Here is a 268121-nt window from a genome sequence, read left to right as displayed (position 1 = left end):
TGTCTGGATTAGATTTCTTGTGTCTGACAAGCCCAAAGATGCCTCCTAGGTGCCTTTTCACTCAAGTGCGATTGCATGGATTGGTCCCTCCCTATCTGGCAGCATGTGAAATGAAAAGACGGCAGCACAGCCACACAAAAGCTCTGACAGTTTGCTGTCACTCAGCAGTGAGACACTCAAAGCATCTGTCATTCTGTTAGTCAGCATAGCAGTCTATTCCTCTGGTAGTGGCCTGTTAAAATATGACTTCATTTACTGACATATTCTACTATACAGGTAGGTGGGGGGAGAGGAGCCAAGCCTTGGTGTAATCTGCAGGCTAAGAAGATTTCAGCCTACATGTTGACAGACTGCTGTCAGCCAGTAATGACCACTAGTCTGGATAAAAAATAAATAAATAAATAAATAAAGAGTGGAAGTAATAGAGCAGCCACTATTAATCCTTTGGAGGATTGTTCCTCACGAAATGCTGGTGCACATGACCAAAGTCTGTTTCTGTGCTCTGCTATGGTGAGGTTGCTTTTGCAGGTAAAAGACTTTCAGTTTCAGTATTTCAGAATTTCAGTCTGAGCACAGCCTCATTCAAAAATAATCATTTTATCATTGTTGACAGTATGATAAACAATGACACACACATACACAGACATTCATACACGCATTAAGGCGAAAGAAAAGCTGAACAGATTTGTCTTCTTTGTTCACAGTTGTTGTGAATCTCATTACTGAAGATAATGTTGTTGCTGTCTAATGTTTCTCCAACTTTGGTGATTTTCGTTCGTTTTAAATAAACTGAAGAATTAATTGTTACTTGAGCTGAGTATACCTAGTTAAACCCATTTAACATCTCATCATCCCCAAGTTAAAAATAGGGTGAAGGTGACGATTTTCAGGTGGCGCCTGCTGATATGTGATTGATAATGATGATTTAAAATGAGGATTTAAAAAAAGAAAATAACCTCCCCTGGTGTGTTTTTCATTTGTGCATGTGTGTGTATGTGTTAAAGACATCGAATTCATGATGTTAAAATTTCCTCAATCATTGTTGACTTAAAGTCATTGTGGAATAATAAGTAGTTGTCACAGTTGGTGTCCATTTGCTGTCTGGCTGGACAGCCTCTCAAGTCTGGTTGCCTTCACTCCATCCTTTATATTAGTGTGCTGAATGTGTGGGTGATTGATTGGAGGGTAAGAACAGACAGATACTGGCCTGTAGCAGAGGAAAATTTTCCTTTCAGTTTGCCACAGTGGTTCTAACATGTTCTCATCTACTCAAACGGGAGCCATTTTGGTCAGCAATCTGTAGTTTTCAAAATCAGTTGAATCGGTGGGAGTAGGTGAAGACAGACAGAACACATGGCCTCCTTGTAACCTTGTCCACTCGCTCTGTACCGTTCTCCTTGTTTGTTTTGAGTCCTCTAACAGGCCGACTGCCCATCGAGAAGCAGCAGAGCGTATGCGCTGGGACGCTTCAGCTGCATGCTCGTGTGCCGTTTGAACTTTGCCACTGGAGATACAGTTTCCTGGTTGAATTTCTCCGAGCAGAAGCAGAGAGAGAGGGAGAAACAGAGAGAAACAGAGAGATAACCACACCACTAAAGCCTTACATAACTTGGTGGAAAAGATAGATGTTAAAGCAGTGCTTTGAAAAGCAAAGACCTCCTGTCTGTCAAAATTCCCTGTGCAAAATGGCTTTTAGTCACAGTGTGAATGCATCTGGGCACTTGGGAAATTTCTACAGCAACCTGGACAGTAGAAATGTGTAGTTTTGAGAGGATTAGATGTGTTCACACCACTTCTCTGTGTCTGTGTTCAAAGTGAGGAAGTTTTCTCAGAACACATTGTTCTTTTTAGTGGTATTAAATATGGAAGTGAGCAGATGCTGTCTTCCCCGAAGTGTCCGGTGTCGCACTGGTGATAATCCTCAGGGCTTCTGCTGTGTGTGTGTGTGTGTGTGTGTGTGTGTGTGTGTGTGTGTGCAGCAGTGTCTTTCCCGTCCTCTCATGTATATTTTTGTGTTGTTTGCTTTTGGATTCCCCTCCGCTGTGCTTTTCATCCTTGAACAACACGTCAGTCAGGTGCTCTCTGAGGACTAGAGCAAGAGAGGAAGAGAGAGAGAGACGTGGGGACACCAAGAAAGAGTAAAGAGAGACAGAGAAAAGGGGGAGGAAGACGGGGGAAAAAGGAGTTTTGAAAGACTTCTAACTTCCAAGCTGACTGACATAGCTGTGCTTGCCAGAGGGGAGAGCACCTCTAAGCATACTGGATGAGTAACGATGTGGAGGGACTACAAAAGCAAAGTAATACATAATAAGCAGCGCTCACTCTGCTCTGCTCCGCCAGCTAACATACATGAGATTGGTGTAGAGGGGAAAAAAATGGAAGTGCTTGAAGTGTCAGCAACAGCCTTGTGTAAAAGGGGGGCTTCTCCTTTAACGCTCTCCACACACCATAATAAGATTTAGAAGGTACGGATGTAACTGTTAGACTGGGACGTTGGCCTCGTCACATAGATTTCCATAGAAATGAGGAATAAAAACAATGCGGTGACTAAATCACAACGTGACAAAATACTTTACATACACTGTCCAACAGTAATTCACTTGTTATCTGCTGCTGAGGTGATAAACCTGCTTCTAGTTTATGCTGCAGAATAAATCAGCATACTCCTCTGCTGGTTTTGTTTGAAACGTAGCAAAAAGCTATCATCACTGAACTGGCTGAATCGTTTTCTTCTTTAGTGCCACTCATCTTTTGACTGCAATCCCGGTCCCTTTTTCATTCATTAGGCCTAAAAGGCATTTTCGCTGGCATTGGTGATAAAAGAAAATCTAGAAATATGACTGTGTGATGTTTTATGTGTGCAGAGAATTGCTTGCTGTTTGAACACAATGCCCCGTGGTTTGTTTTGCTGCACCACCCAGAACTCAAACATTAGGGTGTTTGCGCCCGTATTGACAGACAGCCAGACTTTGCAGCGTTATGCCAAAACCAACTGCCTGTATCCTCGCAAAGATGAACCGTAATAATCCAGCTTGGTTTGTCCTCTCTAACAGGGTTGTATGTGTGCACAGCCAAGCAAGAGATTCATTCATTTTGTCATATTTGATCTTGGAGAAAAGTACCACACTGCAATAGCTCAGCTCAACTTTGTTTAGCAGGTTAGAAGTCTGTGCCTTAAATCTGTGAACACGAGTGGAAAGAGTAATGGCTCTTTTTTCTTTTTAGCTCCCTCCTTCTTAGGATGCAGGACAGCTTCTTTGTAGTCACTTCATTATGTAGAAATGATAATTATGCCCCAGTGGAAGCTGGCTTCACCAAAATGTATTAAGAGGCCTCAGTCACTTCCACTGATAATCACATCGTGACTGTCGTTTTGAAATTTTAATTTTCAGAACCATTTGAATGAGACACAGTCACTGGGTTTTAAAAAAAAGACAAACTAAAATTCTCAACTTTTATTTCCCATTCAAATAACCTTGTTATTGTTATTTACCCCGAACACAACTGCTCTAACACAGAAGTCAGGCAGAAAGGGATCATTACAGTTGATGTTCGGATGTTTTTCTGTCATTTGACATCACAGTGACTGAGCCCGGCTCACGTCTCAGTTTGGTCATAACATAGCACTCGAACTCGAGGGTGCATCCACAAAAAGAAACAAGTGCATGCTGAGATAATGACCATTAGATGATAATTGGGCACTTGGTACTGCAGTAGCCTTTCAAGTGTGCTGCAAGGAGGATCTGCAGACGTGCTCTGGGCAAAATTATCAATCCGACGTCTAAGAAGTAGCAAAGCCAGAGTCAGTTTAAACCCAAACTGCATGCACACAAAGTGTTGCTTATGCTACACTTAAAATCAAACTACAGTTGAACTGAATGTTTAAGTTTCCAAAAACAGAAGCAAGAAGTTTTTCCATCTTACTCATTTCCTGTTCTAGTCATGATGTGGGCCTGCAGAAGTGGAAAAAAATGACCCAAAACCTGAATTGTTTTTGAGTAAGGATGAGTTTATGTTTGCTTTCATGGCTTCCCAACAATGCTAGGAGCAGGAGGAAGGGATTTGGCCAATGAAATCCAGGTCAGACATAGTCAGATTACCCCCCTGATCTGGCTGGAAAACTCCAACATACTAATGGAAAGACACTCAACTGAGGATAAATAAATAAATAAATAAATAAATAAATGAAGACAAGAAATTTATTCTTTTAAAAAAGTAAATTGTATTATATTTGCTGTGTCAGGATACAATACAGACAGAGACAGAAAAACAATTGTATGTACATGAGTGAAAATAAAAACAGTTCACAATTCATAGTAAAAACAAAAGGATGCTTAATTCAAAAGGCCTATGGAGTAAAACAAGTGGGGCAGTGAGGTTCCTGGTGATTTCTACTTTGTGTGTAATGGATTTTAAATCGAGGGAGATTTAAACTAACCCTGAGATGTGAAGGGATTGGAAAAAAATGGCATCCAAAGACAATTAAAGTCAACTGTTTTGGGGGACTTAGGAAGAAGGATTTACTTCAAAGTCTCCCAAAATGATGCAGTCAGATTCAAATGGTTCTAACAAATGAGAATACACTGAGACTATCAAAGGCAAATTAACAAAAAAGAAAAAAAAAAGGAACCACAAAAGCCAACACCTTCGTCTTCACTGTCACCATTAGCAGGGTTATAATTATCAAGTGCATACTGTTTTCTGAAATGTTCCTCTGGAAAAAGACTGCATTAAGAGAAATATCAGTCTCCCTTTCTTTGGCAGAGCTGCTGTGGATGAAGTTAAAAGTTTCAGCAATCCTATCTGGAAAAGCACAGTGCTTATTACACGGCTCAATTTCCAATTCTCTCACAGGTACACACACAAACACACACGCACACGCTCACACGCAGAATACAAAATCAGGCCGCAGCACAAAACAATCTCCCAGACAGGCTCAGAGATACAAAAACACATAGACAAAAAGGAAAGACAGTTATTATGTGAGGTTCAAGAGGGATAGTAGTAACTATTCATATGCTCCTTTATAAACAAGAAACACAACATCTTTAAATCCATTAAAGGACTTGCATCATGCAAACAGAGATGGTTATCTCCATCACATAACACGAGGCTGCTGTGTTGGTAAATGGAGTAGCTGCTCGTCAGAGGCAGGCTATAGGCCATTATACCACCCCAGAGCTGGGGGCTATAATTGCAGAGGGAGAGTACAATCAGGTTCTGTGTTTGTCTCTGCTCTAATCTCTAAACCCTGCCTGGTCCTTTTCATAGACTCGAAGCTGCAGTTTGTGTCCAGCCTTTCATCTGGCTGCACATGGGGAGTCTTTTTAGTTCAGATCTGTCAGAATTTAAACCAGAGGTTAGTGCTTTTTTTGGATAAACCCGAGGCAACACCGATAAATCTGAAACACAGCCAACCCTGGGCTCAAACATCTTTTATGACGAGTGGTTCCACTGCACTCGTGCTTTATTCCCCTCAGAATGCCAGAGCAACCCTTTGCACCTGGTGCCACATTGCTCCGCTCCCCTGCTGTGTTTATGGCATTTGTAGGCAAAGGAAAAAAAGAAAGTTGGTCTGAGCAAATGAGCATATACACAGACAAAGTCAGCGAGACAGTTTAGTCTGCGCAGAGACAATCAACAGCACACAGCACAATCAAATTCCTTCACGTTTATGGTCCCCCTATGACCCAAATACTTCACTTTTGTCGTGGTGGCTATAAACCAGACTGTTAAATCCAAACTAGGTTTATAGGTGACTCCTAAACAAAAGCCTGGCCTCTCTACAAAGTGGACTTCAGTGCATGATGGTGAGAGTTGTAAGATGCAGGTTAAGCAGGATTACTCAACTGCCGGGCTTCACATGGTTTCATTATTCAGGAAAGTACAGTACAGCGCTTATTCAGAATCGAGTGCAATACCACTTTAAGAAAAACGGACAAATGAAAAAAAAAAAACTTCTTTATATCCTTGGGTATTTGAAAGAGACCGAAATTCATCTCCTCTCCTGGTGCTCCCCAAACCATTTTCGTCCATTAAAGGCACCTCACAGAAATATAACTGAAAGCCTGTGCCTGGATTCATGTCTTTTTGATTAAGTAAGTGAGCAAGCATGGTGCCCTTGGAAAGATAGAAATGTGTTTTTTTTCCCAAGGCACAGTTGTCAAGACTCCTACCTCTGAATATACTGATAAGAGCATGGAGTTTTACATTCATTAAAAAAAAAAAACAAAAAAACAACAACAACAACAAAAAAAATCTGGTGGGTTTTGTTTACTGTGGAATAATAAAAACTTATGCTTAAAAAGAAACAGACTTTGGACTAACTAGCCAGAAGAATTTTCAGTGTGACAGTAACGACTGACAGACACACACAAACAGAAAGCAACAAAGGAAGAATAAAAATGTTCATGATTGCCACCTTAAAAAAATAAAACCAGCAAGATTGTAGGGAATCGGTGACCAAAAGTAAAAGGCGCCAGACGACGAGGCCAGCAGAGGTCAGAGGTTTCCCTCGTCAAGCATCTTGTTGACCCCGTTACAGATCCTCTGCAGGTGTGCGCGATAAACCTCAGAGGGCCCGTAGAGAGCAGCCAGGAAGTCACAGTCGGCGAAGTGATTGAAGACGTGGTTGACTCGCGAGTGGCTCTTGGCTGTCAGGTGGCGTTTGATGGCCTGGTGCAGCAGTTCACGACAATCATTCAAGATGGCGCTCATGACGCGTCGGTCAAAGGTGAACTCGATCTGGTGGAAACTGACCGCCGTCATGGCCAGAGTGTGGACTTTCTTCCTATGAGACGAGAAGGAACAAGAGAGGCTGTCAGTTTCTAATTCTGACTGGAGCAGCAGAGGGAGGCAAAAATAGAAACTGCTGATTTGTGATTTTCTTTAGAAAAGTTTCATATCCCTCCCCTATATCAGTTATAGTATTGTCCTTCACAGCCTTGCTAATATAATCGCAATTCTCCATACTGTGCATTTAAGTCAGCTTCACATCCCTCTGGGCTGAGTTTTAGTGTTTTAGTGGAAAACATATAAACTGATGTAAAAGTCAATCTCCTTAATTCGCTTCCATCAACGCACAAATATGTACTTTAACTGCAGTTGCAATATAAGAATACTCAAACATATAGTAGGATGTCACATGCTTATTTGGTCAATTTCTGAGAATTAGATGAGAAGACTGATACTTCCCTTCATGTCCGAGCGTAAAGCACAGAGCAAGAACCAGGAGGCAATTATCCTAGCTTATCAAAAAGACTGAGCGAAGCAGGAGGAAACAGCTACTCGGCTGTGTCTAAACTTCCAACATACGCCTACCAACACCTCTGAATGTCACAATGTGCATAACAAATATGCTGCATGTTCCTGTTATTGTGACTTTGGAGTATTTATGCATGATTAGCTTCACTCCTAACCCTCTAGTCACATAATTTAAATTGAAATGTAAATTGGCTACGTGTCACGTATGAGTGATGTATTGGTGTTATGATTAGATTGGATTTACATGCAACTACCAGCGATGGAGACAGTGTAGTCATTTTGCCAATAATTTGCAAGTACTTCAGCAGTTCTTCTCACCAAATGGAAGATATATTGCAGCTGTGGCTCGGAATTAACCTCCAGGCTGACTTAAACATCACAAAGAGGGTGATAGGCAATTTCTAAACTCTGGACAGAGCCGTGCTAGTTGTTGCCTCCAGCCTTCATGTAAGGCCTCCAGGCTTTTACTCTGTATTTAGCACACAGACATGAAAGTGGTAACAAGCTTCAAAAATTTCCCCAAATGATTCCTTTAATGAGTCTTGCTGCCTACCTGAAGTTCTCCACCAGGATCAGCTCCTCGGTGTTGAACTGATTGTTTCTGTAGAGCACCCCGAGCTTCACCACCATCTTCACCAAGTTCTTGATGATCTTCTGGGACTCTTTGCGGTTGCGAGTGTACTCCTTGGTGACACGGTACAGCTCGTCAAGCACTTCGCTGCTGGTGTCGTCGATGAAGAGGCTGGCCATGCTCTTGGTGGCCATCTTGCTCATCAGCTTCTTCTGCGCTTGCAGGGCTAAGTTCTTCGTGCTGAAGGAGTCCATGGTCAAGTCTGGGTTGGGGTGAGACAGAAAAAGAGAGGATAAGTGTGGTTACATAACTAAAAACACTTTTTATTTCCTAGCTTTTGAACACGTGATATGAAACTAGAAATGAATGGAAAGTGGCTCAGATTTTTTTTATCTCAAAAGCCAAACGGGCCAAACACAACACAATGACAGCTTGAAATGTGTGAGGTTATTGCAAATAACATCTACACTATGTTTAAACTGCAGGGCCAAGAACTGTCCCCTTTATCAGATAATGAGCCGTGGCAGCTGTCAAATTAGTCCCAGCAACCCTCTGGCTCAGAGCCTACAAGGTAGTTTAGAGAAGAATGTGTCATTACGCTTGCAAGAGAAAAAGTCAGTTACAGCATGACCACGCAGAGCGGACGATGTAATCTGGGTGTCTCATCGGCTGAATGCATTCGGGGGAACAAGGTGTGTGTGTGTGTGTGTGTGTGTGTGTGTGAGCAGGAGACAGGCAGTACTAACTCATTCAACGCACGCATGTTGCTCGTTTTATTTATGATGCTGTTACTAAGTGTGTGTTTGTGTGCCAAACCAGAATGAATCAGTGAAAAGCTGCACCCATGATGGAGTTGCATAAATATCCCATCACATGAGGCAGGCCCACACATGCCACATCATTTCAGCAGCCACGTCTCGATGTGTTCTGTGGGTCACTTGTTCGGGTTTGTACATTCCTTCTTACACAAAAACACGACAAATCTATTTTTCTTTTTTTTTTTTTTACTCGCCCTCTAACCTTCACAGACTTCCAAACTTGAGATATGACAGTAAATAAGACAACAAAACATCTATGGAAAAGGGTGAAGAGGAGGGTGAAACAGTGCTTAAAATTTGGGTATGACATGGTCGCTATGTTCAAATCTATTCTTACACAATTATACAAAAAGAACTAAAAATTAATTAATTTTATCTGAAATAAGAATCATGAAACAACTTTCTAAACTTAATTTTGGGGATACTGAAAATAGGTCTGGAGCTACTAACTTATTTTTATTAATATCATTCATGAAAAATATCAGAAAATTGTACCAATTTTCCAAAGCCCAAAGTGACATCCTCAGATTGCTTGCTTTGTTTGACAGAGTTTGAAAACCCAAACATAGTTATTTTGCAATCATACAATAAAGAAAGCAAATAAATAAAGCAGCAAATCCTGGAGCTGACACCAGACAGTGTTTGGCTTAATAACTGACTTGGCTGATTAGTTGAGTGACAGAAAATCTTAAGTAATTTTCATAATCAGTGTAAGTGTTTCAGGGAAACTTAAGGCAATGATTTATTCCCCAAATTCTCTGCAGAATTTTACAGATGAAAACTACACAAAGTAACAGTCTCCTTCACCGCTCCTCAGAGTTTTGGTATCAGTACGGAGACCAGTATCAAAAATATTTAAACAATCCTTATCCCTATTGTATCGCATCTTAGGAATCGAGGAAAAACAAAATCAAACGCTTCTTCATCTCAGGCCAAAAGCTAAATATGATACAGGCTCAAAAGTCAGATCTTATTTCCTTCACATATCTCCATGTTACTAACATGCCTGTCAGCCAGGATGTGAAAACAAACTAATTATATTTGAGCAAAGAGTCCTTTTCACATCACAATACGGGCTTAATTTTACACAGTATTCCTCCACATGAACGTTACCCAAAAGCTTTACCAAAATTGTGAATGAATGGCCTGAATTGCCTTTACACATGCTGAAGAATTAAAAAAAAAAACAACAACAAAAAACAAAAACAAAACAAAACAAGAAAACAACTAAAGCAGAAAAGATTGTATTAGCGTAGCAGACAAAATGAACGGAGACACATCCCTGCTGGGTGACTTGTGATTTTTACTGTTGTTTGTACTAGAAGGCAGTGCGTCTGCTGCTAGTGTGTGACTTTCATTCCTCTCTCTTGCTTTCTCCCTCCCTCTGCAATGCCTCTCCAAGAATATCAATAAGACTCCTTAGAGAGAGTGTCAGCAGGATGCTTCCCAGGGAGGAGACACAAGAGGAGAGCGAGAGCAAAGACAAGAGGCACAGAGATGGAGAGCGAAAGGGTGGGGATGTATTATATATCAATCCTGAATGAGAGGTCATTTATAAACTATCTCATGCTGAAATGTGGTTTTACTCCCTCTCTCTCTCTTTGCAGGTGCTGGATCTTTAATCGGGCCGCTTCATGTGCTGATCAAGGATCACTCGTAGATCCCCCATCGACCATTTCACTGCAATTGTAACTCTAAACTTGCCAGGCTGCACTCGTTACAGAAATCCTTTCCTGACGCAATGTGTGTGAAATGGATAAAAAGCAGAAACACACTAATGATCAGACAAAAAAAAAAAAAAAAACAGCAGAAATTTATTTCTTTTTGAGTGGCGACTGAAAACAATCACTTAGTCCTGCTGTCACCCTCTAATCATCTCAAGAGGACAATCGCTTATCGCAGCACTTAAGAGTAAGTCTTCATTTACCACCCTCTCTTCCTTCTGTGGCCTTGCTGATATAAGAGTTTAGAGAAGTGCAAATGGATAATGGGCACATTAAGAAAAGCAACCTTTTTCCTCAGATTGGAGGGCGATTTCATAGTGCTCATTAAATTCCACTCTCGTCGGGGACCAGAGCCATCATAGCTGTCAGCCCTAGCCTGCCGGTGCCGGAAGGAAGGAAAAGAATCAGAAAGGGAAGAGTGTTTGTCTTGCAAACACTTTAACTTGTCTGTCTGAGTTTTCAATCAAAGTTGCGGAACGACATAACAGACCCCTGGCTAAGGGATGGAGAGAGATCCTCACTTCACCACCTCCATTTCCCCACGGCAAGAAAACTAAAGAGTTCATGAAAAGAAGGTCCTCCTGGGACAGGTCCTTGTAGCGATAAAAAGGTTTTCGATCAAGTAATCTTTTTTTGGTGACTTTGCAGCATGAAAGTGGTTAGTGCCAAATCTAAATGGCCTGTGAAGTCTGGTGCCCAGGGACACCCGGGCCAACCCTGACAAAGCGTCTCTGTAGTATCCACAGAGGAACATTTTTTTTTTTAACAGATTTAAAGCAGAACAAGACATGACAGCAGCAAAAACTGCTGAATGATGTTTGAAAATATACAAGCCACAGCCATCGGTGCACACAGAAATCACACAAACATCAGCACACACGTTAGCATATACACATTACTGATAGGGCTGGTGTGCCAAGCAGCTGAAAATGAAAAACAAAGACAGATTGCGGCAGCCAGCAGCTCCTCAGCATAATTATGGCAGTTAGACAAGCTACAAAATCATCAACTCGCTGAGAACGAGCCAGCGTGCATTCACTCAAAAAGGCATGAGGGCAAAAGCTGAGTAAACATGACTCATGGAAATGAAACCGGACCGTACTCAGTGCTGGATGGATGTCTTGTGACAGTGAGGGAGCCTGAGTAATGTAAGGGACTCTCACACCCGTCTGAAGGTGTAGACAGCCCTGTCAACCCCGCCTGACTGACGGACCGAGGTAGAAAGAAGCTGTGATGACAAAGAAATAACCTAACTGTCCCTTCTAGTCCTTGGAGGATTATTGAAGTTGGGTCAGATGAAGCTCTATCGGCTTTTTATTACCCGAGTTTAATTTGCTTTGTCTCTTTGAGTTTCAGGGCAGGTAAAGCTGTCTAGACTGGGGACCCTTTTCCCAATGCATTAGTGGAAAGGGGAATACGTGGGATGATGCCGCTGAATAGTTGTCGTTTTCATTTAGCGTTTTCACAGTGTAGTGGCTGCCGAGACTTTTGAGATGAATGCAGCGAGTAAGAGCAGAAAAAAAAATGACTTGGACATCTTATTACTACAACTGCAGAAGAACTGTGTAGTTTATTCATGATAATTAATGACAATGACAACTGTTGCTGGTCAATTATTACTATTTTTAATATTAGAGCTGCAACCAATAATTATTGTCAGTATCAGTTAGACTGTTGACTAGCGGTGCAGCTCTGGGGAGGAGAGTGTCAGTATGTCGGGTTACCTATTTGGTTTTGACTGAAATGTTCCCCACAGGATGAACGACAACGTTAGTGATCCTCCGATTTATCACCTAAAACTATCCACAGGTCAAAATTCCCATCATCCTTAGCTACACTTTGCGCTCAGCATGCTAAGACACTAAACTAAGATCAAGAACAATACCCCCATCAAACATCATCATGCTGGAGTTGTCACTGTAAGCATGTTAGCATGTTGGCATTAGCATGTAGCTCAAAGCACTACTGGGCCTCAGTACAGCCTCACAGTGCTACATGGCTACATGTAGCCATGTAGCTACATGTACTACATGTCTTGTAGTCTTTGTTTATTGTGAAATACTGGATCCTTTAATCCTCAATCCTTTAAATGAAGCAATCCATGAAGGTAAAAAAAACAACAAAAAAAAAACACTTTGCTTGCTTGAACTATTCACAACTCATGACAGTTGAGTTGAGAACCACCCTTAAAATGTCAGAACATAATACTATTTTCATCACAGTTTCAAAGAGCCCATGTACATGTAAATAAGTGTATATGTATGACTATATTGCTCTATTTTATTTATTTTTATCCTGGGCCTTCATCCTCACCCATCCTTTCTTATTTTGTCCAAACAACAATCCCTAACCCAAAGATAAACAGAGGAAGAAAAAACAAAACATTTCATAAAACCAAACAGGATCTAGCTACTGTATGCTACTTAGGAAATCCACACATGCTACTTGACATGAATGTTTCTTTGCTTTTTGGCTGCCCGTATTTAGAGTAAATCCAACATGATGTAAGCATGGCATTAGTTTTCCAAAAGGGGGCATTGAGCAGGATCCAGGATGCAGCCTCTGCATCAACTGTACTCCTTTGTCAGTCAAACTAAAGCTGAGGTGTGACAGGTGAGAAAGAGCCAGAAATTGGATACACCTGCAGTTTCTGCCCACTCTAACCAATGCCATCATGCCTCATGAGGAGGAAGAGGCCACAGCACCCAAAATATCACCACTCTAATACCTGCTGCCAATCTAGACAGCTTGGTGGATACTGATAACAGCCAGCATAAAGAGAAAACCAATAAAGAGTATGTTTCTACAGTGCTTGGCCACCACAAGTTGCTAAAAAGGCTTTGGCAGAGATTGTAAAACTTTCCATGACACTTCATCTTACGAGAGATTGGTTGATGGCAGCAGAAAATGTCACGACTTTCATATTCTTCAGGGATCAGTAGTCCCATGGATTGGGGCGCTGTGACCCTGACAGACACGACTCGATCGGCAGGGGAAGGTTTAAAAAAAAAGAAAAAAAAAAGGGCTTCACTGCTATAAGATGGAGCCGATTACTGAGAATGGCTCTGCATTTGTAGAGATTTACTGCTCTCTAACTTTCTGAACAGACAAATCATACCCAAATCATGCACCAAACAACACCAACAGTCCAACAATCTGCCCTCCACGTAATGTCTGTCTATAATTATCTCTGATACATGACAGGAATCTTTTATCCTGCAGTGTACTTAACTTATTAGGTCAATAATCAGAAGATTAATTAAGATTTTCAAGGTGCATGGACTACATTCATTCTACGAGATTCTTTTTTGGTTTTAATCCTTCACAAAAGCCTTGGTCACCCAGAGGTTCAAGACCAGTGGTGGAATGTAAGTAAGTACATTTACTCCACTACTATACTTGTACTTAAGTACAATTTAGAGGTACTTTCACATTACTTTGAGCATTTCCATTTTATGCTACTTCATACTTCCACTACAGTACTTTCTGGATGACAGTATTGTACGTTTTACTTCACTACATTTAATTTTACAGCTTTAGCAACTTGCAAGGATGCAGTCAAATTACTAATACAAAATATAAGTGTCATAAATCATGATGTATTTTTATGCTTCAGCCATGCAGCAATACATAACATAATAAAAATAAGCCACAGCTTTACCAGCTGTAGTGATGTTGACACACTAATGCATTACTACGTAACAACAAAGTATATTTTCATGTTATTATTTTTATACTTTTACTGGAGTAAAAGACTGAATGCGGGATTTTAACTTAACATTAGCTTGTGAACATTAGCATTTCCTCTCTTCCTGCTGCTGTCGATTCTTCAAAAATGCAAAATAACACAAATAATTTAAAAGCTTAAAACTGGTCAAAAAGGTGCAAGTAGAATCCATGTAGGTCTACAACTTTTTTTAAATTACTGATTAATCCATTTGATTTAGTATAAAAAAATATCCATCACAATCTCTCAAAGCCTAAAATGACATAAACTAAAGAATCATAAACTAGAAAAACTTTGGTTTAAAGAGCAAAGTTCGGGTACAGTATTAATAGTGTTGGTATAATAAGTTGTCTTATAATCCAGCACTTATTGGGAGGGACAAAATAATATTAAAAACACAAGAAGCAATAACATACAGAGTTGAATTGGCACATATTTGACAAGGTGCCAGCAAAAAACTAATCATGATAAGCTTTATAAAGGTAGTATTTACTACAGGGTTGTTGAACTGGATTGGATGATGTTATACTGTGTACACATTCTGAATGTATTGTATTTGCTTTGCTGCGTTTTGGTAGCACTCCCAGGAGTAAAAGGTAAATAAAAAACAGCCTGCATGTGTGAATAGGGGAAGTTTACAGGGCTACAACCCTACCTTTTCCAAGGCCAGTTTGAACAAAAGCCTCACAACACCACACAGCTGCCAGAAAAAGAAAAATCACAAAAAAAAATAAACAGGTAGAGAGACGGTTTGAAAAAAGCTTCTTGATTATGACCAAAAGCATTATGGATGTCATTACAACAAATTCTTATTGGGAAATCTTGAAGCATAAAACTTCTTCCTCCACAGATTCTCCCCAGCTGTATGATATAATCTGTCTGCACTCTGAGAAACAATAGACAATCCTGGTTGTTATATAAGGTGCATCCGTGCTTTGTGTTCAGAGAGGACAAGAAACTACTCAAATGAGCTGTACGACTGGAACCACTCCACTGTCAGGGAATCAACAGCAGGATTTCAGGACAAATGAACGCTGAAATTTCATCTTTCATCAAGTTCTGTAGTGTTTGTCTCGTTCTCCTCTCGAGATGTTGCATTACAGAGGAGATGCTGAGCGCTAATAAGAGATCTGGTCCTGGAAATGACGTGCATGTTAACAATCACATATGGCAGGTGTATATGTCTACATAATGGCCTCTTTGTAGACACCACTCATCTGGTTCAGTGGCTTTGACACAAGAGCCATAATTGCATCCGTTAAGTCATACACATGTGAACATGCATGCTTTGACTGAAGTAGATCCTTGTATGGTGGATATGTGCTGTTGCTTTCTCATCTTCCCACACAGTCACCATCTGTGAAGAGTTGTGCAGATCTGCTGAGAAAGGAGGCAATCAGTGCCTTTCGCTCAGACACCATGCCCCATCCTACCCTTTTTTAACGGTTTTCTCAGATCTGCCAGAGCCCACGGAACAATTAATAATTAACGCATTGGCATATAATGGATTGGGGATTAATAATTCAGCCTGCCGATTTGGACTAAAATAGACCCGAGGCTAAGAGTCTGCTACAGTGCAACAGGTTGGGGCAGGGATTAGGGGTGGGCTACCAACACATACAGGGGAGATACGGTGGCTGTGAAATGATAGTGTTCATTTAGGAACATCAGTCAGTGTTACGCATGTATAATAAGGCTGGGAATACAGTATGTGCTGCGCTGCCCGAGGCCGGGCCAACACAACTCTCACTGACAACATTTGTTCTGGCATTAAAATTCATAAGTGGGTAGTTGTTTTATGGTTACAGTTGAGCAGATACGGAATATTAGTTCTGTGGAAAAAAAAAAACAACAAAAAACAAAGCGAATGTTAAAGAATAAAAAGATTGGTCCACTCTCACATGACTTCGCTTTTACATCCAAGTTTTAATTACATACTGCTTACAATGTAATTAACATCTTAACAGTGCTGCAAATAATGCAGGACATAATCAAGGTGCTAACTGGTGCTTGAGCTATGACTGATGTCTGGGCCTATGACATTTTAATTAAGGCCACCATAAACGCGGGACACATTATGACTAATTTTATTCACTTCAAGCCCAGAGAGCATAATTTGTTAACTCAGAATGTCAGTGAAGTGGCAAATACCAGTGTGCTTGGCTGCAAGAACAGCAGGATTGGAGATCAGTAAAAACAGAGAGGGTGCTGCATCAGAGGATATGAGGACCTGATTGTGACTGACAGGTGAACAGTAAAATAATATTACAACATTTCAGGGTATTTCTGTGATATTAATATTTTAGGTGATATGACAAAATATTGAAACACGTTTTTTTGTTGAGAACTCGCATTAGTAGCTGAGCTGTCCTCACAGGGTCTTTGGTCCTTTGTGCTCGAAGGAGGTCAAATACATTCTGTTGTTAGAGTCCTCTTGCTAATCTTACATATTCTTACACATTACCGTTGAACATCTGATCTTTTGAAGCCAATCCACTTCCACACTACGGAAGTAACTCCCCCTTTTTAATCTCTTAATTACGCAAATTGCAGATGGTGAAATCCCTAAATTCCTTGCAACTGTATGTTGAGAAATGTTGTTCTTAAACTGTTGGACTATTTGCCCACCCCATGTCTCACAAAGTGGTGAGCCCCACCTTTGCATGTGGACGACTGTGCCTTTCGAAGATGCACTTTTCATACCCAATCATATTAAATCACCTGTGATCAACAGCATTCCACACCTTTCCCAGTCTTCTGTTGCGCCAGTCCCACCTTTTTGCTGGCACCAAATTACAAATGAGCATATATTTACAAGAATCAAGTTGATAAGGTCAAACACTAGATATTTTGTCTTTGTACTGCATTCATTTTATTACATGTCAAAAAGGATTAGAAAATGATCACATTCTGTTTAAATGCCTTCTGCACAGCGTTCCAACATTTTTGGAATCGGGATGGAGATGACTCAAGCGGGATCTCAAATGAGTCCAGTCTAATGGCAGATATCATCCCTCACTCTCTCCATTTCAAACAACGCCATGATATTTGCAGGTCATGCGGCTCTGCTCTTTCAGACAAGGCCACACGCTCTGAGTGTTTCAGGTTTCCAGGGAAACCGGAGGCCACCTGCTTGCTCGGCTGAACTCTGCAGCCTAGTAAAAGCGGGTCAAACACCTCTCTTGTCTTGTCAGTGAGTTATCATGTATTCTCCGCAGCAGGACTCAAAAGTGTCTCCAGCATTACTGCTGCAATTTCAAGCTCTGCCCTTAATAACGCTGCATGTCTGGCAACGTGACTGTATTGTCCTATTCTAAAAGACGCTCAGAGGAGGGGATCTGCACAGATACAATTACGCTGAAATGAACAGAGATGAGGCTCACCAGCATCTGCTTAATCCTGCTGGGCAATTATTGTATATTATCATATTTCGTCTTTTCAGAATCCCATTGTACTGCAGCAATAATAAAGTTATTGTGAAGCACAAAGCCATGATTAATGATGAAAAGCAAACATTCATTAAAACCAGTCATGAATGAAATCTGAAATCAATGCATTTTGAATGTATTTCTACTGAACTTTACTGTATTTTAATTTCACTATTTTCACGCTGCCCAAAGGAGTGGACACCAATTTGATAACTAATAACTGTTTTCATTATTGATTACCACATTAATTAAGCAATTAATCTTCTATATAAAAATGCCTATGATGACTGCCTGAAGCTCAATGTGGCAACTACAGATTGTTTTGTCCATCCAGCAGTCCAAACCCAAAGTTCAATTTCTGATGAAGACACTTCTTTTAAAGAGGTCACATGCCTAAAAGGCAGAGAACTGCTAGCTTAGACAATAAAATGTTAAGAAAGAGGGCAAAAAATGTAACAGTGATATTAAAGAGAAAAGCAGCAAATCCTCCCAAATGAGAGGCTGAATCTAGAAAATATTTGGCATTTTTGCTTTACAAATGACTTCAAAAGGTCCAGTGCGTAGGATTTAGGGGCTGAAATTGAATATAATATTCATAATGTTTTCATTAGCTTATGTTGATACAATAAGCCTACAGTTAAAATGCATTTGGCCCTGCCTCAGCTCAACGGCTGTCAACTACTGCTACCAACAACAAAGACGCAGAGGAAGTCTAGGTAACTAAAACAAAGTAGGTCCAAAAACTGCAAATCATTTCACCGCTGATGCAGCTAATGCAAGGAGAGGGGCAACTCCAAGTCCTGATCTGTGGCCATAATTCATTTGACATGTCTGTTGAGGCTGTGCATGATAATGTGTGCCACTACCTGCCAGAGTCTTGGCTGCACAGTGAAGCTATTCATCCACACTCGGGCCTTGTTCTAGGAAGAAGCTTTAAGATGTAAACACAGCAATGTGTTACAAAACATATCAGTGTTTGCAAAACATACGTCTTAGGCCTTTTCTGTCTTAGTTTGCATACACAGTGGATTATACAGAAACTACAATGAGGCTTATTAGATATTTAAACCAGCTGGGATAAAAAGCTTTTTCTTTATCCTTTTCTTTCCCCCCTCATTCGTCATATTTCCTCACTTTTTGTAACATGGTAAATAAAAACTAAGCAGACTCACAACTGATGTATAAAACATAAGGTTCTTGTAAAATATTGTCTCACTTGGCCACATGATGTACATGTTCTCTGCAAATTGCTTTATCTTTCATCAGGTTTGTGCAGAACACAGACAATACATACAATCCTTTAGCAAACATGGTCCGAAGCCCTACACGAGAGTTAGTGAATTGTAGTGTTTCTACGCAACCCCAAGTTACTACGTAACACACAAAACTGCCAGATAAGGTAATAAAATGCAAAAGCCTAACAAATTTAATCACATTAAGAACTTCTCAGTTTCAATACTAAAAGAATTATTATAGTTTAGGCTACACTAGCCTTGTATACCATAAAAAGTTGAACCATTATTTTTTGTTGCCAATTGCGGCTAGCTTATCAAGATGCTGTATTTGAATCACGTCCTGATAAGCTTCAAATGACTGACCGTTACTTCCGCTAACTTTGTATTAAAACCACAGCCTGTCAAAGAAGGACAAGAAACCCGTGAGACCAAACTCAAGTAGGGACGTTGAACAACGGACCACTGTCATCAAGAAAAAACTGATAACAGCAAACATTTTAACGGCCTAATAACTCGGGAGTCATTTGACCACAGGCCTCTGCCAGACAGACACGACCGTTTGTTGATGAGATGTTTCATCACAAACTGTCCGACCGTTAAGATCACCTTGTGCCAGCGACATGAACTCACCTTTCCTTCACCTCAGTGGGACACAGGAACGGTCAGCCAACAAGATGACAAGTTAACCTGAACAAAACCTCTCAAGTCTTCATCCTGGCAGCACAGGAGGGGGAAAGTCGCTTCACAGCATGTTTCTTGTTTGTTCGCTTGTTATGTTGGATATCCGCTGGATAAGAAAACGTCCTCCCCTCGCAGCTCCCTTTTTTGTTCTGTAGCCGTGGAACAAGCACAGATGTGTGAATTATTGAAAGAGTGTTTTCTTCTCTCGGCTGCAGTGAATTCGGTTACAAGAGTTAGGTTGAAACCCGATTCCTCTTCCTCGTAAAAAAAAAAAAAAAAGTTTCAAACTTGAGGGGGGACATGGAAATCAACAGATTGATGTTGGCTTGGGCCAATGAAGGAGCTAAAAGGGGAGTAGACCAGCCCAATCAGGCCAAAAGAAAGGACCATTTACAGCCAGCACATTCCCTACCCCCATTAGGGTTTCCAGTAATTATCCTTGTCCAGTTCCCCGTCCCAAGGCTGAAAATTTCCCAGAGGAAATGGTGTTAAAGGAACAATGAACAGGAACTGTGTTAAGTAGTTTTTCTGTCTTGGGCTAAATGATATACTGGTAAATTATTTAAGTTACACATGCATTAAATGCTCTAGTTGCATCACAATTTTTAGCATCATTGCAACATTTTATAAACTATTGGCTGTGGCTGATTAACGTTTAATTAGATATGCAGGGGGGGCGGATGTTTTTAGGATACAGGAAGTTTTTCCTCAGCTGTGTAATGAGGCGACAGGAACTCCTGAGGTCAAAATAGCTTCCTTGCAATGTTTAACGGTGAGGCAATTTTATGATAATAAACACAATGACTTTTAGCCCCATATTGTCAAAACCCCCAGGAAAGGAAAGGTTGGTCGGTGTTTTAAATACTTGTGTTACTACCTCTTTTCTATCAATATTTATTGTGTTGTAAGTCAGCGTATTGTGTTGCTGCAAGTCATAACAAAACACATGACACCTGCAGTGGTGAAATTGATCTGGCGCGCCCACTAGTGGTATAATGTGATTAGTGAGGAAAATGCACTGTGGTGCACATGTCATTGGTTTTCAAATGCATAAACAGTGTGAAAATCATTCTGAATTATAATAACAAGATTGTTGTTTTCATAACAGTAATGTAAATAGTTCAAATTGTTTTAGAATTAATTTCATTCCACAAAGGTAATTTTTCTTGAACTCTGATGTTTTCAGTGGGTGGTAGTAATATATATTTAGGGGTGCAGCAAACAATTATTTTCATTTTAGATAAATCTGATGTTTATTTTCTTGACTGATCGATATTATGAAAGATGAGGTCTTACATTGCTTTTGTATGAACAGTCTCAAAAATAGTGAGTTTATAATAACATAAGATAAAGAAAAGTTATATTTTTTGAAAAGTGATCAATATCATGTGTTGCTGATTATTATTTTTTTGTTGTTGTTGTTGCTGATCGACTAACTGATTAATTGACTTAATTAATTACCTAAATGACTTTACCTTAATTACCTAAATTGTTTTATCTCCAATTATAGGCAACATCAACTCTGTGAATAAGTTAAATAGGCACTCATGCCTTTGTAACTGATTATATTATTACAGGAGGGATTTTGTAGAGATTAAACTATTATTGATATAATCCAACTAGGCCTGTAAGCCCTTAATTCACCTCTCGTTTTGAGGAGTATTGCACTGGTGTAGCTAAATTTATCGTTGAAATTAAAATAATAAATGGATAAATAGTGAACTTGTAACTAGATGCGGAAGTTATTTTAATCTATGCAGAGAAATACTTTTACTGAACACATTCGGTCTATCAATATAACTAGCTTGCCTCAAACTGCATACCTGTAGCGGCCGCCTGTGTTTTTGTCATTGAACTCAACCTCCCAGAATCCTCAGCGAGAAGTAGGAAGGTGACGCATTTTTGCTACGTGTCAGGAAGGTCTGAAGTCAACATGGCGGCTCAGCAGGGTGATGTTGATGAACTGTTCGATGTTAAAAATGCCTATTATATTGGCAGTTATCAGCAATGTATTAACGAGGCTCAGAAGGTGAAGGTACGTATCTCATTGTGTAGTTTAATATTTTAAAAATAGAACGTTGCTGTTTTTCTTTTGTCTTTCTGCCGACGACGTTCTCTAGCAACGATGCTAAACATTTTAGCAAACAGCTCGTAATAAAAATGTTTAACTTCTGCTTGTGTTTCTTCTTTAAAGCCGTCCTCACCAGAGAAGGACACTGAAAGGGACATGTTTTTGTACAGAGCATACATTGCCCAGGTAAAACACTTTTTCTCCGGTAAACTCTGAGCTCGGTCCTTTGTCATTAGCTAATAGTACATTCATCGCTGTCACTGTTAGTTGGTAGATTTGCTTAACCTGACCTGTTGTGTTTTATGCTATTGCAGAGGAAGTATGCCGTTGTTCTGGATGACATCAAGAGCAACTCTTCACCCGAGCTTCAGGCTGTCAGGATGTTTGCTGAGTATCTGTCTAATGAAGGCAAAAGGTAGGACGTATACGTCAACATGGAAGGGACATGAGGCTGATAGATGAAATCCTCTGATACATTGCTGCAATAGTTTTTTCTTCTTTTTTGCAATTCTTGACACACTGCATGCATTGATGGAATAATACGACTTGGTGTTGATGTGGGAGTCTGGATGCTTGTGCAAGAAGAGACTGATTAGATTAGATTCAGCTTTATTGTCATTACACATACAGGTACAGGACAATGAAATGCCGTTTAGCATCCAACCAAAAGTGCAAAAAGCAGCAAGTGCAGATATAATAAATAAATTAACAGTGTGTACATGGTATATTATGTCAGTAATTTACAAGTGATTTGCAGATTGGATACTCTGAACATATTACACAGATGGATATGTGCAATAAATGTATTAGACTGTAGGCAGGAACTATGGACATAATTTACAAGAGAAAATGTACATATGATAAGTTATGCTATACAAAAATACAGGTGAAATGAATGGACATGGAATAGTGTATAAATATAGACTGTAGCTACCTATGGTTACTAAACTAGTGTAGTATTGTGTAATTGTGTGTGTGTGCAGGACAGGACATTACTCTCAATTTCATGCTTAAGATGCTGGTTGAGGTGATTAAAAATACTGTCAACTTTAATGGGTAACTACTTCAGTCTGCAAAAGTGATTGGTTGATCTCCATATCACAGATTTTTTGCTTTTTTCTAATACTCAGTATATCAGGTCTAAATGCAGAAATTTGGAATGTGGAAATTTCAGCCCAACTAACTGTCTGTTCTTCTACTTCAGTACGTGATTGGGAAAGTCCATGTTGTCTTAACAATTTCTTCACTATTGTTTTATTTTTAACCACAGGGATGCTATTGTTGCTGATCTAGACAAGAAGATGGTGAAGAGTGTGGATGCTGCCAACACCACCTTCCTTCTCATGGCTGCCTCCATCTACTATCATGAGATGAACACTGATGCTGCTCTCAGGACTCTGCATCAAGGAGAAAGCCTGGAGTGGTAAGAACAGATCAAGATTTCCTTCATGATCCAGACAGATTTTGTGTAAATATATCAGCAAAGGAAACAAAATGTGTTATTCTTTGCAAACAGCACTGGAACTATAATAAAGGTGATAGAATTAGTTTCTTTCTTAGTTAAAGTAAATGTAAAAATTACTAAATTGATCAACTTAGACTTATATCAACTAGATGGGTATGTCCCGAGATGCGTAATTATATCGGCCTGATAATGTAGAGATAACAGCATGAATTTATATGCTGGTGAATGGAGTCGGTAATATGAAACCAAATTGCTTTCACTGACTTAACAAGAGCAGCATCTATGCAGTCCAGCACAGTAGGTGATGGTATGCACTTTTGAAGATGGTTTGCAATCTTCTAATGAAGAAGAAGATCAGCAGCAGCAACAACAAGCGCAACATGCTGTTGTGCTCATGACACCTGTGTAGAATCGACAATATACATTTCAGAATCAATACACATCTTCATTTTAAAAAATACCTTAATAGGTGCTTCCGATGCACAGGTTAAGCATGGATTTTTCTCAGAAAGGAAACATGCTTCTTGACTCACCTTGCTGTCAGGTTCACCTTATTAAGGACAAGACTAACATTTTGGCTTGTGTGTGCATTTGCATTCTGAGGTTATTGTACTCTAAAAGCTTCTGTTTGAAAATTTGTCTTATGTCACAGAAATATTATGGAAAAATCTACAGCAACATAAAGTAGAGAGTCATTTAGCAACTGTGGCTTCCACAGCTTGTTTTAAAAAATTGAAGTTTTTGGGTTCCAGAACTCTGTGATAACATTGCTTTGATTTTGAAGACAAAAACCTGAACCTGACCAAGCCGACCTAAACTTTTGTTTATTTTTCAGCATGGCGATGACTATTCAGGTGTTGCTGAGTCTGGATCGCGTTGACCTGGCGAGGTATTGCAAAACACATTAAACAAGGAATTGATTTTGTATGAAAGAATTTGTAGGTCTGCTTCACTATTTGAAGGGACTTGGAAAACACCCACTTGCTTTTCATATGTGGTTTAGTAATGTCATTTTTCAGTCTGGATCTGAATGGTAAATGACTTTGCATACACAAAAGTACATACTGTCTTTGTGTTCATCTAATAATGATGTCATTATATTCTCTCATTGGCAGGAAGGAGCTGAAGAAGATGCAAGAGCAAGATGAGGATTCAACTCTAACCCAGCTGGCCACAGCCTGGGTTAATATTGCTGTGGTGAGGAGACCAGCATTCAGTTACATATGTGTAGTGTCACTGTGATTCACTACACCCCAAACATGAAAAGCTCAATCATTAATGAAACCCTCTGTGCAAAATGGAGTGTGTCTGCAGTGTATAAATTACATTCCCATTCATCACATTATCAGAACCTAAGTTATTGACTGAAGCTGAAATCAAGTTTGAAATGATTACTGGGCAGAGTAGCACTGGTTTGTAACCATTCCTGCTGCAGTATGTGCCTAATCTAAACACAGTATTTACATGCTGATTTAAATTCTCATATTAAACATTATAGTTTTTCCAACTCATGCAAAGCAGTGGGTACCTCTGACACCATTCAAATTGAAAACAATCAAACAGCTGGGGTTGTGCCCTCATTATTTGTTTTTCAGCATGAGCTCTGCTAAACACATTTAATTGTATTCCGCTTGTTGTACCAGGGTGGAGAGAAGCTGCAGGATGCCTACTACATTTTTCAGGAGATGTCAGACAAGTACTCATCTACACTGCTGCTCCTCAACGGGCAGGCAGCCTGTTACATGGCTCAGAACAAGTGGGAGGAGGCTGAGGGAGTGCTGCAGGAGGCACTCGACAAGGTTAGGTGACAGTACTTTGTACATAGCTCTCTTGGTTTTTTTAATTCTCATCACACCTCAACTGATATGCTAATCACAGCTCATATAAACTTTTGGTGTAGATATGCACATTCAGTTTATTCAGTTAAAGTTCTCAGTGGCTTGTTTCTGAGGCTGGTATTAGATTTACTCCCTTCATAATTAAGTCCTTAATGAATCCCTGCTAAACAAGAGAGTAGTGCCGGAGATGCTATGTTAATATGAGCCTAGGATTAAACCTCATTTTAAAAAGCATTTATTTTAGGGAAAGCAAAGACTGATTCGTTATGTGATGACAAAGCACAATTTGAACAAGATAATCTGAATTCCCTTCAGTTTGATGTCCTAACTTAAAAATATACTCATGGTGAAATGTTTAAAATGTGTGGTTAAATCAGGTTTGTGTAATAAAGACACAGTCTTTAGATAGGGTTTATCAACACAGCCTTCAGGACCAGCAGTATGTTCAACCAGTAAGTAATGGTTAATCAGTCTTTCTGCTATTATGTTAATGTTCTTCAGAAAGCTAGTTTCATTCAAGGTGTGTGTTTTGTGCTGACAACCAGAGACATTTAGTGAAACAAAAACACTTTTAGTGAAAGAAAGCCACCAACACATCACAAAACATTTTAAAGTATTGAAACTGTCGAATAGCACTAAGCCCTAGTATTACAAGTCTTAGAAATAAGGTGAGATGTTTGCTTTTCTTTTGCCTCAGCAACATAATGTGAACATGTCACCTGCTCCCAGTGTGACAGCAGATGGCACCACATACTCTTTTGTGCTCTAAATTTTATTGTACGTCATCCATAACAAGATTAGTTTGACCAGTGTACGTGGTCAAAAAATATTCACATTGCAGGAGTGGTTTGTCTTTTTAAACTGGCTGTCTGTTTTAATTTATCATACTAAATAAAAAAAAATAATTATTAAATATGCACTATTTCTATCCATTCAAAATGCATTATGAATGGATGTGATCTGTGTTTGATATCTCAGGTCTGTTTTGGTGTAGGACAGTAAACAGATTCTCATAAGTGATTTTGTAATTTTAAGCTTAAAACTAAATCAGCTGTTAAGGTTAACAGAAGTTAACCTTTTCTTAAGTGTCCAGATTTTGGCCCAACACAAAGTGTATCTACTGATATTGTCTTTTACCAGACAGCCAAAACATTGCAGGAGTATAATGTGATTTTACATGAATGGTAATGCTCATTCTGCCATGAAAACAATTGTTTCCGTGGTGATTTTTGGAATAAATAAAAGGAAAAAATAAACAGAATTTGTAGTTCATCTCACATACGCAGAACTATACTCATTTGGAGCACAATTAATTGAAATATCGGCATCAGCTTACGGCCTCCTGTTCGTGTGAGGGCCTTAAAGTCACATCATTCAGTTATTCATCTCATTAGTGGCATAAAACATTTGATGTGTTGTTTGCTTAGTGAGAGTGACTCTCTCACTCTCTGTCTGTCTGTCTGTCTTTCCCTTTTCCTCCCTTCAGGACAGCAGTCACCCTGAGACGTTAATCAACCTCATAGTGCTGACGCAGCACCTGGGCAAAGCTCCCGAGGTGAGACTTTGAACCCAAAGCTGTTAAGGAAGGCAACCCTTTAACAGCCATCAGTTTAACTGTTTCCTATAGACAAACCTCAGCTAACGAGGACTTGAAAAATCTTTTTCCAATGACATTCTGCGTTTAGAGTGCATGATGCTCCTCCCTCCATAATTGTATTCATGTTTGCTTTGATTAAGTCAGGCACAAGCATTAACCCAAGCAACTTCTTGACTTTGTCTTCTATCATGCAAAGTGTCTCCTAAGCATTTCTGTTGGTTTAGTGCTGTGGGTGATGTACACATACGCCCTGAAACTCAGAGTTCAAAAGATAAAGGACTCAATTATCTGTTTTAGGTTTGATGGGCTTGATAGCAATGCAGTAGAAAGGTGAATATTGACTCAAAGCCATCATTACAAAGCTTCTAGCTGCCATAACCACTGATTAGCACATCTTACTCAAGGTTAACTTGAATTACCTAGATAATATTAAGCCTGATCCTCAGGTGTGGTAGTAAAGAGTTTTGTTTTTTTTTTAAATTAACTTTCCTTTTATGGCTTCTTGATTATGATAGATGTTCAGCCGTTGTAGTAATTGGCTGCTTCTGAGCATTGTGATTGTGATAGCATTTGTTTTCTGACTGCTGTCTTTCTCTCGTCATTACAGAGGTCAGTAATATTTGTACCTACTGGCCTGGAAGCAACATTTTTTCCTCAGTAACATTAAATATTCATGACTAATTCTTGACTGAATTATATTTGACTGACAGTGGCCTGGTAACATACACACAAACAACCTCATCAACTTTTTCCAACTTAACCTCAGCTTTTTTAAAGTATTGAGAAGCCCAGACAACCACACAAATGCAGAAGTCTTTTATATGGAAAAGCATAAGCAAAACTGTTCTAATTCTAGGTTGTTAACAAACCTTCAAAAGCTTGATTGTGTTTTATAGGTTTAAAGTCCCTTAAAGACATATTGTTAGGAGCTACTTTGGCTGTTATTAACTATTGTCACTTGCTAATTTTTATGTAATATGTTTACATCTGTTCTCAGGTAACCAGTCGGTACCTCTCTCAGCTGAAAGATGCACACAGAGCCCATCCATTCCTCAAGGACTATTTAGCCAAGGTAACTTGTTTTATACCTCCATTTTTTATTTTATACTTTTAATTTTCAGGCATCATTCTGTCCTTTTGGCCAGGGTTAAAAAGATCCACTCACAGTTGTTGACATCATAGCCTTGACTGACTCTGACTCTGTTATGATTCACTTACCTGGCTTAGTTGTTTTTGATAGTTGGGAAGTGGGTGTCCTTGGCATAAAGTCAACAAGAGCATTAAACTCTGAATCTTTAACCTTTACCACACTTTCTTTTTTTTGTTGTTATTACACAGATGTGCAGATGTGAATAAACACGATAAAACTGGTTTATATGTTGCAAAACAAATCATGCAATGCACAGCTCTTCCCATGGTCAGAAGATTTTCCAGGTGTTTAACTATTTCCACTTTGTTTTCCTGCAGGAGAATGAATTTGACAGACTAGTGATGCAGTACGCTCCCACCGCAACAGCATAACACTGCAACATTTGCAGACACATCTCAGCAGTGGACTCCATTATAACACCATGAAATGTCAACAGTCTCTTTCTCTCTTTAATACTTTAAAACCTATATTTGTTTGAATATTTTTACTTTTTTTTTTATTTAAACCAGACCAGTAGTCCTCATTTCCCATGGATGCAGATTAAACATGTCTGGGTTCATGTCCATGCTTTATAAATTTGCATTTCTCCTATGGAAATCAACACATCCGGTTTAAGAAAGCATTCCTTTGAAATTATAATAAATGTTTAATACCTGTGCTGTGTTTGAAGTGTGGTTTTGTATGTGTGTGTGTGTGTGTGGGCTTTGAATCCAAACAAATTTGAATTTGAGCCAAAGAAACCCCAGTTATCACAATTTTTAAGTCTTTCTTGGTTCAGTATGTCATATCTGTACGATGTAAATGTCTTGCGTGTAATCTTGACTTAAGCATTTGTCTGAACTGTCTCTTTAAGCCATCCTTTTTAACCCCCAGTGGTTCAAGCAGAGGGTTCAAAAAGAAGATAGCGGCCCTAATTACGTCACGCCCCCTCGGCCCTTTTTTCCTGCTCGTATAAACGTACGCTGTCCTCTTTTTAACGTACCAGTTGATTCCCATTGAAAGCAAAGCGCGACTTGTCAAAGCGCAGCTTTGAACACGTTGACCAGCGCAGAGCAGCAGCAGCAGTACTGGCGCAGGGGAAGACGGAGAGCCGACAGCCTCATCTTAGGATAGGATTCATATTATTTCTCTTCGCTGGAATAACTGGGCTTCTTGTGATATTTGCCGGTTCGTTGGGAATCGGCCGCACTACGGTACGGAGCCGTTATATAAGGCGAATAACGGACAGTGATGGTGCTGTACGTACGTTACAGCTTAGCGGCACAATAATCGCATGTGCTGGCTCGACTTGGCGCTAGGAAGGCGGCAGAAACGTTAGAACGGCCTTTGAATTCGTTTATGTATGTGTGCTACATCTCGTTTTAGGTTAATTCATTCAAGTAGCTTGGTTGCATGGAAACTGCTGCCAATGTTGGCCCATTCACTATTGTGCTCGTATGATTTAACTTAGCTAGGCGGCTAACCAGGACGCGCTGCTGCCGCTGAGGAGCCCGTGTGCGTAGCGGAATGATGATCCGGAGAAACCTCTTCCAGACAGGCGATAAGGGCTCAGATTAATTGTGAAAACCCTATGAAATAATTGGTTTGTGTGTTTTGCAAATACAGCCACACAGTCGATGTATCTGAATAGACCAGGTGGGGCCTGTAGTCGTTTATAAAACTATACCGAACGCGAAGAATGGACCCGTGTCTTAATTTGGACAACAAAGAATTAGGCTACTGAGGAGTAAGCTGGTTAGATAAGATTGTTTTAGCGTTTTTACGTGAGCTAGCAAGCTGTACGACGGATTAGACACACAGTCTGAACTGTTCTCCTCCCTACATTCCCTCTGTCCGTCAACTGGAGTATTTTTCTTGGGATTCGACGTTTTTTGTTCTCAGCGCCGCACCACCATGAGCAGTCACGCCGGGGACACCGGAGCGGTGGAAGTGGAGCCCATGCCGGGATACTTGGACCTCATCACCAAAGCCTCCACCGTAATGCTGGGCGCATGGAGAGACTGTAGTACTTGCGGTCTGGAGCTCTCCAAACGGACTCTCCTGGATAACGCATACATCACCGTGACCGAAGTCGCCCTGTTTTTCTTCTGCGCCTTTTTGTGGACGCAGATCAGACGGGGATTGACAGCAAGTCTGTTTAATGTGAGTGACACACACGATCACAGCACATACTGATCCCCCAGCTCCCCGGTGTTATTTTATTTACGCCCTTAATTAACGGGTTTAGTAGCTCATTCCTCTAACTGGAGCCGAAGCACTGCAGAAGTGTGGCCTCTGAGCCCCCATCCCTGAGGAGCTGTGCCTGAAGCCTGAATGTGACCACACTGAATGTGAGGCAGTGGGTTTGAACAGGCGAGAGAGACTATAAAAAGTGTTATCAAATATTAGATCCACTTTTAGGTTTAAGATACAGACTGTAGAAATCATACCCATAGAAATCCTAAAAGTCTCTTAAAAAGATTTGGTGAGCAGTTTTTGGGTAGGTTTTCTTTTTGGCACACAGTTCAGTTCTCACGGGCAGGTATTTCATTGCTCTACATTCTAAATGAAGTGTGTGTTTTGGGGTTATAAATGGTATACAATGAGCCCATCCAATAAGGTCATTAAGAATAAAACCAGAGAACCGCATCTTATTCCTTCTGATAATCTGGTAGCAGATTCCACATGTTTTGTGTCAAAGCCAATTTTTTACATATTAAAAGTCTGAAACAAACGATAAATGACAAAATCTACTTTCTACCTGTGATTTTCTTTGTAACACGTGCTTGCTGAATACAGTCCAAACATTATTTTTCCATTTTGTCCATTTGTAACAGTCAGCATAATCCTGAAGCTTTCAGATTTCAGTTAGTGCTTTTAGGTACTTCTTGGCACATGGCAGCCAGGTCGTTAACTGTAATTATGTCAGACTGCAAGTGATGCAGACTACCATCCTCCTACCACCCTCTCCTCTCTTTCTCTTTCATTATTTCTCAAAGACACTTAAACCAAAACTAGATCTATGCAAGATAAAATCTAGAGAATGTTAAATCTAATACATTTTAAACCACAACATTAATATGCAGTTAATAGTGAAATAAAAAAAAAGGAAAATCTATTCATTTGTCAGTGAATACAATAACCAGTAAATTCAGTAAATCGAACATGACAATTCAAAGTGTTTTTTCATATTGATGCAAAAATCATAAAATTGCCATCAGTCAGTCGTGTTTCTGTTTCATTTTATATATGATCATATTACCTAATGCACATACATCATATTAATGGCCTTATTTTTGGAAATGAGAATAACAAATATGTTTTGCTACCATGGAGCAGAAAATCATGGCATTCTTGAATTAGCTGAGGGTATGCACTCTTAAAACTGCCTGTCTCTTGAAGCAGCGTCATAACATTGTTTCTTACCACAATCTGTCACTCAGAGGCCAGACGTTCAGGCTGTGCTCTGACAGACTGGCCCTATGCCCAGGTCTCCTGTATTCCCTTGACCCATCCAAGTCCTGAGTACCTCCACCCTGTTGGTCTTTCCAGGGAGGGGCCCTGCTCCACAGATAGCTTGGATGGGGCCCACGGCTCATTAGTCTGTCATGGTTGTGAGCTGGGGGTAGACGCTCGAATGATGATGCTACAGCAGCATACTGTAGTTCGGGGCCCCATGTGTGAAGCCAGATGTGGCCCGAGAATGTAAAGAATGAGGCCTGTTTTCCCCTTTACATTATGTATGTGTGTCTCAGTGTGTGACTCACTGACTCCTATAGAACAGTATGGGAAGGACCTGGATACAAAGGGCTGTGAACGATGAAGTGAGATTTTTTAATGCCAGGTGAATTGAGAATGTGTGTCATTGTGCCTTAGGTTATTTAGTGCGTGTGTAAAGTCACCTTTACAGTGCTTACATAGAGGATGAAGAGGATGGGTTCAGTGTCGGGTCAGCCATGTTGATGCAATGCAAATATTGCTATTATACATCACAAAAGCTCAGCTGGGTTGTCAGAAGAGCACAACTACTTAATTCGAGGTTTTATTTGACCACAGCAAATTACACACACTTGAACAAAGTAGGATATATTCTCACTTATTAAGCTGGACCATAAGCAAACCACAATGCATTTAATATCTTGTCAGTAATGACTGAATGTGTGGTTTGCAGTGTCCAAGTACACAGTTGCTACGGGCTTTCATATAGAGTTAAGTGGCTAAGTTGTCATGAGTGCAGTAAATGACAGCATGGACAATCGTGAGTACATATACTTAATTAGGTGCAGGGCTCATGAGATCTCATGGACATCAGCCTAGACATCCATGGAGAAGCACTGTGTAATCACATCCTGTTGTGATCTTGTGAGGACTATGATGATGTGATCTTAGATGAGAGGAATGAATGCTGATTTCTCTGACATACTATAAAAATACCATTTAGCGATCTAAAGTAATTGGACTTTTTGTGTTCTTCATTCCTTATGAATTTGTTCACCGGACCCATTTCTTGTAGAGATGCAAAGAATGGGCAAGTTTATTGAAAATGAATCTGCAAGCACTCTGATAGGTAATCGTTTAATTAAATTGGCAAGAAAAGATGCCAAATATTCCATGACTCCAGATTCTCAGATGTGGTCATTTGCTGTTTTCAGTGGTTTTACATCTTAGTAAACTGAACCATGTTGGCCTAACAACATAGACAATGCAGAGTGTGCTGGTGAATTTCGTCAAACATCTGTCACAAGAGCTGATGTAAATAATTAGTTTCCTCTTTTGTCACTGACAGTACTCCCAGTCATATTTGAAGAATGAATGTTGACCCACTTAAAGTCTGTACTTACTCTAGTCTGGTTTTTCCACTGAGCAGTCTGCTTCCAAATATGAAATCAGTCTCAATGATTATCTTAATTTTTTTTTTTTTTTTTTTATCACTGTGTTGTATGCTTAGGTTACTGTGTGATGTCAGTAGCACCACGATAACCTCAGCCAAACCTTGCTACAATGTGTTACCTACATAAGTGTGAGACTAACACCTTCTGGTAGAACCCACTCACTGTCAAAAGGAGCCTTTCTTAAAGAGATTTTTAGTCTTACACATTGGGAAGATTTATATAGACAGAACACTGCAAGATATAATACTGAGGATGGATGCATAATACTGCTACTTTTATGGTGAATGAACTCTATGATTGAGGCTATTCAGAAGCGAGGAAATAAGGTCAAGATTACAAAATTAGAGACTGGATGCAGTCTTCAGCTGCTTGTCTTGTCAGCCTCTGTGTGCTTAAGCTAATCATACGAGCGAAACCAGGTTCCAGGTACCATCACTTGACGTGTCAGTGAGCATGCCATAAGATGAGGCGAGTGTGTTGGAGTGGTGATTGTTCCTGTGCGTAATACTGCGTGATGGAGTGACTGGTTTTCATCATTTTTCTCATTTGGCTTGATGCCTGATTGTGTGAGTTCGAGCAACAGGTATTCAGGTTAAATTAAACACAACTTGTTGTTAAGCCACTTGAGCTTCACTGTTACATAAAGACACATCATTAACACCTGACTCATCCACTAGCAGTGCAGACATTTGCATTTTAAAATCTAAACAAAAGTGTCCTTTAGTTTAACTGCTGAAAAATAGGTTGTGAAACTCTGAACTGTGCAGAATTTTCTTCAGAAGAAAACAGTTGTCACGTGACACATAGGCAAGGGTAAATGTAGCTGCACTCCTTCCTTTCTAACTTCACTTTGCACACACACATTTGTCGAAGCATGTGTGGGTTTATGCCTCTGTTTGCTTGTGTGATTTAAATGGCTGCCTGTGTTTTTTAGTTCTACATTGGCTTTATATGCATGTGTGTGTATTTGTATTTATGTTTGTCTGAGGTTTCAGCTACATAGCTTTGTGTTTGCATAAATTTTGTCAGTCAAAAGGATGCATTTGTAACTTCCTATCGGGGTGGGGGGGGGGGCAATAAACAGAGAAAGAAGAGAGGGCTGGAGGAAGAAAGGAACAGAGAGGAGAAGTCGGCTGAGGGGTTGTGAGCTGGGGCCAAGCTTGCTGACTCAGCATGCAGCAGCCAATCATTAACACAAGTGCACACAGTCCCTCACTCATGCATATGTTGGTGAAAGCATATGCACTGTCTCACACGCTTACATGCAGCTTTTATTTTTACATCCACCAACATCAGTGCATGTGTTATGAAAGAGGTAACATACCTGCTGCTCTGTATGGACAAACAGCAGGCAGTGGTCAAACTCTCCTTGCGGTAGCACTTTATAACCTCAAATGCCTCTCATATCCCCTCATGCATGCACACACACACTCTCAGAATGAAGCAGTCATTCACATGGGAGAGCAGCAGTATGCTTGCCAACTCCAGCCTCATTGCAGAGCTTATCTCCCTGCATAGAGCTGAGTTGCACCTCATCCACTGCTGTTGTTCTAAATGTGAAAGTAGCCTGAGGTTTGACAAGGTGCTCAACCACAGATCCCAGATCACATTCCCCTAAGCCCCTGCTCACTGTTGTGCATTATAGCCGCAGGGAGAAACCTGATATTGCATATGTGGTTAATGGCAAGTGTTATCCATTCAGCCAAAAGTGCCCACTCAGGTGAAACTTGCTTGTAATTATGACACTGATTGCAAGCAATTGTTATCAGGTCTAGCTATGATTAGTCCTCTCCTCTCTTCTCCTCTTCTCTCCTCTCCTCTCCTCTCCTCTCCTCTCGTGACTCAGCCATCTAATTTATCATCACATAGCGTTTAAGGGAACGGGACTTTCACCATCACCTGACACGTGATCTATTGCTTTGTGTGCCTAAGTGCGTCAATATATCATACATACAGAGCACTCATGGGTTCACAAAACTGTCAGCCTCACTGTTTCCTGCACTGAGGTAGTGCTTCAATTAATCATGTTTTGCCACGGTGATAGATGCGTTTAATAAGTTTAAGTTTTAAATATGATTCATGTTTGCTTAAGTTGTACATCCAGTTTTTGTGTTTGTTCAGATTATTGCATAGCTAATTTCGGTGACGTAATATGTTCCAAAGCTTGTGTGTCTGCAAAACAGGCGAATGTTTGCTTTCTGCACTGATGTTTGGCTTTGTGCACTTGTAGGAGTGCTACCTGCAGGGTTGTTCCAGTCTGTAATGCACTCAGCTTTTCCTACTGATGTACTTGATGGCTTGCCTCTTTGATTACGTTTAGCAGCTGATTTCCGTATACCTGCCTTTTTGCAGCAATTGAAAATGTTATTTTGACATTTCGTCAAATTTAATGAGGTTCCATGTTGCAAAATTGGCAAATGCTATTATTTGTTAAGGCAAGGGGCAGTATCAACAGACTGGTGCGAAATTTGGGAAATTACAGAAGCTTCACCATGTTTCTCATTACCCTGGTAATTAGCGATCAATCCAGACACGTCTGTAGAGCTGAAGTAATTAGCCGCTTAACTGATTATTTGATCAACCGAAAAACAATCAGTGTTTATTTTGAGAATCAGGACATTGACGATTTTCTGTCTTTTTCTTGTTCGATATCGTCTTAAATTCAGTGTCTAGTTTTGTACTGTTGCTTGAGCAAGACAAAAAGTCGGAACTGCCATTTTTTCAGTACCATTTGACATCTCATAGACTAAACAACCAAACAGTCAGAAAAATATTCAGCCGATTGTTCCATAATGAAAACAGTTTGAATCTGCAAAGTGACTAGCAACTAAAGATATCTAATATGTAATCTAATGTAATGGAAAAAGTATAATATTAACCCTCTAAATTATAGTGGTATGGAAGTGCAAATTAGCAGAAAATGCTAACAACAAGTACCTCAGAATTTTAAAAGTGTGGGATGTAAATTGTGCTTAGCTACAATATATGCTATTACTGGTTATTTTTACTACAAATGTGTATATATTATAAATATCAGCAGGCTCCTTCATTATTAATAATGGGTGAACAGAAGACAATGCAGCCTTGGGGTGTGTTCAAGCATTCTTATATTGTCCATATTTAATGAATCACTTCATAGAAGACTCTTTCATACACCATTATCTACTGTGATATCAATCTCCTAAACACAGATCAGACAGCAGGTCTATCAAGCACTCCACTGAAGAAAGAAGTAAGAGAAGTGTTTGTGCTCTCTTTAACATGGTGAATCATAGCTAAAGCAGCCATATGTACCACCAGCTACAAAGCTGGATCATGAATCAGCTCTATTTGCTGACTGTGACAGTCAGACTCTCTTCTGGTCAGCTGGAATGTACTGTGAGGCCTTGACCGCTACAGAGCTGCTGTTTCCAGCCTCTCAATCTTTTTCCTCTTCCTCTGTCTCTCTCTCTCTCTCTCTCTCTCTCTCTCTCTCTCTCTCTCTGTCTCACTCTCTTTGTCTTTCTTTCGTGCAGAGAGACACAGTAAATAGTCTGTCATTAGACAAAAACTTGCTGTCATTGTCGGCTTCACACTTGGCAGCTGTCTCTCTTCTAACAAAGCCACTCTATAACAGTGTGTGAGAGTGCAGTAGTCAGAGGAAACCACGCTTTCCGTTCTGCATCATACTTTTTACATTTTTAGACTGTGTGTGTGTGTGTTTGCCTTGGCATGTTTGCTTGTGTGGTTCATTGAAGTCCACGGGGCCTTGATAATTAATCGGATGCTTCTCTTTACGTTGGTTAAGGGTAGGATCTCAGAAGCATTCATAGGATGCGATTGGATCGGTTTCTCTGCCCCCGCCTCTCTCTGTCTGTCTGTGGAAGAGACTGGTGCATCCGCATGGACTCACAATCAGAAATGGTGCACTTTTCTTGAATTTCCCTCGAGATCAATAAAGTATCTATCTATCTATCTATCTTTCTTTTCCTTTGCTAAATAAGATCCCAGTATTTGCCCATGACTTTCTTCTTTGTCTCCCTAAAATTCACCTCATCACACCTTATAATTTCTGCCCTCGTCCCTCTTCCTTCCTCTCTTGTCTCCACCCACCCATAATCTCAAACCCAAAGGTTGAGGGTGGTACTTTGAGCGGAAGTCACTCACATGTGGCAACAATTATAAAGGTTGTCCTAACAGAATGACTGTATGTGTGACTCAGAAAAACTACACAGACAATACTGTCAGACATGACATTATGAGATGATTAATGTCTTAAGCATCCACTCTGTAACAGCATCACAATTCAAATTTTTCACAGTTTGTGTTTGGCTTGTAGTCTTGTTGCATAAGGTTGAACACCCCCTTACCACCTCACAGTATACAGTAGTCTTAAAAATCAGTGAAAGGCAAGTGAAATTGAGTCTTTAAGGCCATTAATTGAAATCATCTTATATATTTCACTATAACTGATTTTTTTTGACTATCTACCATTTGAGGATGCCCCTTTCATACCCAATCATGATTCTATCTCCTGTTAACAATTAACCTGTGGAGTGTTTCCCAGTCTTTTGTTGCTCCTGTCCCAACTAGCCTGAAATGTGTTGTTGGCATCAAATTCAGAACAGGCATATATTTACAAAAAATCTATTAAACTTATGCAGTGAAATATTCAAAATTAGTTATTTTTGTACTGTTTTCAGTTGAGGGTATATCAGACAGGATTAGCAAATTATCACTTTCTGTTTCATCTATGTGTATCTATTTTACACTGCATTTCAACTTTTTTGGAATCAGGGTTGTAGATTATTTAAGTCAAAGTGAAAGCTGGAATAGACATGTCTTAAATCCCTATGCGTAAGCATAGCACAGACCCCAGCATGTTCGCCTGCTGTAGCCAATAAGCTAACCTTAATCTTGACATCTGATCATTATTTAACTCCATTAGACTGTTAGTGTAATGAGGCCTATGTGCAATGTCAGAGCTACAACCATCAGCCTGATCTGAGCAGCTCTTACTTGTAGAAAATACTGGCTAGACAGCACATACACACACGCACGTTATCACTTGTTTTAAGCAACGTTAATACTATTTGCCATCAACAGGGATCCCTTAGTTTGATTCCATATTCTTAAATCTTAATATCAGAAAGAAAATTTTATTATCTCTATTTATTTTTTAACTAAATTTTTGTTTGATATATTTACTGTATTTTCCATAATATGTAATTAATTTATATGAGCAGCAGTATTTTTGAATAAATGAGATAAACCCTATAAATCCGCTTGCCAGATTTGTATTTATTATGCAGCTCCATATGGTGTCAAGGCAGATATGTCATGTGCCGGTCACATTGCAGAAATATGTGACTTTTCCGTGACATGGTTTAAAAACAAGTCTGAACTGAGTGAAATCCATGAAAGCATGAAAACAGTTGCAGCCATGTATTACTGTACGTGGAGTACAGTGCACGCTCATCATTTTGCACATTTTGAAGTTCATAAAAAAACAATTGTATCACTTAAACATATGTTTTATAATCATTAATGCACCATAAAAGTCAGTCTTTAAATAAGAAATAATGGTGTGTTATCAAATTGATTTTCCCATTTCTAGCAGCCAGCATTGCTGTCTGGTGAGGAATATGTGCGCATGTGTGTGCCTTTTAAGCTAGCTTTAGATTATCTGTGGGTGGATAATTATGGTGAGCTCATGAACCTCCGTCTGTTGATGCACACATATATTGGCTAGTTGAAGGCACACGCACACACACACACACACACACACACACACACACACACTATTTATACTCATACACACAGTCAGTCCTCATTCTCTCTGTGTTGCCAAATGACATGGCTAGTGCATTATGAATGACAGCCATATGTCCTCTAGCTGTCATGTTGGACAGAGACCAGCCTGAGTGTTTTGCACCTTTACGTCTCTTATTTTTCCACTGTTGCTTTAACCAAATATGAAGATAAGAAATAGTGTTGTGTTCTCATAAACGTTTGGTTCCCTCTGCAGTGTGGGGACATACTGTATATAAAGAAAGAGGCACAGACGGAGGCAGCACTATAATAATTATCCAGTGTATTCCTTAGTATGGTAGTCATCAGACACAAATAAAAACCATATGACCACACATCGCAAGTTTTATGTTTTCTTATTAGCAACAACATGAAAAGAAGCGGATACACAGTTGAATCAAATGAACAGCTTACAAATGTACCATCTTTCTACAAAATATAAACTGGGTTTTGAATTGAATGTTTGTGATACGTGGAATTAACCACTGCCAAACAATTTTGCACAATAGAATTTCTAATCAGCTCAAGACATTCATGTTGATTTTTGTCAGCAGTGCTGTTGCCGATCATGTGTTGAGTATGATTAGGAACAAAAATGTTTGTTAAATGTTAATGAGTTGGATGAATAGCACTCTATTGTTACGTAGCTTTAGCCTTTCTGATGGTCGCTATAGCCACAGATAATAAAGATAAAGGAATGAAGAAATAATGAAGCTAAAGCTAACCTAAGCTAAGCTTCTCCCTTGGACACGAACAAAGTTGCTAATCTGTGATGTTATGAAGAAAAGATAATGATTTTTCAAAACTGTGCATTAGAAGTAATCTATTTCTGTGAAGGCCATACTTATTCATACTTATTGACTGTGATGCTCCAGGAATTAATTTGACAGCTAAGTATGGGGTTAGTGCCTCCACTGGGACCAAATAATAGGTTAAACCTGCCCCTGACAGATGCACCTGCTCTGTCTTTCACACATACAGTCTGTGAGACATGTGTGCCAGGAAATCATATGCATACTCACACACATTGACACACACACAAGACGGAAAGGTTGTGAGCCCATCCCTTATTTGAATATATTTGATATATTTATAAATAGAGGAACAGGAACGATCACTGGCTTAATTTTGACTCAGCATAGATCTTCTCTTCCTTTGCTGTGACAGTCAGAAGGATTCATTTGATAAATAGTTGCCCGACTTGTCAACATAAAGCTAATTTAAAGTTGTTAGATTAGTAGCTAGATTTTACATTAGTCATTTGTGAAAAAGAAATCCAGAAGGACTCCTGAAAATTTGCTTGAAAGTGAGAGAAGTCAAATATTTCAGATAGTTTGTTTTTTTACACGCCACCACACAGCTCCTGTATATTGTCAGTCATGTTTTGTGGTTATTTACTCACTCATGTATGCAAGGTGGGTGCTTGTCCAGTCACATATTTGTGTGCAAATTTGTTTACTCGATAGTGGCGCCTAATGATGTGTTTTTAATCAAATCAAGTTCAAATGGTCGACAGCCTCTTGGATCTACATCAGTATTCCAGCAGTGCTGGACAAGCCATCTGGAGTAATGCAAGCGTTTCCTGGTGGGCCAGCAGTTCAGCTACATCCATATGGAAAGACAAAAAAATAAACATCACATGCTGTTGGATCCTGAATTGCCCTGACAAACTAACAGCTGAACACATGTTGCCTTCAGGTGCCTGTTGAGAAAAAATAATCATTATGAAAAGGGTAGATATGGGATAGTGGGGATTTCATTTTCATGTTTCATCCTACATATAAAATATCATGCTCCACTAGTGCTACATAAGAATAAAGCACTTATTTGCAGTGGTGACAAAAACACATCAGGTGTAAACAGTATCAAGTCTGAGGCTTTAAGCTACCATAAAGGTGTAAAGACAGATGGTCTATTCAGTATTTTTTATCTATCTGGAATCGATTGACTAATGCAATGGTTCCCAAAAATTTTCACACCGAGGACCCCTAAAGTGACACAAATTAGACCATGGACCCCCATTTGTTGAGAATTTTGCTTTTAGATCTTCAAATGTTTTCCTACAGAAAGGATATGAAATTGTCAGACCCCACTTTGAAAACCACCAAACTGGTGGACAGTCTCTCCTTGCTCCACCTCTGCTGTGTACTGACAATCACATGTGCTCTGCAGTGAAACACAGAGAGATACTTACTCTGGTACGTCCCTCTTGTAAATGCCCTGATGGTCCTCTCCTTTTTAGGCCTGCATAAGCCGGTGTTTGAAGATTTTAAGTGCACCAGGCTGGTGCAGTGTCATTAGTCATGTAGGTTTTGATTGTTTCAATAGGCTGTGTTTCAATAGACAATGTCAATAATAATAAGTCTCCATCCATGGATCATCTACAGTTGTGAAAACAGAGTGAAAAAATCCATGTTGTGTCCATTATATATTATATAACTATATAAAACAGCTTGTTGTGGAAAAATGTCATCAGAAACGATAATGGTAATTAATGTAAATATAGCCAAGCAGAGACTAGAACAGCAAATTGAATCAAATAAGTGACCTTATGATAATGTGGTGTGATACCTTAAATGCAGTCCTCACTTCAGCGCTTCTTGGTGTGTCATTCCTCCCACATAACTGTTACTTTTATCATTTATCAGCCTCATTGTGTTCTTGTGGAGCTGTTAGATAAGGCCTGTTGCTGTGTCAAGCTGTTGATATGGCAGAGACGTTCATGTTGCTGCTTTACATCAAAAGTTTCTCCTTTACATTACCTCTGATTCACATTTAGCAATTTAATAGGTGTTTATCCCATTCTTGGCTGCTCCTCACACTTTGAGAAACACTCAACCAATCAGAGCTAATTAGTTGTTATTAAGAATGTGGATATCTACATCCATGAAAACAGGTGACAGAAAAATGGCTACATTTCATTACATAATTGATCAAAGTGAAAACATAGACAACTGGCAAAATTAATGCTGTTCATGAAAATCTAGTATTTTTAAAATTTAGTATTATTTGATTTTATTATTTATTATATTTATTATATATATTATTATATTTATTATATTGCAGAGGTTAAGGGAACATGCTCATTGCATTTTGAACCTAAAACCTCTAACACATCACATAAGACAAGAAACAGCTTATACCATCGGCCACATTGTTACCAACAATAAAAAAAAAATCAGCAAAAAAGGAGTGGAACAGTCTGGATCCTTCTGCTTCCATCTGAGGCAAGGACTTTATCCCTCATGACAGCTGTCTGCCCATCACCTTGTTAAGAACAAGGGAGGAGAAAGGCTGGTGTGCAGTGGGTGAGATAATTTTCTCTTTATAGAGGCTGATATTCTGGTTGGGGTAAGGTACCATAGATGTGTCATGAAGAGGATATTTGATGTTACAAGGAAAATGGAATTTCAATCTGCTTAAGGGTACCAGAAAAGTCTAGAAGACACCTCAAATAGTGTTGTATAAGTAACATAAATAGACTGTGCACTTGCGTTTGTACATCCTATTTACAAATGCAATCCTATTTGGCCCAGTCTGGATAAAGATGTAAAGAGAACACAGGGACTCTGTGACAGAATTGGGTCTATAAGTAACACTGAGATGGCCAGATTGACGTCAGATTAACCAGAGAGATCGAAGTCAGGCAGAGCTAAAGGAATGAAACAAGGTGAATGAGAGCACGAGCGTTATTGAATAGATCCACTCATGAGCCAGCATCCTAACTCACTGGCCCAGTTTACCTCCTTATGCAACTGGCCAGTGGAGTCCATTCACCCTTGCTGCTCTCTCATCACTTGCTTCCAGGAAGGGCAGAGGCAGGGGGGCTGAGAACTTTTAGAGGGTGGAGGGTGAAAGGGAGAGCGATGGGGTGCAGCTGCAGATGAGCTGGGAAAGAAGAGATGAAGGGATGCATGAAGAAGGACTGGAGTGGTAGAGAGATAGAAGGAGTTTTTAACCACACTGTAGGGCTTTACCAGCATCCCTGTATGGTTGCTAAGGGAACCACTTGTTTGTGATGAAGTCTCTCTCATAATGACTCCATGTACACTCTACCTCTGTAATTTCCTTTTCAGCTTTCTGTTTTAAGACTGCTTCTCTCTCTCTCTTTAGCGGAAAATGAAGTGAAATGAAATCCAGTGATGCCCTGAGCAAGAAAACGAGTTCAGCCAGGCTCCGTCTGTCAGAGAGACAGAGAGAGAAAGAGGAAAAGGGGGGGGGGCTGTTGAATGGTCGTAGGTCCCAACTGTGTGTAATTCAAGGCCTTGTCATTTATCCGACAGAGGACGAGTGGATTATCTCAGTGTCCTTGACCCACTATACCCCCACTCTGTAGGCTGGCATAGAAAACTAAAGGGTAGATAGATAGAGTGGGTGGATTGGACCCAGCGTGATGGTGGGCTGGCTGGCACAGGGAGACAAGAATGGAGCCATTGGCAGGCTGTTATATAATCTCTCAGAATCTGCATTTGAAACAAAGGATGGGACCAGAGTGAAGAGAGACTACCGTCGTCCAGAATTAGTCAGGAAGCGAAAACATAAAATTTTCTCCAACGCCGGTAACCGAACCTTAAGCACAATCATCTGTGATCATCAGATCCTCGAGGTCATGCCACTGCCAAACTGTGTAACTTGCTTTTTATCTAAGGTAATTTTAATCCAGACCCAGCACTGCATTAAAAAAATGTATGGGGCTGCTTTGGTGCATGTGTGCTGTAACAAGTAACAGTTAAAAGAGGAAATGTGGTCTAGGAAGTCCAGTGTGACTAATATATGTTTGAGTTTGATTCCCTCAGATGGTTTACTTAGGAAGAAATTGACAATTGTCATCAATGTTGTTACATTGTCTGATGAAGTTCTAAATTATAATGTACTGTGCCAAGAGTGTGTGCTTGTGTCTTTTGAGTGGCCATGACTAATGGTCATGACTAATGGCCACTGAAAAGAACAATGGATAAAAGCAGTGACAACGAACTTGTGCTGTACTCTGAGTTTAGCATTTCAGTTTTAATTTAATCAGTGTTTGGTATTCCTTTTTATCTCCCTGTTTAAGTAAGGTTTTCATCTCTTCTAGTATTTTAAAAGCTCAAAGAAAGTGGTGTCATTCCTCTAATTTGGAAAGTATAGCAGAACTTGAAGCCAGTATGGTAAATATCATACAAACAGTGACGTTGCCATGGAGCCGTTCAGACGCTCTTTCATAAGCTAACTGTGTCACTGCTCGTGTGAGTTTGGTGTGGTGTAGATGACACAGAGGAAATGGCATGAAAGAAACGTGTTATAGTAGGCTGGAGCAAACAGGATGGAGTGAAACAGTGGGTTGAAGAATATAGAGACATGCAGAACAGATAGGATGTGGAAGAATTAATAAGAGATGTAACAGTAGTAATGGTGATTCATAGGTTAGCTCAAGTAACCTAAGAGTTACAGAGGCATAGCTGGTGTTTGCAGTAAACTGTATCAGCCGTTAGTGTGTTCCAGTCATTGTGAGTGTGCATAGGCTTATGTTTTTGTGTAACAGAGGGGGTGATGTGGCGAAAGACTGAGGGGGTATGCTGTGTACTGACAGCTGACTTCTATAAATAAATGTCGCAGGCAGGGGAGAGATGCAGGGGTGGAGAGAAAGAATGAGGGAGCTGAGAAGAGCGACAAATAAAGGGGAAGGAGTCAGAGAGAGCCGAGGATGGGAGGTCTGATAGTGAGAGACTGATACAAATGTACTGGGAGATTTAAAAGAACTGTGGTGAGTGTCCTGCAATCCAGTCATGATTTACTGAACACGTAGCGCATGTCGCCACAACCAGTCAGCGGCCCCGAGTAGGATCATGTGCCCTTGGATGCTGCCATTTTTTGTTCTAAACATGTCTCAACTGAGGAACATGAAGTCTGTTGCTGTTACATTTTTATCTCACATCGCTGTTGCCCCGTCAGCTTCCTTCCTCGTCCTGTTTTGACTCTCTTGCGCATGAACTTCATCAAAATCAGAAAACAGAGTAGAAGAAGACAGAAACAAAGACAACTACAGAGAGGCAGAAAGAGGGGAAAGAAAACAAGGCAGGAAAAGTATCAGAGAGAAATTGTTTTGGGAATCCCTTTGACTTTCAAAGCCCACATGGTTTACATTTAGCCTTAGCAACACTCACTGCATTAATTTGTCATGCAATCAGTCTGTGAGCCTTGTCGGATCATGTGCTGGAGTCTAGCTGCTTGGTACTGTATCACTGACAGTGGCAACTTTCACTTTCCCGCCTCCTGTTACACTATTTCATTGCCTTTCACAGTGGTTTGTGTGTGTGTGTGTGTGCGTGTTGCATTTTGTTTATGAAGCGACTAGCTGGGTTTGGTTTCCTGTCTTGGCACAGCAGTGAAATGCTGAGCACCTACCTGTTTCACTGCTTAACTGATGTGCATGTATTACCTGTGTGAGCAGTGTCTGCTCATCATCGTGCCTCTGTGTGTCATTCCTGTTACATGTCTGCCTGTGTTGGAAATTAATTGAATATCACATCCTCAGTATTTCCTTGATTTCTTTGAACTGACTGATTGTGTTTTAGTGTTTCTGATCACAACAGAGATAGAGGCTTGGGAAAGAGTGACAAAGGGAGCAGGGGGCTGGAGGAGACAATAATTAAGGGAGGGGACCGAGAAAGATAACATGGTCCCTCCAGCCAGAAGCTGAAGTCATGTTATCAGGCTGCATCAGGACATAAGAAGACTTCCTCTGTTTCTGCTTGCATAGCAACCCATACGCAGAATTGTGAAAGTGTGGGGAGACGGTCACATGATTGTAGCGTACTGTAGCTTAGTAAGGGTGGTGTGTTTACACGTGTGTGTCAGGAAGAAACATACAGAGAAGAAAGCTAGCCAGTAAACTAGCATATAAGCAACATCCTGAGTCATGTTACATTTTTTTATCGACATCTCAATAAAAATCACCATATAAATGAATAAACAATCATCTGATGCTCTTAAATGCCTCTAAAGTGTAGAGGATGTCTCTTGACTTTAGACTTTGACTTCCACTTCTCTAATGTCAAAACCCATAATTGGTTTGAGGTTTATGTACCAGTTTGACAGTCTCCATCTTTTTTTTTTTTTTTTGATGATCTACATTTTAAATGTTTTAAATACTTTCAGCTGTCATATTTAGTCTACATTCTGAGATACAAACACAGTAGGTAAAGATATAAGTTTTCTGCAGTGTTTATTAGTTCAGAAATATGCATCTAGAGTTGTTGCAACACTTACACTCTAAAGCAAATATGTGTGGTCCCCAAAAAGTCGTCCATAGCAATTCTTTCAAAATGCCCTTGCTCATTCTTTCTGTCCTAAGATGCGGCTTTATGTGGAAAACAAGAAAGTTACAACTTTAATAGTTATTTCCAATAAATCAAAAATAATTAAATGACTTCATCTCAGCTCAGCTGCCACAACAACACATTAATGTTATTGGTTGCTTCACCACATCTTGAATTAAGAGCCTTCTTTAAAAGAACACCATCGAAATTTATCAGTTGTTTTGTTCAACGGCCTCCCAGCAGTTCACTCACCTGCATGTCTGGGGAAGCAAGCTAAATTCATTCCGAGTGTGATTCCTCACACTTCCTCTCCTCTCTCTAACCGTGTTCTCTCTCTCTCTGCTATGTCCTTGCAGCCTCTAGCACATTGGTGGAAGCTGCTGCCCAAAGATGCAGCCAAGATGCCGGAGAGCGCGTGGAAGCTGGTCTTCTACAGCATGTCGTGGTCATACAGCACCTACCTGCTCTTCTTTACCTCCTACTCCTTTTTCCATGACCCACCCTCTGTCTTCTACAGTAAGATACACAGCAGTGTGAACACATAATGTTATATGAAAAGTTTATTTGTACAGTGGTTGTTGCACTAGTCCTCTTTGGGATCTGTTAATTGAATAACTTGACTCTGCGCTGCATCACATAAAAAAAATGATGTAAAAAAAGGAAAAAAATGAAATAAATCATCTGTTCTGAGTTGAAATAGAATTTACTACTTTTAACTCCTTTCAAGAGTTTGAAGACTGTCCAAATTAGCTAAATGATAACCTAAAAAGTTTAATAGTATTCTCACTGGGTCAGTTTCTCACCTAATCTCTCAAGGTAGATTGTGATCTGAAGTCACTTTAATGAAATGAAACAGCAAACACCATTCTGTGGGGATAAAATGCTACTTTGAGTGTTCAAACAGAGATATTTATGATAATATGCTGCTTAAAAAGATAATTTAAAAGAAATTATCTGCATTATTGTACCAAATGGAGAGTAGAGTCATGACAGAGAGTTTGTGTGGTGACTGTCACTGTATCACTAATGGAGGATAGATGTGTATATGGATTCAGTTCATAATCCAGAGATGTCTCTTATAGTCTGTCATCCTCTTCTATCAGACGTGGAAGTGTCAGGGCTCCAGTCCAACTCCTTCACTCTGAGTGGAGCTAGCGAAGGCTGTTTGACAGTGCCAGGTTCATCTTTAATAGCTGCATCACAGCTGATAGCTGTCAGCCTGAGATGTGTACAGGGGCCGTGTAATGTGCCTGGACTATTCAGGGGGGAGATGGGAAGGGAGATTGGGAGAGGTGAAGCTAAAAAGAAGAGGTGAGAATTTGTAAAATTGGGAGAAATCAAAGTAACATGTCTGCATGAAGAGAAAAAGAGAGAGAGAAAAATAGCTTCAGTCTCTGGGAGAGGAAAAAGAAAGTCTCCAGTTCCCATGCCTCCCCTTGGCAGCTCTTCTGTTGGGATCCATTTAGCAGTCCTCTTCTCAATGTTTAATGACAGAAGGACCAATCAATAAACATTACACAAGACCCAAACGTAACCCCATCCCACTAGAGACAAACCTTGCTCAAACATTGGAGGAGAAAGCAACAAGAAAACAGATAACAGTTATTTTTGGAGAGTAGAAGGACTGTGTACATGGATGACTTACTTTACACTGGTTTTTACTGAGTTATGACTGTTTAAATTTATCATGTTGCTGTAGCGCCATCTATAGACAGAATGTTATCAAATTTATCTGTGTTGTTCATGTGAAAGAGGCTGCAGTAAAATCGTATTTCAGGCTCTTTTATATGTGGATCGATGAAGTTTTGTAGGAAAATATATGAAACGAATATTTTGATGCATCCTGCTAACAAACAGACAGTCAAAGGAACACATCTTGATGAGCTGGTTTTAAATAAAAAGCTGACAGCTTTAATGCTCTCAGTGTGTGAGTGTGTGTGTGTGTGTGTGTGTGTGTGAGGCCCTGAACTCTCCTCACACCCCTTACCTGTCTGTTTCTCCAGACTGGAAGAGTGGTATGTCAGTGCCTACAGACATCGCCATAGCCTACCTGATCCAGGGCAGCTTCTATGGCCACTCCATCTATGCTACAATCTACATGGATGCGTGGAGGAAGGATTCAGCTGTCATGGTGGTGCACCACATCATCACACTGGCGCTCATTAGCTTCTCCTACGCCTTCAGGTATTTTTGCCTGGTTTAAAGGTGCAATAAGAACATGAACAAATGTATGTATTAATATTAATCACTTTGCATTTCCAATGTCTGTGGACCTTCTGTGGCTCCCGAGTGCTAGGCCTCTCTTCCACTTCCCCACAGTGCCAACACTAACATTAGATAGTGTTAGCTTAGACATTAAGCCTGCTAACATCATCAAATGACTGGCACTTCACCACACACACAAGTCCAAAGTCGAAGCCAACAATACTATAAGGCATGTGAAACATGTTGTGATATTGTGGTTTTACCAGACTTATGTTACTAAATAACTAACTAGCGTGTGGCTAATTAAATTGTCACTGGTCACTGATTTATTTTCCAGCATTCAGTGTTCATTTCAGTGTTCAGTCTTGTGTATGTCACCCAGGACACTCACATGTACAGACTGAGCACAATCAACACGATGCTGACTACAGTTCACTTGACAGCCACCGGTGTCAGTAATAACAAGAATTTTCCGAAACTTCACCATAGTGCCTTTGTGCCTTGATTTGATTCTTGTTTTTTAACCGTGCACAAACGCTTGTATAGGCAGGCACCTGCTTGTAGGACTTAACAAGCTGAAATACACGCACACACATAATATACTTGACGCTCTCTGCCCCCCAGATATCACAACGTAGGGATTCTGGTGTTGTTCCTCCATGACATCAACGACATCCAGCTGGAGTTCACCAAGCTCAATGTATACCTGAAGTCCAGAGGAGGAGGCTATTATCTGCTCAACGACGTGCTGTCCAACATGGGCTCTGTCAGCTTCAGCATCACTTGGTGAGGCTGAACAGACACACACACACACACACACACTTGGACTTACTTTGTCTCTCTTATTGTCTCATTTGTTCTCTCTCAGAGTTTAATATTTTGTCGTCTTGATAGCCTTTCTCTGTCTGGTTTTTCACTCTTCACTTATGAAGATACTGAAGATGTCTAGACATCAATGATATTTATATTTCTTTTGTCTATGTGTTTCTGTGTCCATCTCTCTCAGGTTCTGGTTCCGTCTCTACTGGTTCCCTCTCAAAGTACTGTATGCTACATGTGTGTCCAGCCTTCAGTCTGTCCCTAGCATCCCCTTCTACTTTTTCTTCAATGCTCTTCTCCTGGCGCTGCTGCTCATGAACATCTACTGGTTCCTGGTGAGGAAGGTTTTTATAGTCAAACTTACGGTTAGCGTTTGTCTTAATGAAACCTGCCACGACAATTGCACAACCTGATCTCTTTCCTGTTTTTCTCATCTGCTTTGTGTAGTTCATTGTGATTTTCGTGGTGAAGGTGCTGAAAATGAAGGAGGTGAACGATGTCAGGGAGTACGAGGACGAAGACGGTAGCATGGTGGCAGCGGGCCTCAGAGACTCTCTGGCAGAAAACAACGATGATGGTGCTGGACATCACATCTCTGCCCAGGGGTGAGCTGCATCAGTAGACCTTGTCATTTGTTTAATTTGACAAAAAGAACTCAACATTACGTGGAAAAATGCTGCCATCCAACTGCTGGCAGATTTAAACAGAAAATGATGTGTTTATTGTCACCAGCAGATTTGGCAAGAAACTAAACCAGCAGTTGAATGTGCTATTTGTAGAATTTACACATGAAGAAATAACTACTTATAAGAAGAGAGTGGGCCTAAAGATTGTCCAGTAACACAGTTCAACTTGCCACTGTAGGCTCTGTTTATAGACCTTTCAAAATAAGGTAAAAGTTGTAGTCAGTACTCTACCTGGTGGACAAACAAGTCAGTGTTCTTTGCTAATTTGTCCCAGCAGTAATTATTATGCCTATAAGAGGAGATTGAGTAGAGTAATACAGAGATTTACAATTTTTTTTATTTTAATCTGTCGAGCTTTTGCTTATGTTTACATAATAGGGGTCTTCTCAAATGTTAATGAATACTCAGCCTTTTGCAATAGTGAGCTTTAAACAAGAACTTGCCAACCTGACTGAAACCAAAGTGTTTGTGCTTTTATCTGAAGTTATGGATTCATCTGTTATCTGAGGAGCTGCCTTTTGCCTCCTAGCTAACTGTCATGTACTTATATCATCTGCTGCTGATTAGACCCCGAAACTGCCAAAGTCCCTGTCACTTTTCTGCGACTTTAGAATATTCACAGAATGAAACTGATGCTGTCGAAGCTTAGATTTGATAAGACAAGCCTTCTGAGAATTTATTTCTCTTGGCACTTTGTCCTCTCCTGAAGGCAGGAGTAGATGCAGAAATGGCAGATCTCCCACTGAGTTTGTGTAACTAGCAGCCCTCACAAGCAGATAGGATCAAAGAGCCTCAGACCATATGGAGGTGTGTTTATGTGGCACTCCTTATCTGCCTGGCCTTGAACCCTGATGATATCCTCTCTGCCCGCTAATGCCTCACATCTGCTGATCACCTCACCTTATCCTCAGCCTCTCAGTTCCGTCCTGCCTTAGACTACTTTGTTCTCGGTTCCCTGATTCTCTGTTGTCTCGCTTTGCAGGAAGCACGTGCAGAACGGGATCACCAAGGACAAGCATCTATAACAGGCTCTCCGTCGCCACCACCTGGCACAAGACTCCAAGTACAAGGAAGACACGATGCCCTCCATAGATGGCTCAGGCTCAAAAGGTGGCTGAAAGGAGTGTCACAAATAGAAAAAGAAAGGAAAATAGTAAGTTAGGCTGAAAGTTTTTACTTTTTTTGTTTGTTTTAGAACATTTCATTTCATCATTGTCATTTTGTTTTCAGTTTTATTTTTATTAGAGCACTGTGAATGTTATTTCAGGTGACTTTTTGTCTTATGGTTGCTAACTTTACATTTGATAGGTTGAGTAGAAACAAACCAGTCTGCGTGAGAATTGGACTGTTATTATCACGTGCCACCATCATGGTGGCACCCAGACAAGGGATGGCTTAGACCTGTAGCGGTTCTGTAGAAAGATTTAGACCTACAGCAACCTTTAGCAAACGGATAAACAATAAGGGTGACCTGTGTTTGTCATCAGTGATATATGTTTCCTTACGAAATCCTTTCCCCCTTTATCCATCCTCTGTCCATCCTCTCTGACTCCAGACATGAAGTGAAAAGGTTGAGAAAAAAAAAAAACATGATTCAAAAGGGAAACACTGTGTTGTTGTTAAGAATCGCTCTTGTGAGAGCCTGCCTGGCATTGTCTGGTGCTGTTTCACCGCACGTATCCACTTTCATTTCATTGCGCAAGCCATTGGTGGTGGCTGCACAGCTCTGACCCCCTGCGTCCTGTAGTTTGAAGCGAAAACCCACGTCGGTGTGTGTATGTGCATGTGTTAGGAGTTTCAGGATGAGGGGAGTATGGATGTAGCTGACACTTTTAAACCTGAAATCCTTCGTTCCACAACATCTCACCTCTCAGTTGGATTTCTTTTATTTTTTTTTATCTCTCATACTAACGATCAACAGGTAATGGGAATATTCACTTGACATTCTTGTACAGAAAAGTTTTTTTGTTTGTTTTTTTTTTTTTGTCTTTGTGTTGCAAAGCATCTGTTGCTGCACTGACATGAAGGCATACAAGCTGATTGCTAGTTTAATGACAGCAAATAGCTAGAATTGATTGGGTTTCAGCATCATCCTCATGATTTAATTTGTTGAAACATTATGAATTTGAATAAGATTTATAACCAGTTCGTAGGTGGTGGCGGCTGTTGGGTTCACAGATAATTGGAACAATAGCCCAGAACTTGTGTAAAGATAAAAATCAGTACGATAAAAACATTATGTATGCACACATTATGGTATTCAGGAATGCATGACATTGAATGATTTTGGAAATATGCTATGAAGTTGTCTTACAAATGGTGAAGAGAAAATCCTCTCACTATGTAATCATAATATCTTTATTAATGTCCTAAAATCTTTTGCGAAGCAGCCATGACCACTGAACACACATAATGTTGACACTCATTAAGATGTTGAAAGGCATGAGATCGAAATCTTATTATGTCCCCGAAATCCCACATGATGTCATCTGTAATTCGACCATATTAAATTAAACAGCTGAAAGGGACCTATTTCACCCCAGTGGTTTTCGCTGGAACACACTGGTTTGCTTTGTGTGTGTGCTAGTGGAAACGGCTGCTGCAGAGCTCTATTAAATAAGGGATTTTTCTATTCTTGCCGTCTCGATCAAATTCAAGCTCTTGTTTCGATGAACAGCATGCTTGTGCTGCTGGAGAAGGCACAGCACAGATGTCGTCAGTCTGTCTGTAGGAGAAATGTCTGTCTCCTTTAGTTTATCAGTTTGTCTTCCACAATCAGCTTGTCAACACTTGAGGAAGTTCAAACTGATTTTTAATTTTACATAAAGCTATCACTATTATTGCTATAGATCAGATTATTAATGGTGATTTGTTTTTTGGAATTGCTGCTGTTTTTTTTTCTTGATTTATTGTTGTTGTTTTTTTTCCTCTGAGAGCACTGTTGGTATTCCAGTTGTATTGTTTTGTTTGTTTTTTTTTCTGCTGTGTATGAGTCAGTGATAGTCTGCTCAGTCCAGATGTTTCAAGGGACCAGGGAGAGTCTGTAATCTTCCTCTACATCTGGATTTTGTCTCAGATCTCTTCCTTTTAGTCTGAATGCTGGCTCACAACCATTTTATTATTGTCATTACACACCTGTACTGTAAGTAACATTGTTCATGGGACATGTTGCTGTATGGAATTTATCAGACATTCAGAATCCTGTGGATGACCGGTTTTGCTCGCATTCTGATATAGCGGGAAGTGACCTCCGGGGTCCTTGTTCAACTGTGAGACTAGCTCTTTCATAGTCTGCTGATATTTTTTGTTATATGACGACAGATGGCAGAGGAGTGTAGTTTGTAGTAAACCATCAAAGACTCTTCCCTCAAGTCTGGTATGGTACTGTGTGCAAAAGGTGCACCTTCACCTCTCTCCCACTGGGTCATACTACAAACAGTCCTGAGATGTGATGTGTGAACGTGTAACTGCTACTAGGGGTGGGCGATGGGATGTAAATCAATGAGTTGATACCATTCAGCCAACGGTAATACTGGATTCTCTATTTTTGCCTCTAAAGTTTTGGGTTCTACCAGCTGTGCACTAGATAACGCTTTGTTCACTTTTCAGAAAATCAGTTAAAACATCATGTATATCAGTATCATATGAAGGATTTTATCCATGTTGCCCACCCCTAACTACTACCTAGGAGGGACAAAGCTATCTGAAATTGAAGGGAAAAAAACGTTTGTCTGTCTGTTTGTTTTCCTTGTATGAATTTGGCTGACTCTTATTTAAACTTTGCATACATCATACAGTTTAGGTCACATTTGTTTGAAGTGGTTGGGAACAGGTTGCATGTGAAGCTCACTTCAGTCAGGCAACTCATCTGGACCAGAAATTTGTGAACATGCAGATTTGATGTTTCGATGTCTGCCCATTTGCATTCACCAGTAAACAGCCTCAATAGGCTTGCCGCATCTTGTTTGCATACGTGTAAGAGCAGTGCAGAGGAGATCAGGGAGTGACGGTGAAAAGGTAAAGCAGTATTTGCAAACTAATCAGTAACGCAACAACATTATTGGGGCCACCTCGTTGTGAAGTCTCCAACAGATTTGTGTCATGGCAAGTAGAGTATGAAGTATTTGGTGTCCCGTCACTTTTCATTTGCATATACTAAAACCAGCAGAGAAATTTAGGGAGTGACAATGAAATTGTCAGTGTTTGCAAACTAACTGGTAAAGCAGCAGCATTGATATGGCTTCCTTGTGGAATAGGCTGCAGTGGATTTATGTTGCATGCGAACATGACCTTGTTACTAACATTGTGATCTACATAGAAATTTAGGGAGTAATGACAGGAGAAGCAGTGTTCATGAACTGAGCAGGACAGTTTTAAAGGCTTCAGTGAGTACAGTATGGGACATATTTGGCATTTAGGTTTTGACCTTGGCACTCGTCATTCGCATACATTAAGGTGAGCAGCTACAAAGATCGGGGAGACATTGATGGGACCACTGGATTGCAGATGTTTTTCCCCAAAACGGCTCACACACGGGCTTAGCTCCATCATGACACGAAGTATCTTCACGAGTGGTTTGACTGTGCCAAAAATGTCCACCCAAATCGTGAGTGGGTGTTTGTGGGAGGTGGTGATGAGCAAAGACGAGAACTAGTAGAAGAACTGCGGGCAGAAAAGCCCTGCAGGTATTTCTTATTAATTGCACTGTAATTTATTAGTATTATTTTTATTGTTCATGAGTAGATCAAAATTAGAAAAAGGGAAGGGAGAATTTGGGAATTTTTATGATATCCTGAGAAGAATCAGTAACAAAATATGACCGTGTATTTTACTGATATATTTTTTTTTGGACCCTTGATACATGCTGAAAGTGATACAAATTGCCCCATTTTTTATTTTTTTCAGATTGAATCTGACCACTTGATAGACACGTACTTGCTCTTTTGTAATGCAATTTTAATACCATTCAGCCAATGTTATCATTTCATTTTTTCCCATAAAATAAAACATGTCAGTAAACAACAGACGTGCTTCTTGTGATTTTTTTTTTTCCCCAATTTATTTTTAATCACAACTGATATCATTTTCATTGCAAAGATCAAGTGTTGTGGATGAGGTGAAAACAGAGTTCAGACCAGAGGAGAGTTCATTTCAGTGCACAAATGAAAACGAACTGTTTCAATAAATTAACAATTCATATGAACCCACACAGTATTTCCCTCGTGATGGTAAAATTTAAAAAAAAAAAAAAAAAAAGACAGAAAAAAAGAATCGGTGCGGATGGTGGAGTCACAGGTCATGCAGTAACACATAGAAAATACAAAACAGCAAATGGACACCAGTCACCCACAAGGCAAGATCAGGGAAGAGAAGGGGTCAAGGAAACACTGCAGCATTAATTTTACACTCACCATTATCTCATGAAAGTAATATATTTTGCCCCATCATCCTATGTGTTATTGCCCGTTTTAAGACATCCAGCGTAGAAATACTGCAGTGTTGGCTTGACTGAAATCTTAACAAGGCTTTAAAAATGTCCAAGTCGAATCACAGTATTGCTACAGTTGGCAAAAGGTCAAATTCAGCACGTTTTCTACTGATAAAAAGGAGTAAAAGGGTAAGTTTTATCTTGTCGTGATGTGTTGTACTCTGACATACTTCATACACATGTCCACTGATTAGACAAGACCAAAAAAAGAAACATGTTTTTCTGCAAGTGACCTTTTATAACGTGAGCTGTCAGCTTGAGTGTTCGCAACATGATTTTTTTTTTTTTGTGGTAAATTCAGGATTTAAAAAAAAAAAAAAAAAAAAAGGAAAGACTTGAGTGATAAATATAAGACAAACCAGGTCACTCAGCAACAGAAAACAAACCTACACACTACAAAACAAAATGACACACAAGAAGGAAAAATTCGGTGTGAAATTTACTTTAAATTTCTATATCTATATATAAACAGGAAGTAAGAGGGAGATTAATGCATACAATAATTATTTGGCAAGGATTTTTTTTTTCCCCATTTCACTGAATGTTTCTTCAATAAAAGTCACTACCAGGGCAATGGAATCAGGATCATCTAAACACTACTTCACATTTTACTTCAACAACTTTTCTTATCCGTAAATTGTATTTTTTTTCACCGAGCATTTAACAGGGCAAGTTTAGACTGTAAGTCTGCCTCGTCACAATAATCACGTGCCCACATGTATGCTGAAAGTTACTGGTCCCTGTGACGGTTCCCGGTCTCCGTACTGGTTCTGAAGAGCTCCCTTTACAGCACAACTACACTGCAAGGAATGTAGGGTTGAAATGACGATGAAAAGTCAATTAATCAATCAACCAGCATTTTTCAAAATTTCATACTCTAATTAATTGATTAATAGAATAACTAATCGCCAGATCAGTCGATAATGACAATAATGTTTAGTTGCAGCCCTAAGGAGGTGGAAGACAAACTCCACAGTTCTTTCTACACAAAAATTAATTCTTCAGTTCATCTGAAGCCGAAATGAGGCTTCAGTGGGGTCAGTATGGAGAGAAAAGGACAACTACAGTGACCAATATTTCTTTCAGCGTTTTATGGAAATACGATCATTATGAAAAAAAATGCGTACCTATCCTTTAGCAACAAGCTCAGTGAACACATCTCTCGTCTAAAGAAATTCTGGGCTAAACTCTGTGTGGTCAGTTTCTCCCTGCAGCTGCCTGAGACAACACATGACGTGGGTTTGGCAAGGCGATCACTCGTACAGTATACTGAGAGGAGGAATGAAGAGCGATCAGTGGTACAGCAACATCACTAACTCTCTGACCAATGCTTGATATCCCTCACAAGAGAATAATGAAATATGTCCAATGCAAGGGATCATCGTAAATGAAACACAAGATGTCCGTAGTAACGAAGACAGGGAGAGTGAAAAATGATTCCTGATTAGTCTGGTCCATGAGACCAAATGGATTAAGTTGGCAGCAGGACAGGGTCTGACATCATAGTTTGTGGATCAGGATGAAGGAAATGGAAGTGATTCTGCTGGTTTGAAAACCATCATGGGAACAGCAGCTCGGCAAAGCTTCCGCATCCTTACTGGCTTAAGTTTTTTGATCTGAAGAAAACTGTGGGATGTGGCGTCCAAAAGAAAAAAAAAGAAAAGAAAAAAAATGACGCGTTGCGCGCCTTAGTGGGCCTTCGTCTTGGGTTGGGTGATTCTACGGACAACACTGTACAGCACTCCAAAGTTCTGTGAAAGGACAACAGGACAAGAGGCAGGGTTCATTTCATCTTTTCAGACAAGGTTGACGTACGAAACATCTGCATGCTCACAGTCCTTCTTCAGACATGGAATACTGACAGTGTCAGCCTCAATGAAGTCACTGATTTTGCTTTCAAACACAGCTCTTTCAGAGGAAAAAGAAAAAGGGGCATTGAGATGAAAAATGTCAACATGAGGAAAAAAAAAATATTTCGGATCTCTTACAGGCTGCGTCACTGACTGATTTTAGAACTCGTTAATTTGCGACCACTGTGAGGGCTGAGGACACTTGCCTCCTCTTCTCTCTTCTCGTATAAATGATGTCCTCATTAAAATTTATGATAATGCAATAATAATACCTGAAAGGGCCAAAGCACTTAATAATGACTGAACAGAAGGTCTGCTTTAATCACTACGTCCCCACACAGTGTTCATCAGCTAGTCGCTAAGCATGTCGTTTGCTGCTGACCAGTTTGTATACAGTGGGGGTTTGGGAGCTCTTAAACATGTTACACTGCCAACACGTTTACGTACTGTGGTGTGTGTCTGAAAGGCACTGCAGGTTACTGCATGAACAAAGTGACTTACCTGGATGGCCAAATACATCATCCCCAAGTAGGCTGCAATGCAGACGGCCAGCAACAAGTCAAATATCGCAGGCTTCACTCTGAGAAGTGGAGAGAATCACCAGAGTGAGACACAGAGTTAAGGAGAGAGGAGTGATTATTAAAAGATACACCCACCCACCCACTGCTAGGAGTCATCGTAACGAGATAATCAATGTTATTCGCTTCACCTGTCAGTAGAAACAATGCTATGGCTGATCGGTGTCACCTGACATTAGAACTGTGTTTATCTTTTACTTGTATGAACCAAATTCTGAATTAAAGTGGACTGAGGACTCATTGAAAGCAGACAAGACGTCCTCAGCTCTATAGCGTATCAGAGGAAGCGGAGAAGCTCTTCAAACGTACCTGTAAGCATTCATAGTCTGCTTTAACTGGTCGTAGAATACAAACTCGGGATCCCTGAAGATGACAGAGTTAGAAGCTGTTACTTTGACATCAAGACAAAAAAAACTGGGCAGAACGAACAAAATATCGAGTTTAATTCACACTGACAGACAAAAACACAGGCTGTTGTCAAACTCAAGTCTGAAATTTCTTTTTTTTTTTGTTTTCCTGTAGATGTCCAACCAGTGTCTCCTGCTGCATAATCTGTTCTTTGAACGCCTGTGATGCAGTCGGTGTTAGGGAAGAACTAAAGGGTAGTTCAGCTTGTTTTTAATCTCCACCTCTGGGGACATATTGCACTAAAAAGAACATCCTGAGTCCAAGTGGACATTTGTGCCACATTCTGTCACTGACGGAGTCCCAGTAAAACTGTACATTAATCTTTACCATCTGTCTCGCCTCTTTTCTTTACCTTTTGTCAGCTTTCACGTAGTGTCTCTTGACGTCCTTCAGGTAGTGTCCGAGGTGATACTCCAGAGTGGACACCACGTTGCTATCTTTGTCCACCAGCTGAGCGGCCCGAGGCTGTGCTGTGAGCCAGTCCACCACCGCTGATAACTGCTCTTCTTGAACTTGCTGAAGCGAAGAGACAAGAACTTAATTACAACACAGGTGTGCAGTACAGTAAGCCCACACCAACCTCAGAAGCCACCAGACAGTGTGATGGACAGGACAGAACACAGTACAGGATATATATATATATATATATTTATGCAAATCTCCACAAGTATGCAACACCTGTGACAGTTTAATCTCTCTTATACTTTACAGAGACTTAATTCTGCAACTTAATGCTCAACAGCAAATGCTTTAACCTGTCTTACTGAGGTGGTTTTAAAGGGGTATCTGACTCAAGACTAAGAGCAGTTGAGTTTAGTGACTCACCATTTGTTCAGTGAAGATCTGCAGGTCTCCGGGGGCACCCTGGGTATTACAGCAACAACAAAAAATGTCATATCACAGGCAGAAAAGCAGATGTGTTATCTAGTGTTGGTCTCCATCAGTGCGTTTACCTTCTCGGTGAGGTTGTAAATGACCCTGGCAAGTGCCTCTGCTACCACCTTGGTGTTTCTACTGAGTTTCTTCACATCTACATGAGGCCTGCAAGACACAAGCATACAGTACAGACAGTTAGAGAAGGTGAAAAAAAAAAAAAAACCTGAAAAAAGCAGAAACCCTGAACGACAAGGAAGAAATGATTACAGAGCCTCCATTTCCACACAGGTGGGCTGAAATACAGGAGGAGAGAAGCCTGAGCAAATATCAAATTAACTGACAGGTCAAGTGTGAAATTGCAACAGAGAGCAGATGAATGGTTTACCAACAGACAAAAGGAATGGGGAGACACATGGCTACAGGAACAGAGTAAGATTAAGGAGGGTGAAAAAGAAGACAAAGGTGCTACTGCCTCAGTCAGAAAGGATAAAATCCAAGACCTGCTTGTTCCACATCTGACAAAGGTGCCTAAACACAGTCCTGAATAATGCTAACTATGCACAGGTCATCTGTGGAAGTTGTACCCAGGGACTTGACAGGACAGAGCACAGTGGGTCAGGAGAAATGGAAGGGAAAGGGTCTGTAACAACACTGGCGGCATGAATGAAAATGACCGGCAGCTACAATGGAAAGCATTTGGTGATTCAGAGACTTGCAGTAATGAACCCACCCAGCAGGGGGCTCTCCCGCTCCGTGGCGAGAGGAGGGGGACACTGACCGCACGTCCATGATGCTGGAGCGCTGCGCCAGACGGTGGGAAGGCAGATGGGACAACGTGAAGGCCGGCAGCCGGCGGATCCCGAATCGCTCGTGCTCCCAGGCCAGCATGTCATCAGCCAGGTTGATCTTCTTGTGGACCATCGAGAACTTGACCTCTGGGTACTGACTAGCAACCACCTGAGAGGAAATGACAGGGACAGAAACGAAATCCTACTTTGTAATTTGCATTTGTAAAACCAGATTTGACATTAGAGCTGCCACAATTAGCCGATGAATCGATCAAAAATCTGATTAAAATTGAAAATCAATTAATCATTTCAGTCATTTTTAAAGCAATAATGTGCACTTGCTGGACTCAATTAAAGGTCATGAGATGATTAAAAGAGACCAGTGCATCTGCTGCCATATAAGAGTGTGTTTGGAAGTGTTTTGTGAAGAGGGATTCAGTAACTTAGGGGTGTCTCAAAACCCTGGGCTTCTTACCAACTCCAGCTCCTTGAGCAGAGAATACTGAGGGGTTCCCTCTTTGGGAGGTTTGGACACATGGAGGTGCAGAGAGTCTCCGTTCCCTAGAGTGTCCAGACACAACACAAAGGCCACGTTGTCCTGCAGCAAACTGGAGTCTGTGGAGTAAGGAAATGAAAGGTACAACAAGGAGAGATTCATAACTAAGTTAAGAAATATTCTAGGAGGGTAGGACAAAAAAAGAAACATCACATGTTTAAACACAGTGACAAAAACTAATAATAAACAAACATACAGCACACACTATAACCATATGCATTTACTTTCTTCTGATCTATATTCTGATGCATCAATTGTATTTTTTGACTTTCCAGACGGGTTTGGAAAAAAAATGATCTTGACATTAACCTAATTTTGCATTTGAAAGTTAGCAAAAAAACATAATGAACCAAATTCAGTTGCATGGGTACTTATGTTCCCCTCTGTAAGCATTTCTATCAGAGTATTGAACGTTACCCGTATGGTCCAGATTGTCCTCCAACCAACGTTTGGTGCCCTGGTAGTTAAACTTCCCACCACCAGATACAAAGAACAGCAGGTTGTACCTAAACACACAATATGAATGAGTTACAAAAAAACAAAAAAAAAAAATCACCTGAGGAAAGCTAATGAAGGAGGATGTGTGATACTGGGATGTATATGTACAGACGAGAAGACTACAGCTGATAATGGACATCAAGCAAACGGTGACCTTAAACCTGCACAGAGGAGTTTGAAAGTTTACAGTAAAGTCCATTACTCCCATATGTATCACTCTCTGTGAGAGGCCAATCCTTCCATTCAGGTACTATCAAAAACATTTAGACATAACAATAAGCTTTAATGATATACCGCATTATTGACCGCTCTAAGTGTTTAACGCAGTCAGATGTGATTCTTCCTGCCATTGAGTGCACAGATAACGTTTGATGTAGTTCTCATAAAGCTTTAGGAGAGGAGTCCAACCATAATACACTTTATCTTCTGTTCAGATGGACCACTCAGACCAGTCAATCAATAGTACTTCCACATTTCATCATATATGTGTGTATATCTCTCTCTCTCACACACACACACACACAGAACAAAGCATAGAGTGAGTGTGCAACATCGACATCAATGTGCAAAATCATATGATGCGGTGGTTTTTATGTGGATGTTGGCACCATTACTGACCCAGCATGTGTCCTCTTGTAGGTGTAAAGTTTGGAGAAAAGACGAGCCAGCTCTAGTAACATGGACACTCCACTACCGTTTGAGTCTGCGCCAAACGACAGCCACTGCATACAACAACATACACACAGTCAGGTTATTTTCCTGGCCTGCTCTCTGTTTACTGATGCTGTGTTGGATTATTGTGTTATTTTCATGAACGAGATTACTGAACTTGGAGACATCCTGTCTGAACAGTAATATTTGGAGACTAAAAAAACCAAGGTGTCAGGTTTAACCAAATCCCACATAATAACTGCTGAAAAACATATTTTTCCATGTGCTAAATTTCCTATACATTTTGAAAAGGTTGTGGTTAGAAGAAAAGAAGCAGTGAACATACTGGAGCAACACCAAAAGAGTCGTAGTGAGCAACCACGACTATAGTGGGCAGGTCCTCGCCTCCAACTCCAGCCAGACGACCCTGGTGAACAAATTCAGAGCCATTAGACAAGTTAAATAAAAAAAGGAGGCAAAGCCATAATATCTCAAGTATTAGATTCAGTCAAATCCATGGCACTGTGCGAATTAAACTTGAGGCTTGATGCATGACAGCGCAGAGCTGCAGTGGGTTACAGTCACAGTCCAACTCCCAACCACAGACCTCCAACAAAAACCTCACTCAGACTCCTAATCCCCTGCAGTGTGACTAAACCACTTCTGGTTTTCTCTCAAAGCTCAGATTAGAAAGTCCTGAAGTAAAACTTCACACCTGCTTTGTTTGTGCAGCTTTTCTCATACTGTTTGATCCAATATTATCTTGAAGCAGCAATCAGAGCCATCCAACTCCTTATCGACCAGAAAACAAAGGGACATAAATACTAAAGCAGTCAATTCTTGTGAAGTCTGACTGAAAACAGCTGAAAAATGACATTTCTGTGCTTGCATACTTAACATCGATAATCTCCTTAAGGGCAGAGGATGCTAAAGTTGCCGCAATTTCAATTCAAATTTGACCTCAGGATCAAAGAAAAACTGCTTAGCCCTGAGCAATTTTAAGTCTTGTCAGGCCACCAGGCTAGATAGTGTGTGTAAATCCATCAAAAATCCAGGCTTTCGGTTCACACTAACATTTTTGTTCCAGGATTTATGCCCACCCATGTGTAGAGTTGGCTGGCGAAACACTTCCCTATCCTAATAACACAAGATGGTCATAGTTTCAGGTACTGCGATCTCGCAATTGGATGCTCAACACTTTGAAGACGGGACTCATTTACAAAACCCTTTTCTTTAACAAAGCTGACTCAAATTGTTACATAAATAACTTTTTGCCAATTGTTTGTATATTATCTGGGTTAAAAGCCACAGAACAAGTCTAAAAGGTCTTGTTACCATAGCTCCAGTAAACATGGTTTACCTTGGGTAACAGGTAGAGGCCTAGCCCCAGTGTGTGCCTTACCGCAATACCATTACATTTGAGCCACAGGCTTCTAACGGTCTTCTCAAACACAGACTTTGGGAACAGTTTAAAATTTTTACAGTGCAACACACATATTTTTTTTTCAGCCTGACATTCTTAAAGTCAGTAAATTAAATGCCTTCTGTAAAGCCTTGTCTTGTTTAATGGTACAGTCTACACAGGTAAGGCTTGAGACACAACAACCGCTGCAATTTTATGAATTTCTTACAGCAAAAGCCATCCACATGCAGTTTCTAAAACATTCATTTATTGGTGATGGCCCACCGCAGCCTTAAAAAAAATATATAAAAAAACAAAAAACTAAAAACACACTAAATAATGAACGCACTGTATAAGAGCACCGAGTTTACAATACAGACACCTGGGAAAGGCTTTCAAATTTTAAGGTTACTATTGCATTACATTACACTTCATTTAGCAGATGCTTTTATCCAAAGCGACTTACAGAATAACAAGTTTCAGTACAACAGAATTAGACTAAAGCAATAAGAGCTAAAATATAATTAAAAGTGCTTAAGTAAAAGAGAGAATGTGTTTCAACCAGCTGATTCGTTCACAGTTGTCTTGAGATTATGCTCAGTGTCTCACCTCTAAACTGGTAATGGCCCAGTCACTGATAGCTTTACTCTGAGCTCCACTGGTGACCATCTGAAAACCGTTGGCTGTGGCTGTATGCAGCAGCACTACAGAAAAACAACCAAAAATATAAAGTTAGAATTGGGCGTCTTGTTTATTTTCATAGCATGCCAAATGTCCATCCCACATATGCAATTTCCACTCCCTATATAACCTTTTTACATATAGATATGTTGCATTGACATTTCTGTGTATAATACAGAGGGGATGACTCTCTACCTTCAGCTGCAGATAAAGAACCCTGAGAGGAGGAGGAGGTCAGGGTTTGGGTGTAGATGGACAGGAGCTCATCGTCCTCCATGGCAAAGTAGATGGGGACGATTGTCTCGGTAGCCAACATCTCTGGCTCCAGCTCCATGAACTGCTGCACGGGATGAGCAGAGGGGGACAGCAAGTTTAGCAAGCTAACGCACACAGTTTCAATTGTTGGTGTGAGATGTTAAGGGATTAAAATCGAAAGGGGGAATCTGATTTGATTCCTCAAAGTCTTTTAAACTGTGATTTAAATGTACAGGGCTTTTCGGGAATCCTGACAAAGAAAAGCTGTCTCTACAATAATTCACCAAAAACTGTCCTGGAACCACACCTGTCTATGTTCTTATCATTACTGAAGTGTCCTTAAGCAAGACTGCGTGACTGTGGTGGACCACATTCCTCAGTAACCTTAAATAAAGTTTGATGGAAAAAAGTTGTGCGACTTATGACTCGTGCCATGCATAAAGGCTGACCACAAAAATGTAGATGGCTGCAACTTTTTCTTTTCTGTTTGCCGTATATCTGAAGGTCACATTTACTAAAATGCTGCATCAGAAACGGCACAATTAGTTGATTAATCAAATAGTCTGAACAATTAGCCGATGGCTCTGAGCTGAAGACCTGAACAATTAGTCGATTAACTGAACGGTCGAAGAAAAGAAAATTAAATGCCAAATATTTTGATAATCGCTTAATCGTTTCAGTCATTTTTCAAGCAAAAACGTCAAACAATTTGCTGGTTCCACCTTCTTAAAAGTAAGAACTTGCCAGTTTTTTGTTTATTTCAGGAAATCACAAATATAATCTGCAGATTAATTGATGATGAAAACAACTGTTACCTGTACAATGTCCTGGGGTACAGCAGACATGTTCCTGGGCAGGATGATGACCACAGCCCCGGCTGACTGGCGCAGGGCTTTCTGGTATTGTTCATAGGAGAAGTCTGCCAGCCGCATGATAACACAGCGACGACTTAGTACCTCTGCCTCCACAGTGCGGGCCTCTGTGTTCAGGATGGCATTCCTGGTACCTGAAGGTACAAAGATACACAAATCATCAACTATGACACGGTGACTCTTGTCTTTATGTCGACAGGACAATTATTTATCGTAGTATGAGAGCACTAGAGCTGTTGAAAAGAGTAGAATCAAACTCTACTGTCTCGACAAAGTGACCCTGAGACTAAAGTACACCAAATCACACTTGGCACACACCACAACAAAAGGGCTGGGTTTCAGTCATCCCTTTGTACTTCATGAATTCTCCCAACACTTGCCACAAAAACATTGATGACTAGCTATCATACTTCTGAAAAAGAAGCCAGTGGTGTATTCACGACTGAATTTCTTCTTGCGGTTTCTTCATTTATCGCCTTGTCAAAAATGTTCAATCCTCAGTTACTCACACGGCACAGGATTTTTAAAAAGTTCACATATCAATCTGTTAATTCATCATTTTATCTCAGCAAAACTGGGGTGAACAAATACTGGGAGTCTGTGTTTTTGTCCCGTTTAAGTTAAATTCCTTTTGACAATGTTGCTAATCCAATGATGTATTACTACTCCCGGTACACATTTAAGAATGAGGTTTAGGCTTAATTTTACAGAGGGGGATCTTGATTTGCTTGTAGGAAGTGAGCTAGCTTGATACTGTCTACTAGCAAAGCTAAGCTGCATTAGCAGCTAACTCCATAGTGCTATACTACAAGCAGTCATTCAAATGTTACTTCAGGTAGTTTAACATTAGCTAGACACGACAAGGCTAACTTAGGATAGCCGTTAAAAGGGGATCTGATTTCTGCCCAAGTTAACATTACAAATACTTTACATTACATTTATTTCGATGTGACATATTTAAGAAACAGCTGACTTACCGTATGGCTGTCCCTGCAGGTCGTACTGCTGCATGCGGTACACCGTGAACTCATGTGCCGCCTCGGCCGGGAGCGGTGACACTAGGATCAGTACCGCGGGGATAAACACAATAAAGGTAAGGGGAAATGAAGATTTAAACATATTATCGAACACTTCACTAGCCTCCTCGAACATTGTGGCGATTATATTCAACGCACAGCTATGGGTACAACAGTATTTTCAGCTGTCACTGCTCTCAGCACCTGACAGTCCAGGACCCAGTTTAGCTAACCAACCGATACTTATAAGAATTGTGATCAGGCAACTAGCTAGCTAGCTAGACCAGCAACTCTGGACTCTCCTCTAGCCCCAATGCAAAGTTATTGCAATTTAATGAAAATATAATACTACTTTCAGTGTTTGTTGAAAGATGAATGTTTATTTGAAATATTAATTTGATTACACACATTTCAAGTTGAATCAACGGTCCTTCAGGGACCTTCAAGGACAGCTATAATTGAACGGCCGATTATTATTTAATGACTGTAGGCGGCGCTGTACTCCATGGAAACTAATCGTGATAGCTGTCCCATAATACAGTTGGCTGGATTAGACTTGGCTGATATTTAACGTGACGGTTCAGACTTAAGTTAAAACTGTTATATATTGAATATATAAAGATGTAATTATAATTTACGCCTGATTTTGATCAAAACTATACGTTGCATTTAGTAACAGGTTGTTAAACTTCCCCACACAAAACAAGGACATAACCCATTGTGCTCAATGGTACATCAGCTATAAGCACAGGAGGGTGACATTACTCAGTTAGTCTTTAAAAAAAAAACAACAACAACAGATATGACACTTGTAGTCTATTTTGACTTATTTATTTATTTTTTACAAGGACTTTGTGCAAAGAAGTTCCTTCAAACAAGAGAAAAGATGCTTCCTAGTAGATTGAGTCCTCTACATTACTGAGATGCCCATTCCTATCTCTGCATTAATTGTTTTGCATTTGTCAATTATGTGTAAGTATTTACATGTAAAAATCCTTTTCTTTCTCTTCAAGTTGAAGTCAAATATTATGTAGCCAGAATAAACTCATCCAATCAAATAAAATTATTTCAGACGTTGTAAAAAGTGAAGAGATTTGAAAGCAGAAAATTTGTCCTGACTGTGGTGCCAGGAGAGTCACGGGATCACTAAAATCTCTTTCCACCAGCCCCTCTGACCAAAGTTTTATATTTAAAAAAACAATAAAAATTAAAAGCCTGAGTCCAGTTGGGAAGAGCTGGAAATCATATTTTCTCTCTCTCTCCTCTTCCCTCTCTGTCTCTCGCTCCCGGGGCTGCACTGCTAAGTGGCAGATTAATGCTGATATGATGTCCTGCCATCCCACTTAATGGACCTTGGCGTCATTATTTCCTGCTGTATGAGTAATCCATGCCCAGGCTGGAGAGAGGGTGAATAGAAAACAAACCCCAAAACCAACATGGGCACTGAAACTAATTGTAATGATTTCACATTTTTGAGAAATTGTGATTTGCAGATCTGCTGACAAGGAAAACATGCTGCTCAGCACAAATACAAGCATAGAAAAGAACGATTGTCTTGAGAGGAAAATAATGTTCTTGTATGGATGGTGCGTGAGTGGCACAGCAGCACTTGTGTCACATGAATCTAATGCCTCCAAATTCATAACATCCTTTTCCTTTTATTGCAGAATCATCCAACACAGTGACTTAGTGAAAACTCTCTTGATCTTTCCTCATCTAAAAACAAACATTTTTTCCCAAATATGACTGTGCAGACATTACAGCGAGGCTCACACACATTCACACACACACACACATATATATATATATATGTATACACACACACACACACACACACACATACACACACACACACACAATGCATGAGCTGTTCAGTGTCCTCATTTCTTTCCAGCACTCCTGGGAATGTCCTGAATCAGACCAGCTTTTGCTCCCGACCCCCGGCCGCAGAAAAACACTTTCTCTGTGCGACCACACAAAAGGTGCAGTCAGTGTGTGTGTGGGTAAGTACTGCAGATTAACGAGAGATTAGCTACCTAGCAGTAAGTAAGCAATTTCTGCGTAGCATGTCTTTGTAAGTGGCCTCACCCTCATTGCCCCTTTCCCATTCTCAGAGGATGCTGTCATTTTCTCACCACATCGTAGGGCTGCTGAAACACTTGCCACACTGACGTGTTTAAACCGCTCAACAACAAGGTCAGAATCACAGAATACCAAAGACATACTGTAAGAGGGAGTGATTTCTGTCATGGGAACTGTGCCGAAGTCTCCACGCAAACACCACTTTGAGCACACAATGATGGTCTTTCTAACTTAGACATGTGGAACAAGTCTTCTGAGTCATTCATTCCTTAGAAAAACCACCTGCTGGAGTCCTTTTGTTAATGAGTAGAAGCTTGGCGTGATCAGAGGATCCAAATCATCTAAATCTCAATGTGACCTCAGTAACTTCATACCAAATCCACTTTTGTGAGCTATTCATTTATGAGTACGGTCACCATCTGTGGATCCTGGCCCCAGAGATTGCTACAAACCTACAGGGTCCTGATAATGGTCAGTCTTTGGTGAACAGAATTGGAATCAGTAGTGGGAGAATGGTCATGTTCTTTACTTGAGTAAAAGTGCTCCAAAATGTAAAAATACTTAAATACTGTTAAAGGTAAAACCTGAGAATACAGTGAATTTGAAGTATAAAGCAACATAAAAAGGAAAAACTCAAGTAAAATATAAATACCTCAAAACTGGGTCAATATGATGATTAATGCTGGACACAACACTCTGGAAATTATTTTAATGAACAAAAGTAAAATGCAAGATTCTACTTATCTATTTGTGAGCTCTGAAAGTTTCAGTCTGTGGGTTTGAACTGTGGATGTTCTCAACATGACCCTGGGGGATGACATGGATCTGGTGTGTGTACTGAGATGATGGCTGCCTCTCAACATAAAATATGGCCGTCCGCTTCCTTTCCTACCCTGACGATTTACAGTGATTTGTGGTCACAGGCCTGGTGAAGGCAATACTGCTCTGGCTTCTTTACGTACCAAGCAATTGATTTACCAATCATTTTCATTAAGGCCAGTGGAAATAAGACAAAGGAAAAGGGAGATCATAGTGTATGACAGCTGAGCAGCAGCCTCTGAGACCTTGAGCCTATTTGGTTGCGCATGGCAACAGTCAGATAATGGATGACGAGGCCTCTTGGAGCCAGCCGTTCCATTAGGTTTTGTTAATGCGGTCAGAGGAGGTTGGCGTGGCTCATCCGCCTTCATATCCACTTTGAGAGACACTCACTCATGCTGGCCAGTGGATTCGGCCTCTCTCTCCCTCTCTCTCCTCTCTTTTGCTCCCTTCACAGTCTTGCCTTTTACTCTTAACTTTCTCTTAGAGGAAGTGTTTCTTATTCATTTCCTCTTTTGTTTTCTCACCCCCTCTTTCTTCATTCCTCTCCCTTTTCTCTGTGATTCTTGAGAGGGGTTGAGTAGATCCATTTTCTGCTGCTGCTTTAGATTAGTTTGTGGTTTTCTTACAGTGTCATCGCTGTCATTGCACAAGAGAGAAGGGTACATATTGTCTCTGTATAACTACGCTGAGGGATTTGCGGTGGATTCACACTTTTGCGACACAGAATTCTTCGAAGTTTATTTTCAAACTGTGTGCTTCCCTGATGCTTAGCAAACGCATTACTGCCACATGTGTGGCAAACAGGGAAGACCAGGGTTATGAAAGAGATGTGTGTCATGACCAGCTGTCGATAACATGTGAACTCTACATTTCGTGGTGGAGAACAGAGTGTGTGTGTGTGTGTGGTAATCACTTTCTCCATAATGCTGGGAATGTAAGCTTCATGACGGGAGAGGATCTTGTCTAATGCTTTCCTGTCTTTCTTTCTTTCTTTCCTTCTGCCCATCAGGGCTGCATTACCAACCTTGCAAAGTGCCCTCATACTTCCCGTGGACTTAAAGTGGCAGGTTCACTGCATGCTGATTGGTCTTTGGTAATTTGATTAATTGCTATTTAGTTTGCGTCGTTAAAGTACAGTATGAATTGAAGATGGTTCTGCAGTGTCAGGTAATTTTGTGGACCTGTCTCATAGAGAGGACCTGGGTCAAAATGTAGTTTAAAGACTTTTATTGTTTTTGTACTGCGCTCATCCATCCATCCATTTTCTATACTGCTTATCCATCAGGGCTGCAGAGGAACTGGAGCCTATCCCAGCTGACTGTGGGCAAGAGGTACGGTTCGCCCTGGACTGGATGCCAGTCAATTGTAGGGCTGACACACAAAGATAGACAATCAGACATGTGCACAGTCACATCTAGAGGCAATGTTGAATAGCCAATTAACCTAATATACATGTTTTTGGGATTGTGGGAGGAACACGGAGTACTAGGACTAAACCCAGGCAGGCACATTGAGAACATGCAAACTCCACACAGAAGGGCCCAGACTGGGATTTGAACCTGGAACCCTCTTGCTGTGAGGCGACAGGGCTAACCACCGTGCTGCAATACTGTGCTCATGCTGTGAATATTACTACATACTGTCTTTCCATTTTGTGTTTAATTAAATAACCACAATCCAGCCTTCTCTGTGTCTGTAGATTATGTTTAAGTACCGAGCAAATGTGTTAGCAACGGGCATCTATTTACAGATCCAGCAGACACAGAGCAACTTTAGCATCCATTTGTAGTTGTGTTTCCGGCTACTTCACAAATACTCAACATTTGTTCTCTTTAAACTCTGTTGTTGGTCTCCACCAAGTCCTGTATAATACATCTGGCTGTTAAAACAAAATGATCAGCTGAAAGATTCTAAAATACTCTGTATAACTGAAGGGACTGCAGAGTTAGATGACTACTCGTGAGTCATTTGATCAACTGATATTGTACAAATGTTGTGGCTGCTAATGGTGTCGACAAATTTATATTAGTAACAATTTATACTGAAAGTTTCTTCCATCTTTTCAAAAGTGATGACACTGGTTAACGATGCCTCTGCCCGTTACCTCAGTGTTCCTTCACTGCCTCATGTCTTTGCATCACAACCAGAGTGACCCTGATTTCTCCTCGGCTGAGTAGGCCTTGCGTTCCTCGTCTGTACCTCCCTGTCATGTTTTCCTCCGCCCGGCTGGTGCATCACAATGGATGCCTGTGCCTGCCGAGCTCCCTCTGACCTTCTCCCTCACCCAGACGCTCTCTCTCTCCCACAACTGAGCGGGAAGCTGCTTCTTTGCCAGCCTAATAAATACAAAAACAAATTGCGGCAGGTTAGAAGTATGCAGCGTGGGCCGGAGCTGTTAATGTAATGAACTTGGCTTCATGGAAATACGAGGCAATTAAACTCCCACGGTGCCTCCCTCTGGCCCAGACAGACAGACTGAAGGGGGGGTGTTAGAGACCCTGTAGGGAGAGAGAGAGAGAGAAAGAGAGAGCAGGAGTTTAAAGAGAGAGAGAGAGAGAGAGAGAGAGAGAGAAATGGGAGTTGACACAGAGAATAGAGCCATTTAACAGGCCCACAGGAGTAGGAAGTGTGCTGACTGTGATTGAGCCTAAACACCAATTAGTCATGAGGCAACCTCGTCCAGGGGTCAGGCTGGACCTACGGGATCACCGTCCGACCATCGCTCACCTCCTGCTGTTTGTTTTGGTTGTTTGCCGGCCTGATTGGCCTGATTACCCACTGATTGCCAGCCATGTTTAAGTTGTTCAGACGGCGAGAAAAAAAACAGGAACTGAGACGAGAATCAGTCTGTGCATGTAGAGCTCAACATCTTGTCAAATGTTATTGTTACAGTAGGCTGTTGCTTTTCTCTGAGCAAGCGGCCTAAAGGTCATGTGATCAGTCTTGGATCTGTTGAAAGAAAAATACTGCCATGCCAGTTCCATTACCATCCCTCTAACTGTCTCAACCTGATTATGAAACCCACAGCTGAATGTATTAAATCCATGAGGGACAAGAAAGCATTTCACACTATTAGTTCTTCAAGGAATAGTTTGATATTCTGGAAAATATGTTTATTTGCTTTCTTGTTTGATATTGGTCAATGGTATTAATCAATACAAAGCTGGATCTAGTGGCTGAGGGTTATGTGGGCTTCTTTGACCAGGGGCAGTGACTTCCTGGAGTCATTGTGAGGCTGCCCAACATCCAGTGGAGACTCCAGACACTCATTGTGGGAGACCAGGAAATAGTCTGGTGTATATCTCCCCGTAAGTCGACAAATTGTTGTTTTTGCACTTGCATGGATCAAACAAATTAGATACAACATCCATCCATCCATCCATTTTCTATACCGCTTATCCGTCAGGGTCACGGGGTATATTATATTAATTAGTGCTCTTTAGAGGTGCAGTGGATTTTGTTACTACAGGATAGAACAAGGTAGATGTTTTCTGTGTCCACTCATTGTGCTAACTGGGTGCTAGCTCCGGGTTGATATTGACCAATAACACTGATCTATAAGAATTTCTCCAAAATGTGAAAGTGTTGTCTTTTAACAAACAGAGCACAACCGGACAACAGAGTTACCCCTCTTCCACAAGCCACACAGCAGACCTCAAATCAAGGGCCAGAATCAAACATGAGATGTGGATCTGCTCCAATCAGAGAGGCCTAATCCCGGTGCTTTTGCCACATCTGGTTTGTAATTGGCCGTGCTGCTGTAAGGATGATGCAGAGGACTGAGAGGACTGTTGGAGGCTTTCTTCCATACAGCCTGCTTGCCAAAGTTTATAAGGGAAGTCCTGCCAGCAACCCATCACAGCATGGTTGTTAGCCTACAGTGTGGTATCAGCCTCCTGAGCCATGCTGCCTGAGTTGTTGTATATCATTCTCTCTTTTCCTTGTGGAGTCATTGTTTGTTATGAATATAAATATCGGATGGCGTTTGCCAGATGCACAAGAGTGTGGGAGGAAGGAGGAGGGAGGCATGATTGAAATGCTAGTGAACCTTCAGGAAGTAATCTGGACTGGGGCATTCAGGAGAGAGGGAATAGTTTCCGTCTGCTTCAGCTCCACTGTGTTCACCAGCACTCACGCTGAGATTTGTGTGAAATGAGACTTTTTTTTTCTTGCCACATGGCTCAGACTCTGTCTCTTTTCTCTCAGTGCTGACCCACAGCTTATCGATCTAGCTGCGTACATGATATCAGCACGGGGCATTAACCTGATCTCTCCACACAAACACAAAACATCTGTGCTGCTGATTCTCATAAAGCCAACTGAACAACTCAGTGAGAAACTGTGCTCATGATAGCAGGGAGGCTCTGAAGGAGCTCAAAATCTGCTGGCTTTGAAGCTACCAGGAAGCCATTCTCTCACTCAGCACAGATAACACTCTGGCCTTAACCCGAACTCAGATCCATCTGGTTGCTGCACACAGGAAATGAAGAAAATGTGATGAAATGAGTGAGGAAAGCAAAGCGTGTAAAGTTCAAACAGTAAAACCAGAGCTAATGTGGTGTGCGAATGGCTGGTGTTGTTTTATTTATAATACCACAGCTCATCTGCAATATTTGAAAGCTTTTTGAGGTGTTGATACCATACCAAACCATGTGTATCCAGTAAAATTTTCTTTCTGTCTTCTATTTAGAGTGGGCATATTATGTTTTATTAAGTTTATGTATTTGAATTAACTTTTAACATGTAATGTATGGAGGAGTGCATGGAAAACATTGTCAAAAGCTTCAAAACTTTTAGAAATGCTCCCCCCCTTGTGAGGCCAAAACTAGGCTCATTCGCGCCCTTCTTCCATAACATTTTGATGTCGCCATGTTACAGAAGTAAATCTGCATACCAACAGGTTGTGTTCAATATGGCCATGAAATGAAGAGTTTCTGTCCAGGTTGCAGCACTGAGGAAGCATTTGTAAAGTGGCTGCTGTTTCTCATAGACATTTAAAGTTTTGGTTTCCCAAAAGAATAAAAGCACTAGACAACAGTGGATTTAGTTTTTTTTTTTTTTTTTTTGGTGGTGGTGGTGGGGGGGGGGTTCCAGTCCCACCACAGTTGTACAACAGCAGCTTTCTCAAGCAAGTCAAGCTTAATGCTGTATTTTTGACAGTTCAAACCATTCAAAGTGATAAACATTGCTGAAATGTTTATCTAGTTTTATTTTATTTTATCTTAATTGGATTGCATTTTAATGTGTTTGTGTTTTCTGCGGGCTTTAAAACACTCATCTCAGTCTCATACAAATCATACTGAGTGTTAATGATCATCACCTCAGGGACTATGAGCTGTATTTGAAAGTACAATGTAGGGTGATGGTGATGCTGTTCTCTCCTCACGGCTGTATCCCAGATGAGGATGTGCTGAGGGTCTGACAGGAACCGATTCATCATCTCTCACAGATCATCCATCACCAGCGGCAGGCAGAGGCGCAGCACTGGGCTGGGTGACAGCCCAGAAGCACATGGGGAGCACTCTGCTCCAGCTGCCCCACCGGGTGCTCAGCCCAACATGTGCTTCAAAGATCTTCCTGTAGTGCAGTGCACTGATAAGTTCAGCCTGCATAAGTGTTGAAGTGATAGATTAAGAAAAACACAAAATGGAAGGAAGGCGTTACAGGATATCTAATAATGTCATCACACCAGCACAAAGTTCAGTCCGAATCCAGTGTGTGAGAATCTAATTGTACAGTTATGTTTTATGAGTTTTCTGGAATGTGATTCTATTTAAGTCTGTGCTTTATTATCTAAATTTACCAGCTTGCGATCTAACTAGATGAGAAGAAAAGAGGCTGAGGAACCACTAACATGTTCGCAATGACAGCGTTAGCAAGCTGATGTGTGGCAGGTATGATCTTTGGCCAGAAGATTCAGTAATTAGGACTGAGCCTCATCTGAATGTTTTTAGTTCTGCGGGTATTTGAAACAAAGTATTGGACAAACTGAAGGGATCACCAACTCATCGTCAGGAGGATATGAATATCTGTACTAATATCTAATATAACATACTAATAGTTGTTCACACATTTCTTTCAAATACACAAATGTCAAGCTCCATAAATGCCTTTACAAAATTTCATGACAATCCATCAAATAGTTGCTGAGTTATTTCAGTTTGGACCGAAGTGGTGGACCGACTGAGTGACACATAATCCCCCATTTTCATCCCTAGAACCACACCAAAACCAAGGCTAAAAATAGCCTTAATAATGGCAATTAGTATAAGCACACAAGCCCCTAAAAATTTTTTTTTGAATACTTTTGCCGTATCTGTGCTTTGTGCTTTATCTGTTTAACAGGTGTGTGTACAGGTACATATCTGTATACATATGTGCATGTGTTTTGCATCTTGTTTGTGTGGGTATATGTGTATATATATATAGAGTCCATATAAGTCCCAGTTGTACTGCCCTGCCACCTGTCTGGCTGTCCTCTGCATCCCTTCCTTTGATGGTGGGCGGTGTGTGTCATCCAGATGTGGCCGTTGAGGAGGAAAGAGTTCAGTTAGTCCTTGGGGATTTTTCCTAATCCCCTCGCACAAGCCAGGCCACTGGGAAGAGTCATACAGCCGAAATATGTGGCTGTTCTTGCCTGCCTCTCGTTACTCTACCCTCCAATGTTGTATGACTCTCTCCCCTGTAACTTGACTTCCCACTTCCACTTTCTGCTACTCCTCTGTCTCACCTCCTGCTTCTATTTAATCCATCTTTTTAAAGCTACTAACTGCAGTAAACGCTCTAGTATCTACTTAACTATATAACTATATATTCCTTATGTTTGCACAAATGCTGGCAGATCTGGGTGCAGGTATTGCGCACTTTTTAAATGGAATGAACTACAAAGTGCACTCAGACTACAGTCTTCATTCCCCTCAGTTCTTTTAAATCTCTGCTTTCGGATGTTTTTAATGGTAAGTGTTATTATTTTAATTAACTCCTTGCCGTTCTGTGTTTGCTGATTTTCTTCCCAGGCCTCTCTTCCCATTCTCAATGAGGCTGTCTGATTAAATAAAGATTAAACAAAATAAAATAAGATTTTCCTTCCCTTTGATGTTTGCCCTCTGGTTTCCAGACTGTAGCTGATTTTCAACATCCTCAGCTGGATATACTTTAGCTATCAGATAAAGATCTAACACTACTGGATTAAAGGTAGTAAAACCAATGGGGTTCTCTCCTGTGCTTAGTTTATTTGACTTCACTGTCTCGTGTTTTTTTCTTCGTGCCTTGATTTGAAGTCACGTTGTTGCTCTTTTCTGTGTTGTAGCAGAAAAAAAGCACAGTTGTAGTTAAAGACATTCATAATGATCAGGGCTTTGGCCTTCTACCTCCATGTTATCATGACTCACTGAAAACTTAAACGTAACCAAACCACTGATAATGTTATTAGTTACACCTGTGCTTCTCCAGCCACAACAAATCAAAGAGTCTGTTGTAGAAAAAAAGCCAATTGAGTGAATCAGGAAATGGTCTCAGAAAATATAAAAAAGGTGTCAAATCTCCTGTGTTAGAGGAGGCGGCAAAGTGAGCACACATGTGGCTGCAGAATTTGTTACAAGCTGAGCTACAGATGACCTGATGTTTCAGAAGTCTGGAAGAGAATAGAGTGAGAAGTTTAACAGAGAGCCCTCCAGGCAGCATGCATCACACACAATCCCTCTCTTTAACAGCTTACAGCAAAAAGTCCCAGAGCTTTAGGAAACATATGTGTCTATTTTCACTCAAAAAGAGTCGTTTAGCATGCCTGTGTGAGTGTGGATGTGCAAATTTGAGTTATTTCCTCTCACTTTCTCTCTCTCAGAGAGGGTGTTTGGATGGTCACTAAAGTTAAAGATGCTACAAAAAGATGCAGTACTGTAAAAATAAATAAATAAAACTGGACCTACTGCATAATATGAGCCTACAGAGAGAGAAATTACCTCCAGCTACATGATCCAAGTTCAAGCTCTGTTTCAACAAGCTTGTGCGTATCTTGAAGTGCCTTTGAGCAACAAACTGAATCAAGTTTTCTAACCTCTGCTGGATGGTGAGAAGTGAAAGAAAAAAAAGACAGAAAAAGATTTTTACGCTTGTACACAACTGAGTGATCTAAATTTTGTATTGAGAAAGAAAACAGAAATGATCTACAATCTAAAACTCCCTTTTATCTGTGGCCATGATGGTCCCCTGTGTGAAGAGGCGAACTCTGGTTTGGTCTGGAAGCAGGATGTGGGCAGGAGAACTGGGCATCTGCCACATGCCATGGAGCCTCGAGAGCTTATTTGCATAGGTTATGTATGTGTGTATTTGTACAAGTGTTTGGTCTGTAGCCAGGTGTCCAACGAAATCCTTGTCTGCATGTGTGTCTACGTATTGTCAGCTTGTGCGTGCATACACTTGCAAATGTTGGGTTCACACTCCCTGTTTGTTGAAATGCTTGTATATAACAAGTGTGTGTCTGTGTGTGTGCTTGTTCCCTCCCCCATTTCTTGCGTAGGCTTCTTTTCCCGGCACAGCACCATGCATGGCATCTCTGCTGGCACTGTCTTCAGCCCACCCTGGAAAAGCCAAAGACAAGGCAGCCAGGCTGTCTGTCTCCCTCAGTCTGTCATCAGCCTCACCTCTCGATCTTTCCGCTCTGGCAGTATGTGGTTCGATATCAAAACACGAGGACGGTCAGGACAGGAGCAAGACGCTGAAAAAATATTTACGGAAATATTTAAGTGAATAAATCTCACAACCGTCATTTCTTTCAACAAAAACACCCATTTAGCAATGACTGAGGAAAAAAAATTTGATTACAGGACTGTAGACTTAGGGCTGGGACTCAAGTCAGCCTTAAATCTCAACAGTTAGGCCTTGAGACTTTATTTGCACTTGACTGTGATTTATATGAGCTTTGAAGTCTCGAATCCAAACAAATGTTCAGACTCTACACTATGACCGTTTAATATCAGGTTAATATGCAAGGAAGGGAAAGTTTTTATCTCACCAACTGTATGTAAAAAAACATTATTCACACATCTTTGAAAGCATTTTTTTTTAAATCCAACATGACAGTAACAAACAGCTGTGTGAATTTGAGAATTTTTCTAAGCCATGTGACTATTACCTTTAAAAAGACGGCTCTGTCCAGAAAGATGCCACTTAATGAAAGTCACACTGGGAACAAAAAAATTAAATTGCTTGGCACAAAGTCTCTAGTGTCCTCATATACAGTAATGTTGATGTGTGGAAAATGATAATACAGAAGCATTTTTTTTTTTCACTGCACACCAGGCCACATCATACAAACAATGTGTGACTTTGTTTAAATACTGAGTGTAGCAGACCAGTGCTCTGCTTGGTGTTTCAGTGAATGTTTGGTTTTAGTCACTGAAAATGAAGCTATAATCCAAGTCAGTCACCCTGCCTCCCTGCTTTATCCTGGCTCAGTGTGCTGGAAATTCTGAATGCTTCAGACCAGTTTAAACAAACAAATAAGCCCAGAGGGAAAATATGAGAAATATAGGCAAACATCAGCGCCTCGGTTTGAGAAATGAGCACCGATCGCTGCTTTGAAAGATGGCTTGTTTTGTGCTGAGACGGCAGCACCTACATGATCTATGATTAATGTTGTCGTGCCATATCTGTTTTCATCTTGTGAAGCTTTTCTCTCCTAAGTACTGATTAATTTTCTGTAGTTTTCTGAGTTGGCAGTAATTTCTTCCAGTCAGACTCAATTTTCCCAAGGTTTGAGATATCAATCTGTGAGATTGTTCAGCAATTTAAATAGGTCTGGTGTTGAGCATGTTGAATGCTGTTGGCCCGTTTGGAAAAACCAGTGAGTCAAAAAGAGATTTGTAGGCAGGATTAAGAATATGTAGACTATATCCCTGTGCCAGTGGAAGAAAATGGCAGCAAAAATTGCCTCAAAAACCGTAACAAGTATCTAAGAGATTGACAATAGCTGCATACACTGTAAGTGCACTTACAGAAATAATACCTCTTAAACTGGAACACTCCTTGGGTAGCAATAAAGTTCAACTGGAAGTGTTTCTGCTTGATGAACGTAAGTTTAGCGTTCACTTTTCTTTTCACTCTGTTTTTGGTCTCCACCAGTTCTTTATAAAAGTATCGAGTGCTGCTGAATGCTCCAGTACATTCAGTGGAGCATTTAGCAGCATGTTTTTTCTAATTTGAACCTGGTCTGTTGTCACATCCCCCTACTTTAAAGCACCTCCAATGCAAACACATCAGAGTCAATATTAGACGATCAGAGCAACTTCACAACACAGTCTATGCTGTATTGGTACCTGGCTAAGAGGCAAGGGGTGCATTGTTTCTGGAAATGGGCTGGATAAGAGTAGTGAGAGTGAGCCAAAACAGTAAAGTTGCAAGCTGTAAAATGAAAAGAATGGTGTGAAAGGTGCTGAAACACTTTGTCAACCTGAGGGGAGCTGCACAGTTTGGTGATAATTCTCTCTGAGCATTTTCACCACTCTAACTACAATATGAATGTAATAATTACTGTAGCTTTAAACAACATGAACCAAATTACTTTAACCTCCAGTATATTTTTGTATAGGCTAGAGATTTTTATCTTAAAACCTGTGCAAACCTGTATTATCTGCACAGAGCAGTACCATTATAGGTGTGCAAGAAAATACAGAGAAAATTTGACTTTTTGTAATTTGGGTTGTCTATCACAGGTCATTTGTTTGGAGAGACTCAACACTTAATTGGCCTCCTTTGCTATTCGCTCAAAGTAAAAAACCTATCCCAGAAAAAGACGCTGAAGTCTAATTTCTTGAATTGCAATGATAGATTGCACTGATAAAGTAGCTGTGAGTTATGAGACGGATAGACGGCTCAAAGAACATTGCAGGGGCTGCAGTTCTCGTCCCCCAAACTGCTTTTGTAAGATATTATATAACTTCAAAGAGAACACAACAGTTTAATTAATGAATGTTATGTCTGGACATGTAATACTCTTTGAAATACAGTCTAATCTTAGTTGCTGCCCTCTAATCATTTTAGATTTACAGCACGGAGCAGCAGTTGGAGCCACCGGCCGCCATGTCTCTACCTCCAAGCGACATCATTAGGATGTCCCTGCTACTGTACTGCAAGTGTTTTCTTTTTAACTCCGTTGTTCACATATTCTGTGGTGCAGTAGTGCCATTAAATTCTGATTTTTAACTATCATCACCCAGACTGATTTTTTATAGCCTGTGAGGGATCAGCATAGATTTAGAGACACTTCAGCAGGACAGGAAAGCTGTTTTAGACACACTGTTGTGGGGATGAAATTTGTGATTTTCTCCGCTGGGCCTCCTGTCACTCTCCAGTGTCAAACTTAAAGGCCAAGTCCAAAACTGCTGCATCGTGCCTGCAGTTGAAACACTGTCAGCCCTCCACTGACTTTGTTGACAGAGTGATATACAGGGTTGAACATACTGATGCCTGGGCTTTAGAGACTTGTGCGGATGTGACATTGCAACTTCTTGAAATTTAGTTTTTGTTAGATTTATGTACTGTGAAAGGCTTTTTGCTTCATTGTTAGAAAAAATATGTATGATTGATCATTTGCTAACACATCCTCCAGGAACACAGACTGTTGAATCATAAGCTTAGCAACAGTTGCCAGGCCTATCGAGCTTTGGATTTCCCCGTACAGTGATGTGATATACATGGGGCTAGAGAGGGATACTCTGTATGTTAAGAATTTGGAGGATGGTGTCTTTTTTGCATGCTTTCCAAACCCAAAGAACAAGTGCAAAAGAAAGAAAAGGAAAGGAAAGGAATAACATTTATGTTTATCTGCTCTCTATAAGCTGCAATCTACAAGGATAAGGAACACATAACTTAATATATTATTTTGTGTGCACTGTGTATTATTTGGGTAGATAAGATAGGCCTTTATTATTCCTGCACTGGGGAAATTCTCCTTTATATATCAATGTAGGCTAGCGGTTCAGTCCAGCTCTTTACTGGATTTTTCACACTGCAGCAACCCCAGTCAACATTTCTGAGATTGTATTATTTTAGGACACATTCACTGATTAAGTGTCTTTTTAAGAGTGAAAACATATCAACCGTGTAAAAAACAAACACATACATCTGTGTATGGTATGCTACGCGCTTATACGTGGTTATGTTGCATAATATTGGTTTAACAGCTAATAACAGCTCTACACTGCAATACAAGAAAAAGATACTGTCTCTATTTTCAAGATACTGAATTATTTTTCCTGAAATCTGTGAGCTTTAGCTTTGTGTTTTTATCACAAAAGGCTAAAAAATGCACATTTCCACTTGTGTTATGGAGTCCTTGTTTTAAAACGAGTTCCCTTGAGACATTAAATAAAATCAGCCTGAGACAATGTTTTCGACCAACTCACTGAGCTCAGTAAGCTAGCTATAGCCACAGCTGATAAAATGCTAAGCAACAGCTGTCATTTTCATTTGGTAAAATCGATGTCCACTGGCCAGAAATGAGAATCCTGCTTTTTTCTGCTGTAAAACATTTGCTCATCCTGTACAAAATGACCAACAATTAAATGAATGAAATCAAATGGTAAATCAGCCACTGTTATTAGTGCAAATGAATTATGAGCCTAGCCTAGTGTTGCAACAACAAATAAAAAGTGGCAGTTTCTGTCATTATATATTGTGACAATATGTTTCTTATGATGGTCATAAACTGTTAAAGTGTGTTTTCTGCCCATTGTTTTTTCATTGATTCTAGGTATCTCCTGCAATGGCTGTAGACCATTAGTTCTGTAAAAGCGGGTAAACATATAAGATAATCACAAGGCAAACACAAAAACACAATCGATGCCTCTCGGCCTCCAGAAATATGATCCTGCACCTGGACTCCTTCAAAGTACCTCAACAGCTCTACGAAAGAGCAAAAAGAGAGACAGTGTCCCTTTAAGGGATAACTCACTGAGGAAGAAGAAAAGCTGCAAAGAAGGAAGAAAAGAAGGTGTGTATGTGTACGTGTACATGTCAAACTGATAGACACTGGCGAGAGAAAGAGAGAGAGAGCGGGGAGAGAGATAAGGAAAAAGGGAGACACAGAGAGAGAGAGACACAACATTGCATTAGGCACTAAGAGCCATTCCTCGCTCGCTAAAGGCTAATGCAATTGCCACAATAAGAGTGTCTCAGCGGAGACTGTAAAAAAACTAGAGAGGGCAATGAAAAAGGAGAGACATGGAGGGAGGGATAGAGGGAAGAAAGGAGGGAGGGATAGGGAGGAAGGAGGGAAGAAGGAAAACTGGCAGCTCTGCCTCCAGACTCTCATATGGACAGTGGATCTCTTGGGACAACTGGTTGAAAGTCTCTCTCTGTCTCCACTGTTACTCCGGGCTGTGTGTGAGTGGCTGAGTGGGTTGGAGCTCTGCTGTGTCTCCAGAGTGATTTATCAGGTTTGCAGGGAGGAGACAGAGGGAGAGAGGGGGAGACAACTCCGGTAGCAGGGCAGGCAGCAGTTACCAGCCTGCTGGCTGGGTGTGTTAACTCCACATCTGACCTCTATGGGAACAGACCAGCCTCCACTCCTCTCCTCCCCTCCTGGCAGACTGTGGGAACAAGGGGGACAGATCTTCATTTTGTCCCTCTCTCTCTCTCTCTCTCTCTCTCTCTTCTCTTTGCTTCTTGCTGGGTTGTCGAGCTCTCGGAAGCGGCCCTGGACAGAGCAGGACATGACAAGAGAGGACAGCTTTGGCAGCGAAACCTCGGTGGGAGACCTAAGGTCTGAGGATTGCACTGCCGACTGATTCTTGGATCTGAAATGGCACAGTTGGCACAGTCACGCTGTCAGTCAGGCAGCCATGCAGTTGTCTAGTCAGTCATTAGCCAGTCAGATGTTTAGTTAGTCAGCCAGCAAATTGGTCAGTGGGGTCCTCCCCATAGGGTCAACTCTTCCTCTTTGTGCATATCCTCATCTGAACTCTGAGGTGACTCAGACTTACCGAGTAGCAAAACGGACCTGTGGGAATGGTGAGTGGCAAACATCCCTCTCTGTCTGTCACATGCTTTTTAGCACACATTTCTTTCCTTTTACTCTTTTCGTTCTATAGGTGTCACGTTCCATTTCCAAAATTTTATTAGTGTTGCTCTGTTGTGTGCCTCTCCTTTCTTTTTCATCCTGATTTTCCTTTGGCAGCTGACACAGACCAACATAAGACAAAAAGATATGATCAAAGCTTTGTTCTGATGTTGCGGAGTTTATTCAGGTGTCATAATCCAGCTTTAATCTTTTGATGGCACCTGGGAAGACAACGCATCTGTTTGTATGGCAAACAAGTAGTTGGTTTTACATCCATCATTGGCTCACCTTATATATTTCAAATGGGTGGTTTAATCGTGTTGTTGGGTAGGCTGAATGAAAAGTGAAATCTTTATTTACTCAAGGCTACTTTAGAGCGTAAGAGAACATAGTGTATTATGCCAAATCAATAAAAACCTTGTAAAAGTTGAATAGACCTGTATGTGATTTTGATCTCTGTGAAACAAAAAACAGATAATACTTCACACACACACGCGTGCACACACACACACACACACACGCACACCTGCATGACTACTGGCTGCTGTACCAGCACTTTTTCTCTGCAAACTCATGACTGTTTGGAGTTTTGTAGAACACCATAATCGCACCACTGTTTGGAAAAAGAGTTTGATGTGATAAACTAACCCTAGAGTCAAGTGCACAGAACATTTTTGAACAAATAGTTCAAATATTTGAGCGTGCTCCAAGGCTTTATCTGGGTCTGCTAAATCAGTGGAGTTGTTCCCATGTGTTAGAGACATGTCACACAAGGGCAAAGCTAATGCTTTTAAACAAGTTTTATACTTCTGAAAACACAGCGTATTGTATATCAGTGGACTCTATTGTAAACAAGAAAATAATATGTGTACTTAATGCTACATTGGATTATTTGGTATTAATACAAATAATAAATAACTGTTTAATGCAACAAAGTCACTCATAATGCTAAAAAGACACCCAGTTCTACAACTGTGTGCATCTCTTAGCTTCTTTTAGCAGGTTTTTGATCATTTTTTGTTTTCCTTGCTCATATAAAAGCTATATGATTGAGTCTCAGTCTCAGTAAAGCCCCCAATTAAAAAATAAATAAATAAATAAAATACAGAAGGAGCTATTTAGATCAAGCAAGCTTTGATGAATGGAGACCCTGTGGAAAACACAAAATGACAAAGAGTTAAAGAAAAAGGCTGGTTGTCTATGAACATAACAAATAACAACCCAGATAATCCCACTGCTTGAGTTCAAAATCAAAGCTAACATGTAGTGAACGCATAATGTATATTTGTCAGGTGGGTAGAAATAAGACAATGGGGTGTACATGTTGCACTGTGTCTGCTGGGAGTTTAAGAAGATAATTAATGCACTCAGGTTAGCCATCGCAACCTGATGAACCGAATTTATGTTAACGCTGCATTTTCTTTTCTGTATTTTTGCAAGTCTCTCTGCCTCCTAGTGGTCACATTTCGGTTTGTTCAGCTTTAAACTGAAACTCAGCTTCAGAACAGCCGAGCGCTGCATACTCACTATCTGCGGCAGATGTTGACATGGGCGTTGTCTCGAGAACACTGCACAGATGTTTTCTATTTGGGTTCGGCTGCTAATTTTGCTGTCATGGATAAGAGTTTATGTGAATGTGGAGCACATGTCTTGATGTGATGTGTGTTTTCCTGCGTGAGGTGCACCTGTGTGACTCTACAATGGTTTATTTTGTGTGTGTGTGTGTGTGTGTGTGTGTGTGTGCTTGTGTATAGGTGTCCTGTGTGCAGTCACATGGCCCTTTCCTCTCTCATGGTTTCTCCTGCACTTTGTGTGTTTGCTGGTTGCTTTCAGATTAACTGCAGAGTGTTAAAGTGCACAGGACAGCATGGTTTCCCTCAGCTCTTTCAGCCCAGCCATGTGTCTGCCACAGAGAATTTCAGTCTGAGCCGAGGCAATTACAGCACACATCCAAAGCCATCTTAGCCAGGAACCAAATGAAGGAGCCTTTGATAGGCACCGACTGATGCATATTTACTTTTTACGACCAACCAAGTAGTAAACAGCTTGCCTTGTTGGCGCTGGAGCGAGAGTTTAAATACAGGCCTGTTCACATTCAAACATACACATAAACACACACACACATAAACACACGCACATAGACAAAGACTTTTCAAGAAATCAAGTAAAAATGCATACAACCATCTCTTCCTCTGCCAATACACCACAGAAATATCCACAACTAAAGGACGCTGCCAGCCCGATTTGTTTGCCAGCCGCTGATTTCATAATCAGGTTTGTCGAGCTATGCGTGGCTGTTTTCTTTTCAGAGCTGCAGACACAGCAACAGCAGCAGCAGCGGCAGCGGCAGCAGCAGTAGCCTCCAATTGAAGCCATGTGTGGTGGAAAAACAGGCCTCAGTTTGTGGAGAGATTGCATGCTTGAAGTGGGAGGGAGCCTGCCAGTTACAGAGGTCACAATCCGAACACGCCAACTCCTCTTGTCCTTCTCACGCGCCATGCTGATGGACGTCTCTCAATAGTCAGTCAGGAATCCCTCCCAAACCAACTTCACTCCCCTCCTTACGTTTGTCTGAATTAAGAGAACAGTGTATCGCCAGATTCTGCTGCGGCTCTTACCTGCTATTTTTAATTTTTTATTGTACAACTGTTGGAATAATGCAGAACAAATAAGGGCAAGAAGGAAAGGACTCCCGCTGTGCTTTTGTTCTCATAGGTGGTGTCTGAAAGAATGCTGTGTTCAGGGTGTGCCACAAATGAAAGAAGTGGTTGGCTTAGTTTAGTGTGGTATGAGACTCTACTAGATTTAGCTAGCAGCACTGATACATCCCATTGTCCTCAACCAGCAGTCCAGTGTAGCTGTATATCACTTGAACATAATCTCACGCATGTATACTGCATGTTTGATCGCTTTCATCTTTCACACTTTCGGCATCTTTTGTGTGTCTCTCTGTTCTTTTCTCTCTGTACTACACCTCCCTTTATTCTCAGGTTTTGTTTTTCCTGCAGTTTTTCCCTTCTGGTCAAAATGTTATCAGCATAGCCACAGCTATTAGCTAATAGCTTAGATAGCCACCACTATCAGATTCAGAGATAGCCTATACCAGGCTTTAATGCAGCTGTGCCATTTCCCCTCATGCACTGTAATGGATTATGTTCCTGTCAGCGCACTTGAACATCAGGGCTGGATCATCTTTTCATTTCTCCATCGTTCCTATAAGAGGTGAGTCAGTGCCTCTGTAAAGATAACACTCAAATGATTTAGCATCAAGTACTTTTTGACATAAAATCCCCAAATCTGTTTAGTCTCATATGTCTTATTCTGTTTCATTTCTAAGAAAGGGTTGGTAATGATTGATTTTGCATGAAATTACATCCCCACCAAATTGCATTAACGCTATGCAAAGTGGATTATTGTTAATGGGACAAGAGAAAAAGCTCCTGCTTGATCCCTGCTGCCTTCATCAGTCACATGTGAAGGCTGGTTTAAATTGGGACTGAGTGATCTAATGAGCTAAATAATAAAGCTCAGGCCCAACAAGAAGTAGTAATGACTTTTTAATGCTCATACATACAGAGGTGTGATTGGCTGAGACAAGGGGCTCAAGTTTTACCTCTGATCAATTCACTGTATCCGATGTAGTTAACATGGGTATAGATCTTGGCACTATTTCTTCCTGATCAGACGATAGGTTTGAAGTGCATAGGCTTATATTATGATTGTTTTTCTTAACAGATACGTTGAAATCTGTTGCCCACCTTGTCCAGCAGTCTGTGTTCAATTCTGGGTCAGTGTCATAGTTTCTCTGTTTCTACTCAGTTTATGTGTTCACAGTGCTGTACTCATTTGTACACATGAAAAGAAACAGGTTGATGTGTGAACATTTAAAAAAAAAAAAGAGCTTAAAGGTGTGTTCAGTCGATTTTTGCCCTACATAGTTTGTGCACTCGAAGCTGGGGTGAAAAGCCTGCCGTTACAGAGCGGGTGGAGATGTGATATTTGTTTAAATATGGGGCGTAACCTTGCACACTTTTTGTCTGAAAGTGACGTGACAGTGAAGAATTAGTTGTCTAAAAATGACACACTCGTTCAACAGGTGGACGCGAATGTGGGATTTTCAGTTTTGGAAAGTTACAGGAATTATCAGAGCCAGCTGATGGTTTCAGATACTGTTCAATGAGTCTGCAAGCTCTTGGTCTGAAGCATACTGAGCCCTTTACAGTCTGCTCTGAAGGGTTCACTGTTCCCTCTAAAAGACTGTGAGCGTAGCTTCATATTTCATAAGGGCTTTGCACACTTTGCAGACTAGACAGTATGGCATCCATAAACCAAAGCTTTCCTAATGCAATTAGACTTCATATTGCTCTCTCCCTGTCTCTCCCTCTCTCGAATGCAAACATTCTCACATACTTACATTTCTTCTGTCTCTTGTTTCTTTTTCTCTCCACATTTTGTCTGCGTTTTGTGAGAGAAGTGTGACAAATCACAGCAGCACTGGTGTGTGAGAAGCGCAGTGACGTCACCGCTAGATGGCTGCATACAGATGTGAATCTTTTGCGGTCACCACCACATATATCACAGCATCTCCTGTGCAATCACACTGCCAACTGCCAAGCGCAGAATTACACGAGAAACTGATTTTCAGCAAATGGTGTGTGTTTGCCACCTTAGCACAAAAAAGGGGGTAGTGTCATTGCAGTGCAAAGAAAGTTTGATATGTGTGGATATTTATATGTACGTCAATGTTATTTTAGGTTGCCAAATGCCACTTGAGCTTGGTATTGTTTCTACTCTCCTTTGGCCTTTTGTACGACAAGCAGTTCTTCCAGGCTCCTTGAATGAGGTCATTTTGTTCAGCTGGGAGTGCAAGCGTTGCACTCTAAATGTGGTGACTTGTTCACACCTTCAGCCTCGTGTATAAATAAGTTCCACCAGGCTGTAAATTATGTCCATTGGACTCATACATTGTAGACATTTAGTTTAGTTGCTATGGACATATGAACATCATGTAAAACTCGACATGTGTAGTTGTAGATTTTTTTCTTTTTTTTTGCATTATTCTTCATTCTGTAGCAGATTATATATCCACCACTGAGCTGAGACAATTTGTCAGTTAGTTTCATGACCAACTCATCTCATCATTTTTTTGACCAAAGCAATATGAGGATTTCCTGCTTTTCTGTCATATTTGATAACAAAATGAATATATTTGTGTTTTGGACTGTTGGTCAGCTAAAAATATATATTTGAATATGTCATGTTTGGTGAAATTATAATGAGCATTTATTTGTTACCGGTTTCTGATGTTTTCATGGCAAAACAACAAATCAGTCATGTGTGATAACATAAGTAGATGTAATTCAACCTGCTTGCCGGATGTGTCACATCATCACACTATTCCTTAGAACCTCACAGCAATGTCAGCAAGTACTTCCCATATCAAGTTCTCACACCCAGCAAACAAACACTGACTCACACACATGTCAGAGGGCATGACCACTCCCTTTGATTCACTCACACTCTCATCATTTTGTTCTCTTCTTTTACACTCGAACTCATGCATGCAAACGAGCAGCACATGCACCAGCATGGACACACAAGCAACCAATCCTTTCCTACAGCTGCTCAGCGAAGCACAACTTTACGTTCCAATTCTCACAACCTAGACAAACATTTATTCATGATTCTTGTGCAGGGAGGGGTGGACGTTTAATGCTGGTTGACATGACAGACATACTTCTCTGTCTGGAAGGATTCTTTGCTCCTTGGTTAGGTTGTACAACATGTACTGTGACTCATAAACACGTGCATAAATGACACCCTTTATAAAATGATGTTCAGCCTGCGAGTCAGCAGACATTACATTGTTTTTACATACCTGCAAGTGCAGACAAGAGTAGAGCTTTGACTTCTAAAGACAGGTCTGTACTCCTGTGGAGCTGATTACAGATGGATGTCTTAAGTTGTCCCCTCATTCATGGCTATCACTGGAATTGGCATTGTAATGTTACTTAATCATTGGCATATACACTATAAAACATTAGACAATAAAGCACAATTAAATAATCAAGGAAAAAAACGTATCCTGGCTTTATCAGGTTAACAAAATCCACCTACCCTCCCACTGCCTTTTAAGTACAAAAACAAAAGAGAACAGTTGCAAGTAGCATGAGAACAACTGCAAATGGAAATGACAGGTTTTCATACTTTCTAAGTTAATTTAAAAAATTGATCCGGATTTTCCTATTGTGATTGAAGAAACTCCAGATCTCGTTCTTCAATCAATCTGCGTATCAAATCCCGTGTGAGGAGATGCTGATGATGTATGAAAAGCGATCAAGGAGAGACTGTTGAGACTCAGCCCTAACCTCCTCCTCACCGCTCAACAATCATATCATTATTCCTTCCCCACCAGGGTGGGCCGGGAATTTTCCCTGCAAAACAGCATAAACAACAACAACAAAGGAAAATAATACACGGTGACATTCCAATTTTACAAGAAGGAAGTTGTAAAAAAGAGCTTGAGTTTGTTTTTTCTTATGTCTCCCCTTGTGGAGCCACCCAACAACGTCACGCGATCTACAATGAGAGAACAAATCAAACAGACCTCTCTGAACTGAAACCCCCTTGTTTGAGGGCAAACAAAGACAAGACAGAACCATGTCCATTTGTCAAAGTTTGTTAAAAACAAAACACAGACCTCCTCATGGTGTATGCTCTCCTTGGCTGACATTTTCTAAAAGGTGTACAGATATCCAGGAGCACCAGGCAGTTTGCATTGTCCTCAGCATTTCAAACAAGGTGTGTTTTCTTTTTGTTCCTGAGTTGCTTAAAACAAACCGACCAGGTAGCTGGCTCTGCATGTTCCAACTAGACTCCACATCTGCTGCATCCTGCTGACCTGTGCAACAAAGAAGTCTGCAGAGTCATTCTTCACATCCCACAAATTTAATATTCTGTGTTGTATAAGTTGTATCATCTTTCATCCAGGTATTTTGAAGTGTGCCATAGATTATCATCAGAGCGGTTCAAGGTCTAATGTAAAGGTTTTGTTTCGACTCTCTGATGAGTAATGTTCCCTACATCTCTCTTTTCCTCTTCTTTCAGGTCACAGGTGCTCCACAGCTGCTGGATGGACGAGGACATCTGGAGGCTGAGATGATGTTGGAGAAGGTACAGAAGGCAGAGAGGGGCAGAGAGGTGCAGCGTGGATCCAGCCTCTGCCCCCCAGCTGTGGTGGGGAGGGTTCCTGGCACCGTGATTTGATGCACAAAGAGAAACAAAAATCACATTGCCAGGGATTTCCACTCTTTCACAGCTCAGCAGGTGATCGTGTTATATTTCCACAGTGGGATGCTTTTGTGTAGTCTTCTGTTTTTTCAGTTATGATCTGACACTGGATGTTGCTATGGAGTCCAAGGAATAAATATTGGAGAGGTTAGATGGATACTGTGATCCACTCTCTCAATGGACTTCAAAAGCTTTGCTGGTGGAATCAGTTCCTTACATGAAAAACTGCAAAAAAACACATGTCCCCCTTAGATGCTGCTTAAATGCATTTAAGGCTGCAGTTTAATGTTCAGCTGTCTGAAATTTAAACTTGTCTTCGCTATTCTTCCCTTACAAATCAGCCAGAAAGTTGATGTAAATGCATATGAGAGCTATACAGCTTTACACGCTAGAACAACGTTTTTGGAGGCAGATCACGTTTCGGCTCTTAGAACTTAGATTCATAAACAAGGACATGATTTTGATGTTTAAATGTCCTCCACTGGCAGCACAGTCTGAAACACAATACGAATGAGCCCCGTTGAAGGCAACGCAAACCTCAACATCATAAGCATTGCCTGGCTTTGAAACCCGCCAAACCTTAACCACTGAGCAGTCACGTAAAGGTCTGCGTGAGTCTCTGTTCCCTCAAAAGCCAGCCACCCACTTGCTAAAGGCACAGAGCTTAGCTAATTGGTGAGCATTGATCCCTGCTATGTGTTGTTCACAGTGGCTAAGTTCAGTGCCTGAGGTGAAATAGTTGATTCGACGGAGGGGATTTGTTACGGTGAATGGAAAGAACTTGATGATCTCGGATATGAAGAAAGGAGGAGGGGAGGAGGAGAGGAGTGATGAGAGATTAAGTGGAGAGAGAGGGAGGGAGGTGGAAACAAAGAAAGACTAAAAGTCCCATATAGAAGCTATTTCATGTTAAATGTGTTGATGTGAACCAAATACAGGGCGTGATTCTACAATAAGATCCAGGCATGAGACAAGCTGTACCATTTTTAATTTTGTTTGCCCAAAGCAATAACTTTCTTACCTTACGCATCTGGTAAGAATCATGCATGCCAAGTATATTTGAAAGCCCTTCAGTTGGACAGTTTGACCCAGGTTTATTCTGGACTTTGAAATGCCACAGGTTGTAGGCCTATTGCGATTTTAGGAATGTGGTGATAAATGTCAGACCCGTCTGGGCATGCCCAGTTCATGTCCAGCTGAGTTTGCACAGGATTTATGTGCCAGTATTTTGGTGCCACATGGCAGCCTGGATTTTGTGCTGTAGAAGAAACCTGTATTCATAGCCATTTAATAAAGTAGCAACCAGGTATGACAGACTTTAAATTAGCTGATAAGCTGAAGTGATTTATTTAATTTTATTTTCATTAAATTTTAATTTAAAGAGGTATGACATGTCTGTCTCTTGGTAGCTTTTATTTTTAAACCAAAAACACAGTTTCTATAAAAATGACCAGATCACAATTAGCAATGTAACATTTCTTCTCTGTGAGGATGCTGGATGCCATCAAGTGTAAGCTAAGTGAACGCTGACGAGTCATAATCTGCACTCAAGATAGCATAAGATAACATAACATCCATTTGACAATGGATTGGTTCGTCCTCACCCTAAAACTACTACTGCTGTCTGAAGGACTAATTACAAATTGCTAAGAATTCTAAGTTGAAATTCTGTTACTGTTAGCATAGCAGAGGTGTCATGTGGGAAGGGAAAGCTTGCAGACATGGCAGCTGTTGGGCTCAGCAAAAGGGAAATTCCCCCTGTTTTTTCAGTGCATGCTGCATATCATATTAGCCCTTGTGGTGAATTTTCAAATACATATTTATCATGCAGATTACACACTGTATTGTCGAAACGGAGTGAAATCTGGGCTGTGCCCTCCCGTGCCTACTGAACTGGTATCAGTGTTTTACCTGAAAACTGGCTCAGTTCAGCAGGAACAGGAGTGGAGCCCATTAACTTGCAGGATCTATGTCCCATGTTACCCCATCAACCTCCACTGCACATACAGAAAGGCAGCCCAGCCCAGATTCAACATTTCTCTTGCAGAGCTCTTGTGTTTAGCTGACCACAGCCATCACAGAGTGTTGTGGAGTGTTAGCCTCAAGTCATTGGCCCCGACGAGTATCAAACCCAAGCCCTCCAACCTGTCAGGCAACAGCACTGAACCCTGAAGTGTATGCAAGGCAGTGCAGCTCCACTTAGATGACTGTCCCTTGTTGTGCTAAAATATGAATGTTTCATAAGCAGATTTACCATTTTGTGCTTGATAGGTAGGCCCTGGCATCCTGAGCCGTCGTGTGAATACTGTTACATGCTGATGCAGTCGATCCAGTCTTCATGTTTATTTCAGCATTCTTCCTTTGAAAGGGCTGCAAACATGTCTCTCACTCACCGGCTGTCTCTTTCTCTCTCTCTCTGACTCTCTCTCCTTTTTCATTCTTTTTTCTGTGCTCACAAAGACTAACCTGAGACTGGAGTTCATTGTCAGGTAATCCCAGTGAAATGTCTGCTATCCCTTTAATGGATGTCACCTAACAGTCCCCATTATCAGTTATTGGGAATGTGTGTAATGCTGCTTCCTCCCCCCAGTGCTTCATCTTGAAGATTTCATACTCATGGGATAATGAAAGCTCATTAATAAGTATGATGAATCTGCTCTTATCCAGAAACTCCACTGAGTGTGGTTGGTACAATGACATTAAATTTCTGTTATTTTGAATTTCTGCGGATAAATGTTCCATTAAAACCTTGAGGAGATCACGGAAAGAAAGGTTAGAAAGTTGTTTTTTCATCATGTCAGCAGTGTTACATTGACTGCAGGGCATTGTTTCAGCCAAGTGCTTCCACTGACAATTTAGCAATGATTTGTGCAAGCATTTATTCTGACTGAATGTGAGAAACCACAGTGCATGAAGTGCATTATTCTAAATGTCATTTCAGTTTCTAACTACTTTCAACCAACTGATATGTTACAGGTGCAACCAGTGTTTCATTTCATTACTAATTCAGCCATGATTCCATGTAATAAAGTTAAATGAGCCTAAGAAATAATTCTGGGATTGTTTTTTTTTTTTTTATTGAATATAATATGATTTATCCCCAGGAGGTAAACCTGTTGGAGCAGGAGAGAACAAAGGTGGAGACAAAGAATAAAAATGTAATCAAAGATACATGATCTAATAAAGGACTGAAGTCAAAATAAATCTGAGAAATAATAAGATTGAGGGTTTATATTGTGAATAAAGGATTTATTTCCTGGTTTGATTTTTATTTCTAGCAATGTGGGGATTGATTGTCCAGTGAAAACAAATATCTCCAAATAAGGTGATGTATGGAGATTTTTGTTTTAATATTGTCACACTCACATTTAATTAGCTCTTTATTCCACACATTCTTCTTTCTTGACAAAACCACGTGCCAACTGCAGTAGCAAGTAGATTCAGTTTCACAGGCAAGAGGAACCTCCATGTTCGAGAACTAAAGTACTAATAATGCTACTGAAATTTAAATCCACATAGTTTTTTTTTAGAAAAGAGAGAGAGACTGTATCTGGTGAAAATGTCTGGGGCATGAAAGTCTTGGACTCTGTGTTTCTAAAATCCTCACCTATTGTCAGTGATGAAGCAGACAATTTCAAGCAAACTGCAAGAGGTTGAAAGTTCAACTTTCTATTTGAGTTGCACTTGCTATACCCATTTGCATGTCATGAAAACACACACACACACACATACACACCAATCCACAGAGATGGGTAGCTCTTCAGCTCTCCTTTTAGTCTCCATAGCAATGTCAATATCCCTTTTATCTTCAGGCCTCAAAGGCTGACCAGATTTCATGATGTGGCTTCTTTATTGAGCCTGATCTGCTTTGGTTGCCCCCTCCACCATTCAATCAGTATCCCTGTGGTTCTGGCCCATGGCTGTGAGCTTGGCTGCGTAATTTGGTTTAGAGCTGAACAGGAACATCTGTTCTACAAAGCTTCAGCTCCTCCCATTCCTGAGGCCTCGTGGAAAAAACCAAGGCCAGTGGTGGGGCTGCTGCAGCAGCGCAGGACCTCCAAACCTGCAAGGAACAACCTCAAGTCCAGCCCCTCTCAAGAATAATCGCAGCACTGAGAGAGGAAGAGTGACAGGCCTTTGAAATGCAAGGTTCACGCGTGTGAAGTCATGAGATTTATGGTTTGACTGACAGCAATTAAGAATATCCTTTATTGATTTCATATGTACAGTGGGAGGTTTTAAACTTTGAGACAACGCATTTCATTCAGTCTGATGACTCACATGGAATAGATTTATTGTGGGAATACAGAGGATGTACAGTCGTGACTTTAATACTTTCAATATTTCAGTGTTATTGCTATTATTCAGTCAGAGATCTGGGGTCACAGTCATAAGAAATTTTGTGCCCGTTCCCAAACACACATCAAGCTGGGGTTTATGAAATATTGTCTGGAGCCTGTTTGTATTTGTTTTCAACAAATGGTTATACAGAATGACCTTCAAATCTTCAGTCATCGTTTAAAGGAATGGTTCAACATTTTAAGAAACACGCTTGTTTGTTTTCTTGCTGAAGTTAGATGAGAAGAACAATATCTCATGTCATTCCGTCAAAGCCAAGCTGCAGGCAGGAGATGGTTAGCTCAGAATAAAGAAATGAAACAAGTGGAAACAGCTAGCCTGACCCCATTCTGACAGTTCACAGCCTATTCTGTAGCTGTCGAGGTGGACAAGCAAAAACAGAGAATCTGCACTGGGATCCATTCAGAGTCTACTGCATAATAATAGATATATAGAAACAAATTCTGATTTTCGGTCATGCTAGCTCCATGGCCCAAGGAATTGCAAAGGCTTATGGGTTATGATGTCATCCATGAACTTAGGTGTACCTGGTTCAGATTTGGATGGAGACCTTTAGATAATTTTTCTCCCTCTTTTCCTGTCACCTGTTCATCTATTCTATACCAAAGCAGACAATTCCCAAACAACTGGGGCTTTAAAATATCTAAACTATTGCTTGAATTGCCATGAGATTTGGTACAAATATTTATGTCCAGGCCTCCTCTGTAATTTGTGCTTCATGATAACTAGGAAATGTTAGCATGTTAGCATGCTGAGCAAAGATGATGACCAAGGTAAACGTTATACCATGCTTGAGCATTTTAACATTGTCACTGTGAACATACCTGCATCCCGTTGTTAGCATTTAGCACAGAGCAACACTGTGGCCGTAGTCTTGTTTTCTGAACGAGCGTCCTGCAGAGCCACTCCAAGAAAACCTGCATCCTCACTTAAGAAACTTTTGCAAACTGAAGCCAAATCATCACTCTCGGAACATCTTTCACAACACAATTAGTTAAGTGGTTGTGATGCTCAGCCAAAGCGCAGCAAGAATGAGAGAGGGGATTAGGAAAAGAGAGAAAAAACATGCTCACAAATATTCCCAAGGTTGAGAACAAAGTCACTGCAGATGGCCGACATCCAACTCACAAGAGAAAACCTGTGTTGTGTTTGGTAATTGTTTTGTACATTCACAATGAAAGAGGAATGAAAAAGTAGTTTTGTGTAGCCATTTTTCATCTTGTTGTAACATGTCATTTATTTTCTATTTAAAACAATTAAAAACAATTATTTGTGCTGCCTCCATCACTGTATATCACATAACTTCTGGCCTGTTCTCCCTCCCTGTCCGCTGTCCCACTATCTCGAATCTGAAGAGGAAACAGCTGCGCCCAGAGATGGTGCAGATTTTAAAATCCCTTCCTCCTCCTCCTTACGTACCCACACTGGCATCAGAGTAAATCTTTCTAGAACAGGCTCTTTTGTATACCTCTGAGCTATTCTTCCGTTAAGATTCAGAGGAAAAAATGCAGAACGAAGGCAACATGGTAGTCCATACCACTTTAATTAAGACACAGCTCAACAGAATTCGTCTTGTCCTGTTCTCTTGAAACTTGAAATTAAAAGCACATATGTGAATCCTAAATCTGATCCACTAGCACCAAAGAAGAGGATGTTGTTTTCCAGCTTCCTCAGGCAAGATTTCTCAGCCAGGTGCAGTCGACAGAAACAGACACGTGAAGAAGAAAAGGGTCTTGTGCAAATGTTAGATTTGTTCCTGTGGACATGCAGCAAGTACGCCCTTCCTGGTTTTTGTTCTCCTTGTTGCAAGAGCATAATGTCAGCTGTCCAAAGGATTGACAAACACATTGATTGATTGGGTATAATTGTAACCACAAAACTGGGTATTTACACAGACATTATTGATGTCTGACTGGGAAATGTTATAAGGTAGCCAAATAAGCTGCATATTTCCTTGGAGAGTTTTTTTTCCCCACAGAGCGAGTCTCCTGGATTAAATAAAGATAAAGTTTCCTCATGCTACCATTTTATGAAATCATTCTGTGTATGAATGAGAAAGATAATGACTGTCTGACCCAGAGTGCACCCGGCTGCTTCATATCACACTGGGCACACATATATTGTACATCTTTGAGTACACACGTGCATAAGCGCATAAATACATACACCGATGTATGTTTAGGTATACACATCAAAAGCAAAAACAGTTGCACACATGTTTGCTTAAACACACTCAAAGCTCTGCTGTGTGAATAAGCATAAAGATATAAGATGTCCAGTATTTCAGCAAAAAGTGTTTTTATCACATTAAATCAACAGCTGTGTAGACATTTTGAAGAAACTTGATAAAGTTCCTATTATCAAGAGGTTTGTGATCACTCACAGACACAAGGATAGAAGCATTTCAGTTGAAACAAAATATTGGACAGTTTTTGTTCTTCAGTGTGGTTCGTTTCACTGCGAGTGACCCAGATGGTTAGCCACTGGACTTTTAGTAAAATGTGAACACATCTGTGTTGTTGTGAGCGCTGAGGTGAAGATGAAGTCCCAGAGATGGACAAAAATGCCCTGGAATGCCCCCAAATGCAAAAAAATCAAGATGTCAAAGCTTGTGTGTTGTATCACATCAGGTCGCCACTCTAATGTGTTCAAACCAACATACACACACACACTTGCTTAAGAGAGTAGTGGCTGAGTACTGAAACCAGAAGCCACGCATTTAGATGTATTTTTTGTGATATATAACCATTTTGGAAAGAAAAGAGCACATGGTTGCATTGCAGACAGGCAGATCATGCAGCAGGTGTGCTTCAAGAGAAGTTATTACTGACATTTAGGTCTGTATTTTTTTCAACAGGGAACTGGATTTTTATAACTGTCCTAAAAACATGTTGACAACTGCCCTGACAGAGCTACAGTGCAAATCACAGATCACTGATATAAGTGATAGGCTGTGTTTGACAAAAAGGTGAAGGAGCGAGTTTCTCCTCAGTATGTTTGTTCGGCACATATTATGCGGGAGTCTTCCCACAGGAAATTTTGAGTGTTAAGCACTTCATGTCCTGCCTTCTGGTGATTTTTTTATGTTCCAATTTGTGTCTTTCCTGCATCAATTTATTGTTGTGACACTTTAAAATAAAACAGAATGTAATGCAGTAAGGCTCTCAGACGAGCGATTTATGGAGGGTGTAGAGTGGAGGGAACAAATGCATCTATTTTAAATATTGAGGGGGATCTGTCACTTCCATTCCCACCAAGGTTTTTTGCTGAATATTCCTATAAATCGTTTGCTGTGTGTGTCAGCGATGCCACGTGGACTCTGCTGTGAATACAGCGTCTCAGCAATTCAGCGAGTAAAATCCTATCATAATTGATGGGAATGATGAATGATGAAAAACTAACCCAGGATAATGTGGAATTTCCCTTAAATAAAAAACTGCTGAGGATTAACAACAGATTACAGAACAAAAACATTAGCGATCCATGGTAATGAAAGACTTTTTGAGTTTTTCTTTTCCTGAGCTGTACAGTCAGTTTTTCTGCAGCACATGTGCCATCAAGTTGTCGCGATGCTAATGGCAACTTATCACTTCTCAGCGCCTTCCCCTCTCCTCAGACAGTACATCATTAGCTGTCTGCTGAACACCTGGAGGCAAAGCCAGTGAGGTAATTACTGAGGGCATAGCCACGTCTGCACGCAACCATCATTAACCCATCGTACCTCATTTAGAGCAGAGAAAAGGCCTTGTTGTTGTAAGGGGAGAAGGAGAGAGAGCAGCGTGGATTGGTGATCAGCCCCCTGACATGTCAAATATGATACAGCAAATGTCTCTGAGCCTAGAGCTAATAAAGCCTGGAATTTGCCGTTGTTTTTTCATCAGGCACCGGACCTGGAGATGTGCCAGGGCCTTGGATGAGAGAGGATTATCCCTTACTCTTAACTGTAAAGGTGCAGGAATTCATGAGAAGGGAACGCACACACAACCAGCAATGACTTGTTTGCTTCTCCATTCTCTAAAAACAGGAAAAGATTTTGATGAGAGCATACCTCAGAAATTCATTCTCCTAATAAACCTCATAAACACCTGCAGAGACCACATTTAGAGAATGTATGTTTATGGAGCATGTTATTATTATGTGACTATGAGTGTGTGCACATGCACCTACAGATGGTATGAGCAGTTCTACAGGTTATGCATGTCCATATGCAAAGAGGTATGTATTTATGTGTGCTTGAGTTGCTTCAGTATGCGCTTGATGAATAATAAACGTGTGTGTGTGTGCGTGTGTGTTTGTGTGTCCATATATGTGTGCTTTCCTGCTGTTATGACACTGTACAATCACCTCATCCACTGTGTGGGCGGTCATTTCAAGTAAAAGGACAAAAGAAAAATTCTTCTTTTCTCACCTGAACGCCTCATTTCCTTCCTCCACTCGTCACTGACAAGCTTGTGCAGCTCACACACATCATAAAGAGGAATGCCTGCATGACAGGCTGACACAGTAGTTGAACATCTCAAAAGTTTAAAAATCAAAGGTTAAAAACAGTTAGTAACAAGTAAGTGAAAAGGTTTGCTAATACGTTTGCACCAAATAGATCAAGCTGAATATTGTTTTTACCACTTTGCCATTTTGCTTACACACCCACCCACCCACACACACACACACACAACAACTTTATGCCACTCGCAAAAACAAAACTCTATAAATGGATGATTACATAATAAGCCATAAAAACGAAACTATCACTTTTGTTATTGCTTGCTAACCGGCAACAGGGTGATCAGGCCTTGGCTGGAGTCACTGTTTTCTTTTGGTATTATTTAGCCTCTGTGCAGGAAGCTAACAGATATCACTAATGCAAAGTCATTGGGTACGAATGATAATCTGGGTGGTTTTATTCACACGCTGCAGAGCCTTCCTGTCCTATAGCGTGCCAGTTCGTGATGTTTCCAGTCAGGATAGTTTCTATTGCTTCTCTGTAACTTGGCACATTGTTTCTTTATCAGGGTGGAGATGTGTGATGACCACAGCAGGTTCTATGTGGTATTGTTTCCCAGAACCTAAAACTGCTCATCTGCTCCACCTCAGTTCCACCGCTGCGGACAGAGGTTTGTGTGTCTTTGCCTCCTTTTATCTAAAATCAACAATCAAGTCGGTCTCGGCACACCACACTGAAAGGTTGTTGATTTCCTCCTGATATGAACTCCCATCATTGTTTTATAGCCGATGATGATGGTGTCATCTGCACACTTCACAATAGCGTTCACTAGATGTCAGTGACTGCAGTCATGGGTGTATAGTGTGAACTGGAGGTGGCTGAGAACATAGCCCTGGGGGGGGCTCCTGTGTTCAACACAATTCTCTGGAGTCTGTTTGTGAGGAAGTCCAATATTAAATTGCACAATGTTTAGATCCATCATCATTTTCAGAGTATCTGCTAACACATTTCTATTTCAGTGGTTTTTTTTTACACTTTTAAATTCAATTAAATATGTAGGTTTTAGATCACTTTTGTCATTCTTTTACAGATTTTTAATGTGCTATTAAATTGGTTTTATGGGTTAAGTGTCTAGTAACAAGTTCTTTCATATTTTAGATGAGAGAGATCTGTTGTTTCTGTTTTGGCCTGTGCTCTTCTCACTGGTTTGCAGTGGGTGGGGGTTAGTTGGCAAAAGGTGATGACACGTACTTCAGAGCACCAATCAGCAATTAGCAACATTTGAATCAGGACTGACAGTTGGTTGTTTCCTGATGTTTCCTGGCCACAAATCAGTTACAAGCTTGATATATAACTATGGCAGTGATCATTTTTCTGAATGTGTTGCTTAATTAGTCATGAATATTTAATACTATAGAAAACACTGGATTTTTAAAGCAAACGCATTATACTGAAAGTATAAACTTTCACATCTTCTTCTTGTCTATTGCAGTGATTACTTCATGAAATGTAAGAGGGAAACTGGTGGAGATCACACTTTGCACACTCTGCCTATGCAGACACGTAGCAGAAAGTCTCACATGAAGACAAAACAAGTTGATCCATGCAATAGCAGAAGTACACCACCAAATACTGTGTAACTCACAGGTGTATACTGTCTGTTAAAGCTTATCTGTGCACCCTGGCAGACTGTACGAGACTGTAATAATGAATTTATCAATTAGCCCCAGCTATGAATGACCTTGGGGCTGCAGTCCCAGCACCTCACCTTCTCTGAACTGAACTTCAATCAGTCATCCTGTCAGGAAAGCACCGAGGAGAGAACAGCCTGAAAAAAACCTTTTGAGGAGTCTTTTAGGACTAACAAAGAAAATTAGGAAACCAAAGAAGCCAAATTATAAGAAAAAGAATATTTGAAGAATGTTTTCTGTAATGTACACTGGCACGAGTCTTTTGCAAATCCTGCATTAAAGTGGCGAGTGAATGAAGATCTTGTTTTCATATTAAAGATTTAAACATGCTGCTTTAAAGTGGTAAGATACATAAAAATTTAAATATAGTAAATTTGGAAATCTCTAAAGCATTCCTTACTGAAATGTATATTCTCAGGTTGGGAAAATCTAACGCTCTTTGAGTCATCTGATCCATCTGCACCAGCCAGTCGAGGCTTTGATGGGGTGTCTCCCTCCAGAGGAAAGCAGAGGTAGTATACTTACTCAAAATGACATGCACTCATACAAAACAAAAAAGAAACTTTATTTATACTTTTCATCAGTATTTTCAGTATTTTAGTTTTATACAGTAAAACATGAGGTTTCACACCATGTTACAGATCAATATAAAATCCACATACATATTTTTCAATTCTTCACATTATACAATACCATGTTAACTGTTAATACTTCTTGTGAATAAGAAGGCTTAATATACACGCGTGTACATGTTTTTTTGCCTGGGTAATTGCAACAAGTGCAGTGCAACAACAGATCGACACAGTGTGTATTGAGAAAAATAATGCTCGGTAAAGTACAAATAACTACTGCTCTAATCTGTGATATTATTGCAAACTTCAGGATAAATTCAGGATAATATTTTTAGCAGGTTTTATGACAGTGTGTAATTATCAGTGCAAGTACCTGCAGGCAAAGCATTGAACATTCAAACCAAAACTCAGAGGAAACGGTTAGATGTGTATCAGTGCACACAGGTCTTGTTTGCTTGGGAGGGGACCACGTTGTGGTTTAACCACTTGAAACTGACAGGCAGCTGGTGGTGGAGCTCAGCCTGTATTTTCTCTGCGCCCTGCGAGGCTTGCTAGGAGTTGAAGGTGGGGAGGCCACACTGAGATTCCTGATCTTGTTAAAACTGTTCCTCAGACTGTCCCTCCTGTCTGATGTGCTGCTGGTCTCCTTGGATGTGAATGTGTCTGGGTGACAGAAGCCAGACTTCAGGCAGCAGCAGCACAGCAGCTGGGCAATAGCCTTCCTCATGTCACTGCTGCCCAGGGCATATATGATGGGGTTTAAGCCGGAGTTCAGGACAGCCAGAGAGATGCAAAAGTCAGCGCTGAACAGCAGTGCACACTGGCGGGAAACACAGAAGAAATCCACCAATAACAGCAGGAACAGTGGCCCCCAGCAGAGCATAAAGACCCCAACGATAACCATCACAGTCTTAAGCAGTGCCAAGGAGCGCTTGCGACTACGCTGGGGTCCCACTTGTGTACTCTTGTGTACGTGGCAGTAGATGGCACCATATAACACTCCAATAGCGAGGAGAATGATGAAGAAGATGACAAGAGAGAAAAAGATGTAGGTCTTGGAGTAGAGAGGGAGGAGGGTTGAGCATCCCTTCAGGCTGCAAACACAGTTCCAGCCCAGCAAGGGGAGGAAGCCAATCACCAGGGCCAAAATCCAGCAGAGTGCCACCAAGCTGAAGATCCTATAGTAACTCTTCTTGGCTGACTTCTGGGGCAGTGGCTTTATCATAGTGATATAACGCTCCATGGCAATCAGCAAAAGACTGAATATGGATGCTGAAAGTGCCACAAACAGCATCCCTTCCCTAAAGAGCCACAAAGCAGTAGAGAGATGAAACGTGCGGCTGCCAGACAAAGAGATGTTGACCACATAGGCAGCACCAGTGAGGAGGTCACTGAGCGTGATGTTGGCAATGCAGACATAAACCCAGCGTCGGCTGTGGCGGATACGGGAGATGACGGCCACCAGCACCAGGAAATTCTCCAGGATGATGAAAATACTGAGGAAGAGGAAGATGGCTGAGGAGAGACTGATGTGGTTCTGGGTGTTTGAGATGGTCCTGTTCTGCAGGCGGCCGGTGTGGTTGTAATGCCGCAGGATCACATGGTCGATTCCACTGCTTGCAGTGGTGCCGTCGGATATGGTGGTGTTGCTGGGGTGACTGGGCAGGTGATATATCTGGGGGCACGAGGAGGCGGAAGTGAGGGAAGTGAAGATATTCATGGCGACAGGTGGGCTGGTCAAGATCAAGGCTGTTGGTTTGAACAGGCTGAACCGAGCTGGTTTGAGCTGCACGGGAATTAGTGTGAAACTCCTGTGATCAAACAGGCTATCGTCACACTCTAACCACTGGAGCTCTGCCTGTGCACAACACACACCTAGGAAGGCAAAAGAACAGAAAAAATCAACAGGGCATCTATGTGAAAAAAAAAACTGAACCACATGCTTTCTCATCGCGGCACTTCAGTCAATTTAAAAGGCATCATTTAAATGTCTCCCTCGTGCCACAACCCTCCACCTTGCTGTGGTTAACACAGGATGAGTGAGCAGCTGCAGAGGGCATTTAAATTGCCACATGAAGGAAATGTGCACATTGTTTTTTACAAAAACACTGAAAAATTCTTTCTTAAAATTTATTTTAAAAGAATGAAATCATTGCACTATGATGAATAATTTCAAAATGGGCAAGAATGTCAGTTATTTCGTGATTTGCGGTCAATCAATCATGAATCAAAAATGACTAAACTAACGAAGCTTTGTTCCAAGGATCATATTGTTTTAGATCATTTCTTAACGAAACTGTGACCAAATTATTAATTTCTCTGCATCAGGTACTGCATGTTGCACACCCAGAGTTGAGTGAAAATTCTGAAATCTGTTTAAAAATTCAAGAATCTTAAATTGCATTCCTATTTATTCATATTATACGCCAATAAACTCCATGAAAGGTAATCAGCTTAAATATCTGCCAAAGTGAATGGTGTGCAGTGGAGGATACTTACTCTGGTGGTGCTGCTGCTGGTGATGCTGAGTGTGTCAGAAGATACTGATTTCTGCAGCATATTTGTGATGGGGAAGTGTGATGGGCCAAATAAGGTTATTCACACCACACCCATCCACACACACACACACACAAACTATATGCAACAGAGAGATTGCAGTCACTTTTTTTTCCATCATCTTATAAACAGTCAAAGCAATTTTGAGAATTTCAAAGTTGCCTACAATTATCACAGTCAAGGAACGCAAAATTGTTCAACTAGTATCCTCTAAGTATCTATTTCACAAAGCCTGTTTTATTCTAATTGTTATTTAACAGTTTTTGTTCACCTTTATGATGCACAAGATCATCTTGGGACAGCGGTCATGCAGATTGTACTACAACAAAGGTGATTGCTCAAGCTGCCCTTCGATAGCTTATACGGGAAAGGGTCTTTCAAAACACGTGCCACAATAAGCCAGTTGTAAATGTTTTGTAACATGACTCAGTGTTTTTAGGGACATGTGGCAAGACTCTCACTTGCACTTACAAGGCCATGGCACAAGGCCAAATGTTAATATTTCTCAGAAAGTACAAGAGAAAAACAGGAACTCCAAATCAGATGGAAGTGTGCCCCTCCCTGCAGATAGAGGCTTTCATACATCTCGTTGCACAGCTGTGGCTGTTGGTTTGGGTCACGGTCACACAATGCGCTTCATGCTGTTACTGTCACCGTGCATGGCACACTGACAAACCATCCAACAACCTCCAACCATGCACCAGCAGACCTTAACCAATTGCGATAAGACAAGCAGTGGCAGCATTTTTGTCAACCATAAACATAAAATATACTGAAACTCATACATGAGGCATATTGCAGGCACAAAGAAAGTGATGCCAGACCCCAAAAATCAAGGAATCACTTTTTAAAACATAAGTTAACCCAGAACTAGTGGATGAACACATTTGTCGTTCAGAGTGAGGTTTTCAAAGAGCTATAATTAGACATTTCAAGCCTTCAACAAAGTAGGCTCTAATTCAAATTTATCAAATGATTCAAAAGTGTGCTAAAAAGGTCAAAATGGAACCTTTGAGAAAATATAACTATAATCATGCAAATAACCCAAATTTCGATTACTTGAGAGTCAAAAAATGCAAGTACGTATCATCTGTCATCTTTCCATCTGTCCATCACAAATAAGTCTCTGTGGTTCTACTCAACAGTTCTCAGGTTTGTATGGTTTCTCCATTCAAGAGCAAGAAAGGAGAGCACATGTATAGACAGAAAAACAAAAGAAATGTAAATGTAAAAGACTTGACCTACATTTTGTGTTGCACATGTAGAAGTAATGAGACATGACATTCATGGACCTCCCCTGTGAAATCAAGCAGCTAATTTTTGACACAACTTCTCCTTTCAGTCCAGAGATACATGTATATATAGAAAAACAGACATGTGTCAATAATCAATACAGTTACAATTTGATACCTCATGTTACTCCTGATACTGTGATGAGCCAGTTGTAAATAGAAAAAAGGAAAACACTGTTTTAAAAAAAAATACATAACAAGTTATTGCAACTTAAGGTGTTAACAACACCCACAACTGTTGACAACGCCCTTACTCTGAAAATATGACTTCAAACAGAACTGTAACCATAAAGTACGTATTCTTAACCACAAGTGCGTGTGTGTGTGTGTGTTTTGTTTAACTGATAGAGCCATTCATGCAGGCTTTAACTGCAGTGACTCTAAACAAGAATGTTTTTGTGACCTGCTTATTCTCTTCAGAGTTGCAGGGGGCTGAAGCCTGTACCTGTATGCACTGGGTGGAAGAGCATGCAACACAAGCCTGCAAGTCTATCAACCTCACAGGTATTTGGTTGTGGTAGATTAGCAACCTGTCTGCATGCTGTCCCACCCAGTCCGGTTCACCTGCACTGCATGTGTCTAGCCTATGCAACAAAACCCAAATTCAAGATGCAAACTCTACAATCAGTACAGTAATATCTAAAAAAAACAAAAACTCTGCAGCACTGCACAAATGTGTCAGAAATATGTGAGAAAATCCTAAACCCCTTACAAATACAACCACAAACCTCCAGAATTCAAGTTCCTATCTCTTTTACTGAACTAATAAAAGTTATTTTGCATTTTGCAACACCTCAAGGCAATAATATCACAACAAGTGGCTTTGTCAAGAGCTTGTAAACATCATGTCCTTATCTCCCTGGTTGTGGTGTGATAAGACTTTCTACATTTTTACCAGTAAACCATTGCTTTAGCATTCATCTTCTCAACCAGACAGGTCTACAGAGGCCTGAGCTCACTAAGTACTAAGTACAGCTTAAGGTCTCTTTTTAGGTGTCTACCCTTGCGGTGCAGCATGATTCTGTGTAATTTTATATAAACTGAAAAAAAGAGCTACCGTTGATGAAATTTCCAGTGAAGTGCTGAAGTTGCTTCAGTTGTTCAACGTGTTTTATTCTTACATGCTTCCACTCAACAAATTTCTGAGTCAGTTTTTTGAGTGAATGGGCTTGCTTGTTGGTGAACCAAGTGGATTTAAAAAAAGCCAGAGCATGTTCTGATGACATATACAGTATGCAGTCACTTGCATTATATTGGTTGTATTGATTAATGTGGAACCAGGTATAGGCTGTTAAGTCTGGGGTTAATGGGAAGATTTAAAATGCCATTAAGTCTGTTTAATAACCCCCTGTTGCCTGCATTCAGGTTAATGAGTATAGTATACAGAAATATAGCGTGAAGCAAGATATTTTGTCTCCAACATTTCTCTCATTAATTATTATACCCTTCAAATTAAAGCTTTTAGTGTGGGCAACTCCTCACATGAGGGCCCAGCATACAGTACTCTGTCCGCTCACGTTTGAGAGGCTAGTTATCACAATATAAAGCTTTTTACAATGGTGACACCATGTGGCCAACAAATGTGCTTACTTAAGTGTCAACTTCCAGGCTTTGAGGTGAAGATGCTGACTTGTGTGGCGGTGGCCTAAGCAGTATTACACTCATTTTACAGTAAAAAAAAAAAAGAAAAAAAAATTACAGTGAGACTGTAATAAAACATTGTTTACAGTTCTTTGTAAATGGTAGTGCAAATCCTACTTCACCTCTCTTTATTCTGGACTGGTTGGTTCTTCACTTAAGACACATAGCTTTAAAAATCTCTTTTTCTTAATCCATTGTGCATTATAAGAAGAAGACATTGTGTGAAAACTGTGATAGATAATAGATTTAATCTCTTTTTCTTCATGTAAACTTAATTTCTTGAATTGCAACAATTCATTCCTTGTTTGTATATTGTGGAAGGCCTTAAAGGAAGGTCAAATAAAGTTCTGAAGATATTTAATTAATTACTGCAAACCCTACCAAGAGACCACAGATATTTGAATCGGCAATCAAAAAACATCTCTTATAAAAAGGGACATTTGAGGAGAAGCACTATTTTATTGATCACTTATATGACAAAATGGCGGATTTAATAGTCAATTAAACTGCTATGGGTGCCTGGAGTAGTTGCTTGCTAAAATGTTCAACAGCACGAAGTGCCGGTGGCGGGGTACAGCTCATAAACTAATTTTAAGCAAAGCCCTGCTGTTATTTATGTCTATTGTAACCAGTTTTATCTACTTTAATAATAAAGCTGCATGTCCATCTGTAATGGCGCCTTATAGGAACAGGTTGGCCGGGGCCTCGGGCGTGCCAGGGGCAACAGGAAATATTAGCTTAATGAAATATATTATAAATTGAGAAAACACATATTTACACAATAACACATATTTATGCACTACTGCCTTTAACAATATTGGTCCAGGGAAGTCATAGATATTTCCTGTGCTTAACTACAACCAGCGAGCCGTAACGTTGAACAAAATACGTCCGCATTTTCTAATTTGTCAAATCAAAAATGGGTTAGCCGTAGCGACATGATGGAAGAGGAGTAGCACCGACAAACGGACGAAGGCTGACACAGATCGCTGCTAACTGCAGGTATGCGACTGAAGTAATATTAAGGCGCTTTGAGTGTCTGCTTCGCCTGAGCTGGTAGGTAATTATTAAACCTTTGCGCCACCATGTGGCACCGCCGCTGCAATCCTGCAGGGGGCGCTGTTTTTTAATAAATAGCCAGGAGCAACAGGGTGCCTTCATTGTACAGAATGTGGTTTGTGCCTTTTTCCTCAACTTTTTTTTTTTCACCGCTCACACTGCTTCTGTTTAGGCAAAGAGAAAGGAAGTAGCGACAGGCTAGCTGGTTAGCCGGTCTGAAACCACACAGTCTGTCAGGAAAGAGTGGACTTTTGAACCTATTTTATTTCAGAGCGTGCTCTTCTTTATGTAACATAAACGTAGTATTGAGAAGGCTACGTTTTTTTTGACGGTTTGTTTTATTTTCTCTCCACTCCGGTTTCAAGCCCTCTAACTGAGTCAACCAGAGCTTTGTCTGGCTGGTACTCAACCGTTGTTAGCCTGGTCGGAACAAGTCAGCCTTGGTTTCATCAAAGGAGAAAACAAACAACAAACGAAAAGCGACGACTTCGTTCTTTATTTTTTTTCACCAGTTGAGGTTGAATCTCGAAGAATGCAGTCAAGGATTACACCAAGGCGATGAGAACAACACCCAGGAAAGGTACGTTAAATGTCGTTTGTTTTGTTCGCTTGGCTTTGCACGAGCTTGCTCAAAGGTTTATATGGGGAATTAATTAATTTTTGCTTTATTGTTGGATACGTGTTTCATTTTATGGCCAGTAGGCACTGCGGTTCCGAGCTGTTTAGTTATAGGAAGTTATTATGAAGCAGTGGAGCAGTGTTCCTCGTAACGTTCAACTCTTTTGACCGTGTATTAAAGTAGTTTTCAACATCCCGTATTTAGGCTAAAAATGGAGCTAGCTTTTTCAGCAAGCTAGCTTTCAAAGCCGTCCTGTCTGACTGTAATGATAATAGTCGATAGCAGCATGTCGCCTGTTTAATGCCACAGTAGAGTAGTTGCATCCAGTGTGTGAATGGGCTGAGAATGCAGGCTGACGAGTTGCAGCACAATGTCCCCAGACCTGGTTGGTAATGTGACTAAGCTATATGTCATTCGGTTGTTGTTTTGTTGAAGTCAGCGAGGCTCGTTTGGATTTAAGAGGAAAAATAAAATAAAACAAAACTCCACAGTGTCGGGTTTTTGCATTATTGGGGACTTTACATAAACCCAACCGGGATTGTCTAGATGGGAGAAAACACAACTTGCCCAAATTACCAGTGTATAACAACTGTTATTATGTGCCATTCATGGAGCACAATTTCTGGCTGAGTACAGCCTTGATTGCCAGTGATAGGTGAAGTAGTATAATACAGCAACAACGGAGATATATTTATACAGTATCATTATTATGACATGTAATGCTTATTGCTTGGAACATCTAAAGCTTCAGGATCCCCCATAAAAGTTGAATGATCGTTTTGTAGCTGTTTCTTCCATGGAGTAACACATTGGCAAAACCTTAACAAAACCTTCCATACAAGCTGCAGGACCAGGCTCTTGCTACATGACTAATGTCTGGGTGGTGGAAAAAAGTAATCATACATAGGAACACTAAAATTATGTGCATATGCACTTCACTTGGAAGTTCCTCACCCTCTCTGTTTCCCTCTTTCCATTTCTCTGATTTGCTTTGGTCTGCTGTGTTCTTTTAGTGGCCCAATTTGCAAGTTATTCCCTCTTGGTTAAATAATATATTTACACCTCCTTCTGTCATGATGACGGTGGCAATTTTAATTGTTACACATTCTTTAAATTCAAGTTTTCTTTCTTCTTTTGACATCAATAAGAACATCCAAAATCATTAGCATACGCTTTTTTTCATTATGAATAGATACAATAATAACCTTAAAGCAGCCAGGGACCAGTTTTCATCAGATGTTTTTGGAATCAAATAAGCACCTCACCTTTGCAAACACCATAGAATAATTTTGTTGAAACACTGATGGCAGTAAAAGTAGTTTGACAAAACAAAGCGATCACCTTTTCCAGCTGTAATGAGTAGAGTGACACAGGAGGTGTGTGAATGTGTTGGTGCGTGTGTGTGTGCAGTGAAGGCCATGCCAACCACACTGCTGTGGACCAAGCATCGACATTCAATCCCATCAAGGTCCCCATCTGTCATATTCAAAATCTAATTAACATATCAATCCCTCAGAGAAAGCTTTAGAGTCACATCCCCGTTCATTAAAAAACTTAATTTCACTCGGTTTTAATTATAGTAACTGTTTAGAAATTTAAAAGGGAAGAGACTGAACATGGATATTATTTAGATGTGAACTCATAATGCTCTCTAAACGTGTATGAACGGCACCTGAAAACGAGCTGTAATATTATTTTGTTTTCCCCCACTTATCAGACCTGTCCCACTTCTTCAAACGATTGCAACCAGAAACCCACCAAATTATGTTGCACTAGAGCCAATTTTATCCCATACCTCCTTAAAGCCCTCAGTGCAGCTCTCTGCCATCTTTGAAAGAAAACAGCCATATGGCCGCCTGCTAATGGTTGGTGCTCTGCAAACCCCACAGCGGAGCTGACAGTAGTTGAGGACAAGAAGGGGGTTGGGGAAGGAAGACCAATTACATCTCCAGCTCAGCCTCAAGTAGTAATTGGTCTACGCATCCTGGCGGATGCAATTGTGTGAAACTGCGGATGAAAAGATAATTGCTTCAATCATAGCCGTGTGCCAACATTTCTCAGAGGAGAGATTCAAGGGTTTCCTCAGACTCGGCTTTCATATTCAGCCTTATTACATTTATTGTCAACCGCTGAGTCTTACCTTAAATATTAATTTCCTCATGGATAACACCATAAATCACTCTAGGTATTAGCTGTGCTTTGTGTGTTTTATTATTCCACAGAGGTATTGGTATTATCTGTAGAAGCAGTATACTGCTTATTGTGGTATGCCAGTGTTTCTCAAAAATTTAGTTCCGTAACTGTTTTCAGTTGTCAACCTGAACTACGTTAGAGGAACTTAAGTTGTTACCCAGTGTGTCTTTTTATTTTACAAGCTGCTCCCTGCCATGACACCACAATGGCAAATAGTAAGATACTTTATTGTTTTCATTTACATATCTATAATGTCATGTGGTTAACTACATAAATTAGTTATACTTTATGTGTAGGCTGTTTTCACAATGTAGAAATTTACCCAAATGTGTTGGGGGTTTCTTGAACTGGAAACTCTAATTTGTTTCTCACAATTTTTTTCATGACTCATGATAAGTGTGGGGAATTTAACCGAATTTGTAGTTGTCTGATGTGCTATATGTTGGCAGTTCCAACCACTCTGGCATTTTGTACAAGGTTGGCTGACTTTCTCCTCTTTGAAATAACCATGAAAACAGAAAAATATATGTTCAAAAGTTTCCTTGTCATATTTTGACTATTTCAAAGCAGAGATGTTGAATGTGTGTACTGTATTGTAAGCCTGTTCATTTGAGTTCAGTCTTAAGCTGTTCTTGGGTGACTTTGTTCCCCTTTTTATGTTTTGCTTCAGTATCGGACTAATTTAAGTCTTTGACAGAACAAGGACACAAGAACACATTGGGCCATGGTGTGCTGTGGAAGCTAGAAGTCCCTTAGCAGCATTTTTGTAGTCTCTGTGAGCAGTAGGTGTACTGGGCCAGGATGATGTAGCCAGGCTACCTGTGGAATGACGCAGACACCTGCAGTCCCATGGCCCTGCAGAACAGCCTCAGTAGGTCACATAAACCAGCTCACTCATGCACCTTGAGACATACGCTATGCACTCATCAAGCTTAAATTCAGTTCATAGATTATTGTTTAAGGTAATTTTTCATGTCAGCTAAAGGGGAAAACAAGCAAGGTGAACTAATTACAAATGCCATGAAACGTTAGATGATTTTGTCTTTCTTCATTTTATATTTATTTTCTTTTGGCCCTGTAAACCTTGACAAAGTGTCAGTTTGTTTGCTGCTATATAAAAATATATACTGAAGAGGTGACTGCCAAGGGATTGACAAGAAAGTCAAACATGTAGAGGCTTGTGTTTCTGTTACCTGTGTGCTCATCAGGTCTTTATCAGTCTGCTACTCACTCTGCTGCTCAGGAGAACTATGGTCTTTATTAAGTGTCATTCTGCCTTTTTTAAACCTGTGGGCTAGGTCAGGTGGTAGTATTATAACTTCAGGAGAGCAGTATCTAAGATCTTCAACTGCGCAGCTGTTGAAAAAAGCTTAATCTCCAGATCTTTTCTTCAGACACTGACAGCTGATTTGAATATGTTGCGATGGGTAGAACTGACTGAATCCTGTTGGTGTTACCTGTTCGGTTAGTAAAGTGAGCTGGGTTTGTGTATGAAGACGGTGGAGAAGATGAATAGAAAGGAGGTCAGAAAGGAGAAATAGTACACCAGTATGTGTGCATATGTGGGTGTTTTTGTATACATACACTGTGTCAGCGCTTAGTGCAATAATGTGACAGGAATGCTCCAGGATCTGCCTTTATGAGGTGAAAAAATAGCCCTGTGCTCTGCAGAAAGCTGCTAACCAAGCTTTGCAATGTGAATTTGCAGTGACCTGTATTTTGTAGAGAGTGGACCAGATGGAGAATGCAAGCAAAAGAAAGTTTGAGAGTTAGCAAAGCAGTCTTGGTGAGCCGACAAGGAGAGTTAAAGAGAGGCACAGTGTTGAGGTTTTAAAGTCATCAATTCCACAAACTCCTTGGTAACTTGGCTCTTTCACTGTGGCAAGCTGAATTTATGGGCTTTATAAATAGACTGAGCAGTAATGATAGGGTATAAGTGAGGAAAAGGCTAACTGTTTAGGGATGGCCTACTTGCAGTGTATTTGTTGTGCCTTTAGTCTTCACTCAGCCATCATTGTAGGGTCCAAACACCTCAAGTCAAGATAATTGGAATCAAAGCTTGATTGTGATAATCATTATTTTAGTAGATCTGCATGTCCAGATTCTGATTATAAGCCAAGCACAAGTTAAAATATACAACTCAGGGGGTTTCCACAGTGAGGTATAAAGTGGTCTGTCAATGTCACGCAAGACATAGTTTAACCACTTTCAGGCAGCTTGATCATAAATATTTCATATGTCTTTTGGGTTAGAATATTTCTCTTTTGGGTATCAACCCTCCGTAGTGTTTACATTACCATTAGAGTATAGATTGTAAAATGAGAGATACCAACAATAACTCAGTTTTATGAGTTGAACTACCTGCGGCTCAGCAGCCCTGATTTTCAAAAGGATTTCAGTCTTTTAACTCTTAAGCTGTTCATGTTGAAGGGATAGCTGTACTTTTTGACATGAGGTGGAAAGAGATGTTTTCCTTTTGTGATTTTGATGCACAGGCTTTAGTTCTGGCAGAGACTCTTGTGGTTGGAGATTTCCCAGTAAGAGTTCTCAGCCAGAGCTGAGCAGCAGCCACACAGGGCCACCATACAAAAACATTTCAACTGCAAACAAACAATAGTAAAATTGTCTACAATAGTTTAGGACATATTTTGCATGAGTCTACCATCTGTTCTCAACAATTTCTTTGTTCCAGTGTAGTGTATTCCATGCACCAGTATTGCGATTGGCCAACAATGCATGCAAGTTTCTGTAAAAAAAAAAAAAAAAAATATATATATATATATATATATATGTAATAAAATGAATAAATATCAGATTGTGCTTGGTTCTCAGATATCAAGTCTGACATGTCAAAGCCTTTCTGTCACTTGCTCCCTGCCCCCTCAGATGCAGTGGTCACCCTCAGGAAAAACAGAGTGGTGTGTGTGTGGATGCAGATTGCCTGACTAGTTGATGTTTGTGGTGTGTTCTCTAACCTCCCCCTCCATCCTCTCTGCGGTCACTGATCCTGTCCCTTGGCTCTGGATTATGGGCAGAGGCGGCACACCCTGAGGCTCTATTTGCTGTTACTGTGCAACACAGAATAGGTCTGAGGGTGTCAAAATAAGATCGTTGTGCATAGCTAACGAGGGCCAGCCAGCTATACTGCTTTGAATGTATCTATTCTAATTGTTTTCCTAAATGTGTGTTATAATGACACTGTGGTTAGTTTTTCCTACAGAAACAGACAGAAACTAACCATAAGAGTGTTTTGCCATCTGTTCTTTTGGGCTAAATTGGACTTAACTGCAGTATTTTGTTGTCTAAAGCTCCACTAACAAAAAGCACACTCAAGCAGACCATTTTTACCTCACGTTACCTGCTTTATCTTTCATCATAGTCAAACCATAGACGTGACCCAATTGCCAAATGACTGTGAACTCCTGAAGTTGCAGTAGCTGTGGTTATAGTGCACATGAAACATTAGACTAATTATCGACTGAAAAACATGAACCCCTGCCTGTATAATGGAAATAAATATACACATTTGTGATGCCTGTGTAATGGCCAAGGAAATTGAAGTTCAAGCTCTTATCTTATTGCGTGTGCTTACTTCAAACTTAAAACAGCCTGCATTTGTGCCTCCCTCACACATTGTAGAGATGCAAACACATATGAGGAAAGAGCTTTAAGAATGAACCTGAAGTCCTGACTATTAAGAGGAATGAGACAGTACCTTGTAATCTAATCCTCTTTCAAAGACACAAGTGTATTGCGCACTTGGTTTAAGAGTTATGGGCAAGACTAAAGCAACAGACTTCAGCCTCATGGCTTACTCACTCTTGTTGAAATGAACTGAGGAAAAAATGAATAAACGTAGCCAGGCAAGGCGGTTGAGGTGACAAACCATTCCCATTATATTTACTGGGGCAGAACCAAGCCAGTGTGTCGCAGAGGTGGCACAGTGTTGGACATAGTGCCTGTAGAAGCACGTGATGTTTGTCTTTGTAATTAGTTGTAAGTGTGTATCTAAGTCAGTTCAAGTTTCAGGCTACATCATGTGACATTACAAGTACAGTGAGTAAAACTGCATTCATTATACAAAGAATGTTACTTAATCCACTTCACTTGCATATTTTCTTGATTATGGTTTAATCAGTATATTTCTGTTCATGTAAAAATAGTCATAAACATAACCAGGCAATGCTTTCTCCATTGTAAAACAAAAGGAGAAAAAATTTATATGAACTACATTTTTTGCAATACCATTATTAAGACATATATGAGTTGTTGACATACAGTTCAAGTCCAAATATATTATTACAGCCCATGTGTGTTGGGTGTGCATTAGGGCTGAACTCTGTCACAATATGCTAACTGCAGTTCAGTCTTACTGCTGGATGCCTTAAGGGCTGCGGAGAGTGACAAGAGAAGTGAAAGGGAAAAAGCAAAGCATAGAAGAGTTACAGACAAGGGAGGCACAGATGGGGGAAAGACATGGAAAGAAAGAGACAGGCTGAGGGTAGAAGTAGAGGGAGACGGAGCAGGAACAGTAGACCTTGGCTATGTGCTCTGTATTGGCTGAACTCTGATCTGTTCTGTTTATTTTTGCTCTATTTTTACTGTGTGGTCTGACTCTGGTCACTGATGAATGACTCCATATGTAAGTTACATTTTAGCTGACAGAAATCGTTCAGGATGTCTGGCCCAGGTGGGAGAAGGGTTGCATGAAGAGACTTGATGACATATTCCGTACAGAAGAAAAGGCAAGAACAGGACAAGAAAATGTTGTGCTTAGTAGTGTTGTCTTTTTGCTGATTATGACCTTGCACAACACATGTTTTGTTCTTCCCTACTGTTGCTGCTCACTCCTCCTCTTTTAATACAATGTAGATGGGTAGATTTAGAACTCTTGGCCTACATGTTAGAATAATGTTATCCCTCCTAAGATGATTATCATCCACACGTCGGTGTGTGAGTCTGCCAGGCCACCCAAACATCATCAGGACACACCACAGGGAAGATGTTTTCAATAGATTATACTAGCTGCGCAACATATAATCTTTTGCATGTTAGAATGTTTGAGATTGTGTTTTTATCCCTTTTTGTTCTCCCCTTCATTACACGTAGTTCATGACATGCTCTTTTTTTAGCCCTCCTGCTGCTTTTTGTCCCATTATTAAGGTCAAGCTGAAGTCTAGGCATGTATGAAATGTACAATGAGTAATATTACTGACATTTCAAGTTCAGTAGTGCATGACTTTGGTGCTGCTGTGAGCCACCCCGACTAAAACATGGTGCCACAGCAGACACTGTGAAGGCTTTAGTTTGTGTTAGCTTGGCTAAAAGGTTCTTCTTGCTATTGTGATGTATGCTACAGAAGCAGTTATAATTTTGCACTGCACAGTTACTTTTCTAAGGAATAAAGAAAAGTGTTTGTGCGTGTGTGTATGAGAGAGAGAGGTGGGGGTTAAATGATTCTGAACTTGATGCTGCAGTCCAGTGACTATTCTGGTGCTACAATGGAGTCATGTGTTTGGGAAGTGTTTTTAGAGCAGAGTAGCCCACATCAGTGAGTGTGTATAACAATCCCCTCTGTCTGCCTCTCTCCCTTCGCTTCCTCTTCTCCTCTTCCTCCTGATTTGTGCCTGCAGCTGCTCCACATCTCCATATGACATACTGTACGTTTGTGTGTGTTTGTGCATGTTGTTCATCACACCAATTGGAAAGGAAGTGTTTCCGTAACTGGAGACTTGAGTCACCGTTGTTTCCCTAATATCAAATGCACCTGATTCAAATAAACTCGTTGTGCAAATATTAACTTTTATTAAGATTCATCTTTGTGATGCTAGGAGGAGCAAACATCTTTCTTTATCTTTGCTTATACAGGGCGTGAACAAAATAACTTGAACATTTGTTCAGTCCAACCCAGAACAGTAGCCACTGTCCCAAAGAAATTTCAACATTTTTTTGTTATTATTTCCTCGGCCTAAATAGTCAAATACATTCTGCACAATTTCACCTCTCACTGTTCATTTACATATAAAATACTCACATTCATTGTCATTGTTATGAGCTCAAGTAAAATAATAAACAATAACAAAGAGTCTGACAATTTTACGTCAAGATCGAACTTGAAGACATCCACAAACTACTTCAGGCAAATCATAGAGATTGTGATCTTTAATGTCCTCTTCTGTTTATAAACTTCACATAATCTCATTGACTAGGAGATCCGTGCTACATGAACATACCAATAAAGACCTCAATAGAGTGGTTGCAACTGGGTTTGCAGCTAGTGCAGATTGTGGCAGCTAAACATCACTCGCTTTTGCTATATTTCACTATCTCAAAGCCCAAGTGGATAGATTCAAATTGCTTATTTGTTTGATCAACACTCCAAACCTCAAAGGCGTTTAATTCCCACAATATTAAGGATACCAGCTAATATTCACATTTGAGAAAGTGGAATCAATGGAGTTTTTGAAGGATTACAATACAGGTGTTTGTTATTTCAGTCAACCCCTAAATGTCTGTAATAACAAGGAAGAACTTACCAGTGTCCCAGATGCCATCACTGCACGGTATTTGCTGTGTTCACAGCTGGTCTAAACTAGTCTATTAGTCCAACATGGCTGAGATGACTGGTCCGGAAAGCTGTCCGGAATCCCCTGTCACCGCCAACCAGCGTGGAATCCCAAAACAGCCAATCAGACTCAGCCTTCTGGGTTGCATTAAGTCAGACATGCTATGGCCTCACTCGTCTGGTGTATTTCATGAGGACGATGCTTTGGATCTAGAGTTTCTGCTCATCAGACTGATGGAAAACATACATTACTGTATAAGGCAAGCATTCAAGGTTGGGATATTATTAGGGCTGAATTTGTATGTTTATTTGCATATGAGCTTCTGCTCTGTTGAAGCACTCAGCAACCCGTTCTGGGTGGCTTAATGAAATACAAAACACTTTTTCTTTTTTTTTTCTTTTTTTTAAGTTTCTATACTCTGCTAACATGTGCTTATTCTCAAGTCTGGTTGAATGCATGACAGAATTGTAAAGGAGCATTATGTGTAAATCAAAAACACCAGCACACGATTTTTTTTTATAGTCAGACTGAGCTTTTCCTCTGCTCATTGTGGCTAAGCATCTGGACTAAGTTAAAGCAGCAGTGCCAAATGTTAGGCGGTGGGGAGCAGAAGGGGGTGACCAGCAGGGGGTTGAACAGGAGGCATGAGGGGTTAGCATTGGGGGAGACTCAGTGAAAGACAGTGGTATGACAGGGGAGATGGAGGGAAAGAGGCACAGTTAAGGAAACGGTGCTGCAGAGGCATATGGGTGGCGAGACCTGGGGGAGTAGTGAAAGGCTGTACCCAGGCCCTGTTGGATTACTGACATGCTGCGATGTATGTAAAGTAGGAGTTCATAAAACTGTGGCTATAAAGTAATCTTTGAATGCCTCAAGCAACAGCGGAACGGTGGCTTCAGAGTAGTAATGCAGCCATGGTTTCAAGTTGTTTTAAAGTAGATTTTGTAGTGTGATTGCAACCAGTCCCAGCTGTTGAGGTTTACCCCTCTCACTTGACTTGAAATGATCTTTGTGTGATACGGGGTCATACCTACCTCCAAGGGATGTCAAATGAACAGCGGCCCACTTCATCTTGTCAATACATGACTCAGACACATGATATTGGGAGTGTCAGATCAATGGACTGCAGTCAGACGGCCGTGTTTCAATTGATTAGCATTGTTCATTGCATTTAAGGTAATGTATTGTGACAGACAGCTGGCTAGCTTGAGTTTCGTTATAGTTTTAAAACCAACCCATCACTGTGACAGGGGAGATATCAAATGTTGTTGTTTATCACCCTCAATGACTTTTAAGAGATGGGCTTAAATGTTTTATCTGTGATGTCTGTCTCTGCACTTCATACCCCTTTTCTAGCAGCTTTCTTGTGCCAGAGAAGATGGTTTTGACCATGATGAGCTTGGCTTCCAGGCTGAATGAATAGGGTAAAATGAACAAGTCAAAGCCTGGAACCCTGCAGCTCCTCTCCCCTTTATCCTCTTCTTTAGACGGAGGCAGCAGATGCTCCTCAGCTCTGGTTTTACTGTTCATGGCTAGCCATCCTGGGAGCTGACTTAAAAACAGGGGGAGGAGATAAGCTTTTAGTGCCCCTTTTCTTTGGTTTCCTTCACTCTCTCTTCATAGTTCTCTCTATATATGTGTTCATCTTATTGAACCCAGTTGGTGTCTGCTGGATGAGTTAATTCCCTGATTGAGGTTTTGGTCCCTTTTAAACAAAAGGCTGCATCTTTGAATAGGCCACATGGCTCTAGTGGGAGGGCTCTGATCCTTTCACAGCCGTTTTGGGTGCATCTGCAGCTCCTATAGAGCCTTCACTGTGAGGCTGATTTACCACCACTCAGCAGCAACAGGAACAATCTTTATCTCTATCACACAAGTCCTGGGTGCATTTATGAATCCCTAAGAGAACACACACACAGGCAGAAACCCACAGGGTGCACACACAAACACACTCAAACAGACGCAGAGTGAATCTGTACTTCCCTTGGTTCTGTCTTTTATTGTACCCAGAAGACAATGCATCCTGCTTTGGCAAACAGCCAGCACCTCTCATCTCCATTAGGTCATGCAGAGAGAGTTGTAGTGGTGATGGATACTTCAGTGGCCCCAGCTCCACTTTCCCTGGGGAGAGCAAAGGAGCTTGGTCTACAGCATTACAGACAGGCTACAGATATGCTCTACTGGGAGTGTAGGTGGACCTGGGGATTTTGAAATGGTCGAAACTCAGTGTAAAACAAAGTGTACTTTCACATGATTACGATTACATTTTCAAATATAAAGGAAAAAGCTTCAAAGACGCCTTGTAACAAGCATTAAGGGGCACGAGTAATATTCCTATCAGTGTCATTTGTAGATAGTGTCTTTTCTGCCTGTCATGATTGCTTCACAAAGCAGTCAGAGTTATAGCTTTGTTAATGATATGGTGACTTCCCTGAAGCATCTTGTATTACTACATGTTCAGAATCACTCATCTCTACAAGTTGCTCATCCTTTGTGATTCAGAACAAAAAATGTCTCCTTTACACACTAATAGGGAGTGTAGCCGTACAGTTACTCATTAGCCTTGTCAGTACATGGCACAGTAACATAGAAGAAATTCTTTCTCTTTTTTTGGTCATGGTCATATTTTCAGTTAAATTATGAAAGCCCTGAATGATCCCCAATTCAGATTTTTTTCTCCCTTTTCTCCCCAATATGTTTTTTGTGTAAAACTATGATTTTAGTGACAAAGAGAACTTTTTTTGTAATACAGGGACTGACTCTGGCTCTTATTAGAAATCTTTATTCTTGATACATTTGCCTGTGTTGTTTTTACAAAACTATTCATATAGATTGTTTTGGAAATTGACTGACTGTGAGTGACTTCTCATGCAGGTGGTTGAGAGCCAGGTTTAACCATCAATCAGAGGGGTTAGTAGCTCAATTCTCAAACTTTAGGTCACAAATTGCTCCTAGTTTGCATATGTTCTGGTAATTTTGGTTCTGTTGTCTGTTCTAGATAAATACAGAATGAAAAGTCCTTTACCTGTCTCTAAATAAGTGTAATATTAGTGGAAACTTACAATTTTCATGATCAATTAAACTGCTGATTATTTACTCAGATAATCAATTAATTATTTGGTCTATAAAATGTCAGAAAATAGTGAATATTCCCCATCACACTTCTCTAAAGCCCAGTGTGCCAAGTTGACTTTTTACACTGTTTTGCTCGATTAATGTTGATAAATGACATTTAATGATTAATCATCCTCTAAAATAGCTGCAGATAAATTTAACTGTTTAGTTGTAGTTTTAGCTTTTTTAATGTATAATGTATCACATAATTCATCTATTACTTGTTCTTGTCTGTCAAATGATTTTAGACCGGTTAGGTAAGGCACATCAGTTTTTCAACTGAATAAAATCATTCTGTGTTCAGCTCCAAAGATGGGGTGCATCAATGTTAGCTTTACAGCAGTTGACTTCCTAAGTTCAAGTAACTGTCTCCTAACTGTCATGTGCTGGTGAGTGTCATCTATGTTAGGAGCTGCTTGCACCCCTTATGAGATTTATTAGGCATCCTCTTGTGACGCTAAAGAAGAATGCTGGAAGTCGCCATGTCTTTGGTCCACACTGCTGACCTCACAACCTGCTTCCTTTTGGTTTGGCTCTTTGCGTATATGTGTGAATTTAGAGTGTGAGGCATACAGTGAGAGGGAGACAGGAGGAGTGAGAAAGAGAGTTACCATAAAGAAATAGACAGTTTTCCAGCTGAAGTTCATTGACCCTCTATGTGTCACTGGGTCACTCACTTCCTGCTAGAGTCAGCTGGTGGTGTCTCAGCACTGACTGGCTGCTTTGTTTATACAGTCTATATAGAGTGACGGTGTTTGTGCCAGTCTTGGGAGGTTCATTGGGAAGAAAATTTACTGTCTGTAGCACAGTCTAAGTGCATAACACTCAAAGCTTTCACACATTTCTAAGTAAGATCATAAACACTGAAACAATTGGCCATATAAAGGCAAAATAGTTCTGTTCTCTTTCCTCTAATTGCCACTGTACTTACCACTGCTCCTCCTCTTCCTTCTTCCTCTCTGGGTGGAGCTTTTCTTTGAAGGTGGGTGATGAGGACAGAGTAGGAGTTAGGAGACAGTGAGTAAGACGTGGTAGGCTTGTTTCTCTTCTGCCAGTGACTGTTGAACAACTCCCATTCTCCCTGCCAACTCTAGCTTCTCTTATAATCCAGTTAGCGATGTGCTTGTTCAAAAGTGCTCAACACACTTGTATTCAGTGATTGTGTGCACTGTTGTTTTTTTTTAAATCATGTTTGTCACAATTATAGAATATAAAATGGGCCATTATTTTCAGTGCTAATGGCACAGTTCAGTACAAAAATTGACCCCAGACAACTGTCTCTAATTATTCTCGTGTGACAGAGAATGCAGATTTGTGGTCTAAGAAAATGAAATCTCAGGAGCGCTAAATCTGAAAATGTAATGTCAGGAAACCCAACTATAAACTTTAATTTTCACTAAGCAGTGTTAGTGGTTGTTAATTTGATTTCACTGAGTTCAATATCTGTTGTGTTGAAATCAGCCAAGTAAAATGCTTTTGTGTAGGCCAGTCATTATTTGTTTTACTGGTGAATATACAGTGGAATTAATTTACGGCAAGTCTATTCTCCTTCACTGGATAATGAGGGGTTTTGTGGGATGAGGTTAGTGAGTCCATTGAAGATGAGTGGTACTGCCTTTAAAAAAAAAATGTCTGGTTTAAGGAGCTTGTTAGTTGTTAATGCCTCCTCCCGGTCACAGTAAGCAGCTAAAGAGCCCCTCTGTACCCTCAGCTGTTGTCCTGTGCTCTTGTGTCTTCCTCATTAACCAACAGTAAGCAGCTAAAGTGCCAGGCTAAGCCTACGCAAAGCAGACAACCCCGGGTCTTATCTGTGGAATGCTGGGCATCCTTGCAGAGGATCTCCTCCGCAGGGAGGAAGTTGCATTATCTCAAAGCCCCCATCTCCTTTGATTGTCTATTGGGACTTCTCTCCTTACTGTCTCACTTTTATATATTTACCTTTCTCTTTCTCCATCTTTGCTTCTGCCTTCCTCTTTTTTCTTTATAAGTTTCCTGTCACTACCTCTATTTTAGGCTTTTTTTTCTCTCCACACAAACTGAGATAAAATGATTAACTCCTGATGCACAGATACTGTAACTTTTTGTGTTTGAGAGGGCAGCTCAGGAGTTAAAGTGACAGATTTAAACCAGACAGGGCCCATGATGGAGGATAATGATGATGCTTTCTTTTGTGGTCTCTGCAGTTTTGCATGCCTTGGCATTTTACAAGCTCGCATGTTTTTGGGACTGTGGTCAGCAAGCCTGGCAGAAGCACAAGCTCATGAGTCTCAAGTTGCTCTATTTTTCCTCAGATTTTCTACTATGACCTAAAAATTTCCAAAGTTGGCTTTATTAAGATATCTTTGTTGTCCTAGTTTTGTATTTGTTCCATTATATTATATAGTTTTCTTTATCCTTTTGCATTTTGTTGAACAAGATTCCTAATATTTGTATTTATGAATAAACAGAAACTGAAACTGATTGATAATCCTTGTACATCATAGGGGCACATAGATAATGGTATAAGAAAAAACTTAGACTTGAACATTGCAAAAGGAACAGTTAAGGCAACTAAGATATATTGGGTATATGCAGCCAAACAAGTTTGGTTTGGTATTTCTTGTTGGTTAAGCAAAGATGTTAAATTCTCCTTTAGATAGAAATTGTGGGGTATGTATGTCTGCATGTATAATTCACAATGAACACATGTTGGCTATATCAGTCAGTGGAAAGTTTCAGTGAAAACGAACCTTATAATGTAGGAATGGAGAACTTGATTTCAGAATACTCGCACATGTCTGTGAAAGCCTCTTTTCTCTCTGCCTGCTTTTTTGGGCATATTTCAGCCATAACATTTGTTATTTTTGAGGTTGAGAAAATAAACTGTCTCTGCTTGAATGATAAAAGTGATAAACTGGAGGACTCAGTGCTTACAGGACTTGACCTGAGATCAGGTTACCAAAGCAGTGCAGTCTGCCTGCCATACAGTGATTTAAAGCAGGTTCGTGTTTCCCCAAAGGGGACTTACAGTTTAGACAGCATGCATTACTGATGCAAAGCTATGATATGTGATCCATCATTAGACTAAACTTAACCCAGCTGCTGTCCATATGATTCACACTCAACTATAGATCACTATTTTGCATTCATTTTTGTAACAGACAGCCTTAACCTGGATCATATTCCTTTGGATGTGGTCTAGCTAAATGAATCAGTCTTGAAATACCTAAGGCACTACTTAAAAAGTTGCCTTTAAATGAATCTTTAATGTTGACCAGATTTTCTGTTCGGCAGAGATGGTCTAAAGTTGTCATCATGTACGTAACCACAGCAACAGTCGGTAATTTAGGTGTACGGTCGAGAGCAACTTGCAGTTGTATGAACAAGTATGATTGTAGGATGATCAGAATGCTAATTAGAGAGCATTGTTAGCTCTACATTATTTTCTACCGACCCTACAGCACAGTAGATTGTGGTGTATAAATCTGCAACCCATACATGGATGAACCCAACTGTTCTTTCCTCTGTCTGTTCATGGAAGAGTTTCAGATTTGTATTTAAAACCTAGTTTTCTTTGAAGTATTATCATCAGGCTATTTAGCACAAATGTGCGCTGTCACTACAAGTTCAGCAGGATATGAAGTTAGCTTTTTACAGAACAGCATGTAAATTTTGTGGTTGAAAATATATATATTTTTTAAAGCTTGAACAGTAACTACTTGTTGACGTGGGAAATGACTGTGGATTAAACCAGGATTTAGGTGTACTGATTGTGAATTAAAACCTGAAAACTATTAGTCATGGCCCTCTGTTGCCCAGCTCTTACTTTTAACACTTTAAACGGTTCTCATATAATTGGTACTTGTCTTCGTTGACTCCAGTGAGTTTTAAGGCATGAAAGCACAGCTTGGTGATGTGATATATCAGTAAGAAACGTATCCTGCCCCCTTAGTTTATTGTGGTTTAGTTCATAAAAACCCTTATACATCTTCAAGGAAGGCATCTTCACCTCCATCAGGAAATCTATGGTATTCATAGTTAGGATTGAACAAACAAACCCCTCCTTTGTTCTCAGTTAATCATCTGCTTGTGGCTTTGTGATCTGGGATCTTGCCAGGCAGAGAAAATAAAGTTAGACGTGGATGGAGAGATTAGCTTTTGTGGCGAAAAAGTTGCTAGGTAATTTATCTTGCCACCAGGTTCTTCGTCATACATCACCATAGGTGTCTTGTCTGTGAGAGTGAATAACATGCAGTCATTACAACATTTGTGGTTTACCCTACGTGTTCTCTGTATTTGTGTCTTGGTTGTCATCATTGAGCGGAAGGATTCATTTTCGGTACAGCATCTGCAGCTGCAACCTACGAGAAAGTTTCAGTGGCAAAGCTATTTACAAGTGATGATCTGATAACAATTTACTGCAGTGCATCAAATTTGTGTCTGAGCCCTGTACACAGTCTGATGTGTTTTCTAGAGCAATAGGAGTATTCTTTTCTTTATTTTGTTGAAATAGAAGTGCAGTTTATTTTTGTTTGGCCTATTCTCCTTATATCATTAGAACACATTCTCTGGTGTTGACTGAGAAATGTGCTATTTTAGAAGTTTAACTGTGTCTTTTCTTAACTGAAGATTAAAATGCTGAAGTATCACGTTAAACATTTTTATGACCTGTCCTCACTAACCTATTGGAATACATATCGTAAGCAGCCTTTCAAGTGTGAAGTGAAAGACTGGGACCAGCCTGTGTCCATCTACATGTAGAATTGTTCACTGGTAACATTAATTCAGCACTGTCAGTGGGATTTCTCACTTTACAGTGTACAGTTTATGATTTCACACCTGATTAGTCCTCTGATACGTCAGTGATGATTGGTAAACTTTTTGTCTGAAGTGGATAGTATTTTTTCTTGGAGTACTTTGCTTGCTGCAGTCAACAGAGTTTTAACATGTTCTTACAAGGAACCACTGATTACAAAGAAAAAGGTCTAGGCGAGTAAATAACCTGATGAGACACAGGTGTCACAAATGATCTGTTGTTAATTTTTAAGGTGTGGCTCCTATCAAACTGTTACATTTACTTTTATAGGGCCCACTGCTGCAGTACAGTTGCATTATGAAGAATTTAAAATTTAAAGGGTCCAAATACTACGAATGAGCTTCCTATATGGTTTGCAACTTTGTCTGAAAGTCAGCTATTTTGTTTGCATTTAAAAATGCTTGCTCAGAGCTGCAGTGACACTTTATTTAGGCTTGTAGAAAGCTGCAGTGCTTTATACTTGAAACCACTCCGTTATCTGGGTTATCTTTGTTTCTACTGACATTAAAATAGTGCTGAGTATTTATTGGAATAGGATAGCTAATTTGTTGGTGTGAGAATCTGTCATTCCACATATTGTAACAACACTGATTTTTGCTGTAGGTTAAGAAAGCCTCCTGTTATTGTTGTCCAGTGTCGGCATGGATAATAATCAGGCACTGTTTTCATTGTGGATGTGAAAACATTTGTCACTATTTTGTCTCATTTTCAGGTGCTGCGTGGTGAGAGGGAAGTAGTGGGTGCGGCATGCTGAGGTCACTCCCCCTGCCTCAGGATGAGTGTCAGAGATGGCGCTGCCACCATGGTAACGAACGCAGGTGGAGGAGCGGGGGGAGGTGGGCCAGCTAGCCCTAATGATAATGATGGCCGCTCATACCTGCTCCAGATCTACCCACGACTGGCTGCCCAGTCCTCCACCTGCTGCAACCTTAGGTGAGTATGCTGCAGTTTTACGACTGGAAAAGTAGCACCAGCAGTAATGTTTAGCTATGATCTTATTCAAATACTCATGTAATCCACAAATGACTAAACTTAGTAATTATTTTTATCTTCTCACCAGAGTACAGAAGGATGCAACAGCAGCCTCAGTGATCTCTGATGCTGCCACGGTACTGGGGCTGGACCCCAGCCGTATGTATGTATTAGCAGAGGTGAAGGAAAGCGGTGGGGAGGAGTGGGTGCTAGAGGCCGGAGACTTACCAGCACAAAGGTTTCTGCTGTGGCCTCGCAAAGCCCAGGAACAACACCCCCAGAGTCTTGGCTTTTACTTCTTACTACAGGTAGAATTGACAGCACACAGTTCATTTTGCAGTCAGACAGAGTACCACTAGCAGTGTCCTCCCACTGTCTAACTATTGCGTACTTCCTTCTTCTTTTTTTTTTTCTTTCATTTTTAGTGAGAAATGAAAACAAGTTGTCAGCCTAGATAACAAATCACATGCTTCTTTGACAACAAAGAAGGCAGATAAGTTAGCCACATGGAAAATGTTTCCTCATATCAATTTAACCCTCTCAGTGCAGTAAGTATCCATTTGAGCCTGATCTTAACAGTTTTGACTGGTTTTAATAATTCAGTCTACTCGCAGTAATTTTGACTGTCTCAGAAAGGTAAGTTTCTGCTGTAAAAAATTCATCTGATTTAAAATTTTGTTTTATTTCTCTTTTCTCTTGTCCAGGAGAGGAACCATGATGGCACTATCCATTATGTCCACCTCCCGTCTGTGGCTAAGGAGCAAGAGGCACAGCGTCTCGCCGCCAGGGGCTTTCTTCCCCCTCCACAGGACGACTTTGCAGATCTCTGCAACCTCCCTGTCCTCAGTGAGGACAGCATATTAAACAACCTGCGCACACGCTTTTACAAGAAAAAGATCTACACCTATGCAGGCAGCATCCTCATCGCCATCAACCCCTTCAAGTTCCTGCCCATCTACAATCCTAAGTACGTGAAGATGTACGAGAACCAGCAGCTGGGCAAACTGGAGCCTCACATTTTTGCTATTGCAGATGTGGCCTACTATGCTATGCTCAGGAAGAGAGTCAATCAGTGCATTGTCATCTCTGGGGAAAGTGGTTCAGGCAAAACCCAGAGTACCAACTTTCTCATCCACTGCCTGACTGCACTCAGCCAGAAGGGTTATGCCAGCGGGGTGGAGAGGACCATACTGGGAGCTGGACCAGTCCTTGAGGTAAGATGATAACATGTGTGACAGCAAGATTAGACAATGTTTTTTCCTGAGTCTATTCCACCTGTCAGTTTGACAACTGACAACCAACTACATTTTTTTCTCTAAGAAATAAGTAACTGGTAAACCAGTGTAACCCAGTATAAGTCCTAGATAAAGTTTATCCTGCTCTGTTTGGGGAAGTAGGTTGATGCTTGTAAAGAGATGAGAGATTAGATCAAGTCCGTAGTTTTAAAGTGTGGAATTGTCTTTTATAAGGGCAAAACAAAATAATAAAAGATTCTGTAGATTGTGAAACAGGTCTGTTCTTGTCATCCATTTGTCTCAGTCGCATGGAAACCATTTCATATCACAAATGGTCTGTCAGAGCAATTCTTTTTTTTTTTTTTCTTTTTTTTTCTTCTTTAGGTAGGTGTGAAATGCATTGCACTTTTGATTAAGTCACAGCCAACAGTGATGTTGCTTCCTCAAAAGTGACTCAACATGTTGCTATGGCAAGCAAAAAAGACACACACATTTTTTAGTGAAACCAAAACACACCGAGTTATATTTTGAGATCATTTTGAAGGCCAGTGATTATTTCTGGTCCAGTGGTTATGAATGATAAAGCATCCAGTGAAAGTATCAGATATCCTGCAACAGCAAGCAAATGTATTTTCAGGCTGTGACTCCATTGGACTTTTCTGCGTGGGTTGAGTCAATGGGGCGTATGGTAGTGTGTGTGCATTGGTAAAAGACTTAAACATAAAGATTACCCAGAAAGAAGAAATGAAAAAGAGGACGGGAAGTTGCTTTATTGACTTTACACGGGGCCCCTTGCCTATGAAAATGCTGTGGGAATCTTGACGAGGTTGTGCTGTTTGTAGGTTTTGGTTATGTTTGAAATACAAGTGCTTGGTCACTGGTTTTCTAACATCATCATAGGTTTTATTTTTGACAATAAGAATATGAATGTAAATTTCATGTGGAGTTGTTCATCGGAAGCGTGTATTTCTTTGTTGCCAATTTGATCGTGTGACTGAGCTCCTCTTCCTTCTTTCTGCTCTTTGAGAAATTAGATGCTTGTACTGACTTGCTCTGTGCAACCGCTGACAGGACAGAATGAACTGAAACTATATCCAGACTTATACACAAGGCTTTATGTAAGTTACTGATTTTGATAGATAGTGTGAGAATGTTATCACTAAATCCTTAAAACTCAACACATAATTTTTCCATAATGCATTTTTTAATGACTGCAGTGTTGACTATTTGTGTAAAGCCTGCCAGGTAATAATCATGGTGCACAGACTGATCAACAGTTCTTTCAACTGAGTCATATGGACTCAGCACAGACACAGAACATCTCCCCTGCTTAGTTAACAAGAGTGAAACTGCCTGATGCACAGGAAAGTGTGTGCTGCTACACACACTGTAGCTCGCTCATACATGTATTTTTAGCTTGTTAGACCCAAATGAAGACTTTCTATTTAAATATGTTTAAATATAAATGTGCAAATATGTTTTGTATGCTAGACCCTTATGTACAAGGCTTCTGTCTGTAAGGCCACTCAAGATACACTATATAGCAAAAGTATTGGGGCACCTGACCATTACACCAACAGGGACTTTAATGACATCATAATCTAACAATTTTTGCCCATTCATGAAGGTGAGCGTTTGTGAGGTCAGACACTGATGTTGGACCGAAAGGCCTGGCTCACAATCTTTGTTCCAGTTCATCCCAAATGTGTTGGATGGGGTTGAGGTCAGGGCTCTGTGCAGTTCTTCCACATCAAACTTATCCAACCATGTCTTTATGGACTTTGCTTTGTGCACTGGGGCACAGTCATGCTGGTATAGAAAAGGGTCTTCACCAAACTGTTGCCACAATGTTGGAAGCATGTTATTGTCCAAAATATCTTGGCATGCTGAAGCATTAAGATTTCCCTTCACTGAAAGTAAGGGGCTGAGCCAAAAACCGAAAAAACAGCCCCATGCCACACCTGAATTCAGTAATAAAGCTGTCTGTACCAATACTTTTGTCCATATAGTGTTCATGCAGACCAGAAGACATCTGTTAGCTTTTACATTGTTTAACAATAAATGGCTGCATCATGAAAGTTAAGTTTTCACAGTATTGTTTTTGCTTGAGTTTCATCCTGGAGCTACGTGGCAAAGAACAGATTTGACTTTATTTTGTTTATCTTTCACCCCTGTAATGAGAAACGGGGTCTCCTCCACTTTCACATATGGAAGAATTTACCTCTGGTCAGACCTCAAGCAGGGTGGTTATTGTGAAGTCATTTTCAGCATTCACATCACTCCCACTGTAATGCTCTCTTGTAAGCAATGGTTCATTGTGAGTCTTGTCTCACATTGTACTCTGCAGCATAGACATCTTACACTACTTTAATTCCATTTACTATGTGTATTTTTAACAGGACTATTAGATTAATTAATAATTAGCCCTGAACTATCCATATAGGCTGAATTAACCATGGTGATGTGTTTATGTGTCCTCGGTACATATTAAGTTTGTGTGTTTCCTGTCAGTGATGTAATCTGGACGTGTGTTTTTGATTTGAGATACACAGAAGGATCAATTAAAAACAAAAAGAAAGATAAGATGAACTTGTAGTAGAGAATCCATCTATCTCAGCACAGTCAGCTGGAACTGAAAAAAGCAGAAATCCCAGTACTTAAGTTTCAGGTTAGTAGCCTTTCTTGGTTTGGGGAACTAATTACTTTCACTCCTGATCTGGAAGTAAATCTCCTCTACATATTTTTCTGTTTAATTTCACTGTAGTCTGGCTAAAAATAGACCTTTAGCCAGAAAAGCTGTATGTGGAATGTGGTTTATTCAGCAAGTAAGTAAGAAACGGTGCTGAAAACCCCGCGATCTGTGAAAAGTATGTTCATTGGTACATGCAATTCCATGGAATAGAACAAAATTAAACTGAAAGAACTGCCCACAAGCATTTGGCTTGAGTCTTTATGGCAAGAACACAAGCTGAGCTGCCACAGCAACTTGCAGGCATGGTGTGTCCATCCGTCATCTGTCACGCCTCTGTTGTCTCCAGACCCTCTGACTCAGTCCTGGAGCCTTCACTCGCAAAACTGCTGCTGCTTTCAAATCCATTTGAATAAATTCAGCGTTGGTCCCTTGATGTGTGTCAGTCTGTCAGAGTCTTTGGTTCCGGGCGGCTGATTGAGGGAGGTGGGGTTGGGGGGGCAGGGAGGGTGCAGAGATTTTCCCTTCCATCAGCAAAGTTCTGGTCCCTTTGGCAGACATGCTGCCATTCTGCTGTTCACTCCCAGAATACTGTGTGTGTGTGTGTGTGTGTGTGTTTTAGCCTGGTTTACAGCTGTGGTTTCAAGGGCAGACATGGTTTGCTCTTTGCTGACCTGGTCAGTGTAGGAAGTGGAAGTTGGATTCCGTGTGTGACCAGTCAGTCAATCGTCCTGGCTATTGAACAGCTGTACATTTTCCCTTAGCAGCATTATTTCATCTAAATCTACATGTTACCCAGAAATGCTAAAGCTGAAGCAGAGGCAGTTTTTCCACACAGTTATGAGCTACGAGACCCTTCCAGTTAGTTTATGTGAAAAGTTTCTGTTTTGACAACTGCTGCCAGCTTTTGCAGCATGCTCATAAGATGGCTGACATGAAACAAAACTTGCTTTACAGAGGAAGCAATAACTCCTCTAAAATTATGTTCCCTGCAGTTTCTCTTCACACAAATAGTCTATGTTCTGCGGTTCCTTCCTAACAAGTTCCAGTCAAGGCATTATATAGTGAGTGTAGAATGCTATGTTTAGATGCGTGTAACAAAATGGAGGAATTTTTAGTTTGACAAAAGAATTTTATCTGGATCTTTTTTTGTCCTGTAAGCTGATCTGGTTACAGTGTTGGAAAATATGTGTGTGTCTGTCTGTGTGTGTGTGTGTGTATCCTTGAGCTATAGGGGAGGTCTTCAGTTGTGGGTCACACATTTTGAGGAGATGAGATCATCATTTGTGGTGCTGGATTGTGCTGTGTTGCTGGCAGACTGAATGGCCCCAACCTGAAACCATGTGGGCGAGCTGCTGTCCTACTTTAATTCATTGTACCAATTCTTTCTGTTCTATATTATATTCCATTCATTAAATTTCCTTCCTTTGTCTTGAAAATAATGAAGGTAAAGCAGAGATTAATACTTTCTGCAGTTTAAACAAATATGACTCCTGCCTGCAGAGCAGCTAGGCTTTAAGTGAGTATTTCACTTGTGCTTGTGAACTGGTCCAACTGGTTGAGCCTCTGTTAGATGGTTCTTGTCTATGTTTTTTGGTTTTTTTTTAGCCAGCCTTTGAAGCCTATTTATCCTTAATGCTGACAGGCCCTCCTCTGTTGCAGAAGACTGGCTGACACAAGGCAGAGTATATTGCACTCAAATATTGTGTTATTCACGGGGAAGCACCAATCAAGTTTCTCTTGCCATGGTGTATTTATAAGATGGTTAAACCAGTAAATTTGAAATGTAGTAGATTTAATAATGCACATGGAGCCACATACATCCATGGTCTTAAACACAAAATTTAGCATTTTTTTCTGTCAAATTATCTGTTTGAGATAAAAGCAGTCTTAATATTTATAGTCCATAGCAGTATGACTTGGAAACTCATGTCTCACCATCAATGACAAGAATTGGTTAAATGATTAATGGGCAACATATTGAACAAATTTCAGAAGTAAAATGTTTTGGCATTGTATTATATTATATTGTATTACCACCCAAAAAAAGCATGTTGAAATGCTGAACAAGGTTGCAAAACCATTTATACATTCAGATTTATTAGAAATTGCAGACCATTTAGCGCTACAAATACTTGCATGCACTCTGTGATCTTTTTCTTTAAATTATTTTTGTTAGTTGATCATGTAATCAGATTTGAGAGCTAAGAGTAAAACAAATATATAATAAATGCCTACGTAATCAGGTTTATCAGGTTTATCAGGTTCCTCCGGTGCACAGTGACCTTGTGGTTCCACTCGGTTTCAGACTGAGTAACACATGGAATTGTGGAATTGTAAAATGTCTTTATGTAATTCTTCATTTGGACAGACAGCTTTTTCGGATTGGGGGATGAACATGTGGAATTCCTTACTTGCAGAACTCAAACTGGAACCTGACCGGGATCATTTTGAACTGACTAACTTAAGGGATCAGTCATTTTGGCATGAATGATTTGGTCCTTCGTGTTTTATGGGGCTTTTTTGTCTTATGTTTCGTGTTTGTGTCTTGTGCTGTTTTTATTTTCTTATTGAGTTCTAAATTTTGCATTTTTAATCTGCACTTTTATTGTTGAGATTGTTTTCTGTTTCCTCTTGTGTATTGTGAGTGAGTTTTATGTATTTTAAAGGCCCACCTAGGGACTGGCATTGCAAAATAGCTCAGGCTATGAATGCTGTGTTGTGGCATCAATTTATGCTGGATTTATGCTGATTTCACATACTTATCTGTGTGCAAAAAAATATTAAATATATAAATAAATGAAAAAACTTTCGGGATCTTTCAAATACATAAAAGGACTTTTGTAAAGCTGTTTTGATCAAAAGTCTTCTGACTGCTTGCTCATAAACAAACAGAACGGCTTTTGACATAAATTATGGTGGAAGTCATAAGTCAACAGTGATGTAAGTCAACATTTTTATCCTCTCATCCAGTCAGTGATGATACTGATCTAGTTGGTGAAGAGAAAATCACCTCCAGACCAGTCAGTGAGATAATATATGGCCCTTTAACTAAAGCCTAACCCCCTAGTAGTTAAATAAGTCCCTTCTAATTCCCCAGCCTCCTCCATGCCACTCTGTCTCACCACTTCAGACAGGAAGTTCCTATCATCCGGAACCCTTTTTAACAGGAAGCAGCTACGACACGGGAAGTAACAGCAGTAGTTCTCTCTGCCTTTCGCTCAGGGCCTTGAGGGGTGTGGATACACCAAAGTATTGTATTGTTATTCAGGAAGTGCAGAGGAGTAGCTGGCCATTCTGTCTGCTGATCCATTGTTTATCTCTTAGTTATGGGTTGCACCTCTTTATTCCTCAGCTATATTTGGTCAGGCTGGGTGGCATTGTGTATGAGTCTGTGAAAAGCTGGCATTACTGAGTTTAAGTCACTGCGTCATGCACACGTGTCATTCATTTCTCACATACACACACACAGTATACAAAGGTCTTACTGTAATCATACCATTGAGAATCATATTGAAGACAAGAATATGCAGTTCCTCACAGGCCAAATGCAGCTTACATGTAGCAGCATGCTGCAGGCCACTTGAGGGTCTATTCATGGTACTCTGACCACACCACAAGCTAAGGTTTGATGTGGTATCCATCTAGACATGGGTGGAGCTACTTGAAATTACTCCAATCTGGTAAAACACCAGACCACAAGAGGAGCAAAACTGAAAACTGTATTCTAACTATTTCAGCTTTGTACCTCTTACATCTTCATTAGCTGACCCTCTGTTATATACAAATTCAGACAGTTCACCAAATAGTTGAGACATTTCAGAGAAAAGACAGACTAAATCTAAATCAGTTTAGCAAAGTCTATCCTGAACTGAATGGTGAGAGACATTTTAAACAGGTGTTTTGACAGCGTTGCTTTCTGCACATTTTAATTTACCCTGTTTGCGCACCTCATTGCTTATATGTGACTCAGCAATATAGACCTCTCAGCAAAAACCGGGGGGTTGGGGGCGGGGGCGGCGGTTATCTGGCAGCGATTCACATCTTCAAAGGTTTTTTCAGGAACGTCTTTTTCTTGAGCAAAGCCAGTGTTTAAATCCAGGCTTTCACAGTGGACGTAGCAAACAGCGAAGGAGATTACAGTTGGGACACGTTTGTAGTTGCTGAAAAGCTGAGCAGAGTCCATGGAAATCCTGGATTTAAATCTTGTTTTTGCTCCAGCAAAGATGTTCTCATCTGAGAAAGACTGCAAACACCTGTGAGATCATGAAATACTTTTAAAGATGCAGACCACTCCTGCATAACAGGCGAAAAAATTAATGTTTTCATTTCCCTACCCAAGGTTTGCGCCGAGCAGTCTGTGTGATCAAGTTGCTTCAAGTTCACAAAATGGGGCTAATTGTACTGTGAAATTAATAATGTAATGAAATATATCAGATGTGGATTTCTAGCAGAGATGACCATCTAAACACATACACGCTGTACAGATTTTTCAAGTAACACAGTTGATAGAAAATGAGAGGATTAGTTTTGGGGGTTTTTTTTTTCTTCCTCCAAAACGCTTAACAAATTTTGCTGTATGGATCCCGTCTGCAAGAATATGTCAGCAATGCTGCCTTTTTTAGGGGAAGGGTACATTTTCCCCAGAATTTTAATGCCACAGAAAAGTTACAATTTGCCCACAGTGATGCACAGTTGCATAGTTCATGATACCATTGTGAATTGCAGCCTAATGTTCAGCTCAGTTTGCTTCTGGCTGCTGTACAGAATCACTCCCTCATGACATTGTTGTTTTGCTTTTTTGTTTTGTTTGTTTGTTTTTTGTTTTGTTTTGTTTTTTGAAACAGCTGTTCTTGTTTGTTCATGCAGTTAGTATTTGCTTCTGTGTGTGTACCAGTATTTTTAGGTGCCTGTCTCTGAAACCTAAATTTTAAGGAAATTTATTATGAAAGTGTGTTTTGACCTCTCTTTTGAGCTTTATCTGCCCCATGTTGCTAGTGTAATTGTGATGACATTAATATACTTCAGCGTTAGCTCATTTCCATGAGGTTTTTACATTACTCAGTTGATCCCCTGTAGCATTTGTCTTAAAGATAGTCCATGAAAGCGTCTGATCTGCTTTCCAACCTTAGCTAACAACAATCAGCTGTTATGATTTACCACTACATACTGAAGCAATTATATATATTTTTTTCTCCCAGCCACCACCACGACTTTATTTCCACTGTGCTGTCATCAAAAATAAGTTAGTTTGATTCCCACTGCAGCTGATTTACTGCTGTGTAACTGTTATTTGATCACTGGCCTAATATGTTCTGTACAAGCTTTATAGTGTCAGAATAATGACTTTGTCCTAATTAACATGAACATAAAATGCAGATGATACATAAAATGTTTGTGTATACGTTCTGTCTACAAATCTATAAATCATTTAGTATGTCAGCCGGCCATTGTTCTCATTATCACTTAGTCTGTTGATTATAAAATAAAAAAAAATTATAAAGCAACAACATCATTCTTGCCTTGTTTAGTGTAACCTGATAGGTATCAGAATCTCACGATACTCAATGCTAGAACAAGCAAGTATTTTTTGCTTAGTCTGTTACTCATTGTTGTTTGATTTTCAGTCAAAGGACTAATTCATCTCTGAACCACTAAAACTCCGATATTTAAATCATCTCAAGTGCAAAAGTACCATCCAGCACAGTTAATACTATTTCAGTGAAGTCATTTCCCCCCTAACAGAGAGAACTGCGATGCCATTCTGTTGAAGAGCTTAGAAATATTACGTGTTTCTCACTTTTATGCAGTAAATTTACAAAGGGGTTCAGTATAGCAGCGTTCATTGGAACATTCTGTGTTGTTGAATGAAAGCAATGGCCCCTCTGAGCAGTATTGACAGCATTATTGTACCTCAAGGAATCAAAGAATTCTTTGTTTATAATTCAGTTGAGTTAAGCTTGAGGGGTTTAAGTTTAGTTGGTGGGATATAGTGGTGACTTGAAGCAAGGCCAAGCATAGAGGAGGAACTGTAGAGACGTGGTTGCATTCAGTCACTACCAACATCATGTGATCTTGCTGAAGCATTTCTCACATCCACAACAACAATGATTATTTTCTCACTAAGTACCATTGGTGTTTTGCCTTAACATTGCAGCTAACAGTGATTACACAGTTCATTACTTTGCTGCTTAGTTCTCTCCAGTTTAACCTGTAATTGAAGAGTATATAAACTTGAGTTGGGCTTAAAGGACATGACTGATATAGTTGTGGATGTAGCTGAATGAGTAAGCATGTCCATCTAGAGGCTTGATGAATTTTTGCATGAGCGCCTGCCGTTGCCCTCTGAGAATGTGGGAACTGTCTTTGTGGCGGTTGGACTATTTAGAGTCCTTTTGTGAGTGTATCCATGCTGTTGTGAGGTGTCAGTGTCAGGGCCTTGGCAGTGCCTGTGGAAACGTTTAACTGAAGCTCCTTTGAGCAGCGAAACATTAAGGGATCATGCAGCAGTTCCTCAGTGTCATAGCAATAAGGCCTTCTACCCAAGTAGAAGCTGTAAGTTTTTACTAATGACAAAAGATCTTTTCTTTCAGTTTTGCTATGAGGTATGTTGCTTAAAAGCAAAAATTGTGAAGTGACTTGCATAATGTACTATGCAAAGCTTAGTAAGTATGACAGCACTGAAGGCACAGAAAGCGAACAGCAAATTTAGGTTTGTTGTCCCTGTGAACATCTATTCTTGTATACAACATCATTGTGTCCTTGCACAGATTGCTTGTTTGTGCAAGTGTATACTAGATCTAACATTTAATGCCCTTACAAAGTATATCATTTAGATTTTCTCTTCGCTGCCTCACTTGCTTGTTGAGACAAACAACTCATAAACTGCACTGTTTTACAGACACTCCCCTACTTTGTTTTGTAAGGAGAAGTAACTGTGTGTGTGTGTGTGTGTGTGTGTGTGTGTGTGTGTGTGTGTGAGAGAGAGAGAAGGGGCTGAATGGGGATGTGAGACTTTATTCGGGGAGGTCTGGCTCTGTGTAAGTGGAAATGTACAGAGGAGTGGGCTGCCAGAGGAGCATGCTCGCCACAGAAAGCAATCAGATTAGAGAGGATGTTATGTTATGAAATGATCACTGCGTATGCATACCTGCATATCAGACATGTACACGCTGCAGATTGCTCTACTTTACGTCTCTCCCTCCTAACTTTTTTTTTCTCACTCTCCCTTCTTTCCTTTCCTTACATAAACCCATTGAAAGCAACTCCTATTTTGTAAGAATGCAGATTAGACCACGTCTTTCTGTGAACACGGTTTGAAAAGCTGTCGGTCCACTTCCCCATACCTGCTGAGACTTCCAGCCAATCAGATCATCCGCTCACGGGCAAGTTGGAATACGAAAGATGCTGTGACGTGTTTAGCATTCCCTCCATGGTACAGGGGCCTGGGCTTTGCAGAGATTTCCCAGGTTTTTTTTTTTTGCTCTTGGCTGCAAAGTTTGTCGAATGGTGGGTGATCAGAACAGTAGAAGGCGCAATGGGCAACACGCTTACTGACCCTCAGACTTGAAACAGAAATGATGGCATTGTACTCTGCAAACACATGTGACACTTGAATAAACACTAAATATATTAGCAAACTAAAAATGTAACCAGATGCATAAAATCAGAGACCCACAGAGAGAAAGGAGAGTGGTTTGATGTGTAGGAGCCTTGTCTGAGCTAGTCCAGGTTAGGATGAAGATGAGTAATTCTGGTCACTGGTAAGAGACAACAAAAAACTGCATCTCTTTCGTCATCCATCAACAAGCAACAACTCTTGCCTCATACTTCCTTCCGGGTTTGTTTTAAAACATCATATTTTGGTTTTATGGTTTTAGTGGACTGAATAAAATGAAGGTTGGAAGAAAAATGAACAACAATTTTAATAAGACAAGAAAATGGCTGATGCAAGACTGGTAGGTCTATTTGAACAGCATAAATGAACATAGATCAGTGGTTCATTCCAAGGAATCTCGCTCACAAACTCTCCAAGACCACTGTGTCGAAATCACCCTCTGACAGCTTTGGAAGGTACAATGTGGCTCCTGTTTAACATGCAAAACTTCCCCTGTGGTGGCCTTTCGTTGTGTGTTTATCTGTAACCATGTGAGCATGTGCATCATGATGAAGAAAAAAAAAAAAGAGTGCTTTTCTGTTTCCGTATCAATGCAATGAACAGGGCCCCTCAGCAGGGCATGGTGGCTGGGCTCTGTGTGACTATGGCTCGGTTAGCATCAGCCTGAGGCCTGCAGACAGTGTATCTTCCTATCTGACTCTGCTATACAGAATGGCTGTCCCAACCTCATTTATCATCACTGACCTAATGTCTCTCTCTCTCTCTCTCCCTCTCTCTCTCTCTCCCTCTCTCTCTCTCTCTCTCTCTCTCTCTCTCTCCACACACACACATACGCTCACAGATACACACACTGAACACAGTGAAAGAGAATGAGGGAAAAGGTCTTGAATGTTGGGAAGAATGCAGGAAAGAAAAGAAAGATGGATGGGCAGATAGTGAGGAGAGGGCAAGAGGGTACAGCAATACATATACATATATATATATATATATATACATACACACACACACATAGAGTCCCACGTCCTTTAAAACAAGATTTAACCCCTTGACTATCTAGTTTCGTTGTTGTCATGCTGATTTGTGATTATTGTTGTTGACTTCGGTGAGGGTGCTGAGCGATGAGCTGGCTTGAAGATATGCTCTCAGATTGTGTTGTTTCCAGTGGCATCACTATATAAGGTCTCAAACTCAACAAAGGTCACAGTTGAGTTTAAACTCTTCTTAAAGAGATTTCGTAAAAATTTGGGGAGCATAAGTGGGTGCTACAGCAAAATTGGCCAGTGCCTCTTTATTGGTCAAGACTTAAAATCCTGAAATCAAGCCTGATACATTTTCTGAGTCACAAGTGGTTCAAAATTGCAGAGTTACAGTTAAGCTTTAATTGTCTTTTCCTCGCAGTGTTTGAAATTTTGTCCATCACACATTAAGCAGTTACCTCATTAATTTATTACAAATAAGAACATAGTGATGTTGCATTAATCTTTAGAAGCTGGTGGTTGAGTTGATGACTCACTGCGTGCTTCGTACCCTTAAACTTACCTTGTGTTTCTGTCCTCTCCTGTTGTCTCTGTCAGGCCTTTGGGAACGCCAAGACAGCACACAACAACAACTCCAGCCGCTTTGGTAAATTCATCCAAGTTAATTACCTGGAGAGCGGAGTGGTCAGAGGGTGAGTAATTAACTCCAGGTGTGTGTGCGTGTGTCTTTGCAACCAGCCACTCTCAACAAGATCTCACACAAAATCATGTAAAGTCACAAAGCCTTAATATGCAGTACAGCAACCACACAGGGACTTTTGAATGATGGTTTTGTGCTCTGTATCCTCTCCCTGTAGCTCATCATCAAGATCCCCTGCCTCTCTATAGCCTAATATTTACCCCTGTGCTCTTTTCATGACTGATAATGTGCATCCTTCTCTGTGCAGCGTGCTCATAGACTGAACCTTTTAACCACTAGCTTGTCCTTCCTTTTTTCTCAGCAGTCACATTCTGGTTAGCTGTATCAAAGTTTGGTCAGTCGTGTCACTTCCTCATTGCCTCACCAGGACAGGGGAACAGCTGCTCAACACAGTGTCTTAAAAAAAAGGCAACATGTTACAATATAATTGTGGAGAAGTCAAAAGCTGAAGGGTTGCAGAGAATATTTAGTACAATGCTCAGACTAAAGGTTAACAGGGTGAGATATTTTTTTACTAGAAATAAAATAGGATTTGAAACATGTAAATGTTTGTGGTGACACCTGCTCAGTTCCACAGCAAGTGGGCATCCCCGACCTGATTATTCTCTAATGGCTCTAGGTCTCACCATGCTCTATTGAATTACTTCCCTTAAGAAGGATCTGTGACGTAACCAAAAGAGGTGATTTTTAGCTGCTGCTTTTCTGTGCTCTGAAGTGAACCCACTTAGACAAGAAAATGCCGAAAACTGTAAATGTAGTCAAACTAACACGTTTTCTGTGTTGGTTTACGTGCTGGTGTAGCCTTCTGCTTTAAATTAGTAAAGTATTGGACTCAACAGTTCTGCTTTGCAGACCGAACAAAGGCTGCCTGTCTATCTCTCCATCTCCAGTGGCTGCCATTCAGACAGTCAATAGAGGAGATTAACAAAGGGAAGGCTGCCGTTCCGCTCTGCTCTGCTTTCTGAGAGGACTGACTAACTGACAGACAGGATATTTTCACGTTCTCCTCTCTGTGTCTGTGTCCGACTAATCCTTCCTCACTGGGCTCTCACAGAGACGTTGCAGAACGATGAAATGGAACACACACACAGAGGAGGTGTAAGAAGGTCGTGTTGTGTCAGTGAAAGATGTCTAAGCACGAACATGTTCTGTATGTATGGCTGGTGGGATGTCTTTTACCACGCTGGTATACGCTGACAGATCTACTGTATAGCCAACATGTCGGTCGGCTTCTCTATACTTTTGTCAACATTCCTGCTCTTGTGTAGTATTCTTCGTTAGATCAACTTGTGTTGAGAAATGAGATTCATCCTGACTTTTAGGGTGCTATCACATTCATATTGTTTCCTGTGGTGGCCCTTCAGATTCATTCACCATCTGGTCTTGAGTGTATGAAAATATATTTAAAAACATTACATGTTTATATCATGATGTAAACATAAGAGCCACTGTCCCACTGCACCATATACTGGAACTGATCCTGAAATGGGCTCAGGTGTAAAACAAGTTATTTGAAACAGCTTACCTCTAGATTTCCACAAACATTTGAAATTCTGGAAAATTCACAAGGGGTTCATATTTGGGGGACCTATACTGAAATATTTCAAGAATCAGCGTTATTCAATAAAAGTCCACAAGATGTGTATTTTTTGTCAGTATTCATAGATACTTCAAAAGCCTTTTGACATGGGATGCCTGCATCTGACCTGCATTTGTATTCCTGTCTGTTAATCACGGTACACCAGAAAGCTCAGACCTGTCAGTCTTATATCTATATCTGTTTTAGCTTATGCTTTCTTTTTCTTTTTTTTCTTTTTTTTTTGCATAGAAATTGCAGTACAGACTATTCTGAAAAAAGAGAAAGGGATAAGGGAACTTAAACTAGTGTATTTATACAGTAGTTATATGAACTTGGCCTCAGTTAATCTCTCTGTAGTCATGGCTGCAGTTTTAGCAGATTGACATGACTACGATTCTCACAGCACAGCTCTATTCTTAGTATGCCATGAAGACTGGCGTCAGTGTTGTTTTGCCTGGCTATAGAAAAAAACCCCTGACTTATAAAATCTGATTTGGACAACTTTATGGCCTTGGCCTGGTGCAGTGAGTGAATACCACTTCTTTTACTATTGCATATCTCTTGACTGCAGTGGTCTGAAAGCAGTAGCTTTCCATTCTCTTCTGTCCTGCTATACTATGCAATGAAATCAATTAATTTCAGCGTTGTCTTGTTGTCACATGTGTGTTGCTATGTGTTGGATGTGATGTGCTACAATCCATGTGACTGTTTCTGCATGCTTTGTTCACTCTTTGATTGTCTCGACCATCTGTCCTCACTTCCCCTCCTGCTCCTCCCCTCATTTTTTATTACTAGCCTTCTTTCACATATGACCTGAAAACACACACAGAGACACACACACCCAGACAGAGCTGAGTGACCTTTGGTGTTAAGTGATTCATCCTTATTGTTTATCTTCTTCCCCTTTTTCTTGTCCTCTACTCCCCCTCCCTCTCTTTCTCTCCTTCCTCTAGTGCTGTGGTGGAGAAGTATCTCCTGGAGAAGTCTCGTCTGGTCTCCAGAGAGAAGAATGAGAGGTGAGGAGGGACAAGAGGGGTCTTGACCCGTCACCCCCACTGACCTTCATGAGACCCTCTGTACAAACATGGGGATCCTCTGATGTTTGGATATGAAGTTCAACTAAGGGCTTGCTTTAGTCTTTAGTTTTTGTCTTTGTATGTCCATCTGCCTGAACACTTTCACACTCACATATTCAGACTCTCTGGGTTAAGATTGTAGTCATCTAAGTGCTTGATTATATGCATATGCAAATGCTAATACTTGCTTTTTGTGCCCATAGTGAACCGAGTAACCTTACCTATTGATATTAAAGTGGCATAGACTCTATAGTGTGAATACGTGTTAGGACTTACTCTTGTAATGTAGCACCTCTTTAATATTCATATAATTTGGTTTTCCTTTCAATATGACCTGCATTGTCTCCTGTTTGTGTTAAGTATGAACTGTTGCTATACAAACAAACATGAAAGAAATAATCACTCTCCTGGAAGAGACAGCCTCAACCACCATGTCGTCGCTCACTCTTCCTTCACGTCATGCAAGCTGTTGTTACTCATTGTGACATTCACTACTGACTAGACTGTTGGCCTATTGCTACCTGTGTGACTAATGTGCAAACAGATATTTGGTAATTGAAAAACACAGTCAATGTCATAGCTGTGAGCAAATCCTCCACTGTTGATGCACAGTAATGAATGAGTCAAAGAAGAGATTGGCATTATTTTTTTTTTGATACCCTCTGTTTAAAATGACACATCAGTGAAACCAGTGGTGTGAGTTGTATCCCTGTTGATTGTAGATACAGCAAAGCCTCAGCTGTGAAGCGTTGATGATGTATCTTTTATTGACACAGGAAGTCTTTCTCTAACACTCGAGTCACATTTTAATATTTTTTTGATTTGTCCAGATTAGGATAGTCACTGAGGGTTTGTCTGTAAAACCACAGACTGCCACTGAGCAGCTCGCCTGAAGCAGATGATGGTTTAATGCAAACATATCCTCGCTGTTTGACTGGGAAGCGTGTTACTGTTTCACGTTTCCTATACACATTATTTAAATCTTTTGTAACCTTCAGTCCACTAGCAGCCTGCACAGTGCATTGTTAGCCACTTAGCCTGCAGTTGCTCTTGTAACTACACCTTGACTGTCTAGTCAGGGAGTGAACACTGTATGATGTCATTGTTTCTTAGTGATAAGCGTGGAAACTCATTACTCCTGTGTGCTTTGCCGCCCATGTACTGATAGCACAAGGGGAAAATTGATATCAACATCAATGAGCTCCAAACATTGTCTCCTTTCTATAAGCTCTTTACAATTCCTTCACTATTAGTCTTATCACCCAAACCACTATGTGTTACCATAAAATGAAGCTCATATCCACTGATAACTACTCAGCAGATAATAAAACAAACAAATTTTGAGAATTAAGAAAGAGAATTTACTAATCCTTTTTGAAGAACATCATAAAAAGAAAATGTTCCTGCAGTCATAACTTGGGGGAGAATACAGTTTGTGTGCAGTACAAGCTGTAAGAACGATGTGTGTTGTATTTTTTTCTAGGAACTACCACGTGTTTTACTACCTGTTGTTGGGAGCTTCGGAGGAAGAGAGGAAGGAGTTTAAGTTGCTACCGCCCGAAGACTACTTCTACCTCAAGCAGGTAAAGTACTGCGCATCCAACATTTTATCACCTATCTATTTGATATAAATAGCCCGTTATGTGTGATTTGACCTTTTAAGTAACACTGTAGCTTGCTGTAAGTGAACCCTGCATTCATGGAGACTGTCAAGCTTCTGAATAAGCCACTGTATACCCTCGCAGCTTACTGCGCTCATGTGTGCTGCATAGTAATGAAGCTCTCTTTGTTCTCTCTCTCCCATTTTCTGTTCTCACACTCTGTTTCATTCACCTCAGTTCTTCACCTGTTTGTGTCCATTTTTTGCTTCCCGCTACCTTTTTCCTCATCTTCATTCATTTATACTGCTAACGGTTTGTCTTTCGTTGTAGCAAAACTTCAAGATAGAAGATGAGGAAGACCTGCGTCATGACTTTGAAAGGCTGCAGCAAGCAATGGAGATGGTTGGCTTCCTTCCTGCCACTAAGAAACAGTAAGTGAATCTGTGAACATGTTCAGTATAGTGTGTGTAATGTAGGAAACAGCCATAATATTCTTCCAGACATGTTGAAGAGATTAATGTTTAAAATCAGTTCCTGCAGCATTTTTCCACTCAGTCCTGGAAATGGAGGTCATTTTGGTCTGAGCATGGAGTCAAATTACCAAAAATCTTAACTGAAACAAAGGGACTTTGTAGTGTAGAGCGCAATAGATGCATCCAATGGGCTAATGTGGTAGACAATATGCAGATGCAGCTACATACAATAATAATCACATAACCTTGTGATAAGACCTGAAGAACAGCATATGTATAGCATTTGCTCCTGCATTTGTCAGAAGGCTGTACTGCTGCTTTCAGTTTGCAAAATTTTGTGACTGTGTTGCAGGATCTTTTCTGTACTTTCCGCCATCTTGTATCTGGGCAACGTGACCTACAGGAAGAAGTCCACAGGCAGAGATGAGGGGTTGGACGTAGGACCACCAGAGGTCCTGGCTACGCTCTCTGATCTGCTAAAGGTAACATGTTTGTTTCCTTGTGACTTCATTCTTCACTGTGACTGGTGACTTGTCTGCGACTCAACGCTAACCTGTGTGTGTCACCTCAGGTCAAAGAGGAGTTGCTGGTTGAGGCGCTGACGAAGAGGAAAACGGTGACAGTTAACGACAAACTAATCCTCCCCTACAGCCACTCTGAGGTAGGCATTGGCCACGAAAACATCTCTGCAAGCTGTCATTACTGTAATAGTGTCCGGCTTTACAAAAATTGGTAGCCTTGTTTGTCTGATTCTTGTTTATTGGATTCTTTACCACATTTTACCACACCTACAGCAGATCTCTTCTGCCTGTCAATGTGCCCTGGTGCTGGTGATAGCTTTCTGGTTGTACATCATATGGCTCCTCTATGTTGCTGGATTGAAGATCTGTTTGAAGCATCCATGTTCAAGAATTTGTTGCTTCTTCTGCATCCAGACATCCATATTTTGAAGCATTGTTGTTCGCCTGATCGGTTTTGCTGATATTGAGCTTCAGGTGTTTGTTTTCGCACCATCTGATGAAGCTTCCTACCAGTTTTTTGTACTCCTTTGTAAAAATAGTCTCTGACTGACGACAGCATGTTTCTCTCCGGAAAATATTCACTGGAATAGTACATGTCAGTACAGTTGTAACTTCCATTTTGCCAAAAAATACATTTGTTAAATTCGTTCGAATCTCAACTATATGTACACTATTGTACTAGCCTGGATAGCGATTACGAAGAACTTAAGCTGCAACTGGACTGATTGGCGGAAGCATACAGCTGTGAGGTGGCATGACTAGTTTTATCTGTTCCGTCTTTTTATCTGTTTAAGCCCTCATTTATGTTTGCTTTCATCAAATATTTATGGTCTGATTCCAAAGGACACGGTGAAATGGCACCTTTTCTTCTGCCTCTATGCTTGTTGAAGACATCCTCACGATATGTACCATCTTTCTCCCATCAGGCTATCACAGCCAGAGACTCCATGGCCAAATCTCTCTACAGCGCCTTGTTTGACTGGATTGTCCTACGCATCAATCATGCACTGCTTAACAAGAAAGATATGGAGGAGTCGATCCCAGTGAGAGACAAACATTCACTCAGACAAACACACCATAACCATACCCAATACCATTAAATGCTATCGGTATTGTTGTTTTTGAGGTGATGATTTTTATACATTTCCCCCTCTTGTTCCTTATTAGTGTTCAATTGGTGTTCATGCTCTTATTTTCCAGTGCTTGTCCATCGGTGTCCTTGACATTTTTGGCTTTGAGGACTTCGAAACCAACAGCTTTGAGCAGTTCTGCATCAACTATGCTAATGAGCAGCTACAGTATTATTTCAATCATCACATCTTCAATCTGGAACAGGTGAGTGCTCTTGTTTTGACCCCACCCACCAGTTTTTTTTTTACATGAAACACTATAACACACCATAATAACACACTATCGAATGCTTGGCTTCCCTTTGATTCAGAGTTTGAACTCTCTTTTCTGCTCTGTGTTTATGATAATGACTGCTTGAATGGTGACTCATCCAAACATTTCCTCATCTCTAAAGAGGGGAAAAGTTGCATGCTTGCTCTCAGTCTTCAGAGTTCTAGGTGGCGAATCAGAGTTAGATTTATTGGTAGAATTTCCAGTCATTTTGAGTCAGAAAACAGTATGCTGTTGCATATTTTAGCACACACAATAATTACATCTGCTCTAGATGGAGCAGGATTCTATTTTTTTATTTATTTTAAGAGTTTATTTATTTTTTACATTTCAGAAAACTAGTTAAAATGATCAAAAGTGAAATTGCATGACTTGTTTTCACCAACGAATTTATTTGTCGAAATTATCTGTCTTGCCTAATCATCCAGGAGGAGTACCAAGCAGAGGGAATCACCTGGCACAACATCGACTACACAGACAATGTGGGCTGTATCCATCTCATCAGTAAGAAACCCACTGGCCTGCTCTACCTGCTGGATGAGGAGAGCAAGTAAGAACAGTAGATTCATATGGTTTCATTCCTTTCTCATGGCTGCAAGTAGGGATGAAGTTTGTTTTAATTCAGTTGAAGCTGCCCATTGATCCCAATAGTTCTTCTCTCATTCTCCTTCTCTCTGTGCTATTATTCCAGCTTTCCCCACGCCACAGATGAAACATTATTAGCTAAATTCAAGCAGCAGCACCAGGGGAACAAATACTTTGTCCCCACGCCAGTCATGGAGCCTGCCTTCGTCATTCGACACTTTGCTGGAAAAGTCAAATATCAAATCAAGGTAAGGGTTACAGATGGAGAAAACATCAGGTAACATCAGCAAAGGGGATTGATTTTTATTCATTTACCCTTTATATAACATGATGGTGCAGTTTGTAATCTTCCTGATATACTGAACTCACCAGGACTTCCGGGAGAAGAACACAGACCACATGCGTCCAGACATCGTGGCATTGTTGCGGAGTAGTGACCGTGCGTATGTGCGGCAGCTCATTGGCATGGATCCAGTGGCCATGTTTCGGTGGGGCATCCTGCGTGCCACCATCAGAGGGCTTGCTGCTTTTAACGAAGCTGGCCGCTCCTGGGCTGCTAAAACTTCAGGTGCGATGTCACTGTGATGATGTCAGACCATCCCCGGTTGAAATAATCTTTAAAGATTTTGGGTTCAAGGCTTTATTTTTTGTAGTTCATAGCTTGCGGACACTGTCTTTCTCTTATGCTGATTCTAAGCAACATATTTTCTTGTTTCTTGTCTCCATCACTGACAATTATTATAATAAACAGTACTGATGGAACATAAAAATATAGTGATTTCACTATCAGTAGATGGATTTTATACAGTATTTGCTGTTACTTCACTTGTGCAGCTTATACCACAACTTCAGAGGACTGCAGTTTCTCTGCTCTGTAATTAGGCTTTCAGGTCAGCACATAAAGGAATATAGAGAAACGTGAGGCTTTAGGATTTTGACATTTTCCCGTGCAGTTCTCAATCCTCCAGACTATTTCTGTGCTCTCAGATGTAGCCTATTGACGTAGGAGCTTTTTTATGTGGATTAACAAGATTAAATAAAGTTTAGACAAAAACCATAACAACCAGAACTCCTGCAGTCATGTGACTCTTGCCAATCTTTCTTCTGCTTGAAAGCCCACTTATAATAAATGCATCGTCTCACATAATGCATATTAATTTTGTGTTTATGTTTTCTTTGTTTTAGGTGTTGTCCGTCCGATTTCCAGAACTCCTTTAGGAGAGCTTAAGCAGTCCAATGCCCCGATAGACAGAATGTACAAGTAAGTAATGTGCATAATAATATATAAACTATGAAACATGTCTCACTTTGATTTGTTTGGATGGGTTTTCTAACCGTCAGGTCTTTCTCCTGGAGGAGTCTGTTATAGCGGCTGTGGACGTGGAGGCAGACTGTCTGTCCTGTTTTCTTTGTGATGAATGACTTTTCCTTCATGAGACACTGACTGATTATTTTAGGATCAATATATAAAGTGTTCATGAAGCTGAAACCCTTTCTCCACTGCAACATATTTCCTGCTTCTTGTTGAAGGTGAAGGAAATGTTTAAAGTGCTTGGTGAACTGTGGACCTCCTCCATTTATCCTGTGGTGCTGGATGAGATGAGGAAGGACAATGTCAGACACCTAAACTCTTTTCAGCTGTGTTGCTGAAATATTTCTGAACTGAGTCCATAAACACTGACAAAAATATAGCTTTTGACGTCACCAAGGCAGATGAATCCTCCTTCACCTCATTTCAGTCACTCGTATCCTCTCCGCCTTTTGGTGACCCCAGTGTGTGCGGTTCTCTGCTCTCCCCTCCACAGACGAGCGTCTATGCTCGATTTCTACTTTGATCACTCAGAGGAACGCCCTCTAGAGGCCTTTGAAGACATCTTTGCTAGCTATGAGAGTAAGAAGTAAGTGAATTTGGTGGACAGGAGAAAGGAATGAAGACATGAGGCCAAGCAGGAAGGAAATGTGTTTTGTTATTTTTACAATTTGGTCTGTTTTCTGAGTCTGCTGCTATCAAAAAAGACATTTTTAGCTATTAAATATTCTCAAATGGGTTTCATCAAAGAAGGTCAGCCTCGTCAGATGACAGTACAACGTAATTGCTCTTCATCTTGCATACGCTCTACCCTCACTGTAATCCCCATCATTTACTGTAGTTGTGATCATTTCTCTCCTTCCTCATGTTTATTATTCCTGCTATAGAGCACAGGAGGGTATTTGCGCTGGCCCACTCTGATTAGCCACCCGGATTACTTACATCAACTGTAGAGCTCTTGGAAGCACAGATGTATGCATACACATACAGAGATCCCAAGTCAAATAGACAAAAATGATTAGGAGAGCTTTCTCAGGATGAAACCAAACCACGGAGAATACTTTTACATTGTTGGGCCCTTTGAATCTTGACCTTATACCTTCTGCTATCAGGTCAAACGTTACTGGGTTGTTCTTTGACAGACCGATACCTGAACTGAGTTGAACCCCCAGCACATTGTTACCATTATTAAATCATCCAGCCCACAGCAGATCTGTAAACACTGAGGTGTAGAGGTCAGATTCACTGTGACTCATTTCACTGTATATTTTGCCCATTCCTTCACTGCCTGACCTCTGTTTTCATGATCGGTCATGGTAAGTATAGAAAAGTATTGCATGGACTAGCTCTGGGATACAGAAAAATTCCCATATTAACCCAACCAGACCCCGTGTCCAGCGTAACACCCATCCAAATGAAAGGTCCATGAATTCAACAGCCTCACCCGTAACAACTTACAGCCACACAGCCAGTAACAAGCCCAGCATGGAAACAGACGGCCAACCACTCTGAACATCAGCTCAGCTCTGCATGTTAAATATCACGGTGGCAGAGATATTCGTGTGAATACAATGCTCTACGTGCCCCAGTCTCTTTGTGTGTGTATGTGCGTGTGTTTCTGGTGTTAAAAGGGATAGTGCAGCATGGTTGGGTGGTCTAGTGTGTCTTGTGGTTTTCATGTACATATGAACAGCAGTAGAATACTTTTTTGTGGCTTGTTCTTCATGGATGAGCAGCGCATGAAGTTCCTCTTGATATCAGACCCCCAGCCATTCTGTATTGTGTGTTATTGTCTTTGGGTGTGTTTTCTGCTAAGGTGGTGGAAACTGTGGTATTCTGTCACGACCTGCTTTACGTTTTTTTTCCTTTCCTTCCTTCTTTTGTTGTTTTTTTCCCCTCCCTTCTCCTGATCCCGTACTCCCCTTCTCCTTCCCTTTCCACACTGGGTGTTTGTGTATTCGGTGTTATTAGAGATATGCATGCAGAGATCATCAGCTCCATTAAGAACTTGCAGTTGGATGGTGAGGACCCTCGTAAGCTGCTGCAGTCCTGGGGTCGCCTCCGCTTCCCTCGACACGTCCTCCAGTGAGTCTGCAGACAGACCTGGCATCAGCTCTTCTCCAGATCAGTCCAGTCTCATTGGCTCAGACAGAACATGCTCAAGCCCCTTTTTTTTTTTCAAAAATAATATCAACTATCCCTAACTTGTTTTGAACAAGCATAGATATGTATATCCATCACATCTATAGCCATTTTTTTCAATGGATCATTAACATTTCAAGTTATCAGATCTAATAAAAATGTCAAACAGGCTCCTGTCTCATCAGCAGACACCCAGTATTACCTTCTTTTGTAGATAGTTTTCTTGAAGGTTAAAGCTGAAATGCCTTGAATATCTTTGCCGGCTGCCACATGTACATCATCCCAAGTCTGGGCAGACGCGTGAGGGCGTTTAAAGCAACTTGTGAAAATATGTGGCCTTGTAGCTTGTTTGAATTTATGCCGCTTTCTGCTGTCAGAGAGATCCTGAACATACTTTCCAGTCCCTTTTATCTTGTGGTTATAGCAAGAGAGCATGTCTGTCTGTTACGCTGAGTCTCTGCCGGGCTGACTGTTCAGAGCTACATCCCATCACCTGCAGCAAACTCCCTCCTTCTCCTCATCTCTGTCATCTTTGCCCTGTGACTGATTCATGTCTTGTCTCTGCTCATCATTCGTCCATCTTCCAGGTCAAAGCTTGATTTCTTCACTGACTGACAGCGCATGAAGAGGTCACCCGTCTATACTAACTCAGCTTCACACACTCCATCTACTAATTGTTCCATCCTCCTGCCACACACCATTAACACTTTATTCTCTCGAGCTCACCCTACATCTTCTCTCTCTGCAGAAAACAGAAGAGCACTAAGCAGAGGCAGGTCATCCCCAAGGTAATTCTAAGTAAAGACTCCAGGTTTATGAGTAGATGAAGAGAATATACCATTTAATCATAAAAACAGCTTGCTTGTATTAGTTGAGTGCTGGTAGGAGATTAACTTAAAGTATTACTGCTGTGCAGAATTTGCTGGATTCTCGGTCTCTGAAGTTCATTGTGAGCCTGACGCTGCACGATCGCACTACAAAGTCTCTGCTCCACCTGCACAAGAAGAAGAAGCCCCCCAGCATCAGTGCCCAGTTTCAGGTAACATCACCTACAATAGTTTGTATATTACATACACACCAAAAAAGATCCACACAACACACCCTCTGTCAGCAATCCTGAACATTCAGCAAGCCCTTTCCCTCTTTTTCTGCAGACCTCTCTGACCAAGCTCTTGGAGACTCTGAACAGAGCAGAGCCTTTCTTCATTCGCTGTATCCGTTCCAATGCTGAGAAGGTAAAATGTTATTTTTGTCATTTGTATTTTCTTTTCTTTAATATCTTCTCTTCAAATCCTTGGACTCTTAGTACTGAGGTTACTCAAACTTAAAATTGGTGAAAGGTGAAATCTTGAGTGTAAGTTGATGTAATGCAATTGTTTTTCATGTACCTCTATTAAACAAACCTCTTTGCTCTGGTGCAAAATGTAATTCCAGGAAAAAATTATACTCTTAAAATCAATATGATTCAGTCACTTTTCTGCTGCCCTAATCAATTAAATTTAATATTCTGAACTTAATTCTTAATTACTTTGCTGATGACCATTGTTTAATCAATAAGCAATTATGGAAATGTTCAGTATGTCTGAATGTGCTTCCTGTGTCCTGGTTTATGAGCAGAAGGAGATGTACCTGGATGAAGCCTTGGTGATTCAGCAGCTTAGATACACAGGAATGCTGGAAACTGTTCGCATCAGGAGGTCAGGCTACGGCGCCAAGTACACATTCCAGGTACTGTTAAGTTACTCCACTCAATCCCTGCTTAATTCTGCTGTTAAATACTGACGACCATTAGGTTTTGATCGTTTCCCTCTACCACGTAAGTCATCTGTATTTTTATATGCATTGTGTCTGCAGGAGTTCTTAGAGCAGTTCAGGGTTCTGCTGCCAAAGAACACCACTGCCTTTAAAGAGGACATCTCAGAGCTCCTTGAGAAGAAGATGGGTCTGGACTCCACCACGTACCAGATAGGCAAAACCAAGGTATACTAATATACTCGTCATTGCTCCTGGATTCTACTCTTTCACTACACCTTATAAACCCTGTTTCTTGTCTGCATTTTATCCTTTTTCCTTCTGTGCATGTAAATCCTGTGGTTTTCCCTTTGTTCAGGTGTTCTTGAAGGAGCTGGAGCGACAGCAGCTGCAGGACGCGCTGCACAAAGATGTAATGCGTAAGATCATCTTCCTTCAGCGCTGGTTCAGAGCTTGTCTGCAGAGGAGGGAGTTTCTGGACATGAGACAGGCAGCCATCTTGATTCAGGTAAACACAAACACAACAGTTTTTTTTGGAGCTTTCCTATCAGTGTATTAACTTTGTTTGTTATGTGCCTGTTTTAATTGTTAGAACATAATTTAAGCATAACACTCATATGTATCCTGTCCTGTTCTTTGTCCTCCTGTGTAGCGTTCATGGCGCAGGTACTGCAAAGAGGAGCAAAGGCGACGGGCCGCCACTCTGATCCAGGCCATATGGAGAGGGTACAGACAGAGATCAGAAAACCGCCTCAAAAGTCAGGGTGCTACCAAGATACAAGCCCTGGTCAGAGGACATTCAGCACGTAGAAGGTAATTACGCAGAGGAACTAAAAAGTCCTGTCAAGAACAAGTTCTGAAAACACTTTTATACGTTTTTGCGGGCTGCCATATTTATGGGTTGTGTATTTCAGGTGCCAGTCCTTGCGTGAGGAGAAAAGGAGAAAGGAGGAGGAGGAAAAAGAAGCTCGGAAGAGAGCAGAAGAAGAGGAAAGGAGGAGGACAGAAGAAGAAGCAGCACAGAGAAAAGCAGAAGAAGAGGAAGCACAGAGGAGAGCAGAGGAAGAAGAGGCAGCCAGAAAAATGCAGGAAGAAGAGGAAAGACTGGCGAGTGAGCCTCAAACAAGAGACGATCCAGATATAGAGCTTGTCACAGAGGAGATGCTGCATGACAACCTCCTTGTTCAGGAGACAGAGAAGGGGAAAGAAGAGGAGGAGGAACAGGCCAAGGATGAAGAGCTGGAGGGTGGGGAACTGGATTTGGAAACCAATGGTACGGTGGCTGAGGCTGGACCACAGCTGGATGAGAAAGAAGATGATGAGGATTTGGAGAACCAATCACTGGGAGAGTCAGATTTAAATCCTGTTCCTCCCTCTGACGCACTTGCACCCACATCTCAAGATGAAGGGTTGGATAAACAGGCACCTGGTGATACCTCCGTGCCTTCAAGTGCTGAACAAAAGAGAGCATCAACCTCAGCAATTAACAAGGGCCCATTATCCAGAAGCCAGGAGAAGAGAGAACAAAGGCGACGAAGAGGGCTTGAACACAACCAGAGAGAGACTGAACGGGCTTCATCCTCAGCCACCAGCAAAGATGAAACATCCTTGCCGATCAGCAAAAGCCCAGAGACCTCTAAGTTAAAAGAGCGGGCAGAGAGTAAGGAGCTGGACCAGTACACCTTTGTGGCCTGGAAAATGAAGGAAGACAAAGGAGGAAAGAAGGAGGCAAAAACTTCCCCTTCTGCCGGTCCTGTTCGTCCGTCTACGTTATCGCTGCAGCCTGCTGACCCTGTGCCTGAAAGAAATGGTTTGGGTGAGGGTGGTGGAGTAGTAAACCTGCATCGCCGTCCTGGTGCAATTAAGGAGAAGCCGGAGAAGTGGAAGGGGAGGAGGAGTGATGGAGAATTCTCTGAGGGCACCAGCCCTTCTCAACCTCATAACAGAGAGGAAAGGAGGAAAAAGCAACCACTGTACGTTCCTTTAACATCTTTTGACACAATATTTTTAAATATGAGAAGTGAGAAAAGATCTCCTCCAACATAATGTTTATGTGTTGTCAGTATTAAAACACTTGTGTCTTTTCATATATTAATTTCTATCTTATATTTTTTCATTTGCAGGAGTGACACTGCCTCCTCATCAATTGACAGTTTGTCTCCAGGCTCTGAGGGGGCTGGTGCTATTTCAGCCAAAGAGGTATTTTAAATGTCCATCTGTAGGCATAGTATTTGTTTTAGTTTTGAGTGTTTTGAATATAAACTTTTGACAGTTGGCATATACACTATGAAAATCACCTTAACTGACCAACAGTTTCTGTTCTGGTTATTCTGCATATCACCTAGAAATTGTTTTCTGTTCTGCAGATTTCCCCCTCAGAAGGCCATGGTGAGGGCTCAAAGGGAAGCTCCATCAGAAGAAAACACCAAGATGGTCACCAGGACTCTACACAGTCTGTCCCGTCCACACCAGACAGGTACTGGTCTGACAGGTACTGACAGGTGCCAGACACACACCAGACACACACCAGACAGGTACTGGTCTGGTGTGGACTGGTCAGTGGGACACAGAACAAAGCATGTTGGCTCATACATTTGTTTAAAAATGAGATGATGGGCAGATGATGGGTAGAGCACAGGGCAATGTTATCAGCAAGCCAAAGCTTCACTTGGCCATGCAATACATGGCCAATACAAAGAAAATGCAAACAGTCTGACGTCTGCTTGAGTCAGACTGTTCATGGGAAAGCTCTTGCGTTGTGTAATCAAACTATGCTCAGCTCCTTCTGTGGTGCTGCACATTCACAGCCGGAAATTCCTGATAACCGAGTTTCCCCTGAATGGATTTATATGCCAAAAATGAACACGTAATGGTCAGTCACTGGGCCAGAGTTTTATTAGAAGGAGGCATCTGTTGAAAATCTTTGTTTTTAATCTGTTCTTTGATATTTGATAAAACAGACTGTTTTAAGGTCTCTCAGTTTTGATGGTATTGTTAAGAATTGGACATGTTACTTATTTACTTTAAATGATCTGTTTTGCCTGTTGCCAAGGAACAACCAGGCAGATGATTAAGGACACAAGCAGGCCTGACTCTGCTCTAAAAATAACTTGGTTGTGAGATATGACATTGTGAATCCATGCTGAAAACTCTCTTCCGTGTGTCCAGCATGAACATCAGTCCACTGCACTGATTCATTTTGCAGTTGCACAACAGTTCTGCCTAATAAGGCTTTTCTATATTGTTTGTTTCTGTTTCCAGCAGGCCTGGTGGATTCTTTAGCAAGATTTTGAAAAAGCGGGGTAAGGAGGCCCAGACTCCAGATAACGGGGAGTTGACACTTGCTCAGGTTCTCAGTGAGAGGCCAGCAGGAGGGGAAGGTAAATAATACAAACATTGGACTGCTTGGTCGGTCCTTGTCAAATCTCAAAAAAAAAGTACAAGATTTGCTAGAGAAGGCAGTTGACCTTTATCCCTATAGTTGGGTTTTTTGAGTGCCACTCACCCAGAGCTAGTTAAAAATTACTTCAGCAAAAAAGATCAAAATAAAAAAAGATTTTGTGTTTATTTTGACATCAGATAAGTGCACTAGGACTGCTAGACTAGACTAGACTTCTATCGCACATCATGCAATGAGAAATGAAAGGAATACACAGGTGTATCATGACTGTTATTCTCAGGCCTGACTAAACCTGACGTTTGCTTTCTGAGAAAATAGTGACTCGTGCAGGATCAAGCCCAGTGCAAACAAAATGACTTTACTCTGGGCTTTGTTTCCGCCATGTGCTGTACATTCTGCTATAGAGGTTTGAATTCGGTTTGAGAAAGGAGGTAGACAGGTTGTCTAGATATTCATTTGTTAACCTTTTCTCTATACTTTAAGTATGAAAACATTGTTTCTGCCTTTCAGCCCCAGCGTCTGGGCATGCGTCACGGCCTGTTTCCCAGCCTCAGGGGGACCGTGCTGGTAAAGGTTTAGGCCGCAACCCCACCATCAAGATCAGTCGTGCCACACGGGTGTCTGAGCAGTGGAACGCCTCGCTGGATCGGGAAATCACCAACGCCAATGAGCTGCGGCACCTCGATGAGTTTCTGGGGAACCAGGTGAGTGAACAATGATCAGATGTTTACTTATTGTAGGAAAACCATTTTATCTTATTGACCCACAAAAATATTCTTGTTTCTGCTCCCATGTAGGTCAATGATTTCCGCTCTAGGGGGAAGTCGCTGTCAGCCACAGAGGCCATCTTTGTTACAGCCACAATGCAGTTCAGAGAGACTATCAAAGACATGTATTCTCTCCCAGTGAGTGTGTTTGCAGGCACATAACACACACATAGCACACACTGATCAAAGGTCTTCCTCACCACACTCTCCTCCTTCACATTTTCTCTCCTGTCCTCTGAACTTTACTAGAAACCCACCATTGGCTACAAAGGTCTGATGACGGGCTACAAGAACAAAGTGATTCACCTGGCAGGCGACACGCAGAAAGGAGAAGTGCCGCTTGTAGTCAACCTCTTCCAGTCAGTGCTGGACGGCTTCATCAGGGGAGAGATGAAGAAGGAGGAGGCTGAGCCCGCAAAGGTGGACCACAGAGATTCGTTATCATTCAGTCTGATAAATGCAGATATATGTTTTTTTTAAAAAAAAAAACAACTGTGCGTCCATGCTTATGTTCTCTGTGGTTTTTTTCAGCCTGCTAAAACTAGGAAGAAGAGAAGGAAAAAAGATAAAAGTGTAAGTACACAACTTAACATTTACCTATTTTTTTTCTCACCTTGTTTGAATCCATTTTAATTTTAAAAAATTATTAGTTAATATGGATCATGATCTCTAATGGAGTGTTGATATGTCTGTCTTGTCAGATGGAGAGCCCCCTGGATCATAATTTCATCAACTATCAGGTCAACATTATGCAGTCGTGTGACCAGTGTAGTTCTTACATCTGGGGCATGGAAAAGGCCTACATGTGCAGCTGTGAGTTAACACCCCAGCAAAACTGTTTTTCATCTCTTATGTTGTTATATAATATATATTTATTTGTGTTCACAGTCAGATGTTAAGAATAAATCTTAGAGCATAATGTGAAGAATTTATTTTTTGTACTAATTCATTATGTATTTTTTTTTTTTGTATCATTTTACAGATTGTAAAATGGTGTGCCACAAGAAATGCCTCTGCAAAATAGTCACTGACTGCTCCACCTTCTGTGCCAAAAAGGTAAGTATTTATTTTTTGAAATCACAGGCCTGGATAAATAGTGCTCATGATACATGAGGTTCTGAAGTGAGGCAGGGCTTTATATACAAAATAGAGAGTTGTTCTACTTTAAAGTTGCCTCTTTCCCACTAGACTCAATCGTATTGTTTTATAAGGTCTGAAACGTGGCACTTTGTGCATTTCTGTCTGTATTCTTCAGATAAATGACTGACTATTACAGTCTGGACTTGTAAAACTAATTTAAGCACCTCTGGAGAAACACTGCCAAAGCCTTGTGGGAGCTGTAGCTGTTGAATGATAACAAAATTAGCCTTATATATTGGTTAAAATTATAAGGGGTTTAAATTTTACAAGCCAGTACAGAAAGATCATACCTAACACAGAAAAATGTATTGAAAATGATGTCATATTGAAATATCAGAAAATAAACTTCGTGATGAAGAATATGTGTGAGTACCCGGGTGTTGTAGATGGATTGTGGAGAGCGGACTGGAGGAGTAGACTTCTTACTGCCATCTGCTGTCTGTCTGAATCCACAGAGTGATGAGGAGTTTAATGGTCAGCACTTTGGCGTGCGAGTGTGTCACCTGGTCAACGATAAGAACCCCGTACCCATGGTGTTGGAGATGATGCTGGAGCATGTGGAGATGCACGGCCTCTACACCGAGGGCATCTACCGCAAGTCTGGCTCTGCCAACCGCATGAAAGAGTTGCACCAGCGGCTGGAGACCGGTTAGGCCCCTTTCTGTTTGATATTTAAATAACCAACGGATGAATGTGCTTTTTAACACAAAACTATGTCATGACTCTTTGCTTTATGTTCTTTCTTTTCTTTCAATGTGTTTAGATCCCCACATTGTCTGCCTTGAAGACTATCCCATCCACACAGTGACGGGCCTGGTGAAACAGTGGCTGAGGGAGCTACCAGATCCACTCATGACATTCGCACATTACAATGATTTCCTGCATGCAGTAGGTGAGGTTTACATTTCCCACCGGGCAGCATTTTACAGTGACAATCTGTGTGCTGGTTTTTTCCCTGTGTTTCCCAAGTATCAGCTGCTGGTTTGAAGACTGTTTAAGTTGATGAGGATGAATTTAATTAAATAGAGGCATTTTCAAGCACATAATGGACTGTTGGTGTTCATGGCTCATTTACGGGTTTTTTTTTTTGTTAATTGGTAGAACTGCCAGAGAAGCAGGAGCAGCTTCATGCTATATACAAAGTGCTGGAAGAGCTTCCCACAGCAAACTTCAACACATTGGAGAGACTCATCTTCCATCTTGTCAGGTAGGAGTGTGGTCTTCTTTGGTAGCTATTTTTTTCACTTGACTTGTATCATATTTTCATTTTTTGTGTGAATATCGTGGTCAGAAGAATTCATGATAACATTAATACCACAATATCTACAGAAAATATGTCAAATTCATGTATAGCTTTATTTGTGTGTTTGTTTTGTTTTGTTTTTGTTTTTGCAAGAGAGAGTCTGGGACCATAACTTTACAAAAGTGTATACCAAGAACAATTACACTTGCGAAAAGTCAACCAAGCCAATAAACAAAACATCCACAAGGCCTAACATCTGCGCTGGGATAATTTACACAATATTATCATCTGTGTATTATTAACAAGATATCAGTATTTTTTTTTTAATATCATGGTTGTCGTAACAGCAGTTTTACAAACGTGTATATTCAGCAGGCAAATTGCTACTTTATTATGTGTACGTGTGACTTAACGACAAGCTTATATCCGATAAATTCTCTTGCAGGGTGTGCAAAGTGGAGGCTCACAACCGCATGTCTCCTAACTCGTTGGCTATAGTTTTCGCCCCGTGTATCCTGCGATGCCCAGACAGCGCCGACCCGCTGCTCAGCATGAAGGATGTTGCCAAGACAACCACGTAAGGCTGTCATAAAAGCCAACACATCAAAATCTGCTTTTTGCTTCTTCCATAGTATAAATGAATCCTTTGCTCTCTAGTGCATTGTTTATATCACATTTATAACATGCATTGAAGCTGTAAACTTGCCCACATCCTGTTTGATGATGTCTTGTTCCCTCCCTCTCTACAGGTGCGTGGAGATGCTCATCACTGAACAGATCAGACGCTATAATGAGAAGATGGAGGAGATCGAGCAGCTGGAGTACGCGGAGGCTCTGGCTGTCAACCAGCTCAAACTCAAGAGGCAGAACACGGTGAGAAACTAAACGTCGCCCGTCTCTCCTTCACTTCTGGTAGATTTAGTGTGATCGCAATACAGGTTGCAGGTTGTTGCTCAGCCTCACACCTGGAGATGTAAAGGAGAGGAGTGCTAACTTTTATAAAGTCATTTATCAGTAATGTCTTATATCGCACACTTTACATATCACACACATAAAGCTTTACGACTTCGTAACGTTTATTTCAGCATCATGCAGTAGTCCCAGTGTCAGATACTGTTGTTGTTAGGCTACATGGGTAACGTGGCCGATGTTCCTTGTCTTTCTGTAGCACTACTGGCATTTACCTCTCAGGTTCTCAGCTCCTTACAAAGGAGTGGTGGTATGTATCACTGAGTTCTCCTAGTACAGTATATGCAGTAGTTGTAGTGTGTAGTGGGTGCCATGTAGAAGTACCTGTGCATGGCATGTTAGATGTGGGTGACACTCTGGCTATTTTTTTTTTTTTTTTCCATCCTTCTTCCCTTTTACTCCTCCATACTAACTGGTAGTAGTTTGCATGTTGCTGTTTCCTTTCATCTTGTTCTCTTCATGAAACAAGATGGTCCTGGGTTGGTGTTGTAATAATACTTATGTTGTCCTGCTGGAAGGCATTGAAAACGATAGTTTGACTTGCAAAACTTGATGGTTATCCTGCATTTTTTCTGTGTGCCATTCCAATGTCTTCCTTTTCACAAAGCTGTGAAGGCCTGTCTTATTGTAATATTTGTTGCTGAGATGTTGGATGGTTATGGATTGTAGTTATGTATCAGCCCCTTACACCAGTACTGTCTTGAAAATGTGGATTTTAATACGTCGACTGCCTTCTTTTGCATCACGGCATATATTTTTTTTAATACGCCAGTTAAAAACTAACTTTATTTCACAGACGTGCGGATGCATGACTCATCCAGCCTTTTCTCTTTTCCTCACTAACAACATCAGTTTGAAGTTTCAGATTTGGGTCAAAGCTGTTCATATTTTTAAACTATTTATGTTTATTGTGTAATTATTATATGAATAATTCATTTTGTATAATAATTGCATAATAGACACTGTCAGTTGTAGTTGGCTGAGGAGTCAGTGTGTGTTGCTCTGTCTTCCACAGATGCACGAGAAGGTGAGTTCTGATCTAAGCGCGGTCCCTGAGAACGAGCCTCTGGACTCAGACGCAGAGGCTGAGAAGAATTTGGTGGAACGCATCAAGTCCATCAAACAGGAGAAGTAAGGATGCTTTCTGTATTATGTCTCCATTCACCACAGTGTAGCGTCCTTCTGCCGTCACAGTTCTCTGATGTCCTTGTCTTGTGTTTCTCCGTAGAGAGGATCTGGCCTGCCGACTGCCAGAGATGGAGCAGCCTGGTTCAGACCAGGAGAACTTGGACTCCGAGGCCTCGCTGAGCTCCGAGAGTCTTTTAGACGAACAGCAGCGCTCTTCTGTACACAGTTCAGAGCCTGAAGGTCAGTATTAAGGTACAGTGTGACTTTTCCTTCCTTCTGTTTCTCTCACTCACCTGTGGGTTTCTGACCAGACCACGGGGCCGCTGGGTTGGGCCCTTCCTGTCTTTTGTGGTGCAGGTCTGGACCAGTGATGGTGATGGGCGGTGACGTCTGCTCTGTTACAAAGCAGGTTGGAGGAACAGCAACCGTGTTTGTGTGTTTGTGTCTGTGTGTGATTGTGTGCACACGTCTGAACACCCATGTATGCATGTAAATGCATGTATGGCACAGAAGCATGCTCAAACTTTATCCAAATTAATTCACTGAACATTTGGCCCCAACATGTCCAATCTGCCTAGTTTTTCCTCACTGAATGTGCATTTGGTAGATAACATGGTTGCATGATCTTCCATTGGTCTTCACCCTCTCTGGATTGTTGATTATTATGAATTTAACTAGCAGCTTTAAGTAAAACCTGTTTTTCTTTCTCACCTTTTCTTTATTTCTCCCTCTCTTCCAGGACGAGGTGGTGCCCACCTGAGGAGATTCAAGCCAGTTTGTCCACCCAAACCGGCAGACCTGGCCCAGAGACCTAAAGTCCCCGGTGGACGCATCTCTCAGCCAAGCCTCACCCCTTCTAGCTCCACCTCCTCTTTGTTCAGCTGCGCTTCTTCAATCTCTGAATCCTTCAACGCCTCCTTCAGGCATCCGCTACAACGCCGCAACCCTGTCATCCCGGATACAGTTAAACTCCCCCCGGGCATCCTCCCTCAGTCTGCAGCCTCCAGTCCGACTCACACCCCTCCTGGAAATCGACCCTTAAAGTGCTTCAGGAGGAGAGAGCATCCGGGCCGCCGCAAAGACAGCACCCAGTCCCTCTACATTGACAGCCCAGAGTGTGACCTGTTGCTGCATTTTTCCTCCTGCCCTCCCTCCGCTTCCTGCTCCTCCACGTCTATCTCCGTGGTAGCACCCTCTTCTCAGCATCAGCACCGTGACACGCAGGCCTCAAAGGACCAGAGACGTTTTTCTGACCCAGACATACCTTTTATGGACGATGATGTCTGATGAAGGACAAACAGAAAAGATAGTGAAAAGGATTATGGGCTACAGCCTCCGAGCAGACAAAAGGAAATGATTGTAAATCAGTTGCCACGGATGACAATGATGGCTTGTGGAGAGCCACAAGAGGACAACATCACAGTATAGGAACATCACCTGTACATGTGAATGAAAATGAGTGATGATTTGAAAAGGAATGGCACAAAATGGAGGTGGTTGCTGTTGTCTGTGTCATCCAAAATGAAAATATGTCTAAAGATGTGTTGGCCTCAGTGACTGTAAAAATAAGCAGACGTAATGTTGCCAAGCACCTTTTCTACCATATTAATATATATAGTGGTTACTGTTGACGACTCCAGTCAGAACAGAGGCGGGTTTTCCTGTAGCCTCACATGATGGACCAGCAGTTTTGTTTTCTTTCTCCAGTTTTGTTTTTTAACACATTTGTGCTAATTCAAGAAAACATTGCAGGTTCCAGTCGCACTTTTCATTTCGTAGTTCTCCCAATGGGCAAAATGTGCTCACTGAAATGTTCACTAGTGCCTTGGTTATGTACAGAAAGTTGACAACATTCATTTCTCATGTTATGTTCTGGACAGAGCAGCGATAGCGAGTTTTATGTGGGATAAAGTGAGACTACCTTTGTCCTAGACTTTTGTGCTGATTGTACTGAATGGACACAGGACATTTTGAGACAAGGACACAACAGTAAACATGCACAAATTTACTGTCTTACAGGTGCCTTGTCACAACAGTCGCAGTTGACAGCAGTGTCTTTCAACCTTTACCCTCCACCTGCTGCACAGCAAACCCCAGATAGAACATTTCCTCACATAGCAAAGGGAAATGGGAGCAGCACACGCCACTTTTTTCCTTCAATACAATAAACACACAAACCCAACCATGCCACAATGTCTTTAAAGCTCCAAGTCCCCCCCACCGCCTTACCCTTATCTAAAAAAATAAACTTGGCTTCACTCAGCTGCACCGTACCTGCCATTCAAAGTTAACATAATGAGCAGGTTCTGCTGAAGCACAGCTTTGGTCAGCTTTGTATGAAATGTAATACTAATGTTCCTCTTTGACTGCTGTTGAATGATGTCTGTTAGGTTGGCTGGAGTATGAGGACAATGTTCTGATGTGTAATGTGTAACTAGAGAGTGTATAGTTGGGACTGAATGATGTGAACTGTAATGGCTATTAGTATTAACGTGACAATACAGAAGGTGATGCTTGTAATGTCTGCTGCTGTGTGTTTCGATCAGGTACAGCCAAAAAGTTTTACTGCGTTAGATAACAACTTTTGAGACAGTCAATGATGAAGAGAAGGTCCAATATTCCAATAAGTCCAATATTTTAATGAAAATTAGTCCACAAAACGAGAATTAGTCAGCAACACATTCGCAAATGGATTTTGTTTAATGTTTATACTTGGTCAGAAGAGCAGCGTCCGAATGTTTTGTACTTTTTTTTCCCTCTGTATCATGTAGCGGAAGTGGAAGAAGGTTTCTCTGTCACACAGGAATTCCTTAATAGTAACGAAGGGTGTAATTGAAAGTGATGGTAAGTTCAGCAGCTACTGCCTACTCAAAAGAAATAACCATAAGATCAAAGATTATATTGTTATATTAATTCTGTTCCAAACTTGATTTTGGCTTTTTAAATGAAAACTTTCACCATCCCCACTGAAGCTGCAGCAATGACTCGATGAACTTGGTAAGTAGAAAGTTGTGTTTTAACAGGACAGTTAAAACATTTAAAAAGGACAAAATATGCTCAGCTTTTACAAAAATATATTACTTCACCACATCATTTTTCTCAGGTAAAGTTGATCCACAGGTATTTGAAATTGCGTACTAACCTGAATGAAGTTCTTGAAAATGTTTCTGATTTTTACAACATCCTGGTGGGGAACAGACACGGTGCATTTCACACACAAGGGGAAATAAATGCACCTTAAAAACTGGTAGAAATTTTTGGAAGCATCCTGACCTGCTTACCATCATCTGTTTTGTGTAGACTTCATTAATATCTGAACTGGTCAGGGTGTTTTTTTCATATTCAGGTATGTGTTTTGTGTTCATTTAAAGACCCTGTACATCCATCAAGTCTTTTTAATGAGTCAGGCTGAATTTTACCTCAACTCTGATTTGAAGTAGTGGAGCTATGTTGGGAATAATGTGAGGTCACTTTTTTCGTGAGCTGAAAAAAACATACATTTCCCAAGTCTTCCCAAACAGATACAGCAAAGTTCATATAAGAGTCAGAGAGCTGACAATCAAAAACAGCCCTGATAAGATATATATAATTAGGGAAAGGGACTGACATCACCTGTGTCCTCAGGTATGCAGGGATACTATGCATTATTCAAAATAATGAAATGATAGTATAGTCCCGTACATAAAATTATTAAGAAATGAATAAAACTAGATGCATACAATATGTATGACTGGCATCTCACGCCCACATATTAGTGAAAAAGACAACTTTGAATGTGAAGGTGTAGAACAGCATTCATTAGGCATTACAGTCGGTGTCTGCAGTATTGTTCCACAGCAAGACTGCTCAATGTTGTTGAAAACTCTGAGCTAGCAGGTGGACCTTTGAACACATCATTTTATCCCATATAGCACACATTATTCACGCTCTTGCTTATTCAAATGGAAACGGTCAGTGGAGCCCATGGACGGGGTCCATAGGCACCAGAGGAAGACATCTGACTGGTATGTTTTAGAGCATTTCCCAACAAGAGAATTAAATTTGTCATTCGCAAAGGTTTATGCACCCATGAAGATTTTTTAGTATTATTATTTTTGTTAGCGTAAACTTTAATCTCAAAAGGTACGGTGGTTTCGGAAAATAATAAAAAAAAGATTAAATGTGGTTGGGTCAGCGTTATGAATCTCATCAAAGCTTAAGATGTGGGCTTACACATATTAAGTAATTCACTATTGTAACTTGAACTCAAATTAATACCTGCTCAGTGCAGTGGCAGTGCATCATGATGCTCCGCCCACACCCGCGCCGAATCTTTGACGTCATACTCCTGCGACGGTGTGTCAGCTTCAATCATGGCTTCTAGGTTGGAAATTAATTTCATCAGATTATTGTCTCGCTGCGAATCTATAGCGTCGGAGAAACGAGGAGAAACCGAATGGAGATTAGAAAAGGTAAGACGAGATAAATAAGTAGTGAACTTCAGCCCTGTTTTTCTCTAAACTCCATTAACTAGCTGAAGTTAGCATGACTGTTGTTGTTGTTCTGTTAGCCACGTCGTCACTGAAACCAGTGACAGGATTTTCTTAGACGGTCTCTTTCAGTAGCTTTTCTCCTCTCACTTGACTTGTAGATTAATTGCTAAATTATCTCGCTGTGCGAATGACACAGTAACTTAAGACACTCAGACGTTAATAATGCACAGTGCATTTGAAGTGCAAAGCACGTTATAATTACCCAGAAATCATGTGATGAACATATATATCTAGACAGATATATATATATATCATTAATATCAAAGTACTGGTGTCACACAGATCGAAGTAGATTACACGGCTAAGATAAAGTCATTTGAATGGCTGCAGTAGGCTCTGAAACAAAGCTACAATACACGTAGTTTCTGGTTTATAGGGCGTACGTCTCGCACCAGTGCTGTCAGTCTGTTTATCTGTCTGTCTGTTTATCTATCTGAAACCACTACTACCACCTTGATGGATGTTTTTAGCCAAAAGACTGGGTTTGGGTCTGGCTTGCTGCTGTGTCTTGGCTTTTTAATGTAGAGAAGCACAGCAGAGTGTGCACAGCTTGACGTCACTCATCCTATAGAAACATGCCAAAAATGTCAGCTAATGAATACACAAACACTCTTTGGTTTCTAGTATGTCGGTGCCCTGGAGGAGATGTTGGTGGCTCTGCGGAAATGCCACAGGTAAGACCGCTTGTGTCGCTAATGTGTCTTGTCAGTAAACCACCAAATCTTTAATGCAACACCTTACTTAATCTGTTTGAACAAAATTTTTTTCTTATTGTTCACACCAGCGGCACGGTGGTGCAGTGGTTAGCACTGTCGCCTCATAGCAAGAGGGTTCCAGGTTCGAATCTCGGTCTGGGCCCTTCTATGTGGAGTTTGCATGTTCTCCCTGTGCCTGCGTGGGTTTTCTCCGGGTTCTCCGGCTTCCTCCCACAATACCAAAAACATGCACATTAGGTTAATTGGCTACTCTAAATTGCCCCTAGGTGTGAGTGTGAGAGTGTGTGGTTGTTTGTCTTTGTGTGTTGGCCCTGCGATTGACTGGCGACCAGTCCAGGGTGTACCCCGCCTCTCGCCCGTAGTCAGCTGGGATAGGCTCCAGCTCCCCTGCGACCCTGACGGATAAGCGGTATAGAAAATGGATGGATGGATGGATGTTCACACCAGCATCGCTATGTGATTAATATACAGATAGGTTTGATGGTAACATTATTCAGCAACAATTTGTTTCTTTTTCAGCAAACCCACACCAGAAGTACTGACCGAATACACGAGAAAAGTAGATTTTCTGAAGGGACTTCTAGAAGCTGAGAAACTGGTCAGTGACAACATTTTTACTTTCACAGTTAGTTTCCATAGTATCTGCTGAATGTGTTATTCAGTATTTGTGACAAGGTTTAAAATGGTAGTCCGCTCTCTGTATCTCACTTGTTATGTGAACTGTACATCCCAAACGCCTGAAAACACGAAGCAGCAAATTCTTATTCAGACTTTTCTCTTGTTGACGCACTTTCCTTATCTCAAGTCTCTCCTGTCCTTCTGTTCAGTCCTCACCAACAGAAAAGGCTTTAGCTAATCAGTTCCTCGCTCCCGGGCGAACACCAACAATAGCCAACGAGAGGATGCCTGCCACTAAAACAGTCCACATGCAGACGAAGGCCCGGTGTACAGGAGAGATGAGGGACGAGCTGCTTGGGACGGTAGGATGAGACGTGCGCTGTTTGTTGAGCTCAAACGCAGTGTAGTCCGTATGTAAGGTAGACAGTTCAGTGTCAGACATGGAGGACATCTGCATCATTTTGCTCTCAGCTGTGTCCCCCTCCAGCTTATAGTTTATTTACAGTTGACCACTAACAATTTAAACTTGGACATTTAAGCTGTCAGGCTAGACTGTATTTTGGCTTTGAGCTAATATTATCAGCTCTGAAGTTAGTTTGTAGCTGTACTGTTTTAAAGTACTAACTTTTTTTTTTCATACTCAACTGCAAAAGTCAGGTTCTTCAAATGCAACACTTTAAGGTTTTAGAAAAACAAGATTTAAAATATAAATACCAATAAATAGATTTTCTTTTTTGTGTCTTTACAGGGGTTATCAGGCAAAGGTAAGGAATATTTGTGGAACTCAAAGGCACCTTGACAGTTTTTGGACTAACACCATGATACGTAATATTTAAAAATGCTGATGTTTTTGACTTGAGAGCGGTTTGGTTTAGGAAGGTGATGCTCTGCTTTCTTCTCTGTAGGCACATCAGAAGCAGAATTGCGCAAGAGAAGGTACAGCTGTTCATATTATTTCTTGATTAAAAACTAATGTCCATCATATATTATTCAGGTTTTTTCTTGTTCACTGCTCAAAGCTTTCCGAAGATGGCCAGGACCATGGAACTTTTATCACTGTTGTTGTGGATGAAGACCTCAGTAAAATAAAAAATGTTAATCAGGCTGTCCCACCCTGCGCAGGGGTCTTCTTCTGGATGAGCGTCAGTCTGCTGCCGAGCTGGAGGCCGTCCTGCAGCACCACCACAACCTGCAGGAGAAGCTTGCTGACGACATGCTCAACCTGGCCAGGAATTTGAAAAACAACACTCTGGCAGCGCAGAACATCATCAAACAGGACAACCAGGTGACTGGGTAGACATTCTGCGAGCGTTCTTAATACTGGATAGTTTAATCTTACCCTGTTTACAACATCGGGTTGATACTGTGAAGAATACATTTCTCCATCCCAAAATAATGACCCCTCGTCTGTTTTCAGTACTGTCTCATCTATAGACTCCAGTTTCAACAGAGACGAGAAGAAATAAACTTGTTTATGGGAACTAATGCTTAACAGCTGAACCACCATCCAAGCAGCGGAGGAACAGATGTTTGGAAGCTTCTGCTTTGTGATGAGCCAACAGTATTAATGTTATGCTGTGTTAAAAAGTTGCAGATGAGTTGCAGATAAGGCCTGACGAAGCAGAAGCATGTGACTCTATGAGTGCAAAGAGGCTGTCGATTGCTTTTCCCGTTTGTTTTTCGTTCATTCCCCCACCTCTCTGGTTTTATGGTTAACAGGCCACGCAAAGTTTTTGACTTCCAAAAAACGTTTATACTTCAGATCTTTTCATTTTCTGTTTACGTTTCTGTTCTCCATCTCATTTTGTCCTTCTGATCCCACGTCTCAGCTAATTCTGTCCACAAGTGGGCAATACAATGCAAACAATTGTCATAACCACCCTATAAAACCCTTTTACATTTACAAGTCCAGAGTCTGACATTTGTCTCTGTGTTTACATTGTCAGTTGTGTGTTCCTCTCCCTTCCAGACTCTGAGCCAGTCGATGCGTCAGGCCGACCTCAACTTTGAGAAACTGAAGACGGAGTCAGAGCGACTGGAGCAGCACACCAAGAAGTCCGTCAACTGGCTGCTGTGGCTGATGCTCATCCTGGTCTCCTTCACCTTCATCAGCATGATCCTCTTTATCAGAATCTTCCCGCGACTCCGATGATGATGCGTCTGCGATACTGAACTCTTAGTCCTGCATCCTCCTGTGTTTACAGAGCACAAATAATAGGCCTCATTAGATCTGTGCAGCCTCTCCGTATGTGTCAGAACCAAAATGAACCGTGCACTTTTGAAACTGAACGTTTAAAATGTGGTTTGAAGCATCATTTGAGCATTTTTTTTAAGCAGAAGAGAGCGAGAACAGGGTTGAGGAGCTTCCTGCCGGAGCAGCAACATAGTCTTAATACACAGAGAGCAGAAACTGGGCCTTGATTATTCTTATCCCTCATCAGGTAGGCTACTAGCCATTCACTACATGTGTGTCATTTCTTCCTGTGGGTCTCAAGTCTAAATCATCATCTTTGGAACTTTTTCTTTTCCACCATGCGCACACCTGAAAGAGTTCACGAACCGTCCGCTGTCTGCCAATACTGCATCGAGCCTGGTTTCAACATTATGTTGAATTGATTGAATGGTGAATCTAAAAGTTTGCGTTCATAAATAACTGTGGATATGCTAAAACTTTTAATTGAACTGCCAGTATTTAGCATTTCTCAGCACTACTTGCATTTAAAAAAAAGCTTTATAATGCACTATGATGACATAAGAGATGACTTAAGTGTGTTAATGTGCAGGATACATCAATAATTTCTCCTGTAAAGACATATTTTATAGGAGTACAATTATATTATCATACATTATCAGTTTTTATCCCCTAAACATGAGAGGATATGTTCTAAACACGCTTGTTTATGTTATGTTGTTGTGTCTCGTTCTTATTTATCAATTGCCGGTATGGTCCTTATAAATGATAAATAAGGGGATCAAAGTAGATTTACCAGTTGTTTTGCTAAAAATGATTCAACATTACAAATTGCAAACCAGATTTCAAGCATCAGTTAAATTTTTCTTCTCCCGGTTTATGTTTTTTGGAAACAATTGGATTTTGTGCTGTTAAGTTCTGTGCTCCTCACATGTCTGTCGGTCCTGTTTGTTGCTTCTGAGTGTATGTTTTGGTGGTGATGATATCTTCATGTTGGTGATGAGGTTGCCGATGAAGTTGATTTGATTTTGATTTCATTAAATGACTATAACTCCACAGAAACATTCATATGATTCAGAGCGGCAGCTGTTTGTGTTTAGGAGAAATCACTTCCAGAAATGTGTGTCGATGCCAAATTACAACCATCTCCTTTAATTGTTTTTGGCATAATAACTGTGAGAATGGAATGTCTGCTTTCCCCTCATAACCTAAACACCGAATTATACCCTCTGTCGTTTTTGAAAATGAAGGATGCAGTGGCGTCATGTGGCCAGTGAGTGTCAGTCACATCCTTTGAAAGCAGACAGAAAATGACCTCAGTGGCCCCAATGGCCTGATCAAGCCATGAATCCCAAATTAACCCCACTACTCATTTAGCAGTGATCTGAGGGTTTAAGTATGGCTAAATAAAGGCAGTAGACCACAGAAAAAGCACAACCATATGTGAGCCTGTTTAATCTGTGCATTTGTCAGCTTTTCTTCTTACTTAATTTAGTCTGATGATATTTGGGAATTTGCTGGTCCGAAACTGTATTTCTCATGCAAGCAGAGGCGTTGAGAAGGCTTCTAACAGGTTAACATTCCTGCTGTGTTGTCAGTCTGACTGTCACTTGAGGCCCATGGAGACGACTAGCTTGCCCGGGCTTGCAGCTCAGCCCCCTGGCCCTTCTTCTCTCCCCCTCTCCCTGACTGCTGCCCCACCTCACAGCTTGCTGGCTGGCTGGCCTGCTGGCTGGGTCGAGGCCTGGCCTGCCGTGTATTTTAGGATCCCTGGGGGGTATTTTGCCTGCTGGAAGCTGAGGTATGCAAGCCACCAGGAGACCAAATGAGGTTGTGTCACTGCGAAGGATCGTCATCCCTCAGTTTAATCACAGCTGTTTGTGCCTCCACAGGCTTCAGCTAATGCTCTGGCTGTGTGATCTGCAGCTCTGAGGCTGCAGCTCTGCTTTTGAACCAAAGCAACAGTACATGACTTCATCAGCCGTGTGGTTTCTCTTGTTCCTTAACGTTGTATTATCCCATCAGCTTAAAGAGACTGTTTCTTTTAAGTCTCCCACACAGACTCCCGAGTCTGGCATGTGTTAAGTTCCTATATTCAGCAAATGCCTCAAGATGCTTGGGGCTCATTACTGGCACTTTTAACCTCCGACCCAATAAACCTGAATGAATTCCTTCCTGCACTCTTTTGCCATAGAGTCGCTCTGGAAGTAGTGTTCAACATTTAGCTGAATCGATTCAGTACCGTTGTGAAATAAAACACTCCCTATGAGGGAAATAATAGGTATACTGTTGGTAATAATTGTATTTACCTAAGTACTACACATATGTACATTTTGAGGCACAATGACACTTGAGTATTTTAACCATTTTTACCTCTCTATATTTAGGAGATACAGTTACTCTGATGATCAGGATAAAAGTATTGGGAACAAACTCCTTGTTACTGAATTCAAGTGTGGTATGGGGCTGTTTATCAGGGTTTTGCTCGGCCCCTTACTTCCAGCGAAGGGAAATCTTGATGCTTCAGCATGCCAAGACATTTTGGACAATGATATGATAATGATATGCTTCCAACTTTGTGGCCACAGTTTGGGGAAGACCCTTTTCTATTCCAGCATGACTGTGGCCCCGTTTCACAAAGCAAAGTCCATAAAGACATGGTTGGATGAGTTTGGTGTAGAAGAACTTGACTGGCCCACACAGAGCCCTGACCTCAACCCAACTGAACACCTTTGGGATGAACTGGAACTTGAGATTGTGAGCCAGACCTTTTGGTCCAACATCAGCGTCTGACCTCACAAATGCTCTACTGCATGAAAGGGGAAAAACTTCCACTGTATGTATTTAGAACGCAATGTCATTAAAGTCCCTGCCAGTGTAACGGTCAGGTGTCCCAATACTTTTATCTACATGGTGTTGATTTCATATCAGCGTATTTGTAGATTTAATTATCCAAACTACCTGGCATAGTTCAAACCAGTTACACACTAATAATAATAATCTAATAATATCCAACTCTATAAATTAATGTATAACACTATATAGAATTCTTTTGGACACAGTAAATTTATGGCTGCAGGGTTGTAATGGCTTTGCCAAAAATCAAGTAGCTTCTGTATGACTCGTCTTCCTCATCTGTATTTAGTCAAGTGTTGCTTTATTATATTTTACCATGCAAGAGAGAATATTCACAGGCAGGCAGATGTATAGACAGCATACATATGAATATAATGTACCTACACCTGCACATATGTACGCAGGCTTTGCTTATGTTTAGCAAAGTAAAACTTTTTTCACTATGTCAGTCCAAGCTTCAGCACTATCTCTGTGTCTTTTGAGCTAATAAGCTGTGTGAAGGTTTTTACTGCTGATACACTCTTTGTTGTAACAATTCTAAATGAACGCTTGGTAAACAAGCAGCACGTTTAGGTGTCGTAGCGTTGAGCTGAACTGTGTGTGGTAGTATGCTTTTAATTGGTTTGATCCCTCCAAACAGCAGAGAGCAGAGGAACAAATTGTGAAGCATGAGGAACTTCCATCCCCTCTCAGTGCTGCGCTGCGCCCATTAAACACCGCAACACTCCAGTCTTTTTAATTTAGTTTTTGGCTGCAGCTACAGGAGGATTTGGGTTGCCCACAGAGATGAAGGAGATTTTTCTTTCATTTTCTTCTTTTTGTTTTTTTCGCTTTTACCCCCACGTACTTCCACAAGGGAGCAAAAGAGCAAAGAGGGCTTTTTTTTTCTTTCCTTCTTTCCAAGGTTTTAAAGGTGCTGTGATGTTAATGACCTAATAGGAGCACGAAAGCCTGCACTTGCTGAGCTTTTAGTGTGAGTCACTATCTTGCACACACATTCACAGAAAACAGAGCTGATCTGCTTTTGCTGTGACTCAGAATTTACAGTTGAATTCCGTGTGAGGCCCTTTTTTTCTTTTTCTTTTTTTATTTCTTTCCAGTATTTCTTAGGTCACACATGGATGTAGGTAAAAGTTGATGGACGGTTAAAACACCAGAAAAAATGGTGGGAAAAAAGCCCCGTTTCTATCATTCTGTTCCATGATATTAACACAGTAGAAAGTTGTCAGTAAACCAAACCAATCTTGGTGCAGTTAACCTTTATCCATATTGAAGTTTTTGTGGTTTATAGGTACTGATCAGAGCTGCACCGCTGTTTATCTCCACCTCTTTATCTCTCTCTTGCCTACACAGGTGCTGTGGAAGTTACTCTGTTTTCATTTTGCCGTTGCTGTTTCTGAGAGACAGTGTGTGTGTCTGTCTGTCTCTGCGGTTGTGTTGTGTCTGTGGCTCTTCCTCAGTTTGAAGACACTAATGAGGGTACCTCTCAAAGCTCTCTCTCTCTCTCTCACACACACACACACACACACACACATACAGCTGTGTTGAGGAAGCTCTCTGACTGGAAGGTTGAAGTAGCTGAAGCACCTAGCAGAACCACTTTCACCTCTCTTACGGTATCTGTGACAGGTGAAGGTCCCGGTTGATTTCACACAATTATCCTCCCTAGCTTCCCCAGCTGTATGTTTGGTGTGTCTGTACGTGCCTTGTGTGTATGTTTATTGCACCCCAAAGAGCTGAGCCATATGTCATTCCCTGCAGCCCCCTATTGGCCCTCCATCACTGAGTATTCACAGCCTTAGTGTCAACATGTGGGTTAATGCACTCAACCTTCGAGTCTATTTTGTGAGGCGGCGTGGCGCTGAAAGAGTCCCCAGTGGAAGGAAAAAAAAAAAACCTCCCTGCTGGTTTCTGCTCAGCCTTTGATGTGGAGAGCCCAGGTAGTACTGCTGCTGAGAGGCTTAATTTCTTGATTCTTTGCTCCTTCACCTTTTAGTGATTCAGTTCTCACGGCGGGCAGAACTGACGACCACGGCTCTTGCTGGCACTACAGGAGGCTTTGTGTCTTGCAGGCACACTTAAAGGAATAGTTAAGCACATTCTGGGGAAAGTGCTTATATGATTTCACTCTTGTGTCTGTTCTGTAAATACGTGGCTGAAGCCAGCTAGCTTAGCATAGCACTAATTAACATGCTTCATCTTGCTTGTACAATCCATACAAAAACCCTTTGCCAGCGCGTGCCAGGCAAACAGCGAGCGTCTCATTCTTACACCCAGTGTTTGTAGGGATTAAACAAATGAGATATTGTGTGTTTATTAGTGAGCTTTAGAGGTCCTGACGGATGGAGCTGTAATGATTGATCAAGTAACTGATTATCAAAAAAAAAGTCACCTCCTTGATTATCAAAGAACAGATTAAGTTATTTATCAAGCAAGATTCTCTGGTTGCAGCTCCTCACACGTCAGAGTTTGCTGCGTTTCTCTGCTTCATATAATAACTAAATATTTTGTGTGCTTGATCTGTTGCTCTGACAAAACAAGTCATTTGATATTCTTTAGGAACTTGTGATGCACATTTTTCACTATTCTGTTGCACGTTGTAGATTGAATGTTAATTTGATTCACAGAAAAACAATATTGATCATTATATTAATCAATAATGAAACTAATTATTGGTTGCAGCCCTGCTTTATACACAAACTTAAATTGAGAGGTGTCCTGGTCTTCTCATCTGACCTAACCTGTCTAGAAAATCAAGTGTCAGGCTTTCCCTTTGTGGCATTTAAAGCTCGAGTCAGGGCAGAGGTAAGAAGTCGCAGGTGGCTTGGATGTAGAGCTTGTTTTTCTCTGCGTAGACTTAACCTTTAGCTGGGAATTGGTGCTCAGACAGCACGGAGCCCTCAGGGGTAAAAACAGTCCAGGACATAAAGGTGTTGCAGACAACGTGAAGCTGGGGCAGGACCCGGCAGCTGAGACTTTGGGTTCTGTCTGAAGCTGCAGCAAAGACCGTGATGAGCTCTGGGGGGTGATGGGATATGTGGGACTGATATATGGGAACTTCTTCTGGGCCTCCTCACCGTTTTACTCCAAGACGCCCCGAGCTGCCACAGCAGGTGCAGGGCCCCTCCAGGAACAACAGAGCCTCCTCAGGGTAGCAGATTTGGGGTGTGTTTGCTTGTGTGTGTTATGGATTTGTGTCTATGGGTGTTACATTTTACTTTCATCTACCATGTTTCCCTCCTCTTTCAAACTGAACCTTTGTGTATGTAAATGAACAAAATTCCCGAAACTGCCACAAAATGTGCCCAAAAACAAATTAGTCTATTTTTGAGTTCACTATGAAAGTTATAAAATTCTTGTCATTGTGTGTGTGGTGTTGATAAAAGGGATGAATCCTTGGCTGAGCTGTTATTTGTGAGGGTGCCTGAGACCAAGGTTTCTTTCAAGGGTAGTTTGAACGTCATTCGTCACATGTTTTGCCCACTGAGTTAGCATATCAAGGCCAACCAGATGGTCTATGGTCTAATTGCAAATACTGAAGTGCTACATTTTCTTTTTCAGTTACTTGTTGCTTTCTCGGTGCAGTTTCTGAGAAAATACAGCCAAAACAATCTTAGTTTTCAAAATGAGTTGCAAAAGTTGCACAAATTTGCCACATTGTGTTCGGTCATATTATCTGTTTGTGTGTGCATTAATCCTGTCTACACACACTCCTCTCTGATCCATCATATTCCAAACAGTCCCGATCAATAGTGATGCCGCTTCTTAGCTTGTCAGACTGACTGCAGCTCTTTGTGCTATTGATTCTTTTCTTTCTCTGTTTCTTCTGCCTTGTTAAATGACTGGATGTCTCAGGGCTGAAGAAGAGGATACTCGCTCTTCAGTGATAGAAAAGCTCTTCTTCTGCTTGTTAAGGAGATCATGGACTACTGGAAACCAGCAAGACAAAACTCGATGAGGGGGGGGGGTATGGATCGGAGCCTTTTGTGTGTGTGTGTGTGTGTGTGTGTGTGTGTGTGTAACAGGCTCAGTCCTGTCCTCACAGCACTGGGCTTCAGTGCAATACAAAAACATCCATAAATGAATGAATGGCCTTGCTCCTCCTTCAGGGTGAAGGATTTTTGTTTCTCAAGATTTTTGCAGTCATTATCTGTGGTATTTGCTGCGCTGTACTGCACCTGTAGCACAGTGAAAATGTATTATGTTTTAGCAGTAAACATATATGAGATATTTTTAAGAAAACACTACGAGATTTATACAATAGCAGAGCAACAATCATTTGTAGCGATCGAACAAACGGCAGATTGGGCCTCAGTCAGTGGACAGTGGAGTACATTTACACACACACTGTACTTAAAAGTAAAAAAAGCATTGAAATGTGCTTAAAGTGAGCCCCCGATGGAGTTAATTTTAACTACTTTATTTACTGTCAGGTGGTCTTATGTGTAATAATACACTATATATTTCCCTCTGAAATACAGTTGAGTAGAAATATAAAGCAGCATAAAGTAGAAATACAAGTACCTCAAAATTGTACTTAATTAAGAAGAAACAACGTCCATGGCTTAAGAGTGAGCAGTAATCTTTGTTTTCTTTTGTCTTCTGTCATGTTCTGTCACTTCTCTGTCATCTCTTACATTTGTTGGGTTTACAGCCTGATGTGATTATTGCTGCTGTAACAGTCGCTGGTATTGTTTTCTCTCTCATCTTTCCAACCACGTCCCCTCAGCCTAGTTGTTAGTTAGCTTCACTGCCCAATTTCTTTTCCAGTTTCACCTCTTCACCTGTGGCTATCCCCCATCACCCCCAACCCTCCACCCTCAAACACAGTGTTTTTTATTTAGCAGCTCAGAGATCTTTTAGTTGAACCCCATCCATGACTGCTCTAAGTCAGTAGGATAATATAGGAGATAAAACATGAACTGGTTGGTAGTGATTTTTCACCATCTTCGCTCTAACAGTCCTAATCTTCCTGTTGTCTGAGTGCCAGGCAGGTGACCATAGTTCAGCTATTAGCTGGACAACACGCAGGAAACCCATATGGCAGAACAGGAAAGAAAACACATGATTGAAGAGAGCTGAAGATTCGCTTGATTTAGCCATCGCAAAACCAGAATTGTGAGTCAGTCTTCCTTCTTCAACGCTTTGTTCACTTCCTGCAATCCACTGACAGACAGTCACTGTGGACAAATAACTCTATCTTTGTTACAACAGAACCCAGACAGTTTTTAGCCAAGAGACCAGAAACCTGGACAACGTTTCCCAATGGTTTTGGCGATTTTTGACATTTCGACTCGGGTGTGACATATACTGATCAGTCACAACACAATCAACCTCCTGATATTTTTGTATGTCCCCTCTGTGCTGCCAAAACAGCTCTGACCTGTCAGGGGAAGGGATCCAGGACCTCTGGGGGTATTTTGTGGCTGCTGGCATCAGAATCCACTTGGTTGCCAGAACCCAAGGGTTCCCCCGCAGAACATTGCATTATAAAGATATGGTTCATTTTGTTCACTTCACCTGTCCGTGGTGCTAATGCTGTGGCTGATTGGTGGATCTGTGAAAGTGAAAAATGTCAACTACTGGATGGACTGACACGACTTGGCTCTTCTTTGGTTGCCATCATGTAAAATTTTATTGTCTTTGTTTTAGGAAAACGAATCACATTCCTGTCAGCCTCAGCTGTGCACTTTGTGTTTAGTACTAATTTGCAAATATTAGCATGCTAACACGCTAAACTAAGATGGTGATCTTGGTAAGCATTGCACCTGCTAAACATGTTAGCACTTTGTTTACACCACGCTGTTTACTGTGAGAGCATTTGATTTATTGATTGCTTGTCAGAATAATAAATAATCCTTCAAAGGCACGTAACCAAGCTTAGATTGGTTTGTAGGGTTGTTTGGTTTTTTGATAGTCAGTCCCCAACCTGTCATAAGGGTCCCTTAGTGTGTTAAACTTTTGCCCATCACCTACAAAAAATAAACCACAAAGTACATAAACCAACATTAACTGGATGCAGAAACACGTCCTGCTCATACAGTTACAGCATGTTCCCTATCATCACCTGTCTAATCTTAGCCTACATGCTTCATGGGATTGGTTATTTCCACACACACTCTTGAATATTTATGTCCCAATTTGGGCTATTTTTCTCTCATGTTTTCAAACTGGGGTTATTTATAGTGACTAGACACACTGTACTCTCACACAGCCAGCTTCTTTCAGGCATGCAGTCAACACACACACACACACACACACACACACACACACACACACTTGCACTCTGTCAAGTAAATCACATTACGATGCAATAGTTCCAGCTTGCGTAAGTCTAAAGCCACAGTTTGTTTATTGACTCTCAGACCCCTTGCTGAACTTTTACACTCATTCTGCTTCCATGATACCCAACTTCTCCACTCCTCTCCTTGTGAGAACATAAACAAACACTGTTTTTATTATTGTGGGAAGTTTCAAGACACAACACGGGGCCCCTGGTTCCATCCCATCCTCAGCTAGCAGAGCGCTGGCCCCCGGGGGTCATAGAGCAGCGCTGTGGTCAGTCAGGCCTGAGTCACAGGATGTTGAAGTAGCATGCCTCAGGGCTGTGGCTGGAAATAGGACTTGGGAAGAGCGAATAGTTAAAGCCTTGATGTCTGGCTTCCCCACCTCTGCTCCCCTGGGACGGGAAAGAACAGGCCACACACACACACACACAGTCAAACCTCTCTGTCAAACTACTGACAAGGGCTTGGGGCCAGCACTTCATTCCACAGGGTCAATAACAATAGTAAAAGGCAGACGGAAGAGGAAACTAATCAAGGATTTAGGCAGTTTATTTGGCAACCATGTTGCAGTTAATTTAGTTTGGGGAAGAGACAGTTTGCGGGGGAGTGGTTTTGCAGACGTTGGACAGGTTACTATGGGGAGTGGTAGTTAGCGCCTTGATTCCCTGTAACTGACGGTGTCACGAACACTGCAGTCTATCTTTGATCCTTTCAGACGAAGTAGTTCTCACCTCGGATGTGGTGTTTGCAACGGCCAGGATGGGCGGTGTGCGGCTTGGTGTGTTTCCTCTGTAAACACTCACACAATACTGCTGTATTTATCCCACAGCCATGCCTCACTCTCAGGAAGTAATTATGTGTTTCCCCTTTCTCTTATTTATCTCAGTCCATCTATGTGCCAGAGAAAAAATATGTCCTGCCCTTTGACCTGCATAAACCTCTCAGGTTAATATTTTTGTGTTTTGTTGTTTTAAAAAAAGAAAACATCTTTGTTATTGTCGTGAGAAATTCATTCCCTTTGGACTGCCATTAATTTCTGATCTAATCTCAGGAAATCTTGACGTATGAGGTCCATGGCAAGCTAATATTTATGACAAAGAACATATAGTCTTTTCTTGGCATTCATTAAATCATTTGGATATGGTTTCTCAGTGGATGTTTAAATCCTCAAGCAGTTAGATATACATCCAGGGAGGACACAGAGGCTCATTGTCAGGTCCTTTGTCAGTGGAATCCTGGGAATTTTTATCCTCGCTCTGATCTGCACCCACAAATCATCACCATGTGAACGATTTCACATGTGGCCGTAGAAAAAATGCAAACGACACGTTTTACAGACCGACTGCATCTACCGCAAATGACAAGTGTATTTAAACAAGTGAAAACAAATATGGCAAGATGCATCAGTTGCACTAGTGTTGTAAGGTGCCTTATTCTGTCCCTTTCTGAAACAAGACAAAGTGCAAAGAAAATCTCCCATCAAATTTCAAGCACATGTTGGTCAACAACTTGTCTTTAATCTAAAATGTTTTCATTTTTTAGCCAGTTTTCTTTTTTTTTTCTTTTTTTTAACTCCGAAGATGATCTTAAAGCTCTGAATGTGAATCTCACAGATCAGCATGTTTTCCAGTGGGCTGAAAATTAAGTAACCTGGGATCAATGATGACCAGTGCATAAATGAATGTCTACGAATGTCACGTTCTTGATTTACTTTTATATTGTGTTTACTTTCTATATTCAAAGACAAACAGGCATCAGCTGCTATAAGAACTTACGATTTTAACCCAGTGCAGTTGAACAAAGTTCAGCTTCTTCAGGTTCTCTTTGTCTCTCAGCTTTCCCCAGCGGAAATGTTTCTAAGAACTGAGCTGTTTGTACGCTCGCTGTCCCCGCATGTGTGCCTGCACGTGTGCGCCTTTACGTGCGAAAGGAAGCAACAAAACGACAGTGTCCTAATATTCCCAGTGTGAGGGGAAGTTTGAGAGCCATACTTTGATGTTGTGCAGCACACATGATCTTCCTGAAGCCAACACCCCCGTCCCCCCCTCCCCACGCCCTCGCTGCTCGGGGAGCTTCGACATTGACCTAACCTTGACTGTCTTATGTACTTACTGCACCTCTTTCTCTTTCTGGATGTGTTGCCCTCGCTGTCACTCTGACAATATGTGGAAAAGCTGTCACGGACACATCCGCTCAGGAAGGACATTGAGTTTCAAGCTCACCATCCAACACTCCAAGTTTCTTATCAATGATAAAGCTAATCCTTTGGAACTGCACACGGCCCCCCGAACCACCCATCTGTGTGAGAAAAAGAACAAAAAGAGGGGAGGGGAGAAGTGAGAAAAACAGAGAAAATAGGGAGAGGATATGTGGAGAAGACACAGAAGGAAAGAGAAAAAAAAGGGAGCAGGGGTCAAAATTGGAGAAGCTGGATTAAGATTTGAAAATATGAAGAAAAAGAGCAGGTGATTTGTGCAGAGTTTGCTCAGAGGATGAGAGGAGTGGGCAGGAGAGGTGACCCTGACAGACTAATCTGTTCAGATAAGTGTGTTGTGGTCCATGTGTGGGAAAACAAGGCTCTCTGCGATGTGTGTGTGACCCAGGGCTAAGTGTCGTCCACACAGAGCAGGGGTGAGCGCTCAGCACACATGATGGAGCGGGGTGTAACCCGGGTGGAGGCTCAGTTTACTGAAGGGTCTCGCGGTTCAGGGTATTGTGACAGAGATAAAGCTGTTTGAAAGAGGAAGTCAAACCTTTCCTTGAGAAAATAACCTGCTATATGTCTCACTTCAAAGCGTCAGCGTGACATGTAGAAGCAAAGGAAGTCTGATGTCAGGAGCAAGATTACGTATTCAAATAATGGCTTTCGTAATGTTTGCTGTTTTGAAACTACTTAGCTTCAAAACATGGACAGTTATGTCTAACAGCTTCTTACCGGCTTCCTGTTCGAGTTAAAGGCTGTTTAACAAAGCTGCAACTTATGATTTCATTTTTATTCCTGACTATTTTTCTGTCTGACCAACAGTCCAAACCCCAAAGATATTAAATTTACAGTTGAATATTCACATGTAAGATGATAGAACCAGAGAACTTTTTACCTGAAGTAAGAGAGAAAGAAGAATTACCTAAACAATCCATCTATTATAAAATCCTTACAGATTAATTTTCGACTAATCAAATAACCTCTGGGATTTGTGACAAAATCTAAAATAGTAATCAACTGACTATAAATTTATCTTGCCACATGTTGTGTACATTTGTTTGTCGTTTTGCATAGAAGTAAAACTATTCAATAGTTCATTTCTAACTCGTGTAAAAAAGCATCTCAGCTTATCAGATGACAAGATCTCCGGGTGCTTGGTTATATTACGCTCTTCCAAAGCATAATGCAACTTGAGGATTACGTGTATCTATGTACCAAAGATTTTACAAGCTCTTCCTAACATTGTAATAAATCCCTGCCTCTTAAACCTTGAGCAGAATAAATGTGGAGGGAGAAGGCAAAAAAGCAGGCGGCGTGTCTTTTAAATATCTGAAAACATGTGCTTGCATGACTTTCTCTGAAGCTGACTCTGGAGCAGCAAGCTGCGGCTGATTGACACACGGTACTCTGAGATTCATAAATCTCCAGTAATGCTTAGCAAGCCTTTACAGATGGCGCAGTGTAACCTTGGTTACAATTTCATTAGAGGCGGAGGTGACTGGTCAGACGGAGAGACAGAGAGTGCAGACAAACTGAAGCTCTGTGGATCAATCTGACGACCTGAAAGGCAGCTGTTATCAACATGGATTGTCGACATGAGTTGTGTGGTCTGTGTGTGAGATTTATTGGATCACTGAACGCATCATTGGACACATAATCACAGCGGTGAGCCAGCCACGGTGTTCTTTCCAAACGCTTTAGCCTTCCTCATCGGTGGCTTAGTCTGCTGTTACAGTCAGCAGCTTCCCTCGTCCTCCTCACTGTGCTTATTTCAGGAGGAATGTAACTACGTACATTTATTCAAGTACCTAAACTCGTACTTGATTTAAATATTTTCTTTTCATGTTACTCTACTGCCCCACCACTCGTCAGAGGGGGATGTTGTACTTTTTACTTCACTGCATTTATTTGACTGTTGTAGTTGCTAGTTATTTTTCAAATTCATATTTTTTTTTTCACTTAAAATGATGTGATATTTTGTTCATACAATTGTAACAAAAAGGATTAGTTGATTAATAAGCAGTTGACTCATCATTTTTCACGAAAAAGCATTTCATGGTTTCAATGTCTATACTCAAGTTTGAGCAAAACAACCATTCATGAACGTGTCATTTTGAGCTGTGGATCATTGTGATGGTTTTTGTCACTGTTTTCAGATTTTATATCAAACAGTTCATTGATTAACAAATAATTTTCTTAGTAAGGAAATGATGAATCAATCAGAGTGCTCCCTCCACTGTCCTCTTTCAGTTAAACCGTTTCACACACAGTCAGTCTGATCAGCAGGGACTAATTCAGTCCACGTCCATCCCATTCACAAACAAACTGGAAGGCAAGAGGGAGCTTCAATTCCCCCTGAAGAAAAGTCTGTTGTCCAGATGTTCTATATACATAATAAATCATAAATACGCTTAGGGTAAACATACCATATGTGCATGAGCCATCATACACATCAACATAAATATTAAGTATATAGTCATTAAAGTCACAAATAATGAGATGAGACAAGACAGTTGTGATAAAAGATTAAACAAGGCTTGCACTTGAGGGAACGAATGTGTCGTGTGTTTGTGAATGGTGGTGTCAAAAGCATGAAATACAATTGCAGCGTGCAACCACAGCAAAGTGTGGTGCAAAAGTGTTCGTGCAAAACAAGTGGAGGATTGTGTACAGATGGTAAAATAATAAGTATATACAAATCAAAATATAATCTGTTAAAAGCAAAAATAATTCATTAAAAGCAGGCACGACTGCACGAATGCCTGCCGCAGTGCATTACAGGAAACACTGCAAGCGAGCTGCGCACAGATGTGTGTGTGTCTTACTTTAAAACAGAACATAAAGCAACACTACTTTCAGATATCAGCTTTGTAGCTTCCGTCACCTGTCATTTAATCAAGCATGATGAGGATGAGGATGATGAAGACTAAATAGAATTTGAGAAAGAGCCACAAAATGCCAGAGCCTTCTTGTACGCCCCCACATTCACTGCACCTGTACAGGAAGAAAAAGAGCCGAACGTGTTCCACTTCACGGACCTGCCACAGCATGATGTGTGATAACACAGTGCACTGCTTTGCATACAGGACGCATCACAGCCGCTTCACTTATGCAAGAAAATTCACTGGTTCTCTGCAGATATTTTGAGCAGAAGCACAAAAATACATAACCTTCTTTTATCACAGATCTGGAGATAGTGCTGTATCACTCACGTGCATGTGTTTTGTAAACTGATGTCACATGCTTGCTGACACTTTTGTCAGATAAGTCAAGCGATGTGCAGTTTCACGGGACAAGGTGTGGACCCTCTCGTTTAGGTGACGACACACAGTGCATGTGACTGCATTGTGGCTCAATTGGACAAGCGCAACAGAAGCATTTCTGTTTGTTTGAGCTGCAGGTGACGGGGCCTGAAGAGCAGCAGCAGCAGCAAGAGGTGAGAAGTGTAAATCACTAACACGAGGGAGCCGCTTGAAGAGGATAATCCAGGAGCGCTTTGTCTGTTTAAGCTCATGACCCGCTCCTTGGTGGACATCACACACACACACACACACACACAGAACGGAGGTTCCTGTTTCCTTCCTGGCTCCCCTGGCTGCTAATTACTGAGCCTTCCACACCAACAAAGGAAAGACACTCTATCCATTCAAACATATTAATCCCTCCATTTACAGACTGCGGCAGAGGTGACTGCAGGGAGAACGAGTGGAGAGTTTGTTTTTGCCTTCTGCATCCTTGTGTGTGTGTATGTGTGAGAGAGAGAGAAACACACATGATATGTTGTAAGAGTTAATGTTGCAGAAATCTAGGAAATGGAAATATATGTGTTGTAATTCATTCATGTTGTTATTTGTCACATGCTTAGTTGATGAGGCTGATGTCAAAATTATTCAAATGTGATAAAGCTCTAATAGAGCCTTGAGACTTACTAGCACCGTCTGAAGTTTATGATACAGGACATATGTGCAGAGGGGTGACAGATCAAAGGAAAAACCAACATTATCAGCTTCATTTTTTTTTTTTGGTCTGGAGAACTTGAGTGGAAGGACGGTGTTTGGTGTTTTGATGATAATACAAAACACATGGGTCCAGTTTCTCCCACAGGGGTTCCCCTGAGATAAGCTCAAGCCACAGCATGTGATTTCAATCATTTTTGGACCCATCAAACTTTGGGAAGCACCTTTCCATCAGGCCAGATTATTGTTCATGTGGATATTTGCTTAATTCAGTGTTTCCACTATCAATTACATTAGTGCAGTCACAGTGGACGAGCAGCACAGTTTTTAGTGCCACGGCAATCCTTGGCATCATGCCACTTCACATGAAAGTGATCTGAATGAGTTCCATCACGTAGCTGGATAGGTACTGTGAGTAGAAATCCTTAACTGAAGTACTGGAATTAGTATCAGGAGGTTTTTCCTGTCTGTAGTTTATAAAGGTATTGCTATGGAAAGTGAAGAGTAAAGTCTGACTCAGAAATCCAGCCTTCATGCTGAGCTATTCCCCACTGTAGGAAGTTTCTTTCCATTTATTTTAGAGAACTACAATAATTTGATTTGCACATATGCTTGATTATATTTAAATATCTGAAAAACAGAAGAGACCCTGGTTAAAGGAGAGACATATCCTTAATTGTGCCGTTGCTGACATGTATGACATGTATTTGTGGATGTATGCTGTTTTATTAGGGGGAACAAAAATACAAACTAGGACATTTGTGAGCTTGAGGGACAGCTTTCAGTAATATAATGAGTGTGTTGTGGCTTTTTCTTCAACTGTCAGAATACAACCATCTCTGTGTCATTTGCATGTCTGCATATCCTCCAGTCTGAATAAACAAATTCCAGGTGGAAACATCTCACTTCTGCCCCGGAGCCTGAGACAAAAAGTATCACTGGGTTCATGACTGGCACTACAGCTTTCAGGGAAAAGACGTGCACGCTGTACTAATAGCTCCAAGCGATTTTAACTGAGCAACATTTTGAGCCAGTGGAGAAAACCTCAAAAAAGTAGAAACTGGGCACTACAGCTTTCCAGTATGTGCCTGCAGTAGGGATTGTTGTCTTTGTGAGCAACAGAGGAGAACTATGTAGTGAATTTGTAATTTCCTCTGGAAGGAATTTTGAAAAACCCATATTTGATTTCAATTATTTCATTTTTGCAGCGGTAGAAACCTTTACCAAAGAATTCCTCCAACCTCACAGCACCGTACACTTTATGACAGAGTCACATTGTGTTTATTTGCTGACGCCCAAAGCTCTCCGCACTTGCCTCTCTGGTCAGATTTAATCCTGTTTATTCACAAAGTTGTCTCCCTTTGTCCCTGTTTGACATTTGGAGTAAGTGAATTGGCCGGAGTTATTTTTAGTGCCACCTACTGAAATGAAGTCGTAGTACAGCAGAGCAGGAGCGCGGCTGTAGTGTTGCACAAGTGCTGCGTGTGTAGACTCATAACAGCACTCTAGGTAGGTTAGTGGGATAAAAAAGCCATTCACTTGACTTCCTCTACTCCCACTGAAAAGGAAAGAAACTGGTATTATGTATAGTACCTGAGAGAAAGTGGGACAAGTGTGTGAAGGGAATAAGAGAGACTGCAGTTGGGGCGTCAGACAGCGTGACTACCACAAAGAGATCTGTTTTGACTAGATTCCACAACCCTTAGTCCTTCAGACCTGTGACATTTAATCTCACTAAGACCTCATTTACTCTGTTCACTGGGAAACAACATTCCTCAGATTAACAACAAGCCTGCTCCACAAGCTCTCAGCAGAGTAGACCAGAGTGTACCCATCCGAGCGCTCAAGCTGCACCCCTATATGCGATAAACAAAGGGGCAAATGTTCTACTCTGATCTGTTCTAAGTTAGCTGTTGAAGTAAGACCTGTGACAAGATTCAGACATCCTGCAGGAGCTGGTGGTTTTCAAGGTATTGTGTACACTTCAGTTCCATCAATAGGACAGGTTTTATAATGAGGATATTTGCTATGCAAATCTGAGGGAACTATGTGTTCCTTCTTCAGTGCAGGCAGGTATTGCACTTCCTGGCTGCAGGCACTGAGTAATGTTTACACTGCTCTATGACACACAGAAACTTTGTTTTGCCCACAAATCTCATGGATCTATGACAGTGTGAAAAAGAAAATCTGGTGAAAATGTAAAAATTATCAAGAAACGGAGATCAACTGACACATGCTGCTTGCTTCAGCATGAATGTAAGTTGGGATATTGTTAATGAAAAATAAATGATTGTATCAACTTCACTTTTAATAGATTTATTAAATCCAGTCTTTTCGCTTTGTTTAAGTTTCAATCCAAAATGCCGACATCCATCTGTATGAAAAATAAAGTTCTGTCTGTGAATGTCTCTTGTTTAGCCTCACTGATAACAATTTGCACATTGCACAATTGAGATGCTTAAGATTAGAGGAAACCTCCACCAGAGAGCTCTGGGTGGTGTATTTTTTTAATTGTCCGGCTCTGTGCAGAACTCATTTTGGATGAAAAATCGTTCATCTTTTCATGTAAAGAAAAAGTGACAGACAGCATTTAATTTTAACAAAAAATACTGAAAACTGGTTAGAGCATGGAGGATTAGTTGATCAAAGAAAAATAACATTCAACTATTTTCATTATCAGTAGCAGTTTCTCAAATGAGAGTATTATCAACTTTTATTTACAATGTGATGGTAAACTGAATATTTTTCTTTTGGGCGGGGGGCTGGGCTGTTTTAAAATCATAAAGACCATTTCAGTATTTCCTGACATTTTATAAGCAAAGTATAATAAAAACATTTATTACTCACAGCAGTGCCACTCTGTTTCTGTTACTCTGTATGCAATCTATAGTCAATAAATGAAGAAAAGGACATTTCCAGCTGAAACTTCCCTTTACCAAACAGTTCACTGTGGTGAATATTAACTAGACAATTTAGCACAAACACACTGGGATTTTATGCTGGGCATGTTTTTATTTACACATCAATTCCCTCTTATTTTCTTCCATAACTGTTTATTTTATTTTATTTGATGAGTATTCAGCTCCCACCCGTGACAAAGAGCACCGGTGTTATGACACCGACAGCAGCGCCGGTTCAGACAGTCCAGATCCGGACCCTGGTCGTAGGGTAAAAGGCGATCCGCTCCGTGTTTTCCCGCGGACCATATGTGGCCCAGCTGAGGTGACTGGCAGGACTTGTTTACTGGTGGAGAGACTCGCAGAAAAGAGAGACGGAAAGAGGGGGAACCTGAGGGAGAGCAATCGCTAAACGGAACGGGAATCCAAGTTTTTACACTTGACCCGTCTTTTTAAGTCCTTTTTATGTTTGTTTACCTCATCGTTTTTTCACTGTCGGAGACGGGATACTGACTTTATTGGTGTCTGTGTGGGGGGTTTTTTTTGTTTTGTAATTTTTAACTCTGTTGCCGACACTGAAACCTCGTTTGTTTTGGATTAGCTAGCTAACGTTAGCTGTTTTTCCCCCATCAGCTAACGTTAATCCGAAAAAAAGAGAAGAAACGGGCGGCGTGGTGGAGAGTTTTCTCACTTCAAAGCAACGTGTGTGTTAAGCAGAGCCGTTTCGACGTTTTTTTGTTTCCCTCACAGTGGATGGGAAATAAGGACGTTTTCCTCCCAAGTTTCCCTTCTTTGTTTTCTTCCTCCTATTTTGTCATTTTATGGGTATTCATTCGGTTGCGGCGTGGTGGTCAGCGGGGGTGAAGGAGTTCAGAGGAAGGTCGTTAGCGGGGAAAGCTGCACGTTTTTCCTGCACGTAGCTGCTCGGAGGAGTTTCCTGGGATGTGCTCCCATCTGTCTTAAAAAGGATGAGCTTCTGAGAAGATACCAGCAAACGGGGTAATATAAAGACCTGTGGACTGCAACAGAGAGGACGCAAACCCTTCCGACTCCCCGGTCTTCGCTCTGTATTTGACGATATCCATAACTTGAGCCCGTGTGTGTTGGAGGAACAGAAGAGGTGGTTGTTTTTAACTCTGTGCACAGGAAAATACTTATTAGCATTTTTGTGTGTGTGTGTTTTTTTTTTCTTTTTTTTTAAGTGGGTCTTCCCTCATTGGAGCAGTGCATTTACAGTGAAATGAGCCCGGGGCCAGTGGACCTCCTTCTGGGACCTCCAAACTAGCCCTCTACGTGTGGGATATTAATAATAATAATAATAATAGCAGGCTACTGTTATTTCTCTCTTAATTCAGTGGAGCACCAAAATTAAACAGATGAACGCGGACTGTCGCCTCCACTTATGGAAAATGAAGATCTTTACTCGCACATGTGTTACCAGAACCCAAGATCACATTATTTAGTGGTCTGCATTTTTTCCAGGGCTCACATACATCATAAACTTGGCTTGGAAGATACTCATACATTTATTCCCAACCCCTCCTGGCGTACGAGGGGCAAGCCTGAAACAGTTGGCTATACTGGACCTTAATTTTTAAGAATATTTTTGGTATAAGTAAATATTTTTCCTTCAAGATTGGAAGATTTTTTTTTTCTTTGAGAAGCTTCAAGAGGAGAGCACAGTTAACCCCCAAATCAAAATGAGACGGTGGACGCTAAAGCTGCGAGCACAAATTGTGTTTTTTATCATCGGCACCTGCATTATATGCCAGTGTGGACTAATAAACGGAGAAAGTAAGTATTGCTTTTTGAAAAATTTCCCAAGCAGTGTTGCTGCGTGTTTGTCATGGCACACGTTTTACTGTTTCCATCTGCACATAGCGCCACCTAACATACTGTATATTCAATAAAGACAAAATTGTTAGCTTTCTCATTAAGAAAAAGTCATTTTAGTGATTTGTTTACTTTGAATAAACGCCACAATTAACGAGATATTGTGAATCTGTATAGGATTATTCCATCATTGGAGGATGAACTACCGTAAAGTATGATAAAGACACCATAAACACACCACAGAGATCCATATAGACACTGTTACTCATAATAGGAATATTATTGTATACAATAGCCAACTTAAAGTATAATAAGACACATTTAAGTAAGTTTGTCTTCTGACATAAAAGAATATATCACGGAGATAATGGAGCAATAACTAGTATGATTATTTTGTCAATTAAGAGTTTAATTTTGGTCACGGGTGCTCGCCTTCCTTTTGGCGCATGCGTGAAGTTTCAAACAAGGTCTAATTAACGGGCTAGTAATTTCAGTTGTCGCGTACGCGTGGCTTGGCGCTAATAATTGATACGCCTCCTTAAAAGTTATTGGGTAATATCCCCGCCCCCTCGCGGTGTCCCTTAAAGGTACATGTTTTAGCGGCCTGTGTTGGATGCGCCAGCCCCTGGGCCAGATTAGTCGCTGTAACTGGACGAGTGTGGTCTGCTGCAGCGAGTCTAAACTGGGAGTAGCAGGATTGGCCCTGTGAGCGCAACTAGGCCTCTCATGGCGACAGACGCACATCAAAAACAGCACACGCACGCGGCGCTGCTGCAGCCTGAACGTAAACAAATTAGCCGCCGACGCTAAGAAGTCTCTTTATAGGTAGTGGATTAGCCTACATTGCTCTTTGGCTCCAAATCGGACCAATGTTGTAGGAGTCTTCCTCATCGGATGATCTCTTCTGTCAGTGGCGGTGTTTTTAATCAGTGAATTATTGTTTTGGTTCTAATGATAATGATAAAACACCGTCTAATCTAAGCAGTGCCGCGATGCTTTGCCAGAGAGAGCTGGAGATAACGTTCACGCTGTAAACTGCCTCATGACCTCGCCTCGTAAAATGTTATCAATGGATAATTTGTAACAGGGAATTTTGTTTTCAGTGGGTGGGTTTATTGTTGCCCGCATTCGAGCAGTGAACGTAGTAGAGGAAAAAAGTTTCGTCCATAATCTTAGTCTGAAAAATCTCTTCCGTTTTTAATTCTTGACAGTGACGTGAAGGAGAGCAGAAAAACCTTGTTATTTACAATAGATGATATTTGACCATGTGCTAGGTTAGTGCTATCACAGTTGGAATGAATGAATGTCTCAATGGAAAACATGCAGCGTAGACAAAGACTGGCTGGAATACAAATGAACTGAAATTATTAATGCTGGTTTTTACTTGTTCATTCCTGTTTTAACCTTTGGCCTGCATTTGTTCTTTTGAGATCCTGTGTTCAGTGTTTTAGATAGTGTGTTGCACAAGTCCATAATGTGTTTCAGTACACGACCGTAATGCATGTGGGTAGAGTGAGAAATTAAATCAATTTAAAATGAGGCAACAAATGACGTCAATGAAAACTAGTACTGGCTGTTACTTGTCTTTAATTTAGTGATGTTGTGGATCATCAGACCTTTGAATTGTACTACTTAAAAATGGCTCCTAATGGCCAGGTTCAAAGGAAATGTTCTGGTTACTTTACACAGGTCATGTATGCAGACAGAGCAGAGGCCCCTGAAAGGGGGTCTTATGAGGCAGGGTTGCTGCTACCCCTCCTTCTTCCTCTCATTTCTCTCTTTATCGGGGAGTGGGGTACATATCATTGGCTGTTTTCTGCTTCCTGATGTACTCAATTCATTGAGAAGTGACCATATTTGGCACTCTTGAAATGTTTACGCCTGAGGGGGTGGGGGTGGGGGTTGGGGTGGACAACAACCAAAATACTTAGAATATTTCATTCTGAATTCACACACATCTCCACCTCAGTCATGGGAATGGAGAGGTTGTATTGATATATAAACCACATTGCAGCTGTGGTCTGCGGAGCACATTCTAGAGAATGAGATAAAGTGTTTCTTAACGGGCTGTTGTTCGTTGAATTTGAGGGGGCTGTTTTGTCGTAGTTATCAGCAAACAGTTTTCTGAAGTAACCGCTGAGCTGTCTCCCGGTCTCACTCTTGAAAAACAAGTTGTGCAACCGGGAGCCTTGCCCCCTTCTTGTTCCTCTCAGGCTTGTAAGCACAGCTCTGTTGGAAAGGGGTAGCGTGCATGTGTGCATGCATGTGCAGTTATATATGCTTTCTGCAGTCTGTGTGCTGTGTAAACCAATTATATCACATGGACTGAAAACTGAATCTTCCCCCTGACATTCTGGATTCAGTGTCCAAAGCAGTTCCTTTGAACAGTTGAATATTTGTTTTTGTTTTTTTTCTCAGCTGTTGTGATGAAGTAATATGTTGATTTGTAAAATTAGAGTGAGCAGAGATGCCCTCTGTTTTAGTGCTAGTTTGTCTCCAGCCCATTTGGATACTCGGGCACTCTTCACTGAAGTGCACAGTGGCATTTTCCGACAATGCGGTTCATGCTGTGGAATGTGTTTGAAGTGGCCCACCATGTAGGTGTGTGTGTGTGTGTGTGTGTGTGTGTGTGTGTTTTCTGTGTGCACATATATCACTGTGCACTCCAGCCACCTTGTGCAGTCTGCAGGATCTCATCTCTCAGCTTCTGACCTGCCTACTTCCGAGCAATGCATGTTTTTTAGGTATTTGTGTGTGTGTGTGTCTGGAAGAGGTAGCCATGCATGAGAACAGTGTGTAACAGAGAGGCAGGCTTAAGAGTGGGCTGCCTGTTAGCACTAGCCTCTGTTCCCTGAGTGGCCCCTTCTTCGACCACACATCCAGTTCACTACATGGACAAACGGCAACATGTGTTGTTTTAAAAGTTGGGAGTGTTAATATATGACAGGGTGTCTGATACAGAAGAACAGTGAATGAGGAGGGGAGGCAAAAGGTGTCACAGGTGTACAGCAGAATGACCACTCCTCCACCAAATCTATTATTTCAGGACATCTCAAAAGACTTTATTGTGCTCACACAGTGACAGAGAAGAGAGTCAGTTTATTATAACCCAACCGTTACTGGAATTTCGAATGGGAACTCTGTTTGTAAAGTAACATGTCTTTAGAATTTCTGCATTTTTATCTGTCAACTATTTTTTTTCTATTCTTTTTTTTAAATGAACAGATTATTTGGTGTGTAAAAATATCAGAAGACGTCTTCAGATCGCATTCTGCCTGTTTGGTATCAATCAATATATCAGTTGACTCCATGAGACAAAAAAATCATTTTAGAACCACCATGAAATGTCATTTTTGCTGGAAAAACAGGATTAAAAAAGGATTATCGGTTATCAAATCAGCTACCAGTTTATTATTATTTTATTGACAGAGTAATCAGTCAATTGTGTCATCTCTAGTTGTTAATTTATTATCTTTTAATTGTCCTCATGTAATAGTGTAACTGGTTATAAACAAGCTAAAGGATAATGGCATACAACTGTGAAATGCTTATTTGTGAAATGCTTGTAAAAACAAACAAACAAACAAACAAACAAAACAGCTTTTAGTAGGTGTAGGTGTCATGATACCAGAATTTTATCCCGTACTAGAATAAAAAAAAAATCCACACTTGACACCACAGTCCCAGCATATCCTGCACATAGCAGTGGTCCTGAATAAGTTATTGAACACATGCCAACACACTTGTAATAATGCTGATATCTGTGCAGCCTTGGGTTGAAAATCTGATTGGCGATCAGTTTTTTAAAAGCTTTGGTGCTTTAGACACTATCAAATGTTTGTATTGTTTTAAACACAAGGTACTGAAAATATACTTTGACACTTTGGCAATCCTAGTAGTATGTTTAAGCAGAGACCGGATATGAACACACCTGCGGCTTTTAAGAAATTATTATAACATAACTTTGAATCATGATTGTTTTTGCTCACCATTTCAAACACATGCCGCATTCAAAATGTAGTGCTTTCATTGCAGTATCGTAGTTCTTGACTATTAACATTTCTGCCACAATCGTGTATTTTATCTGTTGTTGCAATGGCCCACTATTAGCTAACAGCCTTACTTACAGTAAATATGTTTAATGCAGAATCACGGCTTTCACAACGCAGCTGTACCTCTGATTGCAGATTGCCAGTTCATGTTTGGCTCGTTCATGTTCACAGAGCCTGTAGACAATGAGGGTCATAAGCTGAGGCTCCACCAGCTGTGTGTTGTGTTCAGAGTGTTGGTAAGCCAGGCAATATGTACTGCTAAAGGAAATTAATTGTTGGGCTGCCTTTCCGAAGTGCTTCCTCCTCTGCACTTATCTTTCCAAATATCGCTTTTAACTTCTCCTGACTTGCCATTGCGTTTTTTTTTCATCTTGTTTGCAAGATGAAAAGAGGTCTGTGTGTGTGTGTGTTCCTGGCAATTCTTTCCAACAACACTACAAGTGGAGGATGAAAAACACAACCTGACCTTTTGACTCCCACAATTCACTGTTTTATCGGCCGACAAGCAAAAACATTCCTTTAGCATGTTTGCTTGTGTGTTCAATTTTGCCTGCTTTTGACAGACCCGTCAGTGCTATGTTAAATTGTTTTTGTGTTAGATTAATTTAAAAAGGCTTAAGGATTATTTGAAGTCAACCTTTGAGAAGAAGACACAATAATTATTTAGCACAATGTTTGTATAGAAATATACCAAGCCAGGAGGGAGCATGCACACTGTTTAAATGTCTTAAAAATCTGCAGTCCAGGAAAAGATATACTAGAACTCTCATAAAGGATGACGTAAAGGCATGCTGGAGGTTGTCTGTCTGACTGTTATGTCTGTCTTTGAAAACTTTAATCAGTTATGATCAGGTTATAACCTTTTATTTGACTTTTGTAATCTACCAAAGTAAGAAAATTCCCTTATGTTCAAATTTAAACAATGAAGATAACCAAATTGGAACACTTTTATGGATGCTGAACAAAAACTAAAGGGGCTTCTGTGGCCATCCGTTCCGACGTATGTTTTTTCTGGAACTGCCTTCTAAATCACAGCCAAACTTTTACTTGTTGGTAGGAAAATAAATGAATGGGTGGTTTTACCAGTTTTTTAAAATACCTGTAGATACAAGTGACAAACCAGCCCTTTTCATGGCCTCCATGAACCAGGCTGGTAACAGGTGCATGCATTATTCTCAACACCCACACGGTCTTACTTTGTGTGATCAAACAAATAAACAACAATCTGGCCAACAGTTTTTTTTTTTTCTTGTGAAAATTCAAATGGGATAAATGGGGAATGCAGAAACTGTGAGCTGAAAATGCCAGCTGATTTGTCACTTGAATAAGTCCTGAGATGCCACTCTTTGAGAACACTGATCAAAGTTCATCCTATCCAAGCTATGCAGTACCATGTCAGGTTTAAATATGTGCATTAGTCTTAACACTTTTGTGACAAGGAGGGCTGGTTTTTAGTACGGGTCTCAGCTTGATGCCCTCCTCTCTGACTCCCTTTCCTAGATAGAGAACTGTGGCTGTTTATGTAAACCTCTGCTCACTGCACAGAAATGTGGTTGAGATGGGAGGGGATGGAAGGAGTGCGGGGATCTCACACACACACACACACACACACACACACACACACACACACACACACAGGCTGCCGTTACGCCATGCTGCAACAATCTGATTTGGTAGTCCTTGTTGCTGTTTGGATCTGCCCTATTTTAACTGTTGGTGACTTCACATGGTAAAATCCAAGTTGAGCTGGCCCTGTAATGCAGGGATCAGCAAAGGGATCTTTTGGGGGTCTTTTGTGGGCAGGACCAGACACTAGCTGAGGCCATGTCCTAAAGTGAGTAAATTGAAAAACCCATTATTTTGTTTTTATTTTGGCCTTCCATCCACAGCAGCCCTGGAGTATTTCACCAGAGAAGCTGCCCAAGATGATGAGATTGAACATGACTGTCTTGGTTTGACTGTGATGAGGAAAAACCTTTTAGAAAATGTGATCCGGGCTTAATCTGTACATCCAGATTGATAGTTTGGTGTTCATCTTTGCTTGGTAAATAACCATTCCGAAATTTTTGGTAGAAATTACCTAAAGCTTCAGGCTGAAGTGGCCAGCGTCTGTCCAGCGCAAGTGTTTCTCTACTATTTTGGCATCTCAGCGGACTGCAGAGTTGTTGTATTAGTAATTGTGCGCGGAAATAAAACTTTCTAAACAAAATTTCTGGGTTAATCTACGCTAATGTGAGAGGGGAAGGCTGAATGGTTTGTGCCACATGCAGATTTCCCCCGAGAAATGCGTAATAGTATCATAGTAATATATTAATTATTTATTGGTAGTACATTGATTAGAATTTCAGATATACAATAGTATATAACTTAACATTTACCGTTAATTCCATTCTACTTCTGTCATGTGTTTGTGTGTGTTAGACATTGTTGGGCTGGAGTGGCTGTGTAACTGAATCTGATGGGTTAAATTTATTTTGAGGACTGTCATATGACTGAGAAGTGGCTATTTGACACACAGCCCAGTGAGTCTCTTAGCAGTTAATTACAACCACACGCACGCACACACATGCACATGCACATACATACGAACACTCAGGGTCATAATGCCGATATCTGAGTAGACGAATGGTTAGATTCAAGCCATAAAATAAAGAAATATTGGCTGCAGATGGCGAATATGACAACTCGAAATCAATCATGAACACTAGCAGATAGTAAATGTCAAATTAACTTAGCATGTCAGTGTTGTACAGTACCAGGCAACTGCTGAAATTTGTGATCGCAAACGCACAAATTCAACCAAACCATTGCTTTAGCTGCCCGTTGTGTTTAATTTGAGCCATTCTGTTGGTCAGACTAAGTAAAATTGTTAAGGTGTACTCATCTTTGCCCTCCCTTGTATAAATTGATACAAGACTTGACTGTCACCTAATTATCTTCAAATATGCAATTCTTGATTAAACATAATTAAAGATCTTCTCAAACTGTGGTGCATCTGTCCTTCATCATCCACGGTATGTGTGATTCAGGTACATCTCTGACCAAGCAGGTGTTTCAGGTGTATTCTGAAAAAATGCGGCAAAATGTGATAAGTGAAATATGAAAATTGGATCAGTAGGTAGATCAGTTGTAAGTTGTTCGCACTACAACAATTTGCACACTCTCTTTCCCTCCTGTGTTCATGCTGTTTAACTCTTGACTGAGTATCTGTCTCTCTGCCTCTCCTCCCGTATCTCCCTCTCATTCTCCCTCCCTCCCTGCGTTTGCTTTTACGTTCAGGGGTAAAAGGGTTCATGCTCATCCACTGATTTGTTTTTCTTTTAACACTGCAGATGCGCACAGCCTGCAGACCTGTCTCTCTCTCTCTCTCTCTCTCTCTCTCTCTCACACACACACACACACACACACACACACCCACCCCTACCTGCTAATCCCACGCTGTATGGGATGGGAAAGCCTCTCTTTCGAACCTCTTAAAGGTGTGAACACCATCCATTTGACACCTCTCTCTCTTCCCCCTCTTTGTTTTTTGTTTTTCCCTCTCTTATTAGGCTGGCTTGCTCCAGCTGGGCCTAAGTGATGCTTAAAATGTACACCTGCACATTGTGGACAACAGCACCCAGTCACATGGACCTTCCTGATTATGTTTTGTTTGCCACACTGCATCTGTGTGTGTCCTTTTATGAGCACTCATGCCTATGTGTGTGTGTGTGTTTGTGCACGCACACATGCCGGGCTTGGGGCAGGGGGGTGCTCTGTTTTTGTCCTGATGAACTAGCCTGAGATGGGTTACTATGGTGACAGCACTGGCTGTGCTTGCAGTAGGCTACAGTACTCACCCCACCTCCCTGTCTTAGTACACTTTTAGCCTCACTTCATTTAACTCATTTATGCATTTTTAATGTGCAGTGAGAGAAAGTGGGATAATCATTTTTGGCATAATTTTCTTGATATAGTAACATATTATTGAGGTGTTGTTGCGTGATTTTTGAGTGCTGCCAGAGGCTAATTATCCTTCTCTCAACGTCCAGAGGGATGTCTACTGTAAACAGACCATAATCTGGTTTACTGGTCACTCTCAACACCTGTATTTGAGTCAGGGCCTCTTGTCAGTCAGCACGTTTCCTCTTAGATTCAGTGAGTTCCTCCCGAATATCAGCATCCGTCAATAACCCACACAAGTCCAACCCTCCTACTGGACACAGTTTAAGAAGTGTTTTAAATTGGTCCCTGTGTTAGTCGTGATAAACGCAGTGATTGACGTGAAAGTTTTGCATAAAGTCCTGCATGAGTCCTGCACTCCACGGACCTCTTCTACTCTAACAACATGTAGTATACACGCTCTTCACTGTGTCCTCAACATTACGACGGATAAAGAGGAAGACGGAAACCACCTGCTTAACAGAAAGAGGACATGCAAAGCACCTTCCTTTTCAATTCCTACTTGGTGTTCACTGTACTTCTTTGTCCACTCTTTTTTATTAACAGAACTGAAAAGATCTGTATATATCTAACAGTGGCCCTTAAGTAATCCACATATAATACAGACCCACTGATACCTAACCTCATATGTGCTCAGCTTTTGTGTAAATCAGTTGACCTCACTGTGATTTGCGCCGGAGCTATGGGGCGTGCACAGACAATGACATGACTCCACTTTTCACACTGTTAAAACTTTAAGTGATGCATTATTCTGTAACTGAAGGGCACATTTCTTCTCAAAACATTCGGAAATTGATTTTGACAGTTTAACAGAAATTGAGAGTTTTTCTAAAACAGCTGCAGTGCAAGTTCCAGTTTTGAAAATCATTAGTAAAGACCAGTGTCCTTCAGCAGACTGGCAAAAATAATTGTCAGACAACCAAATTTTTAAACATTATTGGACATGAACAAATTAAAGGTTCATGGACACTGAATTGTAGGTTGAAACAATATTGAACAAAACAGCAATGTTCTATAAAGAAAAATCATGGAAATGTTGACACAGAATAGCCTCTGTTAAGTGGTGCATGAAGTGGCTGATTATTACTGAGGCTGGGACTAACATTTACTTTTATTGTCTGACAGTTAGTTTGCTGATTAATCGATTAGTCGCTCGGTCTATAAAATGTCAGAAAACAGTGGAAACCTGATCAACAGATCAGGTTTCCTAAAGCCCGAGGCGACCTCTTCAGATGTCTTGTTTTTGAAAATCACTTTTCAAAAATCAATCAATTAACTGTCACAGCTCTAATTATTACACAAGAGGATAATCCATAAGACACTGTCTGTCTTCAGCTGCAAAGCTATTGAACAGGCTCAATCTTAAATGTACTTAAATGTATTCTGTTGAATAAAAGCAAGGTTGCTGTGTGCGTGTTTTCTGGGAAGCAACAACAAAGCATTTGTGCAGAGACGTAAGCATCTGTTATGGCAAAACATTAAACTCTGAAACATTCAGGTCAGACCTGGTTGTTTTAATGTCATTGGATAGCTGTTGACGCGTGTGCGCTTTTGGCCTGTATTTGTGCATCACGTGCCTGTTGGTGCTCTAACAATGTTCAACAGGCGTCGTCCTGTTGAAGAAAGTCAAGAAAACACACTCTTAAGGACAACCTGGACTGAAGAGGGTGTCCCATTGTGGCACAGCTGATATTGTAGCCTCCATTTGGGGGGAAAACACTTAAGGGACTCGTGCCAAGAGTGAGCGAAAAGGGGTGAAGAAATGAAAAGCTAGTTTACGAGCCTGCGTCGAGCATTCCTAATTCACTTACAGTTAAAGGGGGCCCATATTGAATCATGCCTTGCTGTTAAATGACAGCGTAATGAATGGAAGTCATTTCACAATACCGCTGTGGCCACAGACCCTCCACTCCAGGGACCCGTCTGTCAGAGGCTAGCTAACAGCGAGTGATTTGTTGGCCAAGGGGCCTTTTTGAAAGTTAACATGACGCCAGTATTCCATCCATGGCGTACCCAGCATGCTCATGGATATCCTGCATGGAAAAACAAACAGGAGGGCAGTAATTGAGAATCTCTGGGAATCTGCGAAAGGATTTTTTTGTGGAAAAACAAACAGCGGGGGTAGGAGATATTTGTCCTTAATCAAAAACCCATGACTAAATGTTTAGAGATAACATGTTCAAAGTACTTTGCGGCGCCAATATATCAAGTTCATAGGAAAGTATTGTTACAGTTTATAGTTTCAATGAATTGTCAAAAGATTTTTATTATTAAATAGAAATATAAAGGTCTGGGGAAATCAGAAATGCTCCTTCTCATGTCTGCCGGCTGGAGGGGCGTTAGCTTGTCAGTGTTTGATTGACAGCAGATGGAAGACTGGCAGGTGTTACACTGTAAGGAACAACAGAAAAGGTCTGCAAACTGACACTGCACTCGTTTCCCTGGTGAATGTTTGTTTGGTGACTCATTCAGTGAGGTGTGGTGCAAAGCAAGACGCGTGTTCATGTTTGTAAGTTAGATGAGAGCTAGATTTGAACAAGAAATTTAATGTGGCCGTCAGCATGACTGTCTGCCTCTGACAGAAATATGACTATGGATTTATACAAGATGTAAATTTCTATGCTGTGCTCCATCTATGTAGACAGGTGCCCAGTTAATTAATGCACAACTAGGGGAACTGGTGGCTAGCAGAGCACGTGTATGATGTAGCAAACAAAAATTTAATTTCAGTTGGATTTCAAATAGAAGGAGCCACTGAAGTTGTGGGTTCAGGCCTGAGCAATGGAAAAGGTAGAGGGAGGGAGAGATATGGAAAGAAGGAAGCAGAGGGGCTGTGTGTGTGTGTGTGTGTGTGTGTGTGTGTGTGTGTGTGTGTGTGTGTGTGTGTGTGTGTGTGTGTGTGTGAGAGAGAGAGAGAGAGAGGTTTTCGTGCACCAGCCAGTACGAGCTGGTGGTCTAACAGCGCAGACAAACGGGCCATTAAATTGACCTGGCCCCTCTGCACTCCATCCCTCCAGCCTCCCCTCTGCTTCTCCCTCTTTTCCGTCTTGGTTTGTCAACTCTCCCAACATCAACCCACCCATCCACCCACTCTCTCTGTTTGCTTCTGTAACACTTTGCTTTCTCCATCACTCAAATTCTGCCTCAGTTTTGTTCTTTCTGTGGTGCTCTCCCATTTCCTCTGCTCCATCTCTGTGCTCCTCTTTACAGTCTCTCTGCACATGCACATACGCACAGTCATATATTTATACACACAAAAACAATTGGAGTCTCATTTCAAGGCAGTTAGAATCAAATTATTTCCTCCTCTCTGGGTGTTTTTCTTCGTTTGCATCAAATTTTGGAATTCAGCTGTAGCTTGGATTTGGCAGCCTTGCAGCAATCCAGCCAAATCAATAGGATTTGCCATGCTTGGGATGAGCTTGCTCATCCATTCACCACACAGGGAATACCTCTACTAACCCCCTAAACTGTTTCAGCTGGAGGTTAAAACCACTAAGTGTCAAAAGAAAGTGTTAACATGTTGAGCTGCAGCCAGGGCAGTCGTCCCATCACAACTCTCACACTCTCCATCTTTTTCTTGCCTGAATCTCACTTAGATGTTTCTGTTTCAGTCTAAGTTGTGAGTAGCTAAAGCACAGACTGCAGTAGTACAGGAAGCACGGTAGTACTGGAAATGTAGCTTCATAGCCTCGGTTCAGCCACAGAGGTCCTGAGCAGGAAGACAGGCAGATTTGGAAGAAGAATGAAAGCCATTCAGGATAGAAGAAGTCGATTTGGCAGAGCCACCGGGCGGGCGTAACTCATCCGACATCGTGTAGATGTGGATTGTGGGTCAGAGCGTTGGTGAGGCTAGAGAGCTGTGGCCATGTGGCTGCAAGTCAAGCAACGGAACCAAGTCCCAGTAGCTTCCCTCTCGGGCTGAGGTACGCTGTACTGCGCTTGACTTGCGTGGATAGATGAAAAGGAATATCAGATGTTTTTTGTATTGCTCACTGTGTGTGTGTGTGTGTGTGTGTGTATTGGTGTATTGTCCCGCTTCTTTGGCACTGTCCAGCCTGCAGTTGATTACCTGCTTCTCTTTCATAGTCCTCTGTCTATTCTGACTATGTCAGGAATGCTTCTTCCCCCAACATGCTTTTTATTTGTTTGGAGCACCACCTGGTTTAGCTGTTTTGCAAGGAGTGGACAGGATGATTCAGATTTTTTTTTTTTGTTCTTGTTTTTGTTTTTTTGTTGTGCATTACGCAATGTCCAATTATTTTCTAGACGGGGAACTCACTGGCTGTAATTGGTCATGGAATTAAGCAGACAGATTGAAAAGATTTGTGTCATTGTGTGTATTTGACATAACATGTTGCTGCTGCAGTTTTTAGTAAGTGGTCTGCATTTTAAAATTCTTTCATGTGACATTAATTACAGAAGGTTGAATTGCACCTCACTGTGCTGCAGAGGCATATGAGGTAGAGGGAAGGAGAAAGGGCTGAGGAAGGAATGAGGAACTGGCCAGTCAGTGATACAAAGACAATGACAGTCTTATCTGCTTTACGTATGGACTGAGGATTTTAAATTCTTGGCTTTTGTTTGCCATTTGGTGTGAGTATGGAGTCAGAGTGAGGGCGTACCAGTATGTTCGAGAAATTGAGACGGGCTAGTAACCTGCAGTGTTTCCGGATAAAAATTGATTTGAATTTTAGTTTGAATTCTTTCTTTTAACCTCTTGTTCTGTGTGAGTGTCAGAGGTATACTGCTGACAAGACATTAAAGCCTCAGTCATCTTACCTCATATCAATCTTGCATCAGATGTTGTGTCAGGTGGCACATGTCTACACGGTGGTTATTTTGGTGTTTGGTTTGGTGGACGTGGACTGGAGGGATCAGTTCCTATCGGGTCAGCTGCCACTCTGAGATGTCAAACAAGGCCGTTGATACACACTCTGCTCTTGTTTCTTCTGCCCTCTTTTCCTCTCCTCCTTCTTAGCAGCCTCGAGTCCAAGGGCACACCGAGCCCAGTGGAAACGCAAAATAGTGAATCGTTTCGGAAAACAAGTGACAGTGACCCGGCACACTCGTGCAACCGTTGCCAGTGCGCACACATATGCTCAGTCCTTTTTCTCTTCCTCAATCTTTCTTTCTGTTTTTACTTTGTCTCTTTGTCTCCCTCTGTCTGTTTCTATCCTTCCCCTTTCTCCTTCCATCCCTCCCTTCCGTTCTCCTTTGCCAGTGCCGGAAGGTAGATGGAGGGCGGAAAGCCAAAGTCACCAGTGTGATCTGATTGAGGCCTCTCTCTTCTTTTGGCCAGCCTTCTGACAGCACGGGGCCTGCGTGTTGCTCTTTTCTACCCCACTTCAATCTGCCTCAGCCTGGCCCTGTGCCACAGCTGTAACGGGACACAGCGTTGTGTATAAATAGGCTAGGCCAGCTCCCCTTGCTATGGTCCTCAATGGGAGGCTAAAGCAATGGAGGAACAGGTGCTGCAACCAACACACACTCTCTCTCTATCCCTCTCTCTCTGGTTTGTGTCCCAAGCCACCCCCACCCCACCTTTATCTGATGTCCTCAAATGTGGAAGTACAGGTCAGTCACAGTGCACGCGTTGGCCGTGCTCGCTTGTCGTATCACTCGGTCATCGTCCCCTCTCACTGTCAACAGAAGTTTTTAAAAAAAATACTCCCCGTGTGGTTAATTTAATGGCACGCTGAGCATATTTCCACTTTTCAAACTGCCCCCCTCTCTCTGTCTCTCCGTGGCTCACGTACTGTTATTTTGGTCCTTAACTCTCTTTGTTTTGGAGGCACAAGTTGGTACATGTTAATCAAAATGCCTCTCATGCAATTTCTCAGCATCATTTTTCACTGTGGAAGCCACAGCTTGGCAGTGGGTGCACAGTGGAGCTGGCTTTACTTCTCAGGACTTTCCACAGCTATATTAACAAACAAATGCATTTTTCCACTGGCAGTCCACTTGGCACCGCGGCCGCATATTCTCTCTCCTGGGGTTTGTTCAGCAACTGAGCTGTTGACAAATCTATAATCAGCAGATCACTTCATCGGGGGTAACGTGCGATTAAGCTGACAGAGAGAGGAAACTTCTCACAGTCCAGAGTTAGCTGCCACCTGGTTTCATGCTAGACAGGTCTGGTTTCACACTAAGCTAGTGTGTGGCTGCCCTCTGCTATAGTGAAAGACAGAGGTAAGCTAGTCCCTGGGCCACAGGGGGCTCCACTCTCACCTCCTAAAACTGCCACTGTGGTCTACTTTCTCACTTCCAGCCAGCACTGTGATGGCCATCCAGCTACTGCTGGTTGATGCATATTAAATTCTCTGCATGGAGCACATCTCTAAAAATAAGAGAAGAATCTGTCTGAAATTGTAGCTACACTATAACGGAGGTTGCAGCTGTGGGAGCTTACTGAATAGTGGAGATGGCACTTTCTGTCAGAGATGGCCGTTACATTGGCATGACCTCTGTTGCACGGGTCATGCTCAAGTTATTTCTGAGCTGTAATTATGGTGAGCATATTTTGTCAGCTAGTACTGCTTCATATTTGACAAGGAGAGAGAGGATGGCGGCAGGGGTTACAAAAAAAAATGCCGCTAATTCTACCATTTAACGCAAATCTTTAGAATTAGGCTAAAGAGTCCAAACTGTTAAGATGTTTGCTTTTTTGATCACGCTCATTAAAAACAGACAGTGAAATAAGACATGTTAGACTCTCCATTGTAAACCATTTTACTGATTTTAGAAAATGAAAAATCATTATGACTAATCCTAAAAGTGATTAGTCAGGTGATAAATAATGTAATTTAGCCTCAATTAATTACTGCTTGGTTGATGGTTTCACATTCATGTTCTTCCTGCACTACAAAATAGCAATCACAGTGCTTCTCATTAAAATATATTATCTAAACTCTATCACTGGAAAGATTACATTGCAGCCATGTTTGGGTTGCCAGCTGAGGTGATCTATTGGATGTAAATATGAATAATTTTTACAGCAAAATATGTAAATATAGAGCCCAGGTTTTTAAATACAGAAAGTGCATACATTTGTTGAATCTGTACTTCAAAGAAAACAGTTTTTTTTCTCCACCAAAATAAGCAATTTAGTTGTATTTGTTGTGACCTTAGGAAGGTCACATTGTATTCAAATAACATCAACACATTCTTAGTGTAAAATAACATTCATACACTGCTTGTGTAAACAACAGAAGCTGCAGGCCTTCACTGGAACTGTTTATCCAGGTTATTCAGATAGTGTTACAGAATGTTCATGTGAAAAGACCTCATAACTATTCAAACATCACATGTAGTGACAAATGTCTCGATGATATCTTTTTTTATATCATCTTTGTTGCCAAGAAAAATGACATTTCCTCAAAATGTCAAATTTTAAAAAGAAGCTCTTAATTTGTAACTTAAAGTCCTGTATCTCGCTTTATCTCCAAGCTTGTTTCCTCTGCTGTTTCTGTTTGTCTGACACCCCTATATACATCCCTTCTCCTCCACCTCCTCTTCTCATTCCTGCTGCCAAATTAAGTGTCAAAAACAGACAGGGAAGGCGGGAATGGCCCACATTTCTCCTCTTGAGGCCCACATTATGGTACAGTACGTTCCAGTCTAGTCTAGTCTGTGCTGTTATTCCTTTCTCTGTGCTAGGATTACCCCCCCCCCCCCTTTGGGCTCATTAGCTACTGATTGGGTTGTTATTGTAATTACATCCACTGAGAGCACCAAGCTGTCTGCTAATGGGTGGTCCTCAGTAGGAGGGTGGGCTGTAGAGGGGTCACGGTCATTGTCCACCAAATCCCCCCCCCCCCCCCCACACACACACACACACACACACACACATACACACACAGTGTCTACCAGTTTTTTTTTCATATGGTGTCTGTTTGTATAAGTCACATTGTAAATTAAAATATCAGTTTACAGTATAGTTTTTATGACAAAAAGCTCTTTCTATAATTTTTGTTCCATGTGTACTCCATGATTACTGCACACGTTGCTCCCAGTCATAGATTAATTTTTGTTTTTTGTTTTTGTTTTTACATTATAAGTTATCATTGCTTATAGTTGTTTATGGCCTGCAGACAGCAACACCCCCCCCCAACCCCCAACCCCCAACTTCCAACCTCCCACCCTCATGAGCCCGAATGTATGTATGTATGTATGTACATGAGTGTGTGTGTGTGCGTGTGCCTGTTGCTTGTCATGTAACAGTGTTCCACAGCAGCCCTCCATTCATGCATGTGATCACCAACCGTCCTGTAGGTCCCTTACGTCACCTTGCATTCCTGCCTGGGCTCCGGTTACACTTTCACCCCGCTCACTCCCCTCCTATCATTTCTCTGCCCCCTTCCTCTTTCCCTCTTTTGCCCGCGACCCCTTTCCCTCTGACTCAGTCTCCCTCCGTCTCCCTATTTTCTGTCTTTGCTTCTCCTGTGTCCCCCCCTTCTCCTAAACCTGGGAGGAGAGAGGGAGGTGATGGCTCATTATTTTAAAGACACGGCAGCTCTTGCAGCAGCCCCTCGTCCCTCCTTTTCCTCCCCTGTGTCCCCATCTGCCACCCAATGACCTCCTCTTTCTCGTTCCTGTCAGTCAAAAGCAAGGCTCCATTTTGCGGAGGGAGCTCCCAGCAGTACTGTCTCCTGCTTCCCCCCCTTGGCCCACTAACTAACTTGTTTCAGTAAGGAATCTCCAACGGGAGACATATGTGGTGTCCTGTTAGCATGCTGCGTGTGGAGAAGGACCTCATTTCAAGTCACATGTGTCTTAGGTGTGGGAAAAATACATGAATGTGAAAAGGTCATGTTTGTGTCCTCTTGGTGTGTCTTGAAGATCATTGTGTCCCGAGATGAGTTGCACCCTGGCCCTGCTGGTGTTGTGTAACGTAGTTTGCTATGTTGTCATGTTGCACAATAGGTATCCGGTTAGTGCTGCAGGCTGACAGCGAGTGGGTGGCCTGTAGGCCTGTTTGATGTGTCCAGGAGATAAAGCAGGAGGGGCAGAGAGGTGTAAGGTTGCTGTTATCACTGGGAATAACACCAACTGCCACATAATGGAGGAAGAAGTGTGTTTTTGTGTTTTGGTTTCTGATACAGTATGTGTCCAATAAAGAGGGTGTGGCCATGGTAAACCTGGCTGGCTAGTGTGAATGAGTAGCTGTTGTTTCAAACTCTGCTTTATCTGAGATGCTTCACAGCTGAAATGGATTTATTGTCTTATTTTATGAGTCGTCAGACTATTTCCACCCCTATTGCCAACATGCTTTTGTAGCAAACCACTTGGTTGTGTTTGGCAGTGTAGTGATTACAGGTTTTATTGGTTCATATCTGCTATAAGAAGTCACTTAAACCATTCTATTGATATGCTGCTGGTCAGAGTTTGTACCTGGATTGCTGACATGTTTGTCTCGCTAACCATTAACAGAATGAGAAGTTAATGGGTAGCTTACACCTGGGAAACGACAAGTGGCAATAACAACCCAATAGAAGTAGTTCACTGCATTGAGTGTTGACTTTTTTTAAGATGATATTTTAGTGGGATTGTTTTTTTCTTAATGTGTGAAAAGTGGTAGCAGGGTGTTGAGTGTAATAATAAATGGGGAAAATGGAAAAAGCTGCAAGAGTATGAGATTCTCACCATTAAGAGGCATGGAAGACAATTACACTGACACAGAGTGTGATTAGCAGGTGTGTGTCTGTATCACTGATTGAAGAGCAGCAGAGAGAGAGAGACTGGATGGAGACCATTGGATTGCTTTTGTGATAAGGGGCTTGTTTTCTCCTATATGTACAGGCTCAGACAGCAGGCCTCCAGTCAGTGTTTTTGTTTTTACAAATGAACCCCGTCTTGTGAATGTTGTGGAAACAAGTTTTTAAGTTCTGTTTAAAAAAAAAATGCTTTCAAATCCGATCTTCTTGCATGTTGGTTGTCGTCCATAACCATCTGTTTTGGGCCATTATGGCTCGTAGCATGGTTGATTCAGTACACGCATGGTTAAGTCGTGAGCAAATTAGCATTGTATGTCTCGCCCTTACCAGTGTGTTTAATGAATATGTTTGCTGAATGTGAATGAGTGTTCACCATGTTCAAACAGCATCTGTGGCATTACTTTTTTGAGCATTCAGTCGTTTCTCTTAAACATAAAACAGCAAGCCCGTTCACAGTTATTTTGATGCTTTCTTTGAAGAGGAGTTGATGGACGAGCATGTTGTTTTGGTGATCTGATAAAGAAACCTTTATTATCATTCCTGATGTTTCTTTGTGACAGCCAATTTAACAAAAGGGCAAGTTTGAAGGTAACAAAGGAGTGGTGATGAACCTGGGCTGTGTTAAGACGGTGTCCTCGTTCTTGTTTGTTACTTTATTGATTGCAGTTGAGAGAAAAAGACGTCGCGGACCTTTTTTACAAACCATTTCAACAAACGTGTTAGTCAGTATACTCGCCTTTGGTCGATGCAACTGATTGGCAACAGTGAGCAGTGTTGGTTTGTTAGAAACCGGATAAACTGTATTTATTTAAACTACGGAGCATTCTCCCCTACCTACCTAGTAATTTTCATTTATCTGCAGTGGAATACATTAAAGATGTGCATCTTTGCACACTGGTAGCAAGCAACAGCAGCATGACTTTCCTTCTGTGTGGGCCTTCTTAAATAACCTTCGGCTAATGAATTCTCCAATCATCTGATGTGTGTGTGTGTGTGTGTGTGTGTTTTTGTGTGACTGAGTGTGAGTGCATTCACTTGTTCTTCCAAACGTGTGTGTGTGTGTGTGTGTGTGTGCATGTGTTAATGTGCAGTAGTAGCTAAAGAGTATGAATGAGCATGGATAAGCATTTTGCTTCAGGCTTCATTCCTCTTAACCCTTTCGTGTCTGCTTCAGTCAGAGCAGACAGTGCCATACAGTCACTTCCTCTCTGGAGAAATATGGCTGGAGCCAATGAGAGGAGAATCACTCTGTGTGTGTGTGTGTGTGGGGTGAAGGATTGTAGATGGGACTCTAAAGAGGCTCCTTCATGAATGGCTCTGCATGTTGGAGATCACTAGTGGTTTTTCATGACTCCAGTGGGGAAAAGAGAGCATCTGTTGATGTTCATTTCTTGTTGCTTTAATACTGTCGCAAATCACAGACTCTTTTACTTGTTTGACCTGCTACCCTAAACCACATTTATGCTGATCGTTAGAACAAACATATCCCTTAATTTATATCTTTTATTAAGTTGCTGATGTAAAAAGGCTTCTAGCAGAGCAGCTTTTTTTCTGGTATCTTCTTTGAATTAATTTTATTTTAATAAGTGAGAGGCAGGGTAACACTCAAAAGTTGTCTCAACAAAATTATGGTAAACCTAAATGAAAGTGTAATGAAAGAGTCTGTCTTACTATTGTTTGTGACATCTACTTTACTTTCTGTCCTTCCAGTCTGCCCGAGCAAGGACATCCGGAACAATGTGACCAACCTGCAGTCACTGGAGAACTGCACCATCATCGAGGGCCACCTGAAGATTCTGCTCATGTTCAAGACCAAGACTGAAGACTTCCGGGGTCTCAGCTACCCGAAGCTGCGAGTGGTGACCGACTATGTGCTCCTGTTTAGGGTCTACGGCCTGGAGACCCTCAGCGATCTCTTCCCCAACCTGACAGTGATCCGAGGAAACAACCTCTTCTTCAACTATGCTCTTGTGATTTATGAGATGCTGCAGCTGAAGGAGGTGGGTCTCCACAGTCTCATGAATATCACTCGGGGCGCTGTGAGGATCGAGAAGAATCCAGATCTGTGCTACCTGGCCACCCTGGACTGGTCCAAGATCCTGGACTCGGTGGAGGACAACTTCATTGTGGCCAATAAGAACGAGAGAGAGTGTGGAGATGTGTGTCCCGGCACAGCCCAAGGCCAGACCACCTGCCCACAGAACACCATCAACGGACACTTCAGGGGACGGTGCTGGTCACAGAACCACTGCCAGAGAAGTAAGTGTGTCTGTGTGTTAATGTGCCTAGAATAAAGACCTCTTCCCTGGAATTTCGCCTGACAGTCATCAAGGTCTTAAGTTTTCTTATCAAATCAAATAGGATAGGATTGACCTATATCGATTATAAGTAATCAAGGAGATCGATGACCAGTATACTATATACACTGTGAAAATGTAAAACCTACGTGTAAGTAAGTACAATTCACTGAAGTGCTGTTGTAAATATTGTACTTTTCACTCCACTACATATAATATCTTTAGTTAAGTTATTAGCAACTACTAATAGCCGAATTCTACATTAAACGGTAGCAGTTTGTCAGAATGCAAACAAAGAGGCTAAAAACCAGGACTCACGTTGTAGCCCATAGCTGACTAACTGACATGACAATATATTCCAGTTAACATCCCCAGCAGCAAATTTTTTGTTGGGGGGGTCAGCCTTTGAAACCTCCTTTTTCAGATTTAGATTTAGATAGTCGATTGCTTTTAGTCATTTAAACCAGCCTGATACTCGCCAAATTAACAAACAGGCTGCTATATATGTATGAAGCAGTGGAATGGCTGAAGTTAGAGTGTAGTAGCACCTTTCCAGAATCCATCATGCTACTTGTTGTGAAGTGGTCTGTTGAGACATGCCATAAGAATATACACCAGCCAGTTTTTTTCCTAACAGAAATCGATTGAGAGAACTGAAGTTGTCATTCCAAACGCTTTATGTAATGATTTTTATGATGCAGAAGGTTGCTCCTAATATCAGCAGCCAGGGGGTCATGGACTCCCCCTGATTACCATTCATTGACTGGGCTATAGGCTCGCCACCTGCTTGATAATGTGACATGACTCAACTGCATTGTTGGGCCATTATGAGGAAAAAATACAATGGAAAAAAAAGAAGTTTAGGGCGAGAGAGTTGACGGACAGGGATAAACAATATAGTACACTTGTTGGTTATAAATTGTATAGATTGTCTCTCTTTTTAGTATCAAAGAGCTGTGGGGTTTCTTGGTGCTGCAGCCAGCTGCCAGTGTGTCGGCCAGTCAGTCAGTCTTTCCTCTCCTACCATAAACACAGAGAATGGCTTCTATTGTAAGACACGCAGAGAGAATGCTTATTATTTTTCGAAGGCGATTATAGCTTATGTTGTTTATTCTCTTCTGTCTCTGTGTCTGACAGAAAAGGCCAGAGTTCAAAGCATAACGACCTCGGCCATGTTTATACTTTAACGTCGACCGTTGCAGCCCGCATATAATGTTGGCTCCTCGATTTTCTGCCAGGTCTCACTGTCAGGAAAGTAAAACAGGAAATGGCTCTCTTTGTGTCTCAGTATCCGTCTCTACACACACACACACACACACACACACACACACACACTCACTCTCCAACTCTACACAAACACATATTGCCTGAGAGTTTTGGCTTAGACAAGGTGTACAACTTCAGTTTGTTTTAATGGTTAGGTTAAAATAACAATTTTAGTATTACAAGGGAGGAACAAAAGCACTAAACATTGTGTCATCCAGGACATCCAGGTGTTGGGAAACTTTTGGATTTCAAATGAGGGTCAAAAAGTTAAAACAACAAAACAAACCTTCAAATGACAAGAGGTCAAAATTCAGGCAAAAGGCACATAAGAAGAAAAACCGTTGTCAGTGATATTTGTGTCCGTCTGGGCCTTTTATTTATCAAAGAAAAAGTGAGTGGAATTGGTTTCAGAGACAAATGCCCTGACCATTTACAATAGGAAAGTCAGCTGATAAACAGAACAGAAGAGTGTGTACAGTGTTTGGAACAACCTCTCTACATGTGTGTTCATGTCTCCTTTACTCAGCATGACGCTGTGCTCTGCATCACGTGACAGACACAAGTTTAGTCAAGAGCTGTATGTCAGCCATTTCTAGAACGTGATGCAATGGCTGTGAGTGTGTGTGTGGGCCACACACAGGGATGATATGTGTTCACTTACTGTAAATGTTTTTGTGTGTTTGATATACGTGTACTTAAGTGCCTTTCCCCACTGGAGGCGAGAGCCACTGCTCCGCATTATCACACACACTTTTGGCTGCAGCCAAACTCAAAGCCAGTGCTTTTCTCATATCAGTGCTGCTTTAGATTAGAAAAATATAGAAATAAAATATAAAAAAGTATAATCAGTGTGGCAGCAATAACAATAACAATAGTAGCAGTAAGTAATAAGTAATATTACAGTGTTTCTCACAGAGTGACGGCATAACTGTGATTTTGCTCATCTCTGCTTTGCTGATTTTCTTCATCAGCGGGATGTTTTTTTGCAAAGTTGCCCAAACACTTTGGAGCTACATGTGGGGGAGACTTGTTGTTAATGATGTAGCCTGCTGAAAACATTTGAAACCAACGTGGCACTGAGTGACATCGGCACCAAGCAGGGTCACGTACGAGCTTTAAACAATGGTATGAGGAGGCTTACATTAAGCAGAAGAGGTCACATCACGATGTAGCCTGTTTGTCTGTCTCTGTGTTTGTCTGCAGAACATGTGTGACTGTCAGTAGAGCGTGGGGGAGGTAGTTAATCGATTGCGGATGGCGTCGCTCTGTCAGACAGATAAAAAATGAATATTAAAAAAAAACAAAATGAGGGAAACATATGGAGAATCCGTAGAAACTGTCCAGTCCACAGGCACAGACCAGAGCTGGGCCAGTTTCCCTTGTTCATTAAAGTTAAAAAAAGAATAATTACATTTTGGAACCACTTGATAGATTTACACCTACACAGAGCGTCCTTGGAACAACAAAGCTATTTGAACCCAAATGAAAATACCTGGAATGGAACAAATGATGAAATCATAACCATAAGTCACAGTGGCGGTATGAAAATAATTCCCAACTTAACAAGTAAAACAAATCGACAAAAATAATAAATTATGATATTGTAGTTGAAAACAGAAATCTAGTCAATAAATAATCTGGACTGTAACTTGCTGGATGAGACATGTTACAGCATGTAAACAAAGCAAGACATATACTTTTTTAATCTTTTTATTTCCTTTATTTACTGTAATTTCCGGACTATAAGCCGCTACTTTTTTCACACGCTTTGAACTCTGCGGCATAAACAACGGTGCAGCTAATTTCTGGATTTTTCCTCAAGACGAAAGTGTCATTGAGAGCGACAGCGAAAGAGACTGACAACGTGGACACCTGTGGCTTATAGACAATTGCGGCCTATATATGTACAAGTTTTTTTGTCTTTTTAAATTTAGTGGGTGCGGCTTATATTCAGGTGTGCTCAATAGTCCGGAAATTACGGTATTTCAGTTATCATTTAGTATTTCTAGGTTTAAATGTGATGAGAGAGGCACACAGATACGGGCAGCCATAAATAAATGGATGGGAATTCTGTTAGCCGTGACTTTAATCCCATATTTTTACGTGGTTTATTGTTATCCGCATATGTGAGCGGCAGTGTGGTGCGTTTCAGTCCCACAGCTTAAACTGGGTGAGATAAATGAATGTAAGATGTGAACCGCAAGAGAGAGAAATGTGTTGTTTTCTTGTCGTTGGTGCGTGCGCAGTGATATACAGTAAAACACGTGCTGGGTGGTGGCGTGAGGAAACTGTAGGATCTTTAATAAGGGCTAGTGTGAATGAAAACTCACAGTTTACAAACTTAGATGCACACGTACACACATGTGTGAGTGAGCAGCAAAGATGCTGGTGCAGGGCGGAGGAACATTAGATGGGGCATTAAAGTTTATGTGGGAGTGGAAACTGTGGGGTTGTTTTTGTTGTGCTTTTACAGGGTTTCAGTTGCCTTAGGTAAGAGCCAAGGGAGAGCCTGCATTTCTCTGATCTTACACATGCTCCTTAAAAGCAGGAAAACCACTGTGTGCGTGCATGTGTGTGTGTGTCTGTGTGTGTGCGCGCAGTGCATGCATGCATATGGCTATGTGTATGAACCAAGACATGCCATGTTTTAACTGTGTAGAGCCCTTAAGTAATTTGTTGGCAATCCAAAGAGCCTGGAGAGTGTATGAGGTATGACATTCATTACCCAGTGCTATTTTCTCTGTTATGTGTGTGTGTGTGTGTGTGTGTGTGTGTGTGTGTAGCACACGCATAAATCTGGTCTGTATATGCCTCCTGTATATTTACAACTTTGTGCAGGTAGCTGTTCTGATGTGGAGGTCAGTCCAGTACAAGCTGTCACCAGCCACTGTGGCTTTGTTGTCTGATTGAGCGTTGGTGGTTACTTTTTTCCAACAGTAGCGCACTTCAAGTGTGGTAGCCTGCTTCATGCAGATTGTGTTGTGCGGTAGAGCAGGACATCATCATAATTAATGTCTCACATGCAGTGTTTTTTCTTCAAGGCATCAAATCCTCCGAAGGCCTTAATGCATCAGAATCTGTCAATCATGAGTCAGTCATAGTCTGTGAGCAGTCAGTGAATTCTTGCCAGTCCTATGAGGACCATTCTGCAGCTGACTCCACACGTGGAAAACAGAAAACAAGCTTAATCATTTCTTAGTCAAGGATCATTAGTATAAAAGATGTTTGATACTGGTGTTAACACACACCAGAAGGATTCATGGATCAATCGCTCCTGCTGTAAATGAGACACACAAGATAAGTAGGCATGCGGAAACAACCTGTCAAAAAACATGCTTTGATGTTGAAAATATTGGTTTGGTTTGGTCGGATTCCTAAATCAATGCAAAGGAAAGCAGCTGCTCTCTGGCTTTGTCTCTTTGCTGTCTTTGTACATCCTGGTTTGGCTTTGAGCTGAATGTCATAGTTCCCATTACTTTTCATTAATACAAAAAAACTTGTAAATCTTCTTCGCAATAAGTTGCCATTTAACATAAGGTTGTTTTGTGTGGCGTTAAATGAAACGTATTTCCAACAAGAGTTGATTGAATTTAAAAAAAAAAAAACCAAAACATCAGAGACTAAATAAAATTGAAGCAAGAAAGCTGAATTGATTGATGAGGCAGAGCTGTATTTACAGATGAGAGACAGATGGATAGTACAACCACACAATTCTAGATTGTCGGCTGGGAAGCAAGCACACAAGTCCGAGGAGTAAATCTACAAATGAGAGATAATGAGAGAGAACAGTACAGAGAGAAAGGAGGGAAGGGTAATATTCACAGATGAGAGAAAGAGGGAATGGGAGCAAACAGTCAATCTCCTGTTTAGACAAGGCTCTATCTGTTGCTGAGGCCTGGCACACGGTGTTCAGTCTCACAGACACCAGCCAACACTGTGCTTGCACAACTCGAGCACACAAAATCACACACACATACACACACGCGCACACACACACACACACACACACACACAAGCAGGAGGAGAGAAAGCTTTTCAGGTCAAAGTTCACTTTGCCTATGCCTACGTGCTTTGTTGTTTGCTGGGACTGTTTTCAGGCACACACACACACACACGCAGACACACACACACACATCACCACCACCCCACAGAGTGCCAGCTCCACCCCCCCAGTGACAACAGCCACAAAAGGAAAATGCCCTCTGTCCATTACATGCGCCACTTTCAGGCCGTCACAGCCATAAAGGTTAAACCTGCGCTTGCAGAAGAGGACACTCAAATTTCAATGATTAGGTCAAAGGGCATAAATTCCGATCAAATACTATCTGTGTTTAAAAACAGTTCATGGAGACCACTGATGGTGTGCGTTACCAGCGCAAAGCATTCGTGTTTGACAACCTGTGAATGAGACTCAACAGTCTACTAACTTTCTTCTTTAACTGAATTCAGATTGTGCTTGTGTTTACAGAAAGAAGAGTGAATTTTCACCTCTTTAACAGCGGGATCGTTTGTGTTCATTTGCCTCAAACAGCCGAAATACCTCTCTGTACATTAGCCATAAAAAACAAACAGGCAACCAAACCAAGTGATGCGCTCTGTCTGTCTAATATCTTATTCGCTCCATTTCAGAACTGTGGGCTGTAGTGATTTGTGTGTTTCTTTAATACCTGCACCGTAATGAAAGCCAGTTTGCACCACCTGACCCGCATAGATATAAGGTAATCACCCTCCCCGTCCCACAAACCGTCAAGTTTGTGTGTTACGTTGGCACAGTTATCTGGACTGAAGACCGAGACAGAGACAGAGACGAGCGCCGTGCTGCTTTCCAAGGTGCTGATCCAGCACGGCTCTTCGTTCTCTTCACTCCTCCTCCCCCGTCCCAGTGGTGGGAAGATCTAAATAAACAGACAAATTATTCTTAACGATGTGCTTCATTGTTGAATAGCGGCAAAGCAAGTATCCCAGCATTAAGACATAAACAATCGCTCTCTCTCTCTCTCTCTCTCTCTCACACTCACACACACACACACGCTCACAAAGAAGTTATTCTTTTAAGTTATGAATAACTTACTCGGAATGCTGCTTTTGTCACTTATTGACTCACCAGCCCAAACCCATGATGTTATCTTGTAAGCCGACTCATAAGTCACTACTCACTACTCGCTCAGTGCACTCCCAACAGCAATCTATTACCCATGACACAAAAGTTGAGCTCCTCTTAAATGTCTCCGAGTAGGTTTACAGGGGGGCTCCTGTCCTTTTCAAGGGAACCGAACTCCCCGCAGCTACCTCGTAATTTAAACCATGCCTGGCTCTGCTGTTGGCTCACTCGTCCACAGCGTCCTGGGTATCAGCAGCAAAGCAGCGTCTCTGTCCCTTCACTCTGCTCGTTCCTGCACACACAACACTCTGCAAAGTCCCAGGACACGCAAGTTTTATGCTCAAGTTGAATATTTTCAACTGGAAACGAGTCCAATTTCTATTGACTTTGTGTTTAGTCGTGCCACCTGAAATGTTCGCTTCTTGTAGAGTGTGAGCACAAGGGAATTATTTTCACCAGACATTATTCGTCATTATTTGAGTTTTAAATATGTTACACTTCCACAGCTTTTTCAGATTAAAAAAAAAACAAAAACAAGAAACAACAACAGAATAAGAAAAAATGGACATTGGAAACTCTGGCTGGTGGTCGATCTAAATGGGTTGAAATGCATCATTCAACATGGCTTCCCACTGACCAGACTTTAAAGCAGGTTGGACGCCGCTACACTATTAGCCTCTTTTTGTAGAATGAATTTGTAGATCAATTAAGTTCAATCTTCTAATCTAATTTAGAGCATACAACTTGCCGATAAATAGCAATGTCAAGTTAGTTCTCTAAGGTTATCATAAATGATTAATACTTGGTAGGTATTCAAAGTTGCCATGGTAATGGAAATTGTCATAAGGGACATTTCCTTGAGTGTTTTGTTCCTCGTTCTATCAAATGAAAACTGAATGGTCAGTGTGGATAAGGTGAGGGCCAGATGAGGAGGCCAGGAGGGGAAGAGAAGGGGCTGGGCAAAGCAAAATAAACAGAGCAAAACAAACATGGCGAGGCTTTTCAAGTGTGGCTTTCAAGTGTACATAGGCAGGCAGGCAGGCATACAGGCACAAACACACACACACATACACACACACAGACTTTTGCCAGAGTGGCAAGTGGCCGTGCTAGAGGAGGCTAAAGAGAGAAAGAAAATGAAAGTATTAAGGATGGAGGCGCTCAGTGAAGCGTGCTGCTGGCCTGCGCCCACAACCAAACAAAAACACTCAGCTAACCCAGCTTCTTAATTGGGGTGTAAAAGTGTCTCTCCACTCAGGCTGCTTCCAGACTCACCTCACTCTCGATCTCGTTTTCTCTTCTGTCTCTCCTTGGTTCAGTTCCTGCATTTGTTTCTAATGAAAAGTAATTGAAAGAGTTTTCCTGGAGCGGCTGTTCTTAATTAGCCGTTTAGTGCTCAGTGACACAGGGAACACGAGAGTATAAACACAAAGGGACAGACTGCCTGATAGTGCAGGAATGTTAACACTGCCTGATCTTCTGCATATTTGTGTGACTCCAAGTATCCTTGTTCATGTTAGGAACCGGTGTATGTAAAAGTTGTGACTTATTTATGTTAAGTAATGACACAGCACTAATTTTTACACTAACTAAATTTACCAAAAGTATAAGATTTATTTAAGATATCTTTAAGATCTTTAAGTAATTTTTTGGTAGCACTTGTTACTATTTGATATTATTTGATACAATGTCTGACATTAAAAGCAGAGAAGGTGTTGGCATGTGAAGCTAATATTGTATACTTTATATACTACAAACTATACATGTTCACATGTACATTAAGAGAGGAGTGTCACAAAAGTTAGAATTGGTATTGTGTGCATTCAGATGCTCCATTACATTTAATGTATGACTCAGCAATCTTTGCACATATATTGAGTCACTGCTCTCAACTCATGAGCCTCCATCTGGAGAAGAAGGCTGCTTGTTTTTCCTGTATGCCTGCCACATGCCGATCACCTGTCCCACACTCTAAGTCTCTTTCTCTTGCAAGGCTCTTGTGAATTGCCAAGGGGTATAACATGATGACGAAAATAACAAAAAACAAAACACATATAGGAAATACCCAATGTGTATATATCCATGCACATTTGACATATTGAAAATGCAACTTAAATAATCTCACTGTGGAGCCTTAGCTTTAGCTTTGCTTCAACTTTGCCCCACATGCTTTTCCAGTGAGTGGGGACGCAAACGCTATCCTTTGCTGTCTTCTCCTCACTGGAATTAACTTGGCTGGCTTAACTAAATAACATGTACACTGTCAGACAACAAAAACAAAGTAGGATTATATGACCATTTTGATTAACATGTGCCATTGTAGTCCACAAAAAGCATCAGGGTTAAGGCTGTACTGTTTTAGTCTTGCTGTTTTACTCGATGTTGTGAACCCAGTAATTATTTACTGTATTTGTCATAATAATATAAAAAAAATCATGATGATGATTTGTGATTCCAATCTTATGATTTTGATTTTGCAGCACATTTCAGAAAATTGATTCTCTTCTGCAGTAAAAAAAAAAAAAGAAAATTCACTTTTGTCTTCCTTCTGTTCATTCAAGCAGGAAAAAATGGAAAGCAACACACGCTTGAATAATAGTATTTGAATTGTTTGCAGTTTCCGTCTCTGTTCCACTTTCTGAGTGAAGTGAACTGCGAGTGATGTGATCCTGATAGTGATACACACTGAGAAGAGACACATGCATACATCTGTTGTCATCCCTCTCTCATTTATTGCTATAGACACATGTAAGCTCCTCTTTGATGCTGTGATGGTTAAAGCTTTTCTGTGGCGTTTTCCCCTACACACACACACTGGTGTTTGAATTGCCATGAATATCTTATAAGGAACATGGAGAGGGAGGAAGAGTAGAAAAACTGAAAGAAGGGAAGAGAAAAGGGGAGGAAGGATAGAAACAGACAGATGGAGAGGGAGACTTAGTAATCATGCTTGTGTGTTTTCCGTCCTGGCATCGTGCATCCTTGTTAACAAATCCAAATTAACTTTGATAAGCTGGCACCAGTTGTATGTGCAAGTGCATGTGCATGTGTACGTGATGGTGTGTGTGCTTGTGTGTGTATTTTCCTCCACCCGCTCCGTTCATGCAGCGAGTGCAGTGGCAGGCAGTGCTAGCCGAGCGCCCCAGGGGATCTGGAAAACTCTCCCTCTCTCCTCTCTCTTCCATCTCATCAATGGATGGGCACTCCCACATCCTACTGTACACACATACACACAGAGTGCGCATGCATATAAGCGTACAAGTGTGGCAATACACGTTCAGATAGACACATGCACAACAAACGCACACTTGTGCAGAGAGCCAAGTGGAGCACCAGTGTACACACATACTAACTGGAGCACGCGGATGCTGCTGCCCATTATTCTAACAGTTAGAGAGAGATGTAAGCAGCGTATAGTGAGGAGAGGATGAGGGCTTCTGAGGATACCAGCATGCTGCTAAAACATATATCACTGCTGTGGCTGCACTGTGTTTTTTTTTTGTGTGTGTGTTTGTCACCATCAGTTATCCGTTAATGCCTTCTGCTTTTGGGTTTTCTAAGAATACAGGTTTACTTTTGTTAGGACAGGATATCGAGGAGGAGACTATTATTCCTTCCCAGGGAGGGTAATCAATGAATTCTCTCCATGCAGGAACGGTTTGCTGTGTGTTTTTCTGTGAGAATCTGTGTGCAAGCCGTGGAGGAAAGCATGTTGGCAGGCAAGTGGTTATTACAGCCTGAGCTGTCTGAAATGACTTCCTCATTACTTCCTGCCTTTGTCCAAAGCACTTCCCACTGTTGAGCGGTACAACTGGGCCCTAGGGGAAAGCTGGCGGGGTGGAAGGGATATTATTTACATGTGAGAGAAAATGAAAGGAAAGAGAAGTTAGATGAATGGATCACAGCCCCCCAGATCCGCATCCCTTTAACAGAAATGCCAAGCTCTAACAGTGCTGCAAATGTTTATTTCATTAACCGTCATGCAAGCCCCCAGGGTGTGCACGTGGTTCGCCAGAAATTAGAACTGCGACTGAGGGAAGAGGTGAGCTGTAAGGATGGCGTAATGTGTTTGTGTGCGAGGGAGGAAACCAACACGACCCTCACCCTGGTTGAGGGAAGTGGACTGTTTTCAGGCGTTGACCAGATCAGATTACTGGCTGCTTCAGGTACATCTGACAATTGATGCAAAGTTAGAAATCCGTACAGTCTTGCACCAAGCAGAGGACTGACAGTGTTAAACTAATTATTGTGTACATACTCGCCGAAGTATCCAAATGATCAAGGAGATCAATTGGATATTTCACTCTCACAAAAGCGTTCTAGCAGTACAGTAGCACAGTAATGATATTGAAACTTAAACTGCACTAAATGGTTTTTGTCAAACTTCTCCACAAAAAGAAATACATTGTTACTTGTTTTTATCAAAATGGTCAGGGCATGTGACGCAACAGTGTTATTTTGATGGCTTTTTTTTATTATTGATTTATAACAATCATAAAAACTGCCACAGGATCCTTTAATCGTAATCAAACTCACTGAGAGTAAGACTCCTTGGCTGTGAACGCAGTATAATATTATCTACAGTAAACTGAAACTTTCCACAGTTTCACTGCTCTTCAGAATACACATGATGTATGACATCTGAAGCCTACAGTAAAGTTTTTAAACTTTTATGAGTAAATGAAATGATAAAATGAAGTGTTTATTATAGTGTTTATTATAACAGTCCTTCTATAAACACACATCCGTCCAAAATGAAGTGATGTTTTGTAAGTGCATAAAGGCAGATTCAGTCCCTGCCTATACAGACTAAGGAAGCCCGGTGTATGTGCAAGCACACATGATCTCGGCAACGCGTGTTAGGGGCTTAACATAGTCTGTGACCACTGCTACTAGTATGTACTGTATTTGGAATATGTGATGCTTATGCTCTGTCAAATACTTGGAATTTCATGGGTGGCTTTGAGGTGGTACAACATCTCGGCTGATGGGGTTAGGAGGAATGTTTGGACATTTGAAATTCTCAAGAATTTTGTTGTTACATCACCTTCTGGAGAAAGTGGTGTTTCCCACAGGTTGAGAAAGTATTTGCGGTGGTGTGTTTAAAAATTATTGCTCTGATTCCCAATTATTATTTCTTGCTGTTTTGACCATGTGTATGTGCTGGTTTGGTTAAGCGAGAAAAGTCAAAAACAGTTGTTGAATCTCAACTAAAAGCATGGACTGAAGAAAGCCCTAATTTTATTTTTTTTTAATCGTCTTTGTGTTTCTAAAACTTGCCTTTCCTGAACTGCACTGGCTTATCCTCATATGACCTCCTTGTTCTTGAAGTTGCTTCCAAACCCAACTCTTCCACGTAGTTCTGTCCAGGCCCAACTCATTTCACTGAATGTCATGTCCTTGAGTTTCAAGAATGGATCTTTTCTTCGAACCATTTAATAGGTTTTTCTTAGTGCCAAAAAAACACATTACCCTTTCCCGAGTTCGGCCCTATCTATAATGTGTTAAGTGTTTGGAAAAGGAGCATAATTCTCAGTAAACGGGAGCTTTGACGTTGACCAGCACTCCAGTGCAGGCTGTAATGGTGCAGTTCATAGAACCTCTTGTCTATTTAAGGCAATACTGACACTAGGCAATACTGGGAGAATGTGACCCTGTGTTGACCCACCCAGGTTAGAGGTGAACAAGTAGAAGCTTTTAGGGTGGGGTGGGTTGACAGGAATCAGAAACCAGTGGGATATTTGCTGGTCATAACTAAAGGATAGGACATGGAAACATTCATGTAAATACATGTGCACACGTACACACAAATTCCAGGAGGGCTTGCGTAGACAGGAAATGCTAACATGGAACACGGACAGGTGCGTGTGTTCATAATGTTTTTGCCTAGCAGCAGGGACACACAGGGGGAGGTAATGTTTCCTGGTCCTTCTTTATCATCTTCATAGCTCTACTGAGAGGCTCTGGCTCTTATGACATGACATGAATCATATTGGTTCAGGATCATGTATATGAAACAGCATTAATTACCTATCTGCTTAAAATATGTGCCAACCTTAGAGCCGATTCAAAACTTGCTTAGTCCGATAAAGACTTGCTGTTTAGTTGTCTGTAGTTAAGTTTTGATTTTGAGTGTCAACATTTTTTTTTCCTCTTTGATGTTTCCTCAGCTGGAACATCTGGAGCAAGCTTTGGCACTAAGTCTTATGGTAACATATCTCGTAAAGGTACCTGTTATCTTCTCCAGTTAGGAAATGATGTTACGTAGCATTCTGTGATTCCAGAAGCCAGTTCAGTGTGAATCTCTCTGTTATTCTGAGTGGCTCAGTGTCTGTGTCACCCCCTGCACTGCTGGCATCAGTACACAGACTGCCATCGCTCTAATTTGCAAAATAGGTACTTTCCTCTGACCTGCACCGTGTACAAACTTTGTTGTGGCATTTGTACTGAGACTTGCAATAGTACTCAGGACCTGGCAGAAGAAATCTGTCTCAGCTCAAGTGCAACAAATAATAAATAATAAACAGATAACAAATGTTTATGCAAAAATAAAATGTTGCGTACAAGTGAACATAACTTGAACGTATATGACCAAAAATCTTGCTGTCAGCAGTGTGTTTATGTGTCAAGGGTTGATGTTAAAGATATGAACCCTGGTTTAGGTTGTGGACAAGCGGAGGTCACAAGATGATGTTGTAAACGTTGAAACAGACATCTATCCTCTCTGACGCTAAAGCTGTATCTGCTTTCTGATCAGCGTTAAAAATAGAAATTACTTCCTTACCTGAATATTCATCTATCATTCTATCCATCTTAACACGTGGCCTCACTCCCGCCGCTGTGTTGACTGTAGTTGTTTTTACACTGCCTCTCCGCTCATCTGTCTTTATCATGCCAGAGCGGTGCTGTCGTATAAAAGTGATGTTGTGAAAACATTAGGCCCTTGGCTGCCTTTGCCATCTCCACTCTCTTCCTGATAGCTTGAGTGGTAATATATATTTGCAAGACAGAAATGCTCTGATAATCTTTCTCTGCCTAAATGCATCCCTTGATGATAGCAGAGTGGTGACAGAGATATAAGACCGCAGTAAAAATGGCTGCCGCTGGTCCATGGCCATGTCTGTCTCTCTCTCCCTCAGTACACTACTTTTACTGAACTGGCAGTTGTAGTACGGGGTAAGACTGCAGTCATACACATAGTGTGCATACCCTGCACTTCACCATCTCTTCCCCTCCGTCTTCACTACGCTTTGATGGCCCTGCTGCCTTTGTGAGGAATCAATTCATTTAATAATTTTACCAGCACAGTTGGGATGTCTAGTCGTCTAGTCGTGTGGAAAAGCCTGGAAAAAAGCGTCAGACCCTCCTAAAACAGTATAAAGAAAAAGGGGAGAAATGCTCTTCCCTGTATTTCTTTTCCTTTGTCCATTTCTTTTCCTTGCTTCTGTTGCTCCACCTTAAAGATCCTCCCTCTGCACTCCCTCCCTTCGTTTTTTTTCCTTTCTGTCCCTCTGTTACTTTGCTTTGTGCTTTCTCTCTCTCTCTCTCTCTCTCTTGCTCTCTCTCTCTCTCTCTCCCCCTCTTCCTTCCCCTCGCACTCTGTGGTATGCAGACATGCAGGAATTTCTGGGCCTCAAAATGATAGACCAAACTTGTCAGCCCTGGCTCCTGTTACTAAAGATGGCCGCCCTGGCAATGTGTGTGCCTGAGATTGGTGCACGTCTGAGTTACTCCCCACGTGATTGGTCATACTGTATTTGTCTGCAGTTCTTATGTTTTTTGGCAAAAGTGTGAATGTCCCTTTTTTTTTTTGGTTTGTTTGTTTTTTTTTGTATAAGATGCAGTTTTCATCTGTAATTAAATGACTGCCTAGTGACCATAACTCTCCTTCTCTTCTCTCTCCTGCATGGTTTTGACATACAGTATGTGTTATTGCATACCACTGTGTCTTGTTTTTGTGTGAATGAGGGGTGTGTCACTTGAAGCAACTCTCCACCCAACTTAGGTAAAGAGTAAATGAGAAAAACACACTACAGCACAAGATAAATACAGTGGCTTTTTTTTAGTGGCTTGTTATCCTGAATCCTAAATAAATAGCTTATATTATCTGTTCATAGTTTGGTCTATAAAATGTCAGAAAAATGACAAGATGTCCATAAGAATTTCTTCAAGTCTAAAGTGACATATTCAGATCTCTTGTTTGTTTTTTTGTTTTGTTTTGGGTTTTTTTTCCGACCAACAGTTCAGACCTCAGAAACAGGAACTAGGTAATGTTTGGCACGATGACATTGTTTATTTATTTTTTTAATCACATTTTACAAAGCCGAACATGTCAAGTTTATAAACCAATACACACCCGAATACTTAAGCTTTTAAAATGTAAAATATCAACTTAAGTAAGATTAACTTTAAAATTAAAGTAAAATGACACTCTGACAGAGCCTGTTTAGGGAACAAGTTGACATGTAATGAAACAGGCAGATAAATTCTAATTTTATTTTATTTTTTCTTTATGGGATTGTGCAGGCCCTGCCAGTTTGAGAAAGCTACGCTCAAATTGAAATGTCCACTTCTTTTATTTGCTCCTACAAATATATTGAAGAAGACACTGGGTAGCACCCATGGTTGTCCTTAAAATAGACTATGAGCTAGTCTCTTACGACGCATGTGTTTGTATCACCAGGCAGAATGACGTCCAGCCCAGCTAATATTTAGCATGCCTTGGCTGTTGCCTCCACTCTCCAGTGTCTCCTGCTCCGGGCCCTGTGATGGCGTTGTTGCAACTAAATAAGGTTCTGCTCCACTCGCAACCTGTCAGCTGGACACACTGCACTCCGCTTTCTGTTCTGTGACACAGATGACGCTTAAAGCCATGTTTTGCTGGTGCTTTGCATAAACTGTAATGCACCTGTGTTCAAGTGTGCTCTGCATACCTATGCGTCATGTAACTGCTCCTTGTGCGATTTCTATCTTGACAGAGATGGAGTGGAATGAGGGCTTTTTCTTTTTCTTTTCTATTTTTTTTATCATTATTATTTATTTTTTTGTTTCTCCTGAGAGAATGTTGCTGTCATGTGCTGTTGGTTTTTCTGTGCGTACTGTACCAACATCTGACTAGTGCAACTGAGAATTTAGGTTAATGAGACCATCCGGACCCACAATATTTCTGGTGTGTGGACAGCGAGCATGTGACCCAGTGTAATTCATATCAATCAGAGGCGAGGAGCAGTGGACATTAGCAGACACACAACAGCATCAGTCCATCCACAGGCCTCTTGTCAGCTAACCCAGTACACAAACCACCGTTCTGGAACTGCCTTTCACTCTCAGTGTGGCTGCTTCTGAAATAAGAAACCAAGGAAAAAAACACTCCCAATGAATCATTCTCTAGTTGCTAGATTTGCTTTTTACACTTGATTTTTCCGATGCATCTGATAACAAATGGCTTTTCTTGTCACCCAAGTAAAATGTAAGCTCCCACAGGAGGAATACTGGTGTATGTCCCCCTTATCGCCCACCATCTCTCTTCCTGCTGCCTGCCTCAGCCAAGCCAGGCAGAGTGTTCAAGGAGAGAGGGGTACCCTTCTGGCCAATTCTTCTAAACTAATTGGTTTCAAGGGCTTGTGGGGAGAAAGAAGTCCGGGAGCAGAGGTGAATATTTGTGTGTGTGTGTGTGTGTGTGTGTGTGTGCACACGCTCTTCTATCCACATGTACATGGATGATTATGGCTGCAACTAGTGCTTATTTTCATTATAGATTAATTTGCTGATAATTTTCACAATTTATTGTTCAGTCTATAAAACGTCAGAATTTCCAGAGCCCAATGCAGCCTCTGCATGTTGCTTCTATTGTCCAACCAACAGTCCAAAACCTCTTGGACCTCAAAGACTCTTCATAGCATCAGGTCCTTACATTTAGGAGGCTGGAACCAGAAAGCTTTAAACATCTGAAAAATGACTGACTTATTGATCAGTAGAACTAACTAATTTTCTTTTGATCAGCTCATCAGTTAATTGACCAATCATTGCAGCTCTAATGGAGACAGGCTGGAGTTGGGTCCTGTTTAGGCCGTTTATGTGTTTATCCCTCAGTTCCTCCCAGGGCAGAAGTGGGAGCAGCAGGGCTGAAACTGGGTGGGGCTCCTATTAGTGGAAGTGCAACCCTTGCTGGAGGGTTGAACATTCGCATGTGAGTAAGAGTGGCGGGTGGGGGTGGGGATTCACTTGGGAACATAAGGATTTGAGAGGAACGACATTGATAGGACCACAAAAAATGTTAGATATGTTAGATATTTGTTCTTGGTTCCAGTTAAAAATATACAATGTTTTAAACTCAGCACTTAAAATGTGACATGTTGAATTGGATAGGTTCAGAATTGCTCTGATAAAACAAAACAAGACAAGCTGAAAAAAATGTTGGAAATTCAGTTTACTCCAGATTGCCTCTAAGCTAATTCTGATGCAATCAAAAAACCCTTTATTAGCTTGTCACATTTGATTTTTTTGTTGTGTCTTTGTGTTTATGTTGAAAGGCGCTTCCAAAATTTTTAGCAGCCTTTTTGAGGCAGAGTAGATGAGCACAGAGTTGAATGTTTTGCTGAATCGATGAATTGATGAGGGAACAAATTGATCAGTAATTGAGTGTGGGAGTGAATGTTTGAATCAAAGCGTGACCATCCAGCAGAGCGCTTACAACTCGACCTTGTCCTTAATATTTGTCTTAAAGCAGTTTAAAGTGTGTGCATGTTTGTGACCCCTGGCGATTGGATCGCAGAGATGGAGGAATGGATGCAGAAAACAGCTTGGATGACAATCTCAGCTCCCAGTTCTCTTTGACAGGACGTATGTCTGTAGGAGGAACTGTCTGGCGCTCCATAACTCCATACTGTGGACAGTATGTGTATGTTTAGATTGAGACAGATGCTCCAGTCCCTTCATCTCATGTGTGCCAGTGACAGAGATAAATGTGCCAATAGTGCTTTTCTGGACTGCAAAAAAAAAAGAGTTGTGGTGATGCATGGCACTCTTCGCCCGCACTGATTGGACGATAGCTTTAAGGGTTAAGTTGGTACTCCAGTCACCAGTTTTTTTATATGTTATTATTTATCATTAACATGACTATTAATCAGTTACTGAAAGTTACAGTACAGGTCATTAATTATAGTAGTTCAAGCTAATAGCAATACCCTCATTTATATTCTTGTCATCTCAAATAGAGTGAGAGTAACTGATTGCATGTGCGAGTGACATTAAAACATAATTAAAACAAAGCAGAAGTTTAATTTCATCCTTTGTGATGATAATAATATTGGCTGTGCACACACCCCTGCCAACAGGTCCTTCAGTGAACACTTCCCTGTTCTAGGAGCTGACTGTGGCTGCTGATAGCATCCATCACCAATACCTGTTTACTGTCTCCTGTTAACCACTCTACCCTCGACTGCCCAGACTCTCCCCTCTGCACTGATCAAATTTAGCCCTCATTCTACTTTTTAAAATCTTGTTACAAAGACACACACACACGGCTGTTTACCTCTGCCTGTCCTGTGGCACAGGACTGTGGCATCTGTTATACATTGGTGTTGTGTTGTGTTGTTGAAGCACGTGTCATACTTAGAAGCTGGTCGGAGAAACTTGTGTTTGCTGCTCTCTAAGAATTCATTAATCCATTTGATATTTAATGATTTCAGCAAGTAAATGCAGTAGCAGGATCAACATGTTTCACATCTGTACTTCATCAGGTTTGTTTCATTAATCTCATCACTAAACACACATGTGAGATACATGGGAACCCACCTGTTAGTGTGTGACTTTGCTGCTGTTCTACAAACCGTTTCCTGCTACGCTTCATATGTGAATGTTTTTGTCCCCCCCTTTAGTTACACAGGAATAACAGCTGTCTGGTATCTAGCTGTGCTGCAGGCGGCATCTTCTTTTCTGAGCTGCCGTCATGATGTCTGCTTTGGCAGCTTCCAAAGATAAAATTCTTGCTGTGTCTTATATTGTTGCTGCGAGTTTTTGTGTTCATGTGATCAGTAACTTTAATGTGTATGTTACACATGCACATACCTACTAAGCCAGGCAAACAGATTTAGTATTAGTTGTCATTTATGATGTTGGTTGTATAGTACACAACATACTTGTTGCTTGTTCAGGGATCATGCAGTTTACTTTACACAATTAAGTCTTAACACACAGATTTAACACAATTTTAAGAATTGTCTAAGGGGATTCGGTATCACATCTCTGACGGACCTTCATTCAGCAACATTTCCTTCCCTGAGATCAAATATTAACAATCATTAATAGTTAATAGATAAAAACGATTCTCATAATAGAGAACCGCAAGCACATCAGTAAAATTCCTGTAGCTGTAGTGAGTAAACTTAAGAGCAGCTATCTTGTTGCTGATATTGTCTATACACTGAGCATATTGAGTTGACCTTTCTGGATCTTGTAAAATCTTGTAACATCTAGTCACACTATTGAGGAAAAGGTAATACAATAATTTGGCACTTCAGGGAGTTCTGAATTAAAAGTAGTCAATATACACTAAAGCTGAAAGCTCACAGTAGCTTTAAAGGCACATAAAACTGGTTGTGAGTGGGGTGATGGACCTCAGTCAGATATTCTTTATCGACCCCTTCACACACACCAGTAAACACAGGTTTCTCCCGGGTTGTTTTGTTGATGTGATATTGAGTGTAGCTTTGGTGAGCATCACAGGGTTAAACAGACTGTTACCCCAGGGCACACTGGCCAGTGTTTTTTTTTCTTTTTTACAGAGAAAATCAACATATTGAAATTGCAGGTGTAAATTTTGTTTGTTTTAATTTATTCCTGTTTTATGTCCTCAGGTTGTCTTTCTCTCTCTTTACCTGCGGCTGCTGTGTTTCAGCGAAAGGCTTTTCTCTTTGTGTGCCACCCATGCACTCACTCATGCTGACCCCCCACCCCCCCAAAAAAAAGGATAAGCAGTGCTTTTTCAGTGCCTTGTCACACTCGCTAATATATCTGTTGTGGTCGTTATTCTTTTGTCCTGCACCTTAGTATACATGTATTATGTATGTGCATACATACATACTCACTTTTGGACACATATGGCCACATGCTACAAATGGCTCCTCTTTTGTTGTTGGTCCTTCTCCTCCAGCAGTCACCCCGTTGTGTAAATCCCTCAGCCGGGGTTTGTTGTTCAGTCAGGTCCCTAAAGGGACACCATGTGCCTGAGCCTGGCATCTGACTGCCTCAAATGTCTACATTATGCCCAAACTGCAGCTGTAATAGCATGTAAATGTTTTCCAGGGGGAAAAAGAAATCCTCAGTGCTGCTGCCAGAGCTGTAGTGTAGTGGGTGTCAAACACAAAAACATGCAGTTCCAACATTGTTGCAATTTTGATAGAGATTTTTTTTTATTATCATCAAATTTGGACTGTACATACACAAGGATCAAGGATCAAGTAAATTATAGCTATAAAATACCCAAAGGCACAGCCCTTGTTTTAGGTCAGTGTTCAGTCAAGCAGACAGCACTGTGTCATTATGTCCCAGCAGAAGAGATTTTGTGGTCTGTATTTTTGATATATCTGAATTCTTGGAAATAGTTTGCACACCACGTGCACTGTTGTTTGGTTTGTAAGAGGCAAACATGTTTGGATGGAGCTGCAGCTTTTATTGTCTCGAGATCTGAAAAATGCATGTTTTCCCTTTGGAGGTGGAGTCAGCAGATACACATATACTTTTATATCAGGTTAAAGTATCAAATAAGAGAAGTGTTTTATTATAGCCTATGTGTTTCTTAATGATCAGAATACACCATTCAAGTGTGTCTTCTCTTTTTCTGCCACGCTTACCTCTGGATGGTGTTGAGCCAGATGCACCTGCATGTCCGTTTCATCTTTGCCAGAGCAGAAACTAACAGCCCTACTTGCTTCTGCTTCTTGTGAAATCCAAGAGATGATAAATTGTTATGTATCTGGAAAAACTCTCTTTCTTTTCTCCTCTGGGCCTTACACTGAAAAAGCAGCTCCTCCTTATTACTCACAGTCTCACACTTGGCAGCTTTGCAGACTGAAACTTGCAGTGAAAGACAGAGGTGACAAACTGAGTTTGGCGTTAATGTTGAGTTAAATCTACTGAGTTTACTAGTCGCATTCTTTTCAAGGGCTGACAGTCAGGGTTTTCAATTCATGCAGTGCCGTCTGTCGGGTATCGACATCAAAATGCTGATACACAGTACAATGAAGGAATTATGTAGTACATTCTTAGGGGAGCTGGACTTGTTAGGGTTCTTGAAGACGTTTTCGCCGTTTCGAACACGTGATTCGTAGCTGTATCGTAACTTCGATCCCTAATGGGGATCAGGTAACTGATGTGTCCACTGTTTAATGTTGTTTTTGAGGAGACGCCCCACGAATCCCTGTACCAGGAGAGGAAAGCAAGGGCCACATGGCTGCATGCTCCGCTGTTTCTCTGTCCTTTATGTATCGTCCTTCACTTCTGTCTCCCTTTCAGCTCCTTTGCTCCTTCCAGTGAGCTTCAGCCTTCTGCTTGGTCCCCTTCCTCCATCCACCGCTCACTTCACTCATCCATCTGTTTTGAGGCATTCATTGCATCAGTTTTCAGCCCATCAAGGTCACTATAGATGCTGCTGCACAGAGACCTAAAATTTATCTGCTTTTTTGCTAGATTGCTGGTGTTTGATGCAGACTGCAACACTCCAAGGGCCCTATATACAATGCTTGCACTCACAGACACATGCTCATACTCTCCCCTCATTCTCTGCTTGGCAGTTAATAGTGTGTGCTTATGGCAAATCTCTTTAGTCTGGCAGTTGTTGGAACTAAGATTTTAATTAGGGAAGGTTTTAGTGCGGCACACGCTGCATTAGCATTACAACAGGGTCATGTTTGAGGGGAGGACTGGCAGGCAGACAGTGAGCCATCATCCTAACTAGCAGACACATCAGTCCTGTCAAATAAGGAACAGAAATAGCAAAGTGAAATGTATGGCATGCATACTGTTTTTGCATGATGTCGACTGGGGATTTATTTATTTATTTTTTGTATGGGATCATTTATTTTTGAGTTCTGGAAGTCTCACTTCTCATTTAGTTGTAATTGAACATTGTAGCATTATGAGTAGACTGATTGCACGCACCTAGTTGTCAGAAATTTGTCCTGTTGTTGCTGTGAGATGTTTGGTTGATTGAATTATTCATGTCAGTGATCAAATTCTAATCCAAACCCATTTGACAGTACAAGTGAACAGCGGGATCAGAATAATTTCCAGCAGAAATTATTTTGCATATAATTTTTGCTGTTTGTAGACCTGATCTCCAGCCCTTTGTTTTTCCCACCAAGTTCACACAACATTTGCAGTCCATGATGAAAGGTGGGGTGGGTGATCAGATAGACAGATGACCAAAAAGCAGCGCAAACAGAAGCAAAGAGGATCTCCCAATTTCCCCTAAATTCCTTTGACACATTTGAGCTTGAATCTGAGTTTACCCTGTTTTGCTTATGACTAACACTCTCCATAATCAGTCCCTGCACACCGGCCCAGGAGACCCCTGGCTGGGCTTCCTGGCTGTTTTTCTTGGCCGCTTGCTCTGCTGATGGAAAGATGGCTTTCAGTGAGGTCAAACCGGAGCTTCAACAACTTCAAGCGAGGTTGTGACGATGACTGTGAATTGATAACCACAGTTCCATAATCCTGTTTTTTTGGGGGGAGGCAAGACATCATGACCACCATGTTTTAAATTTTAGAACCCAAGTATTTTTATGACCGCTGGACCTTGAAACCAGTGCCGTTGTGTGAGACACTGCAGCCATTTTTGTCAGTCTATGAGTGGTCTTTCCGCTCCTTGAGGACTTTGTTTACCTGACATTTACCCCTGTAACATGCCAATCGTTTCTTCCTCATTTGTGTCAAATAATTTTGCAAATGTTTAGTAATGTCATCTTGAAGTAACAGATGGGTTTGTTTTCTCATTTTGGAAAGAAAATGTAAGTCTGAAAATGGAGAAGGTCGCAGTAAGAAGATATCAGTTTATTACTGACATATTTAAAATGTATTGTGTAAAATGAGTTTAAAAGCACTTCATTGAAAAAACAACTTGATTCGGGGCTGAAAATTGTAATGTTGTTCTCTAGTCTTGGGATCAGGGGTCGAGGGGCAGGAAGGGAGGGTTGCTTGTCTTAGAACAAAAGATACTTCTTGTGCCTACAGCATGTGACCTGTGTACTGTATTTTTGGTGTGTTTTGCACTTAAGACAGAACATGTGCATGTGACCCCTTGTGAAAAGCCTGTTTCTCCAAGTAATGATGGAGAGTTTCCCTCCTTCCTCCCAGAATAAATAGCCTTCCTGAGGCCTTGTTGGATATGAATGGAGAGAGGACACAGGCGGGATGGGAGTAGTCAGATTTGTCTGATACAGTGAGCAGTCAGGGCTCTTAAGATGACATCAGACCACATTTTGAAGAGCCTTGTGTTCTTAACTCAGTGACTCTGAACAAAAATACGGTGGATGGCTTCAAATTAGATATCGCCGTCTCCATTGTTTTGTTTTGTTTTTTTTTTCACCTGTTGTTTTTCTTTGTTTGTGCCATGTGAGTCCTACTCATATAATTCTAAAATTTAAAAGATTTATCATCTGTTCTGAAACTTCTGACATCTGTTGCAGCATTTTTGTTTTTTTTTTTTTATGGCGTTTTTTTCTCTCTCTCTCTCACCATCGGTTGCTCTGCTCTTTATGCATGAATGCGCGTGTGTGTGTATATCTGTGTTTGTGTGTGCCGGCCTGTGTACTGTAGCTCCGCTTAGTGCTATGCTGTGAATATGAAATAGGACAGCTCGCATCTGCACTGCAGCCATCCCTCCTTGGCCCCCACACTGTGCCTACTGCTCTGTGCAGCTGGCCAACCTGCAGAAGCACCGGAGCATGTAGCTAAGGTTTAACTTTCCTCATGTCCATGCCTTTGTTTGTGTGGGTTCAACTCTTGCTGTTGGCTCCTGAGAGACTCTGTTTCTGTTTACCTGTACCAGATTGATTTCTATCTGTGCATGCATGTTTGCCTTCACATTTGCCCGTATGCTCATCGCTACATCTTGGATGATGTTTTATGTTCTTATGTGTGGCACCAATGCAGGCAGGAAATTTGCATGAAGGCGACACAAACAAACAACGAGATCTCGCTCTTTTCACAGTCTGTTCCGAAACAGCACACATGAACCGAACTGAACTCAAAGCCCCTGAAATACGAGAGGGCCAGGCCCTGAGGTACAGAACCAGAGGTAGAGGTAGAAAGGGAGGAAGGATATGAAGATGGAGTCAGGAAAGAAGAGAGGAGAAAGAGAAGGAATCTATTACAATTAGCCCTTTGATAAACATTTTATCAGGAGCAACTGAGGACATGGAGAGAGAAGAGGGTGCAATCTGAGTTCTCTCTTTGCCTTTCTCTCCCTCTCTCTTTCTGTGGCTAATATGAGGAGATAATGGGCTATTGAGTCAGAAAGGGAAGGCTTAAAAACACCTTAGTCATGACTAGACCACCACTCTGTGCTACTGATTAAATTACCCAGATGAAGGGGTATTTATTGAAGCACAACTAGAATCCATAGAACTGCACTTAGGAGTGTTAAAGATGTCAAATCACTTTCTGCAGCTCTTTGTGGCTTTGTATGTATTTTTTGTGTAAATGCAGCAGACATACTGTAGAAAGTGTTTCATGCCATTTTATTTGTTCGGCATTTAATTCCGCTTATGACCTACTAGAAATTGGAACTGCAGGTTCGTCCAGAGTAGCCTGATCTTTTTGCTTCAGTTGCTTCCACTTTAGCCAGCTGCTTTGGTAGAAAAGCGTGGATGAATTTACTGTTGTGTGAAGTAGTCTCCCTGACCAGTCTCAGTGTGGAATGGCATTGGTCCGTGTGTCTGCTGGGTCCAATTTGACTGCCTGTAAGGGATGCAGAAGGTGTGTGTGTGTGTGTGTGTGTGTGTGTGAGAGAGAGAGAGAGAGACAGAGCGAGTGAGTGATTCTCACTGGTGGTGATGTGAAGGAAAATCATGAGGCCTGTGATGCAGGTGTCTTGCGCTCTAGATGAATGTTTACCCTCTGCCTCTCTCCATCACCTTCCCACTGTCACCAAACTGTCCATTCAGCAAAACCTTGTGTGTATGTGTGCGCGCACCTCTGTGTTTGCGTGTTTGTATGTAAGAGAGAAAAACTGTATGTTGATCTCAGTTCTGTCTAAGACTGTTTTTGCCTACTTTTGGCTTTCTTTGTGCGTGGGAGAAAGAGAGGGAATTTATGTTGGCTGCAGCAGTCTATGTATAAGTGTGTGTGTGTGTATGTGGTCCCAGCTTGTCTTTGTGCATGTGTATTTCATGTTTGCATGTAGATGTCAGAAAAAGTGCAGCCAGCAGCAAAAGCTGTTGCTGGTGGCTGCATGACAAAATTAAAGATGTGGCACGGAGGAAGGAAGAAGACGGATAGGAGTGGTCAGGAGGGATGAAACAGAAGAGGGGCTAGGAAGGAAGGATGAGGATGGATGAGTGGGGAGGCCAGTAACAACAGATCTTTTGGAGGAGAGAAAGGAACAAGCAATGAACCTTTAGTGGGACGTATTGATTGTTGCTCCACCCTGACCGTCTGTAATGTGATCCAGTGGCTGTGGCTTTTTGGAGCAGCGGATTTGTCACCTGGGGCTAGACACTACAGCTGGGCGGGACAAGGCAGAAGAGAAACAGGCAGAGGAGGGTCAAGAGGAGGAGACAAGAGAGGGGAATAAGTCAAGGAGATTAGAACGCAAAGCTTAAAGGTGCCGAGAGATTTCGAGATTGTGGCTTTTACGATGAAAAGACAAGACCCAAATGATGACTAGAGGGGAATCTAAGAAAAAGCCTGTTGGGAGCATGCAACTAATTACTGCAGACACTCTATGTCTGGACTCATCTCCATGGTAACAAGATGGGCCAGCAGGGCTGGCCAGCACACAGGAAGACACAGACAAGGAAATCAATGAACAGACAGACAAAGGAAGGGGCAAAACCACGTTCATTAAGCCAGATTCACCCTTTCATTTTGTTTGTGTACATGTCTGTTTGTCTTGCCCATTGAGACTGTTCACTGCTAGAGCAGCTGCCAGAGCGCTAACCTTATATAAAAAAGATTTTCTTTTTCCTGCTCTTGCTCAGACAGATTTGACTGTACAGGATGTTTGGATGATAAGACAGTAAAGTTTATAAGTCAGTAGGTTTGAAAAGTGTCTCTGCTCCCTCAGCGACTACTGTTGAATTGTCCTTGAGCAAAGCATAAACCTCAAACTAATCTGCTCAAGCATTTTTAGTGTACAGCAGCAATAGTAGTGGTATAAAATCAGTACACTTGGAAGCTGTTACTCCATAATGTGAAGCCAAACACTTGATATGTGTATTTATTCAACCACAGACAAAGACACTGCAGGTTTATTAACACGTTTTTCACATAGAAACCATTCAGGTTCACATGGAGGACTGTTGGCTTATGAAATCCGTCTGTATTTAAATGTAGCATGACAAAGTGATGAAGTGTTGTTGTTTTACTGACTGTTTACAGCAGATGATTTCATTTTAGATTGCATATATTTCACAGCCTTGTAACCAACAAGAGCGGGCTTCTGCCTTTAATAAGGAGAGATTGACAGAATGCTACTGTTTTTGTGAGTGAACAACTAGACATGTTGAGGCACGTATGCAGATATGTGGAAGGCGTGTGCTTGTGTGCATATGTGTGACATATGTGAGATACAAAACAACTGCACACTGTGTGATATATGTTGACAAATTATAATGTGACTGGTGAATTATATATGTGATTTTTTTTTTTTTTTTTTTTTTTTAAACATGATGTTTTCACCACAGTCTTGGGTGTGTGGGTCATTGAGGTTGGCTAGCCTGGAGTGAATCAAGGACCAATACAACGTAGAGACCCCTGCATGAACTGTGTTTGTGTGTCTGCGTGTGAGAGAGGGACAAGCCCTGGTCTTTTTCAGCCCGTTTCAACCATCAGTAACCCAATTTAGTCTCATTTAGCCAGTAGAACACACACACACACACACACACATGTACAGATACTTTGTGTTCTGCCTTTTCCCTGATCCTTGTAAAATTGGCGCTTTAATTATATCATCACATCCGTCCTGAATCAGGCTTTGCAAAAATAAACTTATTGTTTTCAATTTATGATTGACATACATGTGTGACATCATCTGCATGTCGGTGTGTTGCCACCCGCACTATACAATGTGGTCGATAAAGTCATAGTGACCCAGCGATGTGAAACAGAGCAATCATCAACTTGGCATGCTAAACCACAAAGCTGGTCTGCACAAGACCTTGTGGACATGCATAAATTTATTTTTCCAAACAGTTACTACTTTGGATGCAGGCTTCAGTGTGTGAGTCACACACACACTCTCTAAAGAGGACCACAGGGTGTCATGGTCATCACTGTCTTTGTGACAGCTCCACAGAATTATATAAATAAAGCTAATAAAATGGGAGGAGATGTGGTGACACTGTTATTCCTGGTTGTTATGTCTGGATTTACTTGATTTATCACTGTTGTTGCACAGACCCTCAGCAGATCAGCTGCTCGTTGCCCCCACACAGCCTTGCAACCACAGTTAAATGTCTTGATATTTGTTAGTACACATGGTAAAACTCTTCTTAAACACCTTTCAGGTTCCTGTGTTTGGAAAGTTACTTATATAATGGTGGCTCTTTATCTGTGTGTCAATAATTCTGAGAGGGAGTGGCTGTCGCAGAGAAAAGGAAAGTAATGTATGCTTCTCATTTTGTCCTTTAATAAAGGCTGGAAAAAATGCACATATTTAGAGGTGCATATGAAATCTAAAATTACTATCACTTGTACTCCAGTAAAAGTTTAGTGTAAATTCATTTTCTCAACTGACTGGATAAATGAGTGAGCTGACTGCTGCCAGTATGCAACACATTGTGCAACAATGTTCACATCCGTTAAAAAATGTAAAAGGTATTATATCAAATATTTAAATAGTGTGAGGTGAAATTATGAAACCGTATGAACCTGAATTTTACAGCTTTACCTCTGAGGTGCGGCAGTTCAGCGTTTTTCCCCATATTCTTGTTTTATTTGAGTGTATTTGCTAGTTGCTAAGTATGATGGGGATGTCACATAAGCTGCTGCTCTGGCTTTGGCCACTGGAGAAATTCTAGAATGCGTGGGGCTTATAATATTACTTTGTAAATATACATAAATAATACATAAATGCAGATGGATTAATACAGATAGATAATGATAGAATTAAAAGTTTAACTAATGTGTCTTTTAACCTCTTGTGAAGAAAATTTTGTAATTTTGGTGGTGTGTAAGACCCTATCATGTTGCCATTAATCCTTTCCACTTCTGCACCATTTTACGCCTTTTTCTTTCACCACCCCCCCCCCCAATCTTTCTTCCTCTTTGTCTTTTCAGCTCACTTTACTCTCCCATTCTGATACACCACTTTGACCATCACAGTCAGCACAAACAGGGCTTTGAATTTCACTATTTGTATTTAAGCTTGGATGTATGTGTAAGTATCACTACCTCCCTCCTTCCCTGCAATCAGTGTCTGTGTTTTTGTTTACACTCCGCTTGTCTCTCCTTTACTCTCTCAGGGCGAATGTCGTACATCAGATCACTCGAAGCATTTATAGCAAAGCTTTTGAAGCTTAGGACTCCCACCGTGGCCAAATATAGTAAACGAGAATCCAGCAGCTGTGTGTGTGTGTGTGTGCGTGTGTGCGTGCGTGCGTGCATGCGCCTGTGTTCTCCTGAGTACATGACTCTGGGGTAAAAACGTGTTTGTTATTGTTCCCAGCACTTCGCCTGTAGACAACACTGCCAATTAAAGGGGAGGTTTTATGTGTAAGAGCAGGAAGTGTTACCGTGTGTGGCTGCACTCTATTGGCTGCCCAGCTCCTCCAGTGTTCCTTCCCTGGGGACTGAGCAGCTTGGGCTCTTTACTGCCATAGCCAAACGAAAGGTAAACACAACACACCTTTGATCAGGCATTGCATTTAAAACCCTTATTGGAACTGTCTGTGTGTGTACGTGCGTGTATGAGTGTGTGTAGGAAGGCGGCAAGCAATTTACTGAATGACACAGTGAGGTTTGCGTGTGTGTTCAGCTTAATGAGAGATAAGCTCTCCAGGATGCTGCTGCCTGCTCCTCCTCCCCTTGTTGTTAAAGAGTGAGTGAAATCATCCCTCCATCCATGTTTCTGTCCCTCCACCCCCCCCCCCAATCCAGCCAGCATGAAAACAAAACAAGGCGTTGTATGAATGAAAGTGGGAGGGGCTGAGTGGCCTAGAAAGGCAGGCAGGCAGATAGAGAGATAGATAGTGGTGCAGGGCAGGGTGAGGCTGTGGCAGATAGGAGGGATAGAGAAAGGGACAGAGGAGTAGTGGGAGCAGGAGGAGGGGATGAATGAATGAGTGAGCTGACTGGTGCATGTTTGGCATATCAGCTAGCTTGTGTAGCCTGGCATTAGCGTGAGCAGAATGGGCAATAATGCTGCTGCAGTTGTGGTGTTATTCTACTGTAGTGCTCCCTGCTGAGACTGCTGTGCTGGGAAATACAAACAGGAGGAGAAAGGGGTAACTATACATCAAAGCAGAAAAGAAAACAATGAAAATATAAAAATAAAATGCCCTGGTTATGCTGATTTAATTTTATTACACGTTTGTAAAGCTGACTGACTAGCTCCACCTATGTCTGTTTTGGCACATTCCAGTCTTGGAGTCATCCTGATTCATTCAAAGCAGCAGCAGTAGATTAGTCTTCTCTGGCATGGTGGTTACTTGGCTGCGTCTGTCCCCTGTCTGCCCCAGCAAGGCCAGGGTTAACCATGGGCGTCTCTCCTCCCCGACATGGAAGAGACCATTGAATGGCTGCCTCCCCCAGTCAGCAAACACATTGGCTGAAGCTGAGGGTGGATCTGGGGCTGGAGCGGCACTCCGGCATGGATCCTCGACTGGAGCAGGATCTGTGAGCCATCTCAGCCCTCCCTGTTCTGTTATGCGATGCCGTGGTCACAGCATGTACACATACAGCAGACAGACAAGGAGGGGGAGGGCTGGAGTAGACCTATACGTTTTTCTTTCTGGGTCAGAGACGACTGTGTGCTGTGGTGGGTTTACTAGTTCATAGTAAAGAAAATGTAATAGAGTGACCCCCGCATGAACTACAGAAGGTCAGAGAGATTTTTTTCTTCATTACTCTTTCTTCCTTTTTGCAGTTTTGACCCCCAGTCCCATTTGTCATTGTTCTTTTTTCAACCTTGTTATCCTGCCACTCGCCTCCCCCTGCTAAAATCACATCTGTCCTCTCTGCTTTTGCTCAGGCAGCACAAAGGGCAGCCCTACTGTATATATGTGTGTGTGTGTGTGTGTGGTGGAGGTGGGGTCCTAGCTGAGAGTTCATGTGATGTCCTCACAGAAGTGGCATCCCGTGAAGGCCAGCATGCAGTGCCCCCATTTCACTTTTAAGCTAACTAAGCTAATTATGATTCATTATTCCAAACATACTTTCTTCCAGTTTTGTGGCTATTAGGAAACAATGACTGGGTCCATTCTTGTGAATTGAGCTTTGTTTATAGGCAGGATAACTCATCAATTTGTGTTACTCTCTAATCCAGAATCTTGCTTTCATTGATGCCCTATTTTCACCTGTGAGGGACCCAAAACAGGGTCAAATAATCTCATTAAATGGTTGTAGCCTGTTATTTGACCTAGATCTACTTCTGGCCCCAATGCTTGCTGGTTCAGTTAGCACATGATATGAAAGCTGACAGTATAGTGAGAAACATAGTGAGAGGCAGTGATTAACACACAGTGTCGTGGACAGGAAGCCCAGTCGGTGGTCAGATGTGGCCTAGATATTTTGCTGTTTTCTTTAGTGGATTCCAAAGTAAATGGAAGGATTAGATGCTTGAAATTATGAATGTTTCTGATGTTTTTACCATGTTCACTTGCTTTGCTCTCTAAAGGTGCAAGTTGCTGATAAAGCTAAAAAGTTTGATGTTTTTCACTTTGCAGTATTTCACGTGATACATCTATTGTTTTTCTGCCAAAGTGGAGCAATTTACAGCCTCAGCAAACTCTTACCAACCCATGGCGTATTGTGGTTTTTTATCCTGTTAGCACCCAGACAGTATTTGCTGTTGGTTAAAAGGTCAGTGTCTGGTATAAAGTGAGATCTGATGGGTCTCTACAAAGGCAATAACAACTAGTTTATTAGATCATTACGGGGCATAGGTCAAACCTGATTGCTAATCCAATCACAATTGACACTTAGGCTCTTTCACCAATTGTTGTTTTCCAATAGGTCAAATGAAACCTGACATGAGCCAGTGACATATAATGTTCAGCCTATTAACAATTAAGGTCGTTCCCATGGTGCTACAGACTGTGGCTGTTGGCCATCAGGCATAAATTGTGGACTCTCACTCCCTCATAGATGCTAGATGGGCATTCAGTAATTGTGCACTAACATATTTGTGTGCAAGTTACAGATAAAGCTTCGATGCTAATTAGTGTTTGTCTAATTTCTGCACTTTAGTGCAGATTAGATGAAAATGTTCAGCCAACCTTTTTGGTCAGCCGTGTTATCTTAGTGTGTGACGTAACCACCAAATACAGACCAGAGGTCATGCAATTGTAGCCTGTATTCACCTCGCTGCTACAACATTGCTTTACTAGTGTAGTATATTTGACTATATATGTTCACGCTTTGTTAACCTACGGGGGCTTGCATAAATTATATGCAAGTGTGTATACATACATATTAACATAGGGGGAAAGGTTAGTGATGTGGTAGATTTATCATCCAGAAAGGATTTACTGATGTTTCATTGCTTTGGGTCAAAAGTTTTTCAGTTTTCAGCAGTTTGTATTCCCTTCTGATGGCAATGCGACGTTCCCAGTTTCTCTCTGAGCGCCTGCAGGGCACACATTATAAAGGCCACAAGGAACCACGAGGCCTAGCTGAGAACACCTGTTTATAGTTCACGCAGTCATGTTCATGTGTGTGTACTTACACACCAAACATGCATGTGGTTCCCTCTCTGCGCTCAGATCAGAGCAAACCACCACTTGGTGGCCATTTTGACCACAGGGTTTTGCTTTCTCCGCCCCTTCTTGTTTTAAAGTTTTGTGAGCCGTTAAATGCTAGATGGAAGGACTGAGACAGAGAAATATCGCTCACTGCCTACATGCAGCCCTGTGCTGTTAATATTTGGTATTTTTGTTTTTGTTTTGCTTAGCTTCTGCTGGGTATTTTTGTGTTTTTGTGAACTTTGAATAAGTCACACTCCTCTCCCACACATCTCCAAATGCCATCTAAAAAAGGAGTGGTTATAAACAGTCTTAATGGTGATACTAGTGGGGGCCAAAATAAGTACCAGACCTGATATTAACTGACTCTTTGTCTTTTCTCCTTTCCTGCTGCCTTTCCTCAGTGTGCTTGGACAACTGTAAGCATGGTGCGTGTAGCCTCCAGGGCCAGTGCTGTCATGACCAGTGCCTGGGTGGCTGCTCTGAGTCAGGTAATGCAAGTAGCTGTGTGGCCTGCAGGAACCTCCAGCATGGGAATTTGTGCGTGGAAAAGTGTCCTCCTGGATACTATGTCTTCAGGGGCTGGCGCTGCATCAGCTTCTCCTTCTGCCAGGTTAGTAATAACTGGAATTCTTCAGGTCAGCTCCTTTACATTTAGCAAAAATGTAGACATTTGCTGATATAAACATATGTGTTACATGTGTGTGTGTGTTTTTTTTGTTTTTGTTTTTAAATCCAGGAGCTCCACAACCAGTGTAAACAAACTAAGAAGTTGAACCAGGATCGGGAGTCGGGCTGTTATGAATATGTCATCCACAACGGAGCCTGTATTCCAGAGTGTCCTTCTGGATACACCACTGTCAACTCCACTGCGTACGTCAGGCTCACACTCATAGACACACACACACACACCCCTTTAATGCCACTATAAACACTGCTGTGTTATTGATGAGGGTCACCATTACATGACTGTCAATGCGACTCTGTGACTGCATAACAAGTGGACTGTGGTAACTCAACACACTCAATAACATTTGCACACAAGAGATGATGGTGTTTGGAAGTTGATCAAACAAATAAGAACAAGTCTTCTTTTTTTTCCATTGTGGAAAGTCTCCACTGCTCTGTGGAGAAGAGAAGAGAACAAATAATGTAGAGATGTCAGAGGAGAAAAGAAAAAGACAAAACATTACGCTAAGCAGTGCTTAAACAGGAGGGTTTACAGTGTATTGAAAAGTGACAGGAAGTAAATATTGCTATTCCCAGTATTCCGTTTTAAGCATTTTAAGGTTATAATTTGATTTAAGGTAAATATGCAGAGCTTAGAACAGACAAAGCTATCAGGGAGCTGATTGTCTGTTGTTGTTTATAAGTTTATAGGCCCCCCTTTTGGGTTTATTTGATAGTGACAGATAAAGATGGAGGCAGGGAAAAGGAAAAGAGAAAGACACAAGATCATGACATGCACCAAAGGCCATCAGCTGGAATTGAACCATACATATATGTATGATAAATAATAATAGTACAGAGTTTCCGTATAGGACTACATAGACTCCATTATTTCATGTGCAAATATATCCTGTAATCTTAATTGCCGTAAATGAGTGCCTGATGTTTTCACATTGTGTTTTCAGTGATTACTCAGCTGCATCAAGGCAAAGCCTCACCAAACTAAGAACAAAAAAGGTCCACAGCAGTTTCAACATATTCATATGCAGAATAAATGCTTAAATTCATTTACGTAACATGGATTTGATGTTGCATGAAAAAATAACTTTGTATCAGTATGGAGCAATGTTTCTAATCATGCTAAAGAGCTGATTATTTTGGAAACCACACACAAAGGTGCGCTAGAGTGAAATAATGTTACTGGGTCGTTATAGCCAATTATTTTCCTATTAAAAGGATTATTCAACAGGCCCAATTTTGCAGTCTGTCTGGGGCCTGTTTACTTAGTCTGGTTGAGTGGTTCACATGAGATCTTTTTATGTGGAATAACAGCAAATTAGTGATAAGAATTGCTGATTGAGCATTTGGTGGATGTCTATAAATTCACGTGTACTGACTGGGACATTTGTAAGGAATAATGATTTGAGTGTATCTGCAGTAGCAGCATAGCTCAGTGTTTAAAGGGTTTTGTTTAAAAAAATGCACGGTTTTATCAGCTCACACAAGTGTAATACCTCTCGCTCCTTACTTATGATCCACTAGAACCGTGGGGCAGTGTCTGTATCTACAGAGAACCTGCCCTCGGCTTGTATTTTGTTACTATTTCACTGAGTTGGGTCATTTCAGGGTGTCAGTGACTTTGGACAAAGATACCCGGTAGTTCATTGTTGATTCTCGTTTCCAGGTCTGAATGAGGTTCAACAATCCACATTTGAATGGTGTGCCACATTCCTTCGATGTAAAAGCGTCCTCACTTGGACCTCACTTGGTCTTGTTTAGCACACAGCTTTGTATGCATGTGCAACAAGCGAGGGCATGACCTTATTTAGCATTCTTACTTGTAGTAGACGGCAGCAGAGAAGCATCTCTGGCCTCCTCATTTAACGTCAGTAGCTGTTGCTAAATGAGGAGGACACGTATTTGTTTTGAGGCCAAGTATGTGTTTTGAAACTGCTCCTGTTTGCATTCTTTCAAAACACATGCTTGCATTTGGGCAGTGAGGATAAAACATTTTCCAGTAGAAACGCGACTGATGTAATACTCCTGTTTGTTTGTGGTTAGGCAAATCTGACAAAACAGCTATAGAGGGAGCTGCCAGCTCATTTAAAATCATTTTCATACTCACCCAGCAAGACGTGGCTGCCTTGTGTGTCGAAGCTATCGCACAAGTCTTTACTGAGAGCCTTTTCTGTTGGTGTAAAGGCATTAATGGGATGTGTAGGAGGAAGAGCGATGGACAGCGAGTGAAAAAGAAACACAGAGAGGTTTTTCTAATAACGGCAGGTAGTGTGCTGGAGATGTCTGCGTCACTTGGAGCCACGGGTGGCTTCATGATTGATGGTGTTTGTGTGTTTCTGGTACACCTGCGTGCGTGTATGGGCATTTTTTTTTTGCTGTGTACGTGTATGCGTGTGCATGTGCACATACGTTCCCGTGCTTGTGTGTGCAGAACGTGTTTGTGACTACATTAGCCCATTCTCAGTTAAGTGTTTTGGTTCGGTTACTTTTTTCAGATGCTGGCTGAGGGAAATGTCCTCTGTATCCAGATAGGGAGAGGTATATATGCATGTTTATTAGGTAAATAACACACACTCACATGCACAGAGCTTTAGCACACCCAGTGGTAATGGTAAGAACAACCCAATATGACTTTCTCCAAATGTATTGTGTGTGTGTGTGTACGTCTAAGAGAGATTGACTTTCCCTTGCATGCTGCCAGCCTGTAGGGATTATCAGGTGCTTAGACAGAAAAGAACATTGCTTTAAGTCACAGTCACACACCCTGAGGCACAGGGCAGAATGGCATCCTAATGTGTGTGTGTGTGTGTGTGTTGATGTGTGTTCTTGTGTATAGATGTATGCGTGCACACATTATGTGAGAGACAAGACTTCTCTTTTTCATAGAGATTCTGTTGCATCAGGGCCTCTGTGTGTCTGTTTTGCTGCTATGGTTTGGTTATGGCAAAAACAAGCATCATCACAGTGGCTTAGCCAGGGAGAAGCTACACCCAGATAGACATACACACACACACACGACCGACAGTTGGGTGGACGACACACACTGTAGACATGCTTACACGCACATATTCACCAACCAGTGAGGACTGACAAGGAGAAGGGATGTTCTGGAGTAGGGGAAAAGGGGACCCAAAAGTTTGGATTGAGTTTTTTGCTTTGACAGCAATAAGCCGTTGGTCCTGTGAACTTCCTTTCATGATAAAAGGGTGTTTTTGTTTATACTTTTCAGCTCTCTTGACATTTGGCCGTCACTTACATCCACTGAAAGAGTTTTCTCATCTTTCCTGGACGCTGGAACAGCACAGTAGTACAGCAGTGTGGGTTTGTGTGTCAGTGCACTTGCTCTGATTTTTGCCAAGCCCGGGCCTGAAACCAAACACGAACATCAGCTGCGGTCTCTCTTCTAGATGGCTCTAGCAGACCCTGGATCCCGAGTCACAGAGTTCAGCCGGACAGATAAACACTGTCTCTTTAAGAGCTGCCGTTGGACCAGGGCTGTCTGCCTGTGTGTCTATGTTTTTCAGTACAACGGTCCAAAACATTCTCTTTCTACACTGCAACTAGAGCATTACTTTTGAGGAGCTGAATATACGATTTTCCATCCGGGAGAAAGTGGACAGGAGAAGAGTTTTTCTTCTCACTGTTGTTTTGGATAGACCATTACTGTGTGTTTCCACTTACTCAGAAGTCATGGAAGGGAAACACTGATTTGGCCTCTGATTGATTGTAAATTATTAAAGCTTGATAAGATGGAAACTAGGAGAAGCCTTGGTGTGTAATGGGTCATTTGGCTCTCTGAGTGGGTAGAGAAAGCCAGACAAGGACCAAAACAGCACCCCTGGGACTCTGTTTCATGTCACTGTGGTGAATGGCGTCTATGGCACGGCCTAACTGCTAGGGGGGGAAAGAAGGGGCATGATTTGGGTGAGACTGTGTGTGTGTGTGTGTGTGTGTGTGTGTGTGTGTGTGTGCACGTGTGCTTCCTGGAGAGGGAGATTATAATAAGAGTTGCATAAACATAGAATTAAATCAGGGTGAGCTTACAAATGGCAGTTCATGCAGTGCTTGCATGGTCTTTGCAGTGAACAACAGCATCCTTTGTTAGCCGTTCCCCGGGCACAGGGGCTGATTTAGAAAGGTGCCTGTTAAGGCTGCTGTTTGATGTCATTGTCTCCTCTATTTTGAGTTTTGAAATCCTGATTGGATGGCTTCAAAATAGATTCAAGTGTGATCCTCTGCCCTCTTCTGATTTGTAAGAGTATTTTTATCAAGAAAACACAGCCCAAGCTCTCATTCAGTGGTGTTAGGAGCGATATGTTGAGGGTTGAGGTAGAAAAACCCAGCATTTTAAAGTGTGTCTAAGGCAGACCTTTGTGTTTAGGGATGTCAAGTCTGGAAGTGGAATTAAAGAGAGGGATTATGTTCTTTTGAGAGGGCTTCAAAAAAAAAGTGCTCATTTGTGAATGAAGTGTTGGGTCCCCTTTCTCTGTGTGTGTACCCGGTCGCTCACCAGACAAGGCCAGCCTTTTGTGAATGATTTTCTTGAAAGGCAGCTCTATCAAGGCCACATAGCTCAGTATACATGTGTGTCTGTCTCTCTCTCTCTGCTGTGTGTGTGTGTGTGTGTGTGATTACGTGCCCAAACACATGTTTGCAGGGAGAGGACGCCATTCACAGATCCGAGAGAGAGAAGGGGAAACAGGGATGTCTGTTGTCAACTGCAGCTGGTGTTTCAGTCATGTTGTTTTTGTTGTCTGTGATTGTGCTCTCTGCGTGCATTCATGCATGTGTGTGTTGTATGTGCAACAGAAGTAATTGAAGGAAAGGATGAGACAGCTCTGTCATCTATCCCCCAGTGCTAATAAAAATGGAGGAGGCTCAGATGTGGATGAGAGATTGCCTAATCTAATTCCACTTTAAGAGCCTATGGATTCATTATGGGACATATCAAATTAATTGAAACAATTATACTAATTCACCCCTGAATACATCAGCTTATTGACAGAATTGCAAGAGTCTGTTTGATTGTCTCTCATTTGAGCTGATCATCTTGTGAAATTGTTCGCGATTGTCTATTTAAAGGAACAATGCTCTCAAAAATGGAAATTCACCCATTGTCTACTCACCCCCCCTGCTGATGGAAAGTTGGATAAAGTTTCTTAGTCCACAAAGCATATGTGGAACTTCACAGCAAGATTGCAGCATTCTCCTAAACAACTCAAGAAGCTTGGGATTTGTTTTAGAACGTTAAAAACAATTTAAAAAAAAAGAAAAAAAAAAAACATGAAGTGCTTCGATGCAGTTCATCTTGCACGTCTGGAATTTCATAGATTCTGATTTGATCTGAAAAGACGTTTTTGCACCATTTTCTAAGCTAAATCCTACCACTAGCTCAAAGTGTTGGTGCACATCCTTTCTAAAGTCTGTGCACAAGCTTGAACGTGCATACATGCGCAGCTAGATGAAATCAAGGAGAAATTGTTATCTCTGCATACTAAAGCTAAAATACCTGATTTTCCATCGACATAGGTGTGAGTAGATGATGGCTCAATTTTCATTTTTAGGTGAACTGTTCCTTGAGTTTTGGCTCTGTAAAGTTAGTTGTTTTTGGGTGAATGTCTTACATCTTCGTTTGATTTTTAGTAAAATCAAAGACCCTGCCTTCAATGAGAATAGTTAGTACATTTGCTTTGTATGAAGAACAGAGAACAGAACAAGCAACAAGAGGAAAAACAAGATTAAGTGCATCACAAAATTTGACTCCGATCCAAACACTCGAAGAAATGTATATCAGTTGAATTCCACTGAACAGATTCAGCCTTGTTGTTTCAAAATGCCATGTCATCCCCGGTCCCAACCCACGCCACACCAGTATGTCACTGAGCATTCCTGCCTCATACCATTCAGTCCTGCTTCATTACATTTCTGATATCGGCACACCCAAACGTTCGTGGTATTTCTTGTTCTCCTCTCTCAGAAACACGTTTTCCTCCACTTAAGGTATTGCAGTCTTACTGCAACGTCTCCAAGGGTCATTACACTTAGCTTACACTTATAAGAAATGATTGTTACATCAGTTGATGGCTCTTATGAACATTACAGCCTTGGTTGTTTCGTGGCTTTGGAATGTATTGAGCACGTTAATCTCATTTTTACATAGATGCTTATAATGTCCTCACTGGTCCATATTGATCTGCATCAGTAAGGTTCTCTGCCCTCTGTATCAACCAATAATTACTGCATCAAGTGGCACAATGACACACAAGTTGTTTTGTTGTGAGACGCATACACCCTCGCCTCGTCCATTAGTATGTTGATGGCTCTAATCTGTGTGCATGTCTCTGTCTGTGTAGGCTGACCTGCTCGCCGTGTGCAGGCCTGTGTCCCAAGCTGTGTGTGGGAAATAAGACGATCGACTCTGTAACTTCAGCCCAGGCATTGAGAGGCTGCACTGTTCTCCACGGCAACATGATCATCAAGATTCGAGGAGGGAGTGAGTACTACTACACCTCACCTCCTGCTGGGCCTCCTGTGGAGGCTCCGGTTCTCACACTGTGCCTGTCTCCTTCTCAGTTGCTAAGGTTTCTCAGTCTGTGTTTCTCTCTTCTGGTCACACAGTTTGTCTGTCCAATTATACATTAAAATGTGTGTTTTTGCCTCACCGCCTGTCTGTCTTCTGCCATATACTAGCAGCTGTTTAGATGACCAAGTGTCTGTCTCTTTGCAGCTAACATTGCAGCTGAGTTGGAAGCTAGTTTGGGCCAGATCGAGGAGATCACAGGTTACCTGACTGTTCGCAGAGCCTACGCCCTGGTTTCCCTCTCCTTCCTCCGCAAACTACGCATCATTAGGGGGGAGCATCTTGAGGGAGAGTAAGTCATTTATTCTCTCCATGTATAGAAATTCATGTATAAACTCTGTGGCCTACATTGTGTTTAATATCTTTATCTATTTCTGTTAGTACCTTCGCCTTCTATGCGCTGGACAACCAGAACCTACGCGAGCTATGGGATTGGTCCAAACACAACCTGACCATCCAGCACGGTCGTATGTTCTTCCACTACAACTCCAAACTTTGCATGTCTGAAATCAGAAAGATGGAGGAGGTGACGGGAACCAAGGAGCGAAACCAAAAGAACGACATCGCTGTACGAACCAACGGGGACCAAGCCTCCTGTAAGAAAACCAGAACTACAAGATTGAGTAGCATCACTGTTAGCGATACCCATTCCTAGATGCAGTTTTATTAATGTCAAATCAGATCAAAGGGAAAGAACACATCAAGAAACCCTTTGTATGATGTGTTTTTTTGTTTGTTTGTTTGTTTTTTTTGCATCATTTTACAAAAAAACAAAAATATGCACAGAAGATATGTATGAGAAGAAGATATATATAATGGTTTGTTTGTTTCATTGGGGTGTTTGATGTTGTATTCATTCGCATTCATTCGCTCCCTTATCAAAGTCATGAGCTGAACAGAGTGTGTTTTATCCCTTAGGTGAGACCAAGCTGCTGAAATTCACCATGATCAAGACCACGTCAAATATGATCATGTTGAAGTGGGAGCCCTTCTGGCCCTTAGACTTTAGAGACCTGCTGGGCTTTATGGTTCTCTATAAAGAGGCGTAAGTATCTGACTGACACAGTATGGGATTTTTCTATACATTGTCACATAAAGTTTCAAAGACCTTATTGTTGATTTTGAAAGGGTCAATCATGATATCTTAATCAAGAGACAACAAGATTCAGTTGATCTAACATTTCCTGTACTTAACTGGTGTTGCTCCTACATCAGTGGTGGGGAATCCTCCGTATCCCAGCAGCTTTAAATCTGCTCCAACAAAGACTCTGGGGGTATCTGATAGCACACAGCTGTCTTCTGCTATTTTGAGATATTTTAGACTCACCTTTGAAATTCATGTCAGTGACTTAACAAGAACATCTTAACACGTTACTCCAGTACTTAAACCACTTCACTGTGGTGCAATACAGAATTGGCCTCTGATTTTCACTTATGTTTCTCTGTTCCCCGGTGTATTGTATTTATTAAAATTTCATGTCACTTATCGCTGTATGCAGTTTAATTTAAAGCACATTGCCGTTTTCCCGTACTAAAACGTGCTATATAAATGAAAATTGTGGGTTGCCTTGCTAAATGAGCACCACTGTCACATCTCCCGCTTCATTTGCACCTGTTGATCCATTTATGCCTGATCTCTTTCTTTCCATCTGCTCCAGGCCATATAAGAATGTGACTGAGTTTGATGGACAGGACGCATGTGGCTCTAACAGCTGGGCGATTGCTGATGTTGATCCGCCACCCCGTTCTAATGACAATAAGAAGGTGGAGAATCCGGGCCACCTGATCCGACCATTAAAGCCCTGGACTCAGTACGCCATTATGATCAAAACTCAACTGTCTGCATCTGATGAGCACCAGGTTCACGGAGCCAAGAGTGAGATCATTTATGTCCGCACCAATGCCTCCAGTGAGTTGCGTGTCTTCGAAAAACACACATACACAAGAAAGGAAAATATGTTAATAATTTGTTCTGGGTGTTGGATTTGATGTTTGTCTGACTGTAGATTACTTCTGAATTTATAATTGGATGCTGAAGAAACTGTGTACAGAATCTCAATTTTTGCACTGTTTACTCTCTTGGCTTACGTAATTGTGTTTTATGTAAACAAAAAGCTATGTTTAAATTCAGTATTTCTGGCGGCATTTTTTTTTTTTCCACATAAGACCTAATTCAGTCTGAAAACAGTCTGAGGTCAGACAACACCGGTGCAGTTCTGTCTATCGTCTCACTGTCTTCCTCCACCCTCCCTCAGAGCCCTCTGTGCCTCTGGACCCCATCTCCTCCTCCAACTCCTCCTCTCAGATCATCCTGAAGTGGAAGCCTCCCACCAGTCCCAATGGCAACATCACCCACTACCGGGTCGTCTGTCGTAAGCAGCCTGAGGACAGCGACCTCTACAAGTTCGACTACTGCCTACAAGGTTAGTATTCGCAAGTTGCCCCAGTTGAGTCTGCCCACACGACTGTTTGCAAAGAAATCAGCTGCCCTCACACTGATTTCTCCTCAATAGGAATGAAACTGCCATCTCGTACCCCGACCCACCTGGATAGCGAGGATGAGCAAAAGTGGAACCACACAGATGAGCCCACATCAGGGGGCAGGTGCTGCGCCTGCCCCAAGACAGACCATCAGCTAAAGAAGGAACAGGAGGAGATAATGTACCGCAAGACCTTTGAGAACTACCTCCACAATGAAGTCTTCGAGAGCAGGTGTGCACACCATTTCCAAGCTGAGCAGGGACACACTAGTGTTTCAGATGAACAGTTCTAGATGTGAAATGTCACTCGACAACTATCTGGTGGTCCCTGAAATCCATAAGTTTGTCATTGTCATTTACTCAGGGGGCAGCTTGCAATGATACAAGTAACTGAACAAGTACAGGACAACTTTAAACTCTTTTTGTCACAGTGGCCTGCTGTACAGCAGTTTGGTCACAGCTTTTGTTGAAATTCGCGATTGTTGAAACAGCTCATATGAATTAAAAACTCAGTACATTCGGCATTAGACCCAGCACAGCACCGAGAGGAGCTTCTTTCTTTGTTAGCTGCTGTTTGTGGCAGTGCAGCAGCAACACTGGAGCGCCTCTGTCACTCTTCTTTTATCCCAGCCACCATGATGTCTGTCTGAAAACGGCGCTGTGCCAAATCTGTCTCATCCATCCATCTGTGTGTGTGTGTGTGTGTGTGGTTTATGTAGACCCTTGTTTTTGCACAGGGCAGTGCCGTGGGGGGCTTAGGGTGGGAGGTGCTGATTGTCTGGGCCCCGATGCCCCTACCCTCTCCCCTGACATACACACATACAATCACTCACAGTCTCTCCCTCTGTTTCCCTAGGGGAGTGATTACTTTGCCCATTATCATTCTTGCCAGTCAGGGGGTCAGTCATGCAGACTGCCATTTGGACACACACAAACACTCAAAGTCTCACACACCTCAGCCGCATTTTGAACCTGTGCTGGTGAATCGGCCAAGGTCAGCTCCATACACCGAAGTACACAATGAACTCCTCATGCTCTCCTTTTCCATCACGCAGAGGGATGGAGTGTTTTTCTTTGTGTTTTTCTTTTTCCTGAGTGTTGGTTCAACATTAACTTCCATGTACTGTAGAAGAGAGGCTTCCCTGCAGCAGTTCAGGATTAAGTGCACTGCTCAAGGACATTTAATGAGTGTAATTTTGGAAAGAAACAAGGTAGTTTTCCAATTCACAGACAGCGATTCTACCTGTCCTTGAATAGAGGTTCACTGCAGGTTTCCTGTGACTTGGTTTACGTAAGTTCATTAGTCTTTGTGGTGGGTTTACACTTATAATCTCTGAGAGTTAAGTGGGCTTTCTCACTGGCACCATCCAGTGGTGAGGGCTGGTAGCTCTTCCAGCAGGGAGAGCAGGTGAAATAAAGATGGATAAAATGTCATGCGGGCAGACCGTCTAGCCTGTGTAAAGGTTAGTGTGAGCAGAGGTCCTCACTGACTTTATTCACACTACTGCTCTGTCTGCCATCTGCCTGGATCTAATTCATATGAAATGCATCTGGCTTTTGTGTTGATCATTTAATATTAGCTTGCCTGAGAGTCATTCATGTCAGAGGACTGTGTGCAGGCATCTGTGTGCAGGGTTTTCAAAGCCATTTGATCTAACTTTTGCCACCTACCTCACCCTGTTGCACTTATATTTCAGACCATCTCGTCGGCGACGCTCAGTGGGAGTTGCCAACGCCACCCAGATTTCTCTCACCACTGCCCCCAGTCTGCCATTCGGTTCCACCACCGCTACCCCTGAAGACGATGACGAGGATGAAGAGGGATCCAAGGTCTTAAACACTTACCATACAGATCATTTTTTTGCGTGTCATTCTCTTGTCAACATACGTGCTAATCATTCGCTGTTCCCCATCCTAGATTTCCAGTCATGAGAAGCATGTATAAAATAAGAAAATAAGCACCAGTGGCTTAAATTTAGCAGGAGCAAAAGTGATTGTATTTCCAAATCTGTAAATCCCTTTTATTTTTGATACTTAATACATTAGCCCCTAGTTTACATACTGTATCATTTAAAGAGCATGCAATATTTTTGTTTTTGTTGGAAATTGGTTGGACATTGTTCATGCGGTGTTAAGTAAACATAAGCTTGATTTCTTTGATGTGACTGTGGTGTGAGGGTAGATGGCCTTTCTAACTATTGAATCTAGCTATGAATCACTGCCACTTGTTGGAATAATTAAATCTTGTCCTCCTTGCTCAGGTGGAGCTAAAGGTGTTCTCAAAGGAGTCAACGGTCATCTCCAACCTGCATCACTTTACCAGTTATAAGATAGAGATCATGGCCTGCAACCACCCGACGGACCTCAAACGCTGCAGCATGGCTACTTATGTCAGTGCTCGAACTATGCCAGAGGGTAAGAGCAAATACAAGTCTCACATTTAGACACACTCAGGCGCACTTAGATTAGCGGAATCTAATGCTGTGTAATACAACATTCCTGCAGTTAAGACTGTCATGAAGGTCATAGACCAAAACACACATACGCTGAGGTTTCCTTTCATATTTAGCCATACCAATGAAAGACCAAATATCAATGCCATGTACTGTATCAATGCCAAACACTTTCTTAAGGCAGTCAGAGACAAAACCTATTAACTATTAACAATGTGGAAATGCAGTCCTTCACATTGCACGTGTGTCAAGTGTTTTTATTTATGTCTGGTACCCACAGAGAAAGCAGATGACATCCCAGGCCCTGTTACCCATGAGATAGTGACAGCCGAGCCTCCCTATGTGTTGATTAAATGGAATCCACCGCACTCCCCTAACGGCCTCATCATCCTGTATGAGGTCTTCTACAGGAAGGTTGGAGACGCAGAGGTCAGTAACAATCATCTCCAAACTTTCTGAGAGTGAGGATACAGGGAAACTGTCAGGCGAAGGAGGGATCACCTTCATTATTTTTATTATAGTTACTCTTTTCCTAAACTGAAGGACACAGAGGTCAGTAGTCGGAGTGAAAGAGCCAGCAGAAATAATCTTAATATGCTCTGTTGGAAAAAGAAACACAGGGCTTAAAGGGCAGACATGAAAACATGGAGAAATGTAAGAGGAAGAGAGAACAAGGAGTGGTGAGGGTAGATTCTGTTGAGTGGAGGCTGGCAGAAATGAAAGGTTTGCTTTATACAGTCAAATTCTGTCTGTTCCTTATGTGGAAAGAGGAACAAAGGAAATATTTGTTTACAAATTCCCAATGCTACCACTGCGTGTATTGACGTTTTCTGCCGTGTTTGTTTGCATATTATTATTTCTGTGTGTTTGTGCGCATTAGTGCCTGTCTGTCTGTGGCCGTGTGCAAGTGCGCATTCTGCTGCTGCTGCTGCTGTTGTTGTTGTTGTTTACTTTGCTTTAAATGTGTGAATTCGTCTCTCATTGCTATTCATTGCTGCACTGTCTGACCCAAGGAGCCAGTAGCAGCTCTGTTACCATAGTGACAACGGCAGGAAGGAAGACTAGCATGCAGTGGCAGGGATGGACTGGCGTCTCAGACGACATCCCCAGTGCACTGCGCTACAAACACATTACTCACTGACAAAACCCTCAAGCTAAAACAAATGGACCTGGGCTTATTTAAAATGTTGTTTAGAGCATGTCAAAGGTCCCAATTAATAATTTCTTTTATAATTTAATTTTTATTTATTTATTTTTTTAATGGAGTAGTGACGTATGGCAAATATTTTTTTTCTTTATGAAGACCTCTGCCTGACAGTTCATTGGCATTATAAAAGCTGTGCACATTCCATATATATATGTATATATATACACACACAATGCAAATCTGGTGAGGAGCCGAGCTTCCCAGTGTGAGTTCTACCTTCCAACGTGTATGTAATCATAGCTGCAAAAGGAAATGAGAGTGAAATGATTTGGCTTGAAAAAAATGGACAGATGGAATTACACTGAATTACACTGATTCATATTGAAAATACTTAGTGTGAACCATTATCTCATTTTCAGTCAAATCTTCCCAAACTTTGTTTATTTCAGAATGCATCTCTTTGCGCTCGTCATGCTTTTAAGGTCACAGTATTGGAGTTGAACTTTGGAGTTGTCTTTGCTCGAAAGTAATCAATGCTGTGGGAAAAGCAACTTTAAAGAATAATCTTTGATACTCTTTGCTCTTTTATTTTAGAACTTTTAAGCTTTAACATTATATATGTTCTTTGTGATTTCTCATGCTAAAGTGTTTCTTTTTATTTTATTTTTTTTTCCCTCCCAGGTTCATACAGCTTGCGTGTCACGGCCGGCCTACCTCAAGTTAGGTGGCACGAAGCTTTCACTTGTGCAACCTGGAAACTACAGTGTGAGGGTCCGCGCCACCTCCCTGGCAGGAAATGGTTCCTTTACGGAAACCACTTACTTCTTCATGCCCAACCGTAAGGCTGAAGGCTAAATGTGTCTCACTTCTTAACAGTCACGCATTATTTACATGGGCATGGTTTTCTACATTACTCCTTAATGCAGATCTGACTTTGAATTCAAGTCAACCAACCAATGACGTCTGTTTTTATTACAGCTGATCCAAGTTTAATTTGGATTGTGATTGGTCCAGTCATCTGCTTCATCCTGCTGCTCTTTGTGGGGTGCGCAGTCTTTGTGATCCTTAAGAAGAGGTAAGATTTTGGACTAGCGTGCAATATGAACTGAGGAGAATACTGCATGTGACATCAAAGTATTTCAGTTCGAATACTTTGAGCCCAGTAGCTATCAGGTGTATGTGACAGGACAAATAAACAAAACTGATTCTGCAAGAAGGTACTTGAGAAAGTTCACATCTTCACAGTTTCCAGCATTTCAGATGTTTTCTGTGGCTGTGTTACAGGCAAACAGAAGGCCCGACAGGACCTCTTATCGCCTCCTCAAACCCTGAGTACCTCAGCGCCAACGATGGTAAGAGCATCAAACCAAGACTGCAAGGTTGGTTGATGTTGTAAATGGTTCACTTAATCAAAATCGTGTCTGTTTTGTCTAGTCTATGTTCCCGATGAGTGGGAGGTGCCTCGCGAGAAGATCACGGTCCTCAGAGAGCTGGGTCAGGGCTCCTTCGGGATGGTGTACGAGGGAATCGCCAAGGACATCGTCAAAGGAGACCCTGATACTCGCGTAGCTGTCAAGACGGTCAATGAATCTGCTAGTCTGCGCGAGAGGATCGAGTTCCTCAACGAGGCCTCCGTCATGAAGGCTTTCAGCTGTCACCATGTGGTACGACACAAAAAGAAGCTTTTTCAGACTACTTCCTCTCGCATCTTCATTACTGACTAACAGTGACACTGGAGCAGCTGTCAGTTACAGTATGCTACAGCCTTCCATCATTTGTTGAAACCAGCACGAACACTTACAGAATCATGACTTGCTTGTCTTGTTTTGCTGCCATACTGACACACAGTTTGACTCCAAAAACAAATCACACTTCGTAAGCAATTATGCTCAGCATTACATGCTATTAAGCCTCAGTTAAAATGCCATATGTTGAGCTGTCAGCTGATCGTGTTGACGTGTTGATGGGTGTTTTTTTTTTTATTATTCACCCACAGCTGAAGAGCTGACATAGTGGCAGCGTTTTATAAATCTGTCATCTTGTCTGCTTGGTTAACAGCAGGAAGATTTCTTTTAAAAGTCAAAGAACTGAGGATACCTCACCCACACTAAAATGAACACTTGAATATGTAGTCGTCTTGTGAATAAAATTGCAAACTTTCACCTCATAATTTGAGGGTGTTAACATCCAAACTTGCGATGAACAGTGTGGAACTTGCATCTGTTTTTATACGTAGTCTGACATATTTAAACAACCAAAACTCTTTACCATCTAAGATAGACATTAATAGAATAATAGATATTTGAAATATGAATTTGCATCTTAAATATCTTTACCATCCAACTAGAGATAAGGTGTTAGTTTAGTTTTTTTTTAAGAACTCAAATGTGTGTTTCAACCAATGTACGGGTCTACATTGTGTGTATGACTATGTGTTCTTTTTCTTTACTTTTCTCTGTAGGTACGTCTGTTAGGTGTGGTGTCCAAAGGGCAGCCCACCCTGGTAGTGATGGAGCTGATGACCCACGGTGACCTAAAGAGCTACCTACGTAGTCTCAGGCCAGATTCTGAGGTACGCGTCCTCTCTGCATTTCAAAAAAAAATCTACCAGAGTGGGCTCTAAAGGAGGCTCAGCTGCAATATCTCCACACATCCGTGACTGATCTTTGTGTGTTGTACAGAACAACCCATCAGGCCGGCCACCACCAACGCTGAAGGAGATGATCCAGATGGCTGCAGAAATTGCAGATGGCATGGCCTACCTCAACGCCAAGAAGTTTGTCCATAGAGATCTGGCAGCCAGGAACTGCATGGTGGCAGAGGACTTCACCGTCAAGATTGGAGGTACTGATCCTTGTTTTGTTTTCCCATGCAATTCATTAGTACATTTCTGTTAGTTTTGTGTTATGGTTGATTTGAATCAGGTTTCACATAGTGTGTTTATCTCTCTCGTAGACTTTGGTATGACCCGAGACATCTATGAGACTGACTACTACCGTAAAGGAGGGAAGGGCCTGCTTCCTGTCAGGTGGATGGCTCCAGAGTCTCTGAAGGACGGGGTCTTCACTGCCCACTCTGACTGCTGGTAAGTCACTCCCCGGCAGCTGTGGTGCAGTCTTTGCGATCCAGATTACATTCAATTCAATTCAATTCAATTCAGTTTATTTATATAGCACCTATTCACAACAAAAGTTATCTCATTCCAATTAGAACAGGTCTAGACAAAACTCTTTAATTAATTTGATTACATGACTGGTGCATCTGATCACATGTGTTTGTGTGTGTGTCTGCAGGTCATTTGGTGTTGTGCTGTGGGAGATCAGTACATTAGCAGAGCAGCCTTACCAGGGTTTATCCAACGAGCAGGTTCTAAAGTTTGTCATGGATGGAGGATACCTGGACCGGCCAGACAACTGCCCCGAGAGGATGTGAGTTATAAAAACACATTGATACACGAGGAAATTTTATCTCTCGAAACTTTTTAGCTGAAAGCCACTTGAACAAAAGAAGTGAAAAGATAACCTCTTGCATCATATTGCTTAAATATATTACAGTGTCAAAACTGGAATACATTCCTATTGCTTTTCTACTGCATGGAAGATTTTTACTGTGCTTTAATGTGCTTCTGAGTTGGTACAGTTGTGCAATGGTGAAAACACGATTGTAGTTGACAGATATTTCAAAAGTAAATGGGCTTGAATTGAGTCAAGTGTTTGAGATAGAAAGCACTCGGTGTCAGAAATCTGCAGAACCCAATTCTTGGTTCTGTAGGCTACTGTTGACTTGAAAAACCTTGTGTTGAACCTCCATTCCCTCTATTCTTTCTCCTAAACCCTGAACTCATTTCAGGCACCGAAATATTTCCTTGCTTTAAGCCCTGTATATATAAATGGTTTGCATTTAAAGGCTCAAGCTTAGCCTCTTTATCCCCTTTCCCAGGCACAGCCTAATGCAGATGTGCTGGCAGTACAACCCCAAGATGCGGCCGATGTTCCACGAGATCATCGAGATGCTGCGGGAGGACCTGCACCCGTCTTTCCAGGAGGTCTCATTCTTCTACAGTGAGGAGAACAAAGTTCCCGAGACGGAGGAGTTTGACCTGGATCTGGACAACATGGAGAGCATCCCTCTGGATCCGTCTTCATACTCCCAGAGAGAGGAGAGCTTAAGCAGGGACAGCGGGCCCTCGGTGGCCCTCAGGGGGAACTATGAGGAGCATCTCCCCTACACACACATGAACGGTGGCAAGAAAAATGGACGAATCTTATCGTTGCCCAGATCCAGCCCTTCCTAACATTTCCTGCTTCCTAAAAGAACTCATTTTCTCCTTTCCCTTCCCATCCTTCTCTCTTTTCCAGTCCATTTTTTCTGTGTCCTTCATGTTCCTCTCATCATTTTCTAATGATTTTCTTATTCTTGGAGAAACCCTTCGAAAAAGAAAAAAAGAAAAAAGAAAAAAAAACCAACCCCACAGATCTCAGGACTTTTTATTTTCTTCCTCATGGCTGCCCAACACAGGCAAGCAAGGGATGCAAACATGGTGTAACACTTTTTAAACTTCCTCCACAACACATCAGACTTTATATTACCTATCTATTGTTTTTCACTATTGCCATGTTTCCAGGACTCCTTTAGGTGGAAACAGAGGGAAAAAAAACTGTGAACACAACAAACCTTAGACAACCAAGAAGGCTGCTTATGCTCAACCTCCTTCCTCAACACTTGTCCCTCCTCTTCTCCCCTTTCCATACTTCTGTGCTCTGTTTTTTGTTTTTATTTTTCCAGCAAGTGAAATCTTGTTACTCAGATTGTGGCCTTTTTGTATGTGGCCTATAAACAAAGAAAAGTGTGTATCAGCACTTATACTAATTTCTTTTTGAACAATGACTTAATCAGTTTGGAACGGTGGGATGACTTGCAAAGACTTGATCCTAGAACAAACATCAATTCCTAGAGGAATGTTTTTGTTTTTTGTTTTTTTTTGTTTGTTTTTTGTTTTTTTGGTTCTGCAGAATTCCAAACTACACACAGTTTCATCAGGTTTTTGGTGAATAATTTATTTGCTTTTATTGTTATTTTCTCTTCTCTTCTAGTCTTTCTAAGTTGTATTTCTTTGTCCTTACTATGTGGCTGAAGGATATTTAAACAGTTAAGAATTGGACGAAAGAGTTCCTCAGACTGACCAATAGCTGCTGATTTGATATATTTTAGTGGGTATAGAAATATATAAATATATATAATATATATAGTATATATGGAGTATTGGTATTTATGTACCAATATTTTATATATAATATATGACGTATTGATGTTTTTGTAAATATTTCATATTTGTAATATTTTTCATCAGAAGCTTTGCTAGTATTTTGTTTGCTAGGCTTTTTCTTTCTGGGATTTTTGATTTTCTTATTTTTATAGCCCCACAAATCACACTAATCTACCATCAGCGCTCTCGGTGTCTTAGGCCTCCAGCCCCTTCTTTGAGTAGTCTTCTCCGTCTGGATGGGAAAGGAGAAAGCTCCGAAATATTATCAACTTTCTACATCATTTTTTATGAACCCTGTTCCCACTGAGAGCTGTCGACATTTGGAGGCATCCTTACTACAACGCCAACCGGGAAAAAAAAATGGAAAAAAAAATGGACTAACCAAAAAAAGAAAAAAAAGCTTTATAAAAGGGGAATGAGGTCTTTCTAGATGGAAGTACACTTGATGAGTTGATGTTCGTCTCCGTGTCCGCTTTCTCTCTCTCTCTCTCTCTCTCTCTGGTCAGGTCACAATGGAGCTGAGGTCTTCATGTGTTTATTATCACAGGTTTTTATTTTTATGTCTATCACCTGATTGGGCTGGTTGTCGTCAACTGGCAGTGAGGTTAGGGAGCGTCGAGAGCTTGTCCTAGCCCTGTGATTGTACTTAACCGTAACAGTACTGGCTTTTGAGTTGTGTTTAAAAAAAACAAAAAAACAAGGTAAAGCCTATATAATTTAAATCTGTCTAATTATTATCTTCCCCTCTGGCCTGAGATCTGCCACAGCGCACAACCCTCAGTGTCTGGTGGAAGGTTTTATTAAAATCACACATGAAGGTCCCCTCTCGTTGTGGGTTCGCTCTGCACCACATGCACCCTTCTGCACGTTCCCCCCTCCTCAGTCTTCCTGAGGCTTCCCATTGGCTGCTGAACTCACTGCTCAAAATCAGGCTGTTGGAAATTTCCACTTTTTGTGGTGGAGGGCTGGAGAGAAATACGGAAAGTTCCAACTGTACGCAGAATCCACAGCAGGTAGTGGCGAGAGGGGCCGTCTCTCTATCTTTCATTGTGTCTGAGAGAGAGAGGGGGGCAGTGTGTGAGTGATAGTTAATCCTATTATTCTCTCTGCTATCACATGCAGTTAGGTAGTCAGGACACAGTGTGCAGCAGCTATTTCACTCAGGTCTGACATTCCAGGATTTAGTTGGAACTGCTCGTTCTCTCGCCTCCCCCCGCCGTTTTGCCTGCCTGCTGGCAGAGCTGATACCATCACCGCACCCCATCAGATTCTGAACACACGCACGAAAGACTTTGATTTTCCTTTGTAATAATCAAATATCTGAAGATTATCCCTCCTGCCGTGAATCGGAAACATTCCTCTCAACTGTACCCTTCCACAAAGCTAAAGAAAAAGTGTTGACCCCTCGCTTAACATAATTAATTCTCTAAGGCCATCAGAGTTTTGCAGCAGATCTTCCTTATTCGCACAGCAGTTGATTCACAGGATTCGTGACAGTAAGCCGAGGAGTATATTTATTTATTTTATTTTTTTTCCACCCGGACACGCCGACCAGTGTGGTTGCCAATCTAGCCGAACAGCATTCAGCACTTATAGTATAGCCAAAGTGTTGGCAGCTTTCTGTCAACGATGAGAACCCACAGAATCAGAGAGAAAGCAGAGACGCTGCCTCAATGTTTTACCAGTGCCTTCTCAAACCCAGAGCCACGTCCAGGCTAGTTATGTCGGCTAGTAACACACACTTATATACACACACATACACACAGGCCTCTGTGCTCTCTCTGTATTGTTTCTCATGAGGCCGGCGAGGCGCAGAAATCGAAGCTGCATCTACATTTGTGTTTCAATGGTTGCAGCTTTGTTGTTGGCTGGAAGTGTAGAAGTCGCAGTCTTCGGGGCAGTTTGTTACTAGTTTTGTTTCTAATCTTTCGTCTGAGCTTGTTGCCAGCGTTCAGGTTTGAACACTAATGTTCACCTCGTGCTTTAGCGGTGACACTGTGGATTGGCCAGAGTCTGTGCTGTTGGCGCTCAGAGGTGTTTGAGGTCATGATGTAGATTTTAGCTAATTTTTCTGAGGAGTTACAATCTTGGGCTTTTGTACTTTGTAAATAATCTGTGACATAGTTTGGAAAATAAAAGCAGAAAAAAAATGATACGTATTAAAAAAATAAATAAATCTAATGCCCGTCAGTTTTGCCTACATGACAGAAAAATGGTGGACCATAGTTGTGTCACAGCTCCACACTACATACTAATACTAAATTCTTACCTTACTAGTGTACTGTTTTGACATTTTTCTACTTTCAGTGTATTTAATTTTCCATTTTAAACACACTACATACTCAAAACCCAAATGGAATTAGTGTGTATTATGGAAATGGGACATAGCTTTTATCTCCACCTTGACCTAGGTTGCTTCTCTCGTGGTGGTGTTCACACGCATATGCAATTTTTAATTAATATGGTGCCCATATCTTTGAAATACCAGATATTTATTTTATTATGATCATTGTCATTGTATGAGAAAAACACAGTTGGCTTTTTAGTCAAGCATTTCTAAGGTGTTTGAGAGTGGAGCGATGTAAAAACCTAGTTTGGTATCGTACAAGTGGAGTAGCTGGTGGTGAGCAGCAGGAGTGCTAGTTAGTTAGTGAGTAAGTAAGTAAGTAATTGTTATCGTCTTTGTGTTTGGCCAGAGTCTACCTCAGTGCATATGGAGGAATCAGTCTAAAGAGCCTAAATCATCCCCGTCAGTCACCCAGTATCCCATCATTTCAAATAATCATACATTACCAACACTGCTGATGAATTCCTTCCCCCTGTGGTGTGTTAAATCCCTCTGCCTCGTTGTTTTCTCTGTTTTTTTTTCTCTTCTTCTTCTTCTTCTCCCAGGGGAAACCGTCATCGACCGATATTGTTGCGATTCTTGTATTGTAGCCCTTTTCTGTTTTAAATGTCTTCATTTCCAGCCCTTGTTATACAGTTTAGAAACAAGCTTTGAATATATCCAAGTACTGTCCCTTTCTTTACACACACACACACACACACACACACCTAGCACTTATAAAATGTGGAATATCAGACAGTAAATTGGCTTTTTTTAAAAAAATTTTTTTTACATTTTATGAAATTATTCACGAGAGGCTCCCCCTGGGTGCTGAAAGTACCAACATAGCTTTATTGTGTGCATTCCCCTTTTCCACACACACACACACAGACACACACACACACCACTCCTCTGGGCCGTATGGAGTAGCGGCTCTGCTGGTTTCTGGGGATGTGACATTAGCATGAGGGGGCAGAAGAAACTGTGTCTTGACTCTCAATGCATATCTGTGATCATCTACAGCCAAGGCTGATCAAGCTCAGCCCTGGACCCTCATGCCTTTTTTTTGTTAAAAATCACATCTCAAACTAAAGCTGTTGTTTGGCAGAAAGCCCTACTCCTCTTCTTCAGTCTGTCTCTTTGTGGTCAAAACAGTTAGCTTTCACATTGCACGTCTCCTCCAATCGTCGTTGGTTTATTTGTCTGTTTCTCTGTTCTGTTTTGTGTGTGTATTTTTTTTTTCTACTGTGAATATCATCGAGATGACCTTTTGTTTTCCGGCAATGCCATAGATTGGGTCTGTTTTAGCTGATCAGGACACTGATGTCTGGGCTGGTTATAAAGTTTTAAAGAAGAGGACCCCCCCCCTCTGCAAAGGAGAAAAAAAGAAGCTGGACTGGGACAATCCTGTGTGCCATAGTAACTATGAACAGACGTGAAATTTAGATTGTAACTTTTCGTCTCAGGGAGGCGGCCTGATGCTTTGTGGCTGGAGGATAAAGAGGAAGAGGAGGAAGAAGAGCTATCTTACCTACCTTTTATCTTCTCTGACTGAAGCGCAAGTTCTCAGCATCCTTGCAAAAAGCAAAAATGGAGATTATAAACCCAAGGACAAGTTTTCAACAACAAAAACCCAAACATCCTTTTCAAAAATATGAAATCTTTGTGGCCCTTTGAAGATAATCAGGAGCCTTCCTCTCTCTCTCTCTCTGGCGTGATGTGGTCTGGACTGCCCTCTAGCAGTTGGATGGGAGCATTGCAGGTCAGGGGTGGCAAAGCAAACAGGGCCCCGACCCATAGTGCCTTTGCTCAGACTAATGGCCCTCCCACCCAGTCTACTGCCCTCACCCCCCTCAGAGCAGACCCGCCACTGACTGGCTTGTCCCCACCAATCGCTAAAGAGGATTTTCCACCTCCAAACATGAAACGAAAACACAGGAATTATGTTTGTATGCATCCTTTAGTTGTATCTGAAAAGGAAAAAGCATTTGAACTGCTTGGTGGGAAAATACTGTAATTTGGATTACATGACAGATACTTTTTACAAAAAAAAAAAACAAACAAAATGTTGAACTCGTGTCTCTACTCTGCTAAGCTTTGGCTCGCTTTGTGCATGGAAAATGAATTATCTATACCAGCAGATAGCTTGATAATTTGATGCTTACTGATTTTGCTTCCCATCCGTCTGTTTTTTCAGCGACGCCCCAAAGCACATGCAAAAAAAAACAAAACAAAAAAAAAAAACCCATGACTAGCAACAAGTGACTGCATTACAAATGGGGACTTCCATTTGAAATGCATTCAGTTGTTCTGAAACTTTCAAAAAAAAAATGAACCAATTAATAAGCTCTTAACTGTAAATAGCAACCCCACCCCCACCCCCCTTGGCCCCTGAAAAATGAAAGCACTTGACTTTAGGGAAGTTTAGGTTTGTTTTGTTGAACTCTGATGACCTGAATAGCGGTTGGACAGAGCATGGTAGTAACACAGCGCAGGGTGAGAACAAAGCATTGTATGTATTATTGTTTTGTTGAAAAGAAAAAAGTATTAAATTTTAGAGATGTTGATTTCTATTTTTTTTAGCCAAAGTATGGAGGGCAAATACAATTACTTTTTCTGACTGTAAACTTTTACTACTCTTGTACATTATGAATTTAACATTGTTATCATTGTGTATATAACTTTTTTTTCTAAATTTAAAGAGATAGATGTTTTTCTTTTTGTTCTTTTGTTGCTTTTCATGTCACAACCCACTACATGGGAGAAGCATAGTCGAGTCCATCAGTGTATGTAACAGCACAACTCCAGTCTGAGGGCTTAACCCTGTGTAACGAGACACAGAAACAGTATGTGGCCTGAAACGTTTGGCAGTGAGCCCGGCTCCTATGCATGTTATGAATGTTGGCCGACAAGACGTCATGCATTGCAACCACCCCCCACCCAGTCACAGCAGCGTGTCGGCCGTAAAGCCTTTGACGCGTCACAAATACGTCACCCGTCACAGATGTTGTTGTTGTTGTATGAAATCGTTTCTGACGAGAGACGTCTGTTCAGTTTGCAAATGTGTTTTTTGTTTTGTTTTGTTTTTTTTTTAATGTGAAAAACTGGAAAAGACCACTGCACATCCTTTTTGAAGAAGAGGAATCAGGAGTGACAAAATCTTGAATAAGCTAAAAAAAAAAAAAAAAAAATACAAACAAAAAAAACTTAACTGATGGTTTAACAACCATACACCTTTAAGTTTAGACTGTAAAGCTGGAAGTGTCAGAATTTTTCCTTTTCAGGAGGCGTAAAAGGTGAAACACCTTCAGCTATAGAAGAAGTACTGTCTGTCAGTAGTGAAGATGATGAACTGTTCATATTTGTGTTATTGACTGGGGAGAGAGACGCCGTTGTTGCCGGTGTGGTGACCCTGCGTGTTAGACGACAAATCTGAGGAAAAGCAGCCTCTTCTTAACTTCTAAGCGTCATCTGTCGGTCCAGTGGTCTGCTCCAGTTTACACACCAGTACCTTTATATTTATCTCTGTCCTGTTCCCTGTGCTGTTCGTTGTTTAAGTCAGTGTGGAGTTGTGTCTGTGTCGTCCTCGGTTGAAGTCTTCACCACAGATTTCTTTGTCTATGCTCGCTGCTCCTCCTCCTCCTCTTCCTCTCTTTGTCCTTCAAGTCTCTTTCTCTCCTCAGTGCACATAGGTGGTCCCCAGAATGCTGTGTGTAGTCTTGCAGAATACCTCTTTTATTAATGTCATTTATTGCCGATGAATATGCTGATGTATTATTTTTGGGACATGTTGTGTATACATTATGTTGAGACATCGGTGTGTATGCAGACAGCAGGTGTATATGTGTGTATGTACAGTCCAAAAGCCCGCAACCCACAGAGATCGCTTCATCCCTCACACTGGATCCAAATGTGCCATTATCTTTATGTATCACGTATATCAACATATTGAAAGTGCACACACAAACACACACACACACACACACACACACACACAGAAATACATGCATATTGTACAGGATCAAAAATGTGCCATGACTAAATGAACGCTTGACAATTTATTTTTTCTATGTTTTCAAAGGAGAGCCAAGTAGTGACATGTACAGAAAATGTTGCAATGATATGAAAATAAAAATCTTGCTGTGTGTAAATTATTCAACAATTAACTGTTTATATTAAAATTCTGAATAAAATTATTGGAGAATATGTGTCTTCTCGCGCTGTTTTTTTGTTTGTTTGTTTGTTTGTTTTCTGCTGAGGTAAGGAAGATGTTTAATTTATTTTATGCTACACTCACACTCCACTATGTTTGTGTGACAGCACAACTGTAGTTGCTGGTTATATTATACTATACAAACCCCAAGCGCACAGTTTTATGTGTAAAACATAAAATAAGCTTGTAAATATCATGTTTTGCTTTACATGAAACTGCCAAACTGGACCCGCATGGTAATACATCTGTAATAGTAACTGGTATTGCTGCTTTGTGTCAAAACACCTTTAGCTCTGCTTTAGTTTCCCCATCAGGTACTTTCAGATTCATTCATGTTCTTTCCCACACTCTCACTAAATTCAGCCGCAGAACTTTTGCTGCTGGCTGCCGAAATGATCCGCTCACATCACCAAGTGCCTGTGTTTTCTCTTCCTCACACTCCCTTTTTAAATCACAACAGTTAAATGTGTTCCTCTCATTTTAAACAAATCTTTCACATCAGGAAGTCTTGTTCTCCCCCCCCATGGCCATCCTACTGCCTGTAAGTTGTATTTCACCAGGCCTTGCAGCCGTTTGTCATGGGCCTCTGCGTTTGCTCGCACAGTAAGATCTAAAAAATGAAAGTGCTGTGGTGCAGTGATTCTGATGAAGTTCTGCTCTGACTTAAACAACTGTAAACCCACCTAGCTCCTCCCAGCCCACTTTCTTAAAGGATGTGCAGTGAAGCAGATGCAAAACGTGTGAGATGCAGGATACAAACTCATAGATCACGCAAATGAATATCAAGAGAAGAACACTGCAGCTCACTGACTGTGAATGCGTTGTATTTACTTTTAGTTAATTCAGTAGATGATGAAATTCATCTGAGGTTGACTTTAAAACTCTAGTTGCACTTTTGCTTCTGTGCCGTGCTACCATTGGGCGCGTGAGCCACCACAGCATGTTTTTAAAGCAGCAGCGGTGTGTGAAACCGTGCGTGTGGGCCATTGAGCAGCACTTTGTTCTCGGCTGCACCGAATGAGAAAAAGAGGAAGCATGCTGTGGCTGGTCTCTCTGCAGTCAATCTGAGGACAAACACGACACTGACACAGAACACGTCCGATCTGAAGAACTTTAAACCATCTTCTCCCTTTCTGCTCTGGCTTGTTTTGTGAACAGAAAGTGTTTACCTGCTCCAAGCCGTTTCACCTCTCAGCAAATGTAAGTAGAGTTTATGTTGCTTTTCTTAGTTTGGACTTTCAAACAGTGATCTCTCATTGCTTGCATCTGCCTATGTGTTGTTTGAAATGTGAGGTTTTTTTGGGGTTTTTTTTTTTTTTTTGCACCAGAACTCTGCTTTAACACATTTCTACTTGCCTTCTCTGTGCCAGCAGCGCTTCCCTGCTCTGTGGGAAAGTAACGAGACTTTTCTACTTGATGTGCAGTGAGCTGAACTTGACAGTCATCCGTAGTTACGTTGGTGCAAATTAAAAGCACAATGGTTGCAACAATTGTCACACTCTGCGTCCAGTAGCAGTTAAAGATACGTGCTTTCCTATACAGTGATCTTGCACAGTTTCTGTTTTTCATTTTAAAAGACTTCAGTTGCTTTAGTTTTTCGCAGAGGATGTGGTGATTCGTGTCCTTATGACTCAGACTAAGAAAAAAAACAGCATGTATCATTGCATTAGACTATCATTGCATATTCTTCCTTCTCTTTTTCTGTTTCTGCCTTATTTCCCTAAAACAATAGCATCTTTAAACCAGTCTGGAACAGTTTAACGTGTTTAGCAGGAGTGTTGATTGAGATATTACACAGTTAAAATACACCTCTCTTTGCTACCCGTGCCAGAAAGGAAAAGTACCAGTACAACAATGAAAAGACGGTCAGGACTCTCCGAAGAGACACTAGAAAAACCCGAGGAGCTGTGAGACGATTAATGGGACAGGAAATTAAATAAATCATTGGTGTTCTTTTGTTTTTCTCTCTAATGTTAGTGTTTCGTGAAATATTGGATAATTTGACCTTCATCTGTGTTTTAAATGAAACAACCCGAGAAGTTTCGCGTGGACTGTGTCTGTTTATCTGTGGAGATTCTCAGTCATCCAGGTCATATTCAATCAAAGAGTTAAAGCAAGGCGACTGGGCTGTGTCTGTTTGAAGAGTTAACAGCTTCTAGACATCTGACACCTGGGACACGGAGCTCCAAGTAGATCCTGCTGTTTGGTCATTCATACGTTTTGTATTGTACAGAATACTTACTTACTTATCAAGGTAGAAATCAGGTTCTGAATTGTCTACAACGACTTTTCTCGTACTTTTAATCAGATAGCAGGACGAGCAAAACATCTTCCACACCTCCTTTCTTTTCCCACTGTCACCTTTTTTTTCCTTCCTCCACTGGAGTCTTAGAGGATGTAATCCCCAACCAGCAGCTCCCTCTTCCTGGCCTTAGACTCTCTCTCCCCCTCTCTCTCTCCCCCCTCCCTCGCTCCCTCCCACACCGCCTCCCGCCCTCTGTTTCTTTCTCTTCCTCTCACTGGGAGCTAGGGGAGCTCCAGTGTGTGAGCAAGCGAACGAGTGACCAGTTCCAGCTGGCCTCCCCACTGCGCTGCTGGTATGGCGGACTCTCCTCTGAACCACTCCTGGCCCTCCTTCTCCAAACTCTGGATGAAGAGATGGTCTTTTAAGAGAGGTACAGTGGGAATCTGATTTCACATTTAAATTATACTTAAGGTGGATTGTTGAATGGTACTGAGGGAAGATAGAGTGGATAAAACTGGAAAAAGAGAGCAGGTGGACTGTGGCCCGGTAGGGGACCGTCCAGTCATGGACTGGATGTGACCATAGGAGGATGTGTTGGCTGTGCTGTTTTTCATTTTGACCTGATTTGGGGTTTGTGGTGTGTGATAATTGCAGTACATCAGTTGAGAGTTTGGTGCAAAACTAAGTGAGTCATTTCTGAACTTGTTTCATTGTATATGGTGCGAGACTGCACAAATGTCACCATGCACGTGGAATTCTTCGATTATTCATTGCTAAATTAACATTTCATGTGCTTTAACCTTTAGAGTTAACAGCCGAAATGAAGGGCTTTTTAAATCATGTTTGGTGTAGCATTTGTGTGAATTTTTCTACATAAAATAAAGCAAAAAAAAAGAAAGAAAGAATAAAAAGCCAGGTTCAGAGAGAAAAACATTCACAAGTTAAACTTTACGTACTTTACAGATGCAACAACTCACCTTTCTGTTCTTCCTTCTCCCAAAGTTCACTCTATAACCCCCAGATCTTGAATTATTTCATGCTCTCTGTCCCCATACTGTTATCTTCAGAGGACTGTGATGTCTTTTTAGACTTAAAGAAGCTGCGTAGGACGCTTCCATTTTGCTCCAGCCGTAGTGTTTGTAGCTCGGCGCTTTGAAACACTACTCAGACGAATTTCTGATCAAAGAGGATCTGTGAGATGACAGCTGTTTTGATGTGTGCACCGACCTCAGATCTAAAAGCCTCTGTGTTCTGTTTTCACATACACACATCATCTGTCACACATCATACACACTCACACACACACACACACACACACACACACACACACTTGTGAAGCAGTGCAGGTACCGATGGTCACCTTAATCCAAACACAGTCACAGAGGCAACGTATTCAATGAAATATTTAAGTATGATGAGTTACAAGACTGATTTACGACTTGTCATTTGTGGTTTCTGTAGTTCTGCGGCATACGGGCACAGTGTGATGAATGAAAGAGACTTGAAAACATTTTTTACACCTCCTCTGAATCTGCGTGCATTGTAATAACTCATCA

The 268121-nt window shown here is 41.2% G+C and overlaps 8 protein-coding genes and 1 long non-coding RNA gene across 22 annotated transcripts; 6 read left to right on the top strand and 3 right to left on the bottom strand.

Annotated features, from left to right (window-relative positions):
- Positions 1–4202: 4202 nt before the first annotated feature.
- Positions 4203–19841, bottom strand: tnfaip8l1 (tumor necrosis factor, alpha-induced protein 8-like 1). 2 transcript variants are annotated; one of them, XM_046392302.1, is made up of 4 exons: positions 19397–19841; positions 18398–18462; positions 7817–8096; positions 4203–6790 (listed from the first exon to the last, which is right to left on the bottom strand). In XM_046392302.1, the coding sequence occupies exons 3-4, from the start codon at positions 8086–8088 to the stop codon at positions 6502–6504; spliced, it is 561 nt and encodes a 186-aa protein (XP_046248258.1). In that variant the 5' UTR covers positions 8089–8096; positions 18398–18462; positions 19397–19841; the 3' UTR covers positions 4203–6501. The 2 variants fall into 2 exon arrangements, with proteins under 2 accessions (XP_046248258.1, XP_046248257.1); XM_046392301.1 differs by lacking the exon at positions 18398–18462.
- A 133-nt stretch (positions 19842–19974) lies between these two features.
- cope (COPI coat complex subunit epsilon) lies at positions 19975–28225 on the top strand. Of its 2 annotated transcripts, XM_046392299.1 has the most exons (11): positions 19975–20000; positions 20138–20219; positions 21642–21704; positions 21833–21933; positions 22789–22941; positions 23819–23872; positions 24099–24180; positions 24627–24782; positions 26308–26376; positions 27416–27490; positions 27886–28225. In XM_046392299.1, exons 1-11 carry the CDS (start codon positions 19990–19992, stop codon positions 27937–27939), a joined length of 900 nt encoding a protein of 299 aa, XP_046248255.1. In that variant the 5' UTR covers positions 19975–19989; the 3' UTR covers positions 27940–28225. The 2 variants fall into 2 exon arrangements, with proteins under 2 accessions (XP_046248255.1, XP_046248254.1); XM_046392298.1 differs by lacking the exons at positions 19975–20000; positions 20138–20219 and adding an exon at positions 21322–21482.
- Positions 28226–28292: 67 nt separating this feature from the next.
- On the top strand, positions 28293–54525 carry cers1 (ceramide synthase 1). Its single transcript, XM_046392297.1, has 7 exons — positions 28293–29710; positions 45884–46043; positions 47531–47711; positions 48357–48518; positions 48739–48886; positions 48999–49156; positions 50220–54525. The coding sequence occupies exons 1-7, from the start codon at positions 29462–29464 to the stop codon at positions 50260–50262; spliced, it is 1101 nt and encodes a 366-aa protein (XP_046248253.1). The 5' UTR covers positions 28293–29461; the 3' UTR covers positions 50263–54525.
- ncln (nicalin) lies at positions 54278–65413 on the bottom strand. Of its 2 annotated transcripts, none has more exons than XM_046392296.1 (15): positions 65118–65413; positions 64084–64274; positions 63209–63353; positions 62942–63036; positions 61277–61357; positions 60898–61001; positions 60199–60287; positions 59701–59840; positions 59216–59394; positions 58515–58602; positions 58387–58425; positions 57914–58077; positions 57463–57516; positions 57077–57155; positions 54278–56476 (listed from the first exon to the last, which is right to left on the bottom strand). In XM_046392296.1, exons 1-15 carry the CDS (start codon positions 65290–65292, stop codon positions 56414–56416), a joined length of 1686 nt encoding a protein of 561 aa, XP_046248252.1. In that variant the 5' UTR covers positions 65293–65413; the 3' UTR covers positions 54278–56413. The 2 variants fall into 2 exon arrangements, with proteins under 2 accessions (XP_046248252.1, XP_046248251.1); XM_046392295.1 differs by having other exon boundaries at positions 59168–59394; positions 65118–65412.
- LOC124060907 lies at positions 65106–79266 on the top strand. The gene is made up of 4 exons (XR_006843655.1): positions 65106–65233; positions 67051–67159; positions 67271–67352; positions 79101–79266. It is a non-coding gene; the product is annotated as an uncharacterized LOC124060907 (long non-coding RNA).
- A 21178-nt stretch (positions 79267–100444) lies between these two features.
- s1pr4 (sphingosine-1-phosphate receptor 4) lies at positions 100445–103056 on the bottom strand. The gene is made up of 2 exons (XM_046392665.1): positions 102972–103056; positions 100445–102347 (listed from the first exon to the last, which is right to left on the bottom strand). The coding sequence occupies exon 2, from the start codon at positions 102190–102192 to the stop codon at positions 100951–100953; it is 1242 nt and encodes a 413-aa protein (XP_046248621.1). The 5' UTR covers positions 102193–102347; positions 102972–103056; the 3' UTR covers positions 100445–100950.
- A 4058-nt stretch (positions 103057–107114) lies between these two features.
- On the top strand, positions 107115–162104 carry LOC124060087 (unconventional myosin-IXb). 11 transcript variants are annotated; one of them, XM_046390597.1, is made up of 45 exons: positions 107115–107600; positions 125020–125240; positions 125368–125587; positions 125984–126493; positions 138396–138490; positions 141031–141093; positions 142637–142736; positions 143085–143185; positions 143580–143709; positions 143799–143888; positions 144675–144791; positions 144949–145083; positions 145578–145699; positions 145841–145982; positions 146107–146302; positions 146920–146995; positions 147540–147632; positions 149015–149128; positions 149934–149973; positions 150102–150224; positions 150340–150420; positions 150803–150913; positions 151040–151165; positions 151296–151445; positions 151590–151750; positions 151852–152910; positions 153061–153136; positions 153304–153413; positions 154199–154317; positions 154848–155041; positions 155135–155242; positions 155354–155524; positions 155636–155677; positions 155806–155917; positions 156087–156160; positions 156700–156892; positions 157008–157136; positions 157346–157451; positions 157933–158064; positions 158237–158360; positions 158656–158706; positions 159472–159587; positions 159685–159824; positions 159942–159993; positions 160324–160464. In XM_046390597.1, exons 2-44 carry the CDS (start codon positions 125083–125085, stop codon positions 159953–159955), a joined length of 6324 nt encoding a protein of 2107 aa, XP_046246553.1. In that variant the 5' UTR covers positions 107115–107600; positions 125020–125082; the 3' UTR covers positions 159956–159993; positions 160324–160464. The 11 variants fall into 11 exon arrangements, with proteins under 11 accessions (XP_046246553.1, XP_046246547.1, XP_046246546.1 ...); XM_046390591.1 differs by lacking the exon at positions 159942–159993 and having other exon boundaries at positions 154202–154317; positions 160324–162104; XM_046390590.1 differs by lacking the exon at positions 159942–159993 and having other exon boundaries at positions 160324–162104.
- Positions 162105–163877: 1773 nt separating this feature from the next.
- On the top strand, positions 163878–169078 carry use1 (unconventional SNARE in the ER 1 homolog (S. cerevisiae)). Its single transcript, XM_046390601.1, has 8 exons — positions 163878–164035; positions 164741–164790; positions 165352–165430; positions 165660–165812; positions 166199–166214; positions 166356–166386; positions 166573–166735; positions 167420–169078. The coding sequence occupies exons 1-8, from the start codon at positions 163937–163939 to the stop codon at positions 167600–167602; spliced, it is 774 nt and encodes a 257-aa protein (XP_046246557.1). The 5' UTR covers positions 163878–163936; the 3' UTR covers positions 167603–169078.
- Positions 169079–186155: 17077 nt separating this feature from the next.
- On the top strand, positions 186156–264313 carry insrb (insulin receptor b). The gene is made up of 23 exons (XM_046392335.1): positions 186156–187634; positions 207094–207642; positions 239573–239781; positions 239908–240041; positions 246209–246348; positions 246583–246727; positions 246817–247031; positions 247354–247480; positions 248094–248344; positions 248691–248858; positions 248949–249147; positions 250613–250745; positions 251177–251330; positions 251649–251797; positions 253197–253353; positions 253494–253590; positions 253800–253867; positions 253950–254179; positions 254977–255087; positions 255197–255359; positions 255471–255600; positions 255809–255943; positions 256455–264313. The coding sequence occupies exons 1-23, from the start codon at positions 187541–187543 to the stop codon at positions 256807–256809; spliced, it is 4113 nt and encodes a 1370-aa protein (XP_046248291.1). The 5' UTR covers positions 186156–187540; the 3' UTR covers positions 256810–264313.
- The last annotated feature ends 3808 nt before the right edge of the window (positions 264314–268121 follow it).

This window comes from Scatophagus argus, chromosome 6 (genome assembly GCF_020382885.2).
Source record: "Scatophagus argus isolate fScaArg1 chromosome 6, fScaArg1.pri, whole genome shotgun sequence".
NCBI lineage: Eukaryota > Metazoa > Chordata > Actinopteri > Scatophagidae > Scatophagus > Scatophagus argus.
Note: the sequence above shows the minus strand (reverse complement) of the source record. Positions and strands in the feature narration are given on the sequence as shown.

Excerpts from the sequence above, each read along its gene's own strand:
- LOC124060087 (XM_046390590.1), top strand. The coding sequence starts at position 125,083 with ATGAGTGTCAGAGATGGCGCTGCCACCATGGTAACGAACGCAGGTGGA. Across the intron at positions 158,065-158,236 it reads GATGTTGCCAAGACAACCAC|GTGCGTGGAGATGCTCATCA; the intron begins GTAAGGCTGTCA and ends CCCTCTCTACAG. Across the intron at positions 158,361-158,655 it reads AACTCAAGAGGCAGAACACG|CACTACTGGCATTTACCTCT; the intron begins GTGAGAAACTAA and ends GTCTTTCTGTAG.
- use1 (XM_046390601.1), top strand. The coding sequence starts at position 163,937 with ATGGCTTCTAGGTTGGAAATTAATTTCATCAGATTATTGTCTCGCTGC. Across the intron at positions 164,791-165,351 it reads GCTCTGCGGAAATGCCACAG|CAAACCCACACCAGAAGTAC; the intron begins GTAAGACCGCTT and ends TTTCTTTTTCAG. Across the intron at positions 166,387-166,572 it reads GCAGAATTGCGCAAGAGAAG|GGGTCTTCTTCTGGATGAGC; the intron begins GTACAGCTGTTC and ends CACCCTGCGCAG.
- s1pr4 (XM_046392665.1), bottom strand. The coding sequence starts at position 102,192 with ATGAATATCTTCACTTCCCTCACTTCCGCCTCCTCGTGCCCCCAGATA.
- tnfaip8l1 (XM_046392302.1), bottom strand. The coding sequence starts at position 8,088 with ATGGACTCCTTCAGCACGAAGAACTTAGCCCTGCAAGCGCAGAAGAAG. Across the intron at positions 6,791-7,816 it reads ATCCTGGTGGAGAACTTCAG|GAAGAAAGTCCACACTCTGG; the intron begins GTAGGCAGCAAG and ends CTCGTCTCATAG.
- cope (XM_046392298.1), top strand. The coding sequence starts at position 21,381 with ATGGCGGCTCAGCAGGGTGATGTTGATGAACTGTTCGATGTTAAAAAT. Across the intron at positions 21,934-22,788 it reads CTGTCTAATGAAGGCAAAAG|GGATGCTATTGTTGCTGATC; the intron begins GTAGGACGTATA and ends TTTTAACCACAG. Across the intron at positions 24,783-26,307 it reads TGCAGGAGGCACTCGACAAG|GACAGCAGTCACCCTGAGAC; the intron begins GTTAGGTGACAG and ends TCCTCCCTTCAG.
- cers1 (XM_046392297.1), top strand. The coding sequence starts at position 29,462 with ATGAGCAGTCACGCCGGGGACACCGGAGCGGTGGAAGTGGAGCCCATG. Across the intron at positions 29,711-45,883 it reads TGACAGCAAGTCTGTTTAAT|CCTCTAGCACATTGGTGGAA; the intron begins GTGAGTGACACA and ends ATGTCCTTGCAG. Across the intron at positions 48,519-48,738 it reads GTCAGCTTCAGCATCACTTG|GTTCTGGTTCCGTCTCTACT; the intron begins GTGAGGCTGAAC and ends CATCTCTCTCAG.
- insrb (XM_046392335.1), top strand. The coding sequence starts at position 187,541 with ATGAGACGGTGGACGCTAAAGCTGCGAGCACAAATTGTGTTTTTTATC. Across the intron at positions 253,354-253,493 it reads TTACTTCTTCATGCCCAACC|CTGATCCAAGTTTAATTTGG; the intron begins GTAAGGCTGAAG and ends TTTTTATTACAG. Across the intron at positions 255,944-256,454 it reads GACAACTGCCCCGAGAGGAT|GCACAGCCTAATGCAGATGT; the intron begins GTGAGTTATAAA and ends CCCCTTTCCCAG.
- ncln (XM_046392295.1), bottom strand. The coding sequence starts at position 65,292 with ATGTTCGAGGAGGCTAGTGAAGTGTTCGATAATATGTTTAAATCTTCA. Across the intron at positions 64,275-65,117 it reads CCTGCAGGGACAGCCATACG|GTACCAGGAATGCCATCCTG; the intron begins GTAAGTCAGCTG and ends TTGTACCTTCAG. Across the intron at positions 56,477-57,076 it reads TGATGTATTTGGCCATCCAG|AACTTTGGAGTGCTGTACAG; the intron begins GTAAGTCACTTT and ends GTCCTTTCACAG.